The sequence below is a fragment of the Echiichthys vipera genome (genome assembly GCF_963691815.1).
Source record: "Echiichthys vipera genome assembly, chromosome: 19".
NCBI classification, from domain to species: Eukaryota; Metazoa; Chordata; class Actinopteri; order Perciformes; family Trachinidae; genus Echiichthys; species Echiichthys vipera.
This window is the reverse complement of record NC_139844.1, coordinates 17642848-17885933: the sequence shown is the minus strand read 5'-3', so window position 1 is coordinate 17885933 and position 243086 is coordinate 17642848. Positions and strand designations below refer to the sequence as shown.

Below are 243086 nucleotides of genomic sequence, written 5' to 3'. Positions count from 1 at the left end.
GACAGTTCCTAGTTACTGGTAATGGCAGTAATAATATTACTTCCCTCAATAACAAGTAGTGTAACAAGTTACTGATAACATTTATAGTAATATTATTAGAGTTACCCGTACAGGGACACTTGAATAGAACTGAGCCATCATTGATGTTATTACTAACGTGCTTTTCTTACTATGACAAGTCAAATGTAAATCAAGTATTATGTTCAAGCACCTTTACGCCCACACACGATTGGAATCATCTCAGGTCACCAAACTACATGAATAAAAAATAAAAAATAAATGTGGAAGTTGTAACATCTTGACAGGTGCAAACAATGTAACAGCGAGATGTCAATCAAGTGGTTTGAACACGGCCACATAATCCTGAAAAGAGCTTCAGCCAAAATAATGAAAAACACCTTTATGGGCGTAACATCATTGAGTGAGTGAAATATTGTACTTTTTTGGTCCCTATTTGACAACTGTCGTCACTAGACTATAACTAAATATATAGAACCAGTTCATAAAATACAATTGCTTCTTTTACCCAATGACATATAAATGAACATAAATAACTTCAACCAGCTGCAATCATTAAAGGTTGAATATGTAGAATGAGCAGAACATGGTCATCTAGTGTCTCAAGATCGTAGTCCCAACAACAATAAATAAGTCCAGCAGTTGGGTTGCCAGGTTGGTCAGACCCGGTCCAGTAGCCTGCAGGAGACCAGAGTCTATTTGAGCCTGTTTGAACCCGTCCCCTCCAGCAAATCACACCTTAAAAACAAGTATTAGGGGGGTTTGACTGACAGTTACCGTTAGCCGTTACAGCTAAGTAAACATGAAAGTTAGCTTACTGATCAAGGAGAAACGTAGCCATTTCAGCGTGTGTTTTAATGCCGTTGAACTCCTTTATCTCAGTCCATCGAGTGAATGCTTGGCTTGTATTGACTTTGGTTTTTGCCCGTCTCTGGTCACTTAGCTGCTGGGACAAATAAGCAGCTGCAGGATTGGCAAACTTACCCAGTGCCAGCATACAGTAGCTGCACCCAACAACAGACAGTCCTGGCAACCCGAAATGCCTGCAGGTATTGGCTGGTACAAGGTAAACAGAACGTGACAGAAAGTCATTGTCAAACGTGTCAAAAAAAAGGGCAAATGTTAATTCAGACTGAATATACTTTTTTATGGAAAAGCAACACTTTCATTGTGTTCCCCTCAAAACGCCCCATGGGTGTGTTGTTATTTAAAAATATAAAGCTTTTCATAAAGATTCTATATATTCAACCTCTGGTATAAGCTTAGACACTATTGCGTCAATAATAATTATCAAACAATATGATAATAACAACATTTTACTTTTATGCTTTAAGTGCATTTTGCTGTGAAGACCCCTGTTCTTTTACCCAAGTAAAATTCTGAATGAAGGATAGTATGTATAGTTTTAAGTTGTGATCTTTAAAGATCTGTACACTTCATCCACCACTGCCACTTTTACAAACTCTGACTCCAGGATAACTGGTGGACTAAGTACAAACACCCAATAACTGCACTAAAGCACAAGTATGAGCTACCTGTATTTTGGTCTTCATGCAATGTATTTCCATTTTATGCCACGTTGTACTTCTATTTTACTACGTTTTAGAGGGACTACTTGAGTAAATGTAGTAACTTTCCACCACTGAATATAACACTGACCATTCTGTTGCATGTAGTAGGTTAAATGTGGTTCTACTTTACTTTAAAATGATTCAACGTTTGCACACTGAGAGAAATAAAGACTCCCTTCATCACTGAGAGTAACAACAGGCCTCAGACCTTAGAATAAAACTCTTCCCCCTCAGCTCACATCTCATACAGTCAGGCTGTGGGCTTGACGGTTCGACTCCATATGTGATATTTTATAACCCTGGAGATCGTTGCACACACACACACACACACACACACACACACACACACACACACACACACACACACACACACAAACAGTTTGATGGAACAAATGGACAAAGAGTGAGTCAGTAGACATCAGAGCTGTTGACAGACCCATCCATCATCTCTTTAAAATAGCTGGACATCACACACACACACACACACACACACACACACACACACACACACACACACACACACACACACACACACACACATACACACACACTCACACACACGTGGTTGATAAACAGCTCAGTTGCTTGGTGCTACATAATTATTTTGTTTATTATCTTAGCAAAAAAACTACATCCATAATATTATTTGGCTTAACAAACTTCCCTCTTTTTATTTTAAAAAAAAAGAAATATTTGACCACTAACGAAAACTTAAATCTCAAATATATAATTTAGGGTTTGCAGATTTACTCCCTTAATTTAGCAGACCCCATGCGTTTTTGTTTTTGTTATTCTTAATTCCCTTTTCTACCGCCTTTGTACATTTGAATTTAAGTTATTATTATTTCTACATTTAGACATATATTTTTTGCATTGTGTATACTGCCCTACAAAGCCAAAGTGCAGTAACACTAAGAAAACACTAATAACATAATTTCTACACAATTTTGGGTCTGAAAGTATGGATGTTAGGATTAATTTGGATAATAATTATTAAATGGCAAACTAGTAAACCATAATCCATCATCAGTGTGTCAAATATTCATTTGTTGGAGCAATACGACATTTTTTTACCTTAAATTGTTGCGTAGTAATTGCACTTAGGTAGTATATCTCTGGACCATATAAGAAAAGTAACATCTCTATTGAATCTTTTCAATAAAATCTATCTAGTATCTAGTGTGTGCTATATAAATATGAGTTTGTATGGTTCTTTATCTATATTGCCTCTATACTATTACATTATTTTGTACTATATCATATTGTATTATGCATCAACATTGTGCTGTATCTATTATTATTGAATATGTAAAGTCATTAAACATAACATAAACTATAACAAATGTGGATGGACGGGTATGTGGGTAAATTAGTATGTTGTGCCGGTTATTGTGACTGTATTGTTGTCTCGTATGAAAAACGTTAAACTTTAAACTATTAAACATAAAAATGTAAAGGTTGCCTGGTGCGCTGTACCTCCCCCTAGTGATGAAACCTAAAAGCTGCACTTCTAACATAAAGTGCAAAACGTCAACAAAGGCTTTCTGTCGTGCAAAACACCCCATTAATAAAAAATACGTAGCTACTTGTTATGTGGTTACATTAAGTGCACCCACCGTGGTGTCGCTGCTGCCACCGCGGCCCTAACGCAAAGCCGTGGTTATCAAATGGCCCGGGTTGTTCCGGGAAAGGCTTTGGCACGGTTCAATCACTTCTTTATCCCACTTATCATCATGCACGTGATGCCCGCTCCTCTAACTGATGAGAGGGCTCGTGTGTCTGTGCTCGTGTGTTTGTGCTCCTGCTTCCAGTTTTTCCGGTAACATCCTCCGGCCCCCCGAAATATGACACCCGTCACCGTGGAAACAAAACAACTGCAATTACCCAAACATGGTCAGCGGAAGTGACACGACCATCGCGTGTTGACGTCACGCGTCGTACGCAGTGCCGCCGCCGCTGCCGCCGCCGCTGCTGTAGAGCCGGCTCCCCTGACCGTGACAGTAGTGGGGAAGAAGAGCCATGAATAAATAACGAGCCTGCTGTTTCTGCTGCTCCCACTCCTTTCAAACACGGTCCGGTCCCTGGTGGATGGACATTTATGTAATCCTGAATACAAAAATAGGCCCACTTGCATCTTTATGGGCGGATATACAGCTGAAAATATTAATAGGCTGTTCATTCTTCACCCTCGTCTTGACGCAGTTTATTGAGTTTTACACGTTAGCAGTGGCGGGTTAAGGTGTTCGTGGGCCCCAGGCTACTGTTTGTTCAGGCCCCCGCATTATTATCATCATTTATCAGGAAAAAACAAAACCCTAGAAAAGAGGAAGAGTCCGCAACCTTGAAAAATCCTGTCAATTTATGAATTTTCTTAGCAGATCTTGGTCCCGTTGTTCTTTCAGCTGTTGTGCTTTTCTTTTTATGCTCTGCTGTCACATTTCCTTTCTGACATTTTGCCGCTGCACTGTTTAGTTACAGTGAGTGACATCATGACCTTATGAACCCGGCCACAGGATGGCACCTGATTGGGTAAATGTGTCTCATATCTGTCCAATCAGTGACTTAATTTGTTTAAATGTTTCTAAGTCTCCAATTGGAGGCAAGTTTTTTCCCACTGTAATGAATTAAAACATTTTAAAATAGTCAATCACAGGCCAATCTGTGGCCCCTCGAACCTGGGGCCCCTAGGCTGCAGTCTATAGGCCAGCCTGTGCATTAATCCGCATCTGCATATTATATTAGGCTGCATCAGATTGAATGGTTGTAATGGAGTTGTAGATGTTAAGGTTTATTATTTCATACTCTGAGCTCATCCTTGACCTAATATAGCTGTTCAGGGATGTTAAGGACATTTACTCAAGAACTGTACTTAAATACCATTTGTAAAGTAATTCCATCTTATGTTAGCCCACTTTATACTTCTACTCTGCTACATTTCACAGGGAAATATTGCACTTTTTACTCCTCAACATTTATTTGATCAATTGAGTTTCCTGTTAGACAGATTCAAATTACTAATACAAAATAGCACCAAGTAAGACATGAAATATTATTATTATAGATTATGCTAGACATTAAAATCACGTGTCCGTTAATCTCAATTTATAGATTTTAATCCAATAATATACTCTAATATAGATTATTCTGAAATGGGCCGGTCTGCGTCATGAATATTTAATCATATTTCTTGATCTTTCAGATATAGTCTACTCAGTTGTCATTGAAGTGTAGATGTTGATAGTTGGTGTTCTTGTAAAAGCTGAGGTTCAAAATTCATTCTCAACCTTTGTGTAGAAAAAGTCACGCCACAAAGTCCATTTAGTGGCTGTTTTGGAGCTTTCATTCATATTGCATGATCTTCATTGGCACATGAAGTGACAAGTTGAGGACCAATTAAAACAAAAAGTGGTTAAAGTACGGACGCACAATATGGGTTTTTTTTCACCCATAACCGATAATTCCCGTCTCCTCATGGTCGATACAAATAAGATAAATTTCCTGCGGTGAATGCACACCTAAGGGTAATGCAGAAAACACACCAATCACCAGCAAAGTGCTGAAATATTCACAATTTTCTTTGGCCTAGAGGTTTGTTTATGTGTTTTGGGAAGATCTTATTGCAAACATAGATAAACATGTCACATGAGTCACAGGACTTGGCTGTGGGTTTTATGTGGCCACACTTCACTGCTAAAATGATCTGCTCGTGTGTTGTTGTCGTGAGAAAGGCTCAGATGTAGTGAGCAAAGATGGAGGATTTAATATTCCACAGTTCTGACCTCTCAAATGTTCATATGTTATATGAAAAAGCATCACGCTGGCTTCTATAGAGCACTTTGCTTAAGGATTCAGATCACGTGCTTTGACACAATCTGTCAAATCAGACATGTCAGTGTACTCAACACGTGTTTACTGGCAGATTACAAACCAGCTTCAACCACTACAGCATAGGAGTGTGAAGATGCTGTGCTTATCAAGTCAAAGAAAGCGATTCATCTTCATATTATCGACAGTAATTTATTGGCTGTTATTTCATTAGCGGAATATTAATAACATTCATTTCTCGTTATCGGCCGATAAACATCCCTATTTTACAGACAAGAAGGTCTTAACGTGCTCAAGAGGGTGAATATCTGCAATTTCACGACTTCTGAGCAAACTCCATCTGCTGATGAAGATCATGTGACATGATAGAAAGATCAAGAACCCCATTTTTCTCTTCAAAGGATTATTCCTGTTCCTATGAACAGACAGACATTGTTTGTGGTTGTCTTGTTTTATTTCCAGCGTTATACAATATTTGCATCTGATCATTTTTGATAAGTAAAAAAATAAACTATGTCATAAAATACATCTTGATAAAATACACAACACGATCTTTGAATGGAAAAACATGAAAGGAAATGTCATGTTAGTGGACACCTTACAGCAAGATGTGACACCTATACACTGCACATTAGTAATCCTGCTATTTTCACTTGTTACAACACAACTTGGTCAACAGTATTACACATACATTAGGCTACTGGGCATGATCGAACTTCACGGCACATTTAAAACCACTGGATACCGCCTCTTCTCGGAGTAAGGATGACTCTTGTATTTGCATGCATTTTTGTTACCAACGCAAAGTCTCGGCTCAGAGAACTGCGCAGGCTGTGTGGAAGAAGTCAACCCTGTTACAGTCACAGAAAACATGTCATGTTCACAACCTTTGATGTTTAGATTTACACAACATCAAAACTCACACTACAAAACATTGTTTTTGAGAGAGATAGAGCCAGAGAGAGAGAGAGAGAGAGAGAGAAAGAGAGAGAGAGCTTGCTGGCTGGTTAGCATACAATTACAGTATCATTGCATAACGTCTTTGCATTCACAAGGCCAGAAGTGTCGGAGAGTTAAGACTATCTTTCATTAACTCAGACGCTCCGAGGCTGCCTTTGAGGCTCTCAAAGCCCTCAGCCAAGGAATCAATCTCAGAGTAATTAAAGGAAAACACTGTGCGGTAATTGCTACAAGTTGGACTGGAAGACATGACTGGTGAACTCAAGGAATCAAGGTCGTTTGCCACCGACTTGCACAGGGTTTCCCAGTCTGACATGCAGAAGGGGCCGCTCAGGTCTACATCAGGGACAGATGCGGCCATCTCTGGAGTCACTGCCATCTCTAGGCTGGGCACCAAGTCATCCAGGTCATCCCCCTTTAAGACCTCCATTGCTTCCTCTTCAGCACTAGAACAGAGGAAGATGTTGGAGTTCCCCAAAATGGCCGCAGCGGGGATGCAAGGGACGCTGTCCATGTCTTGACAGATGGAGGCTTCTCCCATGGTCATGTTGCTCTCTGGGGTTTTTTCATTCTCTAAGATGGACAGCAGCTGGGGGGAGGCTGGAGGATCCTGCAGCATTGAGTTGACATCCTCTTCATTATCCTCCTCCTCCTCCTCCTCATCGGCATCATTTGCAGGGAGTTTGCAGGATGTTTTGTGGGAGACTAAGACCTGCTCCAGTCTCTCCTTCTCCTTCAGTAAGTCGGCGATCTCTGTCTGGAGGGCGGACTTCTCGTCTTCGAGCGTGTCCGTTTCCTGAGGTGAGAGGGGGATGCAATCAGAAAAATAATAAGCATAAGGGAGGCGTGAGGATACTGCTGCCCTCTGGTGCTCTGCAGTCTTCCCTGCTGTGTGCCTGTAATCTTGAAACATGTCATACAGTGCTGCATATGTCCTCAGATGAGTGCATGTGCTGTGTGGATGTTCACTGTACGGTTGCATAAAGCAGCATACTCACAGCTTGCAGGGTGTCTATCAGCTCCCTCCGTCTGTTACGGCACTTTGCTGCAGCAATTTTGTTCCTCTCCCTCCTGATCCTCCGCCTTTCCTCCTCCTCTTTGGAAGGCTGGAAATCAATCAGAAATAGCCCATTTAAATGCGCATCCTGCTGAGTTTTGCCATATCAGCAGTTGGCTCCTCAGCACCATTTCGCTTGCCAGAAGAAGAAAAAGAAGAAAATATTCGTTGCGGTGTATGCTGGGAATACTGATCTGGTCGGTGCAGACTTTCAGTTCAGGCGTTAAAATGCTGCACCACTGGCACGGTCTAGTCGACCACGTGAGCGCGCGCTTTTATGCAATTTCCCATCCCATTCATAAACAGTGCTGTGCGCGTTACTCCAACAGTAATTACTCGCTGCATCAATTAGACACAATCCAATCACCTGACGCGATATTCCCTGCAGGCTTTTATTTGCACTATACCCGCTACGTTAATTTTCCTTTAACAGTAAAAAAACAGCCGCATCCTCCCTCACGTCCTGTTGGAAATATCGCGATAATAACATGTTTCTTATGCACCTCTTTAAAGGAGGAATGTGATAGGACATTACAAGAACAATACGGACTCCTTGATTGATTCATTGATTGGCTGCCCACGTTATCTCTGAAAATGACATTTCACTCCCCCCCTCCCCGTCCTGTTTTCTTTCATAGTCTACCTTGTCTTTCAGCCCTTTCCTGTTGGAGGGCTTTGCCTTCTTTGCACCTGCCGGGGGAGAGGACTGGGTCAAGCCGTGGGTTTTGCTCTTTGCACGGCCGGACGACGGAGAGACAGATGTGATGACCGTCGGCTGCACCATCCACCTGAGATCCGGCGAGGTTGAGATTGCAGTCACAGTCGGAACAAAAGAGTCTGCTGCACTGGTCTCAGTATCCTGGACACAGCCACATCACAGAGAAACGCATATGCATGCAGTCAGACACTCATTTAGCTTATCTGATGAGTGAGGAACCACGCTCGTGGCTGACCTTTAGATCTGCTTAAATGGTACATCAATCATTTGACTGAGGAATGCCAAAAAAAAGACAAAATCAATACTTTCTACGAATCTGTCGGAATCGGATGCATTACCATCACGTCCTTATCACTCATTTTTATCGTCACCATCACTAAAATGAAAGGTCACGACCATGTCTGTACAAAAGTCCCCCTGAAATAAGACTGATTCTGAATTTGCAGATTTGCTAAGATGCATGGAGATTATAGAGATTGACTTTAGCACGTGACAGTATTCATGTTAAAGAAAATTGCTGTCTATAAAATGATGTGTGAACATTTTGTACCTATAATCGCCCCTTTTTGCACTTTAAATTAGCCTTATGCATGAATGATCCTGCAAGATTTGCGAGGATTATTATTAATTTTGAATGATCGGATCCGCTTCTACCTTGGCGCTGTCCACTGATGATGAAAGCGAGTCAGGAGGATGCTGGCTGCACCCAGGGGTGTCCCCGCCAGGCGATGCTGTGCTACAGCTGGACGATGAGTCGAACTCAGTGCTGGAGTCTGGATGCATGTTCTCGTCTCAAATCACTGCATACAAAAGATAGAACAGTCTATCTAATCTAAGTAGAAAACTGACGCCTAAACCCTCACTTATATTCCATTTGCCGGGTTCAGAAATGGTAACTGTGCAGATAGTGTGGAGAGGCCCGCCTTTTATAGTGAGCTGGAATTTTATGAATGAAATCTGTGTGGTGAGACCGAACCATCTCGCAGAGGGAGAGGTAAGAGAGAAAAAAGGCGAGCAGGTGTTTTCCAATTGAACAATCAAATTATGTGAAATGTCTGAACAAAAATAGTAGCGACCTTTTCATTTTTACCTATTTTATGACCTCACATATTGAAAATATCGAGCATATATTAAGTGACACCCCCGCCTGCGTGAGGTGCCCATCGCCATGAATGAACTACGTCATAACAAGTATGCAGCATCTGCATCATATACATTATGTTCCCTGTACGTCCACATATGTTCGACGCATCGTAATTCTATTGGTGAATTCATGGAAACGGGATTGTTCTGCAGGAGAAGGGATGTGACGGCAATGCATTATATTAATAAACACTTTCAAACAGTAGAGGTTCCCTCCTAATAGCCCAGCTCAGAACACTGCTGCTGTACCCTACTCTATAAAAGATACAATGCGATAAATCAGCTGCAACAACTTATCATTTGGACCAATATTGTGAAAGCCAGCATGATTTAATGAATGCACGCAGCTTCCAGCACACCGGCTCATTATATAGAAGCTGCTAAATTAAGTGCCATCTATACATCACACTGTCTTTTCCCACCTGTCTCTGCATATGATTAGAGCTCCTCCAGCAACAGAACTGTCGCTTTAGCAAAAGCAGCCAATCGCCGAATGGACCGACCGAGCCATATATGGTATTTCCGGCGAACAGGGGGCGCGCTGTGGAAAAACGGAGAGCGCGCAGTGTGTGTGTGTGTGTGTGTGTGTGTGTGTGTGTGTGTGTGTGTGTGTGTGTGTGTGTGTGTGTGTGTGTGTGTGTGTGTGTGTGTGTGTGTGTGTGTGTGTGTGTGTCACAAAAGAAAGTGAAACATGCGCTAAAACAGGTCGTCATGCACTGTTTGGTTACCTGAAAACGGCGTCATTGCGCTACTTTTAGCAGGAGAAGACGTCCCCTGCACTGCATGGAGCCCCAAGAATATGTAGGCATTCCTTGTTGATGCAAATATAAGTCTGTAGGTTTATTTATGAATCATAATAAAATCACACTAATGTGTTTCTGCAGATAATTAAAAATATAGAGCCTCCGCTTTTCTAAAAGTAGCCCTTACTAATCTGATTGGGGCTGATCTCCTCGTGATCACCCTCCATGAGATAACATCACAGTTTTTGTTCGTGTTGATGTAATTTATCGGCACCAAATTGTGTAGCTAAGCGTTATTCCCGCACAGCCTAATTCATCTTTTATAAGAAAGGGGATTGTATAGGCTGGGTATTCTATATTTAGGTTTCAAATGACCTCACAGATCCGCTGAAGTGAAAGGGATAGTTGGTGAATAGAGGGGGCCTCTCCCCAGCTCACAGGGGCTGCGCTCCACAGTCTGCTTCCCGGCAGTCGCAGCCCCCCTTTGGGCTTTTTACCGGCACACCATTAGGTGGTCGGCTTGAGCCCCATTCATTCACCGGCGGCTCAAGACCAGAGGGGTTCAAAGGTCGGACATAACTGCAGACACCCCTCACTACAGCTCAAAGACATGTTTTCATCAAAGCGCTTGAGCGTAAATGCGCACGGACCGGCGGAGTTTATTTTTAGACTCTGTGACATCAGTGTTCAAAGTTCATGTAAATTAGGCAAATAGATAATAGACTACGCTCCTGAATAACACCACTGCTACTCAGGCAGCATAGCCTACGTTTGTTTATTTATTAGTATTAGTATTATTATTATGGTCCCAATTAAATTAAGTGAACATCTTTGTATTGCGTCTATTCTTATCTCTAAATATCAACAAACATTGTAAAACAGTGTATTTGCACACTGTGTAAATAATCGATGTCAGCACTGCTGCTTTGGAAGCTGCTGTTCTTGCCAACCAGTTAAACAATCCACAAGGTACACGGGGTGTTTGTTGTGTGGTGTCCTGTTTCATTCCGCTGCTCCGCAGACAGACACCATGGAGAGAGAGAGAGAGTCTGAGAGCCGCCGCACACACAGAGCTCTCACTCCGACACTGTTTCCGGGAACCGGGGCCTCTCCACAGACGACGCTGCAGAGCCGTTTTCATTTTACCTCATCGAGTGATCCGTCATCACAACACAAACGATCGTTGTTGCTATGCAAAACGAGGACGTCACTGACGCGAAGGGGTGGAGTGTTGCTACGACAACCAGGAATGTTCAACAAAACAGGAGCGCGGGAAACAAAACATTAAGCTTTTAACCTACATTGATGCACTTTGACACAATAACACTATTATCAACAGCTTATACCTTTGTTGACGTCAAATAAAGCTTATAATACCTACTTTATTTTTTTTTACAACAGACAGCCTGTAGACCGTAGGCTGCACTGTTTAATAAAGAGGGGGTTCCCTACAGTCATAGGTCTCAAAAGTGGGTCCCAAGCAAAAAGGGGTATCATTTATTTTCATTTTAATTCCATCCACCAGTAACACACTTACATAATGCAAGCTATGATTATTTTTGGCTGTGGGTTCATAACACTTTGTGTCATAAGACATCTAAAAGCAAAAATCCTCTCAGATGGGGACCCTGGGACAAATCAAATGGGGGTCTTTGGTCTAAATTGTGTCAATTTAGGGGTCCTTGATGTGAAAAAGTTTGGGAACCACTGCCCTAAAGGACCCCTTAGAATGCAAAGGAAAAGAGATGCAACTATTGTGAATGTATGAATATGAATGGCTATTTAGATCCGAATTTATGTTCTCTGCATTACTTTTTATAAATGCTATGTCAACAAAAAAGTAGCAGTAGTACTGTCTTGGACTTGTTTGCTAGAGGCCTAGAGGCTACTTCTCTATTGGGGGCTAGTTAGCAGAACTTCCTGGGAATTAAATTTAGTTGTAAAAGCACAATAGTAATTAAGTCAAAAACCTAAATTGCAGAGCAATATCAAGTCTGAATGTTGGCTCCGTGTCAACGCTGCATTTCAGTGATTCACGTAGCTGGTTATGCAAACCATGAGGATTCCCTCTACCGCAGTCTTTAGGGGAAGACCTTTCACGCCTATACACTCCTGAGAAAAAAAAATTGCTGCTGTGGAAAAGTACACATAGTAAACCAGTTATCAGCTTGCTCTGCAACTAAACACACCCTTGCATGGATTGCGCACACAAGGTACAAGCACTGCCTGCGGCAGCATGCACGCAATCGCCTGCTCTGACATGTATTTATGATGTTCCTGGCACATGTTTAGAAAGCATGGTTGTTTGGAATGTCATGCAAATTACGCACAATCGTGTATCCTATTCAAATAAAGACATTTCTTTGAAACGCAGATAAGCTAGAAACAGTGTTACACTTACATATATCATTTTTGTTTTGTTTTTTTGCACAGTAGTCACAAAAAAGCTTTGAAAGTAAGTTCTGAAAGTAAAAATCATGGTTTTGAAACTGAAATAGGATTTGAATATCTGAAGTAAAGTAATTGCTTCACTACTACAGTGTTTGCAGTGTATCGTTTTCAATGTTACCAATCGTCAAGGTTTCAAATCTTGCTTTGCAGAGCTTCAAATCCCTGATTTCTGACCTGTCTGTACAGAGGAATGAGGACACGGTATGAGCTGCTGGATTAAATCGTTAGTCAGAAACTATGTCAGTGAGATGTGAAGTGTGATAGTTTCTACCACTAAATTCAATGGATGAGATTTGTTTTTGTTATTTGTATGACAGATTGTGAGATCCAGAGATGACACTGCAGAGTTGCCCGTGACCATGGTGAGAGCAGTAATTGATTGGTTAGTCTGATTCATTTTCAGCAGATTTGGTTCCATAAATTAAATTCAGCATATTTCAAGCTCAGTTACTATGGCAACTTATAGTGGAAAAAGTTAAATTTTCTTTCTCAAATCAACTGATAAACTTCCTTCATGAAACAGCCCCATGTGGTCTTGATATAGGCTTGTCTATAACATTTAGATAAAATGATTCAAATTGAGAGTTAAAAAAATGCCCTGGCAGTGTGTGTTCACATGTGTTTGTTTGACACTCTCAGATCTGCATGTTCAGGTGTACCTGCAGGACACTCTGCTGTGTAGGATGGACTTATCTGACCATTATCCCAGTTCTTTTCATAACAGCCGCTGTGTTTGTTGTCCTACATAACGTCATGTCGCTGTCGGGCCAATCTGAGGCGGTGTATTCCCAGAAAGATCCGCCCCTTTTACAGGATGCACCATATATGGAATATTACGTATCGGGGATCCCTTTTCTGGAATATTCCATTTCTCGAGGGTGAATAAAAAAATATATTTTTAAATGATACTTTTCAACTTTAAACAGCACACGTGGCATTTGACATTGGACCTTTAGTGTATTCAAACAATGTAAAAGCAGTATTTAGCGGTGTCGCTGCGTTGTTATGTGAGTGTTTTGGTGTTTTTCTCCCCACCGTGTCGGGTGAAGAGCGCTCCCCTTTGCTCACGTCACTCGGCCGGCCCTGTGCAGGCTATAAAAGGGCTCCGAGCTCACAGAGTTGGCACTCAAACTTTCTGTAGCAAAGCAACGACGAGAGAAAAAGCATATCGGGAGCGGCGATTTCAAGAGTTTCTCCCAATCCTCCAAAAAGGAATTCCTCATCTCAAGTTTACATTTGTTTTGGATCTTCCTATTTGACATTTTTGGGACAAGATGATGTTTACCACTTTCAACGCGGAGTGCGATTCCTCCTCCCGCTGCAGCACCGCTTCTCCGTCCGGGGACAATCTATACTACCCGTCACCAGCGGGATCTTACTCCAGCATGGGATCCCCCCAGTCTCAGGTATGTCCAGTCATATAGGATTACACTTTCATTTCAATGTAGCCTATTAAAGCGATATGCAGCCTATTCGTTTGCATGCAACTTAGAACGACAATGTAATTTACTAAATGATTGGCATAAAGCTTGAACATAAGGGTTTAAAATAATACAAAGTAATAGCCTATGCTGAGCGGTGCTTGAAATAGCCTATTGACCTGTCTGCACACAGTGCAAGGCTCACTTCATTCATCCACCTGGAAACCCCTTAGAGAGAGTGTAACGTCACAGTTGACATCATATGAATATTTTTAAACCACTCTGCTTTTTATAGACCATCCTGCAACGCTGCACCCCCCTCCTGAAAGTATATGTACTCATGATGCTCTTGCTTCATTACCCACAGGATTTCACTGACCTGACAGCATCAAGTGCCTCCTTCATCCCCACCGTCACCGCTATTTCCACAAGCCCTGACCTGCAGTGGATGGTCCAGCCTTTGGTCTCCTCAGTGGCCCCTTCTCACAGCGCTCCCTCCTACAACCCCAGCCCCGCATACTCCAGACCAGGCATGAGGTCTGCGTCCAGGGTTCACAACTCTAACAAGAGGGGCAGAATGGAACAGGTAATTATCATCTGATCATCAAGTGTTACATAACGTAGAACGTCCTTGTTACAGTGCATTAATTATCAAAGAGCTGGAGATTTAACTTTTCCTTGTATTAATATGTGCAGGTGACACCTGAGGAGGAAGAGAAGAAAAGAGTTCGCAGAGAGAGAAACAAGCAGGCAGCAGCAAAATGCCGCAACAGGAGGAGAGAGCTTACAGACACTCTGCAAGCTGTAAGTATACCGCAGATTTACCATCATTCATCGAAATGTATTTCTTGCCACAGCTAATAGCAATCCAAGAGTCAAGCTAATGCCACTTCCTCTATTTCTCTCCCCCTTGCAGGAAACTGATGAGCTTGAGGATGAGAAGTCAAACCTGCAGAATGATATTGCTAATCTTCTGAAGGAGAAGGAAAGGCTTGAGTTCATTCTGGCTGCCCATCGACCCATCTGCAAAATCCCCTCAGAGCTGGACACTGACTTCACCATGGTCTCCATTACTCCTGCCCACCCCTGCCTCTCCACCGCAGTGTCCTCCCAGCCACAGACCACCCTCCCAAATGAAACCACTATGACTTCCAGTCAGCCAACCCTCACCTCGACCTCCAACTCCATCTTCTCCAGCAGCAGCTCCATCCTCTCAACCGCCACCATCTCCAGCAGCCTGGTCAAGATGACAGACCTGGACGCCTCCGTCCTGGAAGAGTCCTTGGATCTGCTGGCAAAGACGGAGATGGAGACAGCGCGGTCAGTGCCAGAGGTTGACCTGTCCAACTCCCTCTACACAACTCAGGACTGGGAGCCCCTTCACGCCACAGCCAATACCAGTGACTTTGAGCCCCTGTGCACGCCCGTGGTGACCTGCACACCCGCCTGCACCACCTTCACATCTTCTTTCATGTTTACCTTCCCAGAGGCAGAGACCTTCCCAACTTGTGGCATCGCCCACAGGAGAGGAAGCAGCAGCAACGACCAGTCCTCCGATTCCCTCAGCTCCCCAACCCTACTGGCCCTTTAAAGACTATACCACAAACAATAATACTTTCTATCAAGCACATTTTCTCGATGTGTGAGATAGATGTACAGACCACAGGGCTATGGAATGGACTTTTTTACCAGGAAGCATATTATTTAGGATTTTATTTGCCTTTATCTATACTTGCCTATTACACCAATGTAGCAAGTTAAAAAGCATGTTTCAACTAATACCACCTAGTCGTTTTATGAGTTCATATATGATTTTAATGGTGCTAGATAACAAACCTATTGTAGTGTTGATGTGTGTTCAGAGCAATAGTTATAATTGATCCAGTTTGTTTTCTGGTTGATGGAATGTGAGAGTAATTGTGCACTTGTTTGTGAAAAACCTTTAAAAAAGAAGAAAAAAGACATGCTTTGTCTTAACCATGATGGTCTGAGTGGTCTATCTTGAAGTTTTCTGTGAAAACATAAGTGGTTATAATTTATGATATTTCAATTTAGTTTTTTACAGAGAAAGTAACAATGAATGTTGTTTGTAAGACATGTAAATAAAAGATAGTGATATTTCAATTCAATTATCCGTCTGGTTGGATCTGTGGCATCTATCTATCTATCTATCTATCTATCTATATATCTATCTATCTAAATATGCACACACATATAGAAACAGTTCTCTCTAAATAGCAGTGGTATTCAACATACAATTCAAATAACGTCTAAAATTAGCCTCCATAAGGGATCGCAGTATTTTTCCTGCGCCGCCACTGGCTCTATTTATTGTTCCGTCTGTTGCCAGGGTTAACTACACGTCAGGGCTCCTACGTCAGTGCGTTCTTTCCATTTTTTTAGATTTGCAAGCATAGCGCGATGACGTTGTACATCCGTGTCCAAATATGGAAACGCTACGAAGTCGCGCTGCTGCTGTGCCCCATCAGAATGCAGACGGACTATTTCTTTCCCGGTTAAAACACATGCATCCAAGCATTTGTCTCTTGGATTTCTCTGCAGATCCATGTGATTTGATTGTTGGAATATACAAACGCGTTCAAACGTCATGCATTGCTCCCCTAATCGAAACGATAGGCGGTGTTTTCATACGTGCTCGTCGCAAGACAACCGCTGCGCACATATGGTTATACAAGTCAATTCATAAGAGGATCCGAAACAACGTTTTTACCACGATCTACGTTGGTTTAATGTATTCTGTTCTCTCTCTCACACGTCCCACAGTCGAAGACGCACACGAGTGAAAGATCAATGCAAGAAAAGTCAGAAATAATTCATGGAGGCACAGACAGACAGCAACTTGGTGTGGCTTTCGCAAACGGACATGCGGACAGCTGACAAGGTGTAAAGTGGCTGCAAAGTCGTGTTTCTATTCAGCCTGCTCCTCATTCCCACTAGACAGACTCTAAAGGCACCTCTTCTGGAAGCACAGCTGGGGTGAAATTAATACTGATGTGCCATTAATCCTTAATAATGAGTAGCTCACATGGAAATACCTCATTTGGAAGATGGTGATCTATAAACTTAATTCACAAATGGTCTCTAACATATTATATTTTTTATTGGCTGTGGGCGATATATATATATATATATATATATATATAAATACATATATAGACCCCAAGAAGTGTTTAGTTTTCCTAGAAACATAGGCTACAACTGACTCAAAATATGTGCATTTAGTGCCTTTTTACTTTTGTATTACTGTCTTAATGTCCCAATTCATTTGTGTTTTATTGTAGCTGGTGCATGCCCAGTCGCATGTAAGGCACTCTTAAAGATGTTAAATGCATGTCTGGATGTAAACACTACTCTGTTTGTCCTAAACAAAAAGTTGTTAATCAGAAGGACAATTTATAAACACGACTAACACAAACTGATACATTTCAAATGTGTGACTGTCTCGTGAAACTCTTCTGCTGAGTTTAATCAAATGAACTTCTGCCGTTATCATATCTGGTGATCATCTGGTTCATTCACCTTTCCTGCCCTTCCCTTCTTCTCTATTCACTTCACTTGCTCATCTCACCTTTTAACAATATTTCACCATGAAAATAATTGACGGAAGGGGGATTGCCTAATGGCTTTTGCACAGGAAATGCGTGATGTGTGTGTGTGTGTGTGTGTGTGTGTGTGTGTGTGTGTGTGTGTGTGTGTGTGTGTGTGTGTGTGTGTGTGTGTGTGTGTGTGTGTGTATGTGTGTGTGTGTGTGTGTGTGTGTGAGGGACGCACTGGGTGGAAGACTACCATAAAACAATAACTAACTTACTCTGACGTTTGTGCCCTTCCAATGGCCACACACCCTTTTTGTGTAACACGGTCTAGATATCAGCAGTTGTTACTTCCTGTATGGACACACACCTACTCCTCCAAACTTCAACCTCAATTAAATCAAAAAATTAAACATCTGACACAGTTTAAAGAATTAAAGTTGCAGAAGTAAAATGCTTCTTAGATTCTTGCAGACACTTGGATTGAAACTGTGTTTATACAAAGCCCCTTGTCTTGCTGGCACTGTGCTGTTGTGTAACAGCTCAATTCTGAGTACCTATCTGTTTTCCTTTTTACTTAAGTAGAGCCTCTTTTTCCTCAATAAAGCTTCTATGTGCGCCCATGCAGTGCCTAATAACTGTCTATTTATACCCCTCTGCTGGCCCCGGGGAGATGGGGTAACAGCAGAAATAGCAGGTGCCTATTGCTTCTTTTAACATCAGCATCAACAGCAGTAAAAATTAGACCCACTATGACGCCAACCTGCGTCGGTGCTGCAACCCAGGGGAGGAACCAGGCAGCGTAAGCCTGATAGAAGAGAGGAGGAAAGTGAGAGCAAAGGGAGGAGGAAAAAGAGAAAATGATGCGTACGGATAGCAGGAAGGAGACAGACAGAGATCCCTGCCTGGGTGTAATTGTGAGCACAGCGATGATGAAACAGCCAAGTTTGCCTCCGTGCCACCATGACAAGAGCTCAGTGGGCTCTGATCCATATCCCCAGAAACACATCCCCTGATATCTTTCTTTTGTCGAGAGAGGATATGAAACCTTAACCATGGATACTTCAGTGTCCTCCCCTGGTGGCTGAAAGTCTGTCTGAGTGACAGAGTGGTACCCAGCAGGGTGTTTACAACGACACCATATTACTGAAGCAATGACTGATCTGGTCCTGATATATTCCTTTCTTTGTGTCAAAGGAGTGAGTGCCTCTGACACAACGCAGATATTCCTTTAGTCTCTGGGCACAGTCTGTGTTAGCGAATGACAAATCAGAAATTAGGTTTAACTGTCTGGATTATGTGCTCTTATCAGCGAATGGCCTGATTTTTGTTTGTATTTTCAATATCTGGATGTGATAACAAGCACGACTCCAGAGAATGACAGTAATTAATGGAAGGGTGTGTAGAAACTTGCGTCAGCGTGCAAGTTGATTCAGGGAAGTATTACACTCTGTAAAGCAAGTCTTTCATAATGACATGCAGTGTTGAATCAGTGCCCAGAGGTAATAATAAAGTTAGTCAATCAATTGTAAAATTATTCAAGTAGCTTTCCAAGTGGCTTAAAGAGTCCATCTCACCGCTAGAAATATTTAATGAATATTGCTCCTGTATGGATAATCATATAAATGATAAAAGAAAAATTAAAAGTAAGGTTTTATGGGCAGGTGTACCATTCACATTTAAGTATGGTTACAATGTGTAAAATGTCGATTAGTCACAGGAATATGAACGATTAGTGAAGTCCATTTCTTACCTAAAAGATCCGTATATGGAGGAGTGTGTGACATGCTATTCTTAGTGATTATTTGACGCACTAAGCTACAATACTGGAGGGATTTCTCTATCCAATAATTACTGTTCACTAAGAGCCAGACTCCCCACACAACAGCGTGTCCTCGTCTTGTGGGATCGGTAACAAGGATGTTTCCCTGGAAACTGGACAGCTCTATCATATGTAATTGGGTAATCCCTGAGACGCTGACAGAAAAATAATAGCTTTTGGGATTTTCAAAATACCCCAGCCAACACTGAGCCTAATATGTCTGTTTCATAACCCAGATTTACCATTATCACATACTGGACATAATATTACATAATATTATACATACATTAAAGACATTTTTGAGAAGTGAAAATCTTTACACAACAATAACAACAAAATTAAAATAGATGATTTGTAATTGTATAACTACAGTATTAATATCTTTCTAATGGGGCAGATTTAAATTATGTACAACGATATAAGTATATCAGTCGTTGCTTATTAAGCTAAAGCGTGTGTCTACTGTCCAAGAGAGTTTAGAGGGTATGAAACAGGGTCAAGCTTTTATATTCATTACAGAGAACAACTTGAACTCATTCTCAGTATGCCACAACAAACCCTGACTGGTGTTAAGGACCTCTAAAGGAATATTTGTCTATTAATCTAAGATTTAGTGCCGCAAACTCCCATCTAAGATTGCCTGTTTTAACCAGACGCTAAAGTGACGCTGGTATTGCTTTCTCCTTGTTTGATTTGTCTGTGTGTCATCATGGCAAAATGTGGTCCTGGAGACACCTACTGTAGCAGGAACTACAACAGAGGCGGTTTATCACAAAATTTTACAGGTGTGTAGTTCAGGTCAAAATGAAGGCTGAAATCAAAGATGGGTGTGGTTCAAGCGTTGGGAACGGAAGTAGGGAAGGGCCCTCTCCCACACATTACGGCCCTGGCCCAATAACAATGCAAGATGCAGTGATGCAACTTTACAGCTGTATCTAAATGAAAGCCAATTACAAAGATAGGTGTGGGCCGAGTAAGAGTGGTGGGACAATGAATGAACAATGAATGAACAAGTCATCATCATGTCCTTTGGCGTCACGGTGGGTGTGATCCCATTGTAAGATGGTCTCCAGTTCATCCTGTTAAATATGTTAAAGCCCCTGATCCATCTACTGGTGGTTTTCACTGCCTTCAACTTGCATGTTAGCACACGTCTTCCCACACTCTATCACTATCATTGTCTCATTTTGACCCACTAGGGGGCCCAAAGTCATACATGTAGGCTACTGTAGTCTGTGAAAGGGCCCCACTAGAATATCCTCAAAACCTCTGGTTGTCTCAAAGGACTGCTGTGTTCATAGTTATGTTGTTTTGTCCATTTTTCGCTGGGCCCTTTAGACGTTGTGCTGTTGTGCTGCTTGACTGCACATGCTGATGGGACGTATATGAAAGGTAATACTTTTAGTGAACTGTTGTATTTCTTTCACTGTGCCGATTCACTAAACATGAGGTCAAGTTGTCCTCATTCTGCAACACACTTACTAAAAAAGTAATTTTAATTCCCACTTATTATAGTTTCCAGAGCTTTCACCTGTATCTCACTGTATTCAATGTAGCAAATCAAGCTTCTGCTCAGTTGTCATCACAGGATGGTCTCTGTTTAAAGGGCGTTCATTTAATCTCTTGTTCAGGGTCTTTGCCCTTGCACTGATGTAGTCTTCCAAATGTTCCCACGGCCATGTGTTTCCTCAATCCCGTGTTCCCTCAACCCTATCTTCCCTTGACCAAGTGTTTCCTCGATCCTATGTTCCCTCGATCCTATGTTCCCTCAACCCTATGCTCCCTCAACCCTATGTTCCCTCGTCCCAATGATTCCTTGACCCTGTGTTCCCTCAACCCTGTGTTCCCTGACCCCTATGCTCCCTCAACCCCGTCTTCCCTCAACCCTATGCTCCCTCAACCCTATGCTCACTCAACACTGTGTTCCCTCAACCCTATGTTCCCCCAACATTGTGTTCCCTCAACCCTGTGTTCCCCCAGCCTCTCTCAAACTTTAGGAAGAAATATTAAGAAACTGAGAAAGATTATTCTGTATTTTTTAATGTTGGCTTAGGGAACATAGGACTTAATTTTGATGTGGTGGGGAGGGGATCTCATAAAAATGAGGGAACACATGGCCTTATTTGGGGGAAATCCTTGAGGGAACATAGGGCTGACGGGAACACAGGGAGGACCCCTTCCCTACAGCCCACTCACAGGCGAGGAACAGTGGGTAACTGACAGACATCCATGCAGACACACACAGGTTGAACTCACTGTAACACAATCTCACGAAAGAAGAGCCGGTGGTTGTGGCGTACTTCTCCCTCCAGGTCGGCGGCGGCGCTACAGTGCTCAGTCAGGCCGGTTGTGTGAGTTGGAACTCGGTGTTAAACTGGTTGGCTGGCACGGGCTGGTTGGTCGGTCGGTTGAGGGGTTAGCCATGGCTCGACTCGCTGCGCTACTGTTGTTACCGGTTCTTATTGAATCTGTATTTTCCATTTCTTTCTTTTTACCGGTCAACTCGAGAAAGTGTTTACGGGAGGAGATCCACAAAGACGTCCTGGTCACGGGGGAGTACGAAATAACCGAACAGGCGAACACCAAAACTAATCTGAAGGTGAGCACAGACCTGCTAACGTCAACGTAACCACTTCGAAATGGCTGTTAACGTCTGTGTTTAAGCCGTTACAAGTGAATTCCAACGGTTGTGTTTAAATAATCCCAACGGCCGGTGGAGTGCGGCGGTTATGTGTGACAACTGTTATTAGCATTGTAGCTAACATAGGCCCCGAAAAACACGTCTTCCTGGTTTGAGTTGCTAATTGGCCAGCTAACGTTACATTATCGTTAACAATGTATTTTGACATGAACTCAAATTACTCTGAGACCAGTAAACGCACATTTTATCATTTAATATGTGAGTTTCTGTCACAACTATTGTGTTATATCAGGGGAAATAAATCCCGTCACTGCCGTCGGCTCTGCTGCTGTTACACGTCAGTCTTACCGGCCGGATTCATCTTGTAGCCACAAGCTAACGACATTAGCACACGGAGCCACCTCAGCTGCATGTCAACGGCAGCTAGTGTGTGACGTTTACGTTACTGTTGTATGAATGAGGCCATATTCTCCCCATACATTAGGCTATATTATATCCTCATAATGTTATTAACGTTACAACCCCGTAAAAAAGATACATAATCAGATTCTGCGGTCTCCATGATCTAACAGCTGCCCAATTAGGAGACAATTATTAGTCTTGATGCATGTTTTACTTTTATTTTTTTTAATGCAATCAGTTTGGGCTGCAATACACATTTTTATAGTTATAATAATATTTTCTAAATACAGTTACAAAGTGCTTCACAAACAGAAACGATAAAAACGGAGTGGAATTAACTAGAGGAAGAAATGACAGAATAAAAAAAGCTTAAATGTCATACGAAATCAATAAAATCACAATCATCAAATATATAAAATGAGATTACATAATAATAATTTCGTTTAATGCCCCCCTCCTCATATTTTTTATTATGTGTCCAACACACTTTTCCAGAGCCCAAGCTGAAATCCTTAAATTGTTTGTTTAATGCAACACAATTCACATTACCATCAATAGAGCAGCATCTCCCCACATTTTAGATGCTGTAACCAGAGACTACTTGACTTTTACTTTCTTGATTTATTTAAGGACTTGATTTATTTACTTTGTTGTTTCAGCAATGCAGTTAATGTTTCTTTATTCTTTATTTAACTCTGTAGATCACAGATTCCTCCAGCCACACGCTTTACTCCAAGGAAGATGCAACAAAAGGAAAGTTTGCATTCACCACAGAGGACTACGACATGTTTGAGGTGTGCTTTGAGAGCAAATCACCCATGGGTAAGTGTGTTAGCACCCAGAACCAGGCCGCTCACTGGCACTTCTCACTCACCAAAGGCAGTGTCATTATTATGTGTTCACTGTCAGATACACGTAAAGATAATGCCACAACTGTGATTAACAGACACGCTCAATTCGTTTATGACTTAGAGAAAACATGTGAGTGTCAGAGTTTAGGATTGTTTTGCTCCACTTTGTTTAGAAATAAAATATGCAATGACAATTAACCCTTTTAGTGATAATTGGTTGTCCTCATATGAGTAGATGAAATTAGACATGTGAATCTAGGGAACCGTACATCATGTTGATGTGACAGCATTTAAGAAAAGGAAAAGATTTTGCTTTCTTAAGTAATAATGTAGAAGGAATGAGTGGAAACTGATCATAATTAATACAGAAATACTGGTGTAAAGCTGCTTAGCTGGCAGGTAAATGGAGGTTTTTGCAATTCTGGAACGAGGATAACTTAACATAGTATAGTGAGCGAACACAATTTAAAATATTGTATTCAATTGTATTTAAGGTGCCAAATCAAAACAAAAGTTATCTCAGGACACTTTACAGACTAGGTATAGACCACACTCTTCTTCTGTCATTTTTATTAGGTTGGCAGCCAGGCATCAGCTTTTGGTTGCTGAAATTGAAAATATGGTCGCCATTTTTAGTCACACTGTATCTTGAAAAAATAAGATGCTATGCAGTTTCACGTCAGCTTGATAATGAAAATGACACACGACCAACCATTTTACATATTTTTTTCTGGATTCAGGTTCAGCTGGTTCTTAGGCAGTTGAATAATCTGCACATTTGTTTGTAATGTTGAAGGCATGGTTCAACCTTTCACCCAACTTCTTAAAGTGCTTCACCATTGTTTCTAAAACAGATGCCTGTGAACATGCGAGTTAACACACCAACACATGCGGTTGTCTGGTTCTGACTTTAACAGCAATCTTTAAATATCATATCAACAAGTATTACAAATATTTATTGGGATGTGCGTTTTGCAGTTTGCGCTCCTATTTTTTCTAATGTTAAAAAGTGGTTGACACTGATGGCAACTAAAGGCTGAGAATTGGTTGCCAATTTCTCAAAATGATTGCCAATGGCAACTTGGCAACCATTACTGTCAATGATGAGTATGATGCTAAAATCTGTGATCTTTTTAATCAGGGACTGGAAGAGTGCCTGACCAGCTGGTCAATCTGGACATGAAGCATGGTGTGGAGGCCAAAAACTATGAAGAGGTAAGTGCATGTTTGTGTTAGAATGATACAGATACTGCAGATAAAGGCATTCTGTCTGCAGCTTGTAGACTAGTTAAGTGGATGTTGGACATTGGTTTCGCAGCAGGGGTTCCCTTACATGTATTCAGTATTGCAGTTGGAAAAACAAACACGCTACAGTTCAGTGTTAATCAATTCACAGCATTTCAAGTACACCCCTAGTCAGGAACAAGCTGTCGTTTATCAAACTATCTCATCAAACAAACTGTAACTGTAACTGTTGCACAATGACTACATGAGAATAATAAATCAAGTTGGGTGTATCAATGGCATTGCCAAGTGTTCTTTGTCAAAACACGATAAATACGTCGAGGTGTCCCAGTGTATAAAATAGAGAAATCAGTGGAGGAGGTTCTTTGCCTCCACATCATTCAGTATTTTCTAAATAAGGACATATTGCTGTGCATCATAACTTCCATTACTCAGTACTCCTGACAATGGATCGCACTGTGGCTGCCTCATGCAACACGTAATAAGAAGTGATAAAGCTGAGAATCGGCCCCCTTCCCACACATGGTGCACGGACATGACGTTCTTTTCTACAGAGTGAAAATGTAGGTGGATGTTCAGGGAAAGCTCAAGTGGGCTTGCCTGTCTGCGTGCAGGAGGGTGGAGCTGAAGTTGGATTCACCTACGTAGATGGGTGTGTTACTTTTGAATGAAATTTCAAACCGTTCAGTACACGATGTATCGGGAAAATGGGCTGAAAGTCTGTGGAATGTGTACTTGGCAGCTACATGCTCTGTTTTTGTTGTGCAAGTTCCATAATGGGGAAAATGATCAGGGTTTTTTTCGGCTGCTGCACAATTTTAAATCTATAGTTTGGTTCATTCAGTCCAAACAAAAGAGACGGATGCGTTGTTGCTGTTTTTAGTTTTCTCCATTTTGGGTTCACACACTCAAAGTGTCAAAAGTTGTAAACCTAGGTCACATGCACTGACAGGTAATATATTCACTGGGCAGGTTTGGTGACCTGTCCTTTACCAACAACACTACAGAGACAAGTTAATTACTGTGGTTGACAGCAAGTTGTACGACAAGAGCACACACAGATATAGTTGTTGTGAGCATTATTAGTTGAGACCGCAACTGGACTTCCATCATAAATAATATAACTGCTACATAATGTGGAGGAAAGGACCGCAACATTTCATTGTATAAGTAAGCAGTTACATTTGTACACGGCACACACTCGTATCACATAATCCTGTGGTTGGTCCATTTTGCGCTCCACCTTCTCAGGAGGTGCAGCTGTTCAGTTCACACCAGAGTTCAAAAGGCAGCTTTCTCCCCAGCATAAAATGAAGAGGTGTAACTGGCAAACCACAGTTTGTTCAAACACACAAGGTGTGTACACCCCCTTGAGGAACATTTGTGATATTGGGCTATAGCCTACAAATAAAATGTACTTGACTTGACTACCCGGAGTAAGAGTGACACCTGCTGGACAAAGTATAGTTCTGCCTTAAGAGTATCAGTAGGCTAAAGAGATGCTCAGGCGTCACCTTTTCGGGGGTTTCAGTAGCTTCCTTTTCGTCCCCTCCAGATTGCCAAGGTGGAGAAACTGAAGCCTCTGGAGGTCGAGCTGAGGCGACTGGAAGACCTGTCCGAGTCCATCGTCAATGACTTTGCTTACATGAAGAAGAGAGAGGAGGAAATGCGGGACACCAATGGTAAGAAACTAATGCTATTATTCAGACATTGGGACAGTACGTAAAATACTTCATGCGTGTGCTTTGTTTTCTTAAAACGGCCATTTGATTTCTGGCATGTCAGAAATTGTTGACAGTCTTGCAGATCCATTTTCTCACGGGTTCATATGAAACTGAACTTTGCTGCAGAAGAACATAAAGACCATTTGTCTGTATCTTCTAGTGATCTATCTCCATATTTTTACTTTTTTACTAAGTGCATAGCAAAATTGCAAGCCGTATTGCTGCTTTTCTTCCTCATTTGAGTAAACTTAAAAACCCGATCAGTGTTCACGTTGAGAATGAGAAAAGTTGCAGATTCTGGTTGTGTAGGAAGGCCAATTTTAAAAACATGTAGTGTTAGTTAATGAAGTATACAATATAAATCAATGAGACTAACATTGTCTGTTTTGTTGGTTCGTTAATTGTATGAACCAAAAGTATTTAGTCCCTGACCAATAACAAGACTACCTCTCTTTTTTCCACCACTCTCCAGAGTCCACCAACACACGTGTGCTGTACTTCAGCATATTCTCCATGTGCTGTCTCATTGGGCTGGCTACATGGCAGGTCTTCTACTTGCGGCGCTTCTTCAAGGCAAAGAAGCTGATTGAGTAGAATGGCCCGAGGTTTGGATAGGAATTGTAAAATTCAAACACTTTCTAAAATTTCCTCTGTCATGCGCCCCTTTTATTCACACACTGGTAAATTTAATTATCCTTTTTCAATGTTCAAAACACTTCTCAATTACAGTGCCGATCCATCCAGCGTGCTTCTTTTCTTTAGAAATCCTTATGAGGCTTGGGTTACATGAGAATTCTGTTGGTTGTTTTTGGCAGGGATTAATTGAGGCATCTGTCGTGGGTACATTTTTAAAAATGAGCATGCGCATTGTGCGCAATCAATGATTTTTATGTTGACTGATAAATTTTGTAAATTTGTGTTGGGCTTTTATTCAATAAAATATTGGATGGATTTACATTAGTTATGGTGTAGTCTAACATGCATTTTCCACCTTTTGTTGTGATGTGAATATATGGGGTGTGATTTAGACTTCAAATAGCGTTTTAACATCCCACGGACAGATGTAGGCTGTAATATCTCAGTATTATGAGTGCTGGATTGAAATTGTTTCTGGAGGAAATAGATGTATAATATGAAGTGTAAGATGCAACAAATATTCAGAATGTCTCCACTTTTTAATACTGAAGGCATTGGTTGCTTTGTTGGTCACAATAGTGACCCATTTATTTCAGACCATTCATTTACTTTACACGTGTTTATAAGTACGATGTGCACGTGTAAAATTTGATCAACAAATCAGATTTGACCTGTTTGGTGTAAATGGTCCTTGATGCACTTTGAAGAGATGGAGTCATTGCATTCATTTGGAACGAGCTTTTATCCAATTTAAACCGAGCACAAGTTTCCTTAAACGTCTAAAAGCCTTTTCCAGTGCTGCTGCACAGTGGCTCTCAGGTCATCAAAGCTCCACAGCAGAGGGATAGTCATCTATGTCACTACTTTGATGCCTCAGAGTTTTGTTGTTTTTCTTCAGAAATAATCAAATGCTTTCCATGTTGCTTGTCAGTCACAATTGTAACTAGTTGGACAATACAAACACTCACAGATGCTATGGTTTCGCATCATTAATTTAGATTTAAGTCAGGTTTTGGACATCCTGGATAACGAACGAGCCCCAGAGGCTTAAATTAAAATCCCATATCAATCTCTGTCCATTTATTTTCTTGATTCACAGGAAGATCTTTGTATTTGACTGATCATAGTGAGTCGATAGAGTAAAATCTTAGTTTGGTGACCACTGAGACTCACCTGTTAAAACCCTGCATAAACGTTTTCATCAATGCTACTAGAACCCATGATGACCTCGTCTGAAACAGGGTGCCTCCATATGATGAAGCGGAAACAAAAACTCATCCTCTAAGATAGTCGTCTCAGAGGAGTCGCCCACGATGCCTGGTGCTGAACATCACCACTAGGAACTTCAGGATTTTTGACACAAGAAGAAAAACTTCTCATGAAGGTGAAAAGTGCCAATGAAATAATCCTGGTCTCTGAAGAGCTGGAGTAGATGGATGAACCTGTTATTCAGAGAGGATCTACTTCCATCGAACTGGGTGAAGTTGGGAAAACACTTCCCTCTGGGACATTCGTTAGGACCAGTTCTTAAGATGCTGAGTGTGATAAGTCAAATTTTCCATCACATACTGAATGTCTCAATAACTCACTGTGCTAGAGGGAAGTGAGGCTTTAACAAGGCACAATACAATAAATAGTAAGTAAGTTATGTGTATGTAAGTCAAGTTTCCAAGCACTGAAGCACTAAAACACACCATATACAATAAAAACAATGTTGCTGGGTGATACTGCCTGCACAGCAGTGCGTATACAGGTACGTTTAACATGTTTATCTAGTCATTTCAGTGTTTCATTCAACAAAAGTAATGCATAAGAGTATTTGAAACAAAGTAAGGAAATAATTTGTGTTGAAGGGGTTTCAGTTATGTTCACTTGACCTTCATTAACAAATGAAAAGATAAAAAGGATTACAACTCAAGGGAACAGATTCTAAAGGAGATACAGAAATGTGCATTACACCGGTTCTGTTCTGATTGGTCAGACATTTGTCTAAAAACACCAGACAAATGAAACACATACAGGCATATTTCTATGTTTTTGTTTTTGTTTTATTGAAAAGGAATTCATTTACAACATCATGGCATAAAACACATCACAAAAATACCTCTCAACATTCAAACAAGGCACACTGGATAAAAAGGGTAACTTTAATAGTATTTAAAAAAGATATAGTCCAATGTAACAAATGAAAACGAATAAAAAAGAACAAGTGAAAATAAATAAATATGTGAATCTAAATGATTTTGTAGTTACTAAGGGATAACTTCATCTCCTTATTAACATCAAGCAGATATATTGCATGTTTCCCATTCATTATATTTATTATATATGTCTATATTAGAGAGTTTCAACTGTTCACAGCTTCTTCTTTTTTTAACAGTGATTACTGTTCAACCAACAAACAATATAACAATAACTATCGCTCGAGGTAGTACATATATCATAAATAAAACAAAACATTGATGTACATAAATCATTACAGATCAAATTTATTACAAATCGCTTTGGTTTCACAGCTTTGCAGTTGGTGCAAGACTTACTTGAGTTAAAGTAAGAAATGAAAACAATAAAATTAGGTTTCTGGTTTGAAAATTTGGTGGTGTGTATATATCATTTAGCTAAAAATAAGAAAATATTAATAACACAACTTTTTGACAGGAAATATTTTTTCCAAAAAATAAAAAATGAAATAAGAAAAGATTAATAACATACAACTTTTTGAGAGGAAAATTCTTTCAAAAAAATAAAAATAAAATCAATTTTAAGTTTGCAAACAGGCAAAATTGCTGTGGAGCGCTCGACCAATCAGAGGAGAGCGCAGTCACGCTCACCCGGATGTACCCGGAAACACTTCCTGGTCGTGAAACTAAACATTCGCACGGTGGAAACACTGAGTTGTCTCGTCTCTACTCTGGCGGAAAGTCTTTTAAACAAGCACTATGCCGGGCTCAGACAGAGAAACAGACCTGACGGAGAGGATTGAAGCGTTTCTGTCCGACCTGAAGCGTGGAGGGAGCGGGACGGGGCCGCTGCGGGGCTCGGCGGAGACAGCCCGGGAGACGACAGCCCTGCTCCGCAGAATCACAGCCCAGGCTCGGTGGAGCAGCGCAGGTGCTTCAGTGCTCCGTGTTTGTTCGTCACAGTTTTAACTCAGACATTACAGCAGTGCAGGGAGCTGTCAGTGTAGCTGAACAGTAGGGACCTAAACAAACCTGCTGTAACAGCTGTCACAGTGACTGATCCAGGCATTAGTCAGACCCTCAGGTGTCACCACGGGGTTCTTGTTTGTATTTCAAAACGCATGGGCATATAAATGAATGGTCTTTAAATACGTTATTTGGCAATTGACCATGTTAAATAAGAAGTACGTCACTTTGTTTGTTCTTTGCTGGTTGGAGATGTAATTAAATAGTGGTAGGAATTCAGTATTATTTTATTTATAAATGATAACAAAAGTTATTTCAAGACAATTAACATATTGAGTAGGTAAAGACCACACCCATTTATGATTTTTGTATGATTTACAGAGACCCAACAATTACTCCATGAGCCGCAACAAGTCGCAATATCTATAATAATAATTATTATTATTATTATATTATATACAGTATTTATCCAGCAATCTTGTGCACACTGGCAAACCCTCCTTTTAACTAGAGATGGATCGATACCTGGATCAGATATCTGATGAATGAGGCCGATCCAGTCATTTCTTTTTTATTAATGTCATACACAGCAAGTTAATTAAGTAATTGTTTGTTGGGTTTCAGGCAGCTGCTATATTCTATATTACATTTTAAAATATCTGTTTGCAGTGCACTTTACATGCAAGTGTTATTTATTTATTTTTGCTGCTAATATACACTTTATTTGTTAATAAATAATATTTTGTACATTTATATCAGTGTTAATTATTAATTAATTAATACATTTTGTCAGTTTTCAAGCCTTTTTATTATATAGGACAGACAGGAAATGGGGTGAGAGACAAAGGGGGAGACAGTGACATTTTCTCAGGACACAAGGGGGAGACATGCAGCAAAGGGATGCAGGTCAGAGTCAAACCCGCGGCCGCTACTTCAAGGACCTTCAGCCTCTTTACATGGGGCGACTGCTCTAACCACTGGCCACCCTGCATCTCTACTTTTAAGAGGCAGGAACGTTGAACAGACCCAGCTCTATATAGGACAGGCATCTGTCTTGAAAGAGGACACGGACACAAAGACAGACCCATGGATGCAAGCAAACACAGAATTAACTTTAACTGTATTAATATCTAACACGTTACAGCAGTTAATATCCTACCGTTGTTAGGAGTTAACAGCAGTGGATTGAGTTCGTCACAAGCTTCAGCATTTACAGAGGTCTTATTTCCACTTGAATGTTCTCTGTTTCAGGCGATCTGATGGAAATAATCCGTAAAGAGGGCAGGAGAATGACCGCAGCCCAGCCATCAGAGACCACTGTTGGTAACATGATCAGACGGGTGTTGAAGATCATCAGAGAGGAATATGCCAGGTGAGGACTAAACACAAGGACAGCTACAGCAGTTGTTGCACAGGTTATAGATTAAGGTAATTGATTATACACACTCACATGAGATGGCCCATGACCGTTCTCAATGATCTGGATTAATTGCACTTAGAAGTCATGTAAAGTTCTGTGAGCAGATGTTGTTGAGTTACATACTCAAAGCAGTGTCCATTATTTTTCAGTGGATATTTTTGCTTTTATTATGGTTACATCCGTTCTGGGTTTGATTGATCTTTTAACGTGTTGTTTGGTCTTCATTGTTAAACCGTGGACCAGTCCAACTTAAAAGAAAACCGAAAAAGAAATGCAAGCAATTTGAAAGCAATGTGGTTCATATTACTGGTCTATAATCTCATAATAATTTCAGCGGTTTTCCTGTAAAGAATTATGTAATTTTGGGCTTATTATAGGAAGAAGAACAGCTCAATTGTCAATTAATTTACTATTGGAAGCTTTGTTAATAAAAATACAGATACAAATGTGGTTCCTTAAATGTGTCTTTTGTGACCCTTTCATGTCTTTTTGTATATGTGTGTTTGAAGAACTCGTACTGCCTGAAAATGACTGTTTCTGCAAAAATGGCTGAGCTTTGCACACTTTGTCTTTCTTTGAGCTTAGAATAGTGTGTCTTTATTGTCATGGCATCATTAAAGACATACAATGAAATTCGGGCTTGTTCGATCTGTTGTTTTCTTGCAGATCTCGAGGCAGCAGCGAAGAGACGGACCAGCAGGAATCGCTCCACAAGCTGTTGACTTCTGGAGGTCTCAGCGAGGAGAACTTCAGACAGCATTTCACCGCACTCAAAGCAAACGTCATCGAGGCCATCAATGAGCTGCTCACCGAACTGGGTACGTTTTTACGGTCAAGGTTGTCGCCGTTTTTGGGTTATCCGACGTCTGTCCTTAGCATTCTTGTGAATGCGTTATGTCAGCAACCCCTGGAAGGATTTTCTTCAAATGTGGCACAAACGTCCACTTGGACTCAAGGATGAACTGATTAGATTTTGGAGGTCAGAGGTTTGAGATCACTGTGACCATAACTCAAGAGTTCCTACACTAATCATAAGAACATTTCACACATTTTTTATCCCAAAAGATCAAAGATCAACTTCACTGTGACATCATACTGTTTCTGGCCATTATTCAACGTCATAACTCAGGAACAGAAGAGGAGACATTTGGTCGAATACTGAATTACACTACAGTTGAAACTGTGCCGATTGTATAGATCTCGATCCAGATCCACGTTTCACCAAAAAGTACGCTTAATACCTTTTTATTAAATTACAAAGTCTTCATTACATTATTTATATCTGGACAGTTTTGATGTAAACTGCAACTTGACTGGTTAGCAGAGGAATACAACCACAAGGCGGTAATTCTAGTTTTCTATTTCATAAACAGGTAATTTATCCGTCATGTGGTTTTCATTAAACTGAAAAAAAGTCTCTTTATACTGTGAGGTTAAACACTTTTTCAGTTTCTCCCTGCACCACTTCACTTTTCAGAGGGAACCACTGACAACATTGCAATGCAGGCCCTGGAGCACATTCACTCCAATGAGGTCATCATGACCATTGGCCGATCTCGCACCGTGGAGGCCTTCCTCAAAGACGCCGCACGCAAACGCAAATTCCACGTCATCGTGGCAGAGTGCGCCCCCTTCTGCCAGGTAGGAAAAACACACACAAGACCTTCTGTTTATGTAGGAAAAACAACAACATTTGGTGTTACTAGATAAAAGTTTGTTACAATTTTTAAAATCTTTTTCTGTTCAACAGGGACACGAGATGGCGACCAGTCTCTCAAAAGCTGGCATCGAAACAACCGTGATCGCAGACGCTGCCATATTTGCAGTCATGTCTCGTGTTAATAAGGTATTTATAACACCACAGAAAGACTTTGAAACAGTCATGTCAGAGCATGTGGGTTAACCTGCATGGTGCTGTCTTTCCAGGTCATCATTGGTACGCAGACAGTTCTGGCAAACGGAGGTCTGAGGGCCGTCAACGGGACACACACTCTGGCCCTGGCAGCTAAGCACCACTCAACACCACTGATAGTAACTGCTCCCATGTTCAAGCTCTCCCCTCAGGTAAGAAGACTCTCTAATCTGATAGATTTCTCTCATTTCTGCTGACAGAGAATGATGATGAAACTATTTTGTGTCCTTAGTTCCCAAATGAAGAAGATACCTTCCATAAGTTTGTCTCTCCACACGAGGTGCTTCCTTTCACTGAAGGTAATTCAAACAATTTCTCACAAAATGCTTGTTAACAGTCAGTCAACTAAATCAGCTTCTCAGTCGTTATAATAAATGTTTTCCATTGGTTTATCTTTGGAGGAATTCATAGTTTACATTTGTATTTCAGGTGAAATTCTCTCAAAGGTGAACGTGCACTGTCCGGTGTTCGACTATGTCCCACCTGAGCTCATCACACTGTTCATCTCTAACATCGGAGGACACGCACCGTCATACATCTACCGACTGATGAGCGAACTTTACCACCCAGAAGACCACGAACTTTAACCCGTTTAATTAACAAATAAATTAAATGATTGATGCAGACATTTTTGCCTCCTTTGATGATGTTTTGTTTCCTCTTGCCTGGCTGATAAGCAAATGCGTATTAGTCTGGAACCTCTCAGTTCATCTTTGGTTTCCAAGGGGCGTTAACAACGGAACGGACCAAAATGCCTCTGGACCCAATTCAATAGACCTACAACCAATCACAGCAAAGAAACGGCAGTGTTTGGTACATTCTGAAATTTTCTTAAATTACAGCTAAACAGCACAGTTAAAGCAATTCTTACCTTTCTGGCATTTTTACACTTTTCTTTTGTCATCTTAAAATGCTCCTAATAAGCGTATGACACTAAAATGTAAAGGAAATCCACCAGGTGTTGAAACCCCAAAATATTCACTTTCATATATTTCTGATAAAAGTCCGACCAATCATTTTATTTGGTCCGAAGATAATTATTGCCGAGCTTCCTCCCTGTCATTCGTCACTTGGTTTCACTTGCTCTGCTCATGCTGCAATCAAGTGCCATGGGAAGTCCGAAGTTTCGGACCTCCAACTAGGCGAAGTTCACTCTAATGCCTGTAAAAGTGAACCTCCTACAAGTGAATTTAAGGTAGGTTGATCTCCCCAGAAAAAAATTCTTAAAACATTTTATACAAGAAATAGACAATACAGTACCAGAATCTTGATTCATATTTTATCAGCAATGCCTATTTAGCTGTGTGAAACAAATGAAACATCAAGAGCACGAGCTCGATAGATTCGTTCCCAGGCTACAAGTCTGCAGCAACATAACAGTTATTTGATTTGGTTGACTGTAAAAATGTGTAATGTAATTTGCTGTGAAAGTAACGCAACTAGAAGCCAGTACTTCAAGGTTGAATATGGAGAATGAGCAGAACAGCGCCATCTAGTGTCTCAAGATTGTAGTCTCAACAACAGAAAATAATTCCACCACTCAGGTTGCCAGGTTTGTCAGACCCGGTCCAGTAGCCTACAGGAGACCAGGGTCTGTTTAAGCCTGTTTGAACCCACCCCCTCCAGCAAATTGCACCTTAAAAACAAGTATTAGAGGAGTTACCGTTAGCCGCTACAGCTAAGTAAACATGAAAGTTAGCTTACCGATCAAGGAGAAACGTAGTCATTTCAGTGTGCGTTTTAATGCCGTTGAACTCCTTTATCTCAGTCCAAGGAGTGAATGCCTGGCCTATATCGACTCTGGTTTTTGCCCGTCTCCGGTCACTCAGCTGGACAAATAACGCCCACTTCGCTTTAACCAGTGCCAGACTACAGCAGCTGCACCAAACAACAGTCAACCCTGGCAACCCACAATGTTGGCCGCTATTGGCTGGTACAATGTAAACAGAATGTGAGAGAAAGTCATTGTCAAACCCATCACATTTAAAAATATATATATATATTAATTCAGACTAAATATATATTTTTTATAGAGAAGCAATACTTTCATTCTGTACCCCTCAAAATGCCCCGTGGGTTTATTATTATTATTATTTTTAAATAAAGATTTTGTCTATTCAACCTCTGACCCAAATCAAAACAACAGGTGCATTCTGGGTCATGCTGAAACGCTCAATGCTAAACAGCCCATGGTGCATCCTCCAGGTGACTTCTGCTTCAGTGAGGAAGTTTCACCTTGAGTGAGGTTTGTGAGACAACACACTAATGTAATGGGTCAGTTTATGTCCGTGTTGTCTGCCAAGGTGATGCTTTATCCTGCTGCTCGAACATGGCAGGTTATTTAATGTTGTATTTTGCACCCTCCGCGGTGTCTGTCATTGTCTGTCATTGTCATTTTTGTTTTTTAATTGTCAACGTTTTGTTCTTGTTTCTGATTAAATCTAGTGAGGCTGTAGTGAAGGGGGTCTGATTAGGGGTATATGCTCAGGCTGCAAACTGCCATCTAAATTAACATATTGTTGCTTATAATGACTCTGGTGTGATGTGCACTGCACTTTATTTTGTAGCCTGACTACATACATTTTAACTGACCTATGTGTACAATTTTACACAATTAGTCTTATTTTACTTTCAACTGTGTAAAGTTTCTAAAGTAACATCACTTTAACTTGATTATAATATTTTAGTACTTTAGTATCTGATCATGCAGCAAACTTTTTAAAACTGATGATATTAAGACAATTTGTTGGTCATTTTTTCATGGTGATATACTGAAAATGTGATCAAAAGATCAAAAGAAACATCCAAAGTCAGACCAACTGACAGATGCACGTCTGAATTTCTTTTACCTATTCAGTTAACTGATGAATGCATTTTCTGTACATTTTAGATACCAACAAGAAAGGCTCAATTATTAAAAACAAATAAGTAAATGGTTGTTTCAAGAGTCAGGAATACCATTTTGGTGATGAATTGACCTACAAAATGGATCATTTTTAAAATACCTACTTAGAAATACTTGAACCTTGGAATGTAATTCTCCTTCTACCTCATACCTAATGTATACAAAACATAAGTACAGGGACATGGTCAGTCCATATGAAGTGTAATTGTAATATCTAACCACAAGGTGACTCCCCATCCTGCTTTATTCAAAGGAAGTGAGAAACAGCTCTCAAAATCCACAGGGATTTTTGGGCTTGTCTGCCAAGCGTACCGTTGCGTTGAGTTGAGTGGTTGGATGTGAAGGCTTGGGATGAGGGTCAGAGGGGAGCATGAGAGGGGTTCTGGCACCCGCTACGGTCTAACAGAGAGAGTGCATTGTTCTCTGACCTAAATTTCTTGACCTGGAACTGCAGGAAAAAAAGGGGAGAATGAATAGGACGCAGCAACATGTCTTCACTCTCCACTGCCCCACACTCACCGCTCAGACCGTGACATCATCCAACTGTCACACAACATTTTCTGACAATTAGCCCCTCTGAAAGATTAAGACCTCGAAGTGCAACCAGCAGTGTAACATATCTGCTCTCAGTTTATAATAGATCATTATAATGGTTCATCCGACTTGTGTTGAATAGGTTGTGGCTGGTTATTGGTAAAACATTCAAAGATTCAATCTGACTCAGGAGCTTAGTCTCCCGGTTAAAGCTGAAACGTCCAAGGACTGGGCAATGATTTTTATATTATATTTATATTATTAGAAATATTTGGAACCTAACCTGTAAACACAAGGAACAAAAACAGGGAGTGAAAATAAAAAAAATAAAACAATGTCATTAGAAAATAGACTGTAAGCTGTCGCAGATCTTTCAAAATAAATTCAAGTTTCTGATAAAGGGTCAAGAAAAAAATTTGAAAAAGGTTTGTTCTGTGTTGTTCTGTGTTGTTCTGTGTTGTTCTGTGTTGAGTCAACGCAGTATTTCTTTCAATAAGTGGAAAATATCCATTAATTTTGTTTAGAGAAGAGCAAACCGGGCCTATGCACCTCACTGAAGACAGGCTTACTGCTAAGTGGGGACTGTCTTTATATTAAGATTTGTGGGTTTATTATATTCTATTCATTAAATTTTATTTATAGTGTTAAATCATAACAAACGTTATCTCAACACTCTCCATAAAGAGCAGGTCCAACTTTACTTCGCTGGACTTTACCCATTTTCTGCTACTTTACACTTTTACTCGGTTTTAGAGTGAAATATTGTTCTGTTTACTCCACTGCATGCATTTGATAACTTGAATTACTTTGATTCTTTACAGATTCATATTATTACCTCAGCGTATAATCAGTTAAGCTATAAACATCACACAATGCCGTATTATTAGCTTATAGATTTATCTACCCAGAGGTGTATATATAAAGAAGTATAAACTTAAGAAGTTTAAACTTGTATAAAGAAGTTTAAATCATTAAAGTGATGCTTTCACATTAATGCATCACAATTTATAATCCAATAATATAAATGAGTCAGAAATGGGCCATTCTGCATAAAACCTTTGGTATTTTAAGGTTATTTTGATGCTAATGCTCAAATCAAACGTGACCTTTCACATGTGGAGTTTGTGCCGGTGTGACTCTGCAAAGGCTTCCTTCCTACACATATGTTTTACATTACTATACACTTGATATGATGTATTACACTGTCCACATCTTCTAAATGAACAGTGGAAAAATGAAGAATACATTAAAAAATCACTAAATAAACATCGTGTTCATCAGTCAATTGCTGAACATTTAAATGAATAATAAAAAAAATAAGATCAGTATCAGTTAATTGCTTAACATTTAATTATACATTTAAAAAAAACTATTTGACACCATTTCTAAATCACTCCAGACATTGTTTTTTCTTTATTGGTACATATCAGAAAAACATATACAGCAATACCATATTTTTAAACTGTAGTATTTAAGGATTATTTCACTGCGGTTATTCCCTGCAGGTCCAGTGGTAGTTCTCAGTCACACACACACACACACACACACACACACACACACACACACACACACACACACACACACACACACACACACACACACACACACACACACACACACACACACACGCACACACACACACACACACCCATCATTCCCCTTAATCTGCCACTGAACAAACAGTATATACCTGCCCACAAACACTAGTCAGCTGCCTGATTTGTGCTCCAGTCATGTTTTTTCCTTCCTCATCCCTTTTGGGCTTTTTTCCATCGCCCGTCTGTCGCTTCCTTCTGTCCTGAACAAAGTAAACCTCACTTTTATCCGTCTTACTCTTTTCACCATACTCACTCGAACCACATTTAGATGACAGAAAGACACACTGGCGTTACCGTCTGGGTGGCCAGAGGGGCTCATCAGCATGTCGAACGCATCCAGTGGCATCATCACATTTACGGGCGTGTCTTGGCGAGATCCCACTTGTCATTTTTTCTGCGTTTACGGGCTCGTCTTGGTGCGTCGTAGAGGAGGAGGAGGAGGGAGGCAGATAAATCTCATTCTCTTTTTCATCACACTGACTTCATTCTTCACGGCCCTTTTGATGAGACAGGGGAGCAAACCTGGGTGGAGTCTTGGAGATTTACGGCACGACAGAAGCGTGCGGGCCATTAAAGCCCAGCGTCCCGCTAATGAACAGTCAGTGCAATCACACCGAGAGGAGTACAGTATGTACAGAGCTCATCGATCCGATGTCATCCTTAGGGACGTGTAAGCTGTAGTCTGACCCTGTCACATGAAAGGACAACAAGATTCATCTTTGTTTTCTAATCAGAGCTGATGTTGGATTATATGATGCTGTATATCGGACCTCAGACTACGGGTTATTGTATTGTGGTGTAAGTTTCAGAGTCAAAGCACACATTCAATTCAGCAGCTTGTGAAGGCAACGACTACAACAGAGTTTGGGAGTCATGTGCAAAACGGCAACAAAATCATCCCTGCATGGTGTGAATGAATGCATGGTGCTACCCCCAACATACCCTCCCTCCCACCACCCTCCCCTGGGTATTGACGTGCAGCCGGCAGCCCCAGCTGTTGCCCAGTGATGCAGAGCCCCAAACTGTGCGGCGTCTCGTCATCAGAGTGGCAACGTCTCGTGGGAGAGCAGAGATGAGTGCTGTAATTAGCGGGGAAACGAGGCCAGCGGCAAGCCGAGTGTTCCTGCGGGGCCCCTGGGGGCCCCGGGGGACTTTTAGGACGCGTGGCTAACCTGTTGGGGCTACCTGTGGCTGTAAGTGCAGAGTCAAGTGCTGATTTGTTACAACGAAAGCTCTGAAATAAACATGTTCCCCTTATAAATGTTTGGAGACAGGATGGAGGCGAATATGGACTTGCTTTTGATGCTACACTCATAATCAGAGTTGAGGGTGATAATGTTTAATTTTATATAATAATATCCAGTAAGAACTAATTAGGACAGAAGGGAAGGAGTGGGAGCCGCTCACTGGGCAATTGATTAATAATCTACTCTCACATACCTGGACACTTATCTTCTTTTCTTTGTGCAATAAATGTATCCACCACTTAAGTGCAATGATTTAATCTTACCGCTCATTTCTGTCGTATACAGTCATACATATTTGATCTTATACATTTCCCCTACATTTAACTTATCTGATTTAACTTTCTGTGAATCTTATTTCACCTGTATTCTTACATCTACCTCACATATATTTGACTAAGAGCTTATTATCTGTATCTATTTAACTAAGAGTTTATTGGTTATCCTATACTGTATTTATTTTATACCTCCCTCAGTTCATCCCCAAAGGGATCAACAAAGAGAAGTCTAAGTCTAATTCAGAATTAAACAAAGTGGGGCACCCTTTGTTTTATGTCCTTTTAAAATAAATATCTTTGTGTTTTGGACGATTAGATGGACAAAATAATACAGTAAAGTCGTCACTTAGAGCTCTAGGTAATTGGTTTCGGCCCCTTTTCATTAATAAATCGACCAGTTGAACGATTTATAGATTAATTGATATTTAAAGTCAATTGAAACCATAATATTTAAAGTGTCGTTATGCCCTTCCTTCATAAAATGTGATCTTGGTTTGAGTTTAGTTACTTGTTGTGGGGATACTTTATTTTATCTCAAATGTGTACAGCGTGTACAATAATAAATTACGTGTGTGTGATGTACCTTCTGTCTGTCTGTGTCTGCATGCGCCGGTGTGTGCAGGTGTATGACGGCTGCTTCTGCTCCATCTGCGTCTGCTGCTGATGAGTAAAGCCATGAAATAGATCCAGCTGGAGATGTGCGGAGGAGACTGAGGCCTCCTGGGAAATCATCCACACCTCCACCAGCACCGTGTCCACTTCTTTAGCACCCCGGAGAGCTATCAATAAGTGGGTAATTGAATTTTAAGCACAAACACTGCCGTCAAATGAGCGTCAACGTGTGTGTGTGTGTGTGTGTGTGTGTGTGTGTGTGTGTGTGTGTGTGTGTGTGTGTGTGTGTGTGTGTGTGTGTGTGTGTGTGCGTGTGCGTGTGTGTGTTGGGGGGTGTTTAGCTGTGTGAACATGGTGAGGCTGTCATCCAGCCCTCTGGGGGTTTGCACAGGAAGGATGAATGTTTAATCCATTAAATAACAATTACAGCCTGTAATGGTCCAGAGTGGCTGCTGCAACATGGCTGAACTGCTCAGAGCCTGGAAATGAGTTTGCCTCTCCATGACACAAAGCATCCTTACATCACTGCGTTTGAGTGAACCAGCAGCATAAACACAGGCTGCAGACTCACGAAGCTTTGATGTACTCACGATGGATCATTTTCAGGCTGAATCCAGTATTTTTATTTGAATTTTGAATTATTCTTAAGGCCGACTGCAGTGTGGAGAGGGTTTTTGAAATTGTTTTAAAAGAGATTAGGGATCAGATGACGTTAGAATTCCCACAGAAGCAACTATGTGTGGTCACCCATGAACAACGACGAATAACAAAAGAGACACAAGTCAGAAAACGTATGAAAGACATACTGCAGCGATAGTAACGCTAACACATTCTCTCTTTTTTTTCACAAAATAGGGGTTTTTGTTGAAGTGCCAGCGGTATAGCCACAGTTGATATTCTCTTAAATTCTAGACAATAACAAATTAACAATATTTCAGAATAAATCAAGTATTAACACTCTGTTCTCTAATCTTGATCTCCAGTTATATCGTTTCTATCGTGATGCTGAAAAACCAGCGGCTGAACTGCTTCACTACAATATTTACATCATTGGGACGATACTTTATCTTCTGATTATTACACGTAATGTTCATTTTGCACCAAAGTTCTTCATAAAATACTCAGTGCTTTTCATTTGTCAAGTGTTTAATTCACACAGGTGTAGAAAGACAATAGACTTTAGCATGCGTTTATATCATATAGACCATTTATTTATTGAATAACAGACAAAAAATGTATGATACACTGAATATACTGTATATCATAACTGAGATATGAAAAGACTTTTGTCACGGTAGATGTTGCCCAAAACCCCCAGCCCTACTGCCTAACCACTAAATTAAAAAAAACATTTCCAGTGTTTCAACTAATAAATAAAAGTCCAATCATAAGTGACGCACCTTTAAAAAATCCATAAAATAGGAATTACCTGATCCTTCATTAATGTTTGGTTTTCTTCCAGAACCTTTTTCAAACCTTTCAACGAGTCAAACCAGTTAACCAGCTTTTAGACTTCTGTGCAGGTAATCAATTATTATTCTTTCATTTCTAATGATCCAATCGTCTCCTGGGATGCTTCCTGGAAAGAGATATGTAATCTACTCATTAAAGGAGAAGTGCTGGGAGTTAATTGGAGTTAATTCATTGAGCTGTTGATTTTCCTCAAGGAAATGAAAATGTCCTGCCCAATAACATTCAATAAAAAAATTGCAAAAATAGAAGTAAACGGCTAATTTTCCATTTATTAAGTGAAAAATCTAAATAATTGGAGAATTTTTGACACTTTCTTTTTCGGTGTCCTTGTTTGAGGAAGAGTCTGTGTTTGTTGTAATCTAATGTGACTCATGTAATCTGGGTTTCTCTGTTATTTGCTTTGATAGCCTGTTCTGCTGCACGTGCACGTCCTGTACGTCAGCGTCAGATGCCAACGTCAAATTGAGTAAAACTTGCGAAAATAAGCGGTACGTAAAAATAAGTGAAAATAAGTGAAAAATCTAAATAATTGTGATTTTTCGATACTTTCTTTTCGGTGTCTTGGGCTGACTTCGCCTCATGACCTCGGGACCTATAAATTCATGGCTATATGGTTCTGTAGCCGTCCCAAGATAAACATTTGATGTTTTTTCACTTCATGTTTTTATTGATTTATCACGTCACTCACTGTTCAGGCCACATATGCAGCTCATGCTCCTGATGCAGAGAAAGAGCCACAATGAGGTGCAGGCTGTTTAATTAGTCGCCCACTTGACCTTCTGCAACAACTCAACACATTCATTCATAAATATTCATCATGTTGTGTGAGTGTAAACCATCTCGTCCCCTTTAAGTGAAAAAGAGGTTTTACTTTGTGGTTATAAGGGCCTTCTCTCAACTCATTTGTAAACAAATGCTGATGACAGAACAGACTTTTATTCAGTCAGCTGAAAACAAAAATCCCTCTTAAGAATAAAAAACAGGCTCTTGTCTCTGGAGTCAGAAGTGAACAGATGTTTGGAGAGATTACATTTCCACTGTAAATGAGGTATGTGGACTGCATGACAACATGGCTCAGTCTGAGGCTGCAGACATTAATCCCAGGAAAATGGATCAAAACTGTTCGGAGTCAAAAGAACGAACCTTTCACTTGGTTCAAAAAGTAAACTGAGTGGAGGACTGTCACAGCTAAAAAATTAAAGCTCCCGTATTTAGCTCATTTTCAGGTCCATACTTGTATTTTGGGTTTCTACTAGAACATATTTACATGCTTTTAATGTTCAAAAACACTTTAGTCTTTCTGAATATTCAGAAAGACTAAATTCAGAAATTCCATCTTTTTTGTAACGCTCCAATTTAGCGCCTGTCTCTTTAAGGCCTCCTCCTGAAAAAGCCCGGTCCGCTCTGATTGGTCAGCGTCTCTGGAGCGTTTTCACATCTGCACTCTCGCTTTCTCTGGGCCATCATTGCAGCCGGGGAATAACTGTAACAGCACTGTAGCAGCACTTTCTAACTATATACTGTATAGTTGTGACATCACAAACATAGAAGAAGTCCTGACGGCTCATTCAAAGACACAGTGTCTGAATACCGACTGTGTGCATTTCATTCTGACACTTTCTCAGTATTTATAAAGCACCTCGCCTGCTTTATAATAAAAAAAGAAACCTCACTTTTTACAATATGGGGCCTTCAACACTTGTCATTATTCATGGGAGAACAAATATTCCAGAGAGAAAAAGAAAAGTAACTGGGAATAGTTCACGTTTTAAAAATGCATCACCAAATACAGTGACATTCATGAACTTGCGAGGTTTTGAAATCATCTGCTATGGACGGCGTGAGTGACACGATTGGGGAAAGCGTTCTCAGTAAAGGACTAGCGGTTGATAAATCCACAGAGCAGCCATCTGAGTCAGACATGAAACCAAGAGATATTTGGGGGATTAGAGGATTAGAAACATTTAAAGGTCTAAATGGAGAGTTAAGCGCTCAAGTGTGTTTTTAGTTCTGTGCATGTGTGTGTGCACGTCCTTGTAAATGTGACAGTGGCTTAAAAATAGGAAAATGAGGGAAGTGAGCCTTTTGAAAGCTACGATGCATTAAATAACAAAGAATATGATTTAGTAAAATGACTTTACCTCACTGTAGCGTAAAGTGTGTTACTTCACCCTCACACACACACACACACACACACACACACACACACACACACACACACACACACACACACACACACACACACACACACACACACACACACACACACACACACAGTGATCGTTAGGTTGCACTCGTGATCCAAAGCGAGTTTGCTAGCTGTGGTTTTCTCATGCTGTTCACACAATGGCCTGTGTATGGGAGCTGCCTGGTGGCGTTGCTTAATTAGGCGAAGAGTTGATTCATTTGCACTAATTGACAGCTAATTAAAGGAGTGAGGGCACATCGGATTGACGTTCCTCTGAGCGGAGAAGCCTTGACTGCAGGGGATGATAGAGAGAGGGAATTATGAAATATCGAATTTACTGGGTAGCACCTGCCATTAGAAGTGGCCTCAAACATATGGACGTGTGTGTGTGTGTGTGTGTGTGTGTGTGTGTGTGTGTGTGTGTGTGTGTGTGTGTGTGTGTGTGTGTGTGTGTGTGTGTGTGTGTGTGTGTGTGTGTGTGTGTGTGTGTGTGTGTGTGTGTGTGTGTGTGTGTGTGTGTGTGTTGAAATGCAGCCTGTTGAGTCCAGATGCATATGGGTCAAGTTTTCTTAAGCTACATGAAAAAAAAGAAAGTGAATTTGATTATAATATTCATAATGATCATAATAATAATATGTTAATTTCTGCCTAAAACCAACAAATTATTTTAAATGGTTTACAAACAAGTTGAATGCTTTATTCTTTTTGCTCATTCAAGAAGTTATTTTACCTCTTTGTTGTTGTTTTGTAAACCGACAACATGAAACTGTATATTATTTAATGCATCATAGTGTAGTATTAATGCATATGTATTTTTTGTTAAAAACAGAAGAGTTTAAAAACAAAAACATGGATTTGAAATTTAAAGCTGCAGAATCTGGAGACAGACTTCCACTCCTCGCTTTAAAGCTGCTCTGATCAATATTTTCATGTGTAACGTAAAAGGTTGTTGCTCGCATGAATCACCCAACTCTGCAGTTTACCTACATGATGTTAACTACAGTACATTTCCTTCCACTAAACAAATGCTAAAGGGGCTGTACTCGACAGTCAGAACATTAATGAGGCAGCAAAGAAGAAGAATTAAGTCACTCTCCCTCTGTGTTTGTTTTAATCATCTAATGTAATCTGAGTTTCTCTGTTATTTGTTTTGATTGCCGGTCCGGCTGCGCGTTCATGTCCTGTACGTCAGTGTCAGGCGCCAAAACATCGGTCATTCTCAGACTACATCTGCTTTAAAGGAATACTTCGACCTCAAAATGATTATTTATCAGTTACTCACCCAGTGTTACCTTGCGTTCTTGAAGAAAACAAATATTTTCTCGCCACCACGGTGAACGAAGAATCCAAAAAACAGAAAATGAAAAAAACCTAAAATTTTCTTCAAGAATTCAAGGTTGAAGGGGGTGAGTAACTGATATACAAGTGATCTTTTTGAGGGTGAAGTATCCTTTAAGTCGTGTTTTTTTGTTAATAAAATAAACCTCTACCAAAAAAGAGACGGGTAACAAATATGAAGAGGTACATTTTTATCTTGGACAATAGTATTTCCTTTTAATTCTCCTGAAATATAAACCTTTTTAAGTATTGAGCACCATCTAGTGTGTATTCAAGCTTCTTCTACATCGATTATTTAAGTGATTGCACACAGATATCAAGGGTGATCCAAGATTGTAAGATTATTTTCTTGGCATTATTTTCTTGATAAAACAAACATAACGAACTGCTGCTGCACCTCATGGCTGTCTATAAAGAAACGTAGCTGCTCCTGCGTCTCTGTTTTAGAGTTGTGTTGTGTGTTGGCAGCTCCCCAGGTTTGGGACGCTGTCACAAGACATTAACGCAAGTTGTCCGGAGTTTGAGGGCCAAAACAGCGAAGGTCCTGAGCGAGTCAACTCAAATCTCTCCCGTCCCGCAGGACGAGGGAAACGCTCTCTGCAGGAGATCAAGAATAGGCTGTCTTCATGTCTGCTGGTGCTGCTCATGTGAATCAAAAAAAGACAATTAGGGGCTTATTAGGGTCTCGGGGAGACGTAGCTCACGGGGCGTCCACTCGCCTGCTCGGCCCCAGCTCTGAGCCGCTGCCATGGCTCAAAACAGTCAGGGGCATTGTCTCACCTAATTACGCTGAAACCAGAGGCCCCTTTTTGTTGCTACTGCCATGCCTGTCCATTTCCCTTCTCCTGCCTAACTGCTAGTCCCTGTCCACCCTGGAAGTGTGCTAATTAGACAAGAAATGGGCCCAAGTCATTATGTCAATTCTCGTTAGGAGTAACCACAATGAGGAATATTATTTTGTCAGGAAGTTTTGGGGTTCAGGGGGGGGGGGGCTCTCTCCCACGTCTCCCAAAGTATTTCCCTCATTACGCCAATAACACATCTGCACATGGAACAGGGGAATGCGGCACACTCGGCAAGTCGGAGTCCCCAACAAACTTCAGAGCATAAATAGATGCACTCATACAGAAATGGAGACTATAGAACGGCAATGGCATGAAGTTATTGCCCTAATTAATGCTTTGTGCCCAAAGAGCAAACTGTTGAATCACCAGTGGCACATTGTTAGGATTGTGAGAGCCTTTTGTGTCCTCACCTTAATAGGATGTTTTGATCAACGGCTGTTTGGTGACCCAGCTCCTCTTCTGAAACGCCGAGCTCTGGGAAACAGCAATTAGCTGGATTAGAAGAGCCATTTCTGGAGCCTTTAAACAAAGACAAAGGTGGATCAGACAGAAAGAGCTGGCTCTGAAACAGCAAATATGTTTCTTTTTTCTTTATTGGGGATGAATTTGAATTAGTGATATGTTCGGGATAATTTTACATCTGATGGAAAGTAAATGTAAACCAACTATTAGAGTCGTGGATCACTTCTCTCCATAAAGTCAGAGGTCCTGTGTCGACTTTAGCTGGTGTTTTCTTTCTTTATTGTGTTTATTCACTTGCAGGAAAAAAAGGGTTTGCAAGTTTCCCCCTGAATCTGAGGATCACTCTGTTTGCCTTTCAGATTTTAGATTTTGCACACACAGATGTTTCTAATGCAATGATTATAAGATGAACCTTAAGCCGAAAAGGTTTTAAGAAGCTGTGGTGGTGTTCAGTAAAAATTAATAATATTAGCTTTACTTGTATAGCGCCGTTTAAAAACAGCAGTTTACAAAGTGCCTTGACGTGTACAGCATCAAAATACAGAAAAAAATACAGACATATATAAACAGTAAAATACAAAACAAATAATAATCATAATAAAAGTATTTTCCATGTTTACTTATTAGTTATTTCATTTAAGGTGCTTAGTAGGATGTAAAGTGTGTGTGTGTGTGTGTGTGTGTGTGTGTGTGTGTGTGTGTGTGTGTGTGTGTGTGTGTATGTGTGTGTGTGTGTGTGTGTGTGTGTGTGTGTGTGTGTGTGTGTGTGTGTGTGTGTGTGTGTAATGTAGAAACCTCATTAGCATAGCTGTTGGTGTGGCATTGATCTCTTCATTCACCTCTAATGAAATCTCTCTCTGATAGCTTCTCCTGAGATGTGGAAGGTAATTTAAGTCCGTCATTTAATCTTTTTTCATTTTTTTCATTAATATTTTTCATTTGAATCTATTTACTTTTGGAACATAATGACACTGACTACATGATACATTATTTACTAAATGGTCTTGAACTAAAACAACAGTATTTTTTTATTATAACACCTCGTTTTTAATGATAAATGTAGCTCTGTAGGTTGTTTTCCTGCAGGGAGATGCGGCACAGTGATACACCAGAGCAACATGGAGCCTCATAATTGACTTGACCGGGTGAAGCCACACCTCTTGATCACATCTCAGATTACAAACCAGCACTAAATCTGTTGTGGGTTTGACCGCCGCTGACAGCCTGACGCGCGGCTGCCAAACAGTCCCGTCTGAACCACCTATTTCTTCCTTTATTTATTCATCACCACATGCGCCATTGATAAGACTGTATCTGCGCTTCCATCGCGCGCGTCCACTCATCTCCATAAACTCTCCTGTGCGTAATTATCCGTCCAGATGTCCAAAAGTGTGCCGCGCATTATCTCCGAACGATCGGAACTGCGCAATAATGGAAGAACAGCTGATTAGGAGAGGATTGTGGAAACAGGGAGAAAATGAAAGTATTGTCACTTCATTTCACATTTCAGTGGGTTTGAATATGAGCTTTTAAATACTGGTGTGATGATTTCCCCTGACATCCCGAAATGTCTTCGCTCTTCCTTTTAGGTTGGTGTAACTTTTCCAGTGCGCGTCGCAGCTTTTTTGGGGGGGGGGTTCAATATCAGACCTCAAACTGACGGAAAAAAACATAATTATAATCAATCTGTTGTTGTTTCATTGCTCTGGCATTCGCTCCTCTGTTTGTCTCGTATTTAATTGCCACCCCCGTGTGTCCTAAATACGCTGAACCGGGTTATTGTGTGTTCTCTATCATGTGACCCGCCAGAGAATAAAAAAAAAAACCGCTTAATAATCTATCAACAGATGCGCAGACTGCCACCAAAGACAAAACGTTTAGTGCGTAAACCTAATTAGAATATGCAAATCACCGTGTGAGTTATATGGGACGTTGGGGAGAGAGAGAGAGAGAGAGAGAGAGAGAGAGGGTCTGGTAACGGATCAATCAGTGTGTAGTCCCCCTAATAACACGCTGAATTGATTCATTAACTGATAGAGAAACTGGATAATGTGAATTTATGAGTGTTTCTTTTATTTGGACCACTGAAAATCCTTTCCCCCCGATGTGACCTGTGTTTGATGCTCGTGAGGCTTTTGTGTGTGTGTGTGTGTGTGTGTGTGTGTGTGTGTGTGTGTGTGTGTTGTTTTTTAATGGATTAGCCTCGTTATTGGGAAATGTTAAAATAGAGAAAGCGGAGTTATGAAGATCATACCTGAACTCATCTTTTAAATTAATATAATTACATATTTTACTGTCGTGTGTCATAATAGATTCATTCAAGTAAATGGTGTCAAAAACAATTTTAAGGGCAGAAATGACAAATGCAAAGACTACTGTTTTTTAATTATTGTTATAACATAAAGCTACATAAAAATCAGCAGAACTAAATGCTCTTACTTTCACTAAGTCTTCATGTTTCTGTCGCTTCTCATCAGCCTCAGTTTGTCCTCATGCAAACAGCTCACTGTCCAAATGAGCAGGAAACGGCTTTTGGGAACCATAATAAAAAAAAAATAAAATAAAAATAAAAAGTCATTCATTTTGGCCGCATCGGCTTCTTTACAAACAAATGTGTGATTAATATTTATTTATTTCAGCTAATTTAGTTAAATGTAATATAATCTAACTAAATCTGTGTTTATTTATTATTAGTAGTATTATTATTAGTATTATTATTACAGTGATGTTGGTAGGCAACTCATTTTCACAAGACACAACTTTGAAAACTCACTTCCTCAGGACCAGAAACATCTCAAATTCAGTAAGAAAATGTGTCACATGAGCTCCAGTGTTTCACTTTTAGGCGCTGAACTGACATAAATACGAATGTACGACATCAAACCGACGCTTAAACGAAACGGAAGCATGGGCTTTCTTGGTTTTCTCTGTGTTCAGCTGGAAGAGATGAAACACTTGTCGTTCCGTCATCAGCAATTTATCGGTAAGTGAGGCACACATGGCATCTATTTCTGTCACATTTGATTGCCAGAAAGTGCATTATCTAGTGTAATAAAGCTTCGTGGGGTTCATGCAAACTTGAGCGTGGAGTCTCTCCCCTCTTGTGATTGGCTGCCGCCTGTTGCCTGTTGGATAAAAAGCGCAGGAGAGAAGAGGGCAGAGAGATAAAGGAGCATCGCAGAGCTGATTGCATCAGGGACTCTTCTTTTTGGAGAGGCTGAACAGACAAAAAGTGGAATCTCACCGCCATGACAGGGAAGGAGGGAGTTGTGCTCTCAGACACTGAGAATAAACAGAAATCAGCCTCACAAACCAGCGTGAACCACGGGGGATCCCTGCAGCCGCCTCCCGTCTGGAAAATGGCCCCCACGGTGCATCGGCGCACCGGCTTCGGGATCCAAGAGCTGCTCGGCCTCAACAAGGAGCCGCCGGCGGCGCCGCGGCGGCCGCTGGAGGCTCTGCCGCACAGTGCGCACGTCCTGTCCGCCAGGTCAGCCCTCGGACACGGGGGTCTGGGGGTCGGTATGGGTTTGCTGGGACCAGAGGGAATACACTCTTTTTACAGCCAGCCTGCTTTTCTGGAGGTGCTGGCAGAGGCGCAAAATGTGCACCTGCAGCCGCTGCACAGAGCGGCGCACATGGACGCGCGGGTGGATGCGCAGCACTCCGCCAGCTCCGGTGAGTGTCTCACATCAGCTGCCGAAGGCCTCTTCACTCCGTGACACACCGTTTCGGATGTCTCGTGTATTTATTTTAAACGAGTTTAATGACGATAAAATATAATATATAATATAATATATATATACATTACATTACAAAAACATTTTACACACAGACAAAACGTACGCGTCACTGTGACCAAGTGACGATGGAGACACTGAAAGTTAATCTGACTCAGACACAAGGAATGGGGAAATGTTGAAAAATGTGCAGAGGCTTTGCTACAATAACATTTTTTAAACTTTATTAAGTATATATATATAGATGTGTGTGTATATATTATATTATTATTATTATTATTACATATTGTTATTATTATTACAGCTAGAACGCGGACTTTTCCCCCCCAAAGACCAGCATACTGTTGTCTATCATGTATTATAAAATGTAGACTAGGTGTTATTATTGTTGTTATTAGTCTATTATTATTATTTTTATTATTATTATTATTATTACTATTATAGTTGTTCTTAATTGCTGTTTTCCTGCAGATTCTGATGACATGAGTCTCTCCTCCAGTGATCAGAAGTTTTCTAAATCATCCATGAGTCAGAGCAAGAAACGAAAGAAAAGACGACACAGGTAAAAAACAAACAAACAAAAACACATTTAGATTATTTCATTTAGAGCGATGGTGTTCAGGTGTGGCACATATTAGGCCTTTTATAAACTAGGCTAATATCAATACGTTTCATCCGTGATAAAACCCCATAAATGACTATTTATTTCCTATTAAAAAATAATGTGTGTGTGTGTGATGCTCATAATACGGTTAATAAATATGTAATATCGAATTTGCCTAAATTCCTAGAAATAGCCCACAGAAAATCATGGTGATTTCTTCTTTGCTCTGTTTTAAAAAGGTAATATTTTTCACATTTGTTTTGTTAGGAATAATAACGAATATGTTTGTTCCTTTGTTAAACAAAGAAAAAAGAATAATTACCATATTATTATCCTGACATTTCTGTTTCTAGTTCAAATAAAATCTGTTTTTGATTGGATTTCAGATTCACACAATAGACAATTGTTTTTTTATTTTTCCATTTCAGATGTAGACTGATTTTAAAGTATACAAAAAATGTGACAATATTAATGTTGAAGAAATCTAAATTATGAATTCATTTAATTTATTTTTTATATTTTCTCTGCAGAACCATTTTCACTTCCTATCAGCTGGAGGAGCTGGAAAAAGCTTTTAATGAAGCACACTACCCAGACGTGTACGCCCGAGAGATGCTCTCCATGAAGACTGAGCTACCAGAGGACAGAATACAGGTGAGTTATTCATGTGTGCAGACCTGTAGGGCATGAACGCTGTTTTCATCCTAAATTTAGTATCCTGAAGATACTTTAATCATTTTCTTTTATAGCAGCAAAGACACAAAAATGTCCAATTAATTAAAAAAAAATAGAAAGTGTATTTAGTCCAATAATTCAGATATGTCCTGAAATCATTCTTTAATATGATCTCAAAGTTAAAATGACATGCGATCAGGTGCATGCCACAGAGTCAGGTTCCAAGCGATGAAGGAGATCCTGAGGTAGAGGCACCATCAGCTGCTCCATCATCATCCTCACACCTTGGGCTCTCACATTAGCAGCCAATTCACCCTCTCGGTGTAATTAGTTAATTGAGGAGAACTTATCACCTCTTTCCCTGCGAGAGACGAGCCGCAGTCAAGAAATGAAATGATAACTACATAGAAATTAATTAGCACAGGTCAGCGGCTGAGCAGAGGGCTCTGCCTGGCTGCTATGAGCATTTTAATTTCCCGTGATATTTGAGCGCCTGTCTCCCATCGATCGGCCCTGGAAATTAACTTATTTTTCAATCAGCCTCTTCGCCCCTGGGGTCACCTCTCTCAGGAAGCACACACACACACACACACACACACACACACACACACACACACACACACACACACACACACACACACACACACACACACACACACACACACACACACACACACACACACACTGCCACGCACGCTCACAGTGTTGCTGTCAGAAAGCATGATTGCTCATCTGAGGCTCATCTTTTTATGAGATGGAGGTTATCATCAGATCTACCTGAATAGCTTTCCAGGCCAGGCTTTGATCGTTTTTAATTCCAGGTCTGAGACACACACACACACACACACACACACACACACACACACACACACACACCATTCCCTGCAATCTCATCCTGCCTCCTCGGCCATTTTAGGATGCTCATTTTATCCTGTTTTCCTCATTCATATTCACAAGCTTGCAGAGGCTATTGCAGGTCTGGCTTGGTGAAAATCAATTTAGGCACTTGAGGAGCTGAAAGGACACACACACACTTGCACACGCACATGCACACACACACACACACACACACACACACACACACACACACACACACACGACAGAAGACTACATCTTAATTAAATGAGGAAATAATAGAAATATTACACAGAATTTCAGCACTTATATTCCAAACCGGCTGCTCACTTTTTGAGTCCATAATGGACGTTTTTAATTATGTGCACAAGCAACCACTCTAATTTGAGTCAATACTAATTGAATTGAGCTTTTAAAGTCTGCCTTCTTTATTTAAACACCTTTTTGTTTGTTCAAGCCTCCAGCAGATGTCATTGTTTTACTGATATCCGTAGATCCTGGTCCATTAAACAGCAGATTCCTGCTTTGATACAGCAGTGACAAGCAGCTGTTTAAAAATGAAATAATGTTTGATTGTTCGTTGTCTCCTACTTTATTGCTGAAAAGTAAATTTTAGAAACTAAAAAACTGAGATTTCAGAGAAACTTAATGTGAAAACAGCCTTCTGGTGAACTTTTGGTCCGGTCAAAAATGATAAATGTTGATGGATTATTGGCGCAGACACACGGGGGAGACATTTGCATAATTCTAATCTTTATTCGACCTTCATCTCTCCAGGTGTGGTTTCAGAACCGCAGGGCCAAGTGGAGGAAAAGGGAGAAGTGTTGGGGTCGCAGCAGCGTGATGGCAGAGTACGGCCTGTACGGAGCTATGGTCCGTCACTCAATCCCACTGCCCGAGTCCATCCTCAAGTCAGCCAAGGAGGGCGTCACAGAGTCCTATGCTCCGTGGTTATTAGGTAAACACTTGTTTCTTGCATGTTAACTGGGAGAATTTTAGATGGGCATTTTAAAATGTCACATTAAGGAAAAGAAGAGGTGTACATGATAAAATGAATGCTGGCTGAATTTCATTAAGCTGCTTCAGTTTGAGGGTCCTGGTGTCGTGCATGCTGGCTCACTGTCACACTATCATGGCTTACTGGGACACTAATACACTAATAAAACTGAGCTATGATGTTATTAGTAACACATGTACTTTCCCTGCTATAATAAGTCAGAATGCCTGCTGTGAACAAAGCCCATTATGTTCATTTATGACCATTTTAATGATCTTGAATCATAGATATTCCACTTTAATATTAAATATTGAGGCTCGTTTTGTGAAAATCCACTTTGCAAAGCCTCTCCTTCTGTTGCAGATGCAGCGTACATGTGCAGGAGCATGTGTACATAGTTACTGTTGGAACATATTTTAGTCACAAAAAGAGCTTTTTCACATGTACATCAGAAGAAAACCTGCTCTTGTCGACATGAAATTTCAAAATGTTTCTGTCATTTGAAAATGGGGGCTAAACCTGGCTCTTGTTAGGAGCCAATAAAAGTGTCAGCGTGTCAATAAAAGGTCGATGCAGTGATAATCCTACTTAATCAGGACAGATTAGAGCAAATGTCCTCTCAGGCCTCATGTCAATTGACTAGTTTAAATCAATTAGTCGACTGTAATTGACTAAGAGCTCGCCTATCCACTAATCTATCCTCATTCTCCTTCACACTTTTATTTCAATGTCAAAACCTCAGTATGTACAATTATCATCCTACACCAGGGCACACTGAGATGCTTGCATTATCTAAGTCTTAAAATTAATGTCCCCTCTCTTCAGGTATGCACAAGAAGTCAGTTGAAACCACGCACACCTCCCCTGGAAAACCCTGCAGCCTGACGCCACCGCCACCACAAGCACAACCCCAAACACAGGAGAAACCGTTGGACAAAGTGATGGAGGAAGAGATGGAGAAACGGATGAGAGACACTGCTAACGCACCCATTTCTAAAGAGGAACTGAGGGAGAACAGTATCGCCGCGCTGCGAGCGAAGGCGCAGGAGCACAGCGCCAAGGTGCTGGGGACAGTTTCCGACAGGACAAACGGCCACGCAGCGCACAAAGAGGAGGCTGAGGACAAAGTGACGGAGCAGGAAAGAGCAGAGGTGGAGAAGTGCGACTGAAAGGAAGCCGCAGGAAACACTGACCGCTGCCTGCAGAGTGTGGAGTTTGCGGACCAGAGGTAGAAGTTTCATCGGTTGAGTTGAACTTCATACTGTTGATCGAACCTGCAAATCAAATATCACAAGCACAGATGAACTATTTGAGCTTATTTGACAGGTAATCAACCAGTGAGATCTTTTCTTCCTCGCTGCTTTTAAAGAAATAGTTGTACAGCAAACTCCAAACTACACAACACCTTTTCATGTTGCCTTCTGTGGGAGACTGAAGGAGGCTTGAGCACAGAAATGTTCCCCCAATATTTACTGCAGATGTTCTGATATGGAGCTGCGTTAAAAAATATATATTTATTTTCTTTAAAATGGTTTAACTTTACAGTTCCGTGACATGGCAGCTACTTTTATGCAACAGTGAGAATAAATATATTGGCTCCAGCTGCTCCAGAGGTGCAGATAATGACATGAATGTGACCTCTGACCTGCCTGCGAGGAGTGATTTCAGCAGGTGTCAAGTCCTGTGAAAAGATTACAAGCCTCAATCTTTGTCTTCCTTCAGCTGCAGCAACATTTGATGTACATACTGAAAATATTGTCCAATAGTCAGCACTGTGTACTGTTATGTACAGTTAACATTTATTCTGTGTTTGTCTCTGTATAAATGTACCTGTAGCCGAATTAAAACATACTGATATTTAAAGCCCCTCGGCTCCAAAATGTGTTTTGCTTGCTTGTGTCTTCACTTGGATGTTTGAGCTGCAGGATGATGTTCGTGCAGAGTTCAAGGCTGTTTTCACAGTCATCTGCTGAGGGGGGGAAGTTTCTCTGAGCTCACCGGAAATCTCTGTTTAGGACTTTGTGACATCACAACCACTGGAAACCCATCTTGTGTCCAGCAGTCAAATTAAATGAATGATATATTTTTAAACATGGGACAAGGAGTAGTTTTTTGTCTTCTTCTAAATCGATTTTAAAAGGTTATTGAACCTTTTGCAGCGGTGGAAAGTAACTTTTCACTCAAGAACTGTACACTTTTGGGGTACCTGAGTATTTCCATTGCATGATACTTTCTACCTCTACTACACTACAACCATTTCACAACTGCAGTTATTTAAATTTGCCAGAAAAACGTGTGGTCACCTTTTTAAAGATGAGGCATTGTTAAAGGCCAACATCCCTGGGAGAGCGCCTGAACCCCAACTTTATTATCTTGTAGCACACGATAACTTATCATCTTGTGTGCGACCATTACCTTTCCAGACCTTGAAGTTTCCATAATTAACAATTTCCTCATTTTATATACGATATCAGACGTGTTGCACAAAAACCGAAACTTTTCTTTTGCAACTGATGCTGAAATCCAGCTGCAGCAAAAGAGAAAGTGTCGGCACATTTGGTTTTGTACCGCCCTTTAACGCCTTTTCCTCCTCCTACCCTTCCTCTTCGGAGTATCCAAGTTTTCCACATTACTAAAGTTGAGCGGAGGGACTCCGAGAAGTGCGTAAAAACCTACTTTCTAAGATCCATAATTTTTGGATAGCACCCTCAGTGTCATTATGTGGCTGTCTTGCGGAAGCACTTCAAAGTATGTCGGCGCTTCCTTCAGTCGTCGCGTCTTCAGCTCTTATTTCCATTTTTCGCGTCGGTGGAGATGTAACGTAGCGGCGTTTATGCCGGAGGCTGCGGGGTTTGAAGGCGTGATGGACCGCTCCGCGCTGCAGGAGTTCTCCGTCTCCAACAGCGAGAGCTTCTGGGCCGCTGCGGCGCGTCAGAGACTGAGCTGGATCAGTCCTTTCCACACGGCCCAGGACTGTGACCTGAGCCGGGGCAGGATCAAGTGGTTTGAGGGAGGAAAACTGAATGTGTCCGGTAAGATTATCCTCACATTTAATTAAAATGTTTGATTTATTTATCGAAGTATCTGTTTGTTAGAATAAACTGATCAATAGTTCATATAAGTACTCTGAATGCTGTGTTCTTTACTGTGAACTGTGACCCAAAAGAATACCTTGAACGCACCATACTGTGTGTAAGTGTTGTGTGGTTTCTTTATGTGCACGTGTAGTGAACTGCCTGGACCGTCACGTGCACACCTGTCCAGAGAGGGTGGCCCTGATCTGGGAGAGAGATGAACCGGGGTCAGAGGTCAAGGTCACCTACAGGTCAGCTGGTTGGATTTTGATGTAAATGTGTGTCATCATCTTTTTTTTTGCCTCGTGGTGTAAGCTCATTGATATCTCTGACAGGCAGTTACTGGAGATGACCTGTCGCCTAGGCAACCTGTTGAGGCGGCGTGGCGTGAGGAGAGGGGACTGTGTCACCATCTACATGCCTCCGTGCCCCCTGGCTGTGGTGTCCATGCTGGCCTGTGCCCGTATCGGCGCGGCACACAACGTGGTGTTTGCGGGGTTCAGTGCCGAGGCCCTGGCAGAGAGGATCAGAGACGGTGAGGCTGCAACCCAGAAACTCAACTGTTTCAGATCAGACTCATCGCTCTAAAGGAGACATTTCAAAGGGTTTCTTATAAACCCTAATAAACCCACTGTCCTCGTCCGGCACAGCACCAAACACACAAGCTAACAACTGTAGCTGGAGGACAGAATGGAGCATTTAGCAGCTCAAGAGCCTTAGGAGGCCGAACATCTGGATGATATTTATATTTCCATGTTTTTGTGATGTAATTCAACCCAGTAAGGTCATAAATACAGTTTGTTAAATTAGATATTTTACTCCTAGCACTGGCAATAACAATAAAATGAACAGATTTTCATATTCATCCCATTTTCAGCCCAGTCCAGCACCGTCATCACGGTGAACCAGGGCGTCAGAGCGGGGAAGGTCACCGAGCTAAAGAAGACAGTAGATACGGCCGTACAGAGCTGCCCGACGGTACAGCAGGTGTTTGTTGCCATGAGAACAGAAAATCCAGTCGCCATGACAGCCACGGATGTCGCCATGGAGGAGGTGAGAGAGCAGAAAACCAATCACAGCTGATTAAGATGTGAACGCCAACAGCAGAGGACCACGGCTGCTCTGAGTCACTTTCCTCTGCATAAATAAAGATTTTAAAAATGTTTATGAAGCAACATGTATTTTACTTCTCGTTCTAGCATCATAAACAGTTAGACTCCATTGTGCTTTTACTAAGTGTGACTTTCAAGAAAAAATCATTTGAGGCCTTTATGTCATGCAGGAGATGCTAAAGGAGGACGTGGTGTGTGAGCCGGCTGCCATGGACAGTGAGGACGTCTTGTTCGTGCTTTATACGTCGGGCAGCACAGGGAAGCCCAAAGGACTCGTCCACACACAGGCTGGATACCTGCTGTACGCCGCACTCACACACAGGGTAAACATTTACCACGATCTGCATCTGCGTTTTTACGTGTAGAGTGAGAATTATCTTTCTTATCATGCAGTCTGCATCAAAACACAGAGTCCACACCTGCTGTGCCTCTGCTACACTCGCTGCAGCAGCCCGCAGACCCTCAGCCATACTCATGTGTGTCCAAAATGTGATCCATAATAATCACCTGCAGAGGAAATCTCAGCCTCATAGACTCAGACTTCTCTTTATTGATCCTTTGGGATGAATCCCCCAAGGAAAATGAGTTTCCAGCAGCTTACAAAAACACAAGGGAGGTATAAGAAAAATACAGTATAAGATAAACAATAAACTCTTAGTTAAATAAATACAGAAAGTGCAAAAAACAAACAGTAAAAAGTAAACTATTAGTTAAATTAATATAGAACGTATAAAAAAGCAAACAGTAAACTCTTAGTTAAATCGCATCATGGTGCTAGGTTTTAGCATGATGTGTGTAAAGTGGTGCGTTCAAGGTATATTTCCAATATACATGTGAAGGTTAACAGGTTATTTAGCCGTATTAGTAGTGTCAATCTCTAAACAAAGACTTTAAGTCTTCTTAAAGGTCCCATATTCTGCTGATTTTCCGGATGCAACTTGTATCTTGTGTGTCTAGAACCAATTACCTCAAAAAATAAACTGAATCTTGCATGGCTTGCTTCGTAGTTAGCGGATGAGGTCATACGCGAGCCCCGGGGAGTGTGGATGAATTTGGCAGTTTTTTGCTACTTCAGCCAGACCATTAACGACGCTGCAGAATGTATAACTGAAGAACAGCATGTGTGTAGGCGAGCTGAAGAGAGGCGAGGGACCCGGGAGCGTGCACCCTACGGAATATACAGTGTATCTGTGACACCACAGCCGCACAGAAGTGTTGACGGCTTCTTTAAAAAGACAGTTTCTGTGCGCATTTCTCTGTGGATTGAGTGTTTTAATACTTTCACAGTGTTTATAAAGCCTCGATCTGCTGTAAAATTAAAAAAAAACATCAATCTCACTTTTTACAATAGGGGCTCTTTAAAAGTACTTTGTCTTTTCATCCAAACGTCCCATCAGTGTTTCCTCTCATCACCAGTATGTCTTCAATTACCATGATGGAGATGTTTTCGGCTGTGTGGCAGATATTGGTTGGATAACAGGACACAGTTACAGCGTCTACGGGCCTCTGGCCAACGGAGGAACCACTGTACTGTTTGAGAGCACTCCCATTTATCCTGACCCAGGTATGAATGATTCATTTTATTGATCCAATTTAAAGTGAGATTCACTGACTATAAGTAAGTTCTGCACAGCACCTGAACACTGAATTTAAAGGTAAAAATGTTTCTATGCTCAGTTAAAATCAACCACATCCGCTTTTTTCAGTTAAGGAAAATAAAGATTTTCTTATATTCAGGCCAAAATACCTCTAGTTGCACAGTGGTCATTCAAGTTTGATATATATTCATCCAAGGGGCAATTAATGAGCTCTAATGGTGTCGTTATAATGCCATTTTTATGATAATGTTCATAGAAAGTGTTATGTGTCCTTGTAAAGTGTGTTGGCAGACAACCTCTAAGTATTTCTGTTCTGTGTCAAGAGCTGTGCTTCCCCTGCCTTTGTCTATGAATAACTGTTTACAGTTGAACGTGAACCTGGCCATACCTTCCACACTAAAATTAGGACTTCTGTATACACACGAGTGCCTGCAGCAGGGACGAGAACAGGAATCAGGATTAAATGTCCTTTGTAGTAAACGTCTCATTTCAGTATCTTCTCAACACATGCTAACTTCTGTTTTGTTGTTCACAGGAAGGTACTGGGAGATGGTTCAGAGACTTAAAATAAACCAGTTTTACGGGGCCCCCACAGCGATCCGCCTGCTGCTAAAGTACGGAGACCAGTGGGTGCACAAGTACGACCGCTCCACGCTCAAAACCCTTGGCTCTGGTATGACAAGAATGATACTCCGGAAAACTATGGTGCGAACACGACGGTTAACGTGATGCACTGGAGGGATTGTTTGACAGAACCAATACTGTTTATGACTGTTTTGTGACTTTTTATGACTTATCATTTTTTATGACTGTTTTGACAGACCTACTTTTTTCATACCTTTTTTGACAGACTATACTATAACTTTTTAAACGCTTTTTTGATGTACTATATCATGACTTTTTATATTTTTTGACAGACTATATAAGTTAAGCTAAACTTTTCCTGCTGGTCACAGCGTGCGTAAGTGCATTGTGTTAAGTTGCATACTCTGGAGTTACTATGCAGCTTCCTTTCCTTGAGCACACACGTGTTACATACTGAAAGTATATTGAAAGTCAAGCCAACTAGCAAAGCCCAGCATGCCAGGACATATCTCACACACACACACACACACACACATACATGATTGCAGTTGTCCTTGTCTCTGTGCAGTGGGTGAGCCCATCAACACTGAAGCGTGGGAGTGGTACCACAGAGTGGTTGGGGACGGACGCTGCCCTGTTGTGGACACTTGGTGGCAAACAGGTAACTGGGACTACACTGAAGTGTGGGATTTATGAGCTATTTGACAAGTAAAAGTACATTTAATTTGCAAATTTCAAGTTATTAATCCCATCAATTCAAATATATCAAATCATCAGATTTATTGTGCTTGCAGTGAACCTGCTTTTGTCTCATTCTGTAGCATTTCATCGCTACACAGCCACGTCTCCAGGCACTTAAACGGCCCGTCAGTCAGTCTTAAAGGGGAGAGCAGAGTCTGCGCTGTCCCTCCAACAATATCAGCGTTACATAACATGCCTTTCCACGCCCCTCTGGGTTTTCAGAATCAGGCCAGATGTTTTTCTTCTCAGAGTAGAACATCTGATTTTGGGAGCAGAGGCATCAACTTCAACCTTGTTTTCTTAATATTGTGCAATAACAGTCTGCATTACGTCATGTCTGTGTCGTTTGTTAAAATGCTCACAATGGCCAGTTGAGGTTTGGATACATTTTGACCGCAGAATGCAAAAGTTAAGACCGTAGCTTCTAAATGGATCACAGTGATTCCCTGTACTCCTCCCTATCTGATGAGTCTCTTTTCTTTTCCCGCAAGGAAATTAAGATTCCAGCAGCTTACAAAAAAAGACACAAGGGAGGTATAAAAAATAAAGTGAAGTATAACCAGTAAACTCTTAGTAAATAAGTACAGGAAGTATTAAAAAACAGTAAGCAATAAACGCTTAGTCCAATACATGTGAGGTAGATGTAAAAATACAGGTAAAATAAAATTCACAGAAAGTTAATTAAAATAAGTTAAATGTAGAGGAAAAGTAAAAGATCAAATATGTATGACTGTATATGACAGAAATGAGCAGAAAAATTAAATTATTGCACTTAAGTGGTGGATAAAGTGTCCAGGTGTGTAAGAGTAGATTATTAATTGCACAGTGAGAGGCTCCCACTCCTTCCCTTCTGTCCTCTTTATATAAATATGTTACAGTGACAGTATAATTACAGTAATTGCACTGGCACAACAAAGTTGTGCTTCATCTATAGATAACCTCTGATGTCACTGCAAATAACTACTATCCCTCTACTGAAGTAGCTTATGATGTGATATAATGACATGTTTGAAATCAGCTGAGTTTGCGGATGAACACAGGACCTGACTGACAGTGTTTCATCCTCGGTCCCTCCAAATTAGATTGAGTGATGACCAAATTAAGCAAAGCCGCCTTAATTACCATACAAATGGCAAAAATCTATAATTAATGAATGATAATTAAATATCAGAGCATCATGAGCTTGATAACTACAGACACAGATATGACCCAAATACCCTACTTCAGTAAAAGGATTATATTGTATTATTTTTCTGGACCAGTGTTTCCAATTAGGACTAAGTGGCATTATTCATAAATGCCATTTGGTTGATCTGGGAGCAAGTAGCCTGTTTAAAAAGAAAATTAGATTTTGATCTTCTGTTGGCATACGGCCTGTGTGTGGTGGATCATACGGGACTAGAGGATGCTGGAGGACAGGAGGTGGCAGAGCTGTGTAGCATCTAACGGCAAAACAGAAGAAAAGAATATAATGTTGAATCTAAATCAGGGATTCTCAGAGTTTTGATGACTGTGTGCTCACGTTTATGCACACATAAAACAAAGTATATTTACCATCTCACTTTCACATTCAACTGCAGAGCTCTCCGCCAAAATTGCAAGCTTTAGCTAACGGCCCTAGCACTGATGACAAAACGCTGTCTTTCCTAACCTGGCAGATGCTTGTTTGACGCAGTAGTGTATTAAATGTAAACTAGTGAAAGTATTGAAATATAAAGCATGTATTTCATGTCACATTCAGGGGCCGCACTTTAAGAAACCATAATCTAAATGTTTAAATTCTTACTTTTAGGCATTCATTTGTGTCTGTCTCTGTCCATCTGTCCGTCTTTCTCTCTTTTTTTTCTTCCTCCCCAACCGGCCAAGACAGATGTCCGTCCTCCACAGAGCTGGGTCTGTCTGACGTTCCTGTCTGTAATAGGGAAGGTTTTCGTCTCCACCGTACTCTACGGGGGAATTGTTGGGTCTTTGTAAATCATAAATAAGTCATAGAGTGTGGTCTATACCTACTCTGTAAAGTGCCCTGAGATAACTTTTGTTATGAATTGGCACTATAAATACATTTTGGGAAATACGCTTGGCTTAGAGATGTGAGTTAGATGTGAAGACTGATACCACTTTCACGCCTGCTAATTGTGAAGCTGCAGCCTGATAGTTTAGCTTAGCCTAGAAACTGAAAACAGGGGCTCTATCCAAAGGTAACACGATTTGAGCTAGGAGCAAGGCTAGCTGTTTCCCCCTGTTGGCTGTAGTTTGGTAATGAACAAACATATACAGCATATGAGTGGCAAGAGAGCCAGTGAATGCATTTCTCAAATGGTGAACTATTCCTTTACTGCGTTTAAAATGTTTAAGACCACCCTCACTCATTTTGGAAGAAACTTAAACGACAAGTGTTGGTCATTTTTGGGGGGGATTTTAGTCCAGAAGTCTCACAGTTACAGTGGATGTCAACAGGATGCCAGTTGCTAATGCTATTGTGGGATCATCTGTTGTGTCCTACTTTATAACGGGTCCCCTCTGCTGTTTCCGGCACGGTTGCCACCATCACCACCGGGCGGATTACCAGGGTCCCTGAGGTCCATGCAAACCTAATTTAATTTAATTTACTTAGTATGGCTGTAATCCACAATCTACATCTGTAGCGACGAGAAGTGCCTGGATTTGCAAACTGTTCGATGGCCCTGTCATTTATATTCTCCTCTGACCCTTTCATCATTAATTTAACTTTTTCCACTTTGCTTCAGCACAAATACTACTTTAAAGAATGGTGGTTTGCAGTTATGTATGACCACAGACTGAGGAGGAAAGCCAGGAAAGAAAAAAATTCACAAACACATTGTAGGTTTTGGGCTTTTTATAGGATTTGTTGGCAAAAAAAATAGAATGACAGCAGCTTTATAATCCGACTTGTTTTGCTCCATGTTCTCAGAGACAGGTGGCATCTGCATCACCCCAAGGCCATCAGACCCCGACGCAGAGATTGTCCCAGGGATGGCTATGAGACCTTTCTTTGGCATTAAGCCCGTGCTCATGGACACTGAGGTGTGTATGTGTATGTGTGCGTGTGTGCGTGTGTGTGTGTGTGCCATCCTGTCCCTGAAAATGTTGGATGGCTGGGAACGGCCCGGAAGGAGGGTCAGATTAGGATTATAAACTGGTCCCCAGCTGTGTCACTTTTGATACCCACCCTGGCCTGCTCCCACCCGTCGGTCCCACTCCGCGGCACAGATTGCGCGGACAGTTGGAGTGGCGACTCTGAGCTCGTCTCTCTCCCTCGACAAAAAACACACAACATATTTGAGAGCTACAATGTTCACAGGGTTTATTGCGGCTCTAATCGTGCTCGTTTTCTGCATTTGTTAATGGAATATTCTGTCTCAGTCTTGTCTAGATGTTCGATCAATCACGTCTCACTCACCAAACACTGAATAATATTTAACGTAGCACGATTCTTTTATAGATCATTTTTGTGCTCTTATCAAAATCCTCATTTGCATTCATGAAAGTTTTGATTTTTTACTCCGTTGTTACTTTTGCTGTAGTAATTCATAATATTACTGTTACTCTTGGTTCTTGCGTTGTGTCCAGGGCTAGACACTAATTTTTTTGCTCACAAGCCACAGTGGCTAGTGGTTTTCAAAAGTTACTAGCCACTCAGCATTCTCACTAGCCTGAAATGTGTATATATAGTATATTAAGAAAGAAATACCCTATATAAAAGGACAGCTTCTTATCCATATCGGGAAAAACGGTGCAGGGATGTGGAAGATTAATTAGAGAGATAACGCTACTGAAAACCTGGCAAGATGAATACTGTCTGTTTAAATACAGCATTTATGAACATCATTTATCTATAACAACAATAAACACTGATGCAATTCAAATAAATACAATTCATAAAACATAAAATATTTAAATCTTTTTGAAAGCCTTAGTAATTACTCTGTATACAGGATGATATCTAAGCAGCAATCACATACAGGTGCATCTCAACACATTCAACCATCATGACATTTTCTTCCCCCATATATTAGATGAGTTACTGTTCTTTTAGTTTCAGATTTAAAGTTTATCCCGGCCTTAAGAAAATACAATCTGCGCAGTACTTTGTTTTCCTAACGTAATCATATGTTAGTGACTCTCTACCTGCCTTCCACTTGTCATTGATAATCACGTCTGGATCTACTTCTTTAGTTTTAACTGTGTTTCTCAACGTAACTGTTTTTTTTTGTGTCGTCCGTCACAAGTGCTCAGGGGAGTTGTAGTGTCACTGTATCACTTTGCCAACAGTTTATTAATTCAGATGACCTTTTGAGAAGACTACAATTAAATCCAACCAGCCAAAGTGGCGAGTAGGAGCAACTGTGTTACCCGCCAAAGCTGCAATTCACCCGCATTTGGCAGGTGTTAATGTCAAGCCCTGCTTGTGACTATATTTATCACTGTTTATCATGTTTGCAGGGAAAGGTTCTGACTTCCAACCACACATCTGGAGCTCTGTGTATAGCTCAGCCTTGGCCGGGAATGGCTCGAACCATTCATAACAACCACCAGAGATTCATTGAGACCTACTGTCAGCCTCATCCTGGTACAGTACCAAGTGTTTCAGATAAACACTATTTTTTAGAATATCTCAATTCATTTGTTTTGTTTTTGGTGAAGGCAACACCTCAAGACTATACATCTCTGTCTGTGCCCAAAGGTTACTTCTTCACTGGCGACGGCGCCTATCGCTCTAAGAAAGGGTATTACCAGATCACTGGCCGCCTTGATGATGTCATCAATGTGAGCGGCCACAGGATTGGCACGGCAGAGATAGAGGATGCGATGGTAAGGTTAATCGATGATTAACACATTATTTTAATGTCTCCGTGCATTGCTTAATCATAAACATATAATGGTAACATGTTTATGTTCATCCAGAAGATCATACTAACTTTAGGTGTTCGACAAGTGGGGATTTTGAAAGTGATTGAAATTATATTCAAAAGGAAAAAGGTTGTTTGAGCACAGCTGATGTAACTGCAGTTTTTATTAAAAGTGCCTTTTAAGGTACTTTGTCCAATGTTTGGACATTTATATTTTCTAGTAGTTAAATGTTTCCCTGTAAAGTGTAAAGACGATCCTGATTGTGACTTCTGTGACAGAATCAATGCTCTGCACTGGCTGAGTCTGCCGTCATAGGATACTCACATGACATCAAAGGACAAGGTGAGCAAGAAACCTGTTTTTAGTGTAAAAAAAAAGAAGTTAGCAATGTTACCTAAGAATGTCCATCATAGAGAAGACTCCTCCGTGTGTTGTCAGGTGTTTATGCCTTTGTGGTGCTAAAAAAGGATGTGGACGTTCAAGAGGCGGACCTGTCTCAGCAGCTGAATTACATGGTGTCTAAAAAGATCGCCAAGTACGCCTGTCCAGACTTCGTCCAGGTAATTCTGTCTCACTGACTTTATAATGCAAACATCATTGAAGACTAACTTGTACTGAATCGCTCCACGTCGTCCTCACAGTTGGTCCTGCGGCTGCCGAAGACACGCTCAGGTAAGATAATGCGCCGGGTGCTGCGGAAAGTGGTGGAGCGAGACTTGAGCGGGTTGGGCGACCTCAGCACGCTGGATGATCCTGCAGCCGTTCAAGAGATCATCCAAGGTCACCGTGAGCTGTGTAGCAAGCGACAACTGTGATGATGTGTTTGATGAAAGCGGGGTTCCTACGCAGTACGAGAAAGTATGGAATTTAATTTGAGTCATTTCCAGGTATGGATAAGTGTTGTTTCCAGACTATTATCTCACTTTCTAAAATAAAATATATCAATATATACAAATCAAGACAAGTTTACGAACGCAACACAGCCGACCTGCAGATGATAAGAAAATAAACAAGCTGGCTGTAGAATGGTGAAGGGTTACCATGGTTACAGATTCTCATTCATTGAATTCTTTCCATACGTGTCGTCTACATTTTATTTACGATTTATTTTTATTTATCATTATTTTATTTATTTACAAGTATGTTTACTCCAAATCTAAAGCCAATGAAGCAAAGCCTTGTGTTTTCTTCTGTAGTTCCTGGTTAATTGTTCATCTCTACTGTTACTGTCTGTAGTGTTGCAGGTTCACAGCTATTAATTAATTAATTTAAGCATTTAGCTTGAATAAAATCCTGTGCGTTGAACATGTTTGGAGTTCATTCACTTCAATGAGCTACAATACGTAAGTAAAAATGTCTTGTAACTACTTGGCAGCATAATGGCATACATTACATACACAGAATTTAACAAACGTGTTAAAAGTAGGATTTTAAAACCATTTATTTACATAACAAGCGTCTAACAATTGGTGTTCAGATGTTTAAAATGATGTTGAAATTTGATTCTGAAAAAGTCTGGAAATTTGAAATGGGAAATGTGTAGGAACCCTGTGAAAACATGATCTAATTTGAATGTGAAATATCAAAGTGATGCGTGCACGTTACTCTCCATTTGCCGACCAGATGATTTAAAAGATCAAATATATTTTTGTTTTTTATTGTACATATGACATTTTTATGAAATCAAGAAAACAACTCTGTAAAACTGAATATATAATCCACATGTAAGAGAGCTGAAAACATTGTGTGTGAACTAATATTTGCAATGTATTGAATGTAAACCTAATGCAATAAACAAATATAAAAAGGCACACATTTTTTATTTACCGAGTCTAAAATATCTTTTTTTCTTTCCTGAGTTGTTCATGTTGTCATGATAGGTGAATTTACTCAGACAAATACGGAGCCATTCTTACAAGTCTTTGAACGTTTTGTCTCAATGTCGCACAAATACAAACATTAGTACATTTGTCCACCTCCACTGGAGGAACTTGCTTTTAAAGAACCTTTTCTGTCCTTGTCCAGGATATAAAAGAGATGACTCTGCAGTCACGTGGCTTCATCTCTGACGCTCCCAGTGCCTCCTTTTAACTTGGTTAACTCCCACAGGCCTCCTCCACACAGCTTCAACTGGACATTATGGTACTGTGAGAAACAGACAGACAGTTGATATCCACCTGCTCCAACACTAATTTGAGCTCTGATTTATTTTTATTTTTAGTTTCAGATTTATTTCTTTTTTCATTTTAATTATCCATATTGCTGGATCTTCGACCAAGCCACCACCAAATGTAAGCATGATACACGCGTGTTTACTCTACCTTCTCCAGGCTGCTGCGGTGTCCCAGACTCACTAAAGTCATGCCCAGCTGTTTACAGGTTCTGTACAGCTGCGCTTCTGCCTCCTCCGTCAGAGCACTGGTGGCCTCATCCAACACTGCAAAGGAAAGCATGTAAGAAACACTAGTTTGGGAACTCTCCAGTCTGGGTCACGTCTAACACAGAGGATGGAAACATGCAAATGTTTTACATCTGAAATGCAAAATTGAGTCTTACAACAAAGACAGTGGCTAGCTCCACTGACACTTCTCTGTCAGAAACACTAAAGGTCTTGATTCTTTAGATGCGTTCATTAACACATCACAGAAACACACCTGCGTATTTGGGCTGCAAGTAGAAGAGTCGTGCAAAGCAGAGACGCTGCATTTCACCTGGAGACAGAACGTCATACCTGGAGGGAAAAAAACAGTTCAGTCTGCATCATTTTGTGGCACGATCGGAGAAGTAATGAACACATTTATTATGTCACTTTGTCATCGTCTTTCCTCTTGTGTTTCGTCTTACCAGTTCCAGTCCACGTGTTTATCCAGTCCGCCCGTCCGCTTGAGGAGACTGGACTGGAGCACAGATAAAAGTTTGATTCAGGATCATTGAATGTGTCAATTCAAAATAATTTAGTGAAATATTCAACAAATTTGAAAAACAAATAAGGAATACACTGTGGGTTAAAGTCACTCACCACTCCAGCTAGTTCCAAGAATTGTATAATTCTTTCATCATCCACTGTCCCTGAACAAAAAAAGCACACACATGAATATCACTGACAGAAATGATCAATTATTTTTGTGGAGATGCTGCCTCCTACCTAATGCAGGAGGCAGCATCTCCACAAAGACTCTTCTTACAACACTGATCTACTGTATTAATGGTATCATTATATTATTATTAAATGAGCTGCAAACATTTGAAAAGATGCATTTCCTTGGATTTTAATGAATCAAAATGCCCAAAGGACACAACTTGTTTACTTATGTGCTTTTAATTAACAGTCCTTTGTATTTCTTTTTTGCTAGAGCAACAATAAACATCTCTAACCTTAGACTGTTAAACAGTTTAATATAAAGTTCAGTCAGAGGGAAATCTGATACCTGATGCAGGGTAAATATCCTTCAGTGGGTAGATCACCTGTTGGAGAAACGTTCCAGTTAGTCCTATTTCTTTATTTATTAGTTGACGAGTTAAAGGCTCTATAGAGAGACAACTCTTTAAGGGGAAAACAACAATAGAAGAGAAGGTGACCTGTTCACGCAGTGTGCCATCTGTCAGGTAAGGTTTCTGCGGCAGAAAGAGGGTTCCTCTGGGCCCGAAACATGTGGTCATCTGGACAAAACCTGAGGAGAAGAAAATGGACAAAACAGTGTAATAGAGCTGCTAAGGTGGACATCACACATTTCTAATTTGAAGGAAAGTGCTGCCCTTCTCCTGTGATGTACAGAAAACAAACGAGATCACAAACAGATTCCTCTCCTCCCATCTTTCCATGAACACAGATCCAGGATCTGTAAAAACAAAATCCTCTCATATCCTCTGCCATCATAAATAAGCATCAATACTTTAATGTACAACTTTTGGTAAGATTTCCAAATCTCTTGCCAATATGTCGCTGCATCTCTGGGCTATTTCCAGACACATTTCTGTGTTGTTTACTAGTTTAAGATAGAGGCTGCAATACAAATTTATATTTAACTAATCAAAACCAAAAGGGAAAACATGACAACACCATGTGTACTTTTAAAATATGGAATAAAAATAATAAAAAAAATAATGTCCCAACCCTGAAGGGGCTCCAGATACTTTTTTAATTTATGGGTTAGGCATAAAAGAAAAGGATATTCATTCTCATGTTCATACTATAACAATAAAATTGGACATTTGTAGCTCTTTATTGTATGCGTCTTCTGTCCAGCTCCTGAAAATAACTATTCCAGTCAGGAGTGATTATTACAGCCTACACTGGTCAGGAGCCACCACGCCTTTTAATTAAGCCCTCCCTCTCATATCTTGACTCAAAGGAATCAAACTTTTCTTTCCCCTCAGACAGGAGCCTCAGCCGCGCAGCTCTCTCACCGCTGTCTGCCTCCCAGAGTCGGTTGAGGACCCTCAGTAGTGACGTCTTGCCGGTGCCTGTGTTTCCCACCACCAGTAGATGTGTTCCCTGGCTGATTTTCAGACTCAGATCCTCCACCAGCAGCTCGTCTGAGTAAGGAGATTTATATGAGAGATGGTCCAGGATGAAGGCGGTGTCTGCTGGACCTGCGTTGACGTTGAAGTCACTGTGCGAAGAAATTAAATTAAATACAAAGATCATGTGGATGCTGAAAAGCTTTGTTACAACACTTTCATTCATTTTATCTTCTTTTTTTTTAATCTAATCTCCTTTTTAGCATGTGTGCACTCTCTCAACATACAGTCTCTTGCTTAAATCTTTTTCACTGCAGCGGAGATTAATGTAAAAGTGCTCACACAAACCTGTCAAAGTTGTAGCTTTCCCCTGATGCTGGGTCATAGTCACACTGCTTGCGTAGGATGTCATCCATCACCTCCCTCAGCTCCCCAATCCTGACCACAACACACACGCACACACAAACAGATTTGTTAATAGAAAGGTGGATGGCATGCACAAACGCTGCTGTCATCATCTGTCCTCCAGGAGGTGAATTTAAGTATGCAGCGTAATACCTGTGGGTGTATCCAGCTACATCTGACAGAGTGGTTGACAGGTCTATTAGCTGTGTGAAGCCATTTATCAGGTAGATGCACACGAAGGCGTTCTGAATATGAACACGGAGAGGGAGAACCACAGCAGAGAGTAAATAAGAGACAAGAATATTAAAAGAGTGTTAACACAGAACAATGAGGCACAGTGGACAACAGCATAACACTGAACGAGACTGGCTAATGATACGACTTAAATGTGCTTGTCTACATGTGGTTGAGATAACTGAAGCCACAAGAATTCCTGTTTAGACATTTAGAAGTGAGATCTCTGTGTAAACACAGGCATTTCAACTCAGCATGAAAGTTTTATCGGGAGAGAAAGCTTTTGCTGCCACCTAGTGGTTAAATAGGTAACACATTCACATTCAGCCAGCTCTTCTGTGACGCCAAACCTTTCACACCCTCTGTCATCTCTCCACTAAACTTTGAGGAAAGGGTAACAGGAGCACAGGATCTTCATTTGAACTATTTTATGATTTTAGATTTGTATTCAATGTGTTTATGTCACCGAGGACAAACGGATACTGATTGTGAATGTGGCTCAGGTTCAATCCCTGACTTGATGAATATAAAACAATTGTTTTTTACCTCTCTGTCTATCCTCAAAGCAATTTCAGTCAAAAACAACTGGACTGGTTGTTTGTCTAGGAAGACGTTTCACCTCTGGTCGGTCCAGTCCCAGCCTGGTCAGATGCGTACATGAAGTGATGAAGCCTCTTGGATGAGAGGTGAAACGTCTTCCTGGACAAACAACCAGTCCAGTTGTTTTTGACTGAAATTGCTTTGAGGATAACGATGACCTGGACGAATGAGAACATTCACAGGCCCTCTCTGTCTATGTTTGTGTGTGAAGAAAGTTGCATTTCTAAAGAACAACGAGTCCTGAGGAGTCCGGACAGGGAAATAAAAACATGCTCACCTTACTGATAAGTGCACTGAGCTCACCGGGAGTGAGACCATCATAGATGCCAGTGAAGATGGGAATGGCGATTATAATGTAGCTGAGAAAACCTCCGACGTAGTCAAAGGTGTTCACCCCGACTGAGAGAGGAGAGGGCAGAGGTTAGCAGGTTTAATCAGAGCCATCAATGAAAGATTTGAGTCAGTGAGTGGGGGTTTAGGGTGTCATTACTATAAAGCCAGAGCTCTTTGTTTATTAGACTCTTCTGAGTTTGTAACAGCGCCTGCAGTCTGCGGTCCGTCCTCAGGTGCTCCACTTTACCGGCTCTAGAAACACAGAGAGCTGCTTTAACTCTGTACTTTGTTGTGTCAGAAAGATTCATAGTGCTTGATGCTATACTTTTTTATGACAGGGAAGTGCAAGTGCAGTCCAAGTACACTTTCTATGTACGTTATACAGTTATGACTGTATGTTGTGTGTTTGAATCTACTGTTTGTGCCTCACCTGTAAAAAGCTGCAGACTCTGCGTTGACACGGATCTGCATGTGCTTGAATCTGAAAATACAAAAACATGTTTTCACTTTCCCCCATCAACACAAAACAACCAACAGATCAAATTACAATTCCTCTTTCATAGCTGACGCATATCCTGAGTTATGTCCTAAGAGGTAAAAAGGCACCAGGCCAAGGACTACAGATACTTCCTCTTAACAAAGGACATATTTCCTGAAAGATAAACACTAAAAGGACCCTGATGTAGACTTGGGTCGGTCGTAATGCATTGGCCATTTTAAATACAAATTTAAAACAAAGGCATTTTCATTTTTACAAACCCTACAATGGGCTTTGGATTACTTGTGCATCTGTAGAGCTCCTGTATGTGATAACCACAAAGACCTAGTAGCACTTCTACTCCATTGACTTCATAAATCTGGAAAAATACCCAACCACTCTGTTGATATTCAGGGGAACCGTTTTCAAGTCAATCCTGCTCAGCTTGTCTGTCAGCACACACTCTTATTTGACACGGATACTCGTGTTTGTCTTAAAGAAACATGACCTACATTCTGAACTTACCTGAAGTCTCCCTCCAGTTTTTCTTGCTCAAACAGAGTGGACACAATCGGCCCCATGAGGCTTTTATTGGCAATGGTCCCAATCACAAAGTAGCCAAAGATACTCACAGGACCGATCCAGCCGGTGCTGAAAAGCAAGGCAACAACTTTATTTAAATATATCTTTTCACAACATAAAGTGCTTTACATAGGGCATGGAACAGAGTGACAATGAGAAAGAAAGTTACAATTAAACCCTCAAAGAATACAAAAGATAGTGTCATTTGCCTGCAGGTAATGTGAAATAAAAACCCTCACATTTGACAAAAAGTAATGGCAAACGTTTGTATGCACCATTTATATTAAAGGGAAGTCTTTATTCATTTTTTTTTCACCTTTTTTGTCATTTTTTATGTAAATTTGCCTCTCTGAAGCACAAATATTGGCAAACTGACTGTAATAATGTGATACGTTAACAGAACACAATGTATGTTTCAGATGATGCTTCATCTACAGAGTAGGTGTGCGATACATTACAGTTGCCTAATACTCTACAAACTCACCTATTAAAGCAGTGGTAGGTGTAGTAAGACAGTGTAAACGGTGAAACAATCAAACGACTAGCCATGGTGCTCATCTGCTTACACAGCCTCTCTGCATCCTGACTGATTCGCTGGTCTCTGCAAGATTTACAGAAAGAAACGCACAAAAAAATTCAATGAATCCTCTTTATGATGATGTTTTATATTCTAATAGCCACATCACCTCAATTTTATTAAGACATTATTAAGTTAAAATTGCATTTGTGTTTATACTGTTTAAATCTTTCGTTTAAGCACAAGAGAAGAAAAGACTACAAAGAGGAAAACCATTGAAACTTACGGGTTGTCGATATCCTCTCGGAGTACATTGAGAGTGTAATAGACCCGGCCCTGGAAGTAAGACGTGTGGAGGCTCTCAGTTAGCGTCCTTCTCCAGCTCACATACATCTGATTACAAATGTACTGGTCGATACTTTTCAACTGGGAGACAGAGAGACGAACACAGAGAGGAATAAATGGTCTATTAGAGAGTAGAGTTACACAGAGACACCAAAAGGTATAATAACCTCTATGAGACTAACAAGAGTAAACGTCGTGTCATTTCTCATAGTGCCAAAGAGGCCTGCTACCACCTGCTTTCATTGAAAAAGCAACGTGGTAAAATAAACTGTATGTAGAATGTCAGTTTCCTCAGAATAAACTTAATATGGTGACGTGTTTGCAATTCCACAGGTTCAAAATCCAAGTATTCAAGATTCAAGATTCAAGAAGCTTTATTTATCCCGAGGGAAATTATTAAGTATCAAGTTTGCGTTGGCTGTAAAATGAACATGCCAGGCTGTCCTGACCTGGTAAAGTTGCCATGATAAACATGATGTCATACAATAAAATACAGGCAACAATGCATCTGATTCTTTATGGGGACAAAGGATGTCTACCAGTTATGATAACAATCATGTTATACTCTGGTCTAATCACATAAATTAAATCATTTGTCTTTAAACAATTTCCCCCTGGAATTATTAAAGTATTTCTGATTCTGATCAATGGTAGTAAGACTGTTATAGTTGCATTGCACTGAACAATGACAACCAAGTTAACTTCTTGGATATGTTGTAATATACAGCTGATAATGAAACTATGCTCATATTTTAGAAATAAGTTACTGCTGATTAAATACAGTATACACACAAACAAACAAGCATCTACAGTTAATTATTAAAATGATTTTAGGAGAAATATTAGCCTGATATAGAATACAACTTTTCGTATCTATGTGGAGGTACTGAGTAAAACTCTGTGTGATGATGCACTACCTATATAAGAAAAGTAAATACCAGCACAGAGTAGTGACACTTTTATCAATACTCTAAGTCTGCAGACCAATCAGAAGCAGAGCGGAGCACAAAGGACAATGATAAGAGAGAGATGTACAGCTGACTCAGAACATGAGGAGTGTTACAGAGGGATAAACTCTGGTGATAGTTTTGGGATGCTACTAGTATCAGTATTCAACTTGCGCCACCCCCTCAGCTTCTGCAACTTACTGTGGAGTTGAGCAAGATGAGCACCATAGCTGTGCCCACCAGATTCCTGAATCCTGAGTAATCTTTGTCTGCCAGCACATTGTAGAAGTGACTTGGTAGGACGCCAACTTGGTAAATGATCAGCTGCTCTGATGACAGAAAATAAGATGAGGGACAAAAGACACTCGTAAAACAAACGTAGGGAAATTAGGCAACCTTTGAGCTAAAGGCCGGCAGCAGGAATGACATACAGAGGTAGTCTAGTGTTATCTGAAGAGGAGTTTTACAATGTCACAAAAAGCATTGTCCAACAGGGAGTGAATGTGTCTCATGACGAGGCTTCATGTGAAAGATATTTGATTGTATTCGCAGTGATCCGATAGCTTGATCTGATTGTGACTCCAGCTGTTACCTGTCAGAGTGACAGCAAGCAGTGTCCCAAACATCAGAGCGCTTTGACTGGACCATGATGGGAACAGGACCTTCTGGATGCTGCAGATCCTCTGCACAAACTTCCAGTCCAATTTTGGTCTGAATCATGCACAGAGGGACAGAAATAAAACTGTATTAGAACATTTGCAACATTTCAATCTCATGAACTGTGTGGTCACAAGCATTTGCATCAGTCACTTACACCATTTCCTCATAACAACATTTAAACTGGTCCGGTACAATTTTGACAGACTTGAAATTCCATTTGATGCTACTTTATACTTCTACTCCACTACATTTCAGAGGAAATGTACTTTATACTTCTACTCCACTACATTTCAGAGGAAATGTACTTTATACTTCTACTGCACTACATTTCAGAGGAAATATACTTTATACTTCTACTGCACTACATTTCAGAGGAAATGTGGTTTATACTTCTACTCCACTACATTTCAGAGGAAATGTACTTTATACTTCTACTCCACTACATTTCAGAGGAAATGTACTTTATACTTCTACTCCACTACATTTAGTCGGAAACTTTAGTAGCTAGTTACTTCTGAAATTCAGATTATTAACAAAAAAATATTATTAACAAATAAAATGAAACATATTGTTATGGATTAAGCCCCAGATGAGTCTAGAAAGTAATTAAAATTAGCCCCACCTTTATCAGCTGCAGCAAAATAATCCAATAATATACTATTCTGAAACAGGCAGTTCTGCATAAAGAGTACTTTTACATTTTGTACTTAAAGTACATTTTGATGCTGATACTTTTGTACGTTTCATTAAGTGACATTTTGTGAATGTAATACTGTGTATTTCACTGTTTTGTTTCCTGTTTCTTTGAAATGAACTGTTACGTTGCGTCAAAGTTACGTTGAAATAACGTTTTACGTCACACCTGTACTCAAAGTTAAGTTAGCTTAATTCTTACCTTTTCGTCCTTTTACCATTTGACTTTTCCAAACGAGGCATCTGCACTGGCTAATATTTCTTCTAGATAAAAACTTCACAAATGTAAGCAAATATCAATTAGCAGGTCAAGCTAACTTTAGAAAAACCGACCTTCAAACTTAAAACAGAGACTAACGGTTAACGTTAACTGACGACGGTTAGCGAGGGGGGTGACGAGCACATCTCTTCAAAACAACCGTCCTCTCTGTTACTTATCACGGCTGCATCAATGAGCTTCAACGGTGCCTAACGTTAGCATCGTCTAACTACCATTACCTGCTACTCCACTGTGCAGAACTGTGCACTGAGTTGTGTATGTTTTGATGCCGGTGAAAATAAAAGTCCGGACTTCCGGTCTTACGTTACTGTATTCCGGTTTTTCAAAATAAAAGGTTCCATAGGTTTTTTGCCAGAGTCAATCAGGAAAAACTAAAATGTCATTTTTGCTCATTGACTTGAATGTGAACACTCTTCTTCATTTTGTACAAGCTTTAGTTTACTTATTAATTTTTTTGTTGTCTCTTTACTGTCTTTTTAATTAATTATTTGTTATTTTTACTGTTTACTGAAAGTGTCCTATTGTTTATCTTGCCTTGTTGATGTGTATATACACAGTCAGTGGCACTGGTTCTCAAACTGTGATACTGAATAATCTATAAAATAAAAAAAGATTACATTCATTACTAAATAAATATAATGCTATCAAAATACTACAACTTTACTCGAGAGGGCCTGATATTTTGTGAGGTGGTGCGTCATGTACACAGATTGAGAACCACTGGTCTATGGTATATACTGTATGTATATGTGTGTGGATTTCTGTGTGTTTTTGCCTTTGCTCTTGCTGTCAAAGCTAAACTTACTTGAACTAACATAAATATGATCAATCTTACATTAGCTGCTAAATGTATAGTGGTAAAAGATTGCATGGGGAGAGTCGCGCCATGTGCTGACCGACCTCTGTCAATTCTTTCGATAAGATGCCAAAAACAGACATCACTCAAAGTTCAGTTTATAAAAAAGAAGAGCACTGATGAGGCTGGATGTACGTGTGGGACAAAGACCTAAAACATATCGATGTTGCTCAAAGGTTAAGCATGAACCCAATGTACTATTTTGACACAAGACTCCACACTGCATGCCTTTCCTCAGTATGGACAAAGAACAAAAATGTAGAAATTCTGTATTTTTGCAGTAATTCGCACACATGCAACGACTAAATCAATGTACTTTTCATGTGAGATCAAGATTTGTTAAAGCATCCAACGGTTCACTTTCTTTGTGATGAACCGCCTTTCTGGAACAAATGTATTAAATAGCACATCATCAGTACTTGACTATTTTTATTGTAATCAACTGATTTCTATCGCACAGATCTGATGTTGTTTACCAGCCTACAGAAAATCTCACTCTCACAGTACTTCTAAAAGTCTAAAATCCCAGATGAAGTGACACATTGACCCTCTTATATCGTATTTCCTTGCACGAAAAAATAACTTCTGGAACATTGAAAATGAAATGAATTCAAAATGTGGTTTTTTTCTTCCTTTTTTGGAATATTTTATTCTGTTTCCATATTTCTTGCAAAGGATACAGTCTTTGCATAACAGAAAGAAAGATGTGGGAATGGATGGGCATTATAGACCTACACATATTCCATGAGTACTTACAAGTATAAATGCTAAGCCATTATTTTTATTATGACATGAATATTAGAGGAAATTATTTTTCACAATACAACGTATAACAATTAAAACATACAGACAGGTGCGAGGCTCAGTGCTTTTCTATACTGCAAGTTAAAGAAGGCCAGCTCAAATCAAGTCAAATCTTAGAAATCAAGCATGAATAATATCGTTTATCAGTTCAGCAAGTTGGTTAAGATGGCAGTATATCAAAAATATCTTATTCTAATTTTATGCTTCCCATTGATTATTCACTTGATTTTACTTAACTTACACTTGGACCATAATTACAAATTTACAAAAATGAGTTGATGAAATAATGCTATGCTAATGTAGAAAAACCTTCATGATACGACAGATCTGCTCTTCAAGTCTTTCAGATTTAAATAGAGATCATGAAACCACCTCGACAACCATGATCTTAAATACTTAAGAGTGTTTCACTGCTTCCAGGCTGATTTCAATTAAACACGAAGAGAAATGAGAAGTGAAGTGACTTCACGCTTTGCTGATCCATGGTTTGGTTTATTCTTAGAGCTATCAATGATGGAAATGTACAATAGATTCCTTGTTTATGAATGCAATCATCATTACAGTGCAGTACCTATCTGTTCTGATAGATTTGGTATTTGCAAAGTTCCAGTTAATACTTACATGTGTCGACAACAGGTGAAACTTAAAGGATAAGGCTGGTGATGTTCTACAGTATATTGTTGTTATTGCCAACAAATCTCAATATCAATACATTAGTCCCTCACTCAATGCTTTACAACTCCCTCCAGTCTGTGGCTCTGGCCCCGAAGCCTGTTCGTTCCTACTGAAGATGTAAATCTTTAAAGATATACTTATAGGCTAAATGATTCCCTAAAACAGCCGTCATTGACTGTCAAACAGGAGTAAATACTGTATTTGTTGTGGATTATTTCAGCCGTAGATTAATACACATTGGGTGCATTTACAGAGAGAGAATGATTTATCCATTAAGTATAAACTTCGGTGCCCATGCTCATCATAATGAAGGGAACATGTCAAACAGTCTAACCAAGCCCCCACCACAGCAACTTCCTGGTTGATCCAATAAGGAAGTGCCAAAAACTGCGGTTCTCTGAGTGTCCACTAGGGGCAGTTTGCATAATAGAGCACTTTCTCATAGACCCCATGTTAAACAGGCCGTTTTCACAGCATAATTAAACCTACTTAAGGCCTGGTACAAAAAACATTCTAGTCTGTATGTTTAGGTCATATCTCAATGACAACACTGAGGGGGGTGATTTTTTTTTGTACCAAGCTAGTTTTTGATTTATTGGAGTTTAAAGTTTATGCAGCTAGCCCCTGGCCCTAACTTCTCCTCGGAGGTATACATCAGCTAGATTGACGTATCTCCCTCCCCCCAATGTCAAATACATGCCCTTTTTGGTAAGAGGAAATGAGGCGGCATCAAAGTCTGACAAGATGGCGACTCCTGCAGGCGAGTACGACTGGATCAGGTTGGGAGAACGTACCCCGACGGGTATGCTACGAAATATTGGCAACACAAAAAAATATAGAAAATCACCATATTTATCCTTTGAATCAGTTTTTGAAAAAAACACAAACTTTATCTTGTGTTGAAACAACAGCATGTTTCCATGTGCTCTTTACCGTCACCATGTAGGTGAACATGTCAGCAGTAAATGACAGTTTGCAAACAACACTCAGGCGAGGTTTAAGATCCTAAAGAGGAGAGGCACCACACAGACACAACTAAAACCAACAAAACTGTAGACAATGTAACGGTACGGCAGCTCTACTTTCATGTGCTGCCTCGCCTGTCTCACGTCATCTGAAGGCAGCCCGAACACTCGACATAAGAACGGAATAGTCACTGCTTTCATAACCATTCTCGTGACGAGGATGACAGCGACTCCGATAAGGAAGCGCAGCAGGGAGAGAGCCACCAAGCTAGTGCTGATTGAAGGTAAAGTAAGAGGAAGTGCAGACAGTGGCGGATCCAGCAGCAGCCCCAGCTGATAGTTCACATGGGTAGCAATAGCAGCTCCGGCCCCGGTGCCCAGAGCCTGAGCCGTATCGCCCCGAGAGGTGCTCCAGGAATCCAGAGAGAAAGCCACAAGTCCCAGGCTCACATGTGACACGATAATAACAAGTGGTGCAAAGTGGTCCATCATGTAGAAGCTGTCGATCTTGTCCAATACTGGCTGGAAGAAGGCTAGAATAAGAAGGCTGTACAGGAAGCCAGTGATTACCTCCTGCAACACAGAGATAAAAATAAATTTAAACCAGGCAGTCAATGTTTTTACTCATATTTACACTCTTGACAGACTTGCTTGATATACCCAAAGTCCTATATAATTAAATGATGCATAATGTTTTAATGGTTCAAGGTTCAAGATATCTTTATTATCTCCAAAAGGCAATTTGGTGTACAGCTAGCAGTAAAAGAGGCACAGCAAACAACAAATAGCAGATTTAAAATCAAAATTATTCTGACATATATCAGTGACAACATACTGCGAGTTATACAGAAAGTCTGAGCTCCCTTTGCATTAGTTTCTATATCATCAGATGAACAAATCAGTTGAGCTACTGAGTTGGGTTGATGACTTTGGTTTCCACTGACTGTTGTTACATCATTTTGATCTCAACAAATGAAACAATGCACATCAGTAAAGATTTTCAGCTTGAATAATTTTGTTCATCAAGATCTGTACTTACCAGAATAGAGTGCATCCCCATGTATACTCTGCTTACACAGACCAGGACACTCCAGCTGAGAGCCACACAAAAGCCAAAGAGGAAGGGGTACTAGGAGAGGGAGCAAAACCCATAGAGACATTAAAAACTTTGTACATTGATAAAAGAAAGGTGGTGGAAGATGAGCCTTCAAAAAATACAAAAACCCCAGATGATAGTTAAGCTAATACAAAGCTTCTGAAGTGGGCTAATGGACTTTTACAGGGATACACTTTTCTCAAGATCTGTTGACTAGAACCATAATATACAGTTGAAGAAGCTACAATGTGAGTAGCAGGACATGATGGCAATATACTCAACTCACATTAAGTCTCCTGGACAGTTCACTGTCAGTGGAAAAACTCCAGTATTTCAGTATCACAGTGAGCAAAGGTTACAAGTATATACAGCCATGCTTTCGGCTCAGTCAGGTTGTGTTAACATTTGCTATATAGTGCTACTGTGAATTCTTAGTTTTGCAGGTGATGATAAGGTGAGGGATCCCCAAAGTGATTACAGTTCATCCTGAATATTTGTAAAATTTAATGCCAATCTATTTAAAACATGGTAAATGGTAAATGACTTGTACATATATAGCATCGTCTAACCTAATCTAACCATTCAGACCACATATGCACAACACAGGGTGCAAATTGGGGTTCTGTGTCTTGCTCAAGGACACACAGACAAAAGGAGTCAGAGATCAACCCCAGATCTTTTGAGTGGAGAACGACCCGCTTTATCTCTGAGCCACAGCCACCCTTGTCTGCATCTTATCTGTTGTAACCTTTTGTAACCTCTATCTCTGAAATGAAGTTCCTCAACCTTACATATCAGTGAACTTGATGACACCAAAACCACTGCCTGAACTCAGCTCAAAGCCCTTATGCAGGTGTACAACAACAAAAGGAGCTCTTCTTTCCTGGGGCTGACCCCTCGGTAGGGGTCTACACTAAGGTTTTTTTTAGAAATAGCATTAATGCATCTCCTTTTTAACATTAAACATACAGTGTGCACAAGATACAGGGGCAAGCGGATTTAACTAAGAGATTACTAAAGAAGTTTGAAACAGAGACCTAATTGTGTGTCATTAATGCATCGCTTTTTAAACAGCTTATTGCACTTAGGGTTGGGGTTTGATAGAGTTTATTCCAATTCAAATCCCTCAGAGAATCCATTAAGGTTCAACTTTTGAAGAAGTTATTAATGACGACAACTCAAAAGATCAGAATGAAGGTTGTCTCACAAATGATCTTAGATGAAAAAGGTGCAAAGAGCAGGAAAACCCTGGCATGAGTTTCATTTTGGCTCAGCATCAAGTTATTCATGGAATTTATTTTTATTAGTGACAGCTAATCAGCAGGTGAAAAGTTTAACTGCTTTAAAGTCTCTGACCTGACTTATAGTACACTCCTTTCTTTCCTCAAGAATGAAGAAAACCTCTAAACTTCATCTTAACCAGAAAAGACACTCACAGCAACATTTGTGTGCTCTCCTCCCTGACTGTCTTACTTTGTTCATTAGCATCGCTGTCCATTGATACTTTAAGTCAAAATGTTTATTCAAGTGTAATTTGATACATTCACTTCCCTTAATTCCCATTCACTAGTCCCGTCTCTCTCTCTGTTACAATGTAGAACAGCGAGTCTTTATCTAAAAATCAAAGCTACCTTTTCACTCCTCGGACACACCCTGTCGTGTTTTAACAGTCCGCTTAAGCAGAGGAATGTTTGTTGTCTTCATATGAGACAAGGCAGCAACGATCAACAGTGATTTAAAGGCAGTCAGGTTTCTCATTCCTATGAATAGACGAACCCACCATGTGGAGCTTTTTCTATATTAAATTCTCTTTTTAAATCTAGATTTTACCTGAACAAACACTGACAGATGTAGCATGTGAAAAGATGTTACAAACATTGGAAACTTTGGCCTCTCAGGGCCATTGGATGTCTGGGACTTTGGTGTGTCTGACCACCTCCCTTGTGGGTTATCAAAACATATTCATATCCTGCGGATTAAGGCCAGAACACTAAATTCTAATGCAACAGAAAGAAATCGAGTCAATATTTGTTAATTTAAATGTACAAGGTTGCGACACAGTTGTCTGTAACAACACATTTCCATTTCCACACAGTGGATTAACACTGTAGGGGGCTGCGAGGCTACGAATTAGTGGTGCGCTCTCCTGCATTTAACCCCTGTTCCTCCCACTCTTTGTGCATAGAAATTATATCCTGTTGCGTTTAAGTACCCATCACATCAGCTGGAATACTCCCCTGGTGTTCAGTGTGTTGGTTAGTTTGTGCAATTAAACACAAATATGCACTATATGTAAACATATAATATCTACTAAAAACTAACACAAGGCTGCACTCAGTGGGTAATAATGCAGGAGACATCTTCTCATCTCAGTTCAGTTCGAGGTGGTGGTAACATGAATTATTTTCACGTTAGCAAAAAAAACACCAACCTTCATGGAAAAGGAGCAGAATTGCTAAATCACACATGAAAGCCCATGTAGCCCGTTTTCCGTGACTATGAGTTTATGAGTGATTATGGTTTAGGTGGTCAAATCTGATTTGGATTCCAGGTGGAAAGGATCTGGGTGGTGGTTTCCTGAAGGGAAATCCTGTAGTTTGCATTGTGTTTTCAGCACATTAGTATTATCAAGCAAACTGTTGCCTGCAACTCAAAGATGATTTGAAACTACACAGTTTCTCAAGTCACAAGTTGACATATTAGAATAGCTTGTTTTGTCCAAACAGGAAAAATGTATTTAGTTTCACATCCCAGTAGACCAAGAAAAGCAGAAACGAATGCATCTTGGGTACTTTTTTTTGCTTAGAAAATAGTTACATGACTTATCAAAACTGTGGAAAATGGACTAAATCATTTCATCTCATGGTCATTGTGCCCCTGGGCAAGATGTGCTGTGTTTGAGGAGGTGCTTGGAGGGGCCTGGATTGGATTTACATAGCGCCTTTCTCAGTACTCAACTAGATCAATCCAATCCATTATTAAAGCAAAACATTACACAAATTACAACAAACTACTTGCAATGATATTAATAATAATAATAATAAGAAGAAGAAGAACGCTCAATGCCCCCCGATAAACATACAACACTAGGGACTTTTGATGCCATTTACTGCTGTGATCCCACTGTATATAGCGTCTTGTCTATGGTCTTTGTTCTTTTGCATCATGTTCTGTTGTGAGATTTCAGATGTGGTATTAGGGATTTTATTAGGGATGGACCGATATGGATTTTTTAGGCCGATGCCGATTTTTATTCCATCAGCCTTAGCCGATGACTGATACAGAGTGCCGTTTTTCTTGAGCCGATATTTGGAGCAGATTCTACTTTTGCCCCCTTAATTTACATCATAAAAATGACACAATGATGATGACAAATGTTACGAGTCTCAATTTGAAAAAAAGGGAACAATTATTGAACTTAAAAAGGCGTCTCCAGGAACAAGGAGCTGCCTGTGGACGCCTGTCTGTAAATAATGACGGAAAAACTATCGGCGAACACAGCAGCCCGCATCAGCCGATACGATACACGGAAAAACGCAAATATCGGTCCATCACTCCACTTTATTACTGGGATTTGTGTTGTTTTATGTGTTAATGTGACCTGAAGCAGATCACCATGATGTCCCAAACACAAATACCACCAATCCTGGCTGCGTGGCACAAAATATCTATGATCTATAACAGTGAACCTAGAGCCTTTGCTCAGGTTCAGCCCTGAGGCAGTTGACCCCTGTGCCCTGCTGGTGATCCAGCTCTGGCGTGTCTACCTCTGCACATCTCCTGTCTGCAGCAGCTGCACTGAACTACTTTGTCTCCACCTGTGTTTGACACTAAAGGCTGCTCACCTGCCACCGTCCGTACGTCAGCATGAAGAGGCAGAAGGGTATGGCTGTCCCCGTCATGGCGTGCGTGGACGGCATGCTGTACTCGGAGTTGTAGAAGACCTCCACCTTCACCACGGGAGGGGAGGCCGGCCGGGACCAGCGCACCATGTCCTTGGTGGACTGTCCCACGAACAGGTTCCAGGCCCAGACCACGATGAGTCTCCGGCTCACCAGGGCGTCGATGTTCCAGAAGAGGAAGGGGAAGAAGACGATGAAGAACATCTCGTTGCCCAGCTCGGTGCCAAACGTGAACAGGTAGAAGAGGAACTTGTTGTGGATCAGGAACTCTTGACCCACATCCCCGGTGAGGGAGTTTTTCCGGAGGGGTTTTGCTCTGGTGGTGTCTGGGTCGACATTAGCCTCTGCTGGTGATGGACCACCGGGCCTGACGCTGTCACCCTGCATCCCGTTAACCTGCGCATCCCCGGCGGCCCCATTCCCAACACTAACGTCCTCTCTCGGTCCTCCAGGCTGCTGCACCCTCTTCCGAAGCCCGGGACAGTCCGGCTCACACTCTCCGCCGTCTCCGGGCGGTTTAACCGGAAACGTCCCCTGAACGCCGCATACATTTTGAAACCTCGCTACATGTCGGGGGTCCTGGAGATAATTACACATCTGTACAAACTTCCTCACAAAATCGTTCGCCATGATTTAAAAAAACAAACAAATAACTGTTAAAGTTTAAAAATGCAAAACGAGTTCAGGAGCTCATGTTCGTGCGAGCTTAAGGAGAAGCGTTGCTCGGTGACCGCTGCATTCCGCTTAACCGAAAAAAATAACAGTGATTTAGCTCAACGACCGGAGCAGCTACACTCCACTACCGCCCGGTGCCCGCACTCAAAACACGGACCTTGTACACCGGCGTGGACGGCAGCATCCAAAGTCCGTTACAGTTAACCATTACTTCACGCTAAGTCCTAATTCATAACAGACAACAACTAACTGCGTCAGGCCGTTATTATTTCACTCTTCTTCTGCGGGAACCTTTCTTCTTCGGCCCCCTGAATGTGAGCGGTCAATATCCGAACATGCTCGAGTTTGCCGCCCCTGCTGGACGTGTGATGAATTACACATGGTAAACAATAATCCAATTTATTTTAATTTTACATTTTATTTTAAAATATAATATGAGACAAAAACACAATACATCCCTTATTTTAAAGTAGGTATAAAAAAACAGAAATATACACAAAAACAAACTTGTAGAAAAGCCAAAAAGAAGGAAACTAAGTAAATAAATAACATAACACAACATAACACAAGTCATGAAAGAATAGAAAATAAATTAATTGAAAACATTAAATAGGGAGCACAAATGCTCGAGTGTGTCGCCCCTGGTGGACTTCTGATAATTTACACATGATGGAAAAATAATACAATATATTCATTTATTTTTATTTTACTTTTTTTTTTTAACATAATATGAGACCAAAACACAATACATCCCTTATTTTAAAGTAGCTATAAAAATACAGAACTATACACAAAAACAAACTTGTAGAAAAGCAAAAAAGAAGGAAACTAAGTAAATAAATAATATAACACAAGTCATTAAGGAATAGAAAATAAATTAATTGAAAACATTAAATAGGGAGCACAAATGCTCGAGTGTGTCGCCCCTGCTTGACTTGTGATAATTTACACATGATGGAAAAATAATCCAATTTATTCATTTATTTTTATTTATTTTTTTACATTTTATTTTAAACTTATATAAATATAATGTGAGAAAAAGAACAGAATGCATCCCTTATTTTAAAGTAGGTATAAAAATACGGATCTATACACAAAAACAAACTTGTAGAAAAGCCAAAAAGAAAGAAATTAAATAAATAAATAACATAATACAAGTCATTAAAGAAATGAAAATAAATCGAAATCAAAAACATTAAATAGGGAGCACAAATGTTCGAGTGTGTCGCTGAATGATGAAAAAATAATCTAATTTATTCATGTTTTTCTTTTACATTTTATTTTAAACTTGGTATTCATAACCAATATGAGAAAAACAATAATACACCAATTATTTTAAAGTAGATAGAGTATATGTATATTATATATATGTATTAATATATATATAATATATATAATAAATAACATAACACGTGACAGGGTTCATTAAAGAATAGAAAATGAATTAATTGAAAACATTAAATAGGGAGCACAAATGTTCGAGTGTGTCGCCCCTGCTGGACTTTTACACATAATGAAAAATAATCCAATATTGCCTCTAATTCATCAAAGTAACTGAAGCTTTAAAATAAATGTAATGGAGTTAAAAGTATAAGATGAAGTGGAGTATAAGCAGAAAGCAGCATAAAATGAAAATAATGCTAATATTAAGATATTAAAATGATCATTATTAACATATTAATGTATTTATACATCACATGTTGATTTTAAAGATACATTATGAAAGCACATTGAATCCTTCATCTCATTGTATCTGTGCATGGCTACATTAGTGCCTATAAGCCACTAGCCCAGATTGTGTAAATGTATTTATTTCTATTTATTAATTCCCAAATGTTTCTTTACTAATGATAAGTTGCATTCATGTTAAATTGTATTTTCAGACATTTTTTTTGAAGAAAGAAAACGCTGGAGGCATTGGGCCGACCCCCTGTTGAAGATCTCTGCTCTAAAGTATTTGTATCTCCCAGTGGATGAGCAGTGATGGATTAAGGTATTCAGGGATGATGGGATGTAACTAAATATGTTTACTTGAAGACAGTAATTAAATTCAATATCAATGCACTTGTACTTGCATCATTGTTTCCATGTTATGCTAAATTCTGCTTCTTCTCCACTACATGTTGGACGCATACTTTATATACAGTAATTCAAATTGGACCCACCTTTAGCATTTGCAACATTAAAGTCATGAACACATTAATGCATCAATAACTATAATGCAGTAACGTAATATATACCATACGGAATAATGAGTGCTTTCACTTTTGGTAGCCTACTTTAAGTATGTTTTGATAATACTTCTGTATTTTTATCTCTACAGTTTGAACGCAGAGTACGTTCACACTGTAGTATTGCTACTTTCACTTAAGTAAAATATCTAGATACTTCTTCCACCACTGTATTCAGGTAATTAAATAAAAATACTACATAGTAAAACACCCAATTACAAGTGAAAGTCCTCTTATTTTATTGAATTCTTATGTACGTGTATGTTATTGCAGGTCAAGATGGAGGTAATTTAACTACTTATATACGGTTGGGTACTTTAATCGATAACAATACTGTACATTATATTTTACAAACAGTCATATGTTTTGTTGGCATTTCCATTCACAAAGTAACTGGAGTCACATAAATGAAGTGAAATAAAAAAATACAATATTTAGCTTTGAAATGTAGTGGAATAACTAAGTATAAAGTAACACACAATGTAAACAATCAAGTTTAGAACCAAAACAAATGTGTATTTAAGTGCAGCATACTAAGTTGTTTTTTATTACTTTAGATATTTACTTGAATTGTTTGTCCTTTCTCCTTGTATCGATCTGTGATTCTCAAAGTCATTAATTAACTATAATTCATTCATATTTTTATAGATTCTAAATACCAGTAGATTTAACTATAACAAAACGTGTCTCCAAATCATAAACCATAAGAAAAAAAACACATCTAAATTCATACAAAAATATCACCCAGAGACAATAACACCAGAATAAAACCGGGAAATCAGCATCCTCATTTCAAAATAAAAGCATCACATTCTTTATTTCCTTTTATTTTTTATATTCTTTTCATCATAAAGGCTAATGTTACGCTTATGTAATATGTGTACAAGATGCATCTAAGATCTGATGTTTATTTATCTATCTAGCGGGTAAATATCCATCAAAGTTATATTTTAGGACTAAGCTTGTGTCTCCTTTTATGAATGAATCTGTGACAATAAATAAGAATAAGCACCGTTTACCCCAGACTCCACATTAAATAGCTTTAATTTGTAGCTACATTCAGAAAAAGAAGAGGCGTTTATGACCGGAAGTACTTGTGGTAACTATGGTAACTTGACCGGTGTGGTCCCCGCTCCAGTGGGGCAGACAGCTGAGGGGGTATTTAACATCGGCACGACCACCGAGCGGCTCCGAGTCTCTGTCCCGAACCCGCATAATGCACGGGGGCAAGAGAGGACTGGTGGCTCCGCAGAACACTTTTCTGGAAAACATCGTCCGGCGCTCCAGCGGTGAGTTGGACTCTGAACAGGGAAAGAAGAATGAATGGATGTGGATGTTGCATGTCAGTCACGGAGCCCCACAGGGCTGCACGGGATGCTGAAGTCAACCTTTAAACGCAATGTGTCTGTTATTCAACGGGAATCCGCAGCAAATGGCACTTTCTGGCTATTTCATCTTTGTTTTGCAACTACCTGACAATAAAAAAATATGCAAACTGGTGGATTATGCAACAGCCTCCTTATGAATTCCCTTTATTAATAAACTAAAGTCAGTATAATAGTCAATTCTGATACCCCTAAATACATACACTGGTATATTATTATCATTATCTATGGAAACAGGCAGGTTTATTGGTCTTTATTGGTCAATTCCATGTTTTATTACTCATTACATAATGATTTAAGGGATACTCTTTCTCATAAAAATGTCCTTTATTTCTGATGAGTAATTCTAGATGAATGATTATAAGAAACCTGAGCTGTGTTTTAGGTAAGGGGATATTTTTGTGTGGCTTTTTATTAATTATACGTTGTGTGGGCAAGATACTTGTTTGTTCATGATCAATGAATAAATAAATAAATGATATGATGCAGAGATGCTGGTCAGAGTCAGACAATATTTATTTATTTTACCTGAAGCCTGAGAGTGCTCATAATGGCGTCTTTTCCGTAACAGTTGAGATTTCCACTCTCATATAAGCGTAAACAGTGAGACAGTGAATATGAGAACATGCATTCTCATTCTTACAAACGCCTTTTTGTGTTTACAGTGACTCTGTTGCATTTTATGGTATTTTAGCTCTTGCAGCGTCCATGTCCCATTAACCAGTGTATCTTTTAGCTGCAGTGTTAAGCTGTTATTTAAAACGTATTTTTGGATTGACAGTGTGTGTGGCAGCTAGTTCCCTATGAGAGTTTGTGTGGTGGTTTTCATGATGAAGTGCACAATGTCAGAAAAACTATAAAGAAAGATAATGCAACATTGATTTAATGGTTCACCTCTGCAGTAAATTGAGTCTGTGGCAGTAAACTGAATTCCAGTCATTGTCGTCTGAATCTGTCAGACCCTGAAACAAACATCTGCAGAGTGGAAGCTGGGAAATAAACATGCATGCTTTAAGTTTGACTGTAAAGTGTCCTCAGCCTCTTCTCTCCTGAGAGCAGCTCTGTCCAAACTGCTGTGAAGCTGGAGAACTTTGCAGTGCCTCATCAATATTTAATGGACATTAAGGGTGGAACATGAACATTTTATCAACAACTATTCCCGCTCAGTGACTCGTCTGATTTACCACTGTTTACGGCTGCTTTAAATATTAATGATAATGTGTCTGTTACACTGTATGTTATTAAAATACTGTCAGTAGTGAGTTTGCTTTATAGTCGTTTTGAATAATTGCAATATTTCAGGTATATATTCACAGAGGTTTTCTTTAATCCATGACACTTGTCAGTCACATTTATAGGAGACTGTAAATAAAATAAACATTAAAATATCAGATTTAACCAACTATTTGCTTGTTGGAATTTACAACCTTGTTGTTAAAATATTAATCAAAGACAACGCTGCAAAAATCCCGTCAGTTGCGTAACTCCAGTTGTCACAAGGATGCTCCGGCTCCCACTGACACAAAAAGGTGGGTCGACAGGTGCACTTTAGTCTGCAGGTGTGTTGGTTAGTCGTGACGAGTTTCTGCTGCTGTATGTTGTTGCAGAAACCAGCTTCCTGTTGGGAAACGCACAGATCGTGGAGTGGCCGGTCGTTTACAGCAACGATGGATTCTGCAAGCTGTCTGGATATCACAGAGCGGAAGTCATGCACAGGAGTAGCACGTGCAAGTAAGACGCTTGTTGTATAATGGCCTATAATGGAGGGTGGAGATGCATTTTCTTTTATTTTTTACATTGAATCTCAGCTCCAGCACCTCGAAATACCTTTATTTGATGAGCAGTTATTTATCACAATACTGTGCTCTTTCACCAGAGGAAAATAAAAAACTGTACATTTCCTTCTGTTGTCCCTGACCACATGTTAAAAAGGTACCCTAAAATCTGATCTGGTCTTTAAACACATAATACATTTATATTGGAAAGGTCAACTAATTATGAAAGTGGTAAAATTGGACAAACAGAGGAAGAGAAATAAAATACGATCGTCTACAATTATGATCTTGTTTGTTGTCGTCTCAAAAAATGTTCCCACTGGCTTGCGACAACTAAGATAGATTTAAAGAAGAAAACGTGTTCAGTCCACTTACGTGATGTTCTGCCCAGCCAATAACACACACTCTTTTGCTTCTTGGTATTCCTTCTCCATTTTTTTGCAGTTTCATGTATGGTGACCTGACTGATAAGAAGACTATTGACAAAATCAGACAGACCTTTGATAACTATGAGTCCCATTTCTATGACGTGCTGCTCTACACAAAGAATAGTGAGTATCACGGCTGAGCTCTGCTGTGTTTTTACTAAAATCATCAAATGCACGATGACATGTGCGTCTATTTGTCCCATTTGTTTATTTCCATTCATTCCATTCATTTGAATTGTTCCTACAGGAACACCGATATGGCTCTACATGCAGGTAGCTCCGATCAGAAATGAGAACAACAAGGTGGTGCTTTTCCTCTGTACCTTCAGAGACATCACGCTTTTCAAACAGCCCATTGAAGATGAAGGGACTCGAGGTGAGGCAGCTCCCGTCCTTGTATCTGCACCAGTATTTCAGTGGAATCTTCCACACACTAAAGGAGTTGAGCATTTAGATCAAATTCACATCAAATGATTGTCAAGTGAACGTCTCAGCATGCTCTCTTTTACCCAAATGAGACCACGGTGGGTGCAGCGCATGCGGCACAAAAGTCTCGAGCACACATGAGTGGCTGTGACTTAACAGACATTTGTTTCTTGGTATGTAACATACAACTGTCCAGGTGTTGTGTGTGCGGGTCAGTGATCACCGGTCTCTGTGGGTGCCATGTCCCAGGGGATTAAGTGTGTCACTAAGACTTTTACATACATCAAGCAGAAACACAAGGACACTGAGGCCACATGGGGTTAGTAAATGTATGAAAATACTGATTATACACAGACACAATAATAGAATATCTGTCCCTTTTTGTACAACATTTGCCAGCTGACAAAAGGGTTTTACAGGGATGATTTAAACACAATCAAGCCCTACTCGGTATATAAGATATGAATCACACTGTCATCATCTTTGGGCTGCTGAAACATATTATATTGTTGATTCAAGAGGAACACACTCGCATGTATTTGAGTCATGCACAATATCAAAAAGTATACACTATTTCCACATTTTAATAGCATTTTTACCTTTCATTATTTCTTTCTTTCTGCCTACAAAGACACTACAGAGTCTGCCAGGATGGTGCATTCATTCACAATTATATAAATTGGAAAAATGACTTTGTAAAGTGACGTGAGCTTTGAAAACCATGCTGCTATGTTTTTTCCAGCAAGTGGGGGAGGCTTTATTCAAATTTCAGTGATGTAGTCTCACAGTGTTTTCTGTGTTTGTTGTGTTTCTTTTTTTTATGTTTTTTTTTATAATGTTTTGTAAGGTGTCCTGGGTGTCTTCAAAGGCACCGACCAATAAAATGTGTTATTATTTTTATTAATTTCTTCACAAAGAGAATTAACATTATATTGTACTTCATTATTCACTTGTGAAACTTTTTGTGAATTCACTTTTCTGTCTCTGAGCAGGATGGACAAAGTTTGCCAGACTGACGCGGGCACTGACCAACAATCGCAACCTCGTACAGCAGATAGCACCGCTGAGCAAGACTGAGGTCAGCCACAAGCCGTCCAGACTGGCTGAGGTGAGGAACCTCACCTGAGCGGAGCCTCCTACTGATGAATTTGGGGGAGATCTACCTCCCCCGAATTCACTAGTAGGATTCCAGTGCACTTTGCCTAGTTGGAGGTCCGAAACTTTAGACTTCCCATGGCACTTGAACGCAGCATGAGCAGCACAAGTGAAACGGAGCGACGGATGACAGGCAGAAAGCTCAGCAAATAGTTTTATTCGGACCGATTAAAACTATTGGTCAGACTTTTATCACTGAATATTTTTGAGTCTCAACACCAGGTGGTTTTCTTTTATATTTTAGTATTAGGAGAACTTTAAGATCACAGAAGAGAAGTATTAAAAATGCCAGAAAGGTAAGAGTTGCTTAAGAGTGTATAGCATTTTAAATATGTCTAAAGATGAGGTTGCTCCTTGAGGCACTTTATAGAAAATGTATTGATTCTGTAATCACAATCGTTAATCTCTCTGAAAGGCTCTCCAGCTGGGATCGGACATCCTCCCTCAGTACAAACAGGAGGCGCCTAAGACCCCGCCACACATCATCCTCCACTACTGCACCTTCAAGACCACCTGGGACTGGGTCATACTCATCCTCACCTTCTACACCGCCATCATGGTGCCCTATAACGTCTCCTTTAAGACAAAGCAAAACAATTTGGTGTGGCTGGTGCTGGACAGCGTCGTGGACATCGTTTTCCTGATCGACATTGTGCTCAACTTCCACACCACCTTCGTGGGTCCTACTGGGGAGGTCGTTTCAGACGCGAAGCTCATACGAATGAATTACCTGAAGACGTGGTTCGTCATCGACCTGCTGTCCTGTCTGCCCTACGACATCATCAATGCCTTCGAACATGTAAATGAGGTGAGTAACTTTTGGTGTAATGTATTGCTAAAATGGCTTATGAGTTGGTACTTAACAACGCATATAAATATCAAAACATTTCTGATTTCTGCAAAGGACTTCAACACGACTGCTTCCCAAACAAGTCATTTCCGTGAGCCTTCAATATTCCACAGGAATACCACACGGACAGAAGACTCTCTACTCCCAGTAAGGACATACATGTTCATATCTTTTGAACGATGCCATAACCAACACTTTTTTATATTACCAATGGATCAAATGACTGCATGCTATGTTAAAGGAGTCGCTTGTAGTCACAAACCCTCAGTGATTTATCACCTGTCCAGCAGCAAACAGTGACTAGTTGGTGAACATGGTGGAGCAGAAAGGAGGCGTAGAGACTACAACCTGGTGGACTAACTGGTTATTTTCATTATCAATTAATATGTTGATTATATTTTGATCAATAAACTTTTTGTTGATAAAATGTTTCACAGTATAAAACTTCATATCACAGTTTCCAAAAGCTTTAAAAAGATTTTCATCTGGTTAATTGTCTTTTAAGTAACTATCTATCAAAGAGCAAGTTAAAACAATGGTGATTGATCTGATGACCCACTAATGAAAGTGCTTCTACTTGCCTTTTTGCAGAGTATTACAATCTGTGAGTCTTTGGCCACATTCCCTCTCTAAATGTAAATGCACCGTCATGTTTAGTGACGCTGCTGACAGCGGCTGGTCTGCGGGTTATGCTGCGTTCACTTGTAATTGGAAATCAGGAACTTCCAGTTTCTGAGTCAGGCTTGCAGTAAGGGCAGAAGTGTAATAGGAATTTGTGTGTATGTATGGATGTGAGAGGGGAACATATAGGGGACGGACTTGAAGTAGAGACGTGAATGTTTCAATACATTTTGCAAAAGAGCAAAAAAAAGTCAACACAAAGTGAGCGTAAATGCGACAAGATGGAGGGCTCTGAGAAAACAGGCTAACCTGCAGTTACATCTTACCGCCAAAGAGGCCGCTAGAAACAAGGTATCTCAAATCTTACAGATTATGACTTTAATTTAACATATTCAAAATGCTTTTTTTGTCTGAGACAGAAATATATTCATATAAAACCCCCCCAAAAAAATCTGGAGCAAGGGAATTCTTTCTCAGCTTTAATTCATGATTCATACTTGCTGATTATTTTGATTATTTATCGTCCTCATGTCCTGTCTCTCACTGTAGGGTCTCAGCAGCCTGTTCAGCTCCCTAAAGGTGATCCGCCTGCTCCGGTTGGGTCGGGTGGCCCGCAAGTTAGACCACTACCTGGAATACGGAGCGGCCGTCCTGGTTCTGCTGGTGTGCGTCTTCGGTCTGGTGGCCCACTGGCTTGCCTGCATCTGGTACAGCATCGGGGACTACGAGGTCATCGATGAGACCACCAACACCATTAAGACGGACAGCTGGCTCTACCAGTTGGCCCTCAGCATTGGGACCCCTTACCGCTACAACGCCAGTGGTACAGGACAGTGGGAGGGGGGTCCCAACAAGGACACGCTGTACATTTCCTCTCTCTACTTCACCATGACGAGTCTCACCACCATTGGATTTGGCAACATTGCTCCGGCCACAGATGGAGAGAAGATTTTCTCTGTGGCGATGATGATGGTGGGCTGTAAGTACTCAAATGCAGCATTAAGCAGTGTGTTACAAACATTTTATTACAACTATTTCATTGCAAAATTGTAACCTTTTTTTTAAAATCAAATGTTAGAAAACAACAAGTCTTATATTATGTAACAAATGATGTCCTTCTATCGTCCCTGTTCTTGGTATGAGTGGTGGTTAATGGAGCAGTAAACGGAGTCACACAGCCGTCTTATATAGATACACACACACTCTCGCTCTCACGTGAACACACATTCAAACAGCTTCCTATGGACATGAGGCCTCCAATCGTTCCTGTCTTCTTCCCGAGCCTCTGACAAACCTACATTTATCAATCGCCAGTGGACAGTTTATCAAGTGAAATTCAAGTAAGGCCTTTCAAAACAGCTTAAATCAAAGTGACCGCTGTTTTTCTTCTTCAATGGACGTACAGTGCAACCATGACAGTCTGAATCAATCTGAGCAGAGGACAAAAGGACAGCAGTTCCACTGTTGTTTCAGTGGTGTACAGTATGAAGGCATTGTGTGACATATAACATCTAAAAAGGTTGTATCAGAGTAATGATTGTTCAGTCTCTCTCATGTTTCAGACCTATTTCTACTGTCATATGCCACTTACTGTATTAATGGCATGTTCCAGTGACAGATGCCACTTCCAATATAAACACCAGTTTGGACACTGACTCACCATGCCTGCTATTGGCCGCCGCTTTCAGCCACCATGCTCCTACTCTTCCACTAGTTCCACTGTCTATTTTGCAAGTGCACTGTCGCTGCATCCTGGGCTTAGCGTTGCGTAGCGTCGTTTAAGAAAACAACCTCTGATTGGCTATTACCTTTGCCATTGTTGGTTAGGTTAGTTAGGTCTAAGCATGACGGGTGAGACTGGTTAGGGTAGGGGTAGGCAATTCCGGTCCTGGAGAGCCACTGTCCTGAATGTTTTAGGTTTTAACTTATACTTATATTTAACTCGTTATCAAGCAGCTGATGCTTGTCACAGTTTGATTATTGTTAGGCTCAGGTGTGTTAGGGTAGGGAGAAACCTAAAACATGCAGGACAGTGGCTCTCCAGGACCGGAATTGCCCAGCCCTGGGTTAGGGTCAGGGTAAGAATATCAGAGTAAGCCAATCAGAAGCAGAGTAGGCGGGTAATGCCTTTGCCCTCCTAGGAGAAAAAATAGTGCTTTTACACCTTTACCGGAATATTAACTCTGGCTTCACCAGTTTATCACTCTGTGATTGTGGGAAAAAACACCCCGGCTTGTTTGTATTACTTTAATCCCAATAGTCTTGGGCGGTGCTTTTGACTCTTGCAAAAATAGACAGCTATGGTCTCTGACACGTGAGGACATCCGTTGAGCAAGACTAGCGTAATGTTGACAGCTGCCTATAAAGAGAGGTTATCTGACACTTGTTATAATGACATAAGCTACCACTTAATGTCCGCAGCTGCAGGTGGGAAGTGATACGCCAGTAAAACAACAGCTGTACATCCAATTTTCCGATCTCCCCATCGCGCCACAGCAGATGATACATACGTCCTCTGATGCCGTTTCCATTCCACTCATGCGTTCATCCATTCATAATACAACCTTGCAGGAGCTGAAACAATCTGGATGCATTTACTCGACTTGATGTTAGACACGATAATGTGCTGCACAGACCGGCTGGTCGTCTGCCAGCTGCCAATAAAGCAACATATGGTGGAGATGTACAGGTTTCTGCTCAGACACAAAGTAAAAAATCAAGCTCAGTGTGATCGACACATCGCTGCTTAGATCATTTTACCATGTAAATCACATACATACACACGCACTCACAGATGTCACTGGCATTTTTGAATCTTTTTTTGACAACATCATTTTGTATAGGCCACATAAATGATAATTCACACCCAGCATTCAGTAATTCAGAGGCTCTCTAGACTCTGGTCGTGTAATTCACATTTAGCCGCAGCCTCAGTGTTTGAACCAGCGGGGAGCGTTTAGGACTCGGCTGTGTTGATAATAAAAAGTGACATGTTCAACGCCCATCGCAGCCTGCTCTGGTTGGTCATCACTTTGCTCTATCAGTAAAGCATCATCTTTGTGTTAATTCACTCGTACTGACGTTATTTGAGCCCCTTCTCTGCTTTGAAGTCTGTTTAAACTTAAGGAATACATGTTTTCTTCTATCACTGATGCTTAAAGCCTAAAACTAGAGACACATGACTATTTACATGCAGCTGTAAACAGATGAGATGCTCTCAACAACCAAAATACAGTATTTTATGGTCTTGATTTCACATCAAACGCTAAATTAGATCAAGATTAAGCTCTTTATGTGTGTGACGTGAACTCAGAAGTGATGCAGAGTTATGGACCTCGCCATGTTGTGTAACACACACACCGCATTCAAACATGGCTGGCATTGCATTCACCGCCTAAGTTTCATTCACAAAACTGAGTCGCCTCGCCTTAAAAAGTGTGGAATAATGAGAAAGTCAAACCTCATTTAAATCACGTTGAACCTCTTTATAAAAATAGAAATCTATTTTTACGCAAGTGTCTGTATTATTTCCATCACCCACTGCAGTTACAGTAATAGCTTTACCTTCAGAGTCGCTGCTTCCACTGTCAGCCTTTGCTTACAGTTCCTCCGTCACGACTCGCCTTCCTTTGCTGACCTTTGGCCCACTCCTCTAAAACAGCATGTAAAGTGATGCGATGAAAAAAACAGTGAGGGCAACACAAAGTGACAGCCACGCTTTCAAGGTCTGCACTTCCCAAACTAAACACCCATTATTCCGGTGGTGTCTCGATCTCGAAAGATCACTCAGTCACACTGAAGTGTCGGGTTCAATTACGGCCGATAAATCTCCTGCTACAGATACAGTAATTATGTGAGAGGAAAAGAAGAAAGGGAGAGTTTGCCTGCAGCCTCCAGTGTAGTAAAAGGACAATGAGCCATCACGTTAGATATGTATTCTAACCTCTGGGATCCTGCTGTGGCACTGGAGACGACTCTTTCCTCTTGAGTGGGTAAAACCTCACGATAAGAGATACTGACTGACTCTTTGAGGTCACCGCAGCACAGAACTCTTACTGAGCGCATTATGAATTACATTATGAACGCTGAATCCACCACTCAATGGTACAAACAGGACATTATATATGCTAATTGATTTACCCTTAAATAATGGTGCAATTAAGAGAGTTGTAATGGGATTTTGTGGAGAATAATTAATAAAGATTGGATTGTAATGAAGTATATTAGGGTATTTTGGATAGAAGGAAGAGTAAAAACTACAAAAGCGTGAAAACTATTCTTTAATTCATACCTTATGAGGATATTAACAAAGAGGAAATCTTAAAGGGAAAAGTATTAGATAAATGAATTAATTGTAATGGGATAGATCATTTACTGAGAAAATGAATAGATACATTAGTGGGATGTAATTAAGTATGGTATTTTTAATGGATCATATAGACCTATATGTTTTAATGTACATATTTTAAGTAAAATGTCATTAAAATTAATTTTAAAAAACATCTCTTATTAGGGATCCATAATAACCATCCTCTTATAGATAATGGTTCCTTACAATATGCATATATAACTTGTGAACACCTTAAATTTGCACTAAAATAAAGAAAAATAATGGTCCTTTTATGATACAAGTCAAAGGGCACATGCTTTTTTTTGTCAATTTAAATGTTTTAACCCCATAAACCTACCTAAAACATGCATAAGCTCTAATCCATTCATATATGTTTAATAAATCATTAGTTTACCCATTGATAACCTGATACATGATGTCAAATACCTGAATAATGTTTGGAATAAAAAAAATGTTTCCTACTTGAAAACATTTCAGACCTTCATGCGAAGCAAACTCAAATTAATTCCTAGAAAACAAAAACAAATAGCTCCTTCTCATGTTCGTGTGTGTGTGTGTGTGTGAGTGTGTCAGTCACTTTACACCCGACTTTGCTCTTCATCTCCCGTTTTTTAGCGCTGCTGTACGCGACCATCTTTGGAAACGTCACCACCATCTTCCAGCAGATGTACACCAACACAAACCGCTACCACGAGATGCTCAACAACGTGCGCGACTTCCTGAAGCTTTATCAGGTTCCCCAAGGTCTGAGCGAGAGGGTCATGGACTTCATCGTCTCCACCTGGGCCATGTCTAAGGGCATTGACACAGATAAGGTATTATTATTGTCAGAAGCAGGAGTTCAGAAAATGTAAAAATAAAAATGCTCTTACCACAATAACACCTTAAACTCATAATGCACATCATATATACTGTGAATAAAATGTTGATTATGTATCTTTTAGGAGTTTTCACAATGTACTGACTGCGTAGAGGTTTGCCGTGCACACGGGCTTTAAGTCCAAAGGTAAACTGATGCACAGCTCTGTCACTGACTTCAGAAGTAAGAATGTTATCATTTTCAGCAGTATCGTAAAAAAAAAAAATGTACGAGTTGGGTGGAAAGGTTGACAATAAGCAGCCTCAAAGGTCAGCAGCAGATTACTGAGTGCACTCGCTGACACTTCACTGACACCTTTGGAAAAGGATACCAGACTTCATTGATATTTTTGCTGAGCTACGGCCAAAGTGACAGCAGATTCATACAGTAGTTGAATAATCTCAATCATTCATTATGAAAGGAAAGAAAAAAAACACTGGTTGGTGCATTTTTTACAACATATGAGCCTATATTTATTGAAGGCTTGTCGTTTTTAACCCTCCATTCAAGACTTAGATTTTATTTTTTAATGCCACATCCTACCTGAGGATAAGGGCACATTTTTACTTTTTTAAAATTACTTACTGAATACTTTTGGCTTGACTGTTTTGGGAAATGTTTACCATAAATGAGTGGATTCTCAAACTAATCCAGTAAAGGGCCGTGTGGCTCCAGGTTTTCATTCCAACCAAGCAAGAACACACCTGATCCAACAGATCCAACTGTGTGAAGGCGATTCAGTTGGTTGAATAAGTTTAAGTCAGGTGTGTTCTTGCTTGGTTGGAATAAAAACCTGCAGCCACAGCAGCCCTTTACTGGATCAGTTTGAGACACCTGTTATATATGATATGAGACTACAAAGCTGATGCATGTTCCCTTAAAGTCATAATCATAGACTGTATAAAAAATGGACGTAGCTTACACGTCTGGGTCAGCTCTCTCAACTTGATCCAATCGTCCTCGCCTACGGGAGTCGCCATCTTGCCAGACTTTGACTCCGCTTCATTTCCTCTTACCAAAAAAGGGCATGTATGTGACGTTGGGGGGAGGGAGATACGTCCATCTGTCTGACGTATACCTCCGAGGAGAAGTAAGGGCGAGCAGTTAGCTGTCACTCAAGAGGCCCTTAATTATTCATAAACTTAAACCTCCAATAAAATAATAAGTAGCCTGGTACAAAAATAATCCTCTGTGTTGTCATGAAGGTTTTTTTTTGTATCAGGCCTTAAACAGGTTTAATGATGCTGTGAAAATGGCCTGTTTAACATGAGGATCAATGAGAAACTGCTCTATTGTGAAAACTTCTCCTAGTGGACACTCAGGGAACTGCAGTTTTTGGCACTTCCGTATTGGATCAACCAGGGAGTTGCTGTGGTGGGGGGTTGGATCATAATCCATAATAATTGATATATGTTGTTCATAGCGGCCTCTTTGGCGGTAAGATGTAATTGCTGGCGAGCCTCTTCTTTCAGAGTCCTCCATCTTGTAACGTTTGGAGTAGGAATGTTTCTTGATTGTTTGCACGTCTTCACTTTGGTTAAAAGTGTCCTGGGAAAGACAGGAAATGGGGTGAGAGAGAGGGGGAGACACGCAGCAAGGGGCCGCAGATCGGAGTCGAACCTGTGGCCGCTGCCTTGAGGACTTTCAGCCTCTTTACATGGGCCGACTGCTCTAACCACTCAGCCACCAGCCGCCCCTTTGGATAGTTTTTTGTTAATTTTTGTTAGGACTGGAAGTTGAACAACCTTCTTTCTCTTGTCTGATCCTTCATTGTGAGTCAGCACTAATGAAATGGACCTGCGCCGGTCAGACACATTAAAGCGAGCCTCACCCAGGAGTTGGAAGTCCGATAACAATGAAACACAGCATAAGCTTCAGTCACTAGCTCCGCCCGGGCCGACCAACTGCTGCTGACTGACTTAAAAAGTGTCACTAATATAGTGCCGCATTTGAATTTTGTGCGGGGATGTCACCACAGACACTCAAAGGCAAAGCAGCAAATACAGGTGCTTTCATTAGTGGGTCAAATGATCAATCACCATTGTTTGAACTCACTCTTAATGACATATTAACTGCTCTGACATCTCATCATCTCTCTCAGGTTCTCTCAATTTGTCCCAAAGACATGAGAGCGGACATCTGCGTCCACCTCAACCGGCAGGTGTTCAACGACCATCCGGCGTTTCGCCTGGCGAGCGACGGCTGCCTACGCTCTCTTGCCGTGGAGTTTCAGACCACGCACTGTGCACCTGGCGACCTCATCTTCCATGTCGGAGAGAGCGTCGACACCCTCTGCTTCGTAGTCTCCGGTTCACTAGAGGTCATCCAGGACGATGAGGTCATCGCAATACTAGGTAATCTAACGCAATATTATCAAACGGGCCGGGTCAAGTTTTATCTGTGCCTGTTGGTGTAGATAAAAGTGGACCAAAGGTTGTCTCAGTGGAAAGATGCATTTGTGGTCCAGCACTAAATGTTTCCCTCAGCCTATTAGGCTTGCAGGCTACGTGAATATATACATTTTTATTCCTGTTATATGTTTTCTTTTGCACTGCAGGCTCTCTGCATGCTCACAGTTAAGTCAAGAAAATGTCACATGAGATGTTCATGTCAAAGAATTCAACACTTTCTGCCTGTTATAAACCCGCTGATCGTGTCTGGCTCCCTCCAGGTAAAGGCGATGTGTTTGGAGACGTGTTCTGGAAAGAGACCACGCAGGCGCGGGCTTGTGCAAATGTCCGAGCTTTGACTTACTGCGATCTGCACGTCATCAGGAGAGACGCTCTGATGAGGGTGCTGGAGTTTTACACAGCGTTCGCCAACACGTTCTCCCGCAACCTCATCCTCACCTGCAATCTACGAAAACGGGTAAAAATAAACACTTAATCTCTTAATGGAAAATCTAGTTTACGGCCAGACAGTGTGGACTGGGGCTGACTCAACGCAACGCACGATTATTTTCATTATCGAATATTTTATCGATTAATCCTTTGGGCTATGAAATGTCAGACAATTGTAAAAAATGTCCTTCCAAGTTTCCCAAGCCCAATCAGAATCAGAATCAACTTTATTATTATTAAGTATGCCATCAAGTTACATAGTAGGAATTTGACCTGGTGTTTTGTGGTAGTGGATGCTGAAAAATACAGAAAAATACACTAAATTTAAAAGGGTCACAGAGAAATTAGGACTCACAAATACATAAGAAAGAATAATTTACAATAGAGGAATTATAAGTTATAGATGTAGAATATAAATAATATAAAAGAGAAATAAAAGTCTTTAAGCGTCCTGTTTTTTTAAATCTAAAACAAAAATATATTCATTCAAAATCGAATAAAACAAAGAATAACAGGAACTCTTCATATCTGAGAGGCTAAAAACAAAAGTTTCTGCTATTTTAATTGCATAAAAATTACTTGAACGATTAGATCACCTGTGGAAGCCATGTTTTTTTTTAAATTTATAAACCCTTATACCTCCAAACTGCCAGAGGGAAGTATATCCTTTGTTGCGTGAGTCAGGCAGGTTACTTAAGGTTCATCAGTGGTGATGCTGATTAATGGAAGTAGCAAACAGTTTTCCACTGTGCTTGAGCGTTTCGACCGTTTATTTTGTATCTGAACGAGTGATAATTATGCGGTTATGTGGTGTCATTAAGACATTAAATAACGATTATTATTTCAAACGCAAAGGAACCAGTCTTCGTTGGTAATTTGCTCAAGTGCACGTAAAAAACAATCAGCATCCAGTAGTGACCACAAGGGAAGGATTAATCACTACATCCTCAAAACAGTTGTCGAATATTTTTCTGTCGATCGACTTATCGATTAATCGTTGCAGCTCTGGTGTGGAATAACATGATTGTAACAAAAATGAAGCTCCTGAAGTGGAGAAAATTGTATCTCAGTGATGTTTTTGAATCATTTCTTATAAAATGAAAATTGCACCTATGGTAGAACAATGTATTATAAAAATAGAAAGGTCTACAAGAAGGAGTCAGCAGAGAGGTCTCACAGCAATCAGGGAGAATTTATTGAATCAAGGTCTGATACACTCATCACAGAGTTCCGAGATCCACAATACCAAAATTCTCTTAACAGAACTTCCTGTCTTATATCGAAGTCCGCGTGCTGACAACGTTTACACGCCCCATCAGGTCTTTCCAATACACACTCAAGTACATTTACAGTGGCGTCTACTTTGTGTCCAGACGTCATCATGCCCAAATGCAGTTCTATTGTTTTCTAAACAGAATGTGCTTATCAGGCCTACGTCCCCAGTACACGGTGACCTAGCCCTGTTATTCACTTTCTCAATCATGTTTTCTTCCACACACCTCACCTCTTTCATCGGCTCATGCAACAGTAACATTTCAGAAGCTTATTTGGCAAAAGGACAATCACAAACATGTAGCGATGAACAAAGTCCAAACTAAGACGAATTAATATTTGATAGAGCTTCTCATGGTAACACATCATAATCCCATTAAGGAATAGAGATATATTGCTTTCCCGTCTTTATAGTAAGTTGCTCATAGATCGCTTTAATGTTCTCCTATGGGATCACATTAATCCTTAATGAAGACTCCCTTTAAAGTCCATCCGGTACACGTTGTCCGTTGTGCTCTTTGTTCAGGACTGGCTTATATGAAGTGGAATTACATTTGAGGTACAGAAGATGTTATCAATTAGAATATGCACTTTTATGAAGGGATTAAACAGGAACATGCAGGTTTCTAATGGTTTTACAGTGTTTTAAGTAGCTAGGAGTTCAGATTTTCCTCTCTGACTCTTCACTTTAGTTGCAGCTCCATGATAAAAGTCTTATCAAATCACACAGTCAGTGAAGCAGCTCTAAATCTAAACATTTTCGAGGTAAATTGTGGCTACTTGATGAAAGATTTATGACTTGTACTTCAAATGTATTCAATGAAAACAAAGCCATCTATTATTCATTTGAGCAGCTTTAAAAACTGTTTGTGCTGCAAAGGTTTCAGATTTACTCTCTGCCCTCTTTATGGTTGTGGACTCAGTCAACTCGCATGCATGTGCATCTAAACTGCACATGCACACGAGCCAACTGCTAAAATCCATACAATCAATGCAAAACCAAGCAATGCAAATCCTTTTTTAACCTTTTTTACTGTTGGTTTTAGTTATTTTAGGGTGTTTTTTGCATTTTGTGCAGCTGGTTTGATTGAACGGATTTTTTTTTTTACCTAAAGTGCCGTAGAATTTGTGGGGATGATATATTTTGTCCATCGGCAATTGTTTAAGATTACATTGAGAAACTTCCAGTAATAAAGGTTTTCTCTCACACTTTGACTTTAAACATAAAAAATCTTAGGTAGTTTCAGATGAATCCACAGATGAGTTAAATGTTCATATCATATTTTTTTTCTTCCAAACATTCAGCATTGAGGATTGAATCACTGATATAACTGTCAAAATGACTGCAGTAGTACAGGACTGTTGTGTTCAGGGGAATTGGTGTTTCACATGGTAAAATAATTTAATTACAGTATATATTTATTTATAATAATAATAATAATAACAATATTTTGGAACTGTTCATGAACACTCTTTTGTATTTATTGTTACTGTTGGAGCTGCAGTCAGTCGATTAATCGATGTTATTGTCTATTACATTCATCTCTAACTATTTTAATGATAGAAAAATAGGAAATAAAAGTCTAAATATTCTGATTCCAGCTTCTTAAATGTGAATTTTAAGGAGTCTCTTTCCTCCTCTATGACAGTAAACTGACTATCTTTGAGTTGAGCACGATGTCTTGGACTTTGGGAAACACTGATAAACTTTGTCTTCACTTTCTGACATTTTATTGACCAAAATAACTAATCGATTAATCTGAGAAATGATCGGCAGATCCATTGATAACGTAAATAGCTGGTTAGTTGCAGTTACCTAGTTAGTTATTATCACAGTTCAACCACATAATTAAAAATGTTTGCAGAGTCCAGATGCTGAGAAGTTGCATCAACTTTCTTTCTTCTTTTCTCTCAGGGGCCTAGATATCACTCCAGTACTTCATCATTGCTCCATTAACGCTTTCCCTCATGCATTGCTGCTTTCAAATTCTTTAATATTTCAACATACATAGCAGGTCTAGATGCTTATCCTTGCTTTATAGCTGCATTAAATATGTACGCTCTGTTTCATCCAAGTAGAGCTCTCCTATTGTGCAGCCCACATCCCGCGTCCCTGTCCTCATGCACACATTATTCCCTCTTGCAGATAATCTTCAGAAAAATTGCTGATGTGAAGAGGGAGCAGGAGCGCCAGAGGAATGAGGTTTCTCTCTCCATCCCTGACGACCACCCAGTCCGTAAGCTGTTCCAGAGGTTCAGACAGCAGAGAGACGCTCAAACACCGGGAGAGTCTCACACCTACTTCGATCATAACTGTGTGCAGGTGGAGCCGCAGCACCACCATCACTCCGACTCAAACTCGTACACACAGTGTCCGCCTGTGTCTTCTCAGCAGCAGGAGTACAGCTCCACAGTGCAGAATAATGCTCCCTGCACTGGCGGAGGGAATGCAGGCAGCGGCATGGCTGCACCTCCACAAACGTTCGTGCACACTGAGACGTCAGAGCAAAGCAGCACGCAAGAGGCCGGGGAGTCTGTAGCGAGGCCTTGTGCAGAGAGTCAGCTGTGTCTGAAGGTCAACAGCCCTGTACGGAGCGGTGGTGCAGGTGGAGAGGCAGCTGCAGGTGGTGTTACCAGCAGCAGGGGCGCTCGAGGATGGGCAAAGTTTAAAAGCGCCGCTTCAGCTGCCCCACCTCTGCCTCCTGCTGTCGAGGCAGAAAAGAAGCCACAGAAAGCAGAGGAGTGGCCGAAAGGATCCAAGTCCGAACAGTTAACAGCCCCCAACAAGAACCAGGATCCGGAGGAGGGCGGAGAGACGGGGGGCAGAGAAGGGGGCAATGGTGCAGGTGAAGAAATAAGCACCATGCACAAAACTGACTCCTGTGACAGCGGCATCACAAAGAGCGACCTCCGCATCGACCGAGCCGGGGATTCAAGAAGCTCCTTCGAAAGAAGCCCAATGGAAAAGAGTCCAATGGAGAGAAACCCGTTCGAGCACAGTCTCGGGGTCGACTCCCTCAAACACTCTTTGGTTCAGCCGGTGTCTGAACAAGCGCTCCTTCAAGCCACGCTGCACGAGGCCAAGCTGGAGCTGAAGGGAGACATTCAGAAAGTAAGCGGCCGCCTGTCGGTCCTCGAGTCCCAGGTGAGCGAGATCCTCAGGCTGCTGTCGATGAAAAGAAGACTGTCGCTACCACCGACTTCTTCCCCGAAGGCCAGAGTGAAAATTCAAGAGCCAGGCGCCGCCTCCAAGCCGGTCACACCGAAAGCAGATGAAGGGCCTTTTTGAATTGACTTAGATCAAACATGGATCTATTAAAAACTGATTTATCTGAGCACGTGTCCTGCATGTCCTGCTGGACTCTGACATGTCTTGCATCAAACACTAGACTGCATGTGGAAGTCCCTTTTAATGTTACTTAAGCACTAGGGCTGGACAACAGATCTGAATTTGATCCAAATTGCATTATTTGTTAAAGGCACTCTATGTGACAATCTACAATTCTGAATTAAGAATTACATTTGTTTAATTAATTCCCCCAAAAATCCAACCATTACAATTTAAATATATTTTTAAATAAATGATAATTTAAAAACGATCACCCCCGCCATCTTGAATCATATCGCAATTGCAAAAGCAGTCAAAAAGAATCACAATTAGATATTTTTTCGTTCCGCCTGACTCAGCACTACAAAAGAGGCGATTCTGGAGTCTGTTGGGGCCCTGGGCAAGGATTAAACAAGGGGCCCCTCCAACCAGCGTTTGTTTTAACTGAATCACACGTCACGTTTGGCTGCCCCAAAATAGTTGACGACGTACATGCGTCGATTAGTCGACTAATCGCTCTAATTGACGACCACTGCTCGATCAAGAAAATCCTTGGTCGGGGGCAGTCCTGCTTAACCTGACTCTATCCAGATGAATTTTGTGCTGCCTTGCTTCAGAAAAATGATTTCAGGGGGCTGGGCCTTATCCAAAGTCCTTGCATATGATTGGATAAACCACTTGTCCGTCATCTTTATTGACGTGCTTCTTTAACCACTCACATTGAAACCAACCCGTTACACGACGGGGGAAAAGCCAAACAGAACAGCCGACATGGTCGCCACCAACAAAAGCCATCAGAGCTGTTCTCTGGAGTTCTTTTAAAGAAGAAATATTCTCTAGATTGGACGACACGGATGAAATAGCAACATCCATGTTGACGCCTGCTTCCTCGATGCAAGCCGCCATTGTTGTCCGAATCACAACAGTCGCTTCTCAGCTACCCCACATCTATAAAACCCGGCCCGTCACTCCTGATTGGCTCGACCACTTGAAATCACTTTCCCCTGGAGCGATCCCAGCTGGTTGAGCGGAGCTAGGCGGAGTCAAGGCACAAGCAAAGCGACAGAAATTCATGTGGTGAAAGTCAGGTTAAGCCCTACTTGCAACAGGAGTAAAAACGTTTTTAAAATCTTAAACTTAAAAAAAAAATAGGAGTGGGTGGAGTGAGGTGGGGTCTCCTTAGGGAGGTCCGGTCTCCTACTGTCATTGCAAACTTTGCGCAATGTCGCGGCTGTAGTTTAAAATGTGTCAGCCCTCGGGGGCCCCCTACTGAGGGTGCCAAGCTGCTTGGCGAGCAGCGCCTCTGTGAAAAACCCAGGTTTTTTTTTATAGTCTTTGACTTATGAAGCACTGTCGTGGTCCTGTGTTGAGAATGCCAAAAACAGGAGCAACTGATGAACAAACAATTAAAAAAAAACACCTATAGCTTAGAATTTTGTACATTTTTAGAAGCATCATAAATAACGTCGAGCTACTCACATATGATTCTCTGATGAAGGCTTTTGTTGAAAGGTCTGACAGGAGCTGAGGGCAAGTCACAAGTTTTTAAAGTTTATTTTCATGATCTCCCTTTACTTTATTCCTAAACACCTGACCACATGGTTCAGCCCGAAGATTCACCTGTCATGACTTTCATCATTATTTAACCTTAACTTTAGAGGAAGCAGGAGCCGCTCAGATCAGGATCAGTCTGAACTGCTGTTTCACGACGACGCTCAGTAAACGTTTCCACATGCCCCACGTATGTTAAATAAATGTCTCCCTTTAGTTATTAATTGTGTGGTAATAAGATGTGCCTTACAATAATAAAGCCTCATTCTGGGTTGTTTCCATGAGACATAATCAACTCTTTATGTTTGTTTTGAGCACATGTTTTATAATGTTAGCCCTGTTTGTGTTGTACCCTTTTTTTTGGAGGATGATCACTGCACTATGCATTCATTTTATGAACTAAAACTCTTGAAATTGTGTTTGAGCTTCATTTCCATGCATGTGAAATAGTCATAGGAATGCAATAATGTCGGTTAAATAATATATTTTCCATTGTTATTTATCATTATCTCAGTTTTCTTGTAAAACGTTTATTTTCCTTAAGGATGGGAATGTTTATTTTGACATGTAACTACAGCAGATTTACTGTATATCCCTTCATGTAGCTATGCCTCTTGCTCAGGTATATTTGCTCTTATGTAGATTTTCAGTATTTACTTCAGTATGAATGATTATATATTTGCCAATTTGTAAGATTAAACACCGCTATGCAACTCTACATGAACCAGCACTACACTTGGTGATGCAAACATATGGATTTGGTTATTGCGTTTGTATAAAAATGGTCACAGTTACAGGTTTTAGGTCTCTAACATCGAACTGTGAGGATGTAAGCATGTGTCCTTCATATGATTCAGTACATCTATTTTATATTACATGTATAAATGACGTTGCATGCATCCGGGGAACCTGTCAACAGTAAAAATGAATAATGAAAACTGTTGCCTGCTGTTGTTAAGTCTTCTCTGTAATGCAACAAAAGCCCGTCTCTATGTAAAACTGCAACATGCACACTGTTTTCTATCTTTCATGTATGTTTTTGTTAATCCAAGTGAGTCAAAGCTGTCTTTGTGAAAATGGACAGCTGTTGCAATCATGGTCAATTATTGAGTTTCTTCTTATCTTCCTCTTTTTCAACGTTATTTTTATTGAATAGTTAAAATAGAGGCAGAGAAGAAACATGGGGATAGAGAACAACAAAGGTGCCAAACTGGAATCACTGGAGTCCCTTATGGCGATTAGCAGAAGAAGAAGAAGAATTACTTTATTTATCCCGCAACGGGGAAATTGAATTTTTTCACTCTTATTATTAATCATGTTACACACACAGGCCCGAAATACACACACAGGACCTATGTACATGCAATTAATGGAGAGATGTTAGAGCAAGGGGGCTGCCAGTGACCAGCGCCCCAAGCAGTTGGGAGTTCGGTGTCTTGCTCAACAGCCCCTCGGCAGTGCCCACGAGATGAACTGGCACCTCTCCAGTCACCAGTCCAAACTCCATACATGGTCCACACAGGGACTTGAACCAGCGACCCTACGGTTCACAGTCAAGTCACCTATGGACTGAGCTACCGCCTGTACAAACACCTTTAAGTCTCCAAAAATTAAAAAAAAAAGTTATTCCTCCACTGACTGTTTCATCAGTGCTGATATGGAAATAGAAGCTTATAAAAAATTCAATTTTTTTTTTAATGACTTAAAGGTTGAATATGGAGAAAGAGCAGGAACAGTTAGCCTACAGGAGACTAGAGTCTGTTTGAGCCTGTTTGAACCCGTCCCCTCCGGCAAATCACACCATCAAAACAAATATTAGAGGAGTTTGACTGACAGTTACCGTTAGCCGTTACTGTTAGCCGTTACAGCTAAGTAAACATGAAAGTTAGCTTACCAATCAAGGAGAAACGTAGACATTTGGGCGTTTTATGTCCATGGAGTGAATGCTTGGCCTATATCGACTCTGGTTGTTGCCCGTCTCCGGTCACTCAGCTGCTGGGACAAATAAGCAGCTGCAGGATTGGCAAACTCCATTTCACCAGTGCCAGACTACAGTAGCTGCACCGAACAACAGACAACCCCGGCAACAAGCAATGCAGCCGCCATTGACTGGTTCAATGTAAACAGAACGTGACAGAACGTCATTGTCAAACCTGTAAGAAAAATTGTAATAATAATTCAGACAATGTCAGCTGGGATCGGCTCCAGCCCCCCGCGACCCCGACAGGGACAAGTGGTTGAAGATGAATGAATGAATGAATAATTATATTTTTTTAATGGAAAGGCAACACTTTCATTCTGTACCCCTCAAAACGCCCCATGGGTGTATTATTATTATTATTTAAAAAAATATAGCTTTTCATAAAGATTCTACATATTAAACCTTTAAAGTCAAATGTGTGCAAACCATGGACTGTATTAATGATATATTATACATTAAAAAAAGTCTGTGGTGCAAACTGGCAGAATACACACAGAGGCGTCTACAGTATAGAGAGTGTGTCGTGTCTGCAGCCCTCCAGGACACAAGGTGGCGCTGATGTCCTGGTGTCGGGTCCGTGCACCATGCTGTGAGAACGGGACAAAGTCTGAGCAGTTTGAGTCCAGAGTCCAGAAAGCAGAGCAGGTAAATATATAAAGATAGTATACAAAAGAGTAAATATCATGTAAATAGCACTGGCATTTCTGCCAACATTGTATCACGTGCGCACGGTCTGTGTCGACTGTCAGGAAACGTTGTTTACCTTTGAAGTATTTGGAAAGTCTCCTCCCGACCCGGGGTTGTGCCGTATTCAGCACCCCTGCCGTGAAGTGCACCCCCTCGCACCCCTGCCGTGAAATGCACCCCCTCGCACCCCTGCCGTGAAGTGCACCCCCTCGCACCCCTGCCGTGAAATGCACCCCCTCACACCCCTGCCGTGAAATGCACCCCCTCGCACCCCTGCCGTCAAATGCACCCCTCGTATTATAGGTGATATTCTGGATCAGGAGGCTGTTGTTTCCACCTATAGGAGTAGTTTTGTTCAGGTAACCACATTAAAAACACACACTTTTGAACCTATGAACTGCAAGAAAAGCTGGGATTATATTTAGGAGACTCTAAGTCAAATACATTCAACTTGCTCAAAAGATCAATTTCATTCATTTTGTAATTATGGCTGCAGTAGATTTACACAGAACATACAGAAAGGTGTTTTGTGTTCGCTTTTATCCAAGTTTGTGATTTTAAACTCTTTAAAATAGTTTAAATACTGTAAGGAACCAATGTTCTGACCGTTGTGGGTTACCTGTATATATATACCTGTTACCTGTGTATATATATATATATATATATATATATATATATATATATATATACCTGTATATAAACTACTCCTATAGGTGGAAACAACAGCCTTCTGATCCAGAATATCACCTATAATGCGAGGGGGTGCACTTCACGGCCGGGGTGCTGAATACGGCACAACACCGGGTTGTTTCACACATTCATAGTTACCTACCTAACGATATATTTCCTAATCGATATTTTGAGCTCAGCCCTATTGGATATTAGTTTGTTTTTAGTGCTTTCTATAGTTATTGCTTTTATTTATTATAACTCTATAATATATAATGTATCTATATATGACTCTGTCCAGAGTCAGTGTAGAGCAGGCTACATGAATATCCTTATATACAGTCTATAGTGCAGGTAAGACAGTTTGTTAGAGCACTAAACACAAACTTGTTTATTGCATATAATGTGTCATTGATTATGATTCATATATATTAAGTCACTCAGTACAAGCAAAAACCTCACTTTGTTCTGCTTTGCATCACTTCAGACCGTGACACTATTTCCTCAAATTCAATATCTTCAAATATCTATAAAAAAATCAGCTGCATTCAATTTGGAAGTGAAGAGCTTATTATTCCCATTTCAGTACATCCTCACACTGCTCTTCTTACCTTCATGAGAGGAGGATTTATAACTGGATAGTTACAGACTGCATTAGAAAGCTGTACCTAACAAATAAATCCAAAATGATGTTAGAAAACGAGCTTACTGATGAAACATATTTATTATTTTTAACTCTAAATCAGCACTGAGATGGAAATGCAGCTCCCACCTCACGAGGGAGACGAGCTCTCGGTGGTCGACATGCACACGGGTGGAGAGCCTTTACGCATCATCCACAGTGGCTACCCGGAGGTCAAAGGTGACAGTGTGCTGTCCAAACGCCGTTATGTCCGGGAACATCTGGATCACCTCAGGAGGGTGCTGATGTACGAGCCACGGGGACACTACGACATGTACGGAGCCCTGATCGTGGACAGCGAGCTGCCTGAGGCCGACCTGGGGGTGCTGTTCATGCACAATGAGGGGTACAGCACCATGTGTGGGCACGCCGTCATCGCACTGGGGCGCTTCGCCGTGGACTACAAACTGGTGAAAGAACCACAGTCACCGGAGACTCAAGTGAACATACACTGTCCCTGTGGTCTGGTGAAGGCGTTTGTCGAGTACTCTGGTGGTAAAACAGGAGGAGTGAGGTTTCTCAGTGTGCCAGCATTCGCATTTGCTACAGGTAGGACACCCACCCTGAAAAAAACAGTTTTCACATGTTTTTATATTCTACAGGATTCACTGACTTACTTTCTCAGATGTGAAGGTGGCATTAGAAAGTTATGGTGATGTGACGGTTGACATCAGCTACGGAGGAGCATTTTACGCCTTCGTAGATGCCCAGAGGTTTGGCCTCGACGTGAACAAGTCCAGGACTCGAGATCTGGTAGACGCAGCCACAGCGGTGACCAACGCGGTCAAATCTCAGGTAGGAAGTTCATTGTGTTCACTAAACAGAGTATTCTCCGTCCAGGTGCAGAAACATTATTTTCTAATACACAAAGTGCCTCTAACAAATACAATAACATCCATAATTGAAACTCTGTGGAAGCCACACAGTAAAACAGCAATATTTAGACTCAGACACCCTTATATTTATGATTCAGAATAACTACTACAGTGCCCTTGCAGAGCCACTTGCTAGTCCCCTGGAAGTGCTCATCACCACTCATCCGATCAACTTCACACTCGACACTGCACTTCCACACACACATACACACAGGTTCCTGCTTTTATGGTTAGATGATGCTGCAACAACGCCACCTATCAGCCAAATGGCACCAGCTTTGCTTTTTAAAAAAAAAAACATTTATTAAAATATATTATAGAAAATATAAAACATGTGCAATTAGTGCAAAGTCAGTAAAAAGTGCCTGTAAAGTCCATGATGTTTTTATAAAGTGCCGTGTGTCACAAGTTCAAATTGCTCCATGGAAGGAGCGTTTTTTTGTCAGGGGTTCTTCTCCTCCGGAGCTCAGTGAGCACCTGTTTGCATACTGAGTTACTGTCCATTACAGTCTGTTGGAGAATCGTGATACATCGTCTTTTCCAGTTTCATGCACACGGTGCATATGATCAGCAGCTTTGCCATGTCCACTCAGACATCATGACTACATGTCAACCAAATGTGGGTGCAATTACACCAACCGTTCAAAAGATATGTCATGTTTTGTAATAAGCCCTGCCCACTGCATTTTAGCAAAATTTGAGTGTCAGATGCAGCAAAACTGTACAGAACATCAAAAATAGGTCACTTTACGAGCTTGCTCCAGAGATTCACTGTACTAAATTTGGGGACGATTGCGCAAAATCTGTAGGAGTAGCGAAAAAAACTTGGACACAATTCAACATGGCAGAAAAAACCTTTAAGACAAAAATGGGTGTTGTTTGTATGGATAGATTCGTCCGGACTTGGTTTCTGAGAGGTACTGTGTTATAGTTATAGGGCAAAATGTAAAGTGTGTTATAGCGCCACTATCTGGCCAAACTATGACAATGTGGACACAAAACACAGCACTGATTCCTCAGCAATACGCCCGCCAAGTGTAAAGTATCTGAACGGTTCCCAAGATATGTGAAACACATGCAGACACACACACACACACACACACACACACACACACACAGACACACCCCTTGCTGTCTAGATAGATGAAGGGAACAGAAAATGTAATATATGGTGCATCTAATGAGAAAACCATTAGAGTACCATTGAGCGAGGTGTGAAGAGGCCTGGAGCACAGTCGGTGTAACAGAAGTTTATGGAAACAGCCTGTCGAAAAACCTTTTTACAACCTTGTTAATGTCATATTGTATTTGACATTTTCTCTGTTTGTTATTCTCTTCCAGGTGAAGTTGCACCACCCAACCAGCGATGATCTGGCCTTCCTCTACGGCACCATCGTCACAGACGGCAAAGATAGTTACTCCTCTGATCCCACCGCCAATATCTGCGTGTTCGCCGAAGCTCAGGTATTTTTACACCTCGTCTTTTGACTCTTTGAGGAGAGATCGTCTGAAACCTGGCTTTAACGGGTTCAAACGTTCTCAGGTGGACCGGAGCCCCACTGGTTCTGGTGTCACAGCCCGAGTGGCTCTTCAGTATCACAAAGGTCTCATCCAGCTGAACCAGACCAGGACGTTTCAGAGCGGAGCCACCGCATCCAAGTTCACAGGGAAAGCTGTCGAGGTACCAGCGTTTCCTTCAGATCAAGACTAAAATGTGTGAAGAGTGATGGTATATAAATGAGAGGCTCACTGAATATTTGTTTGACATATTACAATACAAGAGTTTTATTTGATTTCAGGGGTTCACAGCGGTTGTCAGAGTTATTGCTAATCTATTTTACAGAGGCGTGTAAACTGGCTCCATACGTTTATATTGTGCCAGTTTCAACTTACAAACTTCTGTCGTGTTTCCGTTCAGGAGACCAAGTGTGGAGACTTCAAGGCCGTCGTGGTGGAAGTCGCCGGCAGAGCTTTTTACACCGGAGTTTCCCGCTTCGTGCAGGAGCCAGATGACGAGCTGACACATGGTTTTCTCCTGAAGTGAGACTCAGTGACAGGTTTTCTTATGAAACATGGTTATACACTAAAGAATTACACAATAAAGTGCCTTTGTAGCTTTGTATCAACATTTTCTGTTAGTTTTCTAGTTTGTATTAAATGTAAGAGGGTGGTGGGGGTTTGTTCAGTTGCAATTACTGACCACTAGATGGAGCCATGAGTCTTAGGGGGATCAGGCTCTTAATTAATATAATATAGTAATTAAAATACCTCATAGACATCCTTTTTTTCCTATGTCCACTTTTTCCTGATGAGGGCCGAGGTGGTTATAAATAACTTTTTGACCCAACGTAAATGCTGCATAACAATCAGTTCAAGTGCATGTGCTCATTAGCTAAATACAAAAACTCACACCTGTTTTCTCCCATTTATTATCATCGGGTCATTGTACAATGGAAGGCAATATTTAAATTATAAAAGTCAGATGGAGTTGTCCGACACTGGATGGATTCACGCAGCCGAGGGGGACCAATTAAAATGTTTCACCTCCACATGGGATGTTTTCTCCAAGAATGAAAACATCACATGTGGATCAAAGGGAGGTTAAATTCAGGGGTTTGTTTCTTTTCTTTTCTTTTTTTGCAGTGTAAATCCAGCCAGTGTACAGAAAACATATTTCATCTGTTCAGTGAAAACAAAAGGAGGGCACTCCCTTCAGAGGGGAAAGACAAGTGTATTGCATCAACTGGGTATTGTTTTAATGGCGTTTAGCATAGTAATTATGAATTTATATGTGCATGTGTAACAAGCACGCAACCTTATATATATATACATATATATATATTGATATATGTAATCTATGACATGAGTGTCCACACTTGTTGAGAAATTGCAGATTAGGCCCAGGCCTTAGAGAGTACCCACTCAACAATTAAAACAACAGAGTTAAGGCCAGCTCTTAACAGAAACAAGGTTCAAATAAAACATACAGTGATCAGATATATAAATGCTGCACGTCGACGATGAATAGAAAAGAAACTCCTCAGCTGCGTCACTTTGCAGTCAAAAAACAAAACAAAACACGTCCGTCCAACAAACGCAGCGTCTCAGTCCCGTGAAGCTCCCGACTGCAGGAAAACGGCAGCGTCCAGTTCGGATTCAGTCTTTCACCAAATCTCTGCCACTCTGTCGTGGACAACTCTGGCGTGAAGTCGGCCCCTCTCAATCTATGAAATCAGTCTGTACAAAATGGCCCCTCGTGCTTTTTTAATGGAATCATCTTCCTGTTTGGACCGAGCATCAAGCCCTGAAGGAGTCTGCTGGCTGCACATTTCACTCTGTGCGTAGATTCTGACGTACAAAAAACAGCACAGAACGGTTCCTGTCAAACGAGCGTGAGCTTCTCTTGCCCCTGGAAGCAAACTTTTCTCCAGTGGGGGACGAAAAAACATCCTGCTCTTGAAACACAACTTCTTAAAACATTTCAAAGTGATCCTCCGGTGGGAATCGTCTCATTTGGTCGTCAATTACAACTTTTGGCTTCTGCTCCGTTTAACACCAAAATCTCAAGAGGATGAAAGCCTCAACATGTTGTGCCGCGTGTGTGTGTGTGTGTGTGTGTGGCTCTGCAGCGATGATGCAAGGCCGAGCTGGGTGGGAACGGAGGAGGGTGCAGAGGAATGTGCATGTCAGTTCGACCCCGAATGGAAACTAATGATGAGCGTTGGCGGGCGGGCGGGCGAACAAGGGTGGTTGACCTCGACGCTGCCTAGAAGTTGAGCTTTGTGACCGGTCGCTCTCTGCTCGCCTCTGTGTTCTGGTTATTGATGCGCTTGCGGTTGCGTTTCATCTTGGACAAGTCCTTGTCGAAGACCTCGCCCGATCGCAGCGCAGACACCAAGTCGTCAAACTCCCCGCCGTCATCCTCCCCGTTTGCTTTTGCTTTCCGGGCCTTTCGCTCCTTTTCCCTCTGCTCTTTCAGCTGGTGATAGAAATAGAAATTATTGTATTTAAACACTTTTCCTCTGAATGTATTTGCACCAAAGAAATAGTTTTCACATTTTTCTGCACATGGACTTATTTCCTTTCTTTTCAAGAGTTCGTTGAGAGGGTCGACCCAAGGCAGATATGTGGTATTACGGTATCAATCTTCTCATCTAACGCTCAGCAAGACAGCTAATAAATATATTTCCCAAAATGTCAAACTATTTATTCAAAACTAGAAGAACTATACAGGCTATAGCAGCCACAACTGAATTCAACTTGTGATGATTCTTCTTAAAAATGTATGAAGTCTTGCTTTATCTCTGAATTCATTTCTAAAATACTTCAGATCGCACTTCATAATGAATTACTGAAGTATTGTTTATAACTGTGGTTCTTTTTGTCAAGCATTATATGGAAACGGGGAACAATCGCACACCTGAGCTTCCATTTTGGCCCTGCGCTCCTCCTCCTCTTTGCGTTTTCGAATGTTCTCGTTCTCCTGCTGAGCCTCAGCGAACGACTGCAGGAACTGGTCGAAGATGCCAAAGAACTCATCTGGCTGCATCTTACCGGCATCCTCGCCGAAGTGTTTTACTGCCCTCAGGAACTGTGGGACCAAAGAGAAGAGGGCACACAGGGAGGGGGGCACATGGGATTAGATTTACAGCGGGACACAGGAGAACCATGTTTTACTCAGTCTTGGACTGTTTTACAGGAGACTCGTTAGATTCGCAGCTCTTTGAAATAAGAGCAGGATACGAGTCGTCAGGCTTTGAAGCCCATGTTAACCTTAATCTGCCCGGCTACTGATTACAGCTGAGGCCAGAGACTGGAGCCAGAGCCCAAATTAAGGCAACGTGTCCGTCGGGTGTTTTTCACGGTAAGTTAAAAAGGAGAACATCCAGATGTGAGATCACGCTGAGAACGTACATCTTCTAAGATGTGTCGGGATGCGTCCATGACACGCAAACTCTATCAGGTGGAGAAAAGAGATGCATTTCACTTTGTAATCAGTCCAATTAATTATTCATTCATGCGCAGTGCATTCAGATGTGATGGTTTTTCCCTCTTTACATCTCAGTATTCTGCACCAGTTTTATTACACGCACTGAGACACACAAACCAGATGCACAGAGCTGTTTAAAGGATCCGCACGTTCTCCGGTTCATAATCATGAGTACAGAGGACCACTGTAAACACTGTCAAATATTTAACTGTGGTTGCCATGTGACCAGCAGGGCACTTGGGTAAATGTAACACACATTATGGGGGGAAAAAACCATGCCTGGGGAAAAAAGAAACTGCACCAATAAATGTGGACAGACACATAAATTTAACTCAAGGGTGTCAAGCACTCCCTGGAAAGGTGAAGATGCTCAGGTTTCTGGTAGTAAAAAGCTTATTTTACCTTAAAATGGCTGTAAAATCTAGGTTTATTTCATCTTTTGGTCTCATATTGTAAAACGTGAGATTTTCATGTCATGGTGTTATATAAATATTGTGAAAGAATCAAAATGCACACAGCCTGCATTCAGAAACTGTGACTTTAAACAAATCTTTTACTATACTTTACTTTACATAGGTAGAAAGTGCTGCCACAGCTCCGTGCACAACGGTGCAGAGACGTGAAAAACTGACCAATCAGAGCAGACTGGACACTTATTTGTTTTGTTTTGTCCATTTAAGCATGTAAACATTTTCTAGTAGAAACCCAAAATACCAGTATGAACCTGAAAATGAGTACACCAGGGGAGCTTTAAACTGTAACGGTATGTTACATTTGGTAAAAACGTTCACAAAGTGTTACAGCAAACATGGTAGTGTAAAATAATATCCTCCGCCTCTGTTCCTGGCTTTCTCTCCTGACCTGCACACATGGCAACTAGCAGGTTGACCAATAAAGTGTCAGATTCGTTGCAGCAGGAAGCAGAAACACTTCACTCCTGCTGTTAGCTTTCCTGCAAAGGTGACAGATGAGGTCAATAAGGCGTGCAGAAACAGCTGTGCGGAGAGGAAATGGGATGCAAGCTTTCATCTTCAGTGGTGCTGTCCGGTCTGCTCAAACACCACGCACTCAAAGTTTTTCAGCCACCGTGACGTACCAGTTCCTTGGCCTCGATGAGAGAGTCCTCCACGTCGGAGAAGCTGAAGCTGGCCACGGTGATGAACTGACTCACCACCGACACAAACTTGTCGCCATGCTCCTGCGGTCGCTTCTTCTGATATTCCAGCTCCTACGAGTGAAAGTTATCCAGGAGAGGAAAGAGAAGTAAAAGTTAAAAAATAGACACTGGACCTGCACTACACATTGTATAAGAGCGTGACTAACACATAAACATGTATTATGTCGTAGATCTTTGTGACTCACACTCTCCACACTTTTCAAGCCGCTGCGCAGGTTGCCGATATCTTTTTCCAGCTCAGTCATGCTGCAAAAAAAAGACAAGAAATAGCGATGGATTCATACAAAAAGGGAAACAAACGAGAGCAGATCATGCAGAAGGTTCTCCGCAACTCCACCTACTTGACTTTGGCGGCCTCGGACAGACTCTGCAGGTCCTCCTGGAACATCAGGACTTTGGGGTATTTCTTCTCCAGGATGGTGATCAGGTAGTGCAGGAGAGTGATGTTTCTGCAAACACGCATACACACACACTGAGGCGCACTGAACGTGTCAAATGTGCAATAAATTGCTTTTATTATGTAGGTTCAGATATAAATAACCATATGGACTTTCAACTATATCACATTCCCTGTTCCAGATGGGACTTTTTAGACATTTCATGCCGTTCTTTCTGTTACCACCCACACTTGAAAATAGTTCTTACTTGTCGATGCTGGATTTGGTATCGGCGATCTTGTTGAGTGAAGACACCTTGAAGCCGTAAGCGTTCCCCCTCTGACCCTTGTTCATGAAGTTTCCAAAGGCCAGCACCACCTCCAGCAGCTGCTTCAGGTTCCTGCTGTGTAAGATCTCCTTAGACGCCCTGGTCAGAGCTGACGAGGGACAACATAAAGAAAATTATCAAATAAATAGAACACATGTCATTTTCAACTCAACTCACTCAATTTTAATTTTCAGTTTCAATAAACTTAATTGAGTTGATGTCACTGGTGTGACTTTTCCCACCTTCAACTTTGGGTTTGAGCTCAGCTATCCTCTCTGCGAACTTCTTTTTGAAGTATAAGGACTGTAGCCTCTGCTGGTAGTGGTTTATTCTGGACAGGGGATGGAAAATGCGCGTCAGGGGAGAAGAAAAATAGCCAAAGTAACAAATTATAAACAACGAAATCCAACAATCTTGACAAAAGCCACAAACGTGGACGTTGCTCGGGCAAAATAAAGCAAGCCGCCTGTGTGCTCGCTAGAAGCCACATATAAAGTTGTGGTAACGAAGCTTATTTTTGGCTGTGTCTTTTTATTCCTGCTTATAAACCACTGACTCCGCAGCTAATGAATACCACAGTGACATCGGCCCTCCAGTGCATTCTGTACTCTGAGTAAACTCCAGTGACAAAAAAAACAAATGGCAAATGATAGTAAAGTATTAAAAACAAAACACTAACTCTGATTCTGCATTTAACTAACACGTGTTACTTTGGTTTCTTTTCTTTCGCTGCTCGTAATGTATTCACGCAGTTAGGAGTTGTGACACATTTCCTTTGTTTCTTTTATCTTGCAAGACGTATTATCTTACAGTTATTACATTACAGACTCTGTTTATTCACCAACACAATTAAGAGAGATTTATACATTCAACTTTTGATCCCGGGTAAGGAGAAACCTGTGCGTCATTTCACTTATGTGCTCTGACTGAGAGGAAACAATGGCTATTGTCTGTGTAGCGCTGGGTCTGCGGTACCTGTTTAATACAGAATTTAAAAAGGTAGCATTGAGAGAGAAAACTATGCACCTGCTCATCTCATAGAGGAAGCGGTCAGGTTTTGCCATTCGGTCGAGCTCATGTTTGTGCTCCTCCAGAAGATCCACGTCACTCTTCTCTGGGACGAACTTCAGCAGCTGAAGAAGTGGAAAAAACCTCTTTAACTTTAATTTCAAGCATTCACCTTTACTCATTACTATTAAAGTCAGAGGAAGGGTTTATCACGCAGTCTTGTAAATTAATCTGTCACATACCAATGGCTGAAAAGTCTGTTTCTCTCCACTGTAATATCAAGAAACGATTTCCTCCAAAATATACTGTTAGCAGTTGTTTGTTACCTTTCAAACGTTTAACAATGGCTCTGAAAACACAGCTAAATACTGAAGGTGGTGTTGACATGCGTGAACTCACTCTGCTGCTATTTTTAGTGAGCAGTGGAAGTGCAATCACAAAATGAAAGCGCATTAGATTCACCCATCAGTAAACCTGATGACGTACCTGCTCCAGCATGTCTTTGGGAAGGTCCTCCTGTTCGTCCATGGTTAGAATGGCTCTCTTCATTTCCTCGTTTGAAAGTTTCAGCCTGCAGCACAAAACAGATGTGTCCTTCATGCGTGAGTAAGTACAGCTTTAATCACCATACTCACTTTGACATACTTAACTTTGTTTGCCTATAAATTCTGAAGAAAATGGGAGATGAGCAGTTAAATAAAAAGCCCCATCAGATCACCTCAAGACATTACTTGTTTACCTCAAATGTATGTTACTGTTTGGACTTTATTTATCTCCATCTTTTATTTCTGTTTTTCTTTCCTGTAGAAGATGTTTGAATAAAGATGTATGTGTGGGTGCAGTTTGAGCTTGTGGGAGAGCCCTGTTTGTTTATGTGAGGTGTGTGTATGTCACTGTATTACCTGTGTGTGTTTTATGCTACTATTATTATTATTATATTTTAGTTTTATATTGTCTCTTAGACCCTGTTTAGACTTGGTTTTGAAATGCATCTTTAGAGATCGTATCACAAGTGGACAGCTCTAAATACAAGTGTAAACAACCACAAAGACGCATTTTGATCTGATCACAAAAAACACTCGCTGAAGCGGTCTGGGACTTTTTCACCTCATTGAAAACAAAATTGCGTATCCTCACATTTTAATAAATACAATTATTTTTAGATACAACGGGAGGAAGAAGCCATTACAACCTGTGCTGTGTCAGTAATGATTCCCACGTATTATGACGCTGATATAAACTTACCGCGAGAGGAGGATGTTGCAGTTTTGAGCTCGACGGCCATCGATGACTGACAGCTCCTTGACCTTTTTAGAGCTCAGCGTGTCGTCTTCTGCCTCTTTCTGTGAGCAAAGCGATAAAGAGGTTAGACTGCGACGTTCTATTTTATACACAAAGATTCATTTTAGCTACAGTCACCCACAGACGCACAACAACGTAGACGACAAATACCCTCAAAATCCCCAACGAGTGGAAAATACAGTCACAATCACGGGCACATGCAAACATGACACATGAATATAGACTTAACCGTCAGACGGGTTGTATATTCTTTTGGACACACATTAAGTGAGAATAAAAGCACAATAGGACACGACGTATAACAAATAAAGTGGATTGAGTCCACATTATCTACTGTATTGTAAGTGCACTCACCTGTTTGCTGTTATTGATCATAAAGAAGTCCTAAAATGCAGGCAAGAAGCAGGGAAGATGTAAGCACTCATTAGAATAAGTAAAGCAGTTACGTGATTGCAGCCCATAAAAACAAACGACTCAAAGCTCATACAGCACTCAGAGGATGATGTAATGTAATGAAGTGAGCAACAGTGCGACATGAGTGGGCGTTCAGTTGATCAATACGTGCGTATAGTTCACATGCTGTTGTATTTCTGTTTAAAATAATCAGGCCGACACAGAGGATGTAAATTCAGTGAACCTTGTGTGTGCGTGTTTGTGAATGGTTCCAGTTCATTCATTTTACATCCTATCATGTGTGTGGGGCATGCTCCTTGAACTTTTGAAAAGACTCATGCTCATTCTCTCCTGCACAACCAATAAATACACTACTGATTAGGAATATGTCTCGGAGCTAAATGCAAACTGACAGCCTCGAGAAGAAAATAGCTGATTCCTGAGCAGCTCACTCATGCATTTCCAATCACATGTGGCAAAATCATCCAAACCACAAACAAAAAGAGCAAAAAACAGCATTCTGTTCAAATGTAAGAAGGCGTCTGAGATGATTCAAGCATGAAAGTTTGAAATCTAATAAAACCTCCAAATGTGTCTTTATATGATTTCTCCCTTTTACTTTTTTGACTTCAGGCGGACTTTTGCAAATTATGTGACCTCTCCTCTTCTCCAACTTTGTTTGAGAAACCAAAAGTTGCAAAACAGGAGAAATTTTTTGAAAAATCTCAACACAAGCCAAGGCTAAATCCAAAAATGTAAGCCAGCTGAGCGCTCAGCCACCCGACCCCTCTGCCCTCAGCGCTCTCTGACACTGGACGGAGACATTTGGTGAGCTGGAGAGATGAACTGCGTCGTCCTCTGTACCTGCTGTCTCTGATAGGCTGAGAAGGTCTTTTCAATGTCCTCCAGATCCAGGATTTTGAAAACCTTGGCATCGTCCACCTCCATCCACACGGTGCCTTCCAGTTTATTCTGAGAAGAGGACAATAAGACATTTATATCTCATATTCTAACACAAAAGCTTCAATGTATAATCATATGTATTATATATTCAGGTCCTTTTGTGTCTCTACCTCAGCTAACTTGGCCCAGTTGAAGGACTTGAGCGCGTTGGCTGGCTGGGGAATGTTCTTCATCTTCAGGGATGGTCCCAGGGGTGCTCCTGGCGGTGGAGGGATACCTCCAACGGGTGGGCGTCCGGGAGGAGGTGGGGGTCCACCCGGAGGGGGCGGTGGTGGAGGTGGAGGAGGCATCATGCCCCCAGGAGGTGGCGGGGGAGGTGGGCACATACCTCCAAAAGATGGCAGGGGTGGAGGAGGCAGAGGACCTCCAGGGGGACCGGGGGTGAGGGGAGGACCTCCAGGAACAACAGCTGCCTGTCTCTGCAGGGAGAAGATATTGGCATTTAAAATAATACCACAGAACACCGGGCAGGAGAATACTTGTCGTAAATATTGATACAGGGTGATAGATATATTAATGTTTTATATAGGTATGTATATGTTTGTGTATGTGTGTATGATAAGGGTTTAGGAGCAGATTAAATAAGTTTACTTCATAATACTGAACATGCAAGTCTTAATTTGTGTTTATCAGTTATGTTTGTGTACAGGTTTTTTCTTTAAAATTCGTTTCATTTTATCTATTCATTTCATTTTAATTTTTGCGTTTGTTAAATGTATTTACACGTTTGAAATAAAGAACTTTTAAATAATTAAATATTTCATGTTACCCTGCAACAGCCGTTCCAAACCTGAGGGCTGAGAAGATGATTCAAAGGGATAAGAACAAGAAAGTAAAATTTTCTTAGAAAAATACTGCCCTCGTTTCTCTTCAGGCTTATTTGACTCCTTCAAGTTAAAGTGACGAGGAGTCCCAAACCAAGACCGGTGGAAACCATCGCCGTTGTGGGTCGAATACTTTTTACCTTTTGTGTAGCATTTTCTTTAATGCATTACTTTTCACATTAGGTAGTTGCTTAAAAGTTTCTTTCTCAAAGTACCATTAAAAATGTCTTTCTTGATATATATTCAGCTGTCAAAATCTTACAAAATTGTACATTACTCAAAAATGTTGCTGATTGTTTTTCATATTTATTGACAGACTGGGTAACTAGGACTCTGGTGACATAATGATTATTATAAGGAGTAAAGAGTGTGACGGTTTTAGGCAAGCAACAACATAAAGTGACAAATCAATATGCAATGAGATTAAGCTGTGAAATGGTTTCTATTTTTGTATTCCTGCTTTTTTCCTCGGGCATTGTGAAGGACGATTATAAACAGCTCTGTTGCCTCATACCTGACCGCAGCCATTGCTCTGGGCAACTCCTGGTTGTCATTATGCAACATAATATTCAGGTTTTATCTTAAGGTTATTACAAAATGACCCAGTGAATATAAAAGACGACGTACGGTGCTGAGTTCGTGCAGTCGGACAGTGAGTTCGGCCACTTGCTGTTTGACATTCTTGTGCTCGGTGCTCTCCTTCTCCAGCTTCTCTTTCATCTTGTTGAGCGTCTGCATCATGTCCTCCTTCTCCTGAGTCTTTGCGTCACATTCACGCTCCTTCTTCTCAAACTTCTGCTGCAGCTCGTGGTGCTCTGTGATGGGAAGATACAGCGATATGTTCATCATGTTGAGTTTAAGGAAAGAAAACAAAACCTGATTTTAATCAACAAATGTTTTTGCAGGAAAGTATCATTTATAGTCTGACAAACCTTTTCTCATTTTCTCTGCCTGCTCTTTCCACTGTTTGACCTCATTTTCATTGACCAGCCTGCAGAGAGGATGACACACATAATTAACTTTGCTGAACAACTCCACTCGTTGTTTGTCTAAACTTAAAAGGGAAGCTATTTTTGAGCCAACACTGTTGAGCACACATCTTTTTCATTTCTCATCAAACACAACATTGTTCTACATTCTTCAATCTGGCGGTCGAGTCATCTGTTCCATGAACTCATTGATGCCGTTTCAGAGGAAACTCAAGAGGACTCACATCCGGACAACGTTCTTCACGTTAAAGTTCTCCAGTGGCGCGACATCGGGGTCTTGACCTTTGTCGTTCTGCAAGACCATCTGCTGGACGATACGATCCAAAAGCAGCCAGTACTGCACCGTGTTACCACTTCTCTTGTCTGAAGAGAGAGGAAGGAAGAGTTTCCGTTAGCCTGCTGGCCTTAGTGATTAGGATTAGACCTCCATTAATGTCTCAGAAAGTACAGAAACAGTTGGAGCCACAGCGGCTGTTTGATTATGATGAAACAAAGGATTTAGGATTTTCCTAAATTTGTTTATAGCCGCTTATGTGAGATAAAGAAAGGCCCTATAATTAGGCTACAACAAGGTGACACGTGGATTTTATTACTGAATGGTGAGACTGCATCCATTATGGGGGACAACATTTATAGTGTTGTGTTATTTGCCTAAAAAACCTTACACACACACACACACACACACACACACACACACACACACACACACACACACACACACACACACACACACACACACACACACACACACACACACACACACACACACACACACACACACACACACACACACACACACACACACACACACACACACACACACACACACACACACACACACACACACACACACACACACACACACACACACACACACACACACACACACACACACACACACAAACTACATGACTGTTTGAAGGCCTCGCTCTCATTAGGATCCTAATCAGTGACATTATTCTGATTCCTCGTTCTATTTAAGTACCATCACAGACTTGGACTTTATGAACTCTTGTGTGCGACCGCAGCACTTGTATCTGCAGCTGAAGTGCTAATTAAACTCTCAATGCCTCAGGAAAGTGACTGAGGGAGGTCTCATTAAAAAGCCACTTAGAGAGGAAGGTGAACGTTGCAGAAAAAGGCTACTGCAACTGTTTGTTTTCAAGTCAAATGACGTGGCAAATCTGGCTAATTGTAATCAGACTTTTTTGCAGTAAAATAAGGTAACAAAATGTAAATACTAGCCAACAACAATCTCCGCTGAGTGAGTATTCAGTTTGGCTGGGAATGTGCTTATCCAGTTTCTGGACTGACTAATCTGCATTAAATCAACATGCTTATCTTTCTGGCCAGAAACCAGAAGGTACAGATGCACTGTGGGTGTATTGTGGGAGTAATACTACTTCTTTGTTTGCCTCATTCTATTTCAGGAACTGTTTTTTTTGTGTGACAGTATTTGTCAAAACATTTTCCAGTTTGCAGAGCAATGGTAAATAATTGACTCACGTGGCATTAGGAGACAGTGATGCAGGACAGACATAAAGTGCGGGTGTGCATCAGTGTGGTTCATCTTTTTGCGGATGAGATCAAAAACTTGGGTGGCACTTTTGGTGTCTATATGTACCTGGAGGAGAGGAAGTAAAACAACAGCCTCGTGAATATCTCCTGTGCTGTACAGTCACAAATAATGGGATAATAATGTCAGGAAATTGTGTGTTTCTTTTCCTCTTACCGACTCAAAACGTTTTGACAAAGCCAGCTCATCCTCGTTCCGCAGCATCTCAAAGTAGTCTAAATGCCTGAGAGTGTGACAGTAAAAAGACAGGATCAGAGAGGCAGCCTGCAAATGTGATGCACTTAAATACTACCAGTTTGACTTGGTAAGATGTCTCTGAAAAGTGGTGATAAAATACTGTTTTTACGGTTTTCCGGGTGAGAAACAGCTGTTTCTAAGCATGTCTAAAAGGTTTTACGGATTTGTAAATTAAAAAAAAAAACTTTTCTTGTTTCCACGTCTGGAGCTGGATCATTCTTTTAACTCACCTGTCTAACGTGGAGTTTTCATGAGAGCGAAGCTTATCGATGACAGGTTGGATCCCCAACATGAGGAACTCATATCGAAGATGGATACGGAATTCCAAACTTGTCTATATTTAAAAAAATAATCATAAATAAGCAAGAGAGAAGGGATGCAAACAACACTTTAATGAGTCTCTTGAAGGAGGGGCTGAGAGACGTGATGACCTTCTAATGTGAAAGGATGCATAAAAGCTTCCTGTATATAATTCACCTCTCCAGCGCCTTGACTCAGCACTGCATTTATAAAGGACATGATGGCCGTTTTCAGGTTGACCTCATCTCTGTATCGCCCCGTACTCCGATCCAGATCGTTTATAAGTGTCTGCGGGAGGACAGGTCATTACAGGTGTTTAATATCTTCACACAACGCTGCTTGTAATGACTTTATCTATCTGTGCACTTAGCTCCCTCCCACCCACCTGAAATCGCGTCCTCTCGCAGGCGAAGCGTTGGTAGTGCAGCATGGCCTCCAGGATTTTTTTGTGTCCGCCGGGCACCAGACACACGGCGCCCATGATCTCCAACACGGCCACCTTGGTCTTGATGTTCTCCGTGGCCAGGCTCTGGGCGATGATGTTGATGCTCTCGGAGTGAGAGAGGACGTGGGCGCGGCCCTGCGAGTTGTTCATCAGAGCTTTGATGCAGCCGATCAGAGACGTGTGGATCTGCGATTCTGTCGTCTCGTAGTCCATGCTCTTCAGGAAGTTCAGGATACACGTGAGGCCGTCCAGGTCGATGAAACGGGTCACAAACCTGAGGTGTGAGCAAGAACAGAGAAATCAACTATCTATTCATATAGACTAGTTTTTATTACACTAACTAAAATGCACAAATGCACCAGAGAGTAAAGCCTTGTCCTATTCCTGAATCATTCTTAGGAAACGTAATAAGTAACTAACTTATAACATTTGCGTTTTAAGTGCTGTGAAAAAGCTCAGGCTTAGGAAATGGAAAAGGCTTTAATGCACATTCACATCAATGAAAAATCTTAAACCAACACTGCAGCGACCTTTAGGTGTTGTTCACTTCTTAAAGGACTCATTTACATACTGCTGTGCGGACGTTAAAAAACGTGAAGGACAAGGTGACAGGAGGTTAAATGAAAGGAGATGTGATGATGAGTGACATTATATGTAAAGGACAAGGAGTAGATAAAAAAAAACAACAGCAGACAGAGTGAGACGAAGGAAGCATTTGTCCACCTCATAGGCTGTGTCCTCAGAGCGGTCTTCAAGCTCTCGATGGTTTTGTTCCTCTCTTCCTCGTCTTCTTTCTCCAGAGCGAGGAGGGTCGTTCTCTGCTCGACAAAAAGATTTAACGTCAGGAAGAGTTGAGTCTGAATTCACAGCTGAAATAAAGCGGACCTTATGGATATTCAGAGATGTAGAAAGGTAATTTAATATTTGAATGAAAAAGCATGTTATCTGTTGCCTCACTACTAGCTTAATTAAGTTGACAGGTTTTATTCATATGCCCCACATTTGTCTCAGAGGATTTTACCACCTTGGACCCTTGAATCTGATAAGGGAACCTCAGGAAGAACAAGAGGACAGGTCATTCTTCCAAGACTATTTATAACCTTTTCTATATTTAAAAAAAATACAGTTCATGTTTTGACTTACAGCTGCCATTGAATTGAGCTGATCAATGTAGTATTCTGGCCAACTAGTCGCACTTTTGTTTTCTTCTTGTTCCTGAAAAACAGAGAATAACAGAGGATGAACGATGCTGTGCAGCGATCCACTAAGGCATTGTTTGAAAGGAATGTTACATGATGATAAGGGAAAAAGGAACATGAGGAAAGTTAATTAGAAAAAGATGTGTTTGGTTGATGAATATTAACTGGGAGCGACTGGGATTGAAAAAAAATGTTACATAAAAACGTCCTCCTTGAAGGAAATATCCCAGAGAGTCACATGAGGGGACGAGTTGTTATATGGTTTATGTCCCATGTTTGAATACATCACAGTCCAACTGCAAAACAGATGGAGAACTTTCAATTTCATCAGATTTCAGATCATTTCCAAAGAAGCGAAACATACAAACGCCCACACACACACACACACGCCCACACACACACACACACACACACACACACACACACACACACACACACACACACACACACACACACACACACACACACACACACACACACACACACACACACACACACACACACACACACACACACACACACACACACACACACACACACACACACACACACACACACACACACACACACACACACACACACACACACACACACACACACACACACACACACACACACACACACACACACACACACACACAGGGTCCAGATCATAAATAGCCAAAAGCCAAAAATGGAGCAGGAACTCAAAGTAGGGCGACAAAGATATCCGGCACATTTATATATATATTTTTTTTTTTATCATCGAGCGCTTGACTGAGTTTCAGGAGCTGGTGAGAAGTGCAGAAAAGAGAGCACAGCTGCTTGAGAACATCAGGAGATTAGCAAATGAATGTTTAAACTGTGGATTAAGGACATGGCCTGACTTATGCTGAGATTAATCTCCTGACAGGCACGTTTATATTACAAGTGAAGAAAAAAAAAAAAGTAACTACGAGACATTTCTTAGATGATTTAATTTTCTAACTCAAGGGAAAAACACCGAGACGAAAATGACTTGACCATGAACTTGGCTTGTACAAAAAAGGGCCCCCGGCTTTCATTTCTACCCTTGCTCCATTAAGCACAAGCGAGCTGTGACCATCAGAAACTAATTGGGCGTCAGTTAATAAAGCGGCCAGCAGAGACTTGGCTGCTCTGACAGAAACTGCAGGCCTTGGCCCCGTCTGCAGGGATCGCACAGTGACGGAAAGGTCTGATCCTGCTGTTCCACTCATGTCCGGTGCCAGCTCGACCAGGCGGGCGCTGGAAGAGGTTCAGTGCATTAGTGGAGCAGACGCAGAGGTGGGACCACTTCCTTTTGCATCTTAAAGAGTTCATCTTTCAACTCGGAAAGACTCTTCAAACGCTGACATGTCTCCAGTTTATTTAGGGTCACGATGAGAGAGGAAAGCGGGGAGTGTATTTCTGGGAGTTTATTTTTTCCACATTTGAGAAAGTGAAGATCAAAGGCACATTAGGAAACAGGAATCAATCTCAGTTATTTCGAGTCTGCTTGAAAGAGAGTTCGGTTACAGCTCTGTCCTCTAACAAATAAAAGGTTTTTTTCAGGGGCCGATTGATGTGGGTTTTTCGAGGCTGATACAGATTTTAGAAGGCAAATTATCATAGATTACCAATACAGGGCATTTCTGAGCTGGAATGAAAATAGACCTTTTCTAAGTGCATTGTGCAGCAATATGACCCTGCAAAGGTACTCAGAAGGCTGCTTTCTTAAATATATCACTTTATTACAGAATATTTAACCTTATTAAGCACATAACATAGGAAATGTGTACAATGTATTGCATTAATTATTGTATACATTTAAAACCGCTCTATTACTGAAATCAGGCACTTTAGGCCGTGTGTCAACTAATAAAAAATATACACTGAGAAAGTAAAGATAAATCATGTTCAGTATCAGTCAATTGCTGCCCTTTTAAATAAATAATACGTTTAAATAATAAAACTAATTATATGACACTGATTCTGAATCACCCCAAGCATCGTTTTCTGCATTAAAAGTTCTGTAATAAAGGTTTTCACATCGGAAATCACGCAAATCAGAAAACATATACACTGACAGTGATATCTCTGTGAAAGGCCATTATCAGCTGGCCCCATTATTTTTGGATTCAATTTGTTGCTTAATAATTTGCCCTGTGGCAAAGTCTCTGCTAACAACGGGATCAGTAAATCTGCCCCTTGGCGGATGATGTCGGCTAGAAGAGAGCTGACAGGAAGGAGGAAGAAGATTGATTCTCTGCAGCGTGATTTCATCGGCTCAGGTGCCCGGCCAAACCAAACAGCTAAAGCTTTGCTGCTCTGACTGACTTATCTCCTCCAAGCGCGGCCCGACTTCTGAAGCCAAGAAACCGCTGAAAAAGAGCGCCCTTATCACTCATGGGCTCACAGCGCCCTGGTAATGACCCCACCTTCCTCCTTATCCACCGTCCTGCCAGACACACAAAAGCTGCACCTGTGGAAGTGAAGCCTTCCTGTTTGCCTTGGACGGCCGACCGCTTCCTTTATGCATGCACACACACACACACACACACACACACACACACGGTCGTGGCCACAGCCTGCTGCTGAGTCAGCAGTATTGACGTGTTTCTGTCACTCCCCCTCCCCCTTCTGCAGGTCGATGATGCACATAAAGCTTTTGTTTCCACCTTCACACCAACACTGAAACAACCCTGCATCATCTCTAGAAAGCAGAGCAGAGGCAGAGCATCATTTGGGGGTTTATTTTCACCTCGGGCCCTGAGACTGCTCTTAACGAGGCCACTAATTGGGACACAGTAGAAACGGGAGCACACACCGTGCTGTTTCTATTTCCACTACCTTCTCTCGCCTTGTTGCTGCTGGCTAGTTGACGCTGTGTGCAGCCAAAGTCAAAAGTGCATCAATACTTAAACAAAGTGAGTTTTCAGCCGGAAAAGGAATAATTCATGGTGACTTGTGATGAAGCCTTTTAAGCCTCTTATCATATTCATCCACTCAATTTTTCGAATTCTGCATTGAAATGATTTGTCGACGTAAATATAAATGATTGGCACATGCACATGGCTCTTTAAAGAAAACAGTTTAGCATTTTGGGGTAGATGGTTATTCGCTTTCTTCCTGAGAGTTAGAAGAAGACACCCTGATGAAGCCAAGGCTAAGCCTGTTAGCTTAGCTTAGCATAAAACTGTAAACCAGGGGAAACAGCTAGCCAGGTAACAAAATCTGCCCACCAACTGCTCTAAAGTTAACATTAAACTATTCCTTTAATGATTCTACATAGTTTTTATGGATGGTCCAACACATTTGAGACATCTAACTTCAAGCCAAAAGATCTGTAAGAATATATATTTATTAATACTGCATGAACAGGATACGACCAGCAGTGATGAGAGGGGGTTTCTGAATTCATATTTTAACTCTTTGGGCCGAATTTAAACAACACAAAAAAGGATAAACATGAAAAGCACAGAATGATTCAATTATTTGACCACTACATTAAAAAATAAATCAACAAAAATCATGTGATTGGCATGATCGCAACCCGTGCAATACCCGCACTAAATCCCAACACTCCTCATCTCTAGTTTGCAAACGGATGTAGGGAAGTCTGGACAGGATATCATGCACACTCAGACTTATGGCCTTGAGAAACACTGCTGTAAAAATATAACGGTGTCTGGAGAGCTCAACTCAACTGATCTAAACCTGACCAGGCGTCTGTGTTTTCCTGCATGGCAGGAGTGGAATTAATATACAGCGAAGGGAGGAACAGCTGACGGTCCTTTTATCATGAAGACCAGACATAATGAAATATGACACTGTCGCAGAGTGGTGGAGCACGCTACGGCTCCATGAATGCTTTGATGGGACAGGTGTATTATCTAAAAGGAGAAACTGCATGGTTAAAAAATGCCCCCTTTGCATGAGAGAGGACAATCAAACAACGGGACCTTATAGTGCGGAGGAAAAAACACTCTTTGAAGTCAAAAGATACGTCTTTTGAATTCAGTCTTGCAATATATATTTCAGTACTTCATAGTTCCTGAGACTGCCTTCTCTGTTAGTGGATTATTTAATGGAACAGTCTGAATGTAGCATTTGTGTTACTCCCTCTGCACATAACTATTTTTATATCCACCTTGTGTAACATCCACTCAGGTGAGTTATTCACGGTGGAGCTGTGAAAAGGCAGAACAGACTTATTATGTAGTGATGAGGAAGGTGACTGTAATTGAAGAGATACCAGACTGGGGAATTAAGTCATTAGAAAGTACTCTTGGTGGTACGGGAGTGGTGCATATGAAATGTCTATGTAATTCTCTGTGTATTATATGTTTAAAAGTATGATGTCTTCCATTACAGTACATTATAGGCAGTTTAGCTTGTGTGAGATGAGCAGGTCCATTATGTAGACAACACGCTCATGCCTGTTGTGAGCAAAATGGCAGTGATACAAGGTTTTGTGGTTTCTGTTTTAGAAAACTTCACCGCTTGGGGTATCAAAAAAAAAAAAAAATCAATGAGGGAGGCGATTGCACAAACTTGGCAGGATATGTGCAGATATTTTTCAACAAAAGCATCCAGCCGGCAGCAGGCCTGTGGAGGATGATTTGGAGTTTGACATAATGCACAGTGAGAGTCTTTTACCTTCTTTTTGCTGCAGTAGATCTGCCATTTCTTCTCTGCAGGCAGAGCGAACATGGCCTCCCTGTGTTTCTCAGTAAGGTCGAGCTCATCCTGCAAAAAAAGGGAAAAAAGCAGAAAAGGTTAAGAAAATTTGGAGTTCAGAGGAAGAGGGAACATTTGAAAATTAAATGTCTTCACAATCCTGTATTGATGCCTGTATGGAGAAAATGATACTCATTCTCAAAAGCAGCTCAGAGTACAGAAAAAGCTACCAAAACCATCATGCTGCAAATTTTGAAATATCCACATAAATCAATTCTGTTATCCCCCCCAAAAACAAAAACATGTGGCAAGAGTAGTTGCCCCAGAGCCCTGCTCTCAGTCTGAGATTGGTTTGTGCTAAATCTCGTCACGATCAGTTGGATATCACCGGGTGCTCTCATCGTCAAATTCAATATGACTCTAAATCAAATCAGATGTCTCCAGCCTTTAGACGTGAGAGCAATGTGGAAAAAAAAAGATAAGGAGTGGTCTGCCTGCTCGACATGTGGTAACAAACATCTGGAGACAACATGCGTCACAATGGATAACATATTTCACAGAGGCACACTAAGGGTGCTGCTGGGAAGACTAAATACCAGAGAGCATTTGAGCACTCTTAAAACATATCAACAGGTTTTAATTTGAGCATTAAAAAAGACACTTAAGTTGGGGTTTACAAATCAACATTTAAGGCATTTTACAGCACAACACTGGGACACAGTTAACGGTAGATTTGTGACCTATTTTCTGTGTTGTTTCACGTGATAACATTAGTTAAAATCCTAAAACAAATATGCTTTAATGAGCTTCATATGAAAAAGATGGTACAGTATGTATTGAGAACACCAGTCTAAACAGGTTTATTCTACACTGAAATTAAGTTATCGTGGTTTACCTGACAGATTGATTGCTAAATGTTTTATAGCGACTATTCTTTGGGGATGTTCTTTGCTATGGTCATCGAGCCCAGTGAATCAATATGTGCAGTGATCAGATGTACTAATGGCTGTGTGGACTATTGACTGAATTCCTGAAAAAGGTACACATACTAGTAAGCACTGAATGGGAAAAGGTTTCTTGTTGCAGGCCGCAGCGACGTGTTTTTATGTTGCAACAGAGTGAGGTGTTTGGAAAGCTTTTCTCAATGCATGTCAAGTTCAAAGGTGAGGGTTTAACTGATCGTATACAGAGCAGATGGCCCCCAACTTATTCCACAACGTGAGTCTTTTTTTCCAGCAAGCCCGTTCAGATTATACACGCACATGGTGGCTCATACTGGGCGGAGAGAAAAGCACGTGGCTGTTTTCTTTTGGTAAACAGAGCAACTGAAAGCCTCCTTGTTGTCACACTCAACTTACTCAATTATGTCTTCATAAAGGGTGAGAGACAAAAACAAGCAATTAGCAGATGGAGGAGGCTGAGACATTAAGGGGTCCTGAATGAGGTCTATTGATGTGCAAAAATGTCATGCTTAGATTACTGTGGCAACCACGGGAGAGGAAAATGGGACAGGAGAGAGAGGAGAGCACGACAAATTAGAAGTGACAATAAGAAAGAGGAAGAATAGCAGCCTGGCCCCGTTATGATAAAGTGGGAGGAAGTGACCGTTTGTTTGGGAATGTCTTAAAATGTAACAGACAGTGTAAAGAATGAGACAAGATTATATTTTGAAGACATCTTCGGATTTTAATAACATGTTGAAGTGTCTGTTATGCCAGATGTTAAACATGCACTGTATAAACACAAATATTTGAGTCCTCTTGTTTGTCTCTAACTAAATTGAAATATACACCTTTAAAACCACTCAAAATATTTTTTTAAAAGGGTTAAATTATTTCCCAAAACAGATGGCCATTGTAGTTTTTGGCAGACATTACCCAAACAGGAGCAAATAGTGCATTTGTTGAGGACTATTTTCAGTTGCGGATTAATAAACATTTGGTCTAGTGAGTATCAACAGAAGCACGATATGTGGGATTAACTCAAAATAAAGTACGGTGGTTGAGCTCATGGTAATAAAACATAAGTCACCCAGTGCAATGATGTGTTTTTAGTAGTTTGGGCAACAATGGAGGTATAAGGCACAGAGGATATACACTCTATTAGGCTTTAGCTACGCATGCAAAAGGGATTTACTGACTAGATTAATCCTTTAAATGAGGAATTAAATGTTTCTTCCGAAGTTTTAAAAATGACTCTGGTGTGAATATCCTCAATAAGATAAAGCAGAACAAAGTCTTACCACCAACTCGGAGAACATGCCGTCCAGCTCATCGTATCCTGGCATCGGCAGTGACGGCTCCATGGCCTGCAGGGCAAAGTCCTCCCTGAGCCTGTAGGTGATCTCCGGGTGATCGTTGCTGTTAAAACAGCAGAAGATGAAGGAGAGGCCACCACGGCCGCCGCCGCCACGTTTCCGAGGAGCCATGGCCGCCCGATGCGTCCGGCTTGGTCAGGTAGGGAGGGCGGGAGGCTCCTTCGGGGGCCTCTTTACAGCCTCCTCCACCTCAGAGTTTGGCCTCCGTCAGAGAGTACTGTGGACAGGGAGAAGGGAGAAGACACGTTTTCAACACAAAACCAAATCTGGTCTCTCACAGAGGAGTTTGTGATTTTTAAACTGGCATTCACAAAAATCAACAGAAGGAGAGTTTTCCCAAATAAACACTAGACAGGCTCAATGTAATGGCACTGAATACAAATATAATATATAACAAATATTAATAATTTCCGCTCTCTTGGATGAACTCCAAAGCCCCACAGCAACATTCAAACTCAAAAGAAGAGAAACTGACTTCGACATGTTAACATTAGTAGCACTGTTCCTATTTAGCAGCTGGACGACACAAAATCTATGAAGGCTATGAGTTTTCCACAGTTACAACCTAACCCTCTGCCCCTTGTAATGGTTATTGATGTAGGGTTATAATTTTCTAAGGAAAAGCACAATGCACCGTATGGGTAAGGGCCAGCACTGAAAGATTTCATTATACTGTTTACACAAAAGGGCCCCCGTGAGAGTGTGACGTTTGAAATGGAGACCGTAATTTGCCTGGATTAGTGTATTCAGGACTTTTCATCTCCCCTTCCTTCCTATTCAGCATCGGCTTTCCTCTAAAGACCTAACGAGGAATGATTGGAGGGATGTGTTTACAATGACTGCGGTGAGAGGTGGTGTGAGGCCTTGTGTGGTTTTGAAGACTGGCTCGGTCATCGCGGGTTAAGAGCAAAAACAGGCCTTCTTGTAGAGAAGAAGAGACGAGTCCTAAGGTGAGTAAGTCTGCCTGCATGTTGTTCAAATGACAGGTGAGATTTACGACATGTGGAGTTCGCGTCAAACTCAAACATACACTGCCTCAATCATCCTGATAACCATCAACACTAGACTTTCCCTTCATACAAACTTGGCTGGGTCTCCAGCAGCTGCATTTTGACCAGTAATGTAGGAAATGTGTGCAATCCTGTTGGACTATCTGCCCTGCCTCTGTATACCAGATAAAAATACATAGAGATCAGCTGTCATACATCCACAGCATTGATGAGGAGGGTTGAGCACATTACAGAAGGCTTTGTGCCAGGTGAAGATCCAATGTGCCCAAAAGTGTCTTAAGGGTATTTGTGGGCTGGTTTTAGGCGTGCTAGTGGAAGGAATCTAAGGAGGGTAATGGAGGTGTGTAGGTGAGTCTCAAATATCCTCAAATATCTTAAAAACTACAAGGATTGCCATTATATTCATGTTTCCAAGAGCATGAACACATGTCTTTGGTAAGCTTCTGACTTCATCTAGCGTCACCATGAGTTTGACATTTGTACTTTTACGTGACATGTCTTGACAATATTACATGACATTTTTAGTTTAGTTCGACAACTAAAAACAAAACAAAACCCTCATGTTCCCCTGAAAGAGATACTTTACAGCTGTACCTCGGGTTTAGTGCCAATAAGCAAATCTTAGCATGCTAACACTTCTAAACTAACATGATGAACATTATACCGGCTAAACATCTGCATGTTAGCATTGTCACCATGAGCATGTTATCATGCCCATCTCTAGGATTTATAGCTCAGAGCACCGCTGTGCCAAAGAACAGCCTCACAGAGCGTCTAGCATGGCTGCAGACTGTTAGTCTTGTTTAATGTTTCAGCCTTTATGTCTTTTCTTTAAAGGGGCATTCTGACCTTGGATCAGATGAACTGTACACAGGTTCTCTGGTTACAGGCTTCCAAACATTGACAATTACCTCTGTTGCTTAAGCTAAAAACTGAATTTTGAGACAAGACAGACTTCAAATCTCACTACTGAAACATAAACAAGTTTGATTTGTAACTACTAATTCACACAAACACAGAGTCAGAGAGGAGACAGCTGCAGTGTGTGCTCTCAGAACCGCTGGCTCAACTCCAAGCAGCAATAACGGAATAAAGTGCACACGACCTCTCCGCTGTCTGACAGACGTGGTGTCCAGAGATCCACGAGGAAACTGTGGGCAGCATGTCACAAAAACAGCTCTACAGTCTCCCTCCCTGCTGTGCCGAGCGTTGTGAAGCCAAGTATCATAACCACAGAGGCTGCGCTGACCTGCAGGAATTTCTGGACGTCTTTTCTTGGTGGCCGTCTGAACATAACCAAGTTCACTTGACCTTTCCCAGTGTTTTCCTATAAGTCAGAGGTTTCACCCAGAAAGAATGCATCATATGCAGGGTGATGCAGCCCCACCTGGTCAGGTCACATGGTCACCAAAGTTTGTGGGTCACTATGTAGAGTGTGCTGAGGCGCCAGAGGACAGCTAAAGTTATCTCTTTCAAAAGGGAAAGTGAGGACATTTCCTGTGGCAACTTTGTCGAGTTGTCTGAGTCAATAAGAAGTCCTTTTTGTGGTGTACATAAATAAATCCTGATGCCATCAGTGTCCCATTTTAGTCACTTTTTTGGTTCATCTGCGTTTCCTATATACAGCAGCTGTACTTTTCAAATTTGGACCAGTCACTGAAGCCGCCCAAGACTTTTTCTAACCACCACAAAATCTTGAAATCTGTTGTGGCTTTTCATTATTTTCATATTTCACCCTAAAATGTTTTTAATCTTCGCTTTAAATATGTCTCCTTTAATATGCTGATCCTAACAAAAACAACACCAGCAAATCCTAAAAAGGAACATTAACAGAACACAAAGATGCCATTTAACAATTTAATATTTAGTTCCAAGGAAAACTGTGCTGATAATGATATGTTGCAATGACACACAAGACATTAGGCCCAGTTTCCACTCGTGACACTTGGTAATAATTGTGCAAAATGTCAAACAAAACTAACAAGAGCCAGCTTTATTCCATCACTAGAATGCAATACATGCAATACATTTTCTAAATACATACAGTATACCTATATAATATATACAAAGCTTATAGTGTACTACACAGGCAAGGTGCCTGAGGCCAAAGGCCACACGTGGAATAAAGTACACAGCAGCTCACCCTTTCTAACACACTAAATAGTGTATTTATTTTGACACATCCTTGACTTTTCCAAACAGACTACCAGAGGCCTCAGCAGCAGCTGCTCGGCTTCACGCTTACCATCTATTCTAGCATGAAGGGAAGAAGTGATTCAAAACCTTCTTTGACCATATTAGTACACAAAACTGCCCATCTTTTCCATTAGCTAAAGCGAGCTGTAAACTTTGTATAAACTTGTGAGCCAGAGTGGGACAGCGCTGGTCCCCATCCAGCTGCAGGAACCTGCGGCTGTGCCACAGCTCGGCCATGCGAGGAGAGTACAAAGAGGCAAAGAGGGGGAGCGTTGAAGGTTTGAACAAACAGACTGTGACACTGTCAGGACTTTGTGTTTGTGCTGTAATTGTTAACCTGTGAGACCTGAATGCTCTGACATTAGCCCCCGGAGGTTGTCTGTCAGACGGTCAAGGTTCCCAACATAACAGAGGCCTGTTAGAACAAGAGGACATTCCTCTCATAGCCAGGTGAGCTTTGTGACCCTGAACAACACCCATACAACAACACCTTCCACTGGCTGTCACCTGCTCCGACTGAGAAGAAACAAAACAGATCCCAAAACAAGTATGTACAACTCACCCAGTCAAACTGACCCGTAGCTGTCCAAGCAGTAAACATTAGCAGAAGTAATGGTTATTTCCAGGAATTATCCTCGTCGTAGGCATGTTTCAAATGCTTACAGTCTGCTGGTTGATGATAATGCCATGTAACAGCTGCACTTTCCATTGAATCATGAAGAATGCTTATCATACTAACATAAATCAACTCTTGTACTGTACTGGACAAACTTCAGGACTTTTGTAGGCTGTTGCTTACAGCACGAGACAAGATTCTTAGTGTACTCCTTCATACACATCCGATAATTCAACCCACCCACTCATATCCACACCAACACTTCTCTCTTTGTCTGCAAGACATTTCTATCCTTGGATAGCCTTGTTGTTTTCGGGACCATGTGGTTTGGCGGGTGACCTGGCGTGAGTCCAGACTGTAAAAAGAATCCCAGTGATTGCAAAGTGAGTGTGAGCCTGTGCATGGTGCCTGCTCAAGATCTCTACGCTAAATCTGCAGAAGTCCGCGGGAGAAAAGGCAGAAGCACAGAGGAGCATCTTAAGCTAAACACAGAGAGACACTCACGTTACTAAACATGTGCGAAGAACATTCAAAGATGTTCTGAGACTTGATTTCTCTGTTCCTGCTCGAGAACAAAAGCCAATCTAACGTCGCCATAGCACTCCTATAAAGGGACATAACCTTATTGCCCAAAAATTGGCCATCGCAGTGACTAAGTGAAATGTGTGGTGTTGGTAAGACTTAGAAACAGATAACAACAACAAGATGAAGTACTGAATTCTGCCAAACATGAAGGAACTTTGCAGAAGTGTGCGATCAAACTACTCATTAAAACAAAAAATCTGTTTCTAAACCAAACCAAATCCACATATAAATGCCATATAATAGTAATTATGTAGACGGTTATAAAATAACTGCTGTCATAAATAGGTGGCTTCGTGTATAATCTATGAACACAAACAGGACAAGTTAAAGCTGATGCTAATAAGCCTAAATGTGCCTCACTTGAAGCAGAAATCCGACCTTGGAGAGAGAACACAGTGGACAGTAAGGTATTGAAAGCAGATGTTTGAAATACCTTCTTCTGCACCAGCTGGCATCTATCAGCAGTTTCTGGTGCTGCACTTTTAATTTTTTGATATCTATTAGCTGCTACGGCTGCATGAATCATCAGCAGCACTAATGACGGTTGGGAAAAGACGCAGCCAAATTAGAGCTGTAATGACAGTGTTGCTTCACCTTGATTTGTTTTGAAAAGCAATACAGGATGTCTTTCTTGGGCTCAGGCACTAATTAGAAATAATCTCTCTTTTTTAAAATGTCCTTGAGTGAGACAAAGACCCCCTCCCTGCTCCAGGAACACTGTTCTGTCTGACCATGACCTCCCTGTGCTGAGAGCGAATGAAATTTGTCACAGAAAAGGGAATCAATAAAGTGTTACGTTACTGTTATTATCATTACGCCTAGATTAGGATATTTCACTAACCCAAGCAGAAGTTGATTCATGTTATCATCCGATCACATTGACATCTACAGAAAACAGCAATTGTTTTATGTGATGTTTTGGGTTCGGCTGTAATGATGACGAAATAAAAATAATATGCAACTGTTGTTAACTGAAAGCTTGTGTTGTGTAGATGGACCTGCAGCTGTGGTATAGTCGGACCAGAAAGGCATTTGGTGCACAGAAGTTTAATCTTCTTTTCTGATTTAGGATTTGGGATGGATCAGACTTGCAATTTGATGATCATCTAACTGCAGGATACAAAGCTGCATTGCAGGTACTATACTATTCCACTACAGTACATTGCAGCGTTTCTCACACTGACAAAATAAAAGTGTATTTAAAAAAAAAGAGCCACTGGAGACTACGTTTATGGGATAGCAGTGTGCTTCACTCAAGAGGTTTATAGACTTTTGGAAACCCCCATGGCTGTTGTACGCTGCATTTGGTCATTTATTTTGGATCAATTTGGACAGCTGCAAACAAAAGACTCAGGAGTCACACAGTGAGGGCTGGCGGTAGTCCTTTCAGCTTGGATGTGCCCTGCTGAAAATCAATCAGCAACCCAGTGTTTGGACACGGAGCGATTGCTTAACCTGTGAAACTGAAAACTGTGTTGACTCAACCACAAAATGCTCAATAGTAACAACAGTCAAAAGTAATAAAACAATATTGTAGTGCAGCTGCAGAACGTGAACTGTTGAGCTTGTCTTGTCATGTATCTCCCTCATGTTTTTTGCTCAAAGCCAACATTAGTAACTGCTAACTATTTGGCAATTATTTTACTGTTGCACATGGTGTTTCACGTATTAATTTTTTTGTTTAGCTATGGTACAAACGGCACAGTGGTGCCTGATTGTCACGCACAGCTGGATATCATATATAACGCTTGTTCTGCCAGTAACTTAACGGCGCCCCATGTACACAATGAGTAAACACACGCAGACTTGGACACACATCAAAAAATAACTGGGCCACGATAGAAATGCTGACTGGCAGTTTAAGAGCAGATTAAAATCAATCTGTGAGTGAACAGAGAGCCGTCAAAACTGTCCTCAGTGTGAAAGCAGCAGTGTTACAGTAGCAGAGCTGTTCACCTCCTGTGCCTGTGTGCTCGTGTGCATTTACATTACAGGATTGTGTGTCTAGATATGACAAAGGCATTGCCTCTGGAGCATTAATGTCACATGGCTGAGGGAGTATAGTACTGAAGTGGCTCTCAGATTACAGCATTAACATACAGAAAGAGCGCAGGGAAAGGCATACCAGCACAGAGACACACAAAGGAAGCATTTCTTCCACCAGCTGATACATTTTTACACTAAATGTCTCATCTAAATTGCTGTGGGTCCAAAAAGTTTACATCTTGTTGAACTTTGAAGTACTGACAGATAGTGGATTGTGACAAAGTAACTGTGGTCTGTGACTGTTGTGCAAAATATTGAAATGCTGGAATGTAATATGAGTCTTTTGGTGTGCTAGTTTTTCCAGTTTTTAGGATGACATATATGTGAATATGTATTAATTTGGGACAACAGGGAACTGCTTCTACTGCATGCTTCCTAAACCAATGTTATTATTGGCTGTGGAATTAAACAATCAATACATAAGAGGCTCAACTTCATCAACCAAGTCTGAAGTAACTCTATAGTCTTTTTAGTGCAGAACTAACTATTTTAGTTGCTTTAGTTGAGTTGCTTAATCCTTAAAGGAAGAAAAAAAAAAATCATTCTGGTTCCAGTTTCTCAAAGATTTGCAGCTTTTGTCTGTTTTCTATCATTTACAATGGAATACCTTTAAAAAAAGAAAGTGTTTTAGGCCAGTATCACAACTTAAATATACACAACATAACATGTAACACACACACACACACACACACACACACACACACACACACACACACACACACACACACACACACACACACACACACACACACACACACACACACACACACACACACACACACACACACACACACACACACACACACACACACACACACACACACACACACACACACACACACACACACACACACACACACACAAGTGATCTAATTGTTTCCCACATCCTTCCTCATTAAACAAACTCGTGGTCCTCACGCGTTTCATCCAGACGTTATCAGTCCGTCTGTGATGACTCCGATTAGTTCAGACCAGCCTTTGTATCTCCTGCTCCTAGCCACGCCTGTTTTCATCAGTTAAGGTAATAATGTGGTTCAAATGATCATAACAGTAACAGAAGATAACGGCTGTGATCAGTGCGAGCTGACTCACTTACTGTGTCCATTCCTCATGCTGAGGCCACCGCATTATTTCATGAACAAAGCATTGTGCAAGCCCAGTGCTGATAAACAAATGTTTGTCAGTTAAGTTGTTTTGTTGCCTGGGAGAGATTCAATCACTGGTGAATGCAATTTGTGGTACCCTCCAGCTTGTTACAGGCTTTTCCTTAAGAGATGCCGCAATGATCTAAAAGCCCAGAGATGGTCCATTTACTGGCAGACCCACCATATGTTTGTTTTAACTTTAACACTTTAATGAGCAGGGTGTTGCAGTAGCACGTTCAGCACAGAACTAGCAACCATATGTTCGATCCGTAAAGATACTGGATGCTCTGAATAAATCTGTATGGTCTTCAAAATGAATTATTTTGTGAGGACAATCCATGATCATATAAGTGTCCATGGTGACAGATTAAGAAAAATAACTCATTTTTTTAAGAGATAAGACTGAACGTTGTCTAAAACAGACTTTAAAAGTAATTCAGTGGTATTCCCCTTTAAACCTTACATGCATGAATAATAGCCTAAAGCAAAAAAATGTGTATTTAGGATTGGGGAGTGTGCAGCTGAAATGTAGGGAGGACAGAGATTAAAAAGCAGGTTAAAGGCTGCTGCTCTTTTCCGTAGGCAAGGTTGTCAAACTCGTTCTGCAGACAGACTCTCCAACCCCCCACTCTTAACATGTTAGCATTCTTCCTCGGGTCAACCCTTCAAGTGGAGGTTAGATTCGGGGCAAAGAAGGAAACTACTCAAACATGCGGCAATATCCTTGCCAGCTTAGTCATCTGCGTTCAGTTTGTTGGCTACAATCCAAAACATTGAAAAAAGAACTGTTTGGATTAAAAATAGTACGGGTAGCCCGTATCATGCCGCTTCTAACAAGTGTAGAGAATCTAATGAACCAAAGCCGGAAAGCAGATGGTTGTAAAATGTTGTGAATTATCATTTCGACTGGAGAATCAAGAAAGTTTTTTATTTTTTTTATCAACTATTCTTGTAACATCTATCACATTTAGGGGTGTCCAAAATACTCCCACTGCAGATTTAAGGGTCTCTTTTGGCAAATATAATGCTGGACTGTCAGTTAAATCTTATTCTTAACGCTTCAGGTGAACGGCGTGACTCTCACACGCGAAAAGAGTATTCACTGCACACACAAATAACGTGACTTGCGAGATGCGTTTTCAAAGGGCAACACTGCAAGAATCAGGACACCATAGATTTCGTAGCTTCTACAGTTTGTATGGTTATAAAACTGTTACGTTATGTAACCGCGGTCATTGCAAAACTGGCTAAACCAGACATCCCTAATCACATCATAAACATGAGAGCATACTTTGATAATCAGAAAAAAAAAATCTTTCTGAAATTGTTTGGATTTCCAGTTAATACAGATTCAATGACAGCAGCAATTCTTAAGCAGGGTTGCAACTTATACCCCACTTACCAGGTGTTGCATGGAAAGATTATGTACTAAGTCATTTGAAAAATAGAAATTACAATTAATTTTAAAACAATGTATGCACATATTGAGTCAGTAGTTACAGCTTATATGTTGTTATAGAGTGTCTGAAAAGTAAACGTACGTATGAAACTGCTAAAAGTAATGGACACAGTTGAAATGTAATCGTCAGATCAGAATCACTGTAAATTAGCCGTGAATGAGAAAACTGATGAATATCAACGATGCACAGAAAAAGAAGAAATGTTTAGTGAGTTCAGATATAAGATGTGGACTTTGACTGAGTGAAAACGTCGTAAAAACAGATAATAACAGCCGTCAACAACTATAAGCACCGCATCTGAGCACAGTCCAATTTTAGTCCCAAATCTAATTCTGAGTAGTAAAACAGATAACCTCTCAGATTGTCAATAACGGGGCGTGGAGAGCGTGGTAATCTCATCTAGGATACCCTGAGCTGCAGCCTGTCCTTTAAAAAGCCCTGCCTCTTCCCCAGTTGCTATGGTAACCAGAGCGGTGGGTGACCGGTGAAAGCTGGGTGGGTGGTTGATTTAATGTAAGCCCTTTCCATCGCACATTACCCTCCTTTTTAATCTGCTCTGGATGTTTAGAGGGGAGAAAATAGGATTGTCTCTCTAATTCAGCGCACAAAAACATAATAACAAAAACCATTAAGGATTACAGGGTAAAACTCTAGCTTGCAGTCACTCAGAGGCACCATCAAATCCTGCAGAGCTACAAAGACTAGCGCTCATCCTTTGTAACACATCAGTCTGTATACTATTTACATGCGATGTACATAATAGCCTCTGGAGAGAAGCTGGGGAAGTGGAACCTGAGAAGGATGGGCAGCAGCAGGAAATGAGCGATGCGAATGAGAAGACCCCTCTCTGCTCAAGGTGACTTTCCTTCTCATTGACCTGATTATCTGCACTCCGCCCCCCATAATGGAAAAAAGTATGCCATCCGCTCTCTCTCTCACTCACTGATAACGGGCTGCATTCGCCAAACCAGAGAGAGAAGCTGGTGGGAGGTAGCAGCAGCCTATAGCCTCTGTGCATGAACACATATTTCTACCACCCTATCTGCAGACCAGCCTTGTCATTATGGGGCATTCCCCGCGTACACAGGACAACTCCCTCACCACGAAATCAGCCCAGGGGCTCGGTCGGAGCACCCTGTCAACCCCCCTCCCCCCTGGTTACTAAGGCAACACCGTTTTTCTGCACCAACACCTCCTAATAAGACAGGCATGACACAATCACATACGTCTTTGGGAGAGGAACCCAGCCTGTATCCTGGGGAGTGATAAAGCATCCACACACACACACACACGCACACACACACACATGCAGACACTGATAGCCTCGGACTATCTACCGGTCACATGCAGTCAACATGCACACACACACACACACACACACACACACACACACACATTGAAATCAGCAGCCGGCTCCTGCGCTCATTTGATTAGACGGTATAATAAGCAGATTCACTGAGCTCTCCTCACCCTGTCCAGGAGCGAGCTCGCCTCTGTTGCATTCCCTTTATATCCTCAGTTCACTGCAGTACCAAGCTTTCTGCACTGTCGACAGAAAAACATAACGTGCAGCGGACCATTTCCTGTGCAGAGTATGTAGTCCACGCAGGTTCAAAGTCGTCGCTAATAAGCACCTTGAATACCGGAGGCTGTCAAAATCAGCCGAGAGGAAAATCCCAGTTAGATGGAGGCGGTTTTTCTCAGATGGCACAGGGGTAAACAAGGGATAAACTCGCCATACAGGAGCATGAGCTGCTGTTTGAGATCTTGCAAACAGCCAGCTGGCCGGCGAGAACTTCTCCTCAGCGTATCCACTCCCTCCCTAACCTCCTTCTCTCTGCCTTTCTCTGCAGAGCGCTGTGGGGGCAGAGGGGACAGGCACAGATGTTACTGGCTCCAGGCCACACCCCTTTTCAACACTCCCAGTCCTAATAGGATGCAGCCATGACGTGGCCGCCGCCCGGCTCACCCCCCCCCCCCCCCCCCACTGGTTTTGGACAACTTGTTTAGGGTTTGTTTGGAGAGGGTTTGTTTGGAGAGCTGCAGGAGGGAAACAAGGCTAAGGTGCAAACCGTGTGTGGCGTAAATGTGGGTGTGGAAAGGAGAGAGATGGGAGGCAGCGAAAGTGTGACAAGGCTACTGAAGAAATGTGAAAAACATAAATTAAGGAAGAAAACAGAGGAGTTCAGCTATGTCTCGTCTAAAATAAACAACAACCTCCTATGTATCATCTTTTTTCATCTCAACAGTCTGGCAACGATGAGAGACAGCTGACAAAATATCCAGAGGATTGTAACCTACACAATTCCAGACACTCCCACATGATTTACGGCACAACTGCATCTCAGCTAATTACTGACTGCATCCATACACATCCCTATAATGCACCACATTTTTTGTACTCTACCAGAGTAACGGAAATGTGCAAGGAGTTTTCTGTGTAGCATGCTCATTAAAAAAAAGCATTTGTCTTGAAACAAATGTACACAGCCTGACAGTAATTTGGCCTTTTGCTGCAGGATTTCACATGAGAACCAGTATGGCAGACCTATTTCAGTCCGGTCCTTCATTTCATGAGTTTTTAAGTAAATTAGAGGTCTTGTATTGTAAAAGGTGATATTTCCACCCTTTCTTTTAATAAATGAGTTGTCAGGTTGACTGTACGTTTGTGATGTCACTAACAACTATACTTCATATAAGTAGAAGGTACCGCAACAGCAAACGCGGACCAGTCAGAGCAGACTGGGTTTTTTTAAGGAGGGGGTCTTAAAGGGACAGGCGCAGAAACGTAGCGTTTCAGACAGAGGGTGAATACAGGTATTTTCATACAGACTTTGTGAGAAAAGTAATATCATTTTTTAACATTAAAGCATGTAAACACGTTCTGGCTGGAACACCAAGTATGAACCTGAAAATGAGCATAATATGGGACTATAAGTAAAGTCACAATAAGTTACTGTCTCGACAGAAAACCTGACTGACTTTCTATCATATGTTGCTGATTACCGTTAATTTCATGAGAATGTTTATCAAACTTTTTTTGTGCTCCCTGCAAGTCAGTGTCCGTGCTCAACCAAAGATTGTTAATGAGGTAAAAGAAGCATCGCTCTGTAACAAAACTTTGCAACCACAAGTGCTTTTACAGTTCCCACAACTCTACAGTGTGATACAAAGTTTCCCTAGGTGATCATGTTACGTCGGTTTCAGGAGTCACATTCTTCCAGTTAAACTAGTTTCAACCATATCATATCAATAATTGAAAATGATCAAGTTTATATTGTTGAATGCAGGATTTTCAGTATTTGGATGAAGTAGCTTGTGAAAAATGAGGTGGAATTTAGAATATGTACATAATCAATCAACATTTAGGTAAATGCTGATGTTGGTATCAGCAAATACCCAGCAATAAAACACATCCCTACTTTACGAAGTTTATAATGTTACAGTATTGCTGAGACTACATGAGAGGGGTGTTGATTCAGCTCTGAGCTCACCAAGGAAACCAGACATGTTCTCACAATAGAACAGAAGGCATCTACCTTATCAAGGCCCAACGTGTTTCTGTGCAGGTGTTGAAAGATTAAGAGTCACCTATATGTCATTAACTTCCTGTTCTTCAGAAGTGAGCCGAGTGTTACCGATGGGTATTGTGATAACACGTCATAGTGCTTTTGTTGTCCATTCTGTGATGCGAAGCAGCTTTATCCAATCAGCACATCAGTGGTCAGGAAATGTGGCAGAAACACAGTAGAGTATCAAATGCCCTGTAACTGAGACTGTCACTAAGACTATGGATTTACACCACTCGCCCAAAAAAGTCCAGACTCGCACACTTCTTTGCCAAAAGGAAGTCACAAATCAAACCTAAGAGCAAAATTCAGACTTTCTCCTTAACAGCTGTAAGTGAGCATGCCGCAACCCTCAGTCTTAGAAAAGCTGCTTTACTTTATCCCTTCACCATAAAACAGCGCAAACCAACCACTTTCCATTAAGGATTATGGACCATTATGGTCACTTTACATGAATTTGGGGTTATTAAAACTTCAAAGTTTCCAAACAGCTGCCTCTTGCTGCCAATGTGTAAAGTTGCCTGCAGCTTTAAGATTTCTGGACCACTTCCAAGTCACATGTCATGGTAGCTGATATAATGCAATCTTCTAAAGCGTTGCAACTTTCTGCTTTGATTTTAAATGACCATATCTGAGACTGCACTGCAAGTTGGATCCAAGAAACTGGGCTTGTGTGAAACAGTCTATCTCTACAGGCCTGGTGTTGCAGACATCAGTGGCGTGCCGCGCCGGTGTGGTCATGAGTGGATAACAGTGGAGGCTGTACAGTCCTGGGTAGCTGCCTCTATAAAGAATGCCATGCAGCTGGAATAACAGACAGGTCCTGTTCTCATGGAGGGCTTCTGTTCTGGTGGGACGGCTCATCTGTGTCAATAAAAGCCAGGGCTGATGTTTTGGCACCAGGTACATACAAAGGGAAATGTGCGGACCACACTATGATGACATTTTCACACAGAAAGACAGAGAGTGGCGTTGTCGTACTCGTCTGAGTGGTGTTGGAGCATTTAAAGTAAGATTTTGTTTTGTGCCCCTTTGGTTGAATCCTTGAGAGTTTTATCCGTGTCAGGTCTTCACGAACTGACGGTGATCAAAGTCTCTCCTCCAAGTTAGGTAGAGAGAGGTCACTGTGTGTCATTCATATCTACTGCAATGTCTAACTCTTCTGTTTCTGGCTGCAATTTATGATGCATGTGTGAGGTATGAAAAGAGAACATGGGCTTTAGCACACACACACACACACACACACACACACACACACACACACACACACACACACACACACACACACACACACACACACACACACACACACACACACACACACACACACACACACACACACACACACACACACACACACACACACACACACACACACACACACACACACACACACACACACACACACACACACACACACACACACACACACACACACACACACACACACACACACACACACACACACACACACACACACACACACACACACACACACACACACACACACACACACACACACACACACACACACACACACACACACACACACACACACACACACACACACACACACACACACACACACACACGACAACCTCTACATCCAGCTACATTGAGGCTTTTGCATCTCCGTATTTGAAGAAGTTGCAAAACTACTCAAACAGAAACTCAAGCCTAAAAAAAAATGGTGTTTGTGTGAACCTGTTCCCTCTTTACTGCACTTTCCTTAGTTAATTATTAAGCATGTAAGGGCAGACAAAAGTCAACTTTACCCTTTTCTTTCTGGTTTGCAACAGGCGATTGTCTATTTTGACGTTTCTTTGGTTTTGACCTAGCAATATAAACAAAATATAACATTCAGGCAAAAAATAAACAGAATCAAAATCACTTGCCATCAACCCCAAATGATAGACGCAACTACTCTCCAAACATTGCTGTTAGGACACTGTATTTGACATCCAAGAATGTTAAAGTAAAAAGGTGCTGAAGCTTGGAAATGAGTTTGCAATGCATCAGTGAAACAAGGAAGCGTGGAAATGTGATTGGCTGCGGATTGTCGATGGCCCTGAAAAGTTGAGCTGTGCTTTTAGGCCTGTTGACAGAGTTTCTCTGGTAATGTAGGAAATAAAACAACCTTGGTGAAATGTTAATTGTCCTGCTTAAAGGGCGAAACATGCGAGTCAAAAAGCTGCAAACACAGAAACTGATAAAAGAAAGTGGAATAGACATAACGTTCTGCTAATGATAAGTATTCTCAGCAGAATCATGACTGACAGACCTTACATTTAAAAAAAACTTTTTCTCAGACTGCTGCCAAGGAATGTGTGAAGGGGGAACGTTATATTATGGCTCGTATCATGTGGTGGAGGGGAGCAGGGCTCTACCGTACATATGTTTCATTCAGGGTGGGGCTATATCCATAAATTCCAACCATGCAGCCCTTCCCTTGCAGACCCTAACATTCACAAATTAAATACCACGATTGAAAATGGTCCTACTGGTCTCTACCCACCCTCTGGAAAGCTTGTAATTACCCCCTGGAATAGAAACGTCCATCCCAGAAGGGGCGACGCAACTGCAAACATGAAAAGGAAGTCCAAGTAAGGATCCAACACTAAACAGTTTAGACGTTGACATAAAAGCAGCAGGGTTTCTGAAAGACCTAAAAGTGTTTTTCAAAAAGGATAGATGTGGCAAACTCTAGCTTGTGGTAGAGATAACATTAACCCTAATGGTAGGGATGGGGGTTTCTCATTCAATACATCATGGTCCAATAAAAGCATTTAAACTGCAATATAAACATCATGATTCATATGAGTTGAGCTATTAATAGCGGCCCCGTTCACATTTCAGTCAATATCTGTATTATTAACAGATAATGTGTTTACTGAGGGTCAAAGTTCTGCGTTGAAAATCTCACGGTACATCCACTTGCTCTTTCCGGATCCATCTCATGGTTGTCCTCAGTGGATGGAGTTGAAAGTTAAATGTAGCTAGTAAGATTTTTTTTTTCATATTCTGATTATTTTTAGATATCTGAGCTTTACCAAAATTATTATTACACTTTCAGTGATAATAACTAACCTCAAATTTAGAGTGGATATGTACTGAAACAAATGTAAAGCCTAATATACACTAGGATAATGTATCTAACTGACATGAAAATAAATTACTCAGCATTTTTAGTAAACTTAAACAATTTACTAAACTGTGAATTTCAATGTACTTCATCCCTCATGAAATTGACCTCTTTATTTAGAGGAAAACCGGGAGCGTTTAGGGATACAAAGATAAAAGATTTTTATTAGATGAAGTGGAAGGCACTGCTGCAAAAATATTATGAAGTGAATGGCTGCAGCTGCAGTGGACGTGCTTGTAACGGATTGACAGAATTTGAGGGTTAAAAGGTTGTGGCTTAACTTGTTGATCCCTCCAGATGTAGGCCAAGCCCGCTGCGCCGAGAAATCAGTGATCAACGATTTCAGCGGAGAGATAAGAAAGAGGGAGGCGGCGTATAATGTGTATTGTATTACAGTAGAAAAACAAACATAAACAAACAAATCAAATACGTTAATCCAACATAATCCAATCAGTATCCAGTCTGCTCTGAGGGTGAAGACAGCTTCAAAACATTTCATGGCTATTAGCGAATGTCACACGTGGATGCTCTGAGAATTAGCTCCCCAGACTAAATCCATGTGAAAAAGGTCTGAGGTCTCCGCCTCATCTGTGACCGCCAACACGGATGTGAAACTGGCTTATGTGCAGTCGGACGCATGACTGACACAGAGGCCAAGTGTAAGGTGAAAACAAGCCGGCATGCAAAACGCAGCCATCTTGGCTGATGGTTGAGCTGCAAGCTGCTTATCTCACAGTGTGTCATAATCTCAGCAGAGGAAAAACAACCTGAGTCTAGACGAGCCATAACTGAATATTAAAATCTGCTGGGAACCATAAACCAAGAGTAGGACAGTGCGACGAAAAACAGCAGCAAAAGGATGTTTGGGGATGTTAACAAGGACACCTGCTGTTGAACAGGATCGACCTGACGGCCTCTGCCCTGTGGCCTCTCAGTTATAAACAAACAAGTACATTAGTGTTCAGGGTAGCAGTACACTCTCTGTATTTCTCCTAAAAACAGATTGATACATAAAATTGTAAAACAATCCTACATTACACTTTACTTTAATGGTTAGAGAACTAAAAGATGGACCAGGTGTAACCTCAAAATCATAACACGGGTAAAAGCTATAACAGCTTACATAACTTTAGGAAAAGGAAGAAATATGGACGTGGACAATGGTCGCCACTAAAAGCTGTAACACAATCACTCCTGAAGAACATTTAGCTGTTGACACAGCTGGTTTCATCTGAGTGCGTGGCTGTTTTGAGGGCTTTTCTACAGTAATGTTATCACACAGATATGTTATACTGTGGGAACCTGCTCGTGGTAGCCGCAGTAGCAGCCTAGAACTCTGCCCGAGAAACCAGGACACCTTCTGTTCCTTGAGGAGAGATGTGTCTACTGTGGCTATCTTTCACTATGTTATATGTAAGAAGTCGCAATGTGCTTCACAACAAAAACGACAAAGAAACAAAAGGTGCTTTTTTTAAATGATCACAATTTCTACAAATTGAATAAGAATGTGCGTGACTGGCATTACCAGTTCCAGAGACGCCAACTCATTTAATGGGAAATTAAATTACCTTGGTAAAGAATACCAACGACATCTCAGCTCAGAAAGCAGACAACAGCAACAACAGAGCGAGAGAAACTAGTGTGCATTTATTTCCATACATTATGCAGAGGAGTATCTCAAATCAAGGCAAAGCAAGTCAACCCCATCCGTGTTCAGGTCCAAAGAATGACACTTTTGCCAACTCTTAATCCTTTCCTCGATGCTGCTCCTCGATAAAGTGGCATCAGTTCATGAAAAAGATAAAAGATATAGCCTAAACATATTTGTTCTGGCTTTGCTGTGTTGCTGCTACAACTTGTCAGAACTTGAGCATGCTTTGTGGAGGGTGGGGAAGCATTTTAAGTGCAGGATAAAGCATGCCGTGCTCTGGCACAGTCTGCTGCTGAATCGGATATCTGTCTGCCGTTTCAAGGCCCGATACAAGACGTGCTTTTGTTTGTGTCTGAGGGAGAAACATGTTGGCATCTGACCCGTTTCAATCAAACTCAAACAGGATGCACTGTGTGTCCTGCAAATTCACACGTAATTTCTAAAAGTGGTCCGCTGAGTATTTTTAAAGCATTAATATGCGCCCTTAAGGCTTGGTATTAGAGCATTTCACGTTGGGGCTTAGTTTTGTCTGGCATCGTCATCGCGCTAAAGCTCCAAATCAGATGAAGAGGCATGCACCCGGATACTGCCACAGTTACAATCTTTCGATATGAATCCTCCTTGTAAATTAGCCCTGATAAGATACGACATACAGGAAATCTTCTAAAGCTTTTAAGCGACTGAATAGCTGCTAAGTAAGGAAGCTGCATTGGCGAGCGTGATAAGGTTTGCTTTTATATGTTCAACACGCGTCATCTTTCAGTGATTGAGCTGTTATTACCATAACTACAAGTAGCAGCCTGAAGTGATGACTGCGCAAAATCTTTTGTCAGACAAAATGCTGGCTTCCAACCAGCTGGAACATCTCCTGCTACAACAACAACAACAACAAAGAGGGAGCTTGACAACCCGCCCAAACCGCAAACTCATTAAAAGAGTGTTATTTCCAAAATTTCTGCTTTGGGAATTAACATTAATAATGCAAACTAGACAAAGGAGGATGGAGGCGAGCAAGGATTGAAACATGAATCCCACTTGGCCCATAAAACCCCCTCCCATCCTCCCAAACCAACATCTCGGTTATGGGACTCCCCCACACACGTACGGCACCCACATGCTCCCTTTGTTCGAACCGCAGCATGGCTACACTCTTTCCACATCTTTGCGGCTTAGGCACACAAGTGATTAATTTTGACGCTCATTGTCATGATAATCTGAGGTTTGCCTCAAATTTCGCAGTCTGGCAAGAGAACACTCACTTTCTAACTTTGTTAACTACGACTGAACGCCATTCTTGCGCAGGAAAAGCAAACGCAAGGTTATTAATTAAAAAACTACCCAAGCTGAAAAACATTAAGCGATTAAAAGACTTCAGTCAGGAACAAAACCAAGCAAGCATGTATAAATATAGCCTCTGTGTCATGTGATATACTGTAACAGCCTGAGACAATTATGTCACTCCAAATCACAGGCAGGAAAGACTATTTCCCAAAACCGAAATGTTTATTAGAGAGCAATAACTGTGTTGAGCTGGAGAAGTAAGGGCTTAATCTTTTTAGCTTTGGGTGAAAATTATAGCACAGTATGTGCAAAAACACTCTGATAATGTCTGTTTAGAGGGGGTCTCGTTGGGCTGGACAATATGGAAGAGATCCCCAACCCCATATAGGTCATTAAATATCTCGCTAACAATATATAGCACAAAATAAATAGTCTATATGGAATGACCACATGGTAAAGACGATTTTTGTATACTCCTGTGTGAATTTACTACTGTACTTAGCAAATGAAAAGTACTGATTCATTTCTCATTTTGTTAAAAACTTTGGTGCAAACTATAAACTCAAAATATTTCACACCCGTTTTAGCCAAATTTGAGCTATGTGCTCGTTATTATGAATTTAGATGACGTACATGTGTAAAACGATATATGATTTATTTACAATAAAGGACCATATGATAAAGGACCATATGGAATCATCACCCAACCCTAAGATCTCACTACTTCTGTAATGTAGTCATATAGAAAAATGTATTGTTGTAGTGTGTACAAGATTTAAAAAAAAGTAATAATAAAGAAATCTCTGGTGATTTCCTGCATATATCCCAGCTAAAGAAAACCTCTTGATGAGTGGATGATTGTGACTCCTGAAGACTAAACAATCAAACAGAACTTTGAGATATATGTTAACCTCGCATTTAAAAGTAATGTTTTAATATTTTCTGGGAATAGGTGACTTACTATCCATTAGAAATATAACAAGCTGGTCTTGTTGATCAATTTGCAAGACTGGGTGTCACATTACAGCTCTTATAAGGAGTCTTTACCTCTTTAAACATCTCTGCAGGCAGCAGAAGTAGCACAGCTTGTACTGTGCCGTCGAGGGCACAACTGCAACAAGTTCAGATTGGCCCAGAATATAATTTCATAGGTCACCCAGTTCTAGTTATAGAACTATAAGACTGCAGATCAAGGCTTGCTTCTCAGGAGGGAGATGAGTCTGTGACTGGGCTGAACACACCTAATAATTACACAAGTTTCAGTGGATGGAGGCTAATGTGCCAACATGTTAGGATTCACGCTAAACCCAAACAGTGACATTAAGATCTTTAGATTTTTATAATCGTATCATTACTTAGAATGTATTTGGGTTTTTTTTAGACCCGGTTCACATCATCTAGTAGCTGTGATGCATTCTTCATTGCTAATAAAAATTGAGGGATAGAGGTAATGTTTTGCCGTGAAGGATCAATTACTCACAAAAGGGTCTGAAATCTGTCAACCTTAAGCCCATTAATTAAAAATCTGCCACCACTGAGTGGCTGAGCTGGAAACAGGGAGCACTGCCCTTTCACCTCCGAACAATCGGGAAGGTCAAGAGCCAGTGGTCCTGGGAGGGGACAAGCAGTGTGCAATTGTTGTGTGGGTAACTGAACTCATCTGCCAGCCTAAATGTTAAGAGTATGTTTTGACTAAAATAATATAACACACTTGTGCTTTAAAATAAATATACTTTTTCTGTTTGGCAAAGGAATCCAAAGGCAGACTGTAAAAGATGACCTCGAAGTCAAGCTGTTAGCACCAACTTATTTTAAAGGCTGTGAGCAGCAATGTAGCCGACCACAAATGTTTAAATCCAAAATGATGCCCGGTCCCCTCATTTTTTCCCAGATGTAAAGTTCTAACAGAAGCATTGTCACATCCAGGCCTTTGACTGAGAGGTGCTCAGAAAAACTGTTCAGCCGAGGTGGTAAGATCCTGACATACCTCATCTTATGATCACATTAGTTTGTAAATGACTGCTGAAAACAATAGCTACACTAAACATGATGTCTTTTCCTTTGTGAACTCATTATTTAATAATCATTATTTTTTACTGATAGAGAGGCGGTGGTCCTTATTTCAGGTAGCCTCCTGAGGCCATCCTGATCTTGCAAGCTCCATTGTATTTTACTCACAGATCAGTCTGTTAACGTGTGGTAGAGAACATTTGGAGAAGTTTGCCAAGCGACCGAACCAATCAGCGTTGGTTTTGAGGCGAGTCAAAGTGATGACGCAACAAGAAGCGACTGTTCAGTGTAAACAACATAGCCGCTTCCACGGATGAGATGAATGCAGCTATCGAGCAAGCCGCTCGCTACGCTGTTTTTCTCTTGGATCCTTCTGTTGGAATATGGACCGGCCGGGGCACCTGAAATTGTGCCTTTTATCCATAATTTTGCGTTACACAAACGGCAAATATCCTTTACAATGTTTACTTTCTAAGCTTTGCTTGGACGCTGTTAGCATGTGATACATTTTGTTGATCTGATTGGTTGATTTGGCCCATATGTTGGTGATAAACAGATGGTTTATCCAATCAGCAAACAGTATTATTGCTCCTTCGCAAAAGATCTCCAAAGGGGATTTCCCATTTCGATATGCAGAGCAAATGCAAATGATGCTAGTCAGGTTATATTTCAGGTGAAGTCTTCTGAAACCAAAGACTCTCTTCTGCTTTTTTCTCCATTAAATGATGTTTAGCAGGTCTGAATCAAGCTCAAGGTTAGTGTTCAGGCTTGATGAACCTTTAGCTTATAATAATTTACTTTTTACAGATGAAAAATGTAAAGCTGAGCGGTGGTCAAGCTCGGCCATGAAGCAACAATCCTCAAAATGTGAGGTTGGGTCTTGGGTGTGGCCAACAAACGGCTGTCCAAACCCAGCTGTCCCAACAGTGAGGACAAGTGCAAAGCCAGGCCAGACTGGGGGCAGGGTGTGGCATGGCAGGGGTGCCATGGTGACGGAGCAGGCCTCGATAGAGAAGGGATGCTAAATGAATCTATTGTCTGGCCCAAGTGAAGCACACCGAACAAAGAATGGCACATTCAAACATTCATACAGGCCTATTGTTGGGGTGGGCCAACAGAGCGCTGCAGGTCCACAGTTTATCCAACAGGATCCACCACACATCATACAGAGAGAGCTGGATCTGAGAACATGAAGCTCTGACGCCAGCAGGAAACACTGAGCCAGAGGAAGCTTTCCCTAGAACAGCTCAAGGACTTTTTAGATCACTTCATCAATGTGAACTTCACTTGACTACTGTGACTAAAAATGGCTGCTCTAGCTCTAATACATTTGCTGCTGGAACTCATATTCTGACACAGATCTAAAGCAACGTCGAACGAAAAACATTTCTTCTTTCTTCATTTCACATTGAGATTGCACACTAATCAACAGCAAGAACAAACTGACTGACAGACAGAGGCAAATAGATAATAAAATAAATAACACCCAGCATACATAAGACATGATACACTGTGGACATTACAACATTATGCAGTTGATTAAAACGGGACAAACCCACTTACATAAAAGCAAACATACAGCAGCGTAAAGCACAAACATGCAGCTCCAACACAATGATTTAGACATTAACATAAACAGTTACTGAGAACATGAACATGTTACTGTGTGTAGAGTGAAACAATTAGTCAATCTAAAGAAAAATATCGGTTAATTATCAGTTATAGGTATTTTTTCATGCAACACATTATCTTTCTCTTGCTTCAGCTTCTCAATTATTTGTTAATAATTCATAACAATTATAAATTGTTAGATGGGCCCTTATGTGGCGTGGTGATAAAAGCTTCTGCTGCAGTACATACGAACACATATAGGTATAAATGATATGTTAAAATCACTGAGAGTAGACACATTTATATTGTCACACAGTATGCTGTAGTACAGAAAGGGAATTAAGATATGACACATGGAGCACGAGTCTAAAATCAAACCAAGTCAAGTAACTATGGCATGTATACTAACAGGATTTGCTACATTCTCATGCAATAACCATTCGTTAAGTACCAAGTACACATCCACTAAATGCTTAACCTGAGTAATTATAGGCGTTACTGCATATATCTAATGCATGTGGCAAAGTTAAACAGGTTTCCACAGTGCATGATTAACAATAACAACATCCCTGATATGTCCCAGGATGCTAAAAAGAAAGCTGATATACAAACTGACCTCTTAAATAAGGATGTATACTTTCATTATTCTCACTGGGGAAACAGTAATCGCATGGCTGTGGTTTAACACCTGCCTCTGTATATTAATGCCACCACAACATCCAGAAACCATGCTGACATATGGCGGTCTTAGGGGCTCAGCTGTGTTGCAGCCACTCCTTAATGACATCTACCATTGAAAGAGAAATGAGTCCATACCTCCCCCCGTCGTTTACTTTTTCCCTCTGTAGTGCTTAATGTGAGCCCAACCAGGGAGGCTGGTCATCCCCAAGCTGCATTGCCAGTCCTGTGAAACGTAACACTCAGTTCATTAACCCAGTTCCCCAAGAGAGCTTCTATAGTACGTGTGTGTCTGTGTGTGTGCAGACAGACAGAAGAGCAGGTACAATACACTGTCACTGTTTATGGACTGGCAACGTTGGTGTTAGTGCTTTGCTGTGTGGAGCAAGAACTGAATGAAAGACTTCCAATTTTCAGTCAATTTTCATCACTTAGCATCTTCAAACACCTGCTAATGCTCTCGATGCAAGCTGTAGCAGTTTTCTATTACCATTCATTCAGACATATTCTGATGCGAGTGAATGGTGGAAGAAAGACAGGATTAAATCTTAAACATCATTAAAAGGGACCCTGCTGTGAATTCAGGATGGTCCCCACAGGAAATGTAGGGGCCGAACAGCGTGTATCACAACAACTGTGTGCTCTGGTTCTCCACCAATGCCAGCTGAGACTGAGTCACAATGCTGCAGTCAGTTTCACCAAGGTCAGTTTTTGTCAAACTCTAGCTTCCCACAGCAGCGCAGAGAGCGTTGGCGTCTGACAACAGTAGGGTGGCGTGAAACATCAACAAACAGCCAGTGGCAACAAAACAAGGCGGCAGTTGCTATAGCTGAAGGCTGTGCTGATGTACAGGAAGCATCGCTATGATGTGTCACTTAAAGTGCTTATGATAGTTAAAAGGGTGACTGGCAACTAATGTGCTGAACTAACAGAGCAACAAGGTACACAAGGTACACATAATGTGTGTGTGTTTGCTGATCTATCATAGAAGAAGTCATAATAAAGACTTTAGGTTACATACTCACTGCCTAAAGTAGGTTAATGCACAATAAACATGGCCCCTACATCTTTCCAAATCAAATTCAGTGTAAGCACCTTACAGCTGCGGTAAATTATAGTAAATAAGCAGCATACTGACGATGGCCCTTATTCCTCACATTAAATCCAATGTCATTACCTTGTATGTGACAGCTTCCTATAAGAGGAAAACAATCAGAGTTTTGTGTTTCAAAATGCGTCACCTGTAAGTTACCTGTAAGTAAACATGGGATCCTATTAAACCTAAACTTAAAGCTGCAAGAACAGTATTCAAAACATAATTGCAGTACCAACACCTGTAAGAACCATGAAGAAATGATGTCAATGTAAAGCCCCATGAGACAAAGTTGTGATTTGAGATGTTGGGCTATATATATAATAAATTAACTGACAGCTGGACAGCATCAAATTGAGCAATCTGTCTATACAGGCAACCAATAGCAAACTAATATATCTGTCATATTTGCAAATTATACTGGCCTATAGATATAGATCAGTCCGGCTCTCATAGGCCTAAAGCACATACCATTTGGGAAAGCATGCAGTCGCAACAGAGACTAATTATCTGTGCCTATCAGAAAAACAACACATGCAACTGAATTGTCCGGGCCTGTCAGTGCTGATCTGTGACCAGACAACTCCCTGTCTGAGCATTAACACTGTGGACAAAATAACAGCACGGTATATCACGTAAGGCTTCTGCAGTGTTTACAGTGAAAACATGTCTGCAGATCACACCACAGCAGTAAGCCTTTTCACAAGGCAGCGGCCCATTACAAGCACGTACAGGCCCCTCCATGATTTAGAGCATTTTAATTCTCGGGAATGCAAGCCTTATGATAAGCGTCTAACTGGGAATGAGCCTAGAATGAGTTCGCTGTGATAATCTCTGTGTTGTGCTCTCTGACTGACCTGTAACTTCATGGCTTTCACAAGTGAGCCATTCCACTTCTCAGCAAAGAGAGAAAAGTGAATATTAACTTAGGAAAGGTGAAGTATTATGTGTCTGAAAGCTCCAAAGGGTAATGTGGCAGCAATTAATGTGAATTAAATGTATCAATCATGGGTGATTATGGTACCCTGAATATCAATACGAACACAGTTTTGTTTTAGGTGAAGTGCAGTTTTGTTGTTTTACAGCTCAGATCAAAAGTTGATTCACACAAAAATCTGTAAAGGCAAGTTAGAGGTTATCAAGCACTTATGTACCTGTGTGCCTAGATTACAACTTAAGTGATAAAGCTGGCCCAGGCAAATACGTTGGAAAATATTAGCTTACTGCAGTTAGGCATAAGAAATTGCAGAAAAATACCAAAGTTACATGGTTTATCATCTCACAACCACTGACAAGTTTAGTTTTCAACTGTTACTGTAGCTAGACTGGATATGTATTACAGATAATTGTTATTCAATTTCTTCCTAGTCAAACAGAACATTTCAGAAATTCACAACATGATTGTTAATAGTACACATGACGTCACTTTTGCCATTCATGTGTTTTGGGCTTTCATTTCTAGATATTATCCACAATTATATTTTAGATATCTAGCATGAACATTCTGTATATCTGCCATGTCCTTCTTACTAGGAAAAACTCTCATTTTAGATATCTACAGCCCAATTGTTACTGGTCATAATTTTAATTTCGGATATCCCAGATGAAAAACCCTTCCAGATATCCATAATGTAATTCTGACTATCCAAAATACATCCTGACTAGTACAAATGTCATTAAGGATATGTGCAACTACTATTTCCCTAGGAAGAATTACATTACAGACATCCACAATGTTCATTCAAAACTAATCTAAAATGTAATTGTGGATATCTAGACTAGTGATAGACCGGTATTATTGGCCGATATTGGCGTTTTTTATGTGTCAGTATCAATATCGGCCGATGTGGGCTGCTGCGTTCGCTGATTTTTTTCCCCCCAGCATTACTTACAGACAGGCGTCCACAGGCAGCTCGTGCCTGTTTTTATAATTGAGACTTGTATCATTTGTCATCACCATTGTGTAATTTTGATGATGCAAATTGAGGGAGTAAAAGCAGAATCAGCTCCAAATATCAGCTCAAGAAAATCAGCAGTCCATATCTGTCATTGGCTAAGGCTGATAAATAGTAGATAAATCAGTATCAGCCCTGAAAAATCCATATCGGTCCATCCCTAATCTAGAATTGAAAGCCCAATACACCTGAATGGCAAACGTGAAGTCATTTGTACTAATAAGAATGATGTTGTGGACATAAATGACAATTGTAGATAAGGAGAATGTCATTGTGGATTTCTGACATTATGATTCTGCGTAGTAAGAGTTCAATTTTGACTAGGAGAAATGGTATTAATATTATATCATACTATTGTATTACTGATATCTAAAACGTATTTACAAACAGGAGGGTGATTGGATAAATGTTAAAGTAGCTTGTCATAGGAGCCCAGTATGGACAGTCGTTTCTGGGGTTTTAGGAGTGGAAGCCATTGGGAGTGTGGACAGGTCAGCTCCCCCGGTCCACAGACAAAACAAAAACCTTTTGCAAAAAAGATGCAAATGTCACCCGACTCCTGTCTACACCGGGTTTAGGTCACTGAAGCTGAAGCTGAAATTCAACAAAAGGGCTTCCGTAAACTCACCACAGCTCACGTTAATGACGGCTGCTGTGTTGACTAGCCACACCGGTACGGAGGTCACCAGCAACCAAACCAAACGGCCCCGGTGTGGTGTATGGGTGTATTGTTTCGGCACGTTATAGTTTGAGTCCTAATGACATCGTCCTTACCTCGTCACGTTGAACATTTTCCTTGGTAACCGTGTCCACGAGTTCATCAGGTAGGCAGAAAAGTGACGCCGCAGTAAAAGAGTCCAGACGGCACAGAGATAATTCAACTAACGTTAGAACAAGCTGCTCGTGATGTCATCGGTTTACGCGAGCAGTCAATGCGCATGCGTGGATTCTTTGTTAGCGCAGTGCTTCATGGGTGTTGTAGTATCAGGGTTTCAGCAACGCTCTTCACAGAAACCTTAGACATGCCTGTCATATTTAAGATGCATGCGACAAAAGCTGACTATAAATGCCTTCTAGATGTAATCAAATATGTTATCAATCACTTTCAAACGAATAAAGACAAACATGTGCTTCAAATGAGGGTCTTTTATTTGTTATTGTAGCCACATTTTTGGCTTTAGAACAGTTGTCTTGACTACTGTCTTGTTGGATTTATGCTCTTTCTAATAATCCTCACCCTCCCTATTTACTTCTACGGTCTCTCCTTATTAAGTATGTTTTCTTGCTGTCAAACTCTCCACATTAATTCTTAAAAGTATTTTTCAAGGGACTTAACTTGCTTGCAAAGAGAGGACTATAAATCCGGTGGCTGATGACACCACTTTTTTAATTTAGTTTTGCTGACTCAGCACTAAAATACATTAGCCAAGCCAGAGCTTGTTTTTATTGATGTATTCTTCAAAACTTGACATGTAAAGCATGCTGTTTATTGTTCAAATATCCTGGAATTTCATTCACCACCAAACAACTGTTTTTTATAAATAACAGAGCCAACTTCACGTCACATGAACTTTATTCATAAAATATCCAATCCTTTGATTAAAACATTAAAACTTACAATTTCAGGAATTGGGTTCTGAATGTAACCAAACTGGTTTATTAATAGACAAACATTGGAATATTTTTAAGAACACATTGAAACCAGCTGTTTCCCCTTAAAGTGGTGCCTATGTCCTTTTTAAAACTCCTCCCCCTCTTCTTCGCCCTCCCCCTCAGCAGATTCAACTCCCACCTCCTCATAGTCCTTCTCCAGAGCCGCCATGTCCTCTCTGGCCTCAGAGAACTCTCCCTCCTCCATACCCTCACCCACATACCAGTGAACAAACGCACGCTTAGCGTACATCAGATCAAACTTGTGATCGAGCCGAGCCCAGGCCTCTGAAATAGCAGTGGTGTTGCTCAGCATGCAAACCGCCCTCTGGACCTTGGCCAGGTCTCCACCAGGAACTACAGTGGGTGGTTGGTAGTTGATGCCCACCTTGAAACCAGTGGGGCACCAGTCTACAAACTGGATGGTGCGCTTGGTCTTAATGGTGGCAATGGCAGCATTAACATCTTTGGGCACCACATCACCACGATACAAAAGGCAGCACGCCATGTATTTGCCGTGGCGAGGGTCACATTTTACCATCTGATTGGATGGCTCAAAGCAGGCGTTGGTAATTTCTGCCACTGTTAATTGCTCGTGGTAAGCCTTCTCAGCAGAGATGACAGGGGCATAGGTGGCCAGAGGGAAGTGGATACGGGGATACGGCACCAAGTTGGTCTGGAACTCTGTAAGATCAACGTTAAGGGCACCGTCAAAGCGAAGGGAGGCAGTGATGGAGGACACAATCTGACTCATCAGCCTGTTCAGGTTGGTGTAGGTAGGACGCTCAATATCCAGGTTCCTGCGACAGATATCGTAGATGGCCTCGTTATCCACCATGAAGGCACAGTCAGAGTGCTCTAGGGTGGTGTGGGTGGTCAGGATGGCGTTGTACGGCTCCACCACAGCTGTGGACACTTGGGGAGCTGGGTAGATGGCAAACTCCAGCTTAGACTTCTTGCCGTAGTCTACAGAAAGACGCTCCATGAGCAGGGAGGTAAAACCAGAGCCGGTACCACCGCCGAAGCTGTGGAAAACCAGGAATCCCTGAAGACCAGTGCACTGGTCAGACTGAGGACAAAAAGCAATTATACAGTTTAGATAACAGGAATTGGTTCAGGAACCATTTTATTTATTGGTAATTATAACCTAGTAATAGTAAATCAATTGATACTTCTGCATATTAAAATAAACAAGCACTCTGCACACTGACACAATATCCGCATTAGTCGATAATGCAGACTTTGCTGTCAACAGTTTTCATTGGAACCTGTTTCTACCAAGCAATATTAAATCTGTTGGCCATGTGTTGTTAAATAATGGTAATAGGGACACAGCTTCTGAAAAGAGATGCTGCATTTTATCCAGTGTGATTTCTCATCATCAATGTTGTGAACAAAACTAAAATCCCATTCACCTCTATTCAACTAAACTGGAGGCAGAAATCTCAGGAGAGAGACTGGGTTTCAAAACCTGGAAAAATTAACAGAAAACTATCTGTATGGCTAGAATTTCACTAGAAGTCACAAAATTAACCTCCACATGGACAATGGTTTGGTGCCCCCTAGTGACACAAATGTAAACTGGATAATCTGAGTTTGAGTTGATACTGTGACAATGACACTACGTTGGTACTGTTCTGCAGATGCATCAATTATAACCAATATTAATTAATCACAGGCTCCTGGTTTCATTAGTAAAGAACCCCTCCCACTGTGTATTGACTCACCAATTTGCGGATTCTGTCCAGTACATGGTCAATGATCTCTTTGCCAATGGTGTAGTGTCCACGGGCATAGTTGTTCGCAGCATCCTCCTTGCCGGTGATCAGCTGCTCGGGATGGAACAGCTGCCGGTAGGTCCCAGTTCGCACCTCATCTGAGGAGACATGTTAAATCAAAATTACTGAAGGGTTTAACTCACCAAAATCAGGCACCGGCTATGGTCTATATTTAATAAAGAGTTTACCAATGACAGTGGGCTCCAGGTCCACAAAAACAGCTCTGGGGACATGCTTTCCAGCTCCAGTCTCGCTGAAGAAAGTGTTGAAGGAATCATCTCCTCCTCCAATGGTCTTGTCACTGGGCATCTGTCCATCAGGCTGGATCCCATGTTCCAGGCAGTAAAGCTCCCAGCAGGCATTGCCAATCTGGACACCTGCCTGACCCACGTGCACTGAAATACACTCACGCTGGTGGAAAACAAAGGCAAGTTGTAGCATTTAGCTAGTTCATACTAATCAGATGCTTCAAATTACTCCGCACATGTTAAAGACAGCTAAAGAGATAAGGCTAGATTCAATGGTGAGAAAAGTCACCAGCTGCAGCTTTACCATAAACAACATGATGGACTTTAACCCAGAATCGTGACGGGATACTGGAAATAATTTGACCTAAACCGGGCTTAGAGGAAAATACTCATCCTATTTTATTCATTGTAGCAGGATCAGTGCTTGTGTCTGTTTATATCCAAATCTGATCAACAAAAATACTTTTAACTGCATTATCATTGATCTTAATTCTTTTAAATTTAAAAATGTGTTTGCAAAATAACATTTTATGAATTTTACTGTAGATAATATACTTGTTTGGTCATTTAAACATTACAACTGAGGTGTTTAGCTAGAGGTACACATGAATATTGGTCAGTTATTAATTGCCTCTTCGTTTATACAAACTGGCAAATTAACCCAACATGACATTAGGCTAACTGCTATTATGGTCTTCATGTTGTTAGCTGTTGACAACCTATGTCATTTAAACTGGAACACCATCGTTTACAGTAGATACAAATGCACTCCCTTCATGTGCAGAAAATCTCTCCCCTTCTCTCTTTGGTTATCTTAATTTACGTTAGTCGTTTTGGTGCCGAAACGTGCCTGTCGCAGCCGCACGACGTTTGTCGGCTAGATTTCACAGCAACGGCCGCTAAAAATACATCGTCACTTGTCAGTTGGTTCCTTTAAGGTTCACGTATGACGTAAGTATTCTCTTGTCGACCGTTGACGTTACAAGTCTCCAACGGACATAACTATCAGAAAACACCTAAATTAATCCAATTAAACAACACATATTTGACAAAATTACAATTAAGACATTTTATGCAATACCAAACGTGGTTAACTTCCATTCTACAATTAAACAGTTACCTTAAAGCTAAAACTCCGATGTTAATTTTTAGGGAGTGCATCATCAATCGGACGCCGTTCGCCGGTATTGGCCATATCCGGACTGATCTGGTCTGTCGCAGTGTTCGGTCTTTTCATGTTGCTTTTACTGGGTCATCGCCACCGAGGTGCCAGTTGAATTAATTAACACACATCTGAGAATCTACAAGTAAAGTTTCATATTTGTACATGGACATTTGCATGTAAAATTAGTAAAAAATAAACTTGATGAGGGGAAGCAGTCTGACTTTTTTGCGACGCTCAGCCTGAGCGGCTCAGTTGGTGATATACATTTAAAACGGAAATTAAGAAGACTTTACAGTATGTTTTTGGCTGTTAAAGCATGTCATTTTATTATGGATGACTTAAGTGTGCTCCTGGATGTTTTGACAGCATTTATGTAAATGTGGAGGACCAGCAGCTCCCAGTGTTTTCGGCGAGGAGACAGGGGTGTCCGACTAGGGCCGAGAGGAGCTAACGGCTAATTCACCGGTGTTAGCCTCCTTTTGACCACTCTTTTAAACACAAAGCTAAATTAGTCATTTAAAACGATATTTGGTTACAAAGATAAGAAGTTAGACTTTAGTTTAACACCATTAAATCAACTCAAAACTTTACACCATGATTTATATTCGTAGGTCCAACAGAAAGTTTGACAGAATTTAGCCAAAAACTGTCCGACTGGTGACACAGTTCCGCCGCCTACCGCTAATGTGAAACCTTCAACTCAGTTACATACATATAACAACTTAACACAATATTCTGCAACTCACCATGTTTATTGTGGATATTAAAAAATGAAGATTAACGGAAAAATGATGAGATTATTTGTCTCCCTTGGTTGCGTCTCTATCCTCTGAGGCTGTTTAGGCGGGAAAGATTCGCTGACTCTGATTGGTCCCTGCGTCACATGAAGTCTTTTCCTATTGGTTAAAAAAAACATCTTTATCACCAGGCAGTTTTCTACAAAAAATGATTTATTACTAATTCTTAATAATCCCAAATATCAGGCAGATGAAATTTGCATAATTAATGTATCATTATTTTAGCAAAATACTAAATATCTATGAAATGATTTGGCTTTACCATCTACCCTCCTTTTATATTTCTAAAGATCATATTTGACCACTATCGGGAAAAATAATTAAAAATCGTCAAACAACCTATTAGATGATTTAGATTTACTCCCTTAGCTTAGCAGCTTTGTACATCATTTTAATTTATGTTAATATTTCTACATTTAGAAATGCATGTTTGTGTATTACTCTGGAACATGTAAAAAAAGAAGTGAATCTTTTAAATAAAAACTAAAATATATTTTCTCCCCCTTATTAGAGACATTTTTAAATACACCGTGTTTATATATCATACACTTCATTCAATTAAGTAATCAGATTTAAAAGCAATTCAAACTTTATTTTCCTCTCAATTCTTACTTTTTGAGGGAATTTTAACTGTTTGCCAGACAATAGACTACATATATATACTAGCCCTCCTACACTCTTTATGTAATTGGGCTGTAGATAAATCTGCTCCTCAGTAATCCTGAAACCATTCATGACCATGTTATTATGGTAAAGAGAAACTTAAAACAATCACAATATTTACACATTTTATAAAATGTAACACAGAGAGACATTATTCATGCCAGAGCTTCTGTTTAATTATTCACATTTACAGAATTCAATGTGTGAGCACAGCGTTTATACAGAAAGCCAACTTGTCCATACAGCAAACAGACATATAACATCTCCTCACACTATGTACAGATTAAGCCATGACGAAGCCTGGGCCACTAGCACACTTGGCTTAACACTCAGTCACTCAAGGTTCAGAACAAGTTGATGGACTCTAGATGTTCAGTAATGTGACATAAAACACACGTGTTAGTGTTACTGTAACGGTGTGTACCTGAAACTGGGGCAGCTGGAGGAAGAGAACTGGGCAAATTCAGGATTGTCTGAAGCGAATTTGAAGTCTGGATCTGAACATTTATATTCATAGATCAATGATTTCTGCCCGTTGCTGATGCCGTTTTAATTTCTATTTATTTTTTTAATTTTGGACTGTTTTTGTTTGGTTCGCTGCTCAAATGAAGGTGATGTTTGTTGAGATAGAAAATAGAAATATGATCACTAGTTTAGTGGAACAGTGTCAGCAGCACCACGTTGGTCCTGAGATTAAGTGTTTCAAGTGGGGTTGGTCGCAGCCACAAAACCGCAACGCTAGATGACCGGAGACCGACTTTAGCAGCTAGTGGTAGAAAAGTCTGAATGGTGGTTTGTTTTCCTGCGTTTGTTGAGGTGCAGTGGTTTCATTAAATATTTGCACGGTCTCCTTTTCATGTAGCGATACTGCTTGCAGGTCTTCTTGCTATGATGTCAAAGTTAAAACGTAACAAAAGCAAAAATCTTATCAGGTGCCTGAAGTCAGGAACAAACTATGACTTATTACAAATGCCTTACAACATTATACATAATGTAAATGGCTTGGAAATAGTAAAAACTGGCATCTTTCTGTCTCTGTGGATCTGGTTCTTGCTCCGTAAGTAAGAGATCTATGACATTTGTAACCTTTATACACACTTGACAGATGTCTTGCAGACATAGGTTCTCAATTTGGCAACTTCTTTTTGGTAAAGCAAAAATACTGTTTGTTACCCATTTCCATCACAATATCTTTTGGAAACTGTAGCATACACTCACCGGCCACTTTATTCGGTGCACCTGACCAACTGCCTGTTAATGCACATTTCTAAACAGCCAATCACATGGCAGCAACTCAGTGCATTTAGGCATGCAGACATGGTAAAGACAATGTGCTGCAGTTCAAACCGAGCATCAGAACTGGGAAGAAAGGTGATTTAAGTGACTTTGAACGTGGCATGGTTGTTGGTGCCAGAAGGGCTGCTCTGATTATTTCAGAAACTGCTGATCTACTGGGATTTTCACGCACAACCATCTCTAGGGTTTTTACAGAGAATGGTCCCAAAAAAAGAAAAGATCCAGTGAGCGGCAGTTCTGTGGGTGCAAATGCCTCGTTGATGCCAGAGGTCAGAGGAGAACGGCCAGACTGGTTGGAGCTGATAGAACGGCAACAGTAACTCAAATAACCACTGGTTCCAACAGAGGAATGCAGGAGAGCATCTGTGAACGCACAACACAACCTACTTTCTAGCAGAGGTAACGGCAGCAGAAGCACACTGACACTGTATTAAGCACCAGGTATGCCTAATAAAGGGGCCGGTGAGTGTCTGAGTTGTTCGTTTTAGGGATCACCAGATTAGCAAAAAATACAACTTCTGCGTAAATATCTGTATCGTTCATTCAAACAGTGTTTTCACACAGCTTGATACATTTTAAATCTCGTTTTACAGATAAACTGGATCGTTCCCAACACTGGATGACACTGAATGAGAAAAAAACAAAACACTTCTGTTCATGAAATAGGATTTGTGACAATTTGTGAGCAGTAATTCATCAGTGCTTTAATACGCTGGATTTGTTTTAACTGGCCTGTGTTGTTAAAATTGAGGATTTACGTTTTCTATGTTCCCCTCCTAAATCCATTTTCTGCTCCTTTAGAATATCTAGAAATACTTTTAAATCATTCAAATCAATTGATTTTCTCATTCGTCAACAATTCTGCAAGGTCTTCGGGAGGAATGGAATTTAAATTGTTAAGTCTATATTCATCTTTGGTTGTTAGACTACAGCAAAACAGAGAGCACATAGGTGTTTGTGTTTTATTTCATTTAAGGGGATCAAATTAGTATTAAAAAACACTTAATGACCTACAACTCAAAGTACATTCCACTGAGAGAAATCTGCTAGGTCTCACCATTAGAGATGATTTTCCAGTCACCACATAGCGTCATGTAAACCAATGCCACCATACAACTCATGGCTGAAGAAGTGTGAACACTGCAAGAAATACTGAGACATGGGTTAGTGTTTTATTCTTCAAGTTGACGTCTGATACAGAGCTGACACCGAATGAGGGTTAAATCAAGTTGGGACAATGACAGGGTCGATAGGTTGAAAGGTGGAAGGGGATCAGCATGGAGGTTTGAGAGATTTTTCACATTTGGAGTGCTTGTGTTTCATTGCGTGCCTGTGTGTGTGTCTATGTGTGTGCAGATGTAAATATGTGTGCCAGAGTTTGGTGCCCACTGCTTCAGAGGAAAAGGATTTTGTGAGAAGCACAAGGCCCTGGGAGGTTATGGCCATGGGGAGAAGACAGAGCGCCAGGCTCCTTTGTTCTCTGCTCTTGGTTTTTGTCACTAGTCCAGCTGTTCGCCGGAGTGCGAGAGAGTGAGACACTATGCCAGCGAGCGCTGACGAGGCTTGATCCTAGGATAGAGCTGCAGAGACAACAAACAGAAGCAGGAGAAATGTTTAGTTTGCCTTGTTCGCTTGTGTTATCGTGTACTATATGTGTAGCCATGACTCAAACTGGACATTAAACTGGATTCACTGACTTACTAATATTATAAATCTATTCCTTGAACGCTATTTATTCATATTATTAATCATCAAAGCAGAAATTCAACAAGCCAATCCGCCTGCAAGTAAGGTCGAGTGTCTTTAACAGGCCATTTAGGGCTGCAACTGTTATTTTCAAAATTGATTTATCTGCAAATCTTTTTTTTTTCCCAGAGGTCACAGAAGAGAAAGAGGCGCGAAAGCTTCAACAAGAGAATGAAAGACTGTTTTTTTCAATCAGTCTTTAACAAACTGGTACAATAAAATGTTTTGGAGTTTTAATTGAAAAGAGACTCAAATAGCAAATAAAATAATAATATATTAACAATAATAATATCGACATATTTTTCAATCCATCTATGATTTCAGCTCTACAGTCATTAATAAAGATAAACAAATCAGACATGTAACTGCCTAGCCCCACCCATGAATGACTGTCAATAACTATAATTAGTTCTACTTATGAGCTGATGGAAACTGGACAAATGTGACAAATATTGTATTTTGTTGTTACCCCCAGCAGGTTGCGAGGCACGTAGCCCTCATTATCCTCAAGTCGCGCCCACCACCATTCTGTTTCGCTGTCGTCCTGTCGTCGCAGGATAGTGATGGCGTCGCCCTCACTGAACGCCAGCTCGTCCTGGTTCTGAGCTTTGTAATCCCACAGAGCGTACACTGTCCCCTTGTTCATTACACCCAACTTCTCCTGAACACCTGCATAAGAGAGTCCAAAAGAAACCGTCAACATTACACCGATATTACACCAAGTAATCTGAAAATGTTGAAGAGAACGAGTCCTTTTAGGAATACATTTGTGCACGCTCAACTGATTGGTGGGTTGTTTCTCACCGTATAGAAACTGGGAGCATTGGATGTAGCCCTCTTCCATTTCCTCACATTTATCCGCAGCGGTCTCCACATCACTAATGGTGCTGGCAAAGATGGCGGCCCCTGACTCGACCAGCAACTTGCAGAGATGAACGCTGTTGCAGGAGGCGGCGCAGTGAAGTGGAGTCCTGTTCAAGCAAACGGAAACAAAGACATAATATATAAATGTAAATGGATACACATGGACTCAATTTCAAAATGTGCGTCATCATCATCACTAACCATCCGTCGCTGTCTGCAGCATTGACGTTCACACCAAAATCCAGCAGGAACTTGACTATGTGGTGATGTCCTGCACACACTGCGTTGTGCAGGGGTGTGATGCCCTCGTCATTAGCGGTGCTGGGATTCTCCACCTGGAAAAAATAAAAAGGAAGACCCGGATGAAAAGATGAGTGTTTCTACGCAAATGCGTGCAAATTCGAATAAATCAAAAGTATACTCACACAGTCATGACATACCTCATAGATGATCCTCTGGACGAGGTCAAACTCTCCCTCTAATGAGGCATCCAGCAGGAGAGCCAGAGGGTTGAACTTCACCCTAAAGCCGTGGCCAGTGCGCTCCGAGTTTGGCTTCTTCAGGTTTGTGCGCTTCTCCTGTGAGGATGCAGAGAGGTGGCACAAGTTAAAACTTTATTATTGAAAACTCTTTAAATAAGACAATAGGTCTGCGTGTGTCTTACCAGGGGCTGTGAGACCTCTGTGCCGCTCTCTTCTGGAGTGGTGACTTCCAGCACGGGACTCGGCAACGACGCGTCAGAGCCTCCCACGTTGTTATTATTGTCGTCCTCTGCTTCCTCTTCTTCAGCGGGATCCAGCTCTGGTGGCGATGGCAGTGGCTCGTTGTCATTAGCGTCAGTAGATGGAGTTTGAGCCTCAGAGTCTGGCTCCTCTGGCGGTGGCGGTAGCAGCGTCTCAGAGGGGAGGTTGCCATTATCTGTATCGGCCACAGAGTTGCCTCCCAGATATGCAGGAGGATTAGCCGGCTGATAAAACGGCGTTCCGTTACCTGCGCCGTTGCCACCCCCTGATCCGCTGACTCCATTTCCCTCTATGCCTCCTGCTAGAGTGTTGAATCTCTGGTAGAGCAGTTTCTGGATGTTAGGTCCGCTGGGGCCCTCGGGTTCTGTGATGGAGCTGCGTTTCTTGAGCGGTCTCGGAGCGTTAGCCAGCTTTTTGCGGAGCACCTCGAGGTCGGCGTCACTTTGGTAGCGCAGTGGGGAGTGTACCATGGGCGTTAGCTTAGTAGGGCTGAGTGGTCGTGGGATGTTCTCCACGCTGGGAGGAGGCGCTAAGGGCTCTGGGTGCTGGAAGAACTCGTGATCATCAAATTCTCCGTCCAAAGTGTCCTCACCACCTGAGTGGCCTTGGAGCAGTGGGAAGGCCCCTCCCACCTGGACGAACGGCAGAGGCGAGGGGGGCGTTGAGCTGGGGGGGAGAATAGGCTTCCCGTATACTAGAGACAAACAGAGAGCAGGGTTTTACATAGGAGGGAATTGACATCAGCATTATTTCACTATTAATTCACCAACTATTTTTTTCTCACAGTCAAAAACCTTAAGCTATTCACTTTACAATGATATAAATCAGAGGGAAACAGGAAATATATTACATACAGATAAACAGTAATCATATATATTAACAAAGGACTTTGTTTCCTTTGATTATGATTGCAAATACGTCTTTATTCCTGCTTGAAGGGTCCTTGAGCTCTCACCTGCTTTGAGAGCAGGCTTGAGCGGCTGGCTCTTTGGCGCTGCCTGCTGGAGGTACATGTGATAGATGGAGCTGGAGTTCATGGTAGGCGGGCCCTTTCTTGGCGACTGAGGCCGCGATCCTCTGTCGGGGATGAAGGGGCGTACTGCCACAGCTGGCGGGGGATCCAGTCGCTCGCTCAGCCCGGGAGGGAAAAGCGGTGCATTAGGCTGGAAGGTGGGACTTGGCGGCACCGAGATTCGCTGCTGGATCTGTTGGGAGGATGAGCCTGTGGAAGGGGGGACGCGGGGCCAAGCAGGAGTCGGCGGAAGAGGGCGAGGAGGAGGAGGCGCATCCTTGCGTCGATCCAAGGAGCTGGCCGAGTTCGCGGAGATGAGGTGGGAGCCGTAGGGAGGCGGCTGTGGCTTGGATATGGCAGGGGAGGACACGGTCATTTTGGAGTCTAGCACCTGTGAGAAAGCATGAAATCAAATGCATACATCCATCAATCGTTTATTTTTATTTTGTACAGAGAAATAAGACTTAAATCTTGATTATTTAATCAAAAGACTGTGAGAGTTTATTTCTAGTACAACCTCTAACATAATACATTTCTCTTACAGATGTGACAGCATAAAATATTAGATACAAAACAATGGACAGATTAGAAGAAAGAGGACGAACCTTTTCTGCACTTGGAGTGATGGGGGAGCCTGAGGGAGGGCTCTTGCCCTGGGTATCAGTCCCTGAGTCTCGTCTCTCAGGAGGCTTTAGAGATGTGCTGGTCTTGCCTAAAGTAGGCCAACCAGTATCATTAGCTAGGGAACAAACAGGACACAGTAAGTGTGTTGCAATTGAGAAAAAAGACTGCAGCCGATGATTGAAGTGGTATGAGAAGCATCAACCTCTTAAAGCATGTTCACCAGAGCTGGGTCTAAATGGTAACGTTTTCTTATTATTCACACTTTAAATGACGTATATCTACCATTTTGACCTAGGATTGGTGTTGAATGGAGGGTTCAGGATTTTGAGAAGCCTATCCTATTAACCAGACACCATTAACAGGCATTAAAAACCACACTGCTTATTGCCTTTTTGTTGATGTGAATGAAGCATCATGTATAAGCAAAGGTAATGAGAGAATCAAACCAGGTCTCCAAAAATCCCAAGTTTCTGTAAAAAGTTCCATTACTTATATCATTGCATACTCCCACAAGTGCCACTGCCTGAAGTAAAGGCAATAGTTTTTCAGAGAAGTGGCTTTACTTAGCTTAACAATAGACAGAAATCTTCTATTAACTGACTTTTCGGGGAATCACTTTAACTACATTTTTTCAGAAGGGGCTATTGATCAATAGGACGGAAATCCTGAGCCTTCACTTCACAGCAATGATGGCAATGAATGAATCTGCATTAGTATTTTGCTGTTTGGTTATGTGTGTTTAGTATTTAAATTCGGTTACATTTGGTAAAGAGTAACTAGTAGTAACTTGCAACTGCGAGTACTGTTTGTATCCATGACTAAACTGATTAAGATATATGTGCAGTATAAAAAAGGATGCAAGGACAGGTTGAAAAGAAAGAGGATGGAAAAAGGAAGACACAACAAAACAACATCGATAGTTATGGTTTAAAAAACCGACTTGTTAAAGACATAAATTCTCAAACGCCAATTATGCTTCTATTCAGATTTCCAATATGCTATTTAGTACCTATGGTAACTTCAAATAAAGAATACAGTAGATCAACGTTAGTGTTAGACATCCTTATAAAAAGCAGCTTTTCTTTCAGTGCCGGAGATTAAAACAGTGGTCATAAAGCAGTTCTACCAACACTAACCAGAGTCTGAAAGGAAACAGCTTGATCTGGGTCTTTACAAAGAGTGACAATGCTAAGTGAATCGGATGACATTCTAACATGCACAAGTTCATTCGCTTGTGCATGTTAAGTGTTTGACAACTAAAAGTGACTCTCACAGCTCGGCTGTTGTGAGAATGTGGTGTGAAGGTTAAGGTTAGCCAGGCTGGGGATGTTATGAAATAAGCCCACATATCTTGGACTGCTTTGCATGTGGAAATTTACGAGGCACTCAACTCATTGAACCTTCTCAGAAGTGTACGAGCACACACAGGGATCAGCAGGGCTTTGTCAGTGACACTGTTCTTCATGTGATGTCAACTCTGATTAAGAGCGTCACAAATTCTCTGCAGATGGCAGCAAAGTGTTTCAACATGGCACCCCGCGACTTTGACGTCATTAGCCAATCCACAGAGGAAACACTCCAAATGAAATGTCAACATGTGCTCTCTCCTGTTCTGAAAAACAGTCCCAATGCTGCACTGGCAGGAGAGCTAAACGATGCCAAACAGGGATGCTTCCATCAGTCAACCATTGTTCATATTAACCAGGCACAGATGCTCATTTCCTCCTCAGATCCCCAGCTGTGCATGTAAGCTTTGATTTGCCTGGAGGAGAAAATCAGTTTCCTTGTAGGGGGCTGATTGGGCAGAATACAATTTTGATCATCTCAAATTTTTTGGTAAATCAAACTGACCATGACATTAAAATGGATATTGAATGGAGTAAAAACTCCAGTGCATTCTGAGGATCCCGTGCTACAATCAAAAGAGAAGGTTCAGGAAGTGCCATCCCTCTGCTTATATGCAGCGCTGTGCACTCACGGGACGTGCCGTCAGAGCCAGTGGAGGCTCCGGTGCCCGGTAGTGATTCTGGAACGGAGGGGGGTACCGGGTCCACAACGATGTCTAAATCAGACACCTTCCAAGGGCCGGGAGGCTTTAGCACACCGTCTGCCCCAGGAAGAGTTGCCCCCCAACCCGCACCCCAGTGAAACAGAGACATGACGGCACAGACACATGAGAGAGGAGGAGGAGAGAAAAAGGAAGGGAATCACAGTATGCACAACACAGGAAGAGAGGGAGGTTAGAGAGGAAGGAAAAGGAAAATCACAGAAATCAAGTCCAGGTGGAGAATTAACTGAGAAGTCAAGGTAGGAAGGAAACAGTAACAGTTGGGGGTCCAGGAGGGATTTTTCAGGTTTTCATGCGAGGTGTGTTAAATGTGTAGAAAGTCTTCCGCCTCTGGGACTACGTGTATCCAAGCTAGCCTAGAACTGAATCCAGGAACTAATTTTCCATCTGCCTTGTCTAACTGACCATGACTTTGTTCCTGCTTTCACTCAAATCTTCAATTAAAACTTAAAGATAGGAGTTTTACAATGACTTGCATTTTGGAGGGAAAAAAAAATCTGCACTGCAATTGTAATTGTTATGGGTTTCAACCAACCTGATTTGGTGCGGCCATGGTTGGCTTGGTTATTAACGCCCAGAGTCTGAGGCTTTAGCGGATCAGGGGGTATGGTGTAGCCTCCTTCCTGTCGGCCCGGTACAGGGACCTGGATGTACGGCCCGACGGCAGCAACACGGCCCAGAGTACCTGGAGCTGGCTGGGGAGAGGGGGGTCCATTGGCTCTGTTCAGCTATAAGAGGGGAAAAGTGTTGACAGGGAAAAAGGTTTTCAAGTTACTAGAAATTATTTCTCGAAGCATGTAATTTGGGACATGAGCTTGAGACTTTTGTCCACCAAGACTTGAAAAAGCTAAAAGAATTATAATTTTGTATTTCACTTTTATAATTGCACATCTGTCTGGACTGACTTCTCTCTGGGACAGGAGACCTTTGTCAGAAGCATATCAACAAAAAAACAGTCTGTGTTGAGCGCTCTTAGTCTTACGGGAAGGTTTTCTTTTTGACGTGCCTCAGCTTTTTTCTTGTAGAGGCGTTCCCGCAGCTCGCTGATGCGCTTGTCCATGAGCGTCACTTCCATGTTTCGTTTGTTGAGGAGATCCTTCTGTTGCTTCAGCTTGCTGTTTTGCTCCTGGTTCAACTTGTTCCGGATCTGTGGGGTGATAAACGTGGACGCAAACACGTACAGATTCACTAGAACACCAGATACTGCCATCGTAAACATAGCTGAAGAAGCATTCACTAAATGTTGCACGTATTTTTTTTCTACTACGCAGTACCTGAAGCTCCTGGTAGAGTTTACGGAGCTCAAGGGCCGCTGCGCCGGTTACTTGGCCACCCAGGGCGGTCTGTATGCCGTTGAGCTTTCCCCTCCGCAGGTCCTCCAGCTGCAGACTGAGCTGCTCCACCCTCAGAACTGCAGACTGTAACTCAGCCTGCTTCTCTTGGAACAAGCCGCTGACTTGCTCAATCTCTGCCGCTGGATGGAGAAATGAAGAAAAACAGAAATCAGTTCATTCGTAACCTACACGTAAGGTGCCGTCTTTAAAACTAGCAAGTCAATCTTTCTTCTTATCTAATATGTGGTGACCTGATCAGAAATATACACCACGGCGTGTGGGTTTAAGAACAGAGTTCGTAAAAGATGTACGTATTACAAATACATACACAGGTTGCCATTGATGACCTTGCTGTAGTCCACCTGGCCTCTCATTGCCCTGATCTTCTTGAGCTTTGCCTCCTGGCTCTCCACGCGATCCTTCAGCCTCTGCAGCTTCTCGCTCTCCGAAACGGTTTGCTGCTGACGCCGCTCCTGCTGCTTCAGGTAACGCAAACGTTGCTCCTTCAGAGGACGAGACAGAAACGGGCACACTGTTAAATTACATCAGCTACGGTGTGGGCTGCCTCAATACTACACCCAGCAAGGTACTACTCCAAAAGCTTAGAGGAAGCTCTGCGACAGACAAATCCTGAAACTAGGCTAAATCTTTCTACTGTATGCACTAAATGAAATGCTGTGATGTGGTAAGACTGTCTGAAGGCTGAGGAAAGGGTCAGATGACTTCAACTCTCTACCCAACTGAGAAGTGCTCCAGTTAAGGTCCTAAAATAGGAAATGACAGGCCCAGGTTTCCAAATGACTGCAGGGCTTCATGCGGGCCCTACTTTTCAGACACTACAACAAAAGGCCATAAATACGTTTATCTGTGGGTCTACAGTGGCATCATCTTGTATCATTAGTGCACTGAAACACCTGGTTGTATCCAGGTTCTTAGTTCCTGCCAATATAAGATGAAATATAACTGGTTAGAGAAAGGTATTTTCCTATCCTTAGCCTTCAAAATCAGGCATTATGTACATGCTAGAGAAAACCCTGCAATGTCTGTGCACGACTTTCTTTAAAAGACTAAGTTACTATGAACTCTGACAAACTGGACGATCCTAGCACAGTGACTCATTCTGCCTCCCATTTCCTTTGTTATGTAACGGTTTCCCCCCAGTTTCAGGTCATGATGGGGCTCTCTGGATGAGAGTGATGCGACAGGAGCCCATCAGAAAGGTTTGAGGCAGGGTACCGAACTTATTGGCCTTGAACTAATGCCCAGTCTGAGTCTCAGACTACATGACGTAATATCAGACTGACCCGTGCCTTTCCGATCACCTCTGTACGTGATGCGAAAAGAAAGAGAAAGATGGCACGCTATCATTGGCTGGGCTCAACGTATAGTCTGCCATGTCTCTCAGCCAAGTTACTGCAAGAATGATTGCCTCGTCGTCAGATACTGTAACCATCTCAAAAAGCAAAAATAAAGTGTAGTGTGATCACAGCATGAGAACGTAACATTTACTTTCAAGAATGGCCAATTTTCTGTCATAACTTCCACATAATTCTGAGGCAGTGCTTCAGATTTGACCTTTTTAAACTGGCAAAGCAGGAAGATACTGCAGCTTGTTGTGAACCTCCTGCATAGAGGATTTCATCCTCTCATGTTCCCCAGGAGGAGCAGTAAGAAGCACGTCTTAAATGAAAGACCATTATAATAATCAGGGAAATGATTCATGGTGAGATAACAGAATGACGACAAGACGCTACCTTCGCCACGAGCATCTGCTGCTGAGCCTCGATTTGCTGCTGCTGCCGTGTGGCCATCTCCTGCAGCTCTGACAGCGTGAGCTCCACACGCTGATTCCCCACCTACACACACACAAACACACACACACAAGAACTGGTCAACAACACACTAAAATTTGAACCACTGATGTAGACTGATGATACATAAACATTTCTAACTTCTAACTTGCTTCTCTTCTTGTGTTGTTTTAGATACATTTTTGATATAATAGCACTTTTAAGACAAATGTGCAAGGGATTAAGTGCAGCAAAATACATCCAGCATAAAAAGTTTCATGATCTGAGAATGTTACATAAGAATAGACGAAACAAGTTCCTCAAAAGCCTTTTGCAGGAATGGTTTCAAGAGATGTCTGATTTCAGCAGCCAGAGGCTCAAACAGCAGGGGACTTAACAGCAGTGAGAGTCAGACTCTCTTTCCTCCACAACAAGGCTCCAAATGTCATCAGGACGGGACATTTATTGTGGAGGACACTCAGTTAGTTAGCAAGGGATAGTGCGAAAAAAGCAATGGATTCCTCTATGTATATATCCGTTCCAATTTACTGATCTCATTGACACAATTATCATTAGTAGCTTCACAGATCTACTTCATGGTTTTCTGAGGAGTCAGAGTCATATCAAATAATGGGTGGCCTCAATTTATGAGTATTTTCGATTACTCTGCAAATTATTTTCTCGATCAGTCAATGGATTGATTGGTTTAAAAATGCCTGACCAACAGTCCACAACTTCAAGAGTACTGATTTAACAATGCACTCCTATAATATTGTCAGACTCACGATGGACAGTTCAAGGATAAAAAGAAGGTTCAAAATTGACGCAACAGAAACGGAGATATTGATTTTTCTTAATCCATGCATTCTTTTCCTACCTTTACCTACATTACCCACAACGCAAATGTCCTAGTAGGAGCTAATGCAGCATTGAGCTACGAGCCTCAGGCGGTGATAAGAAGGTTAGCTCACTTCTTTCTGACTCCAAACCTCCAGGTTGATTTCATTTTTAAACTTAGTCTTCAACCCCGACCGATGCGGACTCAAGCGACGCCACATTTCATGCAGCTCCCTCTGGAGCAACAAAAGGATTTATACAACCCTTTTTCACATATGCAGTAGTACCTCCCTTCAATGATATTCACTTTACGAACAAAGAAAGGCTGCATAACAATAATACACAAGGGAATGTTTGGCCATTGACATTTTTTTTTTTAAATTGACATTTTCTTCTTTTTTGATGATTAACTATTCATTTCAGGAAGAAAATAACTTCACACAACAAACACTGGGCCAAGCTGGCATAAGTTACTGTAAAATCGGCATTACTCGAAATGAAAGAAATGATTCACCTTCATAAACATTTTCAATGAAATCCTCTTGAACCAGAAAGCAGCAGGAGGACGTTCGATTCGGTTTTTCCTCAAACTTCTATAGACTTGAATATCCTAAAAGCAGTTGCTCCGTCGACACACTGGCAGACTACTCTTCAATAAAAATAGCATACTGAGTGAGCAGCGGATCTAGTCCCCTAAACTACAAGCCGTACTGAAATACTGTAAAGCTGCTCGACTTTGCCTTTAGGAAGCGTGTTCACAGAGGGAGGAGACGATGCAGGAAATGTCATGGTGTTTTTTTCCCAATAACAGACTGAGAAATGGAGCTTGCTTTTTTATAAAATGTGAAGAGATGAGTAAGAGGCATGGGAAAGGATGAGGATATTAAAAATATATAATATAAGAAAGTCAAGATGAATTAAACAAGACACACATAAGACAAAATATTGTATGCGCTGCTCTTACTTGATTAAAAGAGGAAGATGTTTTTGTGACTCATGTCTAAATAAAACATGCTTCTATTTGGGAATAATTCCACTTTACCGTACATGTCATGCATCATCTAATCTGTCTAAAGACACTCAGCGCGGCCACTGCATTTGGAGGTTCGCTCATGTGGCTCACTCAGTGTTTTGCTACCTGACATTTACTTATGACTGTCTACCAAGACTCAGAGAGGGGGAAGGGACGAGGTGACTCAACCGAGGTCGAGATGGGGAGAGCGGGGGAAGCCACTGGCACACACATACAGCCACGCTCAAATGCACTCAGGCAACGCTGCATCAGTGACAATTCACCCGAGGGAGAAACAGACCCACACGCCTTCAGATAGTGATGAAGAGGGAGTTGGAGAAACACCCGACTGGGCAGACCGGGAAGGAAAGCAACCACGGCCTCACTGACGGGAGACTACATTAACTCAAGCCAACAAATGAATACTGTTGTACATATCTGAAACGGAGAGCCATCCAATGATCATAATACTGAAATGATCATCAGGAGGTTTCAAAATAAAAGAACACGGTTATTTATGACAATTAATCATGTAATAATGTTCTGAAAAGCAAAGTGTGTCGTAACAATGTGACCAAAAAAATCAACAGGTTACAGCAATAGACCGTTACCTTGATTACGATGAGAGATTTCTGAGTTTGAACATTGTTGGGAACATTTTGAATAATATAACAACTCAACAAAACACAGGGCTTGTCAATTTTAGACACTTCAATGCAGAAAAAATGACCTACCTTTAAGAGATACTGCAAATGATTTTTCAGCATATTGACATGGGCAAATATAGAGCTGTTGCAACGATTATCTTTATTATTAATAAATAGGTTGATTATTTTTCTCAATTTCATCATATTGTGTAGGTCGAAATGAAAAAATGGGTCAATGAAAATGTCGCTTGTGTTGTTTGACCAAAAGTCACATATGTGCAAATCCTCACATATTGAAGCTGGAAATAAAGAAAATCTTTGGTATTTCTGCTACAAAAATCACTAAAATTATGTGTGATCAATTATGAAAATAGTTGAGGATTCATGTTTTTGGTTATTTATCATTTCAGCTCTTGGCGAATGAAATGAGAGTCTCATACAGCCGTCATCAATTATTGAAGCTAAAATTGTGATATTAAAAACTATTGAAATTGTGAGGGATCGTTCCCTTGGGGCGCCTCTGCTCTTTACGAGGATGATCAGCTCAGCATGGTGGAGAGAAAGCCCCTGGGGTTTGGGCAGCAGCCCGTGGAAAAGCCAAAGCAATGATCCTCTTAGGGCCCGTTACATCATCCAGCAGGCTGACTGATATAATCCTCTAAATCAGATATTAGGAAGAAACTCGGACACAACTGAGCATCAGCACTTAGGGGGTTAAGCAGAGCCGGCCATGCGACTGATAATGTTTTCTTCCTTGAATGAACCAATAGTCACAATAAAATAGATGTAGAGTTCATTTCTAGATCCATAAAACATATATTACTTCATGATACTTCCTCAACACGGTCAAAAGTTGTGGCTTTTCAGGATAATAACAAGAATAGCTTCTGGGTGCTCTTGTGCTACAATCTTTTTCTGAAAACAAAAATCATCTCTTGCTGCGCTGGATTCTTCCCTCCACCCTTAAGGTTGAATTAGTGACGATTCCTTGGCCGCAATACTTTGCTTTTGTCAAATCTGGGACAGATGGTCGGAGAGAGAGAAAGGATGCCACGCCAGAGGCTGCTCTTACCCGAGTCATTCACATCTCCTAGCCTACACATCCTAAAGCTAGAGCTCAAAGTGCACAACAACGGGTACACCTGACAGGGAAATACTGGCAGTGTGTGGAAATGGAGCATTTCTAGAACACCAGGCTCTGAGATGGTACTCTCAAACACTGGCTTAATATTAGAATCATGTATCCGCAGGTACTGATACTTTTATCTCATACCAGAGACCATTATTGTGCTGTACTATGAAAACCCAGAAATGCTGCCACACCGTAGATATACAACTTGTCACTGTAGAGAAATCACATCAGTTGAACTCACTGGAAATACAATGACCGTTGCCAGCGCGTGCTTTTCAGTTTTCAAAGTAAAGCGTAACAGTTGAAGGGACTCAACCCTGAATGCCTTTTTGTTGATTTTAGAAAGCCGCTTTTTAAACCTTTGCAATGTTTATCACTAAAGTCAAACTGAAATAAAAACACATGTTCATTAAGACATCAATATACTGAATACTCTAGGGGTTTCAGAAAATATCAATACACTTGAGTATTGTGATATCCTGTTTTGTGATACTATATTGATTCTCAAAAAATTGATTTTTAATTAACCTTTCAAAACCTGCGGGATTGCTGGCAATCTTGGCCGACATTACCGTCTTTAACAGCTGTAGCAGGCTCCGTTTTAAATGTACAGTGAAGATACTGGTATTATATGAAACTAGATAACCTAAGGCAGGAGTACCGACCATGTCATGCTGGCTAGTCTGGAAGGGAGCTAAATAAGGCTCCAAAGTTAGGCTGAATTTTGGAGGAAAAACTGGCACAACAGTGGTTCATTTTGTGTTGATTTAACCCTTGGATGCTAGAAAGCAGCGTCCTAATGCATCTTCACCCATTTGACTCTTCCACTCCAACGTAACAGTGTGTTATGTTATGACAGTTCTCATAAAATTAGATAAAAAGAACATAATGTATCGCATTGCTTACAGTATCGCAATAAACTGAGTCGAAACTCAAGTTTTTAGTCTGACCCCAACTGGACGTAAGAAAGAGAGAGAGCTAATGCAAGCGAGCCCCTCCTCCTTTCTGTAATGTGTGAGGAATAAAACAGTGTGCAGGAGCTTCACAATGGCACTCAGCAGATGTGAATATAGCATTGTACACGTTAAAGAAACGTCTCGTAGGAAGCAGTTCTGATGTTAACAAGCTAGGCTAACTAGCTTCCACTCTCTAGGTGCAAGTTAGTTAGCCTAGTTTGCAAGCTTCTGTTTTCCGAGTGAAATCATGAATGTTGTAAAGAGCTTAGGCCTTAGAAAAAGGAGACTATAAGACGACCCTTTTAAAACTGATTATCTTAATATAAGCCTGTGGAACTCTCACTAGGTTTTTCTTCTGCACGTAACTGAGGGATTTCAGAATGGCCTATGGAGCTGTCTTGTTCTGTAAACGTTCATTTCTATTTTAATTTAATTTAGATAATGCTAATTGAGTCTCACCCCGTTCTCACTGTGCTTCTCTCCAGTGTTTCCACTTCTGCGGCTCGTCTGATCCTGAGACTGCTGACTCCCTGCAAAAGGAAAAAACAGTCACCGTCACTAACACCGGCAGGGCAGAGACACACCAGCGCGCACAGACGAGCGCACCGCATACAAGTGCAGCTTCGAAAGGCAACAACCATTGTCAGGAATAGTTTGAAATACACTGACTTGATTGCTCATGACAGAGGCATTCAAGAACTGGGACAAGCACTGCTGACTAAAGTCACCTTACTCAAACTTTTTTTATTATAAAGAAAGGTTTGATGGAGAAATGAGACTAAATGATTTAAAGCTGCACAGGAAGAGATAGAAAAGTGGCTACTTCTGTTCTACTTGATGGTACCATTGCTGCAAAAATGTACTTTCTTATTGAAGTCCCAAATTTATTATGATTAAGTCAGAATGCCTGATAACTTTGTATGTACTTCTTTTATATATCCCCAGATGTACAGTGACATTAATAAAATTCCAACATTGAATGTGTCTCAGTGAGTCCGCACCTATGGATATAGTGTGTGTGTGTGTGTGTGTGTGTGTGTGTGTGTGTGTGTGTGTGTGTGTGTGTGTGTGTGTGTGTGTGTGTAAGAAGATGCAGCAATATTCATTCTTTTGACATGCCCCATCAAGCATCAATTAAACTGACTGACACCAGGTCCATAGCCGAGCAGCCAGCCAGAACAGGTGTCAGGAATTTCCCTCACAACCCTCGACTCCACCCTCCACCCTTTAGTTAGAGACTATGCAGAGCAGATCAAAATCTCCAGACAGAGAAGACCACGACACATACGCACCTTGATCACTGCTCTCAGTTGGCGAATCTTCATGCCGGAGGAAGAACTTGACTTCTTGTTTCCGAGGCCCCCATTTCTGCAGATGTTCATACATCATGTGTTCGAAAGGGATCGCTCGCTCTACAGAGACAAAAGTAAAGATTGACTAAACATATTTATCTCAGGGAAACAACTGATCTAAGTTTTCCAATAAGTAAAATACTGTTTGCCGGTTAAAAGCACAGTTTAAAGAACAAGTTTCACCTTTCTCTGATAAATATGAAGCTAAAGCCAAAAGTCAACCTAGCATTGACCAAAGTTCCTGGCCAATGCAGCAGGATTTAAATCATTTCCTCCTGGGATTATTAAATAATTTCTGATTCTGAAACACAAACATTTACTTCCTGTTGCCCTGAAAAGTCTATTTTTTTGCTGAAAATTTCTTTCATTTTTTGGGGTTGTCTCTGTGACACAAACTGCATCTCTGAATACAGCCTGCCAAACATTTGCAGGGATGACGTACTATTGATCATCCATTGGAGCATTGCAGTAATTAACCCACAATACAGGTGTCTCTCTGTTGCTCAATTCAAACTTTGCTCGGGAGTATGTTAATGTTCCGACGACTAAGATAAATAAAAAAATTAACAAATAAAGTAAAGAGCAGCAGATAAACGTATGATCTAAGCAACTTTCTAGTGTCATCTGTCTTGGCAGTATGGGGGTTTTAAGAATTAAATCAAGTGACGCTTTCCTTATAAATACAGGGACCGCTGAGATTGATGGATAACTACGTGTGCTAAAACTTCCGCATTTCAAGAGGACGGTGCTCTGCGGCCAAAGTGAGACAAAGGGACAGAGACAAAGACAGAGAGGTTTTAGGAGGTTTCGGGGGCAGACAGCTGCATTGTCAGGCACCAGCCGAACTCAATTGCATAACGTGGGTTAATAAAGCCTTTGGCTGGGATGTTGTTTTCAACAGGGGAGTGGCCCCTCAGCAAAAAACGCTGATAACGCCGGGTGTGTCAGCACGACCGCTTGGACCGAGTGGAATATGTTGTGACAGTGCTGTGGACTGTACCAACACGTTACCCTTTTCCGACCTACAAATGTGGACTTGAAGTATATTATTGTAGTCTAATAATAGCTGATACTAGCTCTTTTTACTAATACATGCCTTTCTTCTCTTTGAGGACGTAAAACTTTTGCCTTTTTTATGGCTTCGCTATGATTTTCCTCCACTCAGGTAGTCATGCATGGCTCTGCTCAGCACCTGAAGTTCCTTTAATGAAGTGCTTGTTTTAAAATGAATGAGGGAGGCTAAAGGCTACTGCTTCATATAATTAGATCCTTGTGCATCTAAGTGAAGTGTCAAGCTCAGTGATAATGGCGTTTCAGAATCATGCATTACCGGTGACACTGACTTTAACATGGCAGGGCACTGAGTGCTGCTTCCCCCCGAGACAAGAGGCACTCACCACTCTGAACTCAAAAGACCAGTTCAGACCAAAGACTTGCAACGCAACTGTTTTAGAGCATTGCAGGTAAAAGTTGCAGCGGTGTAAACTGACCCGTCTCGTCGTGAATCTAGCCGGCTGATGTGATCGCTAGTGATTCAACTTGCCAAATCGCAGGCAGCTGGTTACAACAGCCAATCAATCAATCGGATGCTCAACAAGCGTGTGAGAGAGAGCCAGGAAAAAGAGACGGAGAGAAGGAGAGAGAGGTGGTCAAGCGAACAATACAATGAATAAGGAGAGGGAGCGCCGGCCATAATCCAGAACAAAGCAGTGAATCAGGGAAATAAAACGGTATTTTCGCCGTTCTATCACAACTTTATATTTTATAATACTGCAAATTATATCCAACTACAAAAACAAGTCTGAAAAGTCAGAGGTTAGTACGGAAGTACAGAGAGGCGTTACTATGGAGACAATAAACCGTCTCGCCTCGTCTCCTTGATCTGAACGGGCAGATTTTAGAGCGTTGCAGACCTGCACGTTGCAAGTAGAAGCAAGTTTCAACTCAATTTGTTGTTGATCTTTGGTCTGAACTGGGCTTAAGACTATTTTTTCACCAAAATGTACGCAAATATGAAAAAACCTGCAAAAAATATGGGATTGATTCCTTTTCCCTTGCAAGTAGATAATTATGTTTTATCCAGTGTGAAAGGGGCTTTACACTCCATAACAAGCAGCGCTATTACAATCAGCTTACCGTTGCCTCTCCAGACCTCAGCCAGGTGGCAGCCGCTCTCGCCGGGCTCCTTGCAGAACTCGACGACATCGCGGCACGTCGTCTCAGGGGTGATGGGCACCTCAGTCAAAGCCTGTTCCCCATCGCTGAGGTACACCGTCAATATCATCTGAAAGCGGAATAAAAACACAAAAAAAACATGAATGAAAACACAGTTAGTCACATTTAAAGGTGGTATTACGTGGAAATGTGTTCTATATGATATTGAAGATATTCTGAGATTTACAAGAAATGAGAAAATATGTAGCTGTCTTTAAGCGGAAGTCAGTCTTGCATTATACAAAGCCCAGTCTGCCGATGCAACATTTTTCTGTCCGCAAACACCAACTGTTAGTTTGAGCTGCTGGTGGACTCATGCCTGTGCCTGCCACTTTTCTGTTTACTATGATTAGGGCCTGCCATAGTGTTGAAGATACACTGTTGAGCCAGGGAGGTAAGACATAGCAATACAAGCCCCCACATGCTTCTGTCTGTACTGACATATCAGTAAAAGCAGAGATCACACACACACTTATTTCAAGAAATGACTTTCAGGACACGTTGAGTCAATGGGCGTCAGAGGAAACAGCAGCTCTATCCTACATATTTATAGCTAGTAAATGGCTAAATGTAATAGCCTGGAGGTAGACAAATGATAAGATGAGGACTAAAATGAACTTCATCTCAAAGCAGCATCAGTTCAGAGTGCTCCTTTGTACCTGCAGCTATCAGACTGCACAACACAACATGCCCAAACGTCAGCCGACTAGTAGGGTGACGAAGTAAAGTAGGCTGCAGAGTATATATGACCTTTGGACCCATTCATACGGCACTGCCTGCATAGTGTAGTGTGTGTCTTCAGCTGGAATACAAGGGCAGAAATGATTGGGTGATTAATAAACTAGTTAATCAGTAGAAAATCAACAAACAGCTATGGCTGAACCACTGGGGTAATATCCATTTTTTTTTTTAAATCTTTTTTTTTTTATTAAAATTTGCTTTAAATTAAACTCCAACCCTAGTTGCTGGTCCCCACAGTAATGGAATATATTCTAAAATATAACGAGACAAACGTCCAGATTTGTCGTATCAATCGTTTAAGTGCTCTTGGTCACAGATATTTGTGATTATTAAAGTGTAACTCCAGCGAAAAATGGACCCCATAGTCTTTTTTGGTATGAATATACATCAAATAAGCCATCGAGAAATCCTGGTGAGTCGCCAACAGCCAGACATGGCTAGCACTGAGTAGCTTGGGCGGAGCGCTAAACCATTCAAGACAGCTTTTTTTCCACCACTAACTATTGCTCAAAATAGCACCAAACCTCTGCAGTAGCATGAAAACAGTCCCTGCACATGAAACAAAGCACTAACAACGTAGTTGGCGACAAGCCTTAGCAGCCGGCTACATCAATATTCAGAGGAAGTCCATAAAAGTTGATTACCGAATACACGGGAGTGCAGTTCAAGAAGGAAAGTATTGAATCGTTTTGGATGCGTTCAAGCCTCTGTTAACAGGTGATCAACGAAAAAAACTGTCTTGATGTTACACTTTAATTAATCAGGCAACGTGTAATAGAATTGATATGTTGTTTATGTTGTGTATTTTTTTCCTCCATTAGCATATGTGAATATTATCTGGAAGATAGACCATGTATAGTAATATGAAAGATCCCCTTGAACTTTTTCATGTTTCACTGTTTGAAAAACACTGAAGCTTGTTGGGTGTAATTAGTTTTTCCTTTTACTCTAATCACATTCAGACCTTTAAGTCTCAAACAAACACATACACCAATGCATGTCCAGTGTTACACCTGAAGGAGGAAAGCTGGAAGAAGGCAAATGAAATCTCCAAATGCAGATGGTCCAAGCTGATAAAAACATATCTAACAAGATTCAGTGATTGCAAAGTATTGACTCACTGGGTTAAATACTTGTGTAAGACATAAATAAACACTGATCCACTTTGCACAGAGGATGTAAAATGAGGGAGGAAAAAAATATTTCCACAATTTGACAACATTTTCTGGGTAAACAACTATGTGGATCCAATGATGAGATTAATGGACGTCTTGGTTGAGTAAAGCCAAAACACAGGACGAGAGGAGCAGTGGAAAATGTCCTTTCAAGTGCTCTTTGCACACCGAGAAAGTTATGCCATCCAACTCTGTTAAGTTGAAGGATAGTCACTTGAATTGATGAAATGTTTCCTTTATGCCTCGTTTAGATCGGCCCAATTTCTGACTTCTTTCTCTTGCAAATCGCTTTTTGTCAGATGAGAACATGTAAAATGGATTCATTAAAGTCCAGTGCAGAACATTTACATGATGTGTTTTTCCTTCTGTCAGATTTCCATTGTTTTCTGTGGCACAAAGCGCTCTGGGGGCTTGAGCTGTGCCTTCCTGTTTAATGTGACAGACCTCGCTTTTTGAAGAAATCACATAATAAAGTGCAGAGAGCCCAAATGAGAGAATATATAATAAAGCCAAGAGTTTGGAGGGATGTTCAAAATTAAATAAAAATGTTGAAAGTATTTGAAAAGACAGAGTTTTATTAAGGCCTTTGTGTAAGTTGGATACAAGTTCAGCTCGTTCATGAACAGAGTAGACAAGAAATCCAGATTCACTGTGTTTCAGTAGTTAACTTGCAACCTCCTCTGTGCCTTAGTGTAAATTTAAAATATTTAAAAAAAATACTGTATATATTGTTCCTGTTATTCTTATATTTCCCTGTGTTATTATGTATGCATATTATGTTCTTTTCTATATGTTCCACAATTGATTGTTTCTTATGTTTCCATCCACTTTGCTGCTGTGAAAAGGAAATTTCCCCTTTGAGGGACTAATAAAGGAATATCTCATCTTTCACAGTTTTTGCACATATATCACGTTTGAACATGACATAACATAACATTACATAATAAGGGAGGAGTTCAGCCACGATGAAGTTGAAGTATAATTCAAAGAAAACTAAGTAATCAAGACTGAAAAAGAAATATTACTATGAAAAGGCTCTGTTCGCCTACTCTTGTTGTCTAAACCAAAACTTTGTTTACATACAGCTCAAAGTCAAACTACAGTTCCCAACGTCAAACTACATTTCACCGTAAACTACCGTTTAAAGTCAAACTACAGTTCAAAGTCAAACTACAGTTTACAACATCAAATCAAATCAATGAGCCAAAACTGAATCAGACCCACTAAAGACCTTTTTAATGGAATTCCATTGCTAGGCAACAGCCTTGGTCCTTGTTAACTTCCTGTCAACTGATGTCATTCACATTCACTGCAACAGGAAATAAACTAGGACACATTTATAATGTTTATGTTGACATCTTTGCAAAGGTCCATATAGAGTTTACTTTGTTCAGTGAGCAGGGCTCAACAGGTTGCCATTGGCAACCATTTTGAGACCAATCGTTGACCTTTGGTCGCAATCAGTACAAAACATTTTTTTCAACATAAAAGATAGGAAGAAAGAAAGGACAGCAAAATAAATCCATTTTCAATATCTGTTAGTAATGTTTAAATATTGCGGTTACAGTCGGAAACAGACATCACGTGCATCTGTTTTAGGGACGGCGAAGCAAATGAAGTTGTTAGACAGGGGAAAAAGTATTTTGTTCGGTTACTGTAATAAAGCTTTTATGTCACATTTCCATTATTAAGCAGGCATATAACTGTACAGTATCTTAATTACTCAGAAAAACCATATTTTCAGTTTGGTTGCCAGCCTAGCAATCACTTCTAAACGCCAGTGTTTACACCGTGCATCTCATCATTAAGTAGCTGTTCCAATGCAAAGTGCAATGATGTTTCATTGATGCGTAACTGTACATGTGGCCTGAGGGTGCATCTGTAGTGCTACAATAACTGTCAGTGAAAGTCATATAATACCTAAGTGTAGTCACTGAGCTACCTATAGATTATTACTCCGGGAGTTAAGTGACTCACCCTTTGTAATAATGCAGCGGTGTGATTCATTGACATTTTCTGCAGCAGCCGGGCTGGAACGATATAATCACTTGTGCTTGGGAGCCTCTGAGACTTCTCTCTGCTGATTATGAGCCTAAAAGCTCAGATACAAGCAAATTCAGAAATTATGCATGTATGATGGGCCGATACATACCATCCATCTATAAGTTCTTCTCACTTATTGCAGTTTTATAAGGAGTTTATGTCCAGACAGACTAGTAATGGATGTCATTTTTGGGACCTGATCTGCTCGAGCATTAACAGCAAAAAAAAAAATTGGGGGCGGAAGCTGAAAACAAGTGTTGTAAGTAAGCTGGAGACTAGTTATGTCTACATTTTACTGATAGATAATTACTTTGCTAATCCCCCAGGGATATTGGAGAGCTACCAACTGCATAATAAGACACAACGTAGTACAGGAAGAAAAATATTGAACACAAAACAGCATGTGAGGACAGCAACATCATCAGTTTGAACACAGACAAGACCAGTGTCATAATCTGAATTAATTCTGGTGGAAATATTGTGCATTATTTCCATTATATTTTACAATAGTGTTGAATATCCCAAATAAAATAGCTTAGAAAATATTGTAGTTATAAAATAAAAAGTAAAATACAACAGCCCATCCTAATGTGCATTTTGTCAATTAATCAGGACACACAATTAACCAATCAGACATCAGAATCAGAAATACTTTAATAATCGCAGGGGGAAATTATTTTTGCTACAAAACTCCAGATACACAAACAACAAATATTAGAAAAACAATCTAAGATGCAAGAACACAACTAAGATGCAAATTTGGGCCTAATTCAAATCTGTCACGAGATGCCAACACCGAATATTCTGAAATATACCTTGGCATAAATAGAAACGACCAAGTCATGTGAATATACATTCAGAGAGCGACAGCGTAGAAAACAGAAACTCCAGTGCTCCAGCCAACAGAACACTGGAGAAATACCAACCGCCCTCACTCCGTTGCGTCTGCCCATGATGGTCTTGGCTCTTTTGACCACCCTCCGTTTCCTCCTGATCTCCTTCTTTGGTGGCCGGTGATGCTCCTTTGCCCAAATAGGGTTTTCCTTGGAGAGGCTAACAAGGCCGCGTAACACTAAAGTCATAAACCTCTTCATAGTAGCGCTGCCGCTCTTGCAGGCATGAGACTTAATTGTTATGCCATCCCGAGCAGATCTCTGAAACCGACAGCGGTGTGTGCATTTGAAAAGTGCTGCAGAGGAGACTTGGGAGGAAAAAAAACACTTGCTGTATGTGTAATTCAGGGAGGGAGGGGGGAAGAGACAGAAACAAATACTAAGAGAGAGAGAGAGACAGAGAGAGACAGAGAGAGAGAGGGAGACAGAGAGGGAGTCACAGGGTGGTGGAGGAGGGTGCCGACAAGTCCTTTTATCGGAAAATTGTCCCCGGGTTGTGCCAGTGGCTGCAACACCATGACTCCCTGCTAATGGGAATACTTTGGCTAAAGCTGCGACTGGCAAGTGCGTCAGGGCAATATCATGTAGAGGCGAGGAGGGGACGAGCCTTACACTATATGCTGGCTGTACACAGTCCTGCCACGGTCATGACATTTATGATTGTTTTGTCCTTTTTATGCCCCGCAGAGATGCTGTTGTGTTTGTCTTTGCAACTAGACCTAAACCCATGTTGTTTATCGAAAATGATGCGATCGTTAGAAAAGGAGTGTCAGTTTATCTTTAAATAGTTTGTAAAAACAGTGTTTTTCTTTTCTCTCTCCTGCACAGATATTACTACTGTGTAGACCGACCGGGTCAGGTAGACACATTGTCTACGCAGCGGATGGAGACGCACCTAATTCCCTGTATATTTGTTGCAACATTTGAATTAATAACTTTAAAATCCCTTGATTGTGAAACGATTATGTAAAATGATCCCAGTCAGTCATAATCGCAATCAGGCGATTATGTAATAATTGCGCCAGGCCTAGCGGTACATGACGAGAAACGTACAGTACCTCTCTTGCCTGATGCATAATGCTACAGTGGGTATCATCTGGAGATTGGGTTATTTATCATTTAACAATCATTTAAGAGGGAGAGAGGAATGTTTGGCCTGATCTCCAGCAGGATTATTCAAACTGTCATCTCCTCTCACAAATCCAGTTACTCATTTACTCATAGAGGCACCAACAATGAAGAAGAAAGACCGGGCAGAATATTGCTTTTCTAGAGCCCAAACTTTAACTGAAAACTTCCACAAATTACCCCAATTTGAGACACTGCAAAGAAACAAAGATAAATTTAACATCCAGACCTAATTCTGACAAAAAAAATACATTGAACCAAAATGGTACAAAAACCCACTATTGTCAGTATTAGGCAGAATTTGCTTGATCATCTGGTCAGTCACAAATCAAATCTAAATGCCATGCAGCCCAAACACTGCCCATCTGGCCAAAACGGCACAGAACTATAATAACATATAATATGGATGAAAGATTTGTTAATGACATAAACGTAAACATGGGTGACAGGAAATAGAAACGCTTTGCTATTACAGACTTGAGCCCTATTCAGGTGGGATTAGTTTTACTTGTGGACGTAGGGTAAGTTCCTTTTAACCAGGGAGTTTAGTCCCGTCCGAAGCGCCATGTCAGTAATTATTCCGGAGAATATCAGTAAAAATGACGGCGATTTTTACCTTCTGGAAAACAGTCTGGAAAAAATACCTCAGGTAAAACCAATCCTGTCCGAAGACGACCCTTTGTAAAATGTATGTAGATAACACGTCATATCCTGTTAATAAGTAGTTTCTGCTGGGTTTTTAGCATGGAGGCGCTCGCAGAAGCACCCTTATAACCTTTTTAAGATAATCGATTCTGTCCTTAAGCAACGTAGCACGCACATAGCTACAGGGGGGTGATGTAGTGCATAAGTCGAATAACCCCTCCCACCTCTGGTAGAATACAGGGATTTCGTAATACCGTGCGAACTGGCCACTTATATTACAGACATCCTGCGGTAAAATTATTTTACCCCATGTCCCCATGTAAAACTAATCCTGTCCGAACATGGCTTGATCTAGTATAATTTTAATCTGCTGTTAAAAAAAAGGATGTGACCCTTTGGTTGAAAGCTGACTAAGTGCATGAAAGGAGGAAAGTCTCATTAATAATGGATACTTCTTCAACCAATTAGAAAAGAGATCTAGCTATTTTAAACAGGTGGGTGTTGTTAAATAAATCAATAACTCACTATTTTCATCTGTTCACAGTGAGATGGAGGAAAAAGGGCCAACAGTAAAAGTCATATCTTTAACTTATGGCATTATACTGTTTAACAACAAGTGCCTTAATATCCAACTGGGATGGTTACTCTGATGTCATTTTAAACCAATGGTAAAATCAACAAGAACTTGCAATGTTTACATTTTCTGTAAATCTCGCTCTGCGCAGCTCCACTGTGTGAGATTAATGCCATTTGACAATCTACTCAGCTCAAAAGTTCCCCTTAACAACAGAGCATTAGCCGACGCAGCCAAACAGACCTAGATCTGCCATGGTCTCATTGGCTGCAGGAGTCACGCGAGACCCAAGTGCTGGGCTGCCTCTCTGCTCCAGTGGCTCTTTGACTCTGATAGCCTGTTGTTGCCACAGGGTACAAACGTCTACAGAGGCTACTATCGCAGTCAATCGTGAGAGCTCGTTGACTGCAACGGATATGGAGTTACTTCTCTGTTACCTTGTACACCTGAAAACTCCCAAACCTATCTGATGTTGTGCTGACAATAAAACAAAGTGCTGACGTGATACTGTATTTTCAACCAACACACGGCTGTTTTAGACAGATGACTGGCCAAGAAGCACCTCCTCACTACTGTAAACTTACCCTGCATCCAAGTTCATGTTCCCCTCCCCGAAGGCCAAAAGGACTGTTTCCACAATGCATCACTGCATTCTCAGCAGAACAGATAACAAAAGAGGTCCCAACAAAGCACGACTCCTATAGTGTTGCCATTCAGGTGTTCTATTCTTTGTAACACAGAGTTTCTTGAACAATAACGTACTGTACCTAGTGCTTTAAATACAGCAGCCATTTTGTTTCAACAGAATCAGAATCAGAAATACTTTAATAACTCCAGAGGGAAATTGTTTTCATCATTATTCAACACAAATTCATTATTACTGGAGAGAGAAGTTAACATGTCCTATTTTCATACACAGGGGTGTAATTCTACTTGTTAAATACCGCAATTATTTGAGGGAAAACATATTATATTCATTGCGCTAAAGGTAAATAGACATCAAAATCCATGTCCTTCAAGTTATGACAAGCCATGTTTACATTTTATGTCTTACAATGTTAGCCCTGCAGCTATGGAATGAGGCTGCAGAGATACTGTACAACAGTTAAAGTCGTAGTAGTCGTAAGTTTCCTTCCTAGGAAGTGATCTCAATTATAGATCGACTGACAGGCAGTGGGAAAGGTAAGAGGACAGATATTAATCTTGGTTGAACTTGCAAATTGTGTGCACATTGATAGGGAGTCAAACTTTGCTCTTCATCATCTTACTGTTACTTAAAAACTTTTTATACTATGGCCATCACATTGTAAATGAAGACACCTCCCACCCAAGGGCCACAGAGCAAGATCACAAGAGAGGCACCTGACAATTTCCACACAGGTTTGACTTTGTGCAAACGTGAGCAGCACAATCATTATTTGTCAAGGCACCAATCTTGAAAGAATATATGGGACGGTAAATTACATTTTTAAGATAAGATAACCTTTATCAGTCCCACAGTGGGGACATTTACAGCGCAACAGCAGCAAAAGAGGACAGTGCAAATAACAAAAGCATTAATAACCGATGCAAAATACAATGATAGCCTATGTACACAGTAAAAAACCAATTAACAGTTAAAATGAGCTAAAAACGGTAAAAATGGGCAAGTGACAGTAAATCACAAAAAGTGATAAATAAACAGACTGGTCAACAGTGTGTTGAACATGCCAGGAGAGCAGGGGTTGAGTGCACTTACCGGCATCATAGTGGCAGCTCCGGTAGGTTCAAAGCCAGGGGTGCATCGGCAAGTTGACTGACGGCTCACCCACTTAACTTCAATGGCACCAAAGTGGAGTCAAACCACGACCCACCTGTGCTGGTTCTGGTTCTCTGGCTACCCCAATGTGACAACCAACTGGGCCTCAGTTCCTCTCTGTAAACCAAAAACCCTGGAATTATTTTACGTGATATAATAAAGCTTAACGATGCAAAAGGTCAAATAACACAGAATTTTACGAGCCACGTTAATTTAAATGGCCCAGGCGTGGCTCTGTGCAGCTGCTGCTACAAACAAGCCCATGGGTTAGCCTCACTGCTAGCTCGCAAAGCAACGATGGAGCGACTAAAAACAAATGCATGCAGTAACTTGACACAACGAAGCCATAACACATGAATTACACTCACCAATGTCAGAGACAATTCATTTTTTCGGGGAGTGAATCTTAGCTACGTTGCTGTCTAACCGGGCCAGCTGTCAAGCAGCCAGCTACCGAGAGGTGCTAGCGGTGTTAGCTGGATTGAGAGGCGGCTAAAGGACGGTGTGCAGGGCGATCTCTCTCCGCTCTCCTCGGTCCTTCAGCTCGCATTGACTGCACATCGGCACGAACTATCGGTGGAGTGTGTTTCAAGCAAACAAACGAACGAATAAATGTCCATCCAGATTTGGCTATGTCGTTTTTGTGCGAGCGCAATGAATCATCGTTAGCAGCGCTAGCATAGTGCTAGTTGACGAAAAATACAAATAGCTGGAAATCCAGTTGTTGACGGTGGGATGGGCGGGGCCAGGTGGGCGGGGCTATACTAATCAGCGAGAGCGTCACGGCAACGTAGGACTTCAGGAGTCTGACGTCACCAGCCAGGATACCAGTGTGTGTAGTTTAGTGACCATGGGGATATTCATAACTAAAGATCCTACAGCTGAGCAACATTTACATTTCTCAAACAGACTAAAATAAAAACAAATCCATTTTTTAAATTAAATTTTGAAGAGTACAACAGTGTATCCGTGCATCAAAGTGAAGAAACAGGAACAAAACAAAAAAAAACAACAAGAATCCCACTATCCCTCCCAACAACCCATGTCAGACATGGTCACAGTAACCAACTGAATAATTACATAAATAACATATAACATAAGCAATTAACTAGGGCACAATGAAACCAAATGAAGTAAAAAATATATAGCTAATAGCAAAGATGAATAAGGTAATTCAAGAAAAAGAAAAGGGGAAAAGACTAGTAAGTGTCCTTAGCATCTCAAATCTATTTTTAACATTTGGCTTCAAAGGGACTTGTCTGTCCTAGGTAGAGTTCTTCCCTCTAAAGCAGAGGTCTTGTCTCGCTTATCCAGCATTGTCCCTATTTGTGTGTGAACAAACTACCACAAAAGTCTTTTTTTTAGACTTCATCGGGAAAAATAAACCACATAAACTCAAAAGAAAGTGCACTCTGGTAAGGCAGAAGGAGGTCTTGAAGTCCTAGATTTGATCAACACTGTCAATCAAACTATTAAAATGTCATCAACAAACCCTCCTAGCATGGAAGCTGGCTTTTGTCCACAATTTCTCATCCCACAAGGCTTTCCCCTGGAATAACAGCAATATTCTTATAAGAAACAGATCCCTATTCTTGCAAAAACGGTTTAAAAGATATCATGCATATGCTTGATCTTTTTCTTAATGCTGGTAATATGTTATAGACGTTTTATTAATGTCCGTACAAGGTTTTCCTGTTCCCTCCAGATATGCAAATTACAAATGTACGGATTCCTTGTTTTGCTTGGATGAATTCAAACAATATAGCACCTTCTTATCTAATGTTAAAAACAAGAAAGGCTATTGAGACCTTTGAGTTATTCATTCATCATTCATTCATCTTCAACCGCTTGTCCCTGTCGGGGTCGCTGGGAGCTGGAGCCGAATATGATGCATATAACAATATATATTTTGTATATATAACAAAAAAATATTTTGTTCAACAAATTAAATATGCATCTTTTGCCGTTATCCAGTCAGCTTACCTGTTAATACAGAAGTAAATGCTTGCAGGATGTTAGCATGTGCAAAGGCCAACAAGTTGTGACAGATTTAGAATAAAGTGAGATATAAAAACATTTGGTCTGAGAGATGAAATCATCTGCTCGGAGGCTCTATCAGATCGTTTTCGGGACCTTCTTCATCATTTTCAGCAAATTCATGATAACGCAAGGCTTTGAATAGTTTTAGGGACATATGTGGGATGTTTATTTACCTGTATGTACTAAAGAATGGAGATACTGAACATGAGGGTACAGTATTACAGCCGGATGATGTCAGGCTGAAACAACAGTGGAGTTACGAGTTACGCTGGTGACATCAAGTGGCTCACAGGAAGAATTGACCTTGTTGGGAAAAGCAACAGTGCATCTCGTTTTCGAAGACAAACCAGAGACAAACCCTTGAGAGATCTATGTACCGACTGGGACAAGCTGCCAATTAGAAATAATGAAAGTGCTCATGGGATTTTGCGGTGTGATTAAAGTAAATAATTAAATCAAAGGTACCCTTGTAAGATAAAATAGTAATGTATTGTATCATTGTTTTTGTATAGAGGCCCATTAGGACCTCCAGTATTCTCATGGTGATCTAATGTTTGGATTTTTTTGTGTTCTATAATGAATTCTGTGTTTTGTTCAGAGGTGCAGAGAAACAAAAATGTATATTCTTTCCTGTGATTATTAAAGTTATTATTATTGATGCCACCCTTAAGACTTTGTCAGTGACGATCCCATTATTTGGAGCTTCTCAAGATCTTTTATTAATATCATACATACATATAATATTATAAGACGTTATGACACAAAGATATCAAAGGTATAAGCAGCTGTTTCCATTGATCCACTTCATTATCATTTACACAACTGGACAAATAAAAAATACACACAACAACAATGGTCCTTCAAACAAAAAGTATGATTCAATAATTTCTCATATGTGATTTTCAATCTCTATCAAGATATGTGTTTTTCAAGTAAGTCTTCAAGGTTTGAATTTAAATAAATAATAAAGTAAAAGCTTCTTATTGCACAACATTGCATTTGATAAGACCCGGCTGCATTATTACAAAAAAAATCCTGGAAAGGTTGAACTTTTACCACTTTCCTCCACAACTGAATCGTGATGCAGAGCGGAGGAATATATAGATATTGTTATAGTTACTGTTACTCGTTGGCTGCTTGCATCTCTGGAAGAGTGTCTTTGTGTTTCTCTCTTTCTCTCTCCTTTTCTTCCTCCCCAACCGGTCAAGACAGATGGCCGTCCTCCACAGAGCTGGGTCTGTCTGAGGTTCCTGCCTGTTATAGGGAAGGTTTTCGTTGCCACCGTACTCTACGGGGGAATTGTTGGGTCTTTACCTACTCTGTAAAGTGTCCGTAGATAACTTTTGTTATGATTTGGCACTATAAATAAAATCAAATTGAATTGAATTGAACTCATAACACAACTAATTTAAAATTGCACTTAATGAAGCGGGATGACATTAAATGATCGCTCAACATAAAAGAAGGCCGCTGCACCTTCAGACTCTGTTTCTCTTCATTTGACTTTTCCACGAGTCTTCAACTGAGCGAGCACTTTGTCGACCTGCAACAGAGCAGAAGAAGAAACTTATACGACATTCGCATCGTTGTAGTTTAGTGTAATAGTGATTAAAAGTGCTCACCAATTCAATCTATACAATAAAAAATATAATGTTTTTACAGTGTACACAACAGACATAGAAATCATAATATGGCAGAGAAAATGTGGCAAATTTCTGATTTAAGTTATCTGCCACCAAAATAATTACTTTTATAATGGGTCAATCATAATAATATATATATATTATAATAAAATATTATCGAAAAACTCTTTTCCCTATCCCTTATTGTTTTAAAGTGTAGCACAAAAGTAAATAAAACTGTTTAGTCTAATTTCTGTCGCTGCAGCAGCTTCATGTCTTTAATTTAAAAAAGGCAGCTTTAAATTAGTGTGGTAATTGACATGAACTTAATTACATTACAGACGTACGTATTTTGACACAAACAACAATCCTTTCCTTTTTTCATTTGAGAATAAAATGAATAACTTAAAAGCAACAAAGACATTTTAGTATTTTTATTAAAGCTTTTTGCAATTGCAAGTTGAATGCTCATTTTATTCATTGAATTGTATTGTAGGAACCACACAATTAATCAGCCATGGTACTGCTAAATGTTGCTTTTATAGGAAAGCATTTGTGAATATTTAATATGTTGTTGGGTTTTATCATCCCACTCTGGCCATTTTTCAACTTAATTTTATCCTCCAGTGTTTTGTGATCCCTGTGTTATTGTTGTTTGTTTATTATTTATATCTTATAAATATACTTTTTTTCTTCTGTTAAGCACTTTGTAACCTTGAATATAATAATAATAATAATTTTAACATGACAAAATTGTTATACTAAGACCCAAACAGTAAAATAAGAAAGTAACAATAAATACCAATGGAAATCAAAATTAAAAAGACTTAAAAACACAAACTTCCAAACATGAGACAAAAGTCCTTTTAAATTGGTGAGTCTTTAGCTGTACCATATAAATATTATTTTAAAGAGTCCATTTTATTTTGGCGCTCACCGTGATGAACCAGTGGGACTGCGGCCCGTAGTGAAGCTGCGACTTGAACGTCATCTGACTGGCCGGAGCCAGAGCGTGGAGGTGGAGGTGGGGGACGGATGAGAATGGAGGCACATGAAACCCCATCCTGCACAAAACAAATGATTAAACACTAAATTATTCCTGTGAAGCAAAGCGACACAGAACATTAGGATCAGCTTTCTCAGGAGACTCATTCACCTGACGTCATCCAGGCTGGCGACTTTATTCTTCTCCAGTAAACTCCGCCCCATTTCTTCCATCCGCTGCACTGTCAACAAACAAACACATCAACGTGGTCCCGTCACACAGCCTGAAAAATTAGAGTACAGAGAATTTCCTGTGTGAATTATTACTCAGCTCCTTCCTAAAGGGACAGCGTCTCACATACACCTGTGGCTTTAAATAAGCACTAAATCATATGTAGATAGTCCTGTCCAAAGTAAGTTTAAGGTTTATTGTGTTTAAAGAGAAGAGCAGTGCATGGTTCGCCTTCTGATATCACATATCTGGGATATGTTTGATATGATATACTGTCATGAGAGAGGAATCAGAATCAGAAATACTTATTATTTTTGTTACACGACTCCAGATCTAAAAAACAACAAATATTATACAGACTAAACATAGATTAGAAAGGCTCAAATTTGAATTTACAGAGATTCAATTTATTTCAATTTTATTTATAGTGCCAAATCATAACAAAAGTTATCTCAGGACACTTTACAGACTAGGTATAGACCACACTCTATGACTTATTTATGATTTACATAGATCCAGCAACGAATATTTACAGTAGTGAAGTATATACAAGATCAAAGACTGTCTGTGGTTGAGTCTGAGTTACTGAGAGGAGGTGACAGACTCATGGTATAGTTTAATGACCACAGGCAGGAGAGATTTGCTGTGAATGACTTAATGTTCCCATTATCTTCACAAAAATGAGGACATATTGTGGCTTTGTTGACGGGTGTGAACCTGAAAACAATCTTGGGTGCAGTGGTGGAAACTTATTAAATACTTTTACTCAAGTACTGTATTTTGAGGTTCTTGTACTGTATTTGATTTATTTCATTTTATGCTATTTTATACTTCCACTCCACTACATTTCAGAGAACATAGTGTACTTTTTACTATTTACAGATTCAGATTAATAATACAAAATATTATCAACAAATGAAATAACATTGTTATGATAGTTATAGAATTACCTATACAGCAATCTATAAAGCACATCAAATTAGCCCAACATTAAAGTGACATTAACTTTAATCCAATATAATCTATAATCTAATATCTTTGAGTTATTGCCCTCCGGCAGACGTTACAGGTCTCTAAATGCTCGGACTAACAGACTTAAGAACAGTTTTTATCCAAAAGCTATAACAGTGCTGAACACCGCAAATACCTTTACCTATGATGGTACATGATGCTCAGGGTCTTTGCAATCTACTGTTTTTTGTTTTGTCTCCTTAAGCTGATAAGGTGTGTGTGCGTGTGTGTGTGTGTGTGTGTGTGTGTGTGTGTGTGTGTGTGTGTGTGTGTGTGTGTGTGTGCGTGTGTGTTGGTGTGTAAGTTTGTCGTTCTAAATGTGTCTTTTAAAGGTCTTGCCTATTCTTCTTGATGCTTTTAATGTTAAATTATTTCTGCACTTTGAGGGATTGTACTGTAAATTTTGTTGTACTAGTAAAATGACAATAAAGACAATTCAATTCAATTCAATTCAATTATAATCCAATGATATATTGCCTGTGAATGTTCTCATTCGTCCAGGTCATCGTTATCCTCAAAGCAATTTCAGTCAAAAACAACTGGACTGGTTGTTTGTCTAGGAAGACGTTTCACCTCTCATCCAAGAGGCTTCATCAGTTCATGTACGCATCTGACCAGGCTGGTCAGATGCGTACATGAACTGATGAAGCCTCTTGGATGAGAGGTGAAACGTCTTCCTAGGTGGTGAAACGTCTTCCTAGACAAACAACCAGTCCAGTTGTTTTTGACTGAAATTGCTTTGAGGACAATGATATATTGTTCTAAAAACAGGCCATTCTGCAGAATGAGTCATTTTGCTTTTTGCACTTGAAGTACATTTTGATGCTGATACTGTTGTACTTTGACTTCAGTAACATTGTGAATGGAGGACTTGTAACGGAGTATTTCTACAGTGTTTTATTACAACTTTTCCTTCAGTAAAGACTGAGCACCTCTTCCACCAAGAGAGAGAAACTGCAAGAAATCTTGTCTTTAAATAGACTTAATCAAGAATTAGAATAGAATTAATTTATCATCAGTGGAGCTGTGTATTTAATTGACAGTAACATGTAGTTTCTAGATCTGACTGAACTGTCCTGCCTCCTTCAAACAATGTGACACTTTCCTATAATCAACCAACCTGCTGACTCATCCGTCTCGATTGAAATACCAATATAACTCGTGACTGACAAACTGTGAGCAGACAACATGGACAGACATGGATCTCAATCACCTAGAGGTATGTCGTCCCCCTGGAGACTTTTGCAGTTGTCGATGTGCGTCCTGGGAACAACAAGGTAGTGATGTATGGCTCCGGGATTCGCGTCGCGGAAGCAAAGCAGCTCATCGTCCTGTACAGAGTGAGAGAGACCGATCAGAGTCAGGAGTTGACAGTTGTTAAACTCTTTGAACATGGATGAGCAGTCGGTTCTTACACTCAGCAGGATTTCTGTGTCAGTCTGGTTGTTCGCTATTTGGCAGAAAGGACAGTCTTCGCCCTCAGAAACGTCCCGACTCTCCATTTGTGCGTCCGTTGTCTCAGCTCACAGTGTAACGGACAGCCGCTGTGTGACGTCCGGGCGTGTCTGCGGTCCGTAGTCAGGGCAACAGAACGCTGACCGAGCTCATCGAGTGCGGCGTTCACGAGCAGCGACTTCCGGGTTGATCCAATACGGAAGTGCCAGTTTCTCCGAGTGTCCACTAGGAGTAGTTTGCATAATAGAGCACTTTCTCATTGACCCCCATGTTAAACAGGCCCTTTTCACAGCTTCATTAAACCTATTTAATGTCTGGTACAAAAAAACATTATTGTCTGTAGGTTTAGGTCATATCTCCATGACAACACAGAGGGGGGTAAATTTCTTTGTACCAGGCTACTTTCTATTATACAAGAGGTTAAAGTTTATGAATAATTAGGGGCCCTTTGAGTGACAGCTAGCTGCTGTCCCTCACTTCTCGAGGCTAGTTGTCAGGATTAGCATGCTAACTCCGTCATCTCCACCTGGACTGTGGTAATTCGTGTGGTGGTGTTACTATAAGTGACAAGATGGTTTTCTCTTCAATCAACTGTACCAACAGATGGTTTAGAAAAACAACGTGTTAGCTCTGTTATGCTAATTAAAAGAAAAAGAAAGAAAATCTCAACATTGAGTCCCACTCCCGTTTATCTAGCAGCTTGTGCTGTTAGCCTAGCTCCCGGGCGGTGGAGCTAATGTGGCTAATTCTGTAGACGTCAGCCAGATGGACATATCTCCCTCCCCCCAACGTCACATACATGCCCCTTTTTGATAAGTGGAAAGGAGACAGAATCAAATCTGACAAGTTTTAAAGGGATACTTTTGAATATATGTTTATGTTTCAAGTTGATGGTTAAGGTGTGGATACATCGTAGGCTTTAATATTCTTAAAGACAAAATACTCCTTTATTAATACCACAGAGGGGACATTTACAGTGTCACAGCAGCAATAGTGGATAGTGCAAATAACAAAAGCATCAATAACAGATGCAAAATACATCCTCTTCAACCGCTTATCCAGGGTTGGGTCGTGGGGGCAGCAGCTCGCGCAGGGGACCCCAAACTTCCCTTTCCCGGGCCACATTAACCAGCTCTAACTGGGGGATCCCGAGGCGTTCCCAGGCCAGTGTAGAGATATAATCCCTCCATCTAGTCCTGGGTCTTCCCCGAGGCCTCCTCCCAGCTGGACGTGCCTGGAACACCTCCCTAGGGAGGCGCCCAGGGGACATCCTTACTAGATGCCCAAACCACCTCAACTGGCTCCTTTCAACGCAGGCGATGCAGCTCTAGTCCGAGTTCCTCACCGATGGCTGAGCTTCTCACCCTCTCTCTAAGGGAGACTCCAGCCACCCTCCTGAGAAAACCCATTTCGGCCGCTTGTACCCACGAGCGATGCAAAATACAAAATATAATAGTTAAAAATAGCTAAAAACTGTTGAAAAAAAAAGATAAAGTGACAGTAAAAAACGCAAAAAGAGAAAATAATCAGTGTGTGTTCAGTGAGAGCAGTGCTAATGTAAGAAATGTATGTTTAAGCAACTGATCACAGACTCAGTCACAGACACATGGAAGCGTGTAGTAACACAGGTTTGTATCTGGGAACACGCAGCTGGGGTTTTGGATTCATTTCAGAAACTAAGTGGTAAAATGTGTTTGCTTACATCACAATCATAATTCATCTAACACTGTCGGTGCATACATTCATCACATAAAGCCTACAACAAACAGTGCAAACAACTGTTCAGCTCATCCTGGTCACGAATCCTCAGGGACGTTGTTTGCCTTTCTCCTCTTCTTGAAGAGTTGAGGAGTATTATCCTTTAGACGCCTCAGGATACCTTCTTCCTGTAGAGAAAATAAACATTCATTTAGATAGGGCAGGGAAAGCTGGTCCAGATCAGTTAATATAGTTAATATATTTGTATCAAGTGAATTTACAGCCATTGCAAAGATGGCACTGTAACATTAGAGCAGAAAGAGGTTTTTTCTACGGCCGATCTTTAGAAATCAGGGCAGCCGATGGCGGATATAGGATGCCGATTGTTTTGGGATGATTTTTCTTCTTTCCCTCCATCTGATAAAATATAATAGTTTAATAATAACAAATGATACAAAGCATGAATAAGGGATTTAATTTCTCAGCCGTCTGAGCATCTATTAAAAACAAAACGTAAAGTATAAAAATAAAGCGTTTTATTCTATGATTCCATTACAATCCAATATATTTTGAACAAAAAACACGGATGATTTAGTGAATGTTTACAGTAGCCTAAGGTGCACGATAGTAATTGGAGAAATAGTACTCAAAATGTTTTAAGCATCTTTCCAAAACTGTCCTGAAGCAAGTTTTTTGTTTGTTTGTGACACATGTCAAATGGCCGTATTCTAAGTGATTCAAAAAATAAATAATAGTAAACGCAATCATTTGTTTACTCGTATTACATGCTCTACGTGTGCAGACGCGTGTGATGAGCGCGCACTAAACCAAGCAGATGTGCCTGCGTGATAATCGGCTTAACCTGCATGTGTTTGCAAAAATCAGCCCTTCCTCTATAAGCGAATTAAAGGGGAAAGTTATTTCTAGCCCTTGATACTCACAGTAACAAACCTGTAGCTCTTCAGAAGGAACTTGTGCTGAATGCACTTGTATATTTGACTGGCAGGGGCAAGCACGTGGAGGTGGAGGTGATTAACTGAAGTGTAGGGAGGTTGGTGGAACCCCAGCCTGTGGAGGGAAACGAAATGTCAAAAGAGAAATAAAACCCTCCAGCAAATAACAATCTTTAGTTTTTGACATAATGAGTGTGCTGGCCTGTTTCCACCTCGCAAAAAGGCAAAATTGCAAAAGTTTAAGAAATACGCTTATTCGATTTCTGGAAGAGATGAGAAGATTGTTCATCCATCCATCTTCTACTGCTTGTCCCTATCGGGGTCGCGTGGGAGATACATTTAACACTAGAAAGGTCACAATTGGCATGCACTTGTTTGTTTGTGTGATAATTTATTAACCTGTTTCTTTGTTTTCTTAAAGACTGAAGATCGTTCAATGTTAACAAAATCCACAACCTGCACCTCTATATGACTTTAGATCTCACTGATGCATCCCAATGGCAGTGAGGAAACTGACAAAATAAATATCCACATCAATGGAAAATAAGGAATACCCTGTGGGGGTATTCTTAGACGTAAAGACAAGGCATTAAGACACGTAGCATACTCATGGCTTACTATCTACAGTATGTTGACAGGCATCAAATAAAAAATCACAAATCTGACTTCACGTGAGGAGTTCCACAAGGCTCAGTACTGGGCACAGATGTGTTTATAATGTACATTAATGATATTTGTGTCCAAAAGGTTTTGTTTAGTTTGAACATGATACAGATTAATTTTGTTCTGGTAAAGACTTTGAGCAACTACAGTGGAAACAGAATTGGATATTTAAAAACTATGTTTTATATTAATGAGTTGTCGATTTTGCAATTTATACAGGAAAAACATAGAGGATACAATGTCCGCTAAACAGCTGCTGGCTGTAGCTTTATGTTTAACATACACACACGAGAGTGGTATCGATCTACTCATCTGAACTTCCCAAAATGTCAAACTATTCCTTTAAAGTTTGTGTTCATTAAAGGTCAAGAAAAATGCTAACACACACCTTATGTCTGTCATGTCAGTGATCCCTTGGTCGTGTAGGACAGCTTTCCCCATTTCAGCCATCCGTTCAACTGTTGGACACAAGACTCAGTTACGTCTTTGTATGGACCCGACTACATAAAACTTACAGGCAGCGTGAGGTAGCGTACACACACTGAAGCAGTGGAAGAAGGGAAACTAATGAGTGTTATGTTAATGTAGATGTGCGTTAATGAATGTAGAGGTAGCAGTGGCTCAGTTTCGTAGTTCGGTAATTATAAGAGCAGCGTAAAAGCAGTAGAGTTGTTAGTAGCAACAGCAGCCATTACAGCTCAGCAGAAAGAGTGGCTCAGAAGTATTTGCAGTACTTATGTTAGCGTGTAGTGATCCCTTATGACTGACCGAGGTCGATGTGTCCCCTGTGCAGTGAAAAGCAGCTGTGTATGTGCTGTATGGGTACAACCAGGTAATGATGAGGAGCAGCAGGGACGATGTCTCTAAAACACACCAGCTCATTGTTCTGTCGGAGGGGATGGAAATATAGAGATGAAACGCACGTTTGTTGACCTGTGGCAAGTGAATGCAGCATTATTGAAACTCAGATGTGGTATTTATTATGTAATATAATGTGTGTAGTAGGAGAGAGTGAGTGTAGGCCTACTGCCTCTTTGGGAGGGCGAGTGCACCACATTGACCACGCTAACATTTGTACTGTAAAAGTCCACAACAAATGACCTTTATCTTCACGTACTCTCGATGTAGACTATTCTTAATTACCAAAATATATAAAACGTCAAAGATATTTTATAACTTTGTAGCCTAAAAACCTAAAGGAAAAATCCTTGAGGTGCATCCACTATAATGAAATATATGAAATTTGTCTGAAAGCGAGCCCTCTCTAAAATCTTCTACTATAACAGCCTAATACAGTAAATGTTAGTTATGTGTTAATATTGTATTGTTTGAAATGAAGTCAACCCTGACTCCATAAGTTTAACTAAGCCGTATTTAACATCACGTCTGATACTGTGGGTGTATATGGGTTTAATCGAATCACACTCCCATCTGTAATTGCATTTTAGAAATCCATAATAGCATTTCTCCTGGTCAAAATTAAATTATTTCTAGTCAGAATGATCATTTCAGATATCCACAATGACATGCTCATTAGTACAGATGACGTCACTTTTGCCATTCACGTGTACTGGGCTTTCATTTCTATATTTGATCCTAAATTACATTTTAGATATCTAGAAAGAACATATCTGTGATGTCATTCTTACTAGGAAAAACTCTCATTTCTGATATCTACAATCCAATTGTTACTGGTCATAATTTTATTTATTTAATTTTTATTTATCCATAAAGTAATTCTGACTATTTAAAATACATTCTGATTCGTAAAAATGTCATTACGAACATGTACAAGTGCAATTTAACTAGTAAGAATTACATTGCAAATATTACATATATTATATTTATTACTGTATGTTACAATCTTAAATTATAATGACATAATAAATACACTTAGGAAGAGAGAGAGTGCTTAAATACACAATAAAATAAACAGGCAGAAAATAAAACAATAAATAAAGCATGAATAGATACAGACAGAGGAATGAAATGAAAGAGTGGGCTGTATTATTACATTTCCTTAAAAGATCTTGTAATATATCAGAGGTATAAACACATTTCTTATTATTAATAATTTGTACAGACTCAACCAAAGCACAATGCACATGAATGGCAAAAGTGACGTAATATGTACTAGTATGAATGAGGTTGTAGTAGTTTTACCAGGAAGAATTGAGTAACAATTATCTGTTACCGTTTACCACAAGTGTAATACAACGTCGCCATGTTTACGTTCAGCTTTACCGTTTAAAAGGATCTTACCTTTTTAATGACTCTCGTTTCTTTGTCTCTGTCGTTAGCAATCAAACAGAAAATACAAGTTTCATCCACGTCCGTGCCTGAGTCTGACTTGTTTTTCGCCATAATCGGACAGAAATGCTCTTCAAATGTCAGACCCGGTGTTTCCTCCTCCACTCGCTGTGTCTGTAAACGTGCCGAAGATCGTCTCTGTGTCCGTGAACGTGCCGAAGATCGTCTATGTGTCTGTAAACGTGCCGAAGATCGTCTATGTGTCTGTAAACGTGCCGAAGATCGTCTCTGTTTCTGTAAACGTGCCGAAGATCGTCTCTGTTTCTGTAAACGTGCCGAAGATCGTCTCTGTGTCCGTAAACGTGCCGAAGATCGTCTATGTGTCTGTAAACGTGCCGAAGATCGTCTATGTGTCTGTAAACGTGCCGAAGATCGTCTAGGTTTCTGTAAACGTGCCGAAGATCGTCTCTGTGTCTGTAAACGTGCCGAAGATCGTCTCTGTGTCCGTAAACGTGCCAAAGATCGTCTATGTGTCTGTAAACGTGCCGAAGATCGTCTCTGTGTCTGTAAACGTGCCGAAGATCGTCTATGTGTCCGTAAACGTGCCAAAGATCGTCTATGTGTCTGTAAACGTGCCAAAGATCGTCTCTGTGTCTGTAAACGTGCCGAAGATCGTCTAGGTTTCTGTAAACGTGCCGAAGATCGTCTCTGTGTCTGTAAACGTGCCGAAGATCGTCTATGTGTCTGTAAACGTGCCAAAGATCGTCTATGTGTCTGTAAACGTGCCGAAGATCGTCTATGTGTCTGTAAACGTGCCAAAGATCGTCTATGTGTCTGTAAAAGTGCCGAAGATCGTCTAGGTTTCTGTAAACGTGCCGAAGATCGTCTCTGTGTCCGTAAACGTGCCGAAGATCGTCTATGTGTCTGTAAAAGTGCCGAAGATCATCTCTGTTTCTCAAGTACTAACGGCTGCGGCCTGCTCCTGTTTCTGTAAACGTGCCGAAGATCGTCTATGTGTCTGTAAACGTGCCGAAGATCGTCTCTGTGTCTGTAAACGTGCCGAAGATCGTCTCTGTGTCTGTAAACGTGCCGAAGATCGTCTCTGTGTCTGTAAACGTGCCGAAGATCGTCTCTGTGTCTGTAAACGTGCCGAAGATCGTCTATGTGTCTGTAAACGTGCCAAAGATCGTCTATGTGTCTGTAAACGTGCCGAAGATCGTCTATGTGTCTGTAAACGTGCCAAAGATCGTCTATGTGTCTGTAAAAGTGCCGAAGATCGTCTAGGTTTCTGTAAACGTGCCGAAGATCGTCTCTGTGTCCGTAAACGTGCCGAAGATCGTCTATGTGTCTGTAAAAGTGCCGAAGATCGTCTCTGTTTCTCAAGTACTAACGGCTGCGGCCTGCTCCTGTTTCTGTAAACGTGCCGAAGATCGTCTATGTGTCTGTAAACGTGCCGAAGATCGTCTCTGTGTCTGTAAACGTGCCGAAGATCGTCTCTGTGTCTGTAAACGTGCCGAAGATCGTCTCTGTGTCTGTAAACGTGCCGAAGATCGTCTCTGTGTCTGTAAACGTGCCGAAGATCGTCTCTGTGTCTGTAAACGTGCCGAAGATCGTCTCTGTGTCTGTAAACGTGCCGAAGATCGTCTATGGCGTACTCACACTGTCCTTCTGTATGCCTTACGTATGTCTAAGAGGAGCCTTCTCCATCTACTTTTCCTAAATCCTCACACCAAACACTACTGGCCTCCAAAGGTAAATAGAAGGAAAATATTTATTTTATTAATCCCAAAAGGGGAAATTCAATTTTTTCACTCCGTTATTATACATGGCCTGAAATACACACATGCACAAACAGGACCTATATAAATGCAATTAATGGAGAGATGACAGAGTGAGGGGGCTACCAATGGATCGGAGCAGTTGGGAGTGTAGTGCCTTGCTCAACAGCACCTTGGCAGTGCCCAGAAGATGAATTGGCACATCGCCAGCCACCAGTCCACACTCCATTCACGGTCCACATAGGGACTCGAGCCGACGACCCTCCGGTTCCCAGCCGAGTCACCTATACACTGAGCTACTGTGTCCATATGTGAATGAGGTAGAATGTCCCATTTATTCATACATTTATTTCAGCAGTATGTATTTCTGCATTTATTTATTTGTATGTTTATTTATTGTATGTTTAGTCCTCCATATAGTTCATCCTATTCTGATGGTTACAATTCTATGTAGCATTAAGATATTGAGGAAAACTACACATTTAAGACATAGATGGCTCACTGTAAACAGGTTTAGATGTCTTATGAGGATACATAATGTCGACTGGGAATGTGGATAACACAGAATTAGCCAAGCTGGAGATACACCTGAGGTCATATAGTGCCTTAAGACAGAGTGGAGTGAGACCTCTTGATTCATCCTCACTGCTTCATGATTCAGTGTTTGTTTATACTTATTACATCATAGTGTCCAAGTGGATTACTGTAAATGAATCCCATAACAATAACTATGAAACACAAATAGGCCAGTGTAGAGAGCAATAAAAGCAGACATAAACAACACAACCCATTACCATGTATGTATATATTTAACATTTATTTAGGTTTAAATGTGGTTGCCATAACAACACAATAAATAGGTCCTCAGTGATATCACAGCAGTGTTTGGATTCAAGAGAAATAATACTCAGGGAACATTCACAGTTACACGAGACGACAAAGCTCAGTTCTTGCATGAAGCGCTAACTGGCGTTAGTGAATAGTATGGCAGGTATCATAACAGTGGTGTCAGACATTTGCAGTATCACATGTTCATGCACTACAAGCCTGTGTCGGATACGCAGTATATAAATGAGCGATTCTTTTCCGTTTTAGTGGATCTGAAGTCTTAGTTAGTGGCATACCAGAGTGCAAGAACTGTCCCTTTTCCATTTTTAAGTAAAGCTGACCTGTGGTTACGCTAACCCCTAACCCTCCTGTAGTGGTGATCAAATAGCACTCAGTAACAATTTTAAATTGAATAAATGCTTAATTACACAGGGCCACAAACACAGCACTGACTGTCGATTAATCCCGAAGTGCAAAGTGACGACATGTTAAACTTCAACTGGCTCTTTGAACAACAGCGACCGCAAATGATAAATATAAAGACAAACAAAAAAATCAGCCGACGTGAGATATGAACTCAATACTGACAAACAAACACGTTTCTGGTGCTTGTTCTGGTCCAATCAGAAACATTTAACACAACATTCCTATAAAAGTACGACCGTTTGAAAAGAAGAAGAAGAACAACCGAGCGCTCTTTGTAAAAACATAATGCAAAAATAAAATGTAAAAATAAAAAAAGTCTAAAATTTTTATAAAATATGACGAGGTCACAATAAATTGAAATTAAACATAAAATACAACATATTTGGTCATTACAAAACCTGGCTTTACCACTTGATTTGGATTGTACGGGGGGGGGGGATTAAAAACATGATGAGGAGATGCGATGGAAAGCTCTCATTCAGTTCGTCTAAAACTCAAAAATAAGGGAACAAGACGGCCTTCGGGGGAAGTGCGGCACTTCCATTGTAAACAGTTACACCATTGTCCACTCTGGAAAGTGATTCAACGGTCTCCCTGGCAATTTCCGCTTCCTTTAAGTTTGAAATTCATCGTAAAAAATCAAATCAAAACGTCTTCAGCACTTAATCCTGTACATTCCCAAAGACACTAATTCATCATTATTTCTGCACAGATTAACAGACAGCATTATGGGATACCTTTTTCATTTATAGATTAATTCTTGTTGGGATGACCTCAACAGTGAATCAGAAGCCTTCCTCTTCTCTCTCTCTCCTCTTATGGTGCTAAGGCAGCCGGCATTCTGGAAAAGATGGAGGTGCTGACGGATGTCTAAGGCAGCCAATGAACAACATTTTCTCACACCTACCACCTACACCTTTGAAGGAGACACCAGGGGCCCACCTACCTGCAGGTCCAATCCACCGCAAAACAGGCCACAGGAGGCCGCTCTGTTTCCGTTCAGCGTCACAAGTGCACAAGCTTCTCTCACCGAACATCGTGTCATTGTGGGGTAGCTAGGTTTGCCTCCGAGTGGCACAAAATAGACGTGAGGAAGTTTGAAAGTTTGGAGCGGAGAGTGAACGTGGGAGTATGTGCGAGCAGGTCGGGCTACTCGAAGGTCCAGACCTCCACACTGTGGATGTTGAAGTCCTGCTGACTGGAAAGTGGCTGGTTGTTGAAGGTGGCGCATTTGGTGGTGGTGCCTCGGTACAGCTCAGCGTCCAGCCACAGACCCAGCTGACCCCTTCGGAGGAAAGAGAGCGAGAGATATACATTTGTGCTTGGCCACAAAGAACACACTAAATGTCCCATATTGTGCTCATTTTCAGGTTCATACTTGTATTTTGGGTTTCTACTGGAACATGTTTACATGCCCTAATGTTCAAAAACACATTTGTTTTCTCATACGGTCTGTCTGAATATACCTGTATTCACCCTCTTGCTTTTATTTTCTGTAAGTCACTTTGTGCTACTGTAAAAAGTATGAAAAGTGCCTTATAAATAAAGATTGATTTGATTTGATATAGTTGTGACATCACAACCGTACAGAAATCCTGACACAGTTTCTGATTATGAGCAGTGTGCATTTCTCTGCGATATTTTCACAGTATTTATATAGCACCTCAACTTGCTTTATAGTTAAAAATGACACGTAGGAGCGGCCGGTGGTACAGTGGTTAGAGCAGTCGCCCCATGTAAAGGCAGGCCACGGGTTCGACGCTGACCTGCGGCCCTTTGCTGCATGACTCCCCCTTGCTCTCTAACCCAATTTCCTGTCTGTCCCATCTAATACAGGCTTGAAAAACTGCCAAAAAATAATCTTAAAAAAAAAAAAATCAGTAAATCTCACTTTTTATAATGTGGAACCTTTAAACGAGCTAGCTTATTTGATACTTACCCTCCTCCTCCCATCTGCAGAGAATCAGTATTGCCCTTCACAAAGTAAGAATTCTCCCCCGTCCAGCGGTACACCTGAAAATCAAGAGCAAACCGTCTGATGTTGGAATAACAGTAAATACCCACACTGAGGTCTTAAGCAAACTCAATACAAACCTTGATCTCAGGACAGAAGCTGTAGAGGAATGTTTCTCCTGTGCCGTAGCAGTGTTCGCTCACTCTGAAGGGATGAGTCGAGAAAGCCCCAAATATCTGTGATAAGAGTCAGATTCAGTGGAAGGATGAAAATACTCAGAAATGGGCTGAAACTGGTTCAACTTGTAGTTAAAACCCTTGTGAAGTTTTATATCATTGTATTTGCATTGAACATTTAAAATCAACTTGATAGCATATGTTTTTATTGCAGTGTAGAAGTTTATTATTTTTAACTCCGTCTATTTTTTAAAGTCACTGAATAGTTCCAAGTTCCATTATGTCTAAGTCTAAGTCTATTTTACCTTTTAGGATGCATGAAAACATGTTCATACTGTTAAAGGAGCAGTTTGTAGGATTTAGTGCGGTGGCCTTGAGGTGAAACGATACTGAAAACCAGCGATTCTTAGTGTATGGTGATTATACAGTACATGAATGAAAGCATTATGATGGATTTTATATTCCATTTATGTAAATAGATCCTTCTAAAATCGCACCCACCGGTCCTTTAAACAGTCATTAAACACCAGAAATAGAAAAAATAGTAAAAATGCATAACCTATATGAGTTCTGTAAAAATGTATTCATGTATGTTTTTGCAAAATGGAAATTAAATCAAGGGGTGTCGCTCCTCTAAGTACTTGTGTAGTCATTCAGTTTTTAATAGTGAACAAATGACATGAGGAATCTTATTATCACCTTGGTGCATTTGTTTTACCCTCTGTGATCTAATGGTCAGTGGGCATTTCCTGTGACTGTCAGTCACCTGCTGCATCATCAGCCGGGCCTCATTGAGGTATCCGGCAGTTATCTACCTGGTTATCCATGTCTTTGATGACCAGCAGCACAGGACTGTCCACGTCTGCCAGGCTCCTATACAGAGTCTTCAGGCTGGTCCCATTTTTCAAAGTGCTATAGACCAGTCTCCAGTGGTAAATCTGCACACGGGCTGGCAAGCGACAGGCAAGCTGGAGGGCGAACACATCATCAGATTATTGAGGCGTGCTGATGTCCATAATTTCTTGTTTTCTTGTCAGCGACTGGATTGTTTTACGTGGTTAGCTAAAGGCAAACAAGGTTACCTTCTCGATGTGCGTGTCCTGCAGCAGATCACTGTTATCACTGAGTATGGGCAGCGCATCAACCGACGATTCCCCGTCACAGCTGCTGAAACTCTGCCTGCGCTTGGCCTCGTCAATGGTGATGATCTTGGAGCGAAATAAGAAGTCAACATCAAAGAGAAATAGATGACACATAGACAAAGCAGACCACAAGTCATAAATGAAGCTCAAAACGTCAAGGCCAAAGTACAAAACACGTGCCGTTATTGTTTAGGACTGTATTAGCAATGTCAGTGAACACTACTAGGGATGATGGGATTAACTGATTCGGCCGTAACCGCGGTTATATAACGTCGCAATTTCATAATGACACAGAAGAATCTATGATATCTATGGTGTTCTGATTCCTGCATTGTTGCCCTGTGAGAACTTTGCGAGTCACATTACACTTGTGCAAGAGAGTCGTGCCATTCACCTGGAGCGGTGGTTCTCAAACTTTGTACATGACGTACCACCTTAGAAAATATCAGGCTCTCTCAAGTACCACCACTAAGACCAACGTTCAAATACAGCAGCGTAGGTCTACACTATTCAGCTACGGACAGGAAGGTTTATTCCTAATCATAAGACTATCTATTGTTGACCGTCTTCAGCCACAACCACACTGTAGGAAGGTTAGCACCAGAACTGACATGTCAGTCATTTTACCTCTGCTTACTATCCTGCGATCACAGTTTAGCTCTTAACACATGTGACCAGTAACAGGCTGATATTGAGACAAAAATATGACAGGCAATGAACTTATGATAAATAACATTTCACGGATCTTAAAAGTTTATGTATTTTCTTACTATTATATCAATTTAGTAAATAATGTTTCCTTTTTTTAATTTTTTTTGGAGATCCCTTTGTGTACCACCAGAGAGAGCTTGAGTACCACCAGTTGTAGAAGTTCCAGTTTGGGAATCAGTGACTGGTTAAGAAGAGCTGTAAAAATGTCAGAGGGAAATGTCATTTCAGCCTTATATCCGTCAGAAAAGCGCCTTAAAATCAGCAACGTGGGAGCATTTTAGATAGCTACAAAATGGCTGGAGCTGTTGTAGAAGATGGATATCTGCTTTGCAAAGGCTGCTGTGTGAAAACACCTGCAAGGGGTCCAACGGTAGCTCACAACGTGTCACATGTCTTATTTGCAGGAAGGGGACCAAAAGAATGCTTGCGTGTATTTTTTTTACACCCATGTTTTGAATAATAAATTCCCTGTTGAGTGTGAAACCGCGATATTTCCTCTAACCGTAACCATGATATCAAATCTTCTTTTCCACTGCGCTTACCTCCCAGCTGCAAGATGCAGGGTCACTGAAGAAGTTGTCTATCATGTCCAGCTCATCTTTCTCCACCACAATGAAGCCCTGCTCTCGAGCCTCCTTCCCGTAAACATCCGGAGACCACTGGACGAAAAATGCATACAGATGGTCCACCCTGGAACACAGTATACTGGATTATAAAGCAGGTTGAGGTGCTACATAAAATACTCAATCCGCAGAGAAATGCACACAGTCCGCATTCAGAAACTGTCTTTAAACGAGTCGTCAGGACTTCTGTACAGTTGTGATGTCACAACTATACTATATATTGTATATATACTGTATATATATATAATATAAAGTCATTTCTCCGGCTGCAATGACATTGCAGAGACGTCGAAAGCACAGATGCAGAAGACCCAGAAACAGAATTAGAACAGACTGGGATCTTTCAGGAGGGGGTTTTAAAGGAACAGGCGCTACAACGGAGCGTTTCAGACAGAGGGTGAATACAAATATATTCAGACAGACAGTATGAGAAAAAGAATGTGTTTCTTGAAGATTAAAGCATGACTCTAAAAATTGCCCGTAGGTGTGAATGGTTGTCTGTCTCTGTTCGTCTCTATGTGCCCTGTGATAGACTGGCGTCCTGTCCAGGGTGTACCCCGCCTCACGCCCGATGCCAGCTGGGATAGGCTCCAGCCCCCCCGCGACCCGACAGGGACAAGTGGTTGAAGAGGAATGAATGAATAAACATGTTCTAGTAGAAACCCAAAATACAGGTATGAACCTGAAAAAGAGCACAATATGGGACCTTTAAGATAACGGTCAGGTATCATCTTGGATCATCTTACCTTTCTTGTGGCACAGCAAACCAGTACTCCGGCTGTTTACCCTGGCCCCCAAATGAGTGGGCGGGGCTAGAGATCGTCCCGCTAGCAAAGGACTTCCTCATTGGTTTTCCCACTTTGAAGCAAAGGAACATCGGTGGCATTTTACTCTTCTCCTCCGATGAGAAAAGCATGTCTGTAGAAAATGTGAAAATGTGAAAAATAGAGAAAGAGAGTTTCGTTAGTTTGACGCACCACTCCTTCATTTTATTGTAGCCTCCTTCAGTGTCCACATAGAGTCTGATATTTTCATTTCTGTATTTGCTCCACAGTGAAGATCTGGGGGAATGTGGTAGATTATGATTCCTACCTTCGATTGGAGCCTGCATCCTCTCCAGCAGCCACGACTTCACTTCTGCCTCATAACTTTTCTTCCGTCTCTCCTCCTCACTGAGCTCAGCCCCACCTGCCGGTCTGCCTGGGCTCTGTCTCTTCGGACTCGAGTCCTCACGAACCTCCAGAGTCTCCAGACTTAGTTTCCTGTTTTGGTCCACCGGTGGGTCGATTATTATATCACTCGCACCGTTTAGCAGCTCTTCGGTCCCTTGTGGTTTTATATCTTTGGTCTCCTCTCGGTTTGCGGGTTTATCACGTGTGTCGTCCTGTTTTTTAGTCTCTGAAGAGGACTGTGTTGACTCTCCATCCTCAGCAGGGCTGTTCTGAGCGACGCCCTCATCCTCTTCGTCGTCCAGCTTCCCTTTAGTTTTACTGAGAAGCGACTTGTCCTGAAAGTCTCCCCGGCTTGGTCCTAGTTCCGGTTGGTTGCTACTCACAATGCCCGGGGTTTTGGAGGAAGTCCCATCCCCTTCTTCGGTGCTGACAGTCGTCTCCAACTCTGTGAATCCTTCGTCTGACGGAGACTTCTCTACCTGCTCGCCCTCTGTGCTCGCTGGTTTTAAGAAGATAAAACAGTTTTTGCTTAATACCAAAACATCTTATAGGTTTTCACAAGCTTTCTTACACGTCAAATTCCAGGACAGGTGGTCTGATGTACAAATAGTCCTGCACTACAGCCAAATACATGATGTTACCACTTTCTGAGAGGGTCGATTCGATGTCGTCCAAGACAATCGGTCGCTTGGGATCGAGTGCTTCATAGCGGCTGAAGGGGTTCAGATCTTGCTCTGACGGCAGTTGCTCCCACTCACCGGGCCTGTACACAGGACACAAATCCTGGGGTAGGTCTCTGTGGGGTCACGGGGGGGAGGAGGGGGGGCATCACACACACCGCACCGCAAACCAGCGTGAAAATGAAAAGGAAACAAACAAAAAAAGAAGGTCCAAACAGAAATGATAAATGACAAGAATGATACAAAACAAAAATAACACACGTGATGAAAAACAGCAAATGATTTTAAAAATTGAAAAAGATTAATGAAGAACAAATCACAACATTTACATGAAAAATTACAAAACTAGAACAACTGGAATCCAAGAGGCCTTTGACTGATACTAGACAGGATCCAGTGGAAACAAAAGGAACTTTAAAAAAACAGTATGAACAGTATCCTACAGTATGAATGGAAATGGCTTTATACAGTTTGACTCCAGAGAAGAAGAAGACAAATAGAAACTGGAAGGAGGAACACGAAAAGGAGGAACCAGAGCTAAAGGACCGGAAGAAGAATTTACAAAAAGAGGGAAATGAGGAAAGTGAGACCGTTCGGCGCTCTTACGATGGCGGGGCATCTTTGAGCTTCATGCGTGACACGTCGTCGTACAGCGCCACAGAGACCACCTCCTCCATGGGGCAGATCAGGCCGTACTCCTCGCATCCGTGCTCGATCACCAGGGGGTCCGACTTGTGGGGGTCAAACATGATGTTGTTTGGCGTAACAATCAGCACGCCTCCCACGACTCCCTGCAAACGACAAAAAGAGAGACAGCAGGGATGAGAGGGGCAACAACGACACAGCTGGATCATACAAGCAGAATACAACAGTGGTACCTGCTGATGGTTGTTTTAGTCCCAAAAAAACGTCTCAAAATGAAGTGTTTCAGGGTTCATTTTCCAGGATTTCTTACCATGCCGTCAGTGAAGTATTTGCAGCTCATCTTGATGAATTTAACTGTTGCCGGGCTCTCGTCCTCTGAGTTTGGGGAGAGCTCACGCCGGAGGGACTTTGCTGTCATGCGGTTTGAAAAGCCGTCCTGAAGGAGGTTAAAAGGACAGATCAGAGAACTGAATGTTAAGCCTGTGTTTAGTAAGGCTTGTATTGAAGACTATGATCAACGTGTGGTTTCAGCTCTCATTAGCCTTTGACCATAACTGGTGCAGAGATTTTAAGCCACTAGAGCATTTAACATTTGTTATCCGCTTTTTAAAAGGGTCCGAAAGTAACTTTTCCACCTGACCTGTCAAATGCTGGAAGATCAAAATACTGAGAAATATTCAGTCAATGTTGTTTTAGGGCTGGGGAAATAATCAAATTTTATTTTCAATTACAATTTTTGGCTTCCCACTATTTTGAAAAACAGATTATAATCGGGATAAAAATGATTATTGTGCTGCATTCTGTTCAAAGATGCTCTCGCTTTGTCTTGTGTCATTAGTCCATTAGTTTGTCATTTTTGCCTTTTTGGTAAAGTTTCAGACAGAAAACATAAGAAGACTGAGGGAGGACACCCTGCCATGTGCCTTTTGACGTTTTTAACAAATTTGTCCCTTCATGGCTACTGTAAACTACTGCCTAATGCCATGTTCTCTACTTACTTGTGAAGATTTCCTTGATAAGCCATTTGTGATGGAGGGATCCGAGGAACTCAGAGACTTTGGTTCAGTCTCTGGCTGGCTCACATCGGGGACGAACAGTTTCTGTAATAATGACGATGGACAGCCAATGGTCAGCCAGTGGGAGGAATAATGAACTGAAGCAGTGGTTCGTGTTACTGCCGAGGTTCTCACCTGACCGGGGTAGACACTGCGAGAGAAGAGCTTGTTCAGTTGGACCAGTTTGTTTGGGGTGATGTTGAACTTGAGTGCGATGCTCATAAGGGAATCATCAGGTCCCACCTGTAACAAGACATTATCTCTGTTTAAAAAAAGGCACACAGGAAGGTTATATTTGCTGGGGCCAGAGCTGACCCACTGGATGACTTTACAAAGTGAGAAAATTGCAGAGAAGAAGAATTCCAATTTTCCAATATTACTATTTGTCCACTGGGAGTTGCCCTGTCCTTCTAAGAGTAGCAGACCGTTGGCTGAATATGTCATTATAGATCCCACGTCCTGACGTGCAGGCTACACACTGCGCAGGCTAGCGTAGGCTACTGTTCATGCAACAGACGCCAATGGAAAATGTCTTTGTCAAAAAGGAGAAATGGACACACTGTCTGGTTTTCTAAGAAAAACTGAAAGTGATCCACTCTGACCACAATACAGTTGGAAACGGAGACATATTGTTGAAACTGCACTTTTCTCACATTCATACTGTTTAGGATGTTTTTTTAATTTGTACGGTACTTGTACTTCTTTACACTTAAAGTAAGGGTCAAATGTAAAGTTGCTGTTGTTTATCTGTCATCATGCGGTGGTTTTAATGGTCCAGTCCGCTTGAGGTGAACTTGGGGCTTTATGTGGCCCTTGAGCTAATATGAGTTTGACACCCCTGTTCCAATGTGTTTTCACTGGAGTTTCACTCACAATGAACTCCACTGTCCCCGGTGGCCTCTTCTTCTCCCTCTTTGCCTGATTGTTACTCTTACAGCCATCGTCTAGAAGGGAAACGGAAAAAGAGAAAAGGATTTTTCAGACCAAGAACAGGTAATAATCTCATACGAATGCGACCATATATATATCTCTTAAATACGGTCTCATTTCGTTCGTGTCATACTGTCTGGGTTGCTAACACACATTTAGGTTTCTACAATAAACCATAAAAATGGAAACACCACCCAATGAGGCAGAGCGAAGTAAAACCCTACCAGAGATGACTTCAAGTGTCCTGTGGTTAATTGCCCTTTGAGTCAGTACCAGTGCTTGTTTGTCCCCCATCATTACCCAGCCTTAAAACACTGCCCCACACATAATGAAGCAGTTATCAAAAACACACACGCACAATATGACCCTTGTAGTAGACAAGGTCCGCAGTCAGCATTTACTTCTTGCCAAGAACACAGAAGCTATTAGCGTACCACTCCCTGAATGCTAAATTACACTGCCACCGCCTCCTCCAGGGAAACAGAGGGCATGACTAAGCATTAGACAACCAGACTGCAGCTGCTCTTTACTGTACCGGGCATCAAGTCGCTCCTGTGAACGCTGTCCCCTATTCGGTTCATTTATACTGGGCTGTGTTAACATGCTATAAAAGTGAAAGCTCATACAATCTAAAGATGTGTTTTTTGTTTTTGCTTTGATGGGCTGCAGATAACCCTGTTGTGGTCTTATTAAAACACATACTGCAGAGTTTACACAGCTGGCTCTGCACGAATGACCAGAGTCCATTATCACTGTCAATATGAAGGAGCCGGTGATGATTTATGCTGCAAACAAACCCAGCAACACATGATAGCACGAAGCATCATTAAGCATACACCGAAGACAGAATGCAGGTTTGATTAGGTTTATTGTTGGGCACATCTGAAGCTATATACATGCTTTGACAATTGGCTTACATTGACTCTGGTCCAACGTAAAGAATTTCTTTAATTTTAATAAGCTGCATGATACAATTTTGTTGATTCTGCAGTTGTCTCCTGCGTTTGAACAAAACCCTCAAAAATGGCCGGCTATTTACACGGACATGTCTTGTTTTCAAAAGTAACATCATGCACTCTTGTCCGTTTTCACAAAAACTTTTAGTTTACACTAACCTGTGTATACATGGTGTCAAGAGCACACCAAACCCGAAGGTGGCAGTGTACAGAGAAGCTCAAACCCACGTTAGCCAATAATCCATGATCACCACAGGCAAATGAAAATGGAAACATAGGTCGCAGCTATGAGGCAGGTGCAAGTTCTGGCGCATACTTTGACGTTGGCTGGCGAAAACTCAGTTTTTCTCTGTTTACATGCAAACCTGCAACAGGAGTTTTTCAAAATCTCCACTCTGGCCGGAGTTTTTAGAAAGAACCGTTTTCAGAGGCAAATTCTCCATTTGCCTGTAAACGAAGGGCACAAACGCAGGGAAATGACTTTGTTATTAAAAATAACTGTGTAGGTGTAAACGGAGCCTTATTAATTTTTGTTTTATTTCTTAAAGCCCCTGAACACCCACAATGGGAATGCGTGGAGGTCGCAAATCTCCATCTACCAATAAGAATGAGAAAGGTGTAATTTGTCAGACAGATGCAACAAAGGTAACAGGAGACTCAAGAAGATGACAATCAGAATACACACCCATACAGTCCTGCAAAGACGTCTAAGATTAACTAAAAAACACCTGTGTGTGTAACAGTGCTACAGGTATTGTACTTTCAAATAAGGTAATAAATACATTGAAAAGGAGCAGTGTGCAGGATTTATTGCCATCTAGTGATAAAGTGGCAAACAACTGAATAATCTTTCCAGAGTCTGTCTGTTCCGGGCAACTGTAGAAACACGACAGACTCTGTGCATACTCCCGTTTCAGATAATTACACACTAATGAAAACATAATTATAAAGATATTATATTCCATTTCTGCCAATAGATACCCCTAAATCCTACACACTGCTCCTTTAAGGGGTCAAATTATTGCTAAAGATGCTAGTATGCCAACTAGGATTTTAGGTTACGCAGAAATGAAAAGGTATCATAGTATTTCTGTTGTGATTTAACCCTAGCACCGACCCTCAGTACTGACAGGCGTTGTGAACACAGCTCTTTAAATGTCATCATCAACTGTAAAACAGCACAGGATTAAAGGTTATGCAACTTCCTGTTTAAAACTGCTGAGGTCGTTCCCAACACAGAGGACCCAGTCAAATAACACAGCAGGGGGATTCAAATTCACACTGACAGTAATACTAATACCACTAGTGTGCACAACATATTGCTTGTTTTAAAATGGGCATTTACAGAAAGCATCAACAACAGAACACTGTAGCTGTAGGGATATTTGTTTTTGTAAGAATTCTTTTGGATTCTCTCTGAATGGAGCCATTACACCAAGGTTAACTGTCATTTCCATGACTAGAATATTTTTGATAACTAGATGATGAAGAGCTATTCTGTGTGATCATACAGAGAAGGGTGAGATGAGAAGTATTTCTGCTCCAGGTTGTCTCAACCACTAGGGCTGCTCCGATCAGCAGTTTTGGGGGCCGATCCGATCACAGGAATCATGAATCTGCCGATACTGATCACCGATCACAGAATGGATGGGAGAATAATGATAACAATAATAATAATCCTCAATGCTCCGTATTTACAATCTAGCCTTGTGCACCACTTAAAGTGGTAAAACCATTTGTACTAAAATAAATAATAAATAATAATAATCAAGATCTTTATGGGGGTGTTGCATAGCGTGGCTCCAGGAACAAAATCAACCGTCTGAATCCTGTGTCTTCCACCACAGAGAGAGGCTGCTCCTCAAGTCCATTTGTTGTTATATCCTTCCACCTTTTCCTGTCCCTGCTGTAAGGCTGCAGGCTTACGTTTCTAAACGTCTAAACGTTTCACTCACCGTGAGCTGAATGACGGCTGTCTTTGGGATTTGTTTTGCCCGGGCTTGTTTCTCATACTCGCCGTATTCATGTGGCGCGTTCTCAAATGTCGGGCGAGGTTTGTTGTATTAAATTGTCGTTGTTGGTTACCACCTCTTGGAATTTTGGTGAGCTTTACATCTTTTTCAGAAACTGTGAAGTTATTCCAGACCGGAGAACTCATGCTGCGAGTCTCATTAATGAGAGCGGACAAACGTTCACAGGCAAATTTCGTCATGCGCAGAAAAAACGTCTCGGCTTAAAAATATATATATATATATACATGCGATCGGCTTTTCTGATCTGCACTTTGAGAGCCCACGTTCAACCTGTTTAGGGTCCATATCGGCCGATAACGATCGGCTGCCGATCGATCGGAGCGTCCCTATCAACCAGCAACAAATAGTAACAACACGTACCCTAAGAGGAGCGGCCCCAGTTCTCGAGGTGTCTGTATATTTTGATGGCGGTCTTACCCGAGCCTGCAGGTGGCCTCGCTGTTATTCTCTGTAGGTCTGTCTTCTTGTGTGGGTTGCTGTCATTTGGGAGGATGATTGCCGTGTTCTGCTCGGTCACATTCTTCTCCGACTGGTTCTGCTTGAGCTGTCTCCTTCTCTTCAGCCTGATGAGACGCCAGAGTAGACAGAGAACATATATATTTATTTATTTATTCTAAGTTAAATAAACAAAGCACATCTCTTTTGCACACAATTTTCCCGGTGTTTCCGTTAGCTCCCGGGGGCAGCACATGCTTGTTTGTTGTCTAATACGGCTGGGCAATAAATGGACATTATATCAATATTGTGATACGAGACTAGGTATCGTCTTAGACCTTTTAAATTTTGTAATATGTCTTTTTTTCTGGTTTAAAAGCCTGCATCATAGTAAAGTGACGTCATTTTGGGAACTTACCAGACTGTTCTAGCTTTTCAATAACTTGCCTTTACCACTTCTAAAAAACTCTTCATTTCACCTTTTTTTGAAGAAAAATAGAATGCAGACATGTGTTGACAAAGATACACATAAATAAACATGCCTTTAGTGTGTATAAGAAAGAAGAAATAGAAGAAATAGAAAAAAGGAAAAACAAGCTAATAAAGAATAAAAAGCATCTACATATCTACAGTATATCTGTATATAGTCAATAGTCAACACGACAACATTGTTGCAATATCAATATTGCGTTATTTTGTCAAACATACTGTGACGTTCAAACTTTCTGTTGTGAATCTAGACCTTCTGTCCAGTGCTGCTTTTGTGCTCAAAGTTATTGGATTAAGTTTTAACTTCTCTCTCTCTCTTTACTTTGCTGTGTCAGCTGTTTTTTCCTCTCAGAATGTCCTTTACCCTGTTCAATCATTGATAGCTGAAGCGATGATGTAATGGCATCTCCGCACCATGTTTGGGCTCATTAAGGGGGCAAACTGCAGTGCAGGGGAACCACGGGTTAGCGGTGCACTTAAGCCCAGCTGAAACCTAAAGTGTGGATATGAGTATGTTTAGGAAAGATAAGGCCAAATTGATTTATCATAAGCTTTGAGTGATAGGGGCAGTGCTGCCAAGCAAAGCCCCGGGCAAAAGAAAGAACGAAAGAAAACGAAAAGTATAGTGTTTTAAGTGTTCTAGTGCCCTAATGGAAAGGCGAGAGTGGGTCGATAAGGCTGCAGACAGACACAGTTCAGGCCTCTCCCACAACCTCAGGTCTCTCTACTTGAACTGATGCGGCACACATCTGGAGGTGAACGCGAGAATCTGCAGACGCAATCTCAACAGCGTCTTATTTCACATTACACCCCGACAGGGTGACGCAGGAACCGGACACGGTCCCCAGGAAAAGTAGTTATCGCCATGGGAACAAGTAGCATGGATTCCGAAAAGCAAGAAAACAATAAACTTGGACTCCACAACATTAACGTTGTTGTTGTTTTAGGCAAATTTCTGTTGCCTTTAGGTTTGCTGTTGATATATTGAATAATAAATCTCATGTCCTTTACCATAGTGAGGGCGTGAATACTTGCATGCATTTATTTTGTCTTTTGTATTCCTACTTCATTTTGATCAACGCTTGATGTATGTTTCATTTATCACCATTAGAGAGCCTTTTCTTTCTGTTTTATTCTAATTACATGTAAAGGGTTTCACTTCTGTAAAACAATAAATCACAAAAAAGTAGGGATGCACCAATCTGATATCCGGATCAGATACGGGCTCCGATATTGACTAATTAGCTGAATCAGATATCAGATGAATGAGGCCGATCCAGTCCTTTCCTCTTCATTGATATCATAAACAGCAATACAGTTACAGCGATCTAGCCACTTCAGTTCCACGTTTGCAACGCCGGTTAGGGTTTATATTACATTTTAAAATATCAGTTTGCAGTGCACTTTACATGGAAGTGTTATTTATTTTTGCTTATAATGTACACTTTGTTATTTGTTAATAAATATGCACATTTATATCTGTGTTAATGTGCTACCTTTTTTAAAAAGGCTAAATGTTCATGTCAATCCTGATGTCTTCACTCTCATGGACAGGTAAACGGTTCATTCATTCAACAGTATCGGATCGGTATCAGGTAACGGCCGATACGCTCAGCCCAGGTATCGGCCAATACACTCAGCCCAGGTATCGGTATCAGATTGGATCGTAAAAAAACTGGATCGTGCATCTCTAAAAAAAGAAGTGCACAACGTGTTAGTACTTGTTATTGCTGTGTGCATGCTCGCTGATTACATCTCCTCCATTTGTCAGGAAGCAAGGTATCATATGGTGCAACAAGCAGGAGAGCTACATGTTATAGCAGTTGCTGTGTTGAGAGATTTTCCTTCCTGAAATGTTCACTTCTGCCCACACAGACACAATATAACTACTGATTTTACTATAAGTAGAGGTCTGCAGGAGTCTGATGTGTTCATCTTGCACACCACCTCTGACTCAGCTCCAAGCCTGCAATTCAATGGTCCTATATTGTAAAAAAGTGAGATTTCTGAGTGAGTCTTTTTTTATTATAAAGCAGGTGGAGTAGCTCTATAAATACTGTGAAAGTATGAAATGCATAATGCGTGAGAAATGCACACAGCCCGTATTCAAAAACTGTGTCTTTAAACGAGCCGCCAGGACTTCTGTACAGTCGTGATGTCACGACTATATTAAAGCTACAGCTTTGTTTCTGTCATTCCTGGCACTTGAAGAGACAGAGGGTCAGAACAGATATATTCACATAGGCAGTATCAGAAAAAAGAATGTGTCTTTTTAACATTAAAGCATGTAAACATGTTCATGTAGAAACCCAAACTACTAGGAATCACCTGATACTGAGCGTAATATGAGACCTTTAAGATCGAATGCACTACTTAACTTATAATTAGACGGGAGAGAAATGTGACGCTGTTCCAAAATAATAATAGTAATGTATTATTTCCAACACAAGCCGGTCAAATCAATAAAACACAAGACAAATTGAAGGTTTGTACCAGGCCGTAAATGTAGCCTGAACAGGTAACCTGAGACACAATAAGAAAGAATCAAGCCCATTAGGCTACACTGCATTACCTCACATCATTTATCCCAAGGCCACAATCAACAGCTCTGACAGCACACACACCAGACGACTCCTGCTTATCCATAAATCTGCTTATTTATCCGGTTTCTGGTTCACTATTTTCATTTACATGTGAGCATGTGACACCTGAAGCATGTCCATTTAAGTTACAAAACAAAACAAACGAGTTATGTTTAATTTTCCTATGTTGTGCAAAACAAGAACTCTATTCTGAAGTGTGGGTTAAAGCTTTTTAGACAGATTCAAGCCACATCACGCAGTAGAACACAACATTATTCACTCAGCTCTCTGAAATAAACACCTGTCTGCACTCTGGTCTTTAATTGGTCGATCGCTCTACGCTACGTCTCATCTGCGTAGACGTCAGAAAGAAAGGGCTGATCTTTGATCATGACCCGCCGATTCCTCGGCCGTCTTTGCACCGTAGCTGTGACGAGCCTCTTTCCACGCACTTCCTGCTATCGTGTTTCACAATGCTGCCGAAACACGCTTTTAGTCAACGTTATCCCCGCGGGTCAAGAGACTCTGACGCATGACTCAGATTACACGAGGCAGAGACAGGGGACTTGACAGACATAATTGAAAGAGAAAGGTGAACATAAATGATGAGTTAATGCACCTTTACAGCAGATTGTCATGGTACAAATTGCCGTGCAGCACAGTGGAAAAGCTACAGTGTCTCGTCCAACAAGCATAAAAACATTTTGGACTTTACACGCCAGCATGTTATAACCTGGCCCAAGTGACGTAGATGGAAATAAATAGCACAAGAGCCAAAAGACTTCCTGTGTCCTCATATTATAACGTCTGTCGGGGGAAGGAAGCTCACAAGTCGATTCTCATCATTCATTGGAACTCTTTAGCAAAGTTGTATAGCAAACCAACGCACACCTGTTTTTTATATAAATATAAATATATTTCAGTATTTTAGGTTGTTTTTATTACCATAATAAATATATTTTTTATATTTCTATTCTATTATTAATTCATTTTTAGTCCCAAGTCTTTGTTTTGTAGCGTTTCTGTCTTGCTGCACTGCACCTTTGCTCCATCCATTTTATTGACCAAATGTTATTGTACTGTCCGTCTGTTCTCTTTGGAAAAACAACAAGTATTTTGGGAGAAACCTGACACTGTAATTGCTCTGTTACATGAATGTTGACAAACAAAAATTGGATTTCTGTGCAGCAGCTGACGAGTCACTGCTATCAATGTTATGTCTGGCGCCTAAAAGTTGCTCGACTTCTTTTCGGATACTAATTTTGCATGTGTTTGCACTGTTACACAACCTTCTGTTGTTGTTCTTAACAATTGTTTTCATTCTATTTTGGTAGTTTTTATTTAATGCTAATGGAGGGTCTTAAAGTAGATTTGGGGTCACCTGTTAGGGTTTGAACCAGGGGTGAGCAATCCCATTCCTGGAGGGCCACTGCCCTGCATGTTTTAGGTTTCGCCCTCCAGGAGCAGGATCTCCATCCCTGGTTTGAATATTTGTTCTCTTACATGTGAGCCTGTGAGAGTGAGGATAAAAAAACATATGGTTTGTTGTTTATTTTTATGTATTTATTTATTATTTTTCACATCTGTGTCTTTAGGAGCTGTGGTTGTTCAATTTGGGTCAATTTTAAGGGACCCTGTCCTTCTGAATGGTTGGTAAATCTGGTTAATCAAATCATGTTTTAACACTCGCTCATGTAGGTCAACATGTTGGGAAAAGTGGTTCTAAGAAAAAAGGAGTGAGGTGAAAAAGTGATTGATTTACTCCTGTTGTATTAATTGTAATCATTGTATCATCATGAATACAAAACAAAAAGTTTGTTCCTTAGCTAATTACAGATTGAATGCACCACCTTAAGATGAAAGCAATTTGTCCCAAGCACAGGAAACATGCTTAATGTTGGAGCTTAACATCAGTTCTGCTGCGTGACAAATGCCTAAATTAGAACTAAGACAAATATTCAAAACAAACACGCATGCATTTCCCTTACCTGGCAAAGTATCCCGGCTTCCTGTCTCTCTTCTCCATCAGGCCAGGGTACTAAAACTGCATGCAGTCAAGTGCATCCATACAAACATCCACCCTTACACACCCACTCAGTGTGTCCTGCGGACTTGGGAGGATCTCACACTGCGCTCTCACACTTCTTTCTTGTTCTGCAGAGGAAATAAGCGAGGGGGATTAGCCGGCTCACCAGTGCCTCCTCACTCAGCAACACTCACTACAATGCAAAAGCCCTGACGGTGAAGTCTCATCAGACTAAGTGGAGGGCGATGAAAGCATCTTATAATAAGCGTGTCAGGCCACTCAGCTGACAATGTTCTGACCGGCAGGATCGGAAAATGCATCCCTCTGCTGTGGAGGAGAGACACATCTGCAACTAGTTAATGTTGCCACAGTCAACATCAGCTTCATCACAACACTGTGTCTATTATTAGCGGCATTAGTTTGGGACTCCAGTTGACGTAAACATGCAGATCGTCACGGCTACACTAACAACTAGCCGTAACAACAGCATCAAGTGCACACAGATCTACCTCGTTGTCCATTTGCACCTTGTTTAACCCTCCTGTTATCCTTGCTTTATATTTAATGACTCTTCCTAATTTTATGAGGACAACTGGGAAAACCTTAATCTTTACGGAATATATTTTTTCATTGTCCTGTACACATATTTCGGCGTTCCTTGGGGTCAATTTGATTAAATATGGTCCCACGGCTCACTTGAACAACAGTCGACTTATGCTAATGTAATCAAAATTATAATGATTATAATTATATATATTATATTATAATCATTATAATTATTATCTATTTTACGATTCAAATAATTAGAAATATTTGAATCTGTGTTTGTTTTTCCTGAGGTCAAATTGACTCTGTACGTAATGAATACTATTGTCCTTGATAATGGAAATTGCTTTCATTCCAAATAACACAACATAGTAAATATTTAAATTGCAAATAATACACTTACTTTAAAACATGCTTTAAATATCCCTCAATTTAATTTGAGGTCAATCTGTAAAATCTTTTGTTTTTATCCGTATATTTCCAAATTCACGTTATAGGAATTCTGGATGTACAGTATAAGAAGGTGTTTGGGCAGCTGTGTTTAATTTAAAATGCTGTTTATGGAGTCAACAAATACACATAGAGTACCTGACATAAAAACGTGAGTAACAACTTTGAGTACGATCATTTTCTGTGTCCATTAGCTTTGATTGCTGGGGTCAAACTGACCTCAAGGATAAACGGTGTTAAAATTAAAAAAATTGAGGGTAACAGGAAGGTCAACGGGTACATAGTTTTAGTTTTGTATTCTGTCCTGTTCATAACCTATTTAATCTGAGTTATTATTTTCACTTTGTCACTGCTTTATGTGCCTTACCTTTAATTACCCCCGGGGATAAATACAGTTTTCTTGAATCTTGAATTTGTCATATTTTTGATACATTTTTTCATTGTGACTATTGTCATTGTTTATTTATGTTTAATTTAACTTAATTGATTACTTTATATATATGTTTAGCTATATTTTTAATATGCTTTTTTTGCACACTTGTCTTATTTCTATCAATATTTGCATTTCTCATTATCTGCTTGTTCTTAATCTGAAATAAAGATGTTTAAATAATATTAAAAAAAAAAAAGAAATAAGTCGTTGGACAAATATAAATAACTTGTTTCTGCGATGAGAACTGCTCCCACAGGTATAATTGACTTAATATAATGTTGAATGTGAAAATGACACACACCCCAAAGAGAAACCAGGGAAGTGCATCCATGTGCAGCCTGGTCGTGTTATATAACAGGTAAATGGCTAACCAGCTAAATGTGAAACCCACCTAGCTACATTCCTCATCCCTAGCAGCTCAAAGAGATATCTATCCTCCCGGAGAACCGAAGTTACCCCAGCCTCTGCTTAAGCTGCAGCATTAAACAAAACACACACGTCCATCACGTTAAAGCGACACAAACCGCAGCCAGGTCTGACCTTAAACAAACACAGGTCCAGATTAACAACTGATTTAACATCACATGCTAACGCTGCTAGCTAGCCACTTTGTTTACAAGACGGTATCAACCTGGTGCGGATGGTTCAGAGTATTTTAGCCCGTTTTCTTAAAATAAAATAAGGCATTCCTGTTCGTACCCTCTGGTCAACGCTAACGCCAAACACCGGTGCAAAAAGACGCTTTCAAACGCTCAATCTGAGAGAAAACAGGTAGCGAAAAACTGCCGTTTAACGTTACCTTGCGTGCATCCTCCAGCAGCTAACGTTAATGAAACCTCCTCCCTTCACTGCGCCCTCTGGTGTCATGGACACGGTTAAAACATGCACTCGCGCTACATGTATGTACTTATTGTTAACGTTGGAAAGATCTCACAACAGTCCCTGGTGGTCTAGTGGTTAGGATTCGGCGCTCTCACCGCCGCGGCCCGGGTTCGATTCCCGGTCAGGGAACTACTCTTTTCTTCCTCTCTTAGAGGAATTGAGGAAAGCAAAGATCTCTACAGTGTGGCGTTTGCATGTTCTTCTCGTGTCTGTGTGAATGAATGATGACAATCGACTTGTGTGTTCTTCTGGTTCTCTGGCTTCCTCCCACAGTTCAAAGACATGTATGTGTTAGGTCAGTTGTTGACTCTAAATTGCCCTTAGGTGGGAATGTGTGTGGATGGTTGTGCGTTTCTGTTTGTCTCTAGACTGGCGTCCTGTCCAGGGTGTACCCCGCCTCACGCCCAATGTCAGCTGGGATTGGCTCCAGCCCCCCCTGCGACCCCAATAGGGAAAAGCGGTTGAAGATGGATGGATAGATGGAAAGATCTCTACATTGGAGAAACAAAACAACCACTGCATAAACGCCTGGCCCAACACAGGAGAGCTAACTCCTCAGGCCTGGACTCTGCTGTCCACCTACACCTCAAGGAGAAAGCCCACTCCTTTGATGACAACAATGTCCACATCCTGGACGGAGAGGACAGATGGTTTGAAAGAGGAGTAAAAGAAGCCATCTACGTAAAAGTAGAGAAACCCTTGCTAAACAGAGGAAGGGGTCTGAGACACCACTAATCTCTAATTGACAATGCTGCCCTTTCATCCCTTCCCAGGAGATTCGACAATCTAACCTCAAAGAACAACTGTTCACAAATGGCCTCCTGTGACTCCAACGAATGTCGTTCAGACTCAATAGAGCACTAACGAAGTCCAAACCTACCCCCCATCAACGACTGCCACTCTAACGACTGCCGTTGGCACTTGGAGCATAAAGGGTACCAGTGACATCATCGCCCTTGTGGAGGTTAAATACCTGGATCTCCACACCAGATAGTTGGACCAGTCCCAGCCTGGTCAGATGCGTACATGAAGTGATGAAGCCTCTTGGATGAGAGGTGAAACGTCTTCCTAGACAAACAACCAGTCCAGTTGTTTTGGACTGAAATTGCTTTGGGGATAACGACGACCAGGACAAATGAGAACATTCACAGACTGCTTCTCTTAAACATTCATTCATCACTCGAAGAGTTTCAGCGTCACTGGCCGAACAACAGATGGGTTAAGCTTTAAAGCCCCTGAAAACCCACACAGGTGTTTTCAGTTACTCTGGCTGATTGGACCTCTGCTTGGGTTGAAGGTGGGCGGGGCTTTGATGAGAATTTGATGAGGAGTTATGAGGTCATAAATGTCCGTCCACCAATAAGAATGATAAAGGTGTACTTTGTCCCGCCTTAACAGGTGAAACAAAGTTAACAGGAGACTGGACAATATGTCAATCATTCACAGTAGACACACCAACACAGTCCTGAGAAGAGGTCTGATCAACTAGAAACCACCTGTGTGGGTCGTCAGGGGCTTTAATACTCCACGGCTTTACCAACATGTGTCCAGTCCTCACAGCAATAGTTGTATTAGCCTACTAATGAAATGGGGTCAATTTTATTTATAAAGCCCAATATCAAATTTATATCAAGGGTTTTAGAATCAGTGCAGCAAACATCTCCCTATCCTTAGACCCTACAGTGCAATACATTACATGAGCTTAAATAACCTTATAATATAGTTGTTTTTGCAATAGAATAGTATCTATTATCTATCTAATACGACTTACCACGGACGTAATAGTGCAGAGGTTCTCAACGTTTGACCTGTTACCTAGATATGATTTGTGATTTAATTATTTTTAGATCACTAAAAAACAAATACTGCAATTTGTGTAAAAGCGGCCGATTGATGATTGAAAACATATATTGTTTGGTGTGTGTGTGTGTGTGTGTTTGTTGTTGTTATTGTTGTTATTTCAGTTTTTTTTTTTTTACCATATTGAGATCCCAAAATGATCTCTTTGACCTCTTGAGCTGTTTATCATTTTTACCGCTTGGTGGCGACAGTTCACAACAAATGGTGGGCTACTAAGAACCAGAGGTCTGAAAAATGGGAGAGGACATGTTGTGTTACACAAAAGTTAAACAATCAATATGATCATTTTGACGACATTTCACAAAAATGTCAAAAAGGATACAATTATGTTGAAAAATAAGATAAGAAAATAAAACGATGATGACATTTTAGATCCTTGTTTTATATGTTAAAGGTCAACTTCACTGTGACTTGTGATGGGAGAATAGTTGGGTCTATGTAAATCATAAATAAGTCATAGAGTGTGGTCTTTACCTACTCTGTAAAGTGTCCTGAGATAACTTTTGTTGTTATTTGGCACTATAAATAAAATTGAATTGAATTGAATTGAATTGACGATCTACAAAAACACTTTTCTGGCCATATTTCGATGTCTTCATGCAGGAGCGGAGGAAGGGACTCTGTCTAATTAACCTTCTTTTTCAAAGCAACTTTTTGTTAGCAGTAAATGGTAATGAGGAGAGTATGAGGATTGCCTTCAGCACATTGCAAGTGAAACTAACAGAGGTGGATATGACAGCATGATTTTGGATCGGTAATAAACACAGTAAAGTATACAGTATAGTAAATAATACAATTTTGTTCTTTAGCCAGCAGTTTGAAGGTGTCGCTCAAGAGAGCTTTGTAACACTGGAGGCCCTAAATTTATGTTTTTGTTCCATCTTCTTCACTTCCTGTCCCTGAATGTCTCCTGTTCCTCTGGTCGTCCACCCCAAGCTCATTGGTTTGGCTGATATTGAGCTTCAGGTGGTATCATGTCAATATATTGATAACTTAAACTACAAAATATGCTACAAAACACACTTTTATGAACTTCCTTCAATATTTTATGAGTCTGGACGGCGCTGGACAGGCGGACATCTTTCATCTGAACACCGCGCCCATACTGCCAGGACACAGAAGTGTATTAAAACCGGCATAATATGTCTTTAAGTGTTTTTAACATTTGTTTTGTATAATTTATTCAGTTTGTACGTTCCAATATCCGCTACAAATCTGTAACAGTAACTAAGAAAGACGTAATTTAGATGTAAATGCAATGTAGTGACGGTTTCCTGTCACTCCTTCCACTAAAGCGGGACCTGTTTGAGATAGAGAGCAATGAGACATGAGATAATGTGTGTTTGTGGAGCTCGGGTCCCAGAGAGCCCTCGAAGGTGGGGAAGGACGGAGACCCCGGCTGCAGGCCCTCTGATTGGACGAGGCAGGAGTTAACCAGTTCCTGGCTGGCTATGTATCTTGGCAGTTATTTTGACAGGCGCTATCATTGTGAGAGAGGAGATAAGTTGTCTTAGGGATCACCATGGCGCCGGTGAGTCCCTCCTCCGTCCTGTTCAGACTCCTCTCCAGCCCCCCTCCTCTCCCTACTCTGTTTGGAGCAAAGGATTGTGGGGGACTGTTCAGTTGGGAGCAGGGTTTGTGTTGGCAGGGACCCCGGGGGCTCTGGTTTTCATCGCCCCCCCCTTCAAGACCTTAATGTGACTAAGCAACGGGACAGCCATGACCACCTCCCAAATGTCCCCGAACACCTTCTTTTAAATGTTCTCTCTTGCTCTCCTCATCTCTAATCATTTTTATTCAACTTTTGTATTGTAAAGTTATTCTGCTTCTCCTTCCTGGAAGCACAGACATAAAAGAAAAAACATAAACAAAAAAGGACAGAGTATGGCACAGTTTCACAGGATTTTAAGCGCTAAAAAAAAGCCATGGATGAACCCCAGTAAACGTTTTACTCTTTGCTGTGTAATGTTTTCAAGATGTGGTTCTCAGACAGGCCTTTAATAATAGAATAATAGTCTAAATCCATCAAACCTGTAGTCGCTGGTCTTTTTGTCCTATACGACCTGAACAATGCAGGGATCATTTCAGCCACTGATATGATCACTTTTATGGTACTGTCTCATCAGGGCCCACAAACAGCTTGGTAGCATTTCAGGGTAAGTGGTAATATCACACACACACACACGCACACGCACACACACACACACACACACACACACACACACACACACACACACACACACACACACACACACACACACACACACACACACACACGCGCGCGCACACACAAACACACATATAGCAGAGGATGAGCAGATGTTTGTATGCACGCCACTGAGAATGCATATATGTGCCAACTAATAATACCAGTCAGTTCATATTCATGTTTGGTTTTTATCATCACATTTCTAATGTTGAAACTAGGGGTTTAAACAATCAGAGTGGCAACAACTAAAAAGCTTTGCCTTGTTTTTCTAGGTCAGGGCAAATAAAGATACTATCTTCCTTATATCTTCTCTAACTGTTGAAGTGGTCACAAAGGTCTGACCCAGTACAGGCCTTGGAAAGATTTAAAATCATTTTACTCAGACGTCATGCACTTCTAGCTTAGACTACAGCCACTGATAACTTTAAGTACGCAGTGGCAGCAAGAGCCTGCAAAACCTAAACAATGAAGAAGGATATGTCACACAATTGATAAATTGAAGGAATTATGGGAGTCGCCATTCATTATAATGAATCAAACCTGGGGGAAAGTGCAGCTATATTTTAGAAAATCCTCCAACAGACAGGGTTTTTATCTGTAATAGATAAAACAATTAGGACAAGAAATCTATGAGAGAGAGTTGCCCATCAGAATTGAGAGTCCCACTTAAGAAACCTTGACAGCCAAAAACGTGACAAATACGTGTACACAGCTAAGTCGATCAATGGGCAGAGCTAACGTTAGCTTGCTAATATGTTACCTGTTTAGGGTGAAGAGTATAAGAGGTGATGGATATGGTAGACACAGCTGCATGACACTTGATCAAAATGTTGTTAAATACATTGCATTTCACAAATATATATCAAATTACACAACCGAAACTGAGTGACAGAGATGCTAACAGATGTTTCCTAGCAACCGATATGGACATTAGATGAAGCATCTATGAGGGGAATATTTCATAGCTAAGACTTCCCTGTATTTAAAGAAATAGTTTGACATTTTGGGAAATACGCTAATTTGCTTTCTTACCAACATGAATATTTCTCATGTTTGAAAATAAAGTAAATCGGTAGCCATTTATCTTAGGGTATCATAAAGACTGGGGGAAACAGCTAGCTAAGCTGAAGTGTAGCCTAAATAAAACCCAATCGACAATTGTTTTTACATGTTATTTTGTTTGGATAAATGAGAAATTACTTATAAATGAGTGGGTTTCACAGATGCTGGTGGGTATTTTTTCATTTCTTTTTTTTTAACATTTGACAGAGTCAGGCTGGCAGTTTCCCCGTTTCCAGTCTTTATGCTAAGCTAAGCTAACTGGCTGCTGATGATCCCAAAGTATGTTACCAGGGTCCTTGTTGGAGATTTGTAAGTGCTATCTTCACAGTTCAAATTGAAGAAGAATGAAGGGAGATGGCCTTTTCAAATGCAGTTTGAAAGGTAATTATCCGTTAAGCCACTGTAGAGATATGTTTACATTCAAGTAAACTGTCTGGCCGGAAAATTTGAGGGCATAGGTTTGAAACATCAGTAGGCTATAAGCTGTAGGCGGGTGATTTCAGCAAAAAGGACTCGGGGAAACACACTGGATATTTGACCCGGTGGGGAAAAGCATCGCTGACAACATTAAACCCTTTGAAAGGTCTCCTTAATACTAAAAGGATATTGAGCTGGGCAACAGAGGACCCTGGGAACATAGATACACTCCTGCTTCTGATTAAAGCTCTACCATACAGACGAGATAACGCTACTCTCATCTAACTCTTGGCAAGAAAGTTACTGAAACTAGGCCGCATGTTACTAAGAACCCAGATTACCGTATTAAAAAAATATGTGTATGTGATGCATCACAAGCTGCAACGGTTTAGACGTGATAGAGACGCATTTATCACTCCCTTGGTGGTCTAGGAGAGCCCAGAGTGAGTGAAAGACCACCGTCTAGGTTACCATGAGGTTGATGACCCCCTAAACACACACACACACACACACACACACACACACACACACACACACACACACACACACACACACACACACAGACACACAGATATTCACACAGGCCACTTGCCGCCAGTCGGTTTACAAAGACAGCGAAAGTGATGGAGACATGGCTTGGAGCTGCTCCATACTGTATACCATCCAGTGCCACTACACCCACTGTCAATCTGCCAAGTCAGCTGAGGCACTGCAGCCATGACCTTTGACCCAGGAACTGAACGGCAGGGGAAAGGTTATCAATGTCGGGGCTTTCGTTCTTAATGTTAAACGTCCAGACGGTGCAGGAACCACACCTCCTGGAAGGAGCAGACGGTGTAGGGAAACCTGAAGGAGAGATGGACATTATGGGCAATTTATCCCGCTCGGAAACACACATACACCCTCTCATCAGTGTTTTTGATGACCATGGTAAGGGAGCAAACAGTGTACGGTTGTTTACCCTGCTTATCAGTAGTGTTGTAACGAGTAGAGGGACACACAGGCTGACCTCAACGCACAAACACGCAAAAAAAAAAGGTTCTAAAAGATCAGACAGTATATAGACGTATGTTCATATTCTGACTTTTTATAACCTTACTTGACATACCACAGTTCATGCTAACAGAGGTCTATATTCTAACACTTAGGTACGCCATGGTAATGAGTACAGATTATGAAGTATTAGCTAGCATTAGTAATAAATCTCCCTCTGCACTCCTTAACTCTCCTCTGATCTCATCTGCCATAAAAAAGAGGCTTGTCCTGTACAGTAACCATCTCTTTTCAGAAGAAAAAGCACAATCTCCGCTCAACCCAAAGGTAAAACTATGAGCCCCAGCAAACACTGGGCCAATAAATAACAGCTATAAATTCCTATATGAATTATGACTGTGTCTGCTCATTTATGATTGTGCAATAAGTCAACTTTTCATGTACTATACGTCCTGTGAGAGGCAAAAGATATAAGGGCCATGTTAAAGGTAACTTGAGTGTGTGCTTACTGTGTCTGAGTGTTTACATGTGTAAGCCTTTTGATGTGTGTGTTTTTGTGTGTGTGTGTGTTTGTGTGTGTGTGTGTGTGTGTGTGTGTGTGTGTGTGTGTGTGTGTGTGTGTGTGTTTGTGTGTGTGTGTGTTTGTGCGCCCATACATACACTCCCACTCTCACACTCAGACTCTGGTTAGTCCAAGCCAGCGCCACATCAGTCCATCATCACAGATATGGCTTGTGGTTAGATAGCAGGTCTGGCGGCGCACAAGACATTTTGTCCACTCTGTCATGTTTACTTATAATGATAAGCTTTGATGGATTCCCCACAAGCTATAGACGCCACGGCACACACACACACACACACACACACACACACACACACACACACACACACACACACACACACACACACACACACACACACACACACACACACACACACACACACACCGATTCACACGTGCACACTATCACACATGCACAATACCAAAAAAGATATTAGCAATAAAAACGTATTAAAAAAACATTTTAGCATCTATCTTTGACAAAGAGCATAAACAAAAAACAAAACAAAGGTCTCAGAAAGCTTCGGGCCAGACTTAGAGGTTGTTCTGTTTTGAATTCGTCTTGGGAAGAAATAAAAAATCCTCTGAACAGCTGATGAAAACGTGTTTTAGATGATTTAGCACGATGAAGACTGGTCAAAGTGCTGTGGGCACAAGAGAAGGCCAACAAGCTGTCAAGTGAAGGGAGTAGATGTTTAGAGGTGGATTCCTTGTGTAATTTGTTTTTTTTTTAATCTAACAAAGCAGGTCCATGGGAAACCAAGCTCAAATGTTTCAATTCTTTGGCCTAACTTAGTGTCAAACCCAGAAATTAAAAAAACCAAAAAAAAACCACTATATACTATTAATCCCCCATTTAGTGTAAATCAAAAGCTGTCTTTGGCAGGCTCCATGTTGCACTCTGTGATCTGTTGGTCAGCCTGTACAGTGTTTCCACTGGGTCGGTTTACTTTAGCCTGGCGTGTGTCCAGACCACAGACCGCCTCACTAAAACTGTTCTGGACCAATTAAAAAGACTAATGAGGCCAGAGCTTATCATGTCACCCAGAGGGCAGAGAGGGGGGCACCGACACAGGCAGCGTGGCAGTTTGTACGAAGAGAGGAGACGATGCACTGTTTGTTGGACTCACCGTCTCTGATTAATGACCTGATGATGCAAAGTTGTGTTGTGGGATCCATTTACAGTGGCTATTACTGAATCAATCTCCTGTTCAAACAGACATTTGCTGATAAGCACACACACATACAGTAGGACCTACATAAAAACCTTGACTATTGTAACTTCTCTTTGGATGGGAAATGCAAATCTGGGATGCAGAGGGGAGTCTGGGGGAATCTGACTTGGGACAAGCAAAATGAAGCCACTGAGTGCTGAATCACTGGTCTGTCAGTTGCATGTTGGCCTACCTCTCTGTGAGCTTTACTATGGAAACATTCCTCCAAGAACACATTTAGAAGAAGTGAAATGCGTCATGTGTATTGTTATCAGTTTCTTTAGATTTCATGTAATGTAGTTCAATTTATTCACAACATTACACTCATACCTTTGTTGTTATTTCTGTTCTGGTCATGATTTAGTCATAATGCAGTGACAGGTTCTGATGTTGCTTTCTCAAGCTAAACAGAAATCAAAATATAATATAATATAAATATGACCCTGAAAACTAGCATAATAGGGCCTCTTAAAACAAGCTGACAGGACTTCTGTATGGTTGTGATGTCACAAATATACTATTTATAGTAGAAATTCATTCCCCGGCTGCAATGACAGAGACGGCAAGAGCACAGATGCTGAAGACCCAGGAACTCCAATCAGAGCAGACTGGGATTTTTCAGGAGGGCGTTTAAAGAGACAAGAGCTAAAACAGAGCGACCCTTTTAAGTTGCCCACAAAAGATGATACCAGATTTTTGCACAAAGCTGCACTACCATATAGTTTAGATTGATTCATGTACTGACATGTGTGATACAAGTGTAGTTAGGGATTTTGATTGTACTCTCAGTGTAGTTTTACCTTTTACGTTGAGGCCCAACATCATTTATTGAGACCAGTTTTGGGGCAGATACAGACTCGACAATCTAGATCAGCAGTTTTTGTTTTTGACTTCTTTGTTGCTTTGGTTCTGTGAGCCTTTGGTCTAGTCTCTTATGTTTGTGCATGATTTTTATGTTATACATACTATATATGAGCATTGTTCCTGCTTCACTGAGATTGTTGTGCTTTTGACAAATACAGTACTTTAATTTTAGTCTATATTTGTATTTCTTAAGAAATTTGGGATTCGTTTAATAACAGCTGGAATCATTTTGGTGCACCGACCACTACAATAACTTATGTCACTAATTCATTGTCTTCAGTCCTCTGATCCAATCAAAACTATTTCATAAAAATGTCCTGTACATATTTCTTAGTGCACTTGTACAAACCATTTCTTTATGTTGCATTCATAGAGCTGTAAACTGCTGCCACGTTGTCATCTGTAGCAGTACGTATTTTATCCTCTCTCCCATGGATTAAAACATTTTCAGAGTGTACATTAAGTTCCCCTTTCGTTTTTCCCTCTTATAGTTATTTACTCCCCAAGGACACGGCAGCCACTGTGAAATTTAGGGAGTGTGTGTCTGACAAAGAGAGTGAGAGAAAATGACACTGAGAGGTGAGGGAGAAGAAATAAGCAACTCAGAAACAACGGTCTTCTTTCGCTGATTCTTATTTTACATCTCACCCCTCCTCTCGCTCCGTCAAGGCCACTCTTTTCTTCCTCCTACTTGCTCGGCCGAGTAGAGGTCAGAGTAAGTGAGAGAGCCATAGACTCACACACACACACACACACACACACACACACACACACACACACACACACACACACACACACACACACACTGCAACCGTTACAAATCTTCTCTGCCTTATCGAGGAAAACACACTGATAAGTGTGTCTCCACTCCCCATCCGACAGATCCATCTCCGAAAACATCTGAGACACACGTAGGAAGATGTGGAA

General features: G+C 41.0%; 16 protein-coding genes across 29 annotated transcripts; 7 read left to right on the top strand and 9 right to left on the bottom strand.

The window, feature by feature from the left end:
* Window positions 1–6462: 6462 nt before the first annotated feature.
* On the bottom strand, window positions 6463–8932 carry LOC310961958 (protein c-Fos; the record flags this gene model as incomplete). Its single annotated transcript, XM_083934273.1, has 4 exons — window positions 6463–7170; window positions 7373–7480; window positions 8075–8290; window positions 8804–8932. 4 exons carry the CDS (start codon window positions 8930–8932, stop codon window positions 6463–6465), a joined length of 1161 nt encoding a protein of 386 aa, XP_083790399.1.
* Window positions 8933–13623: 4691 nt separating this feature from the next.
* On the top strand, window positions 13624–16036 carry fosab (v-fos FBJ murine osteosarcoma viral oncogene homolog Ab). Its single transcript, XM_083934428.1, has 4 exons — window positions 13624–13892; window positions 14275–14493; window positions 14604–14711; window positions 14824–16036. Exons 1-4 carry the CDS (start codon window positions 13761–13763, stop codon window positions 15496–15498), a joined length of 1134 nt encoding a protein of 377 aa, XP_083790554.1. The 5' UTR covers window positions 13624–13760; the 3' UTR covers window positions 15499–16036.
* A 5605-nt stretch (window positions 16037–21641) lies between these two features.
* On the top strand, window positions 21642–27852 carry tmed10 (transmembrane p24 trafficking protein 10). Its single transcript, XM_083933974.1, has 5 exons — window positions 21642–21879; window positions 23025–23145; window positions 24316–24389; window positions 25975–26101; window positions 26616–27852. The coding sequence occupies exons 1-5, from the start codon at window positions 21703–21705 to the stop codon at window positions 26735–26737; spliced, it is 621 nt and encodes a 206-aa protein (XP_083790100.1). The 5' UTR covers window positions 21642–21702; the 3' UTR covers window positions 26738–27852.
* A 1787-nt stretch (window positions 27853–29639) lies between these two features.
* eif2b2 (eukaryotic translation initiation factor 2B, subunit 2 beta) lies at window positions 29640–33865 on the top strand. Its single transcript, XM_083934151.1, has 8 exons — window positions 29640–29890; window positions 31177–31297; window positions 32012–32163; window positions 32823–32986; window positions 33096–33191; window positions 33272–33409; window positions 33490–33556; window positions 33687–33865. The coding sequence occupies exons 1-8, from the start codon at window positions 29719–29721 to the stop codon at window positions 33842–33844; spliced, it is 1068 nt and encodes a 355-aa protein (XP_083790277.1). The 5' UTR covers window positions 29640–29718; the 3' UTR covers window positions 33845–33865.
* A 16117-nt stretch (window positions 33866–49982) lies between these two features.
* Window positions 49983–54774, top strand: LOC310961706 (visual system homeobox 2-like; the record flags this gene model as incomplete). The annotated part of the gene is made up of 5 exons (XM_083933916.1): window positions 49983–50412; window positions 50946–51036; window positions 51609–51732; window positions 53386–53566; window positions 54431–54774. 5 exons carry the CDS (start codon window positions 49983–49985, stop codon window positions 54772–54774), a joined length of 1170 nt encoding a protein of 389 aa, XP_083790042.1.
* Window positions 54775–56265: 1491 nt separating this feature from the next.
* On the top strand, window positions 56266–66419 carry LOC310961600 (acetyl-coenzyme A synthetase 2-like, mitochondrial). The gene is made up of 14 exons (XM_083933731.1): window positions 56266–56637; window positions 56834–56930; window positions 57015–57214; window positions 57557–57732; window positions 57962–58114; window positions 59208–59355; window positions 59925–60062; window positions 60543–60635; window positions 63648–63760; window positions 65180–65306; window positions 65421–65548; window positions 65866–65929; window positions 66026–66147; window positions 66229–66419. Exons 1-14 carry the CDS (start codon window positions 56325–56327, stop codon window positions 66400–66402), a joined length of 2046 nt encoding a protein of 681 aa, XP_083789857.1. The 5' UTR covers window positions 56266–56324; the 3' UTR covers window positions 66403–66419.
* A 1189-nt stretch (window positions 66420–67608) lies between these two features.
* Window positions 67609–76293, bottom strand: abcd4 (ATP-binding cassette, sub-family D (ALD), member 4). Its single transcript, XM_083933732.1, has 19 exons — window positions 76045–76293; window positions 75082–75200; window positions 74691–74818; window positions 73484–73623; window positions 73165–73281; window positions 72624–72749; window positions 72051–72101; window positions 71778–71872; window positions 71565–71686; window positions 70607–70698; window positions 70397–70486; window positions 69995–70200; window positions 69167–69258; window positions 69016–69052; window positions 68607–68656; window positions 68432–68484; window positions 68242–68318; window positions 67909–68024; window positions 67609–67732 (listed from the first exon to the last, which is right to left on the bottom strand). Exons 1-19 carry the CDS (start codon window positions 76083–76085, stop codon window positions 67637–67639), a joined length of 1848 nt encoding a protein of 615 aa, XP_083789858.1. The 5' UTR covers window positions 76086–76293; the 3' UTR covers window positions 67609–67636.
* Window positions 76294–77690: 1397 nt separating this feature from the next.
* On the bottom strand, window positions 77691–85363 carry LOC310961675 (sphingosine-1-phosphate phosphatase 1-like). Its single transcript, XM_083933839.1, has 3 exons — window positions 84364–85363; window positions 80462–80551; window positions 77691–79995 (listed from the first exon to the last, which is right to left on the bottom strand). The coding sequence occupies exons 1-3, from the start codon at window positions 85048–85050 to the stop codon at window positions 79444–79446; spliced, it is 1329 nt and encodes a 442-aa protein (XP_083789965.1). The 5' UTR covers window positions 85051–85363; the 3' UTR covers window positions 77691–79443.
* A 3179-nt stretch (window positions 85364–88542) lies between these two features.
* Window positions 88543–106577, top strand: LOC310962255 (voltage-gated delayed rectifier potassium channel KCNH5-like; the record flags this gene model as incomplete). The annotated part of the gene is made up of 12 exons (XM_083934646.1): window positions 88543–88615; window positions 90319–90442; window positions 90931–91037; window positions 91162–91290; window positions 92330–92448; window positions 92911–93303; window positions 93400–93492; window positions 94516–94945; window positions 98933–99132; window positions 101278–101530; window positions 101848–102044; window positions 105435–106577. The coding sequence occupies 12 exons, from the start codon at window positions 88543–88545 to the stop codon at window positions 106575–106577; spliced, it is 3261 nt and encodes a 1086-aa protein (XP_083790772.1).
* A 4137-nt stretch (window positions 106578–110714) lies between these two features.
* Window positions 110715–115178, top strand: l3hypdh (trans-L-3-hydroxyproline dehydratase). The gene is made up of 6 exons (XM_083934404.1): window positions 110715–110793; window positions 112251–112735; window positions 112812–112981; window positions 114403–114525; window positions 114605–114742; window positions 114980–115178. The coding sequence occupies exons 2-6, from the start codon at window positions 112258–112260 to the stop codon at window positions 115103–115105; spliced, it is 1035 nt and encodes a 344-aa protein (XP_083790530.1). The 5' UTR covers window positions 110715–110793; window positions 112251–112257; the 3' UTR covers window positions 115106–115178.
* Window positions 115179–115503: 325 nt separating this feature from the next.
* Window positions 115504–163052, bottom strand: daam1b (dishevelled associated activator of morphogenesis 1b). Of its 7 annotated transcripts, XM_083933983.1 has the most exons (27): window positions 162968–163001; window positions 159284–159371; window positions 136071–136362; window positions 133808–133897; window positions 129114–129185; window positions 128694–128788; window positions 127911–128244; window positions 127703–127813; window positions 127456–127559; window positions 127145–127211; window positions 126919–127036; window positions 125637–125775; window positions 125356–125414; window positions 125051–125238; window positions 123710–124018; window positions 123501–123608; window positions 122598–122627; window positions 122187–122284; window positions 121428–121512; window positions 120960–121066; window positions 120176–120264; window positions 119874–120042; window positions 119570–119677; window positions 119414–119474; window positions 119148–119279; window positions 117482–117652; window positions 115504–117040 (listed from the first exon to the last, which is right to left on the bottom strand). In XM_083933983.1, the coding sequence occupies exons 3-27, from the start codon at window positions 136254–136256 to the stop codon at window positions 116828–116830; spliced, it is 3243 nt and encodes a 1080-aa protein (XP_083790109.1). In that variant the 5' UTR covers window positions 136257–136362; window positions 159284–159371; window positions 162968–163001; the 3' UTR covers window positions 115504–116827. The 7 variants fall into 7 exon arrangements, with proteins under 7 accessions (XP_083790109.1, XP_083790108.1, XP_083790111.1 ...); XM_083933982.1 differs by lacking the exon at window positions 159284–159371 and having other exon boundaries at window positions 162968–163052; XM_083933985.1 differs by lacking the exons at window positions 159284–159371; window positions 162968–163001 and adding an exon at window positions 153574–153684.
* Window positions 163053–163931: 879 nt separating this feature from the next.
* On the bottom strand, window positions 163932–166029 carry LOC310961836 (tubulin alpha-1B chain-like; the record flags this gene model as incomplete). The annotated part of the gene is made up of 3 exons (XM_083934092.1): window positions 165810–166029; window positions 165571–165719; window positions 163932–164912 (listed from the first exon to the last, which is right to left on the bottom strand). The coding sequence occupies exons 1-3, from the start codon at window positions 165928–165930 to the stop codon at window positions 163932–163934; spliced, it is 1251 nt and encodes a 416-aa protein (XP_083790218.1). The 5' UTR covers window positions 165931–166029.
* Window positions 166030–168711: 2682 nt separating this feature from the next.
* On the bottom strand, window positions 168712–197834 carry ppp1r13bb (protein phosphatase 1, regulatory subunit 13Bb). Of its 6 annotated transcripts, none has more exons than XM_083934098.1 (19): window positions 197487–197834; window positions 197059–197235; window positions 188044–188191; window positions 185848–185967; window positions 185015–185085; window positions 179936–180037; window positions 178510–178684; window positions 178122–178321; window positions 177830–177994; window positions 177383–177575; window positions 176758–176886; window positions 174761–174894; window positions 174099–174546; window positions 173065–173837; window positions 172826–172978; window positions 172602–172735; window positions 172341–172507; window positions 172006–172205; window positions 168712–171370 (listed from the first exon to the last, which is right to left on the bottom strand). In XM_083934098.1, the coding sequence occupies exons 2-19, from the start codon at window positions 197065–197067 to the stop codon at window positions 171329–171331; spliced, it is 3363 nt and encodes a 1120-aa protein (XP_083790224.1). In that variant the 5' UTR covers window positions 197068–197235; window positions 197487–197834; the 3' UTR covers window positions 168712–171328. The 6 variants fall into 6 exon arrangements, with proteins under 6 accessions (XP_083790224.1, XP_083790225.1, XP_083790226.1 ...); XM_083934099.1 differs by having other exon boundaries at window positions 172841–172978; XM_083934100.1 differs by having other exon boundaries at window positions 177854–177994.
* A 2633-nt stretch (window positions 197835–200467) lies between these two features.
* LOC310962250 (adenosine 5'-monophosphoramidase HINT3-like) lies at window positions 200468–204559 on the bottom strand. Its single transcript, XM_083934641.1, has 5 exons — window positions 204423–204559; window positions 204221–204338; window positions 201937–202006; window positions 201718–201844; window positions 200468–200701 (listed from the first exon to the last, which is right to left on the bottom strand). The coding sequence occupies exons 1-5, from the start codon at window positions 204507–204509 to the stop codon at window positions 200654–200656; spliced, it is 450 nt and encodes a 149-aa protein (XP_083790767.1). The 5' UTR covers window positions 204510–204559; the 3' UTR covers window positions 200468–200653.
* A 1692-nt stretch (window positions 204560–206251) lies between these two features.
* LOC310961705 (adenosine 5'-monophosphoramidase HINT3-like) lies at window positions 206252–210140 on the bottom strand (the record flags this gene model as incomplete). Its single annotated transcript, XM_083933915.1, has 5 exons — window positions 206252–206348; window positions 207102–207228; window positions 208165–208234; window positions 208545–208662; window positions 210039–210140. 5 exons carry the CDS (start codon window positions 210138–210140, stop codon window positions 206259–206261), a joined length of 507 nt encoding a protein of 168 aa, XP_083790041.1. The 3' UTR covers window positions 206252–206258.
* Window positions 210141–213499: 3359 nt separating this feature from the next.
* Window positions 213500–232913, bottom strand: ncoa7b (nuclear receptor coactivator 7b). Of its 3 annotated transcripts, none has more exons than XM_083934481.1 (17): window positions 232896–232913; window positions 230630–230795; window positions 225553–225698; window positions 222090–222160; window positions 221352–221459; window positions 221160–221261; window positions 220472–220597; window positions 220123–220307; window positions 219478–219632; window positions 218757–219335; window positions 218411–218582; window positions 217584–217731; window positions 216271–216396; window positions 216004–216156; window positions 215153–215248; window positions 214998–215071; window positions 213500–214343 (listed from the first exon to the last, which is right to left on the bottom strand). In XM_083934481.1, the coding sequence occupies exons 2-17, from the start codon at window positions 230665–230667 to the stop codon at window positions 214208–214210; spliced, it is 2415 nt and encodes an 804-aa protein (XP_083790607.1). In that variant the 5' UTR covers window positions 230668–230795; window positions 232896–232913; the 3' UTR covers window positions 213500–214207. The 3 variants fall into 3 exon arrangements, with proteins under 3 accessions (XP_083790607.1, XP_083790608.1, XP_083790609.1); XM_083934482.1 differs by having other exon boundaries at window positions 219481–219632; XM_083934483.1 differs by having other exon boundaries at window positions 219478–219599.
* Between the last annotated feature and the right edge of the window lie 10173 nt (window positions 232914–243086).

What these genes read in the sequence shown, in the direction of transcription:
- ncoa7b (XM_083934481.1), bottom strand. Translation starts at nt 230,667, where the DNA reads ATGGAGAAGAGAGACAGGAAGCCGGGATACTTTGCCAG. An exon ending in AATACTTCACTGACGGCATG is followed by an intron (nt 220,308 to 220,471) that starts GTAAGAAATCCT and finishes TGTCGTTTGCAG; the next exon opens with GGAGTCGTGGGAGGCGTGCT. An exon ending in GATGCAGGCTCCAATCGAAG is followed by an intron (nt 218,583 to 218,756) that starts GTAGGAATCATA and finishes CATTTTCTACAG; the next exon opens with ACATGCTTTTCTCATCGGAG.
- LOC310961675 (XM_083933839.1), bottom strand. Translation starts at nt 85,050, where the DNA reads ATGGCGAACGATTTTGTGAGGAAGTTTGTACAGATGTGTAATTATCTC. An exon ending in TGACGTACGGACGGTGGCAG is followed by an intron (nt 80,552 to 84,363) that starts GTGAGCAGCCTT and finishes TCCCTCTCCTAG; the next exon opens with TACCCCTTCCTCTTTGGCTT. An exon ending in TGGGGATGCACTCTATTCTG is followed by an intron (nt 79,996 to 80,461) that starts GTAAGTACAGAT and finishes TCTGTGTTGCAG; the next exon opens with GAGGTAATCACTGGCTTCCT.
- eif2b2 (XM_083934151.1), top strand. Translation starts at nt 29,719, where the DNA reads ATGCCGGGCTCAGACAGAGAAACAGACCTGACGGAGAGGATTGAAGCG. An exon ending in GGCTCGGTGGAGCAGCGCAG is followed by an intron (nt 29,891 to 31,176) that starts GTGCTTCAGTGC and finishes TCTCTGTTTCAG; the next exon opens with GCGATCTGATGGAAATAATC. An exon ending in TGTTCAAGCTCTCCCCTCAG is followed by an intron (nt 33,410 to 33,489) that starts GTAAGAAGACTC and finishes TTGTGTCCTTAG; the next exon opens with TTCCCAAATGAAGAAGATAC.
- ppp1r13bb (XM_083934098.1), bottom strand. An exon ending in GGTCATCAATGGCAACCTGT is followed by an intron (nt 178,322 to 178,509) that starts GTATGTATTTGT and finishes TTCTCCATCCAG; the next exon opens with CGGCAGAGATTGAGCAAGTC. An exon ending in GCTGCAGACAGCGACGGATG is followed by an intron (nt 172,508 to 172,601) that starts GTTAGTGATGAT and finishes TTGCTTGAACAG; the next exon opens with GACTCCACTTCACTGCGCCG.
- abcd4 (XM_083933732.1), bottom strand. Translation starts at nt 76,085, where the DNA reads ATGCCTCGTTTGGAAAAGTCAAATGGTAAAAGGACGAAAAG. An exon ending in AAACTGGAGGGAGACTTCAG is followed by an intron (nt 72,102 to 72,623) that starts GTAAGTTCAGAA and finishes TTGTATTTTCAG; the next exon opens with ATTCAAGCACATGCAGATCC. An exon ending in GTAGCTGGATACACCCACAG is followed by an intron (nt 70,487 to 70,606) that starts GTATTACGCTGC and finishes TGTTGTGGTCAG; the next exon opens with GATTGGGGAGCTGAGGGAGG.
- tmed10 (XM_083933974.1), top strand. Translation starts at nt 21,703, where the DNA reads ATGGCTCGACTCGCTGCGCTACTGTTGTTACCGGTTCTTATTGAATCT. An exon ending in ACACCAAAACTAATCTGAAG is followed by an intron (nt 21,880 to 23,024) that starts GTGAGCACAGAC and finishes TTAACTCTGTAG; the next exon opens with ATCACAGATTCCTCCAGCCA. An exon ending in TGAGAGCAAATCACCCATGG is followed by an intron (nt 23,146 to 24,315) that starts GTAAGTGTGTTA and finishes CTTTTTAATCAG; the next exon opens with GGACTGGAAGAGTGCCTGAC.
- LOC310961600 (XM_083933731.1), top strand. Translation starts at nt 56,325, where the DNA reads ATGTGGCTGTCTTGCGGAAGCACTTCAAAGTATGTCGGCGCTTCCTTC. An exon ending in TCCCATTTATCCTGACCCAG is followed by an intron (nt 59,356 to 59,924) that starts GTATGAATGATT and finishes TGTTGTTCACAG; the next exon opens with GAAGGTACTGGGAGATGGTT. An exon ending in ACATGACATCAAAGGACAAG is followed by an intron (nt 65,930 to 66,025) that starts GTGAGCAAGAAA and finishes GTGTGTTGTCAG; the next exon opens with GTGTTTATGCCTTTGTGGTG.
- daam1b (XM_083933982.1), bottom strand. Translation starts at nt 136,256, where the DNA reads ATGGCTCCTCGGAAACGTGGCGGCGGCGGCCGTGGTGGCCTCTCCTTC. An exon ending in GTGAAGAACGTTGTCCGGAT is followed by an intron (nt 125,415 to 125,636) that starts GTGAGTCCTCTT and finishes TCCTCTCTGCAG; the next exon opens with GCTGGTCAATGAAAATGAGG. An exon ending in TGCAACATCCTCCTCTCGCG is followed by an intron (nt 121,513 to 122,186) that starts GTAAGTTTATAT and finishes TTTGTGCTGCAG; the next exon opens with GCTGAAACTTTCAAACGAGG.
- fosab (XM_083934428.1), top strand. Translation starts at nt 13,761, where the DNA reads ATGATGTTTACCACTTTCAACGCGGAGTGCGATTCCTCCTCCCGCTGC. An exon ending in TGGGATCCCCCCAGTCTCAG is followed by an intron (nt 13,893 to 14,274) that starts GTATGTCCAGTC and finishes CATTACCCACAG; the next exon opens with GATTTCACTGACCTGACAGC. An exon ending in AGAGGGGCAGAATGGAACAG is followed by an intron (nt 14,494 to 14,603) that starts GTAATTATCATC and finishes TAATATGTGCAG; the next exon opens with GTGACACCTGAGGAGGAAGA.
- LOC310962250 (XM_083934641.1), bottom strand. Translation starts at nt 204,509, where the DNA reads ATGGAGAGTCGGGACGTTTCTGAGGGCGAAGACTGTCCTTTCTGCCAA. An exon ending in GGGGGACGACATACCTCTAG is followed by an intron (nt 202,007 to 204,220) that starts GTGATTGAGATC and finishes GTTTGTTGACAG; the next exon opens with TGCAGCGGATGGAAGAAATG. An exon ending in GCCAGCCTGGATGACGTCAG is followed by an intron (nt 201,845 to 201,936) that starts GTGAATGAGTCT and finishes TGTTTTGTGCAG; the next exon opens with GATGGGGTTTCATGTGCCTC.
- l3hypdh (XM_083934404.1), top strand. Translation starts at nt 112,258, where the DNA reads ATGGAAATGCAGCTCCCACCTCACGAGGGAGACGAGCTCTCGGTGGTC. An exon ending in CCAACGCGGTCAAATCTCAG is followed by an intron (nt 112,982 to 114,402) that starts GTAGGAAGTTCA and finishes ATTCTCTTCCAG; the next exon opens with GTGAAGTTGCACCACCCAAC. An exon ending in TCACAGGGAAAGCTGTCGAG is followed by an intron (nt 114,743 to 114,979) that starts GTACCAGCGTTT and finishes GTTTCCGTTCAG; the next exon opens with GAGACCAAGTGTGGAGACTT.